Source organism: Schistocerca nitens, chromosome 4 (genome assembly GCF_023898315.1).
Source record: "Schistocerca nitens isolate TAMUIC-IGC-003100 chromosome 4, iqSchNite1.1, whole genome shotgun sequence".
Classification (NCBI taxonomy): domain Eukaryota; kingdom Metazoa; phylum Arthropoda; class Insecta; order Orthoptera; family Acrididae; genus Schistocerca; species Schistocerca nitens.
The window spans coordinates 400,108,282-400,345,229 of record NC_064617.1 but is presented as its reverse complement, the minus strand read 5'-3'; the positions used below and the strand labels follow the sequence as shown (position 1 = coordinate 400,345,229).

Sequence of the window (236,948 nt, the reverse complement as noted above, 5' to 3'; positions counted from 1 at the left end):
TTTAATAAACTCAAGTGGCAGACTCTGCAAGAGAGGCGCTCTGCATCGCCGTGTAGCTTGCTCGCCAGGTTTCGAGAGAGTGCGTTTCTGGATGAGGTATCGAATAGATTGCTTCACCCTACTTATACCTCGTGAGGAGATCACGAATGTAAAATTAGAGAGATTAGAGCGCGCACGGAGGGTTTCAGACAGTCGTTCTTCCCGCGAACCATACGCGACTGGAACAGGAAAGGGAGGTAATGACAGTGGCACGTAAAGTGCCCTCCGCCACACACCGTTGGGTGGCTTGCGGAGTATAAATGTAGATGTAGATGTAGAACAACAACTTTCTGTTGTGGTCTGGCTTCTGTAGGACAAGTGAAATAAGAACTGTAAAAGTGACTATTATACCGAATATTATCTTTGAAAAGTTACTTAAAATCACTTATACCATTTACAGGGCAGAATATGATTTATGGTATTGGTAGGTGGGAATTCACAAGACATGACCTGCGTCTCAATAGGAAAGGGAAGGGTAAACTGGATGGGATGATAGTAAAATCTTTAAGGGGAAGGGGGGGGGGCACTGAAACTCATAGGAGTACTTTTTTAAGCTAAGATCAGTGTCCAATCATCCTTCATTGATAGAAATTAATCTTAGTGAGAAGTTCAGACAGGCAGGTACTAGAGTTGTTAAAATATCACAAGATACTCATAACAGTAAAGTGAAAAATAATGTTAGTATGTCACAAGATTCACATAGAAGCACAGTGAAAAAATAATGCTAGTATATTGCTGAACAGCATATAGTCACAGGTATGGAAATGGTAAATGTAGGTGGATATAAGCTTTCAGCACATGTAAGTAGAGACACTATGGAGAGAGGAGGAGTTGCCATATATCTTAAAATCTGTACTAGTGTGAAAAATTTGAAAACAAAAAACATGTGCATAGTGCAACATATAGAATCATGTGCATGTGAGCTTAAACTAAATAATGGCACTTTTATAATTGTAGCCACGTATAGGTTCCCATTGGGAATTTTTCAGCTATTTATGAAAAACTTGGATTCTTTGTTGTGCTATCTGTCACACAGAGAGAAGCAAATTATTGTTTGCGGGGATTTCAATGTAGATTTTCTGAAAGTGTCTGATAGAAAGCTTGACATGGAAGTATTACTGGGTTCTTTCAATTTGACGTCAGTTATTGATTTCCCTACTCAGGTGGTACAGGAAAGCAGCACACAGATAGATAATGTTTTCATAGACCAAGATAAATTTAATCAAATAAAAACTTTTCCTGTTAAGAATGGTCTATCTGATCATGATGCACAGCTAGTTACAGTATATGGTATAGCTCCATACAGTAATGCAAAATGGTCCTCCAAAATAGTGTGTTCAATTAACACTTTAACAATACAAAACTTTAAGGAAATCTTTCAACAGTTAGACTGGGACTGGGAGGAGGTGTACAGGGAACATGATGATAATTAAAAATTTAACCTATTTCATGATACCTTTGTGGGTATATTTCAAAACAGTTTCCCTAAGAAAACAGTGAAATATAATTGTTAGAAACCATGTAAAATGCCTTGGCTTACTAAAGGGATAAAAATATCTTGTGAACAGAAAAGGGAAATGTATCTCATAGCTAGGAGGAGTAATGATCCCAAAACAGTGAAACATTATAAAAACTACTGCACTGTATTAAGAAAAGTTATTAAAAAGTCCAGAAATATGTGCATTATGTCTGAGATTAGCACATATGATAATAAAATGAAAACAATTTGGAATATTGTTAAAAGGGAAACAGGGCAACTGAGAGTACAGGAATACTGTATTTCTATCAAACACAATGAAAAGATTGTTATCAAGAAGTCAGAAGTAGAAAACATGTTTAATAGTCATTTTTTTAAGTGATGTAGAAAAATAAGATTGAGCCATTCGTTAGAAAATGCAAGGCAGTGAATGGAAGAGGCAGTACCTACACAATTTGATAAAATTGAAATTCAACCCACCTCTCCTGAAATTAGGAAAATAATAAATTCACTCAAAAGTAAAAGCTCACAGAATACTAAAAGCTTGTTTCCAACAAATAAGTAGGATTCTCAGCTACATATGTAGTAGCACACTGAAACAGGGCATTTTTCCAGATATACTGTAATACACTATTGTTAAACCATTGCATAAAAAAGAAATAGGTCTGATGCTAACAGCTACCACCCAATCTCAATTCTGACAGCTTTATCCAAAATTCTTGAAAAAGTCATGTATTCCAGAGTAGCATCACATATCTGTAACAATGAGGTACTAACAAAATGTCAATTTGGTTTTCAGAAAGGCTTTCCAACAGAAAATGCTATATATGCTTTCACTAATCAAATATTAAATGCATTGAATAACTGAACATCACCCATTGGGATATTTTGTGATGTCTCAAAGGCTTTTGACAGTGTGAATCATGAATTTCTTCTAGATAAGCTTAAGTATTGTGGTATGATTGGGACAGTGCACAAATGGTTTAATTCATACTTAACTGAAAGAATGCAGAAGGTTGAAATCAACAGTACAGATAGCCTGCAAAAGTCATCAAAGTCCTCTAACTGGGGAGGTATCAAGAATGGCATCCCACAGGGTTCAGTCTTGGGTCCTTATTGTTCTTAATATACACTCCTGGAAATTGAAATAAGAACACCGTGAATTCATTGTCCCAGGAAGGGGAAACTTTATTGACACATTCCTGGGGTCAGATACATCACATGATCACACTGACAGAACCACAGGCACATAGACACAGGCAACAGAGCATGCACAATGTCGGCACTAGTACAGTGTATATCCACCTTTCGCAGCAATGCAGGCTGCTATTCTCCCATGGAGACAATCGTAGAGATGCTGGATGTAGTCCTGTGGAACGGCTTGCCATGCCATTTCCACCTGGCGCCTCAGTTGGACCAGCGGTCGTGCTGGACGTGCAGACCGCGTGAGACGACGCTTCATCCAGTCCCAAACATGCTCAATGGGGGACAGATCTGGAGATCTTGCTGGCCAGGGTAGTTGACTTACACCTTCTAGAGCACGTTGGGTGGCACGGGATACATGCGGACGTGCATTGTCCTGTTGGAACAGCAAGTTCCCTTGCCGGTCTAGGAATGGTAGAACGATGGGTTCGATGACGGTTTGGATGTACCGTGCACTATTCAGTGTCCCCTCGACGATCACCATTGGTGTACGGCCAGTGTTGGAGATCGCTCCCCACACCATGATGCCGGGTGTTTGGCCCTGTGTGCCTCGGTCGTATGCAGTCCTGATTGTGGCGCTCACCTGCACGGCGCCAAACACGCATACGACCATCATTGGCACCAAGGCAGAAGCGACTCTCATCGCTGAAGACGACACGTCTCCATTCGTCCCTCCATTCACGCCTGTCGCGACACCACTGGAGGCGGGCCGCACGATGTTGGGGCGTGAGCGGAAGACGGCCTAACGGTGTGCGGGACTGTAGCCCAGCTTCATGGAGACGGTTGCGAATGGTCCTCGCCGATACCCCAGGAGCAACAGTGTCCCTAATTTGCTGGGAAGTGGCGGTGCAGTCCCCTACGGCACTGCGTAGGATCCTACGGTCTTGGCGTGCATCCGTGCGTCGCTGCGGTCCGGTCCCAGGTCGACGGGCACGTGCACCTTCCGCCGACCACTGGCGACAACATCGATGTACTGTGGAGACCTCACGCCCCACGTGTTGAGCAATTCGGCGGTACGTCCACCCGGCCTCCCGCATGCCCACTATACGCCCTCGCTCAAAGTCCGTCAACTGCACATACGGTTCACGTCCACGCTGTCGCGGCATGCTACCAGTGTTAAAGACTGCGATGGAGCTCCGTATGCCACGGCAAACTGGCTGACACTGACGGCGGCGGTGCACAAATGCTGCGCAGCTAGCGCCATTCGACGGCCAACACCGCGGTTCCTGGTGTGTCCGCTGTGCCGTGCGTGTGATCATTGCTTGTACAGCCCTCTCGCAGTGTCCGGAGCAAGTATGGTGGGTCTGACACACCGGTGTCAATGTGTTCTTTTTTCCATTTCCAGGAGTGTATATTAATGACTTGCCACTCTGAATTCATGAAGGTGCAAAGCTAATTCTTTTTGCTGATGATACAAGTAAAGTAATCACACCCAACAAGCAAGAATCCGCTGAGGAAATTGTAAATAATGTTTCTCGGAAAATTATTAAGTGGTTCTCTGCAAATGGTCTCTCCCTAATTTTTGAGAAATACAGTTTATACAATTCTGTACAATAAATGGCATAACACCAATGATAAATATAGACAATGAACAGAAGTCTATTGCTGAGGCAGAATACTCAAAATTTGTGGGTATCAGCACTGATGCGAAACTGAATTTGAAAAAACACATCGATGATTTGCTGAAACGGTTAGGTTCAGCTACTTATTCTATTAGGGTTATTGCAAATGTTGGTGATAAACATATCAATAAATTAGCCTACTATGCCTATTTTCATTCACTGCTTTCATATGGCATCATAGAGTCGTCATTAAGAGCGAAAGTATTTATTGCACAAAAGTGTGTAATCAGAATAATAGCTGGAGCCCACCAAAAATCACCTTGCAGACATTTATTTAAGGAACTCAGGATATTCACAGTACATTCGCAATACATATATTCACTTATGACATTTGTCATTAATAACCCACCCCAATTCAAAAATAACAGCAAAGTTCATAGCTACAACACTAGAACACTAGAAGAAAGGATGATCTTCACTATTCTGGATTAAATCCCACTTTTGGAACAGAAAGGGGTGAATTAAGCTGCTACAAAAATCTTTGATCATTTGCCAAATAGTATTAAAAGCCTGACAGATAGCCAACTAACATTCAAAAGCAAATTAAAAGAATTTCTATGACAACTCCTTCTGCTCAATAGATGAATTCTTAGATATGAAGCAGTAACTGAAAAAAAATAATTATTTTGTGTAATTAAAACTTATGTTAAAGTGACACATTCCACATCATTACAAAATGTCATATTCGTGATCTATGAAACAAGGATTAATGTATGTATATTATTTGAATTTGTATCAGCAGTACAAGCTAAAGCTGCTGTTTGTAACTTGAATATGAAAAACTGTAAAGACTGGAAAAACCTGAAAAATATCTTGGTCCTCTGATCGATGCCCTTAAATGAAATAATTTTAGATTGCTTATTGTTACTGAAAAAGGCAAAAAACAATATTTGAGTAAATTTGAATTTGCCATGTAATGGCAGCATGTCGGCATCCACTAGTGATATTCTGTTGACTGGCAGTGCTGCAGATGTAAAATGCTAGAAATGCTGTAATAATTAAAATCATGACGTAGGGTATGTATTAACTCTTAAAGTATACAATTTCACACCTTATTATCACTTTGTCATATACAGTGACTACATTCGATATGACAGAGGGAGAGGGAGATGGCGGCTACTGATCCCACTTCTTTATAAGAAAAAGAAAAAGATAATATTAGATAATACCCTTTCCAGGGATAATATTTCATATATATAGTTATAATTTTCAGACAGATCTTTTACTCACATTTGACTGCTATTCAGTTTTGTATTCAGATTTACTCTCATGAAACATTTCTCACAAGATGGGGGGGGGGGGGGGGGGCATGATGAAAAACTGTAAATAAATTATGCCATTGAGATACATAGTCACATATCCTGTCCTGTTGTTTGGGGATGCTATAATGCCACCTGGAAGACTAGGGGGATACTTTCCAAATGTCTGTGCCTAGCATTCCACTTAAGCATCTGTCATTTTAGTACAAAATTTTTTTTCTCTTATATTTTCATGCTTATTGCAGTGTTTATATATAGACTTGCTCAATCACCTTTCCATAACACTTCCATCATCTCCAGTTTCATAGTACGGTTCATTAACATTGTATCGGTACAAAATTTTACAATTGTTTGCAGGGTTTTGTACAGTACCTAGCAATGTTGGAGATACCCTGTATATTATGGTATGCAGGGAACTATTTGCGTTTTTTGGTCCTCCATTTGGACAAGGGCTGAAGGAAAACCCCAGCGGAGCAAATAGATTATTCCATAAGGTTCAGAAAAAACTGAAACTTTTACAATATCACTACAAACGTTCTTTACAGTCACATACTTTGAAGAAATAGAATTTCATCAATTGTGAGGCTTTGTAGTTCAATCTTTGGACCATCTAGGTATTTTTTTGACATAAACTGTTCATGCAAAATTCACAATGTTGGCACATCCACACGTGATAAAATTAGAATATTTGTTATTCAGATTCTTCAAAATGTTTGTTTACATGGTGAATAAATACAAAAAAATTCTCTTAGTTTTATACAATAGTGTTTGAATTATTAATTTTTGCCCACTGCCATTGACTTGAAGTGTCGTTGGATTTTGTCAAACACCGTCGGTGGTCGTTGTGGAATGGAGGTGTGGTGTCTGGAACCCATCGTTTTAATTTGTTATAACACCCAGCCGGAACACAGTGTCAGGTCACAGAGCCTGGACCCACCAATTGCACAGCTGCATGGCTGGAACTCGTGTAAGCTGGAGTAATGTTGGCGCCGCCCTTCTGCTCCAGTGTACAGCATAGCAGTTCGGCTCATCAGGAATGTGTGCATGAAATTAAATTCACATTGCCATATTATATTCTGACTAAAAAGAAATGTTAATTTTGCTGTGGGACAGAATGTCAAAAAATGATTATCGCTCTTATTGTTAAGTACAGAACCAGTTTCAGTCAATGTCTATCACATGGCTTCTGCTTAATTATGAGTGTCCTCACAGTCCGTAACATGGTTGCCTTGCTTACTTAATTCATTAAAGAATTCATTAATACTTAAAGATTGCTTCACTCATTAGTCTTAGTAAAACTTGCCGCTTGTCACAGCACAGTCATTATGTAAGCATCCAGCTACGACGACTATGTGCACTCTACTCACTGTCGCAGAAACATTTTTACTCCAAGAACGTGCATCACTCATTTATTCAGTGTCCAGTGCAAGGCAGGAATACACATTGTTGTTGCGGAATAAGTGTTATATTTTGATTTTAGTAAAGTACCACTTGCTACAGAAGAATGCTGAAGATAAGGTGGGTAGATCACGTAACTAATGAGGAGGTATTGAATAGGATTGGGGAGAAGAGAAGTTTGTGGCAAAACTTGACTAGAAGAAGGGATCGGTTGGTAGGTCGTGTTTTGAGGCATCAAGGGATCACAAATTTAGCATTGGAGGGCAGCGTGGAGGGTAAAAATCGTAGAGGGAGACCAAGAGATGAATACACTAAGCAAATTCAGAAGGATGTAGGTTGCAGTAGGTACTGGGAGATGAAGAAGCTTGCACAGGATAGAGTAGCATGGAGAGCTGCATCAAACCAGTCTCAGGACTGAAGACCACAACAACAACAAAGTACCACTGTATTTGCATAGCACTTTAGATCAGGTCACTCAATTATACTGTGTTCTTTGTGTTGTCAGGAAAGAATAAAGCATCACTAGACACAGTCTTTCTGATACCTACTGTCTTTTCTTGTACATTTTCTGTGTGTATACTGACGTCTCATCACAGATTGTACATCATACTGGTTAACATTCAATATTACACTTTGTTCTGCCACTAACCACTGTTAATTTGCAGTCAGTTAGCACAAAACCACTTGTCCTGATTGCTGCCACTGTAGTCTAATCCACGAACAATGTTGGTTCATGCAGGTTGAGACAAGGTCAGAGATTGCATTGTTGCTGGTTCCAAGTGACAGTTGTGGTATATGCATACTCGTGCTTTGTGCTTGATGAAAGCATGTATTCTACAAATTATGTCTCTCATTTACTTGTATAGAATTTGTTGCTCACCACCACCATCAGCCCTGACAACACACAACAAGTGGAATAGAAATTTATTAAACACCTCACTGGAATTGTGTACAAGGCTTGCACTGCATACAACATTCACAGTACACTGTTCAGAACACTGCTGAACACTCATTGGCTGTTGGAGAACGTGTGTCATACGTGTGCAGAATGAACTTAAACTCAACCACAATCATTTCTGACTCCAGCCATTACACACTTTGAATGGAATCTTCACATTTCCACAGATTAGCATTTTACAATATTTGTTCAATGTCAATTTCATTTATGTGAAATAGTTCACATTTTGATACATTTATCTGTGTGTGAACATCAGTGTGCCTATTTATTTATATTTATTATCATGTCAAGTTTTTCCAATCAATTGATCGTCAGAACTGGTATCCAGACTCTGGCTTGGCTTTACAATAATTCTCTCTTGTTATTCATTAATTGAAAAATATCATGCTCTCTTATATGCTGTCATTAACCTGTAGGATTTCCATGTATGTTCTTGTTAGGCAATTCATAAGCAATGAAGCTAATAATAGCCATTTACAACTACTATAAAAATGACAATTTTTTAAACACTTAAATACTTAACACAAACATAACGTAATAAAGCAAGTTTCCTAAAACAGAGTTAAATTTTGACATAAGTTCCACAACTGAGCAAAAGCATGCACTCAAATGGCATGACTTCATCTAAATTGGATATTTCTTTTATACTTGAAATCCTGATGGCATCCGAGATGACACGACGCTTTCAATGTGCTAGTAAGCCACACAGATAATCATCCTTCTCCATAATTCTATCTGACCCTTCTTTCCTTATATGGTTTCTGTAATTGTACAGCACCAGTTACAAATAAAATATTAAAGGTTTAAAAATGCTTATGCATCTATTCTTTTAAGTAATGAGTGCTAAACTATTACAAATAAGGTCTCTTTCATTATTTAACTCCTCTCCTTTCCTTTTACTTCACTCCACTATCTCAAAACAGAAATATTTAGTTACTTTCTTGTAATATGCTTAAAATATGCAACCCTCTGTCAAACACAGACTTATTTGCACAGATTCATTTTGCATTCTTGTTAGGCAATTCACAAGCAATGATGTTATTGATAGTCATATACAACTACTATAAAAAATGAAAATTTTTGAAACACTTACTTACTTAACACAAACATGACATAATAAAGCAAGGGAAATCCTATATCTACTGTACCTGTTAACACAAACATGACATAATAAAGCAAGGGAAATCCTATATCTACTGTACCTGGGTGTATTTTGCTTCAAAGCACCCACCGAACAGCACCTGCAAAACATAGTGCAAGAATTTCCCACCTACATCAAAGATACTAACCATTTCCTAGATCGTCTGAAATCTGTGCCCATCCCACTCCCACCACACACCTTGCTGTACCATTCATGCCATGACCCTCTATATCAACATCTCCTACATACATGGTCTGTCTGCTACTGAAGATTTCCTCTGTCAGTGCCCACCTGATACCAAACCTATATCACCCGTTCTACTTACCTTAATCAATTTTATGCTTACCAACAACAACTTTACCTTTGAGGGGCAGACTTACAAACACATCAGGGGTACGGCTGTGGGAACCGGGATGGCTCCTTCCTGTGCCGACCTTTTCATGGGTTGCCTGGAGGGGGCTTTCCCAGAATCCATGTCTTCAGCCCTTCTTTGGTTTACATACATTGATGACATCTTTACCATATGGACTCATGGTGAGGCAGTCCTGTTAAAATTGCTGGAATCTCTGAATACATTCTCCCAATTAAATTTCACATGGTGTTATTCCGAATCCTGTGCTGCTTCCCTTGATGTTGATCTCGTCCTCACCGAAGGCCAGCTACGCACTTCCGTCCACATTAAAACTACTAACAAACAACAGTACTTACATTTTGACGGTTGCCATCCTTTCCATGTCAAACGTTCCCTCCCATACAGCCTTGGCATTCAAGGCAAACTTATTTGTTTGGATGCAGACTTTTTACAGAAATACACCACCATTCTCAACTTGGCCTTCACTGGATGCAATTACCCCACCAGCCTAGTTGAAAAGCAGGCTTGCTGGGCCATCACATCCAATCCTGGTACTACTGATCCTTCCTATAAACAACTTTGGAGCACAGCACTGTTCACTCAGTATTATCCTGGTCTGGAATGTATTAATCAGCTACTTTGACAAGGCCATCACTTTCTAAAATCATGCGCTGAAATGAGATCAATTCTGTCTGAGGTTTTGTCTACCGCTTCAAATAGCTTTCCATCACCTTCCCAATCTCCACAACATTTTTGTCGGACCATATGCTCCTACTTCACCCACCTCCCTACCCTATGACTCCTATCCCTGTAACCATCCCTGCTGCAAGGTTTGCCCTATGCACCCTCCAACCACCACCTATACCAGCCCTGTAAGTGGCAAGACATATACTTTCAATTGGAGAGCCACCTGTGAAATGACACGTCATATACCAGATGTAACAGATGTTGTGTAAACACTGTTCAGCCTTTTACATTGGCATGACTTCCACCAAAGTATCAGTGAAGATGAATGAACATAGGCAGAGTGTGTATACTGGCAAAGCAAAATATCATGTAGCAGAGCGTGTTCTACAGCACGACAATCATGACCTCGGTGCCTGTTTCACCATACGTATCATCTGGCCTCTTCCCCCAGACACCAGTTTCTCAGAATTCCACTGGTGGGAACTAGCACTGCAACATTTACTTTGTTCTCACCACCCACCTGGCCTTAATTTACATTGATTTCTTATTCCCCGGCATTTCTTCACAGTAACTACTCCTGTCTTCATTCGTTTTTAGTTTTCTACATATTTCATTTTCTTACCTGTCTTTTTTTACTGTCCCCCTCCCACCTCTGTTATGTACAATGGATTTAGTTTCCACTCTTATTGACTCATGCACAGTGTTTTAGTAGTAATCTCTTTCTTACATATTACCCTGTCTTCCACCTTTAAGCTCTCAGGTTTTCAAATCTTGTCCAGTGCTGTCCCCAACAATCAGTCTTTCCTTCTCATCCCAACCTGTAAGTCTCCCCTGACTTGTAGTTCTGGGTGACTTTTCTGAGATCTACCCCTTGTCCTGGACCTCTCCAGTCCTTTTCCTTCACTCTTCTTTCTTTCCCTTCAGCCCTTCTGCCTGAAGAAGTAGTTACTAGCTCCAAAAGCTTACCTAATTATAACCTTACTTTACGTGTTTGTTCTACAGCCACTTGGTGAGTAGATTTTTTATCTATCCAGTTAAATTATAGTGTCAAAACTTGATTGCTTTCATTGTTGTATCTTGGTGTATTACTGACTATACATCTTCAAATATTTGTAAACGTACAATTCCTTTATCTCGTTAGTTTCCACATCTGCCAAAACATACCTACAAATATGTGGTATGTCTACCATCTTATAAGGCCCTGAATACATCATTTGCCACTTCTTGTTCATTTTATGTGACAGAGATGACACAGTATGGTTTTTTAACACTACTAAGTTGCCTAATTGGAAATTTGCAGTCTTTTGCACGTGTTTGTCAAATTTAGCCTTTTGTTTTTGTGCATATCTAGTGAAATTATAGAACTTCACTCATTTTCTTCTCTCTAGACTTAGCAATTCTTGGCAGTCTAGGCAAAGGCAAAAGCAGTTCAGTCATCCCAGGCATATCCAACATAATCTCAGTTGGTGTGTAGCCTGTCACTGTGTAGGGTAGATTGTTATGTATATTTTTAGATAGCAGTACTAACTCAGCCTGTCTGGCATACTGTTTTGATGCATGTGTTTGCGCAAAATGATTGAGCTCTTTAAAAATCCTCTCCACTGGCCTGGCTTCTGGATGAAATGTTGCAAATAAGATATACTACACCCAATGATCTGCAAGGAAAGTTTTTCATGTGAATCCTGTAAACTATGATGTGTTATCTAATAGGCTAGCATAACGTTTTCCAATTTTTTGTATGTAATCTCTCAGAATATTTTTAGTTATAGGATTCACAGTTAAAGTCTTCATGGTATTCAGCTTTAAATATTTTTTAAATGTATCATAACAGCTAGCAGATATTTGACTCCACCCCTAGCTGTGGGCGCAAAGGTCCTCCAACAACCACTGAGACTAAATGCTGTAGGCAGGTGGTAATGCTTCTAGTTCTGTGACAAGTATGACCTTTTGCAGGTGGATAGTGCTCTGCTAGTGAAACCAATTATTATTATCTCTTTGTTTCCATCAGTCTTGTCAACTTGAAACAAACACACCCCCACACCATATGAGGATGCATCAATCATTAAGCAAAAATCGTTTTCTATATTAGGATGGTAAAGAATGACCACGTTTATTAGTGCATGATTAATACGTTTGAAAGCTTGCTGACATTCATCCGACCAGACCGATGGGGTATTTTTATCTAATGGATTCAAGAGAGCATCACTGCTGAGTAGCTGGTCAGACACAAATCATTTTTTTTTAAAAAAAGGATGCAAGACCCATAAATACTTTAAGTTGTTTCTTTGTCTTTGGCCATAGGAATTCCTCAGTGGTCTCCATTTTCTTCAGATTGGGAACTGCTATGGTACATCCCAGGAATTTTATTTGCTCCCTCCCAACTTCGATTTTTCTAAATTTTTACGCCACACTCTGGAAACTTCCTCAACACTCTTCCACGTAAATCAAAATGTTCTTCCCATGTGGAGATGGCAGTCAGCAAGTCATTGATATAAGGTTACCCTGTCCACTAATTCAGGTCCTAACATTGTGTCTAAGTATGTTACACACACTCACATTAAGTCCAAATGGAAGTACTTTAAATTGCTAACATCTGCCTCCAAAAATAAATGCAGTATACTTTCCTGACTCTTCTGTCAGAGGCCTCTGCCAGTTAGGGCTGTTGATAAGATACTGATATCTTTTTCCAAAAAATATTGATGTAGATTGGTGATATTTTTTTCACTAATATATCGATATTGAAATGTGCCACAAAGAAGAAGACTCATTACACTGGGGCGGGGGGGTTGTGGTGTGAATGGGATAACAAGATTTCTGATGTGAAGGAAAATCACACCAGTTGCATTAAAAAACAATAGCAGGCTGCTGGCTTGTTGATATACAGAATATCTAATACTAAATCAATATGTAAATGTGCAACTCTAAAACAGGCAGTATATTTACAATGTGCAGCCAATATTTTTATAGGCTGGTATGTCAACATCTTTGCTGTCGATTTATATATATATATATATATATATATATATATATATATATATATATATATATATATATATATATAAGATGATGTAACCTACCAAACGAAAGCGTTGGTATGTTGATAGAGACACTAATAAACACAAACACAAAATTCTAGCTTTCACAACCAATGGTTGCTTCGTCAGGAAAGAGGGAAGGACAGGGAAAGATGAAAGGATGTGGGTTTTAAGGGAGAGGGTAAGGAGTCATTCCAATCCTGGGAGCGGAGAGACTTACCTTAGGGGAAAAAAGGACAGGTATACACTCGCACACACACACACATATCCATCCGCACATACACAGACACAAGCAGACATTTGTAAAAGCAAAGAGTTTGGGCAGAGATGTCAGTCGAGGCGGAAGTACAGAGGCAAAGATGTTGTTGAAAGACAGGTGAGGTATTGTAACATTACGAGTCAAGACAGCTATAACAGAACTTGAATAGTGTAAAGTTATCGTTAAAAACGCACGCCGCGCGATTTGTTACGATTTGGTCGGTCATAATTGTAGTAACATGCTTTTGAATACAATTAAAATATAACGGCGATACCTGTTTAGCGTTATTGGAAATAATATGTAATAAATTCATGGGTAAGGTAGCCGATCCTATAAGAAGAGGTAAAATTGGGCATATTAAGGTGTTTTGCTTTATATCGACTAAGCCGATGATACGGCGTCTTTTTTTTCCGTTTACTCTTAGAAGAAAAAAAAGAAAACAAGTAACGATGTGCTAATTGTGCGTTGTGGAAAATATAGGGGCGAATTTTAAATAGCTACAGTGTATAATCAGACTAAAAAATGGACATTCAGTTACGTAAAATAGCGGACAGTGAAGTGTGGTCATTAAATTGAGTACACCTACAGGGCGGTAAATTCCGGAATAAGTATATTCGCATCTCACGAGGGACGCGATATTGAGACCGTTTTTTTTTATTATATCACGGAGAACGGGCTTCAATTTACAAAAAACGAGAAAAGCTGTATCATTATCATTGACTGTTGGTGTCAAGTAACCAAAACTGTTCATCAAAGGGTTTCGGTGAATGAGTGGTGAATGTGAAATGAAACTGTGAACAAAGTTATGTTAAATAAAGCAGAAGAGACAAGACAGTTTGGTAGTACCTGTTATTATTCCATAAACTGTAACATTTCTTCTCGTTGTACGAAGCCTTTATAGACGATCGTTATGACAATTTGCTTTGAAGGGATCTCGTTACGAGTTAAGTTTTGGGGACCTGGTCAACAGGGGATAGTTCGTAGATCTTAAGTGCTGCAGCTATTCTGGAATCAGGTGCTACCGTGACCGTTGTGTGTTGTCAGTGGCTTAAGGTCATCATATCTCATGCTCTAAGATCGACGCGCCTTTCCTCTTGGTATAACGGTGTCTCACGGTAACCACGACAACGCCGACGGCGAAGGAAGACACGGTAGAAGTGGCGCCCAACGTGGGGCTCGATCGAGGAGGATTGCTGCATCGAGTCGAGTGTCATCCGGATTCACGAACCCTAGAGTTGGAAAATATTGTAGCAGCCAGTGAGTCTGTCCAATGAAAGAGGTATTCTTCAATAATCGCTAAAAGTGAGCGATACTACCAGGTATGATTAAAATAACTGTATAATTATAAAAAAAAAAAGGAAGTTGAGACTTGTGATTTCGGTAGATAAATATATATATAAATACAAAGTGAAAATAAGTGTATGTCTTATAATCATGTCAAAACGAACGAAAAGAATACATGATAATGTGCTGTTGAGTAGAGTAATGAGTAGAGAGAGAGAGGAAAGTGAAGAGGATAGGGATGATGCATCCCATGAGCTCAATGTGGGACAGGAGACATGTACAGATAATAATATAGTTATTGATTTAGAGCCGTTAGGAGATTCAAATACAATGATAAGTAAGGTAAGCAGCGTGGGAGAACATACAGATCTTGAGGTTTCGGAAGTAGATCAGCAAGTTGAACCTCAAAATGGAAATATTAATCAAAAAATATTTGATATGCTGGTATCAATAAATACTCAAATGGGTGTAATGAATGGAAGATTTGGTTCACTAGAAAGAGATAATAAGCAATTAAAAGAGGACAATCAGAAGTTAAATGAAAAATTTGAGGCCAAATTTGGCTCATTAGAAGTTAAAATGGATTCTTTGGAAAGCAAACTGAACACCTTTGATTATAAACTAGAAAATACTAAGAAAGAATTAAAGACGGACTGGGAGACTCAATTAAATGCGAAATTTGGAGAACTAGATGTAGAGTTTTCTAACACCTTAGAAAGGCAATATAATAATTTAATGGGAAAACTTCATGACGTAGAAAAGAAATATGAGGTAGTTTCGAAGAGTTATGATGGCCTGTCCAATAGGATGGTTAAGTGTGAAAGCAGCTGTTTCAATGCTAGCGCACAGATAGAAGAGCTTTCGAAACAAATAGTCGAGTTTGAGTCCGATGCTCGTAAGGGGATTGACAAGTATTTAGTAGATCAAACTAAAAGACTTGACGAAGATCTATCTGAATGGATAGAAATAAAAGGAAATGAAATTGTAGACAAGGTTAAGACTACTATTGGATCCCAGCCAAATGAAAATATCAATGAGTACCTAAGTAGAAATGATGAATTAATTAAGCTCTTCACTAGCGAATTTCAGAAAATAAAAGACAAAATAGTTGATGAGTTACCTAAATGGCAAAAGGAAACCAATCATAAATTGGCGGAGTTAGAACGAAAGTCATCACAAAATTTGTTGACAGAGGACGAACGTTCGGAGAATAGGTTGAAAAACAACCGAACATGTGATAATACGAAGTACAATTGTGGTGAAAATTTGCATTGGGAAGTTGATGATTCGGTTGGTAAAGATGATGATTCTTTTGGTCAGCGAGGATATTTGTCTTCTTTAAAGGTGGAGAACAGCATTTTTAAAAGTAGACAATTCCCAACATTCTCCACTGAAAAGAACAACCTGCATCCGAAAATCTTTATCAATAATTTCAAAAGAATATTTCCGCGTAGCTGGTCAGAACACGACCGACTTCAATTTATAGTATCCAAAATTACCGGAGAAGCCGCATTATGGGCCGCCGAAGTAAGTGAAAGTTGCCATACTTGCGCTGAGTTTGAACAACTTTTTTTGGCTAAATACTGGTCGTCGAGTAAACAAGAGAAATTAAGAAAAGAGGTTTACCAACCTGAGTATTTTAACAGTAAAAGGAGTACTTTAAGGCAATATTTTGAAAAGTACATAAATAAGACACGTTATTGGAGTGATCCAATTTCTCACAAGGAAGTGATCAGAATTTTGAAGGGAAGGTTGCCCATAAATATACGTGAAAAGTTAATAAATGTTCCTGACCACGATGTAGAACAATTCTTGTCGGTGATTGACTCTATAGATATGATTATGGAAGACGCAAGACAAATGAGTAGTAATCAAATGTCGACTCACACTCATAGTAATACGAGTAATTATAATAATAATAATTTAACTTATGATAATAATAATACCGAAAACCAGGTCAAACCCGCATCACAGGAGCGTGGACAATCTTCATCCTATGGTTGCAATAAAAACAATGATTATAATAAATATAGAAGAGATACTTACTGTGCTAGAGGTAAACCTCGATATAGTGACGCGAATGTGCATAGTAGTGATATTAATAAGAGTAACAGGTACCCAAGTGATGAACCCAATTGCATTCGACCTTGGGAAGATAATTCGAAGCATAATGTTCATCGGCAGGATGGAACAAATGCCTCGAGTCCTCATCCAGCACAAGGAGTTATACCAATGGGCGAAGGAGCCTCCAATGTGCGACGGGGTGAATACCATAACTCGGATCATACTGTACGGATTGTGGAAGTTCATGAACCCCCACCGATGACTCAACGAGATAGATTAAACTAATACCAGTCACCAAATGCCTTCCTAGGATGACTGGAAAGGAGAAGGAAGGCAGGCATCAATTTGAAGTGAGAGTATTAAGGTACAACAATGATCAGGATATAAGGAATGAGTTAATTGAAGAAAAACCTGAAGTTTCTAATAAATGCGGACAAATTTTACAGGCAATAATTCCAACAAGTATAAATAATGTTGATGTTGAAATATTAATTGATACTGGAGCAACTATTAGTGTCATGACGTTGGACTGTTTAAAACAGATAAGCCGAGGGGTAAAAATGCCCACTTTTCCTATCACAGGATGTACCGTGTCTGGCGCGTTCAGCGCAAAAATGCAAAAAGTTGTGAAACAGGTACGTGTTGACGTTACAATACAGGGGGCTCAAATAGAAAGTACATTCCTGGTTGTTCCTAAAATGACAGTACCATGTATCTGGGGTTTGGATTTTTTATGTGAAACCAGTGCAATCATTAATTTAGAGAAAGGTGAATGTATATTTAATTCCAATGGTAACGTTTTGACAACCACCCTGAGAAAGGGCCGAGTAATTCCAAATCAGTTGTGTATGAATCTAATGGCAAAATATGTCAGTATTGATGATGAAAATGTGTATGATATATGCCTTATTGAATGTTCTGAAGAAATGATTGATAAAATGTCATTGCAGGAAAAGGTGTTAGAATCAGAATATTTATCTGTTATCCAAAGGGATGAACTGTACTACTTGTTGGAAGCATATCAGTCAATTTTTAGTAAACGTCCGGGTATAATAAAAGACTTTGAATACCATATAAAGACGTATGCACATAAACCCTTTTGTCGTACTTCCTATTCTATCCCATGGACAAAGAAAGAAGTAGTCAGAAAGGAAATCAATAAAATGTTAGAATGGGGTATTATTGAGCCCTCAGATTCTGAATATTGTAACCCTCTTGTGGCGGTAATTAAACCCAATGGTGACATCAGATTGGTGTTGGATGCCAGAGAGATCAATAAGATCATTATACCTGTACAAACGCGACCGGAGAACCTAGAAGAGTTAGTACAAAAGTTTTATGGTGCCCGCTTCTTAACTTCTTTGGATATGCGTAGTTCATATTGGCAAACTAGAATATCGAAAGAATCTAGAAAATATACTGCATTCGTTTTTCTGGGCCGAAGTTACCAGTTTACTGTCATGCCATTTGGGTTGAAAATAAGCGGTGGTGTTTTCATATCGGCCTTAGATACCGTACTGGGCAGAGACCTTTTGAATGAAGTTACTTTATATGTGGATGATTTGCTAATTGCTTCTGAAACTTGGGAGGAACATTTGGACTTATTAAGAAGAGTTTTTGCGAAATTTTTGGAATACGGAGTTACTGTAAATTTGAGAAAATCCAAGTTTGCTCATAACCAATTGAAATTTCTTGGACATATAATCACTCCTGAAGGGATAAAACCAAATCCTAAAAAGATGGATGCGATTAACAGATGTGCTTATCCAAAGAATAGAACGGAATTAAAGTCATTTATCGGCTTAGTTTCATTTTTTCGACGATTCTTACCCAATCAGTTAGGAAGCCAAGACTGTCTGTTACGGCTGTTAAGAAAAAATGTCATGTGGGAGTGGAATTCCGAATGCACGCAAGCTTTTGATAACATCCGCAATGCTTTGACTAATGCTCCACTGTTACATCATCCGAGACTTGATCAAGATTTTTATATTGCTGCGGATGCTTCTGAAACAGGATTGGGTGCCACTCTTTTCCAGATGGACAATCCAGAAGATATCAGTACCATCAAAATAATTGGGTTTGCCAGCAGAACACTCTCTAGCTGTGAACGTGCATATTGTACTACTGAATTGGAAGTACTGGCCGTGGTCTGGTCCCTTAGGAAGTTTCGCTATTTTGTATATGGAAAGAAGATCATTGTATTCTGCGACCACAAAGCTTTATCTTTTATTTTAACAGGAAGGATGTTCCATTCACATTTAACCCGGTGGGCCTTGCTACTGCAAGAATATGATATTACGCTCAAATACATCAGAGGGAAAGACAACATCATAGCCGATGCTCTTTCAAGACTACCGAAAAGAAAGAATAACAACGAGTGTGAAGAACGGACTATTGACTTTAAAGTCATGAATTTATCAAGGCAATATTGTGAGAGGCAGATTTCACAGCTATCTCGAAGTCTTCCACAACTGCAAGAAGATGATAAGTTGTGGAAAGCCATTAGGCATGCTGTTGAAAGCAAAACGCTAAGTCACTCTCAAGAACAGTATCAATTAAAATCCGGAATATTGTATCGGAGGAAGGATGAAGAAGATGTTTGGAAACTTTGTGTTCCAAATAAATATTTAGAATCAATAGTATGGTACACTCACTTGAATTGGGGTCATTTTGGTGCCGCTAAATGTACAGCCAAAATAGCACAATACTGCTATCATCCAAATTTGGGACGTATAGCTACAAATATTATTAAGAAGTGCAAAATATGTCAGAAGGCGAAACCCATAAACTATTGTCGGAAGATAGAATTACATCCTATCATCCCACAACAACCTTTAATGTTGGTGTCATGTGATGTCTGTGGGCCATGTCCCGTGACACGTGGACGGTTCAAATATGTATTGGCTTTCTATGATCTCTTTTCAAAATATGTGAAATTATATCCTTTGAAAAATCTCCACGTTCGACCCATGTTACGCAAATTTATCAACAACTATATAACTGAGCTTGGCAAACCTATAATGATCTTGACAGACAACGCTGCTTATTATACAAGTAAAGTATGGAGAGACACTATGAAAGAACAAGGAATCCAGCACATTTACATCTCAAGATTTTACCCTTGTGGAAATCCGGTTGAAAGAATCTTCCGAGAGTTGAACCGATTTTTACGGACGTACATACCCAAACAACATTATAAATGGATCGATTGGATTTATGAATTTGAGAAAGTGTATAATGACTTGCCACACTTATCGACAGGTTATTCACCTAACCAAATAGTATTTGGTGAAAGTATTGTGCCAGAATGGATGAAGAAATTACCTGCGATAGAACAAAAGATTACCAAGAAAGAAGATATGGTGAAGAAGGTCTACGAAAACCTGAAGCATCAAGCACAATTGAGAAAAACCCGTTTTGATAAAAATGTGAAGAAAGTAGTCACATATGATGTAGGGGAAGAAATTTTATTGAGAAATCACCCAAAAGCATCAACCAGGAAAAGACTGAATAAGAAATGGCAATATTTATATACAGGTCCATATAAAATAATGAAAATACCTCATGAAGGGAGCTACCTCCTGGCAGATTGTGATACTGATGTAATTAAAGGCTTGTTCCCTCACATAGACCTGAAGAAGTATTATCAATAATGAGCAAAATATAGATTCAAGAAACACTGAATGATACCAAGACTACACTCAGTGGACTAAATAAAAGCACCAATGGATAAATACGTACTTATACTAACTTACAAAGAAAATTGAAGAATGTACCGACGATTTCCATGAGATACCTTCTTGGTATCAACAACAATGACAACGCTGAAATACGATTTATCCTCTCACCGAACAGCGAGGATGGATGATTTAAAAGTGGAATTAAGAGGAAAAGAAAAGGACCAAATCCTTTCTGGTTAAACAAGTGGCCTGATAAGGGTTTTGGCCTGGGATGCCAATCGTCGAACCCGGCTGTGATCCCTGCCTTGCACAGTCGGTTGAAGAACTGAGGGCTTCATCCAAGAAAAAAAAAAAGTGTGGTGTGAATATGAAGTGATTAGTGCGAAGTGTTTCTAAGACAACCTATAAACAAATGTGGAATTTAGTTAAGGGCATTTTGTCTAGGCCCATTAACTCAACTTAAATATTGTAGAATGTATGTACTGACTTGTTGAGTGAATCTGAGAGTGAGTGTATTCGCCGAAACAAATACCCTCTCCTGTCACAGTACACACACACACACACACACACACACACACACACACACACAAAAAAAAAAAAAGCCTGTTCTGTCTGGAACCCTCTTCAAGACATCACAGTCTGGGGGGCCGTGTAACATTACGAGTCAAGACAGCTATAACAGAACTTGAATAGTGTAAAGTTATCGTTAAAAACGCACGCCGCGCGATTTGTTACGATTTGGTCGGTCATAATTGTAGTAACATGCTTTTGAATACAATTAAAATATAACGGCGATACCTGTTTAGCGTTATTGGAAATAATATGTAATAAATTCATGGGTAAGGTAGCCGATCCTATAAGAAGAGGTAAAATTGGGCATATTAAGGTGTTTTGCTTTATATCGACTAAGCCGATGATACGGCGTCTTTTTTTTCCGTTTACTCTTAGAAGAAAAAAAAGAAAACAAGTAACGATGTGCTAATTGTGCGTTGTGGAAAATATAGGGGCGAATTTTAAATAGCTACAGTGTATAATCAGACTAAAAAATGGACATTCAGTTACGTAAAATAGCGGACAGTGAAGTGTGGTCATTAAATTGAGTACACCTACAGGGCGGTAAATTCCGGAATAAGTATATTCGCATCTCACGAGGGACGCGATATTGAGACCGTTTTTTTTTATTATATCACGGAGAACGGGCTTCAATTTACAAAAAACGAGAAAAGCTGTATCATTATCATTGACTGTTGGTGTCAAGTAACCAAAACTGTTCATCAAAGGGTTTCGGTGAATGAGTGGTGAATGTGAAATGAAACTGTGAACAAAGTTATGTTAAATAAAGCAGAAGAGACAAGACAGTTTGGTAGTACCTGTTATTATTCCATAAACTGTAACATTTCTTCTCGTTGTACGAAGCCTTTATAGACGATCGTTATGACAATTTGCTTTGAAGGGATCTCGTTACGAGTTAAGTTTTGGGGACCTGGTCAACAGGGGATAGTTCGTAGATCTTAAGTGCTGCAGCTATTCTGGAATCAGGTGCTACCGTGACCGTTGTGTGTTGTCAGTGGCTTAAGGTCATCATATCTCATGCTCTAAGATCGACGCGCCTTTCCTCTTGGTATAACGGTGTCTCACGGTAACCACGACAACGCCGACGGCGAAGGAAGACACGGTAGAGTATGAGCGGTGGCAAATTGAAATTAGCGGAGATTGAGGCCTGGCGGATAATGAGAAGAGAGGATATACTGAAGGGCAAGTTGCCATCTCCGGAGTTCTGACAGGTTGGTGTTAGTGGGCAGTATCCAGATAACCCGGACGGTGTAACACTGTGCCAAGATGTGCTGGCCGTGCACCAAGGCATGTTTAGCCACAGGGTGATCCTCATTACCAACAAACACTTTCTGCCTTTGTCCATTCATGCGAATGGACAGTTTGTTGCTGGTCATTCCCACATAGAAAGCTTCACAGTGTAGGCAGGTCAGTTGGTAAATCACGTGTACATGGTTACATTTAGGTATTATTTACCGCAAGTTAACGTAAGTATCGTAAAGTAGTGCAAACAGTTATTATTGTTGGAAACTCGGGATTAGAGCGCGGGGGGCGGGGGGTTTGAGCTGTAACAGTAAAGACAACATGCGCGAGAAACAGTTCGTTTAAGCCACAGATACTCAACCTTCTGCGGCCCAAGCTGACCACCCCATTTTCGAAGGAAAAACTACTCAGTACCCCCACACAATTTTTTAGAGAAATGAAATCAGACACAATCCCGATTTATAAATAAAAGACACAAAGTTTTCAAATAATTTTGGTGTAATACGCTGTGGCGTGGGTAGTGGTCGTCAATGCCTCAGGTACCATACCCATTGAGAACCACTGGGTTAAGCACTCGTTCGGATAAATCACGCTCTACTGTAACTGTTAATTGAATAGCAAAATAAAAATAATAATGATGAGAAAATTACTGAAAATGAACATACTTCTGATGCATCCAACTCCGACTCCTCTTCATCAAGTGATACTGGCCATTGGCCATTACCTGATCCAGAGCATATCAGAATTGTGACTATTGGAAAGGGCAGTTTGGTACGAGGGCTATTTGGGAAGTAAGTTTCGATTGGCCGCAAAATGGAGACCACTGTGAAATTGAAAAATGTTTTATATGCAACGGTTAGCTACAACTTCCAGCTACCCTGGACATAAAATGCAGCCGCCACTGCTTTCCGCCAATTCTCTACGCTGGTCTGCAGTTCGTTGTCTGTGCGAAAACGTTATCTTCCTAGCCAATGGTTCGTGTAGGTGGAGATGAAACCCAGAGGGTAGTACTGTGGGTGACCAAACACTTCCCATCGAAAACGCTTCAAGAACACCTTCATTGCCCCTGCAATATGCAGGCCGTCGTACTTGGCGGGAGACTATTTTTTAGGCATGTGCTCAGTGTGCACCCAGAACTGGAAAGTACGATGGTCGTACTAGAGACACTGCTCAACACATCTGTTCAAAGTTTCATCGGATTTTCACAGTCACCAATGGGAACTTGCTTTCTGAATAGCCCTCGTATATCAAAACGAGGACGGATCTTTTGCATCTGTAGAAAGACCAGGTGAACACACTAAATGAACACATCGCTGTCTAACTTTGTTATGGTTTTACTCATACTTGAAGGAGACCAAATATTTAAGGCAATGGATGCTATACTCAGCATCCAGAAAGAAACTGTACTGCTTTACCTGCCAGTTATTTGCCTTTGAGGGAGATTCCAACAAAAGTAAATTTATTTCTGGCTTCTGTCAGAGGTGGAAATTGAATCTAAAGATATTACAGCACGAATCATGGTCTGAACATCTATCAAATTTAGAAAAACGGAAAACACGCTCTGCAGGGTTGAAACGTAGTAAAACCATTGACAAAGATCATCAGAAGATTGTCAATGATGATATCAAGAAATGAAGAAACATTTTACGACGCTATTTAGATACCGTATTACATTATTTTTTGCCTAGAAAAACCTTGCTTTCTGTGGTAACCGTGAAAATGTTTCATCAGAAAACAGAGGAAATGTCTTAGAACTGGTGCAGTTGATGGCGAAATAAGATCCAGTATTGAAATAACATTGTTTTAAATTCGTAAGAGCCCACTGGTTGGTCAAAGAGAGTACCTTCTTATTTGTGTAAAGGATTACAAAATGACTTTATTTCTATTTTGGGTGAACGTGTTAAGGAAAAAATTATTGCAGACATAACAAAGGCTAAATATTATGGAATAATTTTTGACAGCGCTCCTGATAAAAGCAGAACTCACCAAATGATTCCATTAATTAAATATGTTTCTGTAGAAGACGACATTGTGAAGGTTAGATATTCTTCTTAGGGCTATTTTTATATCAGGAAAGGCTGCAGAGGATACGCAAAAGATATTCAACAGTAGCTGTAAAAAGGTGTGCTGTATATTGCGTTGTGCAGGGCTCAAGGTTATGACAATGATGTGACAGTGTGAAGTATACATGGAGGAGTAGGACCTACAACGGAAAATACGAGATGTCATCCAAAAACTCTGTTCAATCCCTGTGCTAATCATTCATTAAATCTTTTATGGAGTTCATGCATTCTCGTGTGTTCCCTCTAGCGTTACCTGTTTTGGAACTGTAGAGAGGTTATATTCAATCTTCACGTCTTCTACATATAGGTGGGACAAAGTCTGAAACGACTGTCTGATACTCGCTGGAGCACTCATAACAAATCAGTTAAAGTCATGAAAAAAAAAAAAAAAAAAAACGTGGAAACAATTATGAGCACTTTGGGAGACATGCAAGCTCCATACAAAGCAAACTTTGATACCAGATTTGCAGCAAGCTTCCAGTTATATGTACGCTATGTGATCAAAAGTATCCGGACATCCCCAAAAACGTAAGTTTTTCATATTAGGTGCATTGTGCTGCCACCTACTGCCAGGTACTGCCAGATACTCCATATCAGTGACCTCAGTAGTCATTAGACATCGTGAGACAGCAGAATGGGGCACTTTGCGGAACTCACAGACTTCGAACGTGGTCAGGTGATTGGGTGTCACTTGTGCCATACGTCTGTACGCGAGATTTCCGCACTCCTAAACATCCGTAGGTTCACTGTTTCGGATGTGATAGTGAAGTGGAAACTTGGAGGGACATGTACAGCACAAAAGCGTATAGGCCAACATCGTCTGTTGACTGACAGAGACCGCCGACAGTTGAAGAGGGTCGTAATGTGTAATATGTAGACATCTATCCAGACTATCGCACAGGAATTCCAAACTGCATCAGGATCCACTGCAACTACTATGACAGTTAGACGGGAGGTGAGAAAACTTGGACTTCATGGTCGAGCGGCTGCTCATAAGCCACACATCATATTGGTAAATGCCAAACGACGCCTCGCTTGGTGTAATGAGCGTAAACATTGGACGATTGAACAGTGGAAAAACGTTATGTGGAGTGAAGAATCACGGTACATAATGTGGCGGTCCTGTGGCAGGGTGTGGATATGGCGAATGCCCAGTGAACGTCATCCGTCAGCGTATGTAGTGCCAACACTAAAATTCGGAGGCGGGAGTGTTATGGTGTGGTCGTGTGTTTCATGGAGGGGGCTTGCACCCCTTGTTATTTTGCATGCGACTATCACAGCACAGGCCTACATTGATATTTTAAGCACCTTCTTGCTTCCCACTGTTGAAGAGAAATTCGGGGGATGGCGATTGCACCTTTCACCACGATCGAGAACCTGTTGATAATGCACGGCCTATGGCGGAGTGGTTACACGACAGTAACATCCCTGTAATGGACTGACCTGCACAGAGTCCTGACCTGAATCATATAGAACACTTTTGGGATGTTTTAGAACCCTGATTTCGTGCCAGGCCTCACCGACCGACATCGTTACCTTTCCTCAGTGCAGCGCTCCCTGAAGAATGGGCTGCTATTCCCCAAGAAACCTTCCAGCACCTGATTGAACGAATGCCTGCGAGAGTGGAAGCTGTCATCAAGGCTAAGGGTGGGCCAACGTCATACTGAATTCCAGTATTACTGATGGTGGGCGCCACGAACTTGTAAGTAATTTTCAGCCAGGTGTCTGGATACTTTTGATCACATAGTGTAAATTTACTTTTTTGACCTACGTCTCTTTTGGCACACGACACTGGAGGAAGTAAATTTAGTCCAAGGATATCTACAGCCTCCAAAGATGACTTTGGAAATACGACTCGCCAAATTACAAATCCTAAAAGAGTTTTTAGTGATGGGACGAACTATAATTAAATACAAAGCTGTTACTTTTGGTACTAAACAATGCAATGATGTGGACATTATAATAATGGCGTGTGACGAGGACCTCCCGTCGGGTAGACCGCTCGCCTGGTGCAAGTCTTTCGATTTGACGCCACTTTTGCGCGTCGATGGGGATGAAATGATGATGATTAGGACAACACAACACCTAGTCCTTGAGCGGAGAAAATCTCCAACCCAGCCGTGAATCGAACCCGGGCCCTTACAATTGACAGTCCGTCGCGCCGACCACTCAGCTACCGGGGGCGGACATGTGGACATTAACATTGGCTGACGAGGAAGAAGGAGGGTAAATAAAACAATGCTGGGTGAACTAGCTCTTGAAGCTAGATTATCCCTTCAAGAAAAGTCCGTCAATCAGTGTTTGAATTCACAGAGCAATTTATGCAAGAATAGTCACAACGATACTTAGCCATGAAGGAAATTTTCAGATTGTTGGAACAAAATTTACGCTCGAATCTTCCATGATACTTTGGCTATAGCACTCAATCTGGTAGAAATTTACGACGGATTTGATAAGGAGCAGAAACCGATACGCGTGTGGAAGTTGCTGCTAGATGGACAGCCCAATAAATCCTTCAGTTTATAGTTAAATGGGACTTCAGTGAAAAATTACCCTCATCATCACATACAATCCAATATTTCTTGTCCATTTGTGTCTCAATCGTATCATATGAGAGAAGTTTTTCTAAACTGAAACTAACAAAAAAAATTTCCCCGCTCTACGATGAACCAGAAATGACTAGCCAACTTTCCACTTTAGCAACTGAACGAAAAGTTTCAAATGAAAAAGATTTCAACGATGTTACTGAGAATTTCAGTGAAATAAAGGCACGAAGATGTGTAGAATAATAGTACCAATAATAACTACTGTCTCGTACTAAAGTTACAAAACTAACTGATTTTACTAGACAAACAAAATAAAAGGTAATTTGTTTATTCTGTTCTTTATTATTTCTGTGCAGTCTACTTGATGGTTACTGTGCTAACTACAGTTCTCTCTGCTTGGCTTCGTCGTCTCCCCCCCCCCCCCCCCCATCCCCCCACCCTCCCTCCTCTACATCCACCGCACACTGTCAAAAAGATTTTTTTCCCACGCCATGCATTTAAGTTTACTTTTGCATTAGCAAGTTGGCCGAGTGGTCTAACGAGGAACAGATGGAGCCTGAACAGCATTACCGTGTGTTCCCTTTTTTCTGGCGAGTTAATTCCGTTGATTATGAAGACAGAGTGAGCCTAAATAACTGTCTACAGGTCCTTGCAAATACAAACAACATGGAACCACAAAGGGAAACCTGAACAAAATAGATAGCCTTCATTCCCACTCAGGCTCGAGTCTAGGGGAGGAGGGGCACACCGGGGTATCTGCCCCGGGCGAGAATTTCAGGGACGCCAAATTCATATACCCTCTTTACACAAAGTGCTTAGCATCCGGCACACGTTGATCTATCGATTGCCAGCCGTGGTGGCCGCGCGGTGTTCTAGGCGCTCAGTCCGGAACCGCGCGATTGCTACGGTCGCAGGTTCGAATCCTGCCTCGGGCATGGATGTGTGTGATGTCCTTAGGTTAGTTAGCTTTAAGTAGTTCTAAGTTCTAGGGGACTGATGGCCATAGAAGTTAAGTCCCATAGTGCTCAGAGCCATTTGAACCATTTTTTTCTATCGATTATTCATGTTATTTTGAAATGCATCCCAGCTAGTTTTTGAACACATTCGAAGTTGATTTCTGATCGAATCATACGTTGATTTTTGGGTGTGTGCATAGTCTTTATGAAGTCTATGCCAGTGATATCACCGTCGCATCTAGAAATAAAAAACTTCTTCCCCACAGCCAAAAGGGGACAGGGCTATACAAGTTGAGGTGAATAATCCCGAACAGGTGAATGCCTTTCACTTTCTGATTGCGTGGTTGATTGGGTCTGCGAATGATCAGCGTTGTTATGATTATTAGTGAAATCCATAAATTCAGACTACCAGAGTGGAAATAAACAACAGAAATAATAGGTAAGAAAGATTACATATTATCTTCTTAATGTAACCAAGAAAATGAAATTTTGACAGAAAATTGTTTGCCAGATCGCTGCACTACCAAAGGTACAGTCACCGGTTAGCAGCCGCTTTAAGCTCTATTCTCGAAATATCGCGGAAAACGCCTTGTACGAACACGTAATAACACCTAACTGGAGAATAAACGCGGTATAACTGTACCTGTGATTCTCGCAGGGTTAGTGGATGTAACTGAGGAATCAGTTTTGACAATGGCAGGAATAGCTACAAAGCTAGTGATGACAAGATTGTTTATTAGAGCGAGGAAGGAGAAGAAAGAGGGACATGATACAAGTTATATGAAAGAATATGACGATTCCAAATTTATAAAAAAAATTTCGTACTACTACCTTTCGATCTCGTGCTCATTGAGAAATCGGAGCGTATGAATTAAATGTGAAACTATTTCCCAACATAAAACTTTTTGCATGTAGTAGGTGTAATAGGCATTTGATATTGGTACTTCCTGAATTATGTTCTGACTTGTTATTTATGTAAATGATGTACATAAAAATGAGCAATTGTGCCGAAACAGTCTCGCTTATTTTGACGTGTGCTACAACTACTTCTATATTAGACAGGCCTATTTCTTTTTATCCAGCAGACAGTGACAAAATAGAAGTAATCAAATCGAGAAACCACACCAGTCTTGGGTACTATTCGTATAAACAGCGAGCATTTTATGCTGCACGTAGTTTTGAAAAAATGTTTCTCAAGAAAAACTTGTTTAAAGTTCAAGGCAATCTTTTGGATGTATTGTTAATTCAGTCTGCATGAATATATATTTTTGATGGCGCTGAACACAAAATGGATAATTCAATATGGCGGATCAAAAATCATATTTTGACCAAAAAAAGATTCGTTACTTGCGTTTAGTCCATAATTCCAGCACCGTATAGCAATGCTTCCTCTAACTCGGATTGTACCTGGAGAGCAAATCCCCCGTTCTTCTTGGCGAGAAAAGCCGATCTGGCTGAGATGGATATGCTGCTTTCCGTAGGCTGCACACGTTGTTTACCTTGTTCGGCGAATATGTTTGCATGCATACTGCAGTGTAAATCATCTTGTGAATGTGTGTCCCAGCACGACAACTCTTCTATCTGAGCCGGGCTTTCCAGCTGAGAGCGTCCCACGGCATTCATGACACTGCTTCGAACAATGGGCTGTAGAAACTTGTAACACACGGATTAAAAAAACTTCTTCGTCCCAAAATTCTAGACACCTGAACCTGTCGAAAAGTCGAATTTCCGATCATTTTGAATGGAAACCTGGCCTTAAGTTGCGTTTGCCCTTGTATGCCTAGTCACCGTGCACCTGTGCTTGCCTCAAAAGCAAGTAGAGGCAAATGTATACAGGGTGGTCCATTGATAGTTTATGTGCACCTGTGATTAGGACTGCTTGACTTTGTTAGGTGTGGTATCTTGTAAGTCTGCTAGCATGTGTCAGTTTATCCACACTCTGAATTATGTAGAACAATAACTTTATTTATGAGAAAAGTGAACAAATGTATTCAGCTCATTTATAAACATTTAGGCACTGTTCATATCAAGGCGATATAAGATAAGTGATACATCTTAAGAGATAAGTGACACATCGTAAAAGACATACGATACATGAAATGCACGGAGAGATACTGAAATCTAAAGGGAGGTGAGGAGGAGGAGGAGGAGATTAGTGTTTAACGTCCCGTCGACAACGAGGTCATTAGAGACGGAGCGCAAGCTCGGGTGAGGGAAGGATGGGGAAGGAAATCGGCCGTGCCCTTTCAAAGGAACCATCCCGGCATTTGCCTGAAGCGATTTAGGGAAATCACGGAAAACCTAAATCAGGATGGCTGGAGACTGGATTGAACCGTCGTCCTCCCGAATGCGAGTCCAGTGTGCTAACCACTGCGCCACCTCGCTCGGTCTAAAGGGAGGTGACAGAAAATGTTCACAGTGGTGCGACTGTGCAACATTTCGTAAGTGACGTATCTCCCCCACTGCCACTTGCTGGTCTCTGCTGCGATTAGTAGCGTGCAATATTTCGAGCTGTTAACATGACGGGAAGAAGAGAAGACAATTCTGTACTTCATTTCATTAATTTATTGAAAGCTCATCAGTGCATCTGAAATTATTCTATTACCACATACAGTAAGACTGATGTGACGAGTACCATAATGGAGGGAAATTTCATCAGAAATAAAAGACAAAGGTATGTGCATTGCTTATTTATTTATTATGTAAAAGACAAGTATGTAATTAAATTGTAAAAATTTTGAAATGCTCTCACAAAATAAGTAATTCAGTTATATTTCAAAGATTAATTACAATTCAATTTAACATAATTGACATTTACAAAATTGTTGCTTCAAATTAAATTTTCATTAACTAGATAAATTTAAGAATTTAACATTATTTTAAATTGACAAATGGTGCTCTTTAATGAAGTATGCCCAACTGTTTTATTTTAAATTTTCATATTTTTTTATGTTAATTTGAACTGTTTACAGGTATATAAAGAATTTGTTGTACTAAATGGCTGGGTCTTGTAAACTTAAGCATCTCCATTGTGTAGGGATTGCACCAGTTGGTTTCAGGAAGTATTCACCTAGTTTATTTTGTAAGTGATTTGCTTCGTTCAAATTGTTGCTTTGACTGAACGCACTGTTATCTGCTAATGCCCGTATCATGGCACACTTATTAAATTGTTGTGGAAAATATGGTTGGCCTTCTCGTCTGCGCATAAAATTATGAAGCACGCATGCTGCCTTAATAGTCTGCACAGTGTAATTTTTGCTGGTATAGATTGGTTGGTCAAATAGACAAAATTTTGAAGTTAGCATTCCAAAGCTGCATTTCACACTTTTTCTGCCTCTTGACAGTCGAAAGTTGAATATTCTTCTTGCATCATTTAAAACTCTTTTTGGAAAGACCCACATTATATTATGCTGGAGAGGGAATGCTTCATCTGACACAAAGTAGAACGGAAAAGGATTGTCATTTGCCTCGCCTGGCAAGGGAGTTGCTTTGGGTATTCTCAATTTATTACTGTGCAATAATTCTCCAAGTGTTGATTTGCAGAACACAGCACAGTCACTATTCCATCCGTAGCCTCCAACTTCTATTGCGGTGGACCTTCCATATGTGTCAGACAAAGCCATTAGAATTATTGAAAAGAATCCTTTATAATTATAGTCTGTGGACCCAGTATTAGGGGAACACTGAATGTGGAAATGTTTCCCATTGAGGGAACCAATACAGTTAGGTAAATTCCATAGCTCATAATAACATTTTGATATTTGCCTCCAAGTTTCCTCAATTGTAAGTGAGAACATATAGCAGCACAAGTCAAATGAACAATGTAACTGACAGTTGATTTACATCTGTAAAATTGCAAGGTAAAATCCTGAAAACTGCTTCCAGTAGCTAGATACCTGAAAAAGTTACCAAAATTGTGTCTCTTCATTTTCAACAAGTTTGACACTACAATAAAAACAAAATAAGAACTATAACATATATATTAACTAAATTGAGGGTTTTAAATCTTAAATAGTTGGATAAGTCTCACTGTCTTTTCATATGTATAAACAACATTGTTTTTTCATTTTATTAAACAACATTTTTAAGTAAATCCCACTGATGTCTACTTTTTGAAATCTTGTTTCAGGAAAGAACTGTTGAGAGCGATGGAAGAATATCAGAATCTTGTAAAAACTCAAGTGAAGCACACAAAAAATAAAAGGGACATGAAAAACTGTGTTAATAAAAGTGACCAAGATGCTGAACAGCATTTTCTTCTTTCTCTTTTACCTGATATGAAAAATCTTAACATACACTGTCTCTTTTACATAAGTTGTTGGAAGAGGACGAATAAGAGAATGTAGAATCCAATGTTTCAGTTGGTTCTAGTCCTTCTACTTGGAGTTCGTCACCCCATCATGACATCTTACAAACTCAGTCTAACATGAACAATATTGCAACGACCTTGGGATTCAATCTCATTATCTCACTGCTACAAGAAAGTGAAACTAATTGGGACAATTTGTAAAATATTATAAACCATTATAAAAATAAAACTGCTCAATTTCATTAATAATACTGTTTAAATATATTTCTATTTACCTTATACTAATCAGAAGTTTTTCATCTGGAAAAATAGCCTTCCTGAAGTGTGTATCTTTATTTCCGAGGGTTTGTGACACCAGGCACTTCAGGAAATAGAAGTTTTCAGGATTCATTCAATAAAACTCCCAGAGATTTGATTCACGTAGAGATAGCTCTTGAGAAACAACAGCTGAGATGTGGTACACGTTGGTAATATTGTAGGGATGTACCCAGTATTTCCTTTTTCTCATCCTACACCTGAACCAATAAGCCACTATGTAGTCTTCCTCACTTGAGCTCATATCTGTAACTGAAGTAGTGAGACTTGCGTTCACACCACATATTGCCCATGTCACGCCGATATATTGCTCGCCGTCATGAACCTTCCTAGCAATATATTTCTTACTACGTATCACTTATGTTGCCTTAGTATGAATGACGCCTTAGGAGACATTTTACATGAGTATAGAACTGACTCTTAAAACGCTGAAACAGTTAACGCTGTATTAGTAGTCAGTCTATATGTAAGTTTCTCCGAGAGTAAGCACAAAGGAAGGAATAAAGAGCACCGCTACTGCAACATCATCTGTAGTGTCACGTGCAATCCCAGTTGACAAACATGACGACAACAAACAGCAGATGATGATGATGATTATGATGATGAGTCACTACAGCATCAAAAAACTACAAAAATGGATTGGAGGATACCTTCAACTACGTAGCCACTATTCAGTTTTGCACTTCACAAACCCATACAACTTTTAGATTCCCACCGTAACATTCTTTGCTTTTTTTTATTCTGTAAGACAAATTAACATTTTCATTGCAGTTTACATTTGAAATAACATTCTCTTTTATAGTGAGAGTTAAGTTTACAAATCCCACAGTACCTTAAGTGGAAAATTGTTTCACTTATACATTTGCCAAAGGTTTGCATTTACTTAAATATTTTCCTTTTGGATCTCTTTTCTGGTATTTTAATTTCTTTTCAGTACATTTACTTCTACTTTTGTTGACATTTGAAACTACGGTTACAACATTGGTAATATGTCTAATTTCATTTCTGACATATGTAACAGTTTGTTGACAAACAACATCCACTGTTGCCAACCCTTCTACATTGCAAATTAAATTCTTGGTATCTTCCAACAAAATTTCATTCTCTATAATATGAATGTTTTCAACTTTTATTTATTTGATCTAATTCTACATTTACAATATTATTTTCGACAACACTACCCTGTGCATCCAAGTGTTTCTGCTCTGGCTCTACCGCATGTTTTTTTTTCTAATTCTGCAACATGATTGTTGAGGTTTTGATATCTCATTTCTCAAACTATTTACTTTATTGTTAACAGTATCAAATTTACAGCCCAATGACTGTCCTAACTGTTAGACCACTTTTTGATGCCTCATTTTTTTCACTGTTTGCTATAAACTGTTATTTAGTTTGTTGTTCCCTTGAATTTTACAATTTTACAACCCAAGACTTTATTCTGATTACTTAAATCTTTCCTTTGTTTGTCCATTTTTTTTGTCAAAAAGCTTTGTGAATTGACAGAATAAATTACTGTAAAAAATGGCATAAAAACTGATAAGGTTAAAAACTGATTAGGTTCTTCAGTCTTATTTCCCATACTGAACACTTTTTCCTACCACACCAATTAAGTGATGTTTGGTTTGTGGGGCACTCAAATGCACAGTTATCAGCGCCCAAACATACCAATTAAAAAAATAAATAAAACATTAACAAAAAATCCACAGTTCTTCATCGTGGGCAAAAAAGATACCTGCTGTAGTACTTACATTTTCTATGTGCAGTAGCAGACACAGTTGTCTTCTAACGAGTTACAGGAATCATTTTTAGCGAAACTCTCCTACAGGGGTAACACATATAGAATACTTTGCCAAGCCTTCCAAAATCTCTTGTGGGCATTCTGGCAGAGTTTAAGACTGAAATGAACTATTTGTTAGGAAACTCCTAACCCACTGAAGATTATCTTCATACAGACTCTTATAATCAATGTTTTATTCTGGATTATACAATGAAGAGCCAAAAGTCATGGGATAGCGACATGCACATATTCAGATTGAATTATTATTGTGTTTATAAGATATAAAAGGGCAGCGCATCGGCAGAGCTATTATTTGTACTCAGGTAATTCACATATAAAGTTTTTTGATGTGTGATTATGGCAGCATGACGGGAATTAACTAAATTTGAACATAGAATTCTTGATGGAGCAAGACTCATGTGGCATTCCATTTCAGAAATCGTAAGCGAATTCAATAGTCCGTGATCCACAGTGTCAAGAGTGTGCTGAGAATACCGAATTTCAGGCATTACATCTCGCCATGGACAATGCAGTGGCCAATGGCCTCCACCTAATGACCGAATGCAGCAGCGTTTGCACACAGCTGTCAGCACTAACTGACAAGCAAAACTGCGTGAAATCACTGCCGAAATCAATGTGGGACTTAACGATTGTTTCTGTAAGAGTGGCGCAGCGGAATTTGGCATTCATGGGCTATAGTAGCAGGTGATTGATGCAAATTCCTTTGCAAACAGCACAACATCATCTGTAGTCTCTCTCCTGCTCTTGTTACCATACTGGTCGGCTGTAGGCGACATGAAAACCACGGCCTTGGTAAGAGCTGATGGTAGCGTTCGAGTGCTGCACAGACCCCATGAAGCAATTGACTCAAGTTGTCAATAAGGCAGTGTGCCACCTGGTGGTGGCTCTGTAATGGTGTGTTTACTTGGAATGGACTGGATCCTCTGGTACAACTGAACCGATTATTGTCTGGAAATGATTATGTTCAGCTATTTGGAGACCATTTGCACCCATTCACGTACTTCATGTTTCCAGACAATGATGGTGTGAAAAACAGTCTGGATAATTCAAGTGAATGGTTTGGGCACCCAGACTGCCCAACATGAATCCCATCAAACATGCATGGGACATAATTGGGAGGTCGGTTCATGCACAAAATCTTGAACTGGCAACATGGCTCAATATTTCTGCAAGGAGCTTCCAACGACTTTTTGCTTCCATGCCATGTTAAGCTGCTGCACTATGCCCGGCATAAGGAGTGCTTTGCTTCCATGCCATGTTAAGCTGCTGCACTATGCCCGGCATAAGGAGTGCTATCAGGATATTAGGAGATATCTCATGACTTCTGTCACCTCTGTGTAATTATTATTACCATTGTAATCAGATTTTAATAACATTTTTGCGTTTGACTTACTTCTACGCTTCAGAGACCCCTCTCTGTGGAATGCAATACATCTGAGGAAAACTCCCATTTAAGGTAAAGACTATTTGTCCCCCCAGTGATTCATTAAGGGGAGTATGTACGTTCTATACCCACAGTGTTAAATTTGCAATATTGATGATCCATTATCTCAGAACCTGTGACAGAGATCCGAAATTTTTGGGATGTATAGTATTACTCCTTATCTGATTACTGAACCAGAACCAAATGTACAGAGAAATAATTAGCTAGTTATGATTTTTCAAAAATGTTGTTCAATATTTTCTTTTAAAAGTCCGTTAGAGGTAGAGATGTTTTGGGAGGTTCAGTAGCTGCAGTATACTAACAAGGGGAGGCCGCCAATTGTGAAATTCAGATTCGATTCATACTGCGCAAAATAAAAGCTCATGGCCAGAGGTGTAACGTGGCAAAGCACCAAGATGCACTTCTCAGCCGTTGTCGAGAAAATCAACAGTTAAAAGAAACCGTTGCGGTGAAATACTCTCTACGATTGGTAATCTTCTACAGCGTCGTGGTGCAGCGGTAAGCGCTCGGGTTCGTAATCCGAAGGTCGCCGGATCGAATCTCGCGCCATTCAACCTTTTTTTTTAGTATTTGTTTTTTGTATTTCAAATATATATACACAAAATTCCCGGCAATCAGTTGCAACAATTATGCCTATAATAAGTTGTTGAAAGTCGTTTGTCGTGGAAAAACTGGCGACTTCGAACATCATTATGTTTTCCGCAAACAAAGTTGTATTTCACAAATGTTATTAATTGTCTTCATAATGTTAACCACGTATAGTTAACGGAAGACGTAGAAACGATATTCCGAAACGAATACGTATAGCGTAAGTCAAACGTTCGAATTAGAATAGAGACCCCACGAACACAAACTTGCTGTGGCAGGTATGAAATATAAACTCCGTTACTCGCTCATTACACTTGAAGGACAGATGTTGAATGGGCCGAAACGGGCCGCCGCATAACAGCGTAGTTGCGTGCTAACTTCGAAAGAAGGTAGATGCGGTCCCTAGCGCAACTTATAACGTCGCCGAAAATCAGTGCGGACGGGAGAGCTTTGGTACACCCTGTTAAAGATGGAGGTGGTGTGTGTGTGTGTGTGTGTGTGTGTGTGTGTGTGTGTGTGTGTGTGTGTGTGTGTGTGTGTGTGTGTATTTATATATATATATATATTGCAAAAAAATAATAATAATAATAAAAAAAATTGCATGGCGCGAGATTCGATCCGGCGACCTTCAGATTACAAACTCCAGTGCTTACCGCTGCGCCACGACTCTGTAGAAAATCATTAATCGTAGAGAGTATTTCACCGCAACGGTTTCTTTTAACTGTCGATTTTCTCGACAACAGCTGAGAAGTGCATCTTGGTGCTTTGCCACATTACACCTCTGGCCATGAGCTTTTATTATGCGCAGTATGAATCGAATCCGAATTTCACAATTGGCGGCCTCCCCTTGTAAGTGGTAACATTGTGTAAAATTAGATATGTATCTGTAATAGCTCCTGAGATAATGGGGCAAATAATTTTAAAAATGCCATTTCCGGCAAATCAAGTTCAAACATTTTATTTGATATTAACTTACACATGGAGGCATGCCAGCTTCTAGAAACAGGCAGGCCCATAATCAGCATTATCTGGATCCTGTTCTTGTCTATCCTGCAAACCTAAAAGCTTCCTTCTTTTCCTGCCTCTTGCTTCTTTAGTCATTTCCTCTGCTGCACGCTGGGCTTTCATGAACCTAAGTCGATCCATTCGCTGAAAGGCTTGCAGTGTGTAGGCAGCTGGAGTGATATCAAGTTCCTCTAGTACCCCAATTCTTCCCTTTATACCACCATTAAACGTTATCACAGCATCACAAACACCCAAGCATAGAGTTTTCCTTCGTACAAAGACATTTTTTGGTATGCGTGTCCAAATTACATTATTGAAAGACTCATTCAGGTTTTGTGTTGGACCATGGAAACATTTGGAAAGAAGGTCAGGATGAGCTAATTCTCTATATATTGGTTTAATAGCTTCCATCACTGCTGATGGTATGTTATTTTTGTGCCTGAAATGTTCCTCGCTACCCGCTGCCTGAGCTTTGTGGTACTTGGACCATGAATCAGCACCAGGTGGACAAAGACCATGTATAGGTGTATCATCAGTGGAAGATTTGTGGAAGAATGTAGCCCACACTGCTCGTTTCATCCCTTGTAGGTCATGTGTATTGTTTCTTACTGCCATTCCATAATAATGCTGTAGTTCAATGTTTTTGTCTGTAAGTCTTCCTTTAGCATTTAGAGTCTTTCCATCTCATAATGTCTCTTTTCCTTTTGTCTGCTTCAATTTTCGGAGATGTGTTCCTGTCTGTTTTTGAATGTGGCCCACACATTCAATCTTAACAATCTGCTTATTACTATAAGGTTGGCTTTCCATTATTGATTTGTAAGCTTTTGAATCACCATCCCCCAAGTACTCAGTGTAACACACGCCTCTCTTCTGTTGTGAATGTCTGAACATAGAAACAACTGCAGTAGCCTCCATACCCCCACTAGTTCCCTCATAATTCTTAGTAAAATTTGTTTTATGGCTTTCACTTGTTTCATCAACTGATTTACACTGATGACAGTATTTAGTTAGCACTTCAATGTCTAAAACTTTACCTGTGTCAACACTAGTGACAGTTGCAACTGCATTTTTTGGTGTGTGACCCCTCTTCTGCCATGTGCCATCAACTACCACAAATAAGTCTGTTGTGTTATTTAATTCTATTGCTTCTTTAGCAGCAGGTTTCATAGAAGCAACAGCAACAGATTTGACACATTCACCAATTACTTCTGTGTACTTACTTGATCTGGTTGGTGGGTTTGGCAAGTTCAGCATTGCACATAATAATTCAGCTGCGGTCAATCCTTTCCAAATGCACCTCATTCCATACAGGAATCTAACATTGCTCTCAAACAAATTATTCTTGCACTTTGCAGAAGTTCAAAATGATGTCGAGAGCCTGCAAACTTCGCACTGAATATCAAGTTTGTTAGCCCGTCTAGTCCTTGCATATGAGTCCTCAGAGATGCTAATTTGCCCACCACAAACCTTACATGACACAGCATCTTGCAAAACTTGTCCTAACACACTCAAATCTAAAAGAACATAACCTAAACTATTTTGATCTTTGCCAACAAATAAATCCTCATGGTCTCCAAGTTTCCTCTTCAAAGCACTAGTAAGCGTGTCCTTATCATGGGTCTGTGAAAAACCTATTTCAGGATCAACACTGGACTGATTTCCATGGAAACATCGCTTCTTAAAACAATCCTCTCTTTTCGTCATGTTGAAAAGAGGTATAAGAGTGTAGAATAACACACCAAACCACTAAGTTTTTGGTTCCAAACTTATGAAACATGACAACCACAAAGTAAATAAACAAAATGCATGTGCTATACTGCCATTTCTGTTTACACATTGCATCCAACCTCTTAACACAAACATTAACATGATTTCAAGGAATAAATAGCTGAAAACCACAGCCTTCTAGATTGAATAGTTCAAGAGATACAGATACTTAGGCAAGTCAGTGCAGAACAACCAGATAATTTTACACACACACTATTAACTTTGAAATGATAAAAATTACACTTCCAATTGGAATTTTTCGACAAATAATGCATCAAATTATTCAGGAGAGATCAAATATTAATGTTGTTGTTGTGGTCTTCAGTCCTGAGACTGGTTTGATGCAGCTCTCCATGCTACTCTATCCTGTGCAAGCTTCTTCATCTCCCAGTACCTACTGCAACCTACATCCTTCTGAATCTGCTTAGTGTATTCATCTCTTGGACTCCCTCTACAATTTTTACCCTCCACGCTGCCCTCCAATGCTACATTTGTGATCCCTTGATGCCTCAAAACATGTCCTACCAACCGATCCCTTCTTCTAGTCCAGTTGTGCCACAAACTTCTCTTCTCCACAATCCTATTCAATACCTCCTCATTAGTTACGTGATCTACCCACCTTATCTTCAGCATTCTTCTGTAGCACCACATTTCGAAAGCTTCTATTCTCTTCTTGTCCAAACTAGTTATCGTCCATGTTTCACTTCCATACATGGCTACACTCCATACAAATACTTTCAGAAACGACTTCCTGACACTTAAATCTATACTCAACGCTAACAAATTTCTCTTCTTCAGAAACGATTTCCTTGCCATTGCCAGTCTACATTTTATATCCTCTCTACTTCGACCATCATCAGTTATTTTACTCCCTAAATAGCAAAACTCCTTTACTACTTTAAGTGTCTCATTTCCTAATCTAATCCCCTCAGCATCACCCGATTTAATTTGACTACATTCCATTATCCTCGTTTTGCTTTTGTTGATGTTCATCTTATATCCTCCTTTCAAGACACTGTCCATTCCGTTCAACTGCTTTTCCAAGTCCTTTGCCGTCTCTGACAGAATTACAATGTCATCGGCGAACCTCAAAGTTTTTATTTCTTCTCCATGGACTTTAATACCTACTCCGAATTTTTCTTTTGTTTCCTTTACTGCTTGCTCAATATACAGATTGAATAACATCGGGGACAGGCTACAACCCTGTCTCACTCCCTTCCCAACCGCTGCTTCCCTTTCATGCCCCTGGACTCTTACAACTGCCATCTGGTTTCTGTACAAATTGTAAATAGCCTTTCGCTCCCTGTATTTTACCCCTGCCACCTTCAGAATTTGAAAGAGAGTATTCCAGTTAACATTGTCAAAAGCTTTCTCTAAGTCTACAAATGCTAGAAACATAGGTTTGCCTTTTCTTAATCTTTCTTCTAAGATAAGTCGTAAGGTCAGTATTGCCTCACGTGTTCCAACATTTCTACAGAATCCAAACTGATCTTCCCCGAGGTCCGCTTCTACCAGTTTTTCCATTCATCTGTAAAGAATTCGCGTTAGTATTTTGCAGCTGTGACTTATTAAACTGATAGTTCGGTAATTTTCACATCTGTCAACACCTGCTTTCTTTGGGATTGGAATTATTATATTCTTCTTGAAGTCTGAGGGTATTTCGCCTGTCTCATACATCTTGCTCACCAGATGGTAGAGTTTTGTCATGACTGGCTCTCCCAAGGTCATCAGTAGTTCTAATGGAATGTTGTCTACTCCCGGGGCCTTGTTTCGACTCAGGTCTTTCAGTGCTCTGTCAAACTCTTCACGCAGTATCTTATCTCCCATTTCGTCTTCATCTACATCCTCTTCCATTTCCATATTATTGTCCTCAAGTACATCGCCCTTAATTATTAATAAGAGATAATAATCCAAAAATGTCACTTTTTGACCAATTCCGCCATACATACTCCCCTTAAGATGGGACTGACTATTATGTAAGCGACAGGTATATCATTCAGGTATCAAATGACTAGCACAACACTGACATAAGGTACCATTACTTTACTTCCTTATTTCACGATGTTACAAACATTTGTAAATACGGGTGCTTTACACTACTTGAATAACAATACAGTTCCAAGAATCATTATCACTAATGTTAATCAGACCTCTACAGGCATAAAATAAATCTTTAACTATTGCAGGTAGGAATGTTATCGGAGGTAGCTGGAGCATTAAGCTCGCATGTTAATAGTCTTCCCTCTACCAGGTCCCTTTCCTCAGAAAATTCTAAGCGAAGACCAGAGAGCTTCACAGCCATCGATCTCTTATGGCGACCTACATCACAGCGTTTCTTTCGTGGCCTTTTCCGTTTAGTTGGCATTGGTCCTTTTGGATTGTGCAGCTTAAGGTGAGCCCGCAGAGTAGTCTGAAGCAAAAATACAAAATTCACAAAATATGAACTCTCATGTTAGAGCTCTACAAAACAAGCAATTTATGTTTTCATTCACATCATGCATATGCAATAAGTTATCACCAGGACCTTAAACTGTTATATACAACATGTCGCAAGTAACCAACAGGAAGAATATGATTAACAGTTGTGAAGTTATATTATGAACAGAGAAATAGGGAATTTAATTCTTACCATTTCAAGAAGCAAAGATACCTCTACAATTTAGACAAGGTTGCCGAAAGTTTAGCTCATGGAAAACAAAAGACAAAACAGTGGCTCATAGTAGTACACCCACCAGACTACACATCATATCCATTTCCCTGCTGCATTCTTTCTATTTTATTATATAATTACCACTTTATGGTAAAGCATATGATTGCAGCATGCTGCTGAAATGGAACAAACTAATTTGGTTAAAACAATATTAACGAAAAACATGAAATAATGAACCGAGTTTAACAAAAATTACATTCTTACTCTACCACTGAAACAGTTACTAGCATTGTCCTACACGACTGAACCATTTAGCTCCACAAAAGGGAATATTTTAAAAATACGATCAGAAGACATGCACTTCTGTTTTCAGTTAACCAAGTAAACACCTTACAATCAAACATCACTCAAGATACCTACAATGAAATTTACCTCCTTCATAAAATAGGGAGTGAAGTCAATAACAGCAATCTTCCTTTACCTTTTACACATAAATCAAACACAATTTCTCTCTCTGCAAAGTCTGTAAAGTACCGCTATTGTCTCAGTCTTCCTCATGTTAAGATCATCCATATAATTTTCATATCATTATTATCCATTTGCCGTAAGTTGGCATGTCATCTTCAAGTTGCTTAAGTAAATGAAACCCATTTTTTAAATTAAAACTAGTGTAGATACTTTTTTTTCATGGATAAAACAGTTCAACTTTTGAATACTTATAACCAAAATAATTAATACGCTGCAGGCCAATGAGTAATGTTTCATATACCCCCCGAAGCCTTTTGCAGTAGCATAACTAGATAAAACAAAATTGATTTTCAAACCTTATCAACTGAGATAAAATTTTAGATTTTTATAGCTCTTGTTGCCATCGTCCTTTTCAAAGTGGGACAAGTTAAGCTACCTCCTATGAGTGTAAAGGTGTCAGGTAACTTCTCTTCCCACCAACCTTTAACTGTCAAACATTTTTCTCTCTCTCTGTTGGGCGCCCAAAGCTTCCCCCCCCCCCCCCCTCCCCCAACTCCCTGCCCAAAAGTGCTATTCTAAGTGTTATCTCTGTTCACCGCAGACATTTTTGACCCATGATCAAATCGTGGCTGTTACTTTTATAATAGAATCCCAATATATAGTTGCCTGGATCAAGATCCTTGTCACCTCAAATAACATTCTGTAGGTATACTCTAGACAATGTTCTGCCATGGCTGTCTTGTTTAGTCCATTTCGTTTTATATGGCGCCTGTATGCAGCAAAGTGCTCAGTGACTGTGCAGATGGTGTGTGAAAACCTTAATGCTTTTTAAATAAAATGAACTTTTTAACATTTACACCTTTACTCTTCATTTCTACACAATTATTTCCCAACATAGTCACCATGGTAACGAACACATTTCTCCCCGTAAGTGACTAGTTCGTTGATTCCGTCAACTGTAGAATTGATTTTGTTGATGGAGCCACAACCTCTCCTCTGCTTGAACTACTTCATCACTGTCAAAGTGAAGTCCTCGAAGGTGTTCTTTAAGTTATGGAAACAGATGAAAGTAGAATTGAGCCAAGTTGGAACTGTATGGAAGATGATTGATGACAATGAACCCCAGGCATATAACTGCTGTAGATGTCACATGACTGCTGTAGATATTGCAACACTAGTGTGTAGTCTGGCACTGTCATGCTGAAGGAGATGGTGCTCTTGTGTGGACAAACTCAAGGAATTCATGCTTTCAGTTTTCTGAGGTTCTCGCAGTACCTTGGCACAAATTCCAAATGCGCCATACCTTGAACATCCCAGAAAACTGTGAGCATGAGTTTGCCTACTGATTGCATGATCTTGACCTTTTTTTGGCATTGGTTATCCTTTGTGGTGGAATTCCAATGATGCACTGATGCTACAATCACAACCATATACACCTTTCATTCTTCTACGAATTCAATGACATTTTCTGTAGGTAGAAACTCAGCTACAGCACACCTTTTCTCACAAATAGACAGTTATATTATACAATGCCACGTTACACACTACAACTGGGAGCTCACTAACAGCACAGGGTTGCAACGTGCATCAGCAAAGTGGGAGAGTTAATAAAGTAATACGCATGACATACAATACACCAGGTACCGACAACAGAATAAAAACTTTGGAGGCATTACCTTCCAGCACACTCTCATAGCCATCATAAAATCTGTATTAATGGACCCACTGTTAAGAAAATCCCACTTTTAAGCAATATTTCCATCAGTCCCAGCAAAACTTCCATAAGAACAATTTTATTCCTCCCCAGTTTTACATAAATTCTGTTTTTAAGAAATAAAATTGAAATAGTCTACAAATTAAAATCCAAGTTTTATGCAGTTTCTAATATGTCTAAAGTGCGTCACATTTATGTTGGTTTCACACAGATTGAACATACAGCTTGTCATGTGATTGCAGTAAATTGAAATCTATTTTTGTTGGTTGACACATACCTAGATTGCAGTTTTTTGTTCGATAACTAATTCCCTTGTAGTGATACCAGAAATGAAGTGAATGAATTAAAGAGAGATTTTGTCCTGCCCAACATGGAGGTTTGGTTATGTGATCAGACATCACAGTGACTGACTGCACAAAGAACGAACCAAAAAGTCCAGCTGTTCACTATCAAATTTATCAGTTTTACTTCTTTGGAGTTGGGGCCTGCAAGCAGAGAAAGCTTACAAATCAGAAAAAGCCGACTATCATTCACGATGTAGAAGGCAATCTTAATATAAAACTTTGTCATGTACAAAATATTTTTTTAAATGGTTTCAAGGAATGAGAAATGGCAACAGCCTTACTATAAGCGGAAACGTACTGCAAGATGACTTGTGAAAGTGCCCTAACGATAGGTGATAAAAATTTCAGTGTGTCAAACGGCTGGTCGGATCGTTAAAAAAAAAAAAGTTATATTTTAGAGTGTAATGGAGAAAATGAGGCTGTGGACATAAAATGTGTAAACTATAGGAAAAACATTGTACTGTCATGATTAATATAAAGTTATGAGCCCATATATATTTTCAACACAGATGGAATTGGTGTCTTTTATAATTTACTTTCAGAAATCTTTACATGGTATCACAATAATTTAGATGACAAGATGGGAGCAACAGGAAGGAAAATAATACTTATCATCCACTCCAATCATACCTCGTACATGAGAAGGAAATACCAAATCTGAGGGACGTAAAGGTTGTGTTCCTTCCTCTGAACAGCACAAGCCATCTGCAGCCTCCAGACCTAGGCATAATACCTTCTGTTAAAGCCAATACAGAGTTGCAGCTGTGCAAAAGTCAATTACATTTCTTGGGTGGAAGGAAGTGATTAAGACTCAACAATGCAAATTTTGTTTCTGCCTGGAACTGTGCAACAAGATTGACTGTGTGCAGTTGTTTCACAGTTGGTACATCAGTTGCTGTTGAAGATGCCCTTTTGCAAAAGAAGAATGGAGTAGAGCCAGATATATTCCTGAAAATGCAACATTCCAGGACTGTTTCTTGTGCCGACTATGTTCTCACCTGAGATGAATGTAACTGAGATGTGCGAAGGAATACGGAGACACAGGAGGGGGCTGCGAAGGTGGTGACAACAATGAAGAAGAAGAAGAAATGGAGGGGGAGGAGGAAAATCATTGAGTGGCACTCTGAAAAACAAGGAAACACCACCAAAGCTTAATTTTTATTAACTTCCTGTGCATTGGCTTAGCAGTATGTAGTTGAGTCCAAGTTTTAGTTTATTCAACTTCTCAATGAAATCTCCCGAGTCTCTTATGTATGGTCAGTCTTTTCCACTGCTGAAGCAGAGGAGGAGGAGGAGATTAATGTTTAACGCCCCGTCGACAACAAGGTCATTAGAGATAGAGCAGAAGCTCGGATTAGGGATGGGTGGGGAAGAAAATCAGCTGTGCCTTTTCAAAGGAGCCATCCCGGCATTTGCCTGAAGTGAGCTGAAGCAGAGGGACCAGGTGTTTTGCTAGTATAGATGTGCTGGTTTTGAGAAACTGAGAGATACAAGATGCGACACAGAGTAGCAGTAGGTACTTTAACAGTTGCATTAGAAACTGTTATGAAACCCTAACACTTGCAAAGTGTCACTTCAGAAGAGCAATCCACTGGACAGAATTGACCATATATTGAGCAAACAAATTTCCCAAGAAGATCTAAGAGTGTGACAGATCAACAAAGGGCAAAAGGAGCACACTTGGAATGTCTGGAATATACTACATATCCTGTAAATGTGAAAAAGTTTATATGGGAATGACTGGGCAATTCATCAACACCATGATCATTGAACATGAATGGTACTGCAGGGTGGGACAGGTGGAGAAATCAGCCTTGGTGGAGTACATGCTGTGCGAGACTAACTGCATAATAAAATTCACTGACGTGGAAATTCTTGCTGCTGAGTAGAGCTATGTCATGTCTGCTTGTTCAGAGAAGCCACAGAAATCCACTAATATGACAAAACCTTCAGCAAGAAAGAGGAAAGAATCATTACATGGATCCTGGATTTTCACACTGCAACGAATGACTGTTGCAGGTAGCAAGGGGAGAACAACAGCGGCAGTGGCCAGGGAAAGCCCTCACAAGGGAATGGTCCAAAACAACATGTTGAAATGTGCCCCGAAAATTTTTATAACGGAAGGATACACCAAAAGAAAGTCCCTCTCGTAATATCAACTGCTAAGACACACTGCAGGTATTTTAGAAAAAAGAAAGAAAAAAAAATGTTGAAACCTGCTAAATTTGTAGTTCACCAGTGGAAGGACAATTCTACATCCCCTACCAGAGCTGTAGCATGGCAGACATATATCCTTTGTTGATGGCGGCACATCAGTAAACAGATAACATTACTAGGCATGATCGTAATTTGTAAAGCGAATTTTGAGTTTTGTTGATAGTTTTCTTTGAAAAAATTGTCCGCAGTAACTGTTCACTCTAATCTGCTACACATTTAGTATTCACAATAATCACCAGTTGCTTTTGCAGTAGCATAAATGTTAGCAATCGAGACTGAATTAATATTCACTGTGTTTAATGCTTAATGCTAAGCAAATGAGCAAAACTAGTTTTGCTTCGTAAAATCTGATTATGAACTCTACAAATGGAAGAAAGGCTTACGCAAAGGAACAAAATGAAACATGCAAAACTGTGAAAGAAATACTATTTGAAAAATTTACTGCACAGTGTGGCCACAAAGTACCTTTACTTTATTAATAACCAACATAACCCCCAAACATGAATGAATAACATGAAAAACAGTTCTTGTGGAGTTTTCTTAAGATATGAATCATGTAGGGTTGCTCATCAGAGGCAATGCATCTTTACAAATGGAGATCTACGAGATTGGACCTTCCGAATTGCAACTTAAGTGAACATTGCTGGTTTCAAGTCGTCTTCAACCTGGTTAATGAGATTCAAGAAATCTTACAGTCTAGGAAGTTGCAAAACAACAAAATTTACTTCAAGTAAAAGTGTAGAGGAAATTCCATTAACTCGTAGCTGACATGAAGATGAAGCTTGTTATACTCACGTCTGCTGCGTCTAGTGTCGATCAGTCAGGTTTCATGAAAGAACTTTGAGCAAACCACACTTTATCATTTAGAGGTTTGAGAGGGAGGGGGCCTCAAACCACAGTCTGATGTGCAACTGATTAACGTTATGACACTTTCATATACAACAATGAAAATGGAAAGTATGAGTGGGTTACTGTTTCTGCACCTTTATATCTGTCTCCACGGGCATCATGACACATTACAACATAAAAAAAGAGAGTTTTAGAAGCAAAAGTCTTATAATCGACATATCACAATCTGGAAAATAGGAAAGAATAATTTATAACATGTGATTCGAAACAGTTTCCAACCAGTTGCACACATTAATTAATTGCTTTTGCTGCCACTCTTGGCCTTGACATGACGATATCTTTCTTTCAAGATGAAGATGAAAAGACTGTTGATATAATTCAGATTCCACCTGACTTTTGATAATGAAGTTTCTCGACTTTGGAAATTATTTTTAACGAAATTTTCAGACAGTATAATTTACAATAGTTCCATATCATTTGGGTTTATAAGAAAAACAGTGTTCTTAAATTTTAGTCATTTGTGCTTTATCAGTTTACATTGGCAAATTTTATGAATTGCTGTATGTATGTTCGGTATGCACCACAATAAGCAAAGCAATGGTTGCGACTATTTCTTACTGCACCATAATTCTACCTAAACAAAGCTAGTAATTACTGTTACATGTCTAAAAGCATTAATTTTTATTTTGTCAGGTGTGAAGCGTAAGGTTGGTTGGTTAGTTTAAAAGGGGAGGAAAGGGACCAAACTGCGAGGCCATTGGTCCCTTGTTCCCAGTGGAACAATTACCCATGGGAAGGCAGAAAACAAAGGCTATGTACAGCACATTAACAGGAGAAAGGAAGAACCAGAAGACCGAGAGTAGGACAACAAATACTACAGTGGACAAAACAGGACAAGAAAACCACAGAGGTGCAAGAAACAGGGAGACAAGATAAAAAACAAGAAATCAGATTACCATGGCTGGCTGACCATGAGAATAAAAAAGGAGAAGCCAGCCAATCTGCAACAAATTAAAACCTCCACACTAAAAGCCTTAGAGTGAAGGACACAGAGGGACAAAGGACGTGCGCTGTAACTCAGATTAAATGATAAAACCCACCCTCATGAATAAAACGTAAACTAAAGCTGCTGTTTAGGCATTGTCGCCCAACACCTCAAGTAGGGTGCTGGGAAAGTTAAAAGTCCGCCACAGAGTGGCTAAAACTGGGCAGAGGACGACGACTGTCATTTGGGAACCACAACGGCACAGAGGTAGCTTCTCGCAACAGAGGATAACCATGTGTGAGCCACATATGGCCAATGCGGAGCCGATAAAGGACAACCAATTCCCTGCGAGAAACCCGCAGGGAAGACTTCCACACATCCGCAGTCTCCTTAATGACACGCAGTTTGTTGTGCATACTGTTATGCCACTCCATCTCCCAAAGCTGAAAAACCTTGCGGCGTAAGACAGAGCACAGGTCAGTTTCAGAGATGCCAATCTCCAGGAGTGGTTTCTGCACAGCTTGTCAGCAAGTTCATTACCTGGGATTCCAATGTGTCCTGCGGTCCACACAAACACCACTAAACGACTGGACTGTTCCAGGGCAGAGATGGCCTCCTGGATGTTCACTACCAAAGAATGGTGAGGGTAGCACTGGTCGATAGCTTGTAACCTGCTCAGGGAGTCCAAACAGAGAAGGAACGACTCACCAGAACAGGAATATATGTACTGAAGTGGACGAGATATGGCCACAAGCTCTGCAGTGAATACACCGCAGCCAGCATGCAAGGAATGCTCTTCAATATGGCCTCTCTGGACACAGGCGAAGCCAACATTGCCATCAGCCATCGACTAGTCACTGTAAACAACTCCAGGGCCCCGGAACATGTCAAGAATCGAGACGAAATGACAGCAGATAGTAGCGGGGATAACAGAGTCCTTAGGGCCATGAAAAAGGTCCAGACGAAGCTTCAGCCAAGGTGTACACCATGGAGGTGTATGTGAATGGACCTCAAGTACAGGTGGTAAATGGAAGGACTCCAGTTCGCAGAGAAGGGATCGAATGCGAAACACAATCGTGAGCCCTGACCTGGGCCGCTGATGTGGGAGATGAACGTCTGCAGGTGGGAAAAGGAGATTGTAATTTGGATGCTGAAGAGAACTACGAATCTGTGCAACATAACTGGTGAGCAGTTGCGCACGTTGGATCCGCAATGGAGGGACTCCGGCCTCCACTAGGACACTGGTCACGGGACTCATTCTAAAAGCTCCCGTCGCTAGGCGAACGCCACAATGGTACACTGGGTCGAGTAAACGCAACGCTGAGGGCGCCGCTGAACTGTAAACCACGCTCCCATAATCAAGGCAGGCGTAGAGCTGCAGCAGATTAGAGCGATCTGCACCCCAGTTGGTGTTGCTCAGGCAGTAGAGAGCACTGAGGTGCTGACAGCACTCCCACTTAAGCTGACGAAGGTGAGGTAGCCAAGTCAATTGGGAGTTGAAAACCAGTCCTAAGAATTGATACGTCTCTAATACAGTGAATGGATTATCATTAAGATAAAGTTTAGGTTCCGGATCAACGGTACGACGCCTACAGAAGTGCATGACAAGACTTCGCAGCTGAAAACTGGAGGCCATCGGCTAGAGCCCATGACTGCGCATTGTGAATGGCTCCCTGCAGGTGCCACTAAGCAACACCAGTACTGGAGGAGCAACACGAAATGCAGAAGTCATCCGCATACAGAGAAGGGGAGACTGACGGCCCTACAGCTGCTGCTAGGCTATTATTGGCCACTAAAAATAGAGATACACTCAATACAGAGCCCTGTGGAACACCATTCTCCTGAATATAGGGGGGAACTATGGGAGGCACCATCTTGGACACAGAAACTATGGAGCTCCAAGACGTTTTGGATAAAAATTGGGAGGGGGCCCCAGAGACCTCACTCGTACAATGTGGCAAGGATATGTCGTTACCAGGTCATGTCGTATGCTTTACATAAGTAAAATTGGCAACCAGGTGATGGCGTCTGGAAAAGGCAGTTCCGATGGCAGACTCGAGGGGCACAAGATAATTAGTGGTAAAGCGACCCTGGTGGAAGCCACCCTGACATGGAGCCAGTAGGCCACATGATTCCAATTCAACTGCCAACACACCATATCTTCCAGCAGCTTACAGAGAACGTTGGTGAGGCTGATGGGCCGACAGTTATCCACATGAAATGGATTTTTACTGGGTTTTAGCACTGGAATGATGGTGCTCTCTCGCCATTGCAATGGAAAGACGCCATCGTACCAGATCCAGTAGAAAATTATGAGGAGATACCACTTGTAGTCAGATGAGAGATGATTAATCATCTGACTGTGGATCCGATCTGGCCCAGGAGCAGTGTCAGGGCAATGTGCAAGGGCACTGCAGAGCTCCCACTCTCGAAACGGGGCGTTATAGGGTTCACTGTGGCGTGTATTGAATGAGAGGACTTTCTCTTCCATCTGCCGTTTGAGAGTGCAAAAGGCTGTGGGGTAATACTCCAATGCAGAGGCTCGAGCATAATGCTCAGCAAACTGCTCGACAATCGCGTTTCCATCCGTAGAGAGCACGCCATTGATGTTAATGCCATGGACACCTGTTGGGGTCTGGTACCCATAAAGACATCTGATCTTCGTCCAGACTTGGGAAGGTGACATATGGCACCAAATGGTCGACACGCACTTCTCCCAACACACCTGTTTCCGTCGTTTTATAAGCAGACAAATGCAGGCACGGAGCAGCTTAAAAGCTGTTAGGTGCTCGAGGGAAGAGTGCCGCCTATGTCGCTGTAGAGCTCGTCGACACTCTTTATTTGCCTGAGCAACTTCTGGCGACCACCATGGGACTGTCTTTTGCCAGGGACACTCTAGAGAATGAGGGATCGCATTTTCCGCTACAGAAATTATCGTTTTAGTGACCTCTTCAATCACAACATCGATGGCACCATGTGGGGGAGATTCAACGGTGACAGCAGATGTGAAGGCTACACAGTCTGCCTTGTTTAAAGCCCATCTGGGTAGGCATCCGTGGGCATTACACCGGGGGAGTGACAGAAAGATGGGGAAGTGGTCACTACCACACAGGTCATCATGTGCTCTCCAGTGGATAGATACTTGAAGTCCTGGGCTGCAAATCTATGGACAAGTAACTACCATGGAGTCACACTGAAATGTGTGCGGGGGCTCCAGCTTTTGAGAGGCAGAGGTCTAGTTGGGACAGTAAATTTTCAACATATCTCCACAGCCAGTAAGCATGATGCTACCCCACAAGAGGTTATGGGCGTTATCTCCCAAAAGTAGGAAAGGTTTAGGGAGTTGATCAATCAGTGCAGCCAATATGTTCAGGGGTACCGGACCATCTGGAGGGAGATATACATCGCAGACAGTTATTTTCTGCGTCGTCGGTATCTTAACAGCCACAGCTTCAAGATGGGTTTGAAGGGGCACAGGTTTACAGCATACTGAGTTCAGGACATAGACACTAGTCCACCTGACACTATTGTATTCACTACGGTTCTTGTAATATCCCTTATAGATGCGGAGGGCAAGGGTCCACATCGCTGGGAACCAGATTTCCTGGAGGAGAATGCAGAAAGCAGGTGTAAAGCTTAACAGTTGTCGTAGCTGGATAAAACCGCCGCAATGCCACAGGATGATGATGTGTTCGTGAGACTGGGTAGACATGAAACACTCAATGAGGCTGTCTACGCCTTAGGGTCACTGACTTATTTCCTGAACAGGCTATATCCATTGTTTCTGAGGGTCTGGCGAGATCTAGGTCCTCAGCGGATGCCAGAATCTTCACTTCATCTTCAGACGCAGAGCTTGTAGGCAGTGGTGGTGTTGGTACCACCGCAATTCCCTTGATCTGGGGGTCTTCTTTCTGGATTTCTCTTGCTGATCCTTGGGTTTCTCTGGCTAGGAGGGCTTCACTGATTCAGTTTCCGGGACTGAGGATGATCATGAAGCTCTACGACCAGCTGCTTTTGAGCACTTCAGCCACTGGCGGGTGTCATCTTTCCCACTAGGAGAAACCTATGAATGGTGTGACCCAAGGGACCCTTTCCTAGTGAGAGGAGCCGAAGAAAACTTATGCTTCTCTGGCTGAGAAATGGGGACAGGTGTTCCCAATGGTTGGGGGTCCAGTGCTCCTGAGGTAGGTGGTGCCGGAGCAACAGGGAAGGAAGTGCTCCCCAACGTCTAGGGGGCAGGTGTAGTCTTCCAACTCCGAGAGCTGATTGGAACTCGTGCAACTGATGGGGCTACAACTGTTCTCATAGCGGCAGCATAAGAGGAGGTCATAGTCACAGGATGTAGGCGTTCAAATTTCCTCTTGGCCTCAGTGTAGGTCAGTCGGTCCACGGTCTTTTATTTCATGATTTTCGTTTCCCGCTGTAAAATCCTGTAGTCTGCTGGGCAAGAGGAATGATGCTCTCCGCAGTTGACACAGATGGGAGGCGGGGCACATGGAGTATCGGGATGGGAAGGACATCCACAATCTCGACATGTGATGCTGGAAGTACAGCGGGAAGACACATGGCCGAACTTCCAGCACTTAAAGTACTGCATTGGGGGAGGAACATACGGCTTTACATCATACGAGTAGACCATCACCTTGACCTTCTCAGGTAATGTGTCACCCTCAAAGACCAAAATGAAGGCAACCTGATTCTCCCTCAAACCCAATGGATGCGCCAGACGAAATGAACTCCTCGTCGCCCTAAGTTGGCACAGCTCGTCATCAGACTGCAAAAGAAGGTCCCTTGAAATATGATACCCTGGAACATATTTAAGCTCTTATAGGGCGTGATGGTTACAGAAACATCACCCAGCTTGTTACAAAAGAGTAATGTCCATGACTGGGCAGAGGATGCTGTTTTTATCAAGACTGACCCTGACCGCATTTTGGACAAGCCCTTCACCTCCCCAAACTTGTCATCTAAATGCTCCACAAAAATCTGATGCTTCATTGAGACAAAGGAGTCCCCATCAGCTCTCGTATATACGACGTGCCGGGACAGATAAGGTTCGCTGCCATCCTTAGACTGGCATTCCTCCAATGGTGTGTCCAGGGAGGGGAATGATTTAGGATCATAATTCCTTGCATTGTACTGAGACTTGGAACGCTTAGAAACTGCTGGCGTTTCATCACCAGCAAGTGAAGATGTGGTACATTTCAACGCGCATCATCCGCTCTGATGCTACCCACTCCGACCAGTGGCCCTCCCCACGGGCACCACCCAGCTGCAGCAAAGGCCAGCTGGCAGGATGGCCATTGCCGGGAGTCCCGATGCCCCATGGTGACGGGCATCTACACCTTGGCATACGTTGGGACTTAACAGCGCAGGCACCAGCACAGCGATCGCTGTGTAGTCAGGGGGCCTACAACCAACAGGGTACATGGCAGCCCCACCACAATGGACTGGCTACCATGTTGGATATGAGGTGCAAAGAATTCCATAGTCATCGTCGGCGCAGAAAACTACACTGCATAGTCGGTGGAGGAAATCGCACCCAGGAAGGTATCCTGGCTCAAGAGATGGAGGATGAGCGGGACTGCAAAGCAACGATGAGAAAGTGGGCTAAAGATCTCAATGCATGATGGACACGATGCACCACGTAAGGCGCCCTTCCCCAATTGGCTCCCTCTTCGGGAAAATTTTGAGAAATGGAGGTCAAACCCAACAGGGGACCATCACATAAAAGCCAAAACATGTGAGACTCCTTTTAGTCGCCTCATATGACAGGCAGGAATACCTTGGGGCTATTCTAACCCCTGGTCCCGCAGGGACAGTGCTGTAAGGAAAATGTTTGTTTTTGTCATTCAAATGACACTTCACTTTACTGTGACGACTGTGGGGACTAAACAAGGAACGTTTTCACTGTTATTAAAATATACATTATTCAAAAATTATCGTAAGAACTGTGCTACAGGACTTGTAATAAAATTAAAGACGTGACTGATGCAAGTAGTCTGCACTGTAATGTCAAACACTGCCTTGATTTGCTTTCTTCTGTTAGTTACTTTTGTCCAAATTACACATGCAACAATTTAGCTGTCGATACGAACTGCCTCTTTTCAAAACAGCAATGATATGTGACATTTTTTTGTACGGTTCAGGTGCTTCAAATTTGCTTGTTTCACTCTGGATATTAGCACTATGCACTGCTATGCACTCTTCAAAGCCAATCACATACTAGGCAGGAAGGGCCATACAAACCTGTAATTAAGTGGTTCTTCGTATGACAAGAATGAGTAACTTCACACACACACACACACACACACACACACACACACACACACACACACACAAAACTAAGATTCTGTTCTGACAGTACATTTCTTTCGTTATATTCTTCCTGCATAAAAAATTCTGGGGGGGGGGGGGGTTCAACATGTCTGACTGGACCATTCCCTTGTCAGATGTTAGTGCAACAGGTATACACAATCTCCGGCAGCAAGCTCAACACCATTCCACCACCAACAACGGAGCACGAAGCTTTGACAAAGCCATCCACTTGTGCTGGCTGAAGAACCTTAGGCAAAAGCAAATGGATAATATGTCAAAAAGTGTCGACAAAAGCCTCCACAATTTTGTCTTTGAGGAATGTTTGGAACCACAATTGGCCTGCCTAGTCCAAGGATTTGTCACTAAGAACTGATACAACATGTATTTCTGGCATGACAAGAAATTCCTCGGGATGATGTTTGGAGACACACTGCTTCCTTACCATGAAGAATACAACAGTGTATATGTTCCAGGGAGGAGCAGTAACACTTCGTACTGATGATGACAGGCATCAGTTGCGAATGGAATGAAAGTTTAGGCATTTAATACACATTATGCGATTAACATCTTGACAAAGTTTGATAAATATCAGATTGGTCTTCAGTTAGTTATGTTATTTTTTCCATACATCATTTGAATTATTCTTCTATCGAAATGATGTGTAACAAGCCAGTTTACAGTATATGAGTAATTGATCAGTGTTAACATTAATGAGCAAATATTTTTTTTATCCTACTCATGCAACTAAACTTAAAAGAACAATTTTTTCCCCCAATGGTGCAACATTATTCGTATCAACTTATTATTATTATTATTATTATCATTCTTCTACAGTGTATTGTGTACTATTTTTGCTACTTCCTACAATGATTCTCACTTAACAGTATGGAGCAAGTTTTGCATGAAAAGGTAGTACATTCATTACACCACATTGCCGTGTGTCTGTACCAATATGTTAGCAGCATATTCTCTCTCTCTGCAGTAAACTAGCTTTTACATACAAAACAACTCGTGAAAAGTTTAGCTCTTAACAGTTTATGTGGAAAAAGCTTCTTTCTTCTCTATTCATCCACAGCTTCAGAACAAAACTCGTTTCAAATGTTGTTGCACTTCACTGTGATGTGTACATCAAAATGCTCACCACGATTATAGTAAAACCATGAAAATGTTACTCAACATTGGCAACATACGAAAAAACAAGCTTCCTTCTCAAACAGCTTGTAAAAATGTTCATTTGGAATTTCTGAATTGTTGGATATTCCAAAATTCATTGTTAAAATTTGTTAATTCTTACCGTTCGTCTATGTTACAAGCACTTTTCATATACTGGGAAATGACAAAAGAAATAACCAAAGTTGACAGACACATCTCAAAATGTTGCGTGTGTAAACACAAGCAGTCTCTGATGAAACATACAGAAAGCTAATACATTTTGTAAATTTTTGTTCTTCACTGGACAGAGCTTTTTTTCGCCCCTGGCTGGCCTTTAGGCCTAGAATGTGAAGGATGAGATGACTTTGTCACTGATCTGAAAGTCTTCTGCATTCAATTTGAATGACTGTTCTGTTTATGATACATTGCCTAACACAAAAGTACTAGATTCGGTATCTTCGAAATTGAACGTATCAGCGATAAAATACAGGAAGCAATAGGTTCTTTACAATTTGAACAAAAACAAGACTACAGTTATAAAGAGTTGAAGGATTTCAGTGACCTGTATAGTGAGCAAATTGCTATGAAAACCAAAGACAAATCTCAAAAGAAAATTAAAGTTCAAGGAGAAAAAACAAAAATGTTGTGGTTAGCCAACGACACTGTAATTCCACCAATGACAGCTGAGGACTTTGAATACCAGTTGAACAGAAAGGATAGGTTTTAGATGAGATGACCATCAATAAAAGTAAAACAAGGGTCGTGGAATGTAATCAAAGTAAATCACTGAGCGAGATGTGCAGTGGCTAGCATAGTGGACTCGCCTTCGGGAGGAGAACGGCTCAAACTGATCCCTTCTGGCCATCCAGTTTTATGTTTTTTGTGATTACCTTAAATAACCTCAAGAAAATGCCAGAACAGTTTCTTTTGCACATTCTTGGAACATTCTGAGCTTTTGTTCCATCTCTAACGATCTAGACGTTAATGGGATGTTAAATCCTATCTTTCATCTTTCCTCCCTTTTCAAAGTAAAGTGAATGTAGAGATGAAGAACAGACTAGCATGGACAGTTGCATCAAATCAGTCTTTCAACTGAAGACGAAATCATCTTGTAAAAATCATCTACGTTGCTTGAGGTAGTATCAGCAATATAGCTTTATTTCAATGCATTTTGTAACTTTTTTTAATCTGAAAATTTAATAATTTATATATTATCACCAATAGGTTGCAAACATGTTATGATTCCTTCATGAGGTTTCATATTTTTCGCAACACTATTCTTGGAGCTTTTGCATGTCTGCACTCTGGACATAACACTAATAAGACGGTTGTCTTATAACCCTGGTCTCCAACAAAGAGCGTTCAGAAAACTAGGTTATTCATCAACAAACACAGATTAATCTCAAGGAAAAAAAGACACCAATCAAGTAATGAGTCGGGAGCAGGTATGTATGTTATTCATTTTGGTCATCAGATAACAAGAAAGGAAGGATGATTACAGTTTAACATCCTATTGATGATGAAGTTATCAGAGACACAGTAAAAGCTCAATTTGGGGAGGGTAATGAGCTGAACTCTTTCAAAGGAACCTTGCTAGTGTTTACTTTAAGAGTTGCAAGGAAATAATGGAAAACCTACATGTTGATTGCTGTCAGAAGATTTGGGCCACAATACTCCTGAATAAAAATGCAGCGTCTTAGTGCTGCACTACATCATTCAGTGATATTAGACAACAAACTGGCTTCTGAAAACATACACGCAAACTATGCTCAGTAAGCGGATGTCCTATCCTTTTAATGTTTGTCTTGATATAGACCATTTCTCATCAGTCAAACACAACTCTAACAATACTTAACAATTACGGTACCAGTACTCCTTAAAAATTAATTAAGAAAGTGCTTAACCCTTGTGCTAACACACAATCCATCAATTATTCATATCAGCATATTAAATATGCCCTGCAACAATATATAATGCCAACAACATGTGGTCTTTCCTATCAGAAAAGTAAATTTGTTATTAACCACATACCATGCATCTGGACTTCGGTGATCTCACGGGAACCGGCAGTGTCGCATGGTTATATTGTGGCCACAAATATGTTAACTGTCAAATTCTTGTCTGTAAAAATGTAGGCCATCACCATTTTTCACACCATCTATTTAACATAAAAGTGATTTAGTACTATAAAAAACAAAATTGTAGATAAGAATAGCAATAAATAATAAAGATACAGACATACACTGATCAACCAAAATATCAAACATCTGTGTAATAGCATGGTGATACTCCTTTGGCATTATGAGCAATTAGCTATGACACAGATTTTAAGAGTGCTTTACTATGTGGTTGAAAGAAAATAATGCTGAATCTTCACACAAAGGTCAAAACATGTAACAGAGTATTGGCAAGTTTTCACCAATGGGCTTCAATATTGTATTCACTAACTTTCTGAGTGTGTGTGAAGAGGTTGGGAATTCTATATGTTGCTTACTATGCTTCTAAATACTTATGCCTTCCCCAGCATTTTAATACAGTCTGCATGATGAATGTTTTACACTATTGAATGTAATATGTATGTCCAAATCCTTGACATCTACTACCAGTTTCTGTGTGGTTAGAACAATTCCAGCAGGCACTTACCAGAGTCTTGCCATTTCTGTGTCTCTATAAGCCACTTTTGAATGGCAGGGGAGTATTTGGCTTTATTTAAATGTTGGCACCTGAGAACAAAGCCACACAAATACAGCACCATCTATGGATTGTTTATAAAGCTATAGAAATCACTGTTTTCGTTTGGTAGTTATAAGGCTGTGAGTGAAAGCAAACAACAATGGCTTTGAAAACTGTTGCTCCTACTAGTTTTTAAATTTTGTGCTGTAATTTAATTTTTGCATCTGGTATGATCTAGGGCTGCTTAATCTTGTCAGTAGTTTGCCTACAAAGGGTACTCAATATTTTAATTATCACCTAAAAATATAAAGTTACATATTTTTTGTTTATGCTGGTACATGTTTGCAAAAAATGGCTCTGAGCACTATGCGACTTAACTTCTGAGGTCATCAGTCACCTAGAACTTAGAACTACTTAAACCTAACTAACCTAAGGACATCACACACATCCATGCCCGAGGCAGGATTCGAACCTGCGACCGTAGCGCCTAGAACCGCACGGCCATTCCGGCCAGTTACATGTTTGCAGTCCTGGCACACAGTAAAATCTCTGAGCCATAGTAATGTAGCACACAATTACAGGAGAGAAAACAAACAGAACAGCCCACTGATGAAGTTGATCATACTGTGATGATTTATTTTCAGAGCAGTGGAAATATTGCAGAAGTATCCGGCCAATGCAGATGGCTACAGGCATCACCTGGATTGCCCTGACGCATATACAACATTTTGCCTGCTGTGAATACCTGCGGGGTACTCCATTTTATCAATGGTCGGTGCTATTTTGTTTTGGCTCATCTAGTAGCATGTTACAGTACTATGGCTCAGAGACTTCAGTGTGTACCAGGACTGCAGACATGCACCAGCATAAAAAAAATTATGTAACTTTATTTTTTGAAGTAATAACTGAAACTATGACTACCTCTTTGATCCAGAGACTGATGAAACTGTAAGACAAATGGACCTAAAACTATAATCTGATGAATTACTGGTGTTCTGGCTGCTCCATCAGCTACATGATTTTAAATTTAACAACTTCTACTCTACATAAATGTTACAGAAAAGTTCTGAAGTGTGTGCAAAATGGGTAACAAAGAAGACCAAAGAATGTGAACTGGGTGAGAACTTTTTACCACTGTTGAGAAGATGAGAAAGATGATGATTTCCCACATCCTTACACACACACACACACACACACACACACACACACACACACACACACACACACACAGTGCTGCCTGAATGCAAAATGCTGATACTTGAAACATTGTGATGACTGAAAGCACAATGCTGGGACTGCAGTTCCATGATAGCCAGGGATGAAGGGTCATGTCAGATGGAGTGGGATGGGAAGAAAAGAGAAGTGGGGAGCAGAAGGGAGAGTTGAAGAAGGGAGGAAAACCTTGGAGAGAGGCAGCTGACGTGTGAGATAAGAATACAGGAGGAGGAGGAGGAGGAGGAGGAGGAGGTCGTGGTGGTGGTGGTGGTTGTTTGTGGGGGCACTTAACATCAAGGTCATCAGTGCCCGGACATGTTCCCAATGTTTCCAGTTTCAATCTTGCCACTTCCCGTATGATGATGAGGACAACACAGACACCCAGTCCCCGGGCGGAGAAAATCCCTGATCCAGCCAGGAATCGAATCCTGGACCCCGTGATCCAGAGGCAGCAATGCTAGCCACTAGACTCCAAGCTGCGGATGGAATACAGTAGGGAGAAGCAGCAGAAGTATGGAAGAACCAGCAAGTGTGTGAGGTAAGAATGAGATGTCTTGGCACTAGAACTGGTGAGTTTGTATAGCACATAATGACGACGACATGGAGGAGTGGGTTAGGACTGGATGACAAAACAGAGGAAACAAAGACTGTTGGGAAGAGGGTGTGGGTGTAGGGGGTGAGTGGAACTAAGGCCAGGAGGACTATGGGAATGATGGATGTGCTGCAAGGGTAACTCCCATCTACACAGTTCAGGAAGTCTGGTGCTGAGGTGAAGAATCCAGATGGAACGCATTTTGAAGCAACCATTTAAGACCACATTTATTACACTGCCCAGCAACCCACACCACATCCAGGTCCATCCACATACCACAACCACTACCACCCCCTGTCCAAGAGATTTGTGCAAGACCTGTACCATCATCACTCTAGTGCAACTTACTCTTGTGTCACCACAGGCTTATCCTATCCCATCATAGACAAGACCACCTGTGAAAACAGCCACGTCATGTAACAGTTCTGCTGCAATTTCTGCATAGCATTTAACATGGGCATGACCACTAACCAACTCTCCACCAGAATGAATAGCCACACCAAACTGTAGCCAAAAACATAGTTGACCATCCAGTGGCAGAACATGCTGGTGGGCACAACATGCTTGGTTTTAATGGCTGTTGCACCCACACCATCTTCACCACAGTTTCTACCTTTTCTGTTCTAACAGCTGCTTCCAACTCACTCCCCCACATCATTGTCATCCTGCACTGCATAAACTCACCAGTTCCAGCAACTGTGTATCACATTCCTATCCTGTTATGATGTATCATGCAGCGTAACTTGCTGTGACAGTGCGAGAGAGAGAGAGAGAGAGAGAGAGAGAGAGAGAGAGAGAGAGATATTGTTTATTACTCTGTGGCGGTCAGCACTCACATAATTATTCTACTCCTATTGTGATTTAATAATAAATACCAGCTTGAGAACAGTTCTGACGGGAGCGTTCAGTTCTAGTGAAATAGTTCGATGCTTTCTTCGGAAAAGAAGTCACTTCATGGATCATTAAAATCCACAATTATACCTGGATATTTCTCAAAACTGAAAGCAATCCGATTGCTATGCAAAAGAGCCCTGAAGAATATTTCTCCGTACTTTGGTTACCACTTTCAGCTCAACACGCTATCTGCAGCAGCTGGAGCAGATTTCTACAACAGTGGAAGCATGTAATCGCTATCAGTTTCACACATCGCCCTGTGTACGCTGTATGTATTTACCCACAACAGTGAACATACAGTTACTCACACACATAGAAAGACAATACAAGGTGGCGTGGGAAACATTTCAGTATAAAGGTCCTGTAGAGCTAAACAGTAATTAGCCCAGTAGTAGTAAACTTCCTCCCCCCCCCCCCCCCCCAAAGGAGCCTTTATACTGTGCACCTGCTGCCTTACTGCAGGCCATCAGACACAAATTCCCAACTTTCCCTTCCACTCTCCACCTCCTTTTTCACCTTCCCCACTACCTGACAACTCCTTACCCTAATCTCGTGTGTGTGTGTGTGTGTGTGTGTGTGTGTGTGTGTGTGTGTGTGTAAGGGTGGGGTGGGGCGGGGCGGAAGTACACACGCGTACTTGAAAGGGGATTGGTCCAAATGCTAGTGATGTTTTCATTCTTCTTTGTGCACTTGTTGGCACTCCATACGTCTGCTATTTGGTAAGTTGTTATCTTTATCACTTAATTATTTACATTCTGCTAGAACTTTCCATTCCATACCCATGAAATTGAGACATTTCATCCAATACTGTCACTATGGGAAAACTTTTGTTAAGTACAACTGTCCTTCCAAACACCCCACTGCACACACTGCAGACATGTGAGATAACAGAACTATTTCTCTATGGCTTTGATATCTGTTTTTGCATACTTCAAACTGCATGGCCTCAGAATATTCATTCTGAAATAAGAGGAACTCACAATGTTCTGGGTAACCACAGCACGTAACGATAAGTACAAGCAAAATGTTCAAGCTGACTGAAACACTGCATTAATGATTTATTTTAGAAAGTAACTGGAGAACCTAAAAAATAAAAATTAACAATCAGATACACAGATGTTACACATAAAAACTTTAAGAGATAGTAAAAAGAAGGTAACTTAACATATAAATACAGTACAGCTGACCTGAAAAATGAAATCATGTGGATGCAAAGAACACATGTGGCAACAAAACAATCATTTTCAGTATTTAAATTAATCAATTATTTCTCAAAACATTAACCCTTTTTTAGCTGCTTGTTTAAACTTTGGGTCACAATATCAGTTGACTGGAGTATTCCATGGTTTTCATGTTTAATTCACAGCTTTATGAGCTTTATTTCAATTTTGTTATATATGTACTTGTCTTATTTTCAGGCCAAACTGAGTGACTCTGGCGAAACTGCTCTTACAATCAGCTGTGTCCACTTGTTAATACCAAATTAAATTTTTATTAAAGAAAAAAGAATCTGCGTGAGCATGGGTGTTCTCACTTAAATATATTGAGTTACTGTCAGGTGAGACAATGACCGAACATGGGTTTATACCAATTGTGTTCACTTGTTCCCTAAATCTTGTTCCTAAGTTTGTGTCTGGGTAACATATATCCACACAAAGAAAACAATTTTTTTTTGGTTTAATAATTTTGAAAGAAGATTTTGCACATTCTTTTAACATTCTTCATAAATCCAACAAATTTAACTGCATCGTACCTCCTGAAATGACAAAGCTCAAAAGGAATGTAACTTTTGGTTATGTATTAATACGACAACTAACTACACACTTGATATCAAAATCACCAAGTCAGAACAGTCAATGGAAAAATTGCAGAATAATGGTTATGAATTCATTATAGTTACAAATTGGTTGGAAATAAAATAAAATCAAAAGTTGTGTGACAATGACCAAAGTACACGGTTTCTTATTTTATCATATACAAAGCAAAAGGGGGGAATGTACAATTAACAATGTAGGAAAAGACAGATTCCTACATGTCCTAAAGAAGACACATTAAGTTGCAGACAGGTACATTTAAACGACACTTATATAAAGCCCTCAGCCGCAGCATCCATCATCAAAACACACACACACACACACACACACACACACACACACACACCATTCATACACACAAGCAAGCACACCTCATGCACACATGACTGCGAACTCCAGCATCTTGGGCCAGAATGCAACTACCACATGGCAAACTAGCAGAAATCTGGAAGGGGTGGGGTAGTAGTGTATGGGTGGTGAGAGTGACGAATGCTGTCTGGTGGAGTGTGCATGGACTAGGACGCCAACAAGTGCAGCATCAGGAGGTTGTAAGGCATGGAAGTGCAGAAATGAGAGGCGAAAAATGAAAGGGGTGGGGAAAGGTGGGTGGGTGCGCTGGCAGAGGGCAGTACATAAACAGAATTGGGGACGAGAATGAGGAGGAGATGATAGCACAAAGGGGGTGGAAACTGTTGGGTGGATAGTGTGGGGACAGTATGTTACTGTAGGGCAAAGTAGACCACCCTGTAGCACAACATGCAGCTGAACATAACATACTTGATTTCAATGGCAGCTTAGCTGCCCGAGCCATATGGATCCTTCATTCCACCACCAACTTTTCTGAACTGCGCAGATGTGAGTTATTCTTACAACACATTCTCCGCTCCTGTAATTATCCTAGCCTCAACCTATGGTAACATACTGTCCCCACACCCTTCACCCAACAGTCTCCATACCCTTTGTAATATCACCTCCCCCCATTCTCATCTCCCAACCTTTTTATTTGCTGCGCTCTGCCAATGTGGCCAACCATCTTTCCCTGCTCCTCTTCCTTTTAGGTTCTTTTTTCCCCACCTCCCTGCCCCACAACCTCCTGATGCTGCACTTATTGACATACTAATCGCTGCACACTCCCCACTTGTCCACTATTATCCCTCCCATTCCCTGTCCCTTCCAGATTGCTGCTTGCCTCCCATGTGATGGCTGCATTCTGTCCCAAGATACTGGAGTTGGCAGTGGTGTGTGTGAGGTGTGCTTGCTTGTGTGTATTTGTCTTTTGCTGATGGAGGCTGTGGCCAAAGGCTTTATGTAAGTGTCTTAATTGTGACTGTCCGCAACGGAGTGTATCTTCTTTATGGTAAGTAGCAGTGTGCGTTATCCTACATTTTTTATATTTTTGCCTGGAGTTTTACATACAATTAAGTTTCACATTGCAGAGAATGTTAAAATTTCAGATGTTTAACCCTTTTTGAAATGTCATCAATTATTTCCCACATCTGGTGCCTATAAAACAGTGTATGGTGACTATTAGCTGAGGTACTCTAGACAGAAAGGTAAATGAACACCCTGTAGAGGAGATGCCAAGTTGCAGAAAGGCACAACAAAAAGACTACAACACAATTACCGTATTTACTCAAATCTAAGCCGCATTCGAATCTAAGCCGCACCTGAAAAATGAGACTCGAAATCAAGGAAAAAAAATTTTCCCGAATCTAAGCCGCACCTGAAATTTGAGACTCGAAATTCAAGGGGAGAGAACAGTTTTAGGTCCCACCTCCAAATCGAAAAAAGTTCGTCTAATTGTAATATGAGACACAATTTAGGTCGAATGAATGACGATACAGCTGCAGTAGTTTGGTTCGAGTCGTAAGCTTAGCAGTTAAGGTTTACCAGGTAGCCATTGCTATGCGTCAGGCGCTCCGTCCGTATTTATACAGGTACCCTTCATTTTCACGTGCTTCGTCTGGTTTGAATTGATTGCTTATTTTTCTTTGATCTGATAAGTGCCGTTTTCTTTGTTATAGGTGTTTACGTCACTAAGCTGAAAATGCATTACTGTACTGTGTCATGCATTGTTTGTCGCATTCTAATTGTGCGTGTTTACGGCCTGTCGCCACTCGCGTCATGGCCTGCTTTTGTGCGCGCTACCGCCGCTTACAAATAAAAAAATAGAGAGGAATCGTCTCATTAGCGAAACATTTGTTGTTACTTACACTATTGCTTTCTTTGATAATGATCAACAAGAACCAAATAATAGACTGCGTATGATAGATGATGTTCTGAACGAAATTTTAACGAAAATTTTTCTCCGTTTGAAAATCTTTGCAGGCGGCTTTTTAGTTCATTACATTCTGCACAGAAATTAGAGTCATCTTAGATTTAAAAATCTAGTCAATTGCCGTGCTTTATTTCTGACTGTATCACTATTAGGCATAAGAATAATACGAATATAAACATTACATGATATGTATATTCTTCCGCGTTTGCTGTTGGCTCACTCTAGTTTCGTAGTTTATTAGGCAGACAGGATTTAAATGAGATAGTAGCAAACACGAAACAATACATGGCAAAATGTTTATATTCGTATTATTCTTATGGTGAAGAGAATACTGCATGTGATTCACAATTCATAAAAGTTCCTATTAGCAACCATCTCTTCTCACAGGTAGGAAAAAATTCAGAACGCAGAGTAGGCCATATTGACAAACATCCCAAACAGTCTTGCCAGTCACATTTTTGTAGTACATTGAAATGCAGCTACATTTGAAGATGAACAATACGGAATTTGTATTTACTTCGTTGGATAATGTACCAAAATGCAGTGGTCGAAACTCGGGGCGGAGGAAAAAGGCAAAAGGCTCGTCTTCAACCTTTTTTTTTTTTTAATTTATTCACTGACGCAGAGGTTTTGGTGCCAGTATTTATCTTTGTGCCTACAAATCATGCCTTTGTAGCGCTACATATATTCGACGGCAGAAGTTAGTTGTGGCGGCACCCACCAACATTTTTCAGAACTCCCGCTTGCTTTGCACTCGATTCTAAGCCGCAGGCGGTATTTTGGATTACAAAAACTGGAAAAAAGTGCGGCTTAGATTCGAGTCAATACGGTAGCTTTCGGCCAACAAGGCCTTTGTCAAAGTTAGACAACATACACATACACACGCACACACTCATGCTAATGCAACTCACACACATGTGACCACATTCTCTGGCAGCTGTAGCCAGACTGCAAGCAGCAGGACATCATAGGAGAGGCAACCCGGTGTGGTAAGGAGGAGGCTGGGGCGTGGCCAGGGAGGGAAGGGGGAGGGATAGCAGGATAGGGATGGGGAACTGTAAAGTGCTGCCGGGGAGTGGGCAAGGATGAAGTGGAGGGTGAGGCAGCTAGGAGCAGTCGGGAAGTTAGACAGAGGGTGGGGGAGAGGGGCGGGGTTTAGCAGCAAATGAGAGATGTAAAATGACTGGGTGCATTGGTGGAAAAGAGGGCTGTGTAGTGCTGGAATGGGAACAGGGAAGGTGCTAGTGCTTAAGGACAGCGACTAACAAAGGTTGAGACCAGAACGGTTATGGGAATGTTGAATATATTGCAGAGAGAGTTCACATATGTGCAATTCAGAAAAGCTCGTGTTGGGGGGAAGGATCCAGTTGGCACAGGCTGTAAAGTAGTCACTGAAATGAAGAACATCGTCTTGGGCATCATGCTCAGCAGCAGGGTGGTCATTCATGCGGACAGACAGCTTATTGGTTGCCATGCCCACATAGAATGTAGCACCAGGGTTGCAGCTTAGCTTGTACATCACTGACTGGTTTCACAGGTAGTCCTGCCTTTGATGGGATAGATGAGGTTTGTAACAGAACTGGTGTAGGTGGTGATGGTAGGATGTATGGGACAGGTCTTGCATCTAGGCCTATTAGAGTGATATGAGCCATGGGGTACGGGGTTGGGAGCAGGGGTGGTGTAGGGATGGATGAGGATATTGTGTAGGTTTGGTGGGCGTTGGAATACCAAAGTAATTACGAGCTGTAAAGGAATGAGTGAGACCCTTGGTATTTTTTGAGAGGGACTGCTCATCACTACAGATGCGGTGGTCATAGGTGGCTCTGCTGTATGGAAGGGAGTTCTTGGTATGGTATGGGTAGCAGCTGTTGAAGTGGAGGTATTGCCGGTGGTTGGTAGGTTTGATATGGACAGAGGTGCTGATATAGCCATCTCTGCAGTGGAGGTCAACAATGAGGAAGGTGGTTTGATGTGTTGAGTAGACCTGGTGAAGTGAATGGGGGAGAACATATCGACGTTCTGGAGGAATGTAGACAGGTTGTCCTCACCCTTGACCTAGATCATGAAGATGTCATCAATTAATCTAACCCAGGTGAGGAGTTTGGGATTCTGGGTGTTTAGGAAGGACTCCTATTGATGGCCCATGAACAGGTTGGCATCTGATGGTGCCACGCAGGTGCCCATTGCCATACCCTGGATCTGTTTGTAGGTAATGCCTTCAAAGGAAAGATAATTGTGAGCAAGGATACAGTTGGTCATGGTGACTAGGAAGGAGGTGCTTGGTTTGGAATCCGTCATGCATTGGGAAAGTTAGTGTTCAATAGCAGTAAGGCCATGGGTATTGGGGATGTTAGTGTAAAGGGAAGTGGCATCAATAGTGAAGAGCAGGGCACCGTGTGGTAAAGGGACAGGAACTGTAGAGAGACTGTGGAGGAAATGGTTGGTATCATTCATGTAGGAGGGCAGGTTACGGGTAAAAGGTTGAAGGTTTTGGGATACAAAAGCACAGATTCTCTTAGTGTGGGCACAGTAACTTGCCAAAATGGGGCATATGGATGTTTGGGTTTGCGGACTTTAGGAAGCATGTAGAAGGTAGGAGTGCGGGGAGGTGAGGGGAGAGATGGACTCGTGGGAGAGGTTCTGGATGGGCCATGACCAACTATATCGTCATCCACAATTACTTTTCCTTTGAAGGCATTGTTGTTGTTGTGGTCTTCAGTCCTGAGACTGGTTTGATGCAGCTCTCCATGCTACTCTATCCTGTGCAAGCTGCTTCATCTCCCAGTACCTACTGCAACCTACATCCTTCTGAATCTGCTTAGTGTATTGATCTCTTGGTCTCCCTCTACGATTTTTACCCTCCACGCTGCCCTCCAATGCTAAATTTGTGATCCCTTGATGCCTCAAAACATGTCCTACCAACCGATCCCTTCTTCTAGTCAAGTTGTGCCACAAACTTCTCTTCTCCCCAATCCTATTCAATACCTCCTCATTAGTTACGTGATCTACCCACCTTATCTTCAGCATTCTTCTGTAGCACCACATTTCGAAAGCTTCTATTCTCTTCTTGTCCAAACTGGTTATCGTCCATGTCTCACTTCCATACATGGCTACACTCCATACAAATACTTTCAGAAACGACTTCCTGACACCTAAATCTATACTCGATGTTAACAAATTTCTCTTCTTGAGAAACGCTTTCCTTGCCATTGCCAGTCTACATTTTATATCCTCTCTACTTCGACCATCATCGGTTATTTTACTCCCTAAATAGCAAAACTCCTTTACTACTTTAAGTGTCTCATTTCCTAATCTAATTCCCTCAGCATCACCCGACTTAATTTGACTACATTCCATTATCCTCGTTTTGCTTTTGTTGATGTTCATCTTATATCCTCCTTTCAAGACACTGTCCATTCCGTTCAACTGCTCTTCCAAGTCCTTTGCTGTCTCTGACAGAATTACAATGTCATCGGCGAACCTCAAAGTTTTTACTTCTTCTCCATGAATTTTAATACCTACTCCGAATTTTTCTTTTGTTTCCTTTACTGCTTGCTCAATATACAGATTGAATAACATCGGGGAGAGGCTACAACCCTGTCTCACTCCTTTCCCAACCACTGCTTCCCTTTCATGCCCCTCGACTCTTATAACTGCCATCTGGTTTCTGTACAAATTGTAAATAGCCTTTCGCTCCCTGTATTTTACCCCTGCCACCTTCAGAATTTGAAAGAGAGTATTCCAGTCAACATTGTCAAAAGCTTTCTCTAAGTCTACAAATGCTAGAAACGTAGATTTGCCTTTTCTTAATCTTTCTTCCAAGATAAGTCGTAAGGTCAGTATTGCCTCACGTGTTCCAACATTCCTACGGAATCCAAACTGATCTTCCCCGAGGTCAGCTTCTACCAGTTTTTCCATTCGCCTGTAAAGAATTCGCGTTAGTATTTTGCAGCTGTGACTTATTAAACTGATAGTTCGGTAATTTTCACATCTGTCAACACCTGCTTTCTTTGGGATTGGAATTATTATATTCTTCTTGAAGTCTGAGGGTATTTCGCCTGTCTCATACATCGTGTTCACCAGATGGTAGAGTTTTGTCATGACTGGCTCTCCCGAGGCCATCAGTAGTTCTAGTGGAATGTTGTCTACTCCCGGGGCCTTGTTTCGACTCAGGTCTTTCAGTGCTCTGTCAAACTCTTCACGCAGTATCTTATCTCCCATTTCGTCTTCATCTACATCCTCTTCCATTTCCATAATATTGTCCTCAAGTACATCTCCCTTGTATAAACCCTCTATATACTCCTTCCACCTTTCTACCTTCCCTTCTTTGCTTAGAACTGGGTTTCCATCTGAGCTCTTGATATTCATACAAGTGGTTCTCTTCTCTCCAAAGGTCTCTTTAATTTTCCTGTAGGCAGTATCTGTCTTACCCCTAGTGAGACAAGCCTCTACATCCTTACATTTGTCCTCTAGCCATCCCTGCTTAGCCATTTTGCACTTCCTGTCGATCTCATTTTTGAGACGTTTGTATTCCTTTTTGCCTGCTTCATTTACTGCATTTTTATATTTTCTCCTTTCATCAATTAAATTCAATATTTCTTCTGTTACCCAAGGATTTCTATTAGCCCTAGTCTTTTTACCTACTTGATCGTCTGCTGCCTTCACCACTTCATCCCTCAGAGCTACCCATTCTTCTTCTACTGTATTTCTTTCCCCCATTCCTGTCAATTGTTCCCTTATGCTCTCCCTGAAACTCTCTACAACCTCTGGTTCTTTCAGTTTATCCAGGTCCCATCTCCTTAAATTCCCACCTTTTTGCAGTTTCTTCAGTTTCAATCTGCAGTTCATAACCAATAGATTGTGGTCAGAGTCCACATCTGCCCCAGGAAATGTCTTACAATTTAAAACCTGGTTCCTAAATCTCTGTCTTACCATTATATAATCTATCTGAAACCTGTCAGTATCTCCTGGCTTCTTCCATGTATACAGCCTCCTTTCATGATTCTTGAACCAAGTGTTAGCTATGATTAAGTTATGCTCTGTGCAAAATTCTACAAGGCGGCTTCCTCTTTCATTCCTTCCCCCCAATCCATATTCACCTACTATGTTTCCTTCTCTCCCTTTTCCTACTGACGAATTCCAGTCACCCATGACTATTAAATTTTCGTCTCCCTTCACTACCTGAATAATTTCTTTTATCTCGTCATACATTTCATCTATTTCTTCATCATCTGCAGAGCTAGTTGGCATATAAATTTGTACTACTGTAGTAGGCATTGGCTTTGTGTCTATCTTGGCCACAATAATGCGTTCACTATGCTGTTTGTAGTAGCTAACCCGCACTCCTATTTTTTTATTCATTATTAAACCTACTCCTGCATTACCCCTATTTGATTTTGTATTTATAACCCTGTAATCACCTGACCAAAAGTCTTGTTCCTCCTGCCACCGAACTTCACTAATTCCCACTATATCTAACTTTAACCTATCCATTTCCCTTTTTAAATTTTCTAACCTACCTGCCCGATTAAGTGATCTGACATTCCACGCTCCGATCCGTAGAACGCCAGTTTTCTTTCTCCTGATAACGACGTCCTCTTGAGTAGTCCCCGCCCGGAGATCCGAATGGGGGACTATTTTACCTCCGGAATATTTTACCCAAGAGGACGCCGTCATCATTTAATCATACAGTAGAGCTGCATGTCCTCGGGAAAAATTACGGCTGTAGTTTCCCCTTGCTTTCAGCCGTTCGCAGTACCAGCACAGCAAGGCCGTTTTGGTTAATGTTACAAGGTCAGATCAGTCAATCATCCAGACTGTTGCCCCTGCAACTACTGAAAAGGCTGCTGCCCCTCTTCAGGAACCACACGTTTGTCTGGCCTCTCAACAGATACCCCTCCGTTGTGGTTGCACCTACGGTACGGCCATCTGTATCGCTGAGGCACGCAAGCCTCCCCACCAACGGCAAGGTCCATGGTTCATGGGGGGGTTGAAGGCATTATCTAAAAACAAATCTGGGGTACAGCTATGGGCACCCAGAAGGCACCGTGCTATGCAAACTTATTCATGGGTCATCTAGAGGAATCCTTCCTAAACACCCAGAATCCCAAATGCCTCATCTGGTTCAGATTCAATGATGACATCTTCATGATATCGATCGAGGGCGAGGGCATCCTATCCACATTCCTCCAGAATCTCGACACCTTTTCCCCAATTTCGTCCTACTCAACCCAACCGAGTCACCTTCCTCGATGTTGACTTCCACCTAACTTATTCATGGGTCATCTAGAGGAATCCTTCCTAAACACCCAGAATCCCAAATGCCTCATCTGGTTCAGATTCAATGATGACATCTTCATGATATCGATCGAGGGCGAGGGCATCCTATCCACATTCCTCCAGAATCTCGACACCTTTTCCCCAATTTCGTCCTACTCAACCCAACCGAGTCACCTTCCTCGATGTTGACTTCCACCACGAAGATGGTTGTATCAGTATTCTGTCCATGTCAAACCTACCAACCACCTGCAATAACTTCACTTTGACAGGTGCCACCCACTCCACACCAGAAAGTCCCTTCCATACAACCGAGCCACCTGTGGCCATCACATATGTAGTGACAAGCGAAATATACCAAGTGTCTCACAAAGCCTTTACAGATCGTAATTACCCTCCCAACCTTGTACAAAAACATCTCCCATGCCTTATCTTTCCAGTCTCCCAACAACTCCCAAAGCACCACTGTCTGGCCACAGAGGAGCATTCTCCTTGTGACTCAGTACCACCTTGGACTGGGATAACTAAATTACATTCTCCACCAGGGAATTCTCTCATTGTGCCCTAAAATCAGAATCCTTCCTACTCCTACCACAGTGGTATTCCGCAACCCAATGACCCGACACAATACCTTCATCCATCCCTCTACAACTCCAGCTCCAAACCCCTTGCCTCATAGCTCATATCCCTGTAATATACCTAGATGCAAGACCTGTCCCATACATCCTACCACCACCACCACCACCACCACCACCACCACCACCACCTACTAAAGTCTGGTCACAAACAATACCCATCCCATCATAGGCAAGGTTACCTGTGAAATAAGTCATGTGATTTACAAATAAAGGTGCAACCACAGTGCTGCATTCTACATGGGCAAGACAACCAACAAGCTGTCTGTCCACATTAATGGCCACCTACAAACTGTGGCCAAGAAATAACTGGACCACCCTGTTACTGAGCACGCCACCCAAAAGGACGTCTTTCATTTCAATGACTGCTTCACAGCCTGCGCCATCTGGATCCTTTCCACCAACTACAGCTTACCCACTAGACCCTTCCCTGTTCCCATTCCAGTACTACACAGCCCTCTATTCCACCAACGCACGAAGTCTTTTTACTTCTCTTCTTTTGGCTAACCCTCCCCCTCTGCTTCTTCTTTTTTTCCTTTTCCTTTTTCTTCTTACCCGTCCTCCATCTAACCTGTATGCTCCCAGCAGCACTGTAATATCACCCACCCCTTCCCTGGTATCCCTCCCCCTCTCCACCCCAGCATCCTCATTATCCCCACTAGTTGCCTCTCCCATAATGTCCTGCTGCTCGCAGTCTGGTTCCAGCTGCCAGAGACTGTGGTCATGAGTATGTGCGAGTTGCATTTCCGTGAGTGTGTGTATGTTGTATAATTTGGACAAAGGCCTTGTTGGCCGAAAGCTAATAGTGTGACAGTCTCATTGTTTTGCCTTTCTGCTACTCAGCCTCTCCGCTGTATGGTGGGTAGCAACTATCCTTTTCATTATTATTATTATTTCTGTCTTTCTTTTCTCAGACATTATGTCTGGTCAAAAATGGAAAGTGACGCAGACCTTGATCAAGCGTGACTTCCTTTTAACTGTACGGTGTAGGTTATATTGCGTTTAGGAACTTTCGGGTAATTGAACATGTATCAATAATTACGGATTTCTGTAGTTGTATATATATATATAAGATTGGATGTAGCTGTATTGCATTGATGTACTGGTGGATATTGTGTGGTATGACTCCTGTAGTTGATAGTATAATTGGTACAATGTCAACTTTATCCTGATGCCACATGTCCTTGACTTCCTCAGCCAGTTGGATGTATTTTTCAATTTTTTCTCCTGTTTTCTTTTGCATATTCGTTGTATTCGGTATGGATATTTCGATTAGTTGTGTTAATTTCTTCTTTTTATTGGTGAGTATGATGTCAGGTTTGTTATGCGGTGTTGTTTTATCTGTTATAATGGTTCTGTTCCAGTATAATTTGTATTCACCATTCTCCAGTACATTTTGTGGTGCATACTTGTATGTGGGAACGTGTTGTTTTATAAGTTTATGTTGTAAGGCAAGCTGTTGATGTATTATTTTTGATTGTCATGTCTTCTGGGGTATTCTGTATTTGCTAGTATTGTACATCTGCTTGTGATGTGATCTACTGTTTCTATTTGTTGTTTGCAAAGTCTGCATTTATCTGTTGTGGTATTGGGATCTTTAATAATATGCTTGCTGTAATATCTGGTGTTTATTATTTGATCCTGTATTGCAATCATGAATCCTTCCGTCTCACTGTATATATTGCCTTTTCTTAGCCATGTGTTGGATGCATCTTGATCGATGTGTGGCTGTGTTAGATGATACGGATGCTTGCCATGTAGTGTTTTCTTTTTCCAATTTACTTTCTTCGTATCTGTTGATGTTATGTCATCTAAAGGGTTGTAGAAGTGGTTATGAAATTGCAGTGGTGTAGCCGATGTATTTATATGAGTGATTGCTTTGTGTATTTTGCTAGTTTCTGCTCGTTCTATAAAGAATTTTCTTAAATTGTCTACCTGTCCATAATGTAGGTTTTTTGTATCGATAAATCCCCTTCCTCCTTCCTTTCTGCTTAATGTGAATCTTTCTGTTGCTGAATGTATGTGATGTATTCTATATTTGTGGCATTGTGATCGTGTAAGTGTATTGAGTGCTTCTAGGTCTGTGTTACTCCATTTCACTACTCCAAATGAGTAGGTCAATATCGGTATAGCGTAAGTATTTATAGCTTTTGTCTTGTTTCTTGCTGTCAATTCTGTTTTCGGTATTTTTGTTAGTCTTTGTCTACATTTTTCTTTTAGTTCTTCTTTAATATTTGTATTATCTATTCCTATTTTTTGTCTGTATCCTAGATATTTATAGGCATCTGTTTTTTCCATCGCTTCTATGCAGTCGCTGTGGTTATCCAATATGTAATCATCTTGTTTAGTGTGTTTTCCCTTGACTATGCTATTTTTCTTACATTTGTCTGTTCCAAAAGCCATATTTATATCATTGCTGAATACTTCTGTTATCTTTAGTAATTGGTTGAGTTATTGATTTGTTGCTGCCAGTAGTTTTAGATCATCCATGTATAGCAAATGTGTGATTTTGTGTGGGTATGTTCCAGTAATATTGTATCCATAATTTGTATTATTTAGCATGTTGGATAGTGGGTTCAGAGCAAGGCAGAACCAGAAAGGACTTAATGAGTCTCCTTGGTATATTCCACGCTTAATCTGTATTGGCTGTGATGTGATATTATTTGAATTTGTTTGGATATTAAGTGTGGTTTTCCAATTTTTCATTACTATGTTTAGGAACTGTATCAATTTAGGATCTACTTTGTATATTTCCAATATCTGTAGTAACCATGAGTGGGGTACACTATCAAAAGCTTTTTGGTAATCAATGTATGCGTAGTGTAGCGACCTTTGTTTAGTTTTAGCTTGATATGTCACCTCTGCATCTATTATCAGTTGCTCTTTACATCCTCGTACTCCTTTACAACAGCCTTTTTGTTCTTCATTTATAATTTTGTTCTGTGTTGTATGTGTCATTAATTTCTGTGTAATGACTGAAGTTAATATTTTGTATATTGTTTGTAGGCATGTTACGGGGCGATATTTAGCTGGGTTTGCTGTGTCTGCTTGATCTTTAGGTTTCAGATAAGTTATTCCATGTGTAAGTGCATCAGGGAATGTGTATGGGTCTGCAATGTAACTGTTAAATAATTTATATCTAAAAACAAAGATGATGTGACTTACCGAACGAAAGTGCTGGAAGGTCGATAGACACACAAACAAACACAAACACACACACAAAATTCAAGCTTTCGCAACAAACTGTTGCCTCATCAGGAAAGAGGGAAGCAGAGGGAAAGACGAAAGGATGTGGGTTTTAGGGGAGAGGGTAAGGAGTCATTACAATCCCGGGAGCGGAAAGACTTACCTTAGGGGGAAAAAAGGACGGGTATACACTCGCACACACACACACATATCCATCCACACATATACAGACACAAGCAGACATCTCACAAGCAGACATATAATTTAGTTAGATGTGAATGTTTTGAGGTGAACTTCTTTAGCCAGAAATTTGCTATTTTATCTTTTCCAGGGGCTTTCCAATTGTGAGTAGAATTAATTGCTTGGGTGACTTTATGTTACAAAATTATCACTTCAGGCATTTGTGGTATCATCTTGTATGTGTCTGTTTCTGCTTGTATCCACCATGCATGTCTGTTATGTTGTACCGGGTTTGACCATATGTTGCTCCAGAAGTGTTCCATGTCTGTTATGTTTGGTGGACTGTCTATTTTAATGTGTGTGTTATCTATTGTCTGGTAAAATTTCTTTTGATTTGTGTTGAATGTTTGGTTTTGTTTCCTTCTATTTTCACTTTTTTTGTATCTTCTAAGTCGTTTGGCCAATGCTTGTAATTTCTGCTTCTTTTCATCTCATTGCTCTATCGCTTCTTGTTGTGAGATTTTACCTAACCTTTTTTTTTTTTTTTTTTTTTTATGACATTTCATTTCTTATAAATAGTGTTAGCTGTCCGATGTCTTTTCTCAGTTTTTCTATTCTGCTCTGTAGCCTGTGTTGCCATGCTGGTTTTGTGGGTTTCTTCTGTGTGTTGGTTGGTTCTGATCTCTGCCTAGTGTGTATATTTAGTGTAGTGAGTGCTCCTATATAAATCAGTAGTTGTAACTCTTCCATAGTTGTGTTTTCATTTATTTTGTTGTGTATGATTGTGTTGATAGTTTTTATTGTTGTTTCGACTTGTGGGTTATTTGGCGGTCTGTGCAAGAATGGTCTAATGTCTGTATTTGTGTCTTTGTATTCTATATATGTCAGCTGAAATTTTTCTTCTATATCTAATTTTTTCCTCTGATTGTTTAATTGATGCATGTTGTTCTTTGTTTGTTTGCTCTGGGATGTTTGAGTCATCCTGTTTCCCCTTATTATTATTCTGTTACATTCCATCCTGGATTTTCTGTTGTTTAATTTAGCCAGATGGCTTTTCTTCCATCCCAACACAGGGCTGTTTTACTTTGTTACTATTTTCTAATGCATTACTAAGTGTCCTTCCTTCTCTCTCTTCTTTTCTGTGTATCTCTTGTCACCTCACAAACCGCACTGCATGCTCTACTAATGAGCCACACTGTATCAATCATCTTGGCCACGCACAACAGACCACAAGACCATGCCGATTGTTGATGCAGCATCATTTGCCCCATATTAGACACGCCGATATTATTAATCCTACGCCTTCATATAGATCACTCTCTTGGTGTCACCTATGTGTGTTTTCGTATGTTCTTTCCAGCACCCTTCCTGTGCCAGAAGAACTTTTATCTCATTCTAACAACCCTTCCCCACCCCCATTACTTCCCCCTCTATTCCAGTTCCCACCCACTAAATTCGCCAAACCAAGCTCTTCTGCTGTCCCCCATTAGTCACTTACCCACCTACAGGCCTGCAACACACATTACACATATTTTTGTTTTTCATTTAATCTCTTTGTGACATCACACCAACTTCAGTTGGTTTTTACCTTTCACTATTTGCCTACTCCCTCAGATTTCATCCTGTTTCCCCTTATTTCATCCTTTTTTTTTCCTTTTGTATTTCTTCCCACATGTTTGAGTGTATTATTGCAAATTTTTTCATATGTAATTCTACATTATTTACATATTTTTTCGTGTTTTTTCCACCATCATGGATCCTTGCTCCTTCTGTCAGTATCAACACAGAAAAGTTTCCTTGTCCCTAGCCAGAACCCAGTGCCACATACTGTTTCTGCATTGTTGCTTGGCTTAAGGAATCTCCCCCCCCCCCCCCCCCAAATGACCTTACCATCAAATAACCAATCTCCGGCTGCCACTCTTCCTTCCACAATGACCTCCAGCACGATCTCGTCTCTACTCGACCACTAGCGCCATTCCCAAACCAACTGAAGTTGGTGTGATGTCACAAAGAGATTAAATGAAAAACAAAAATATGTGTAATGTGTGTTGCAGGCCTGTAGGTGGGTAAGTGACTAATGGGGGACAGCAGATAGGTAAAAACCACTAGGGCCATTCCCAAACTTTCATCTAAATCATATTGTACATCAGAAAATACTTATATGGAATAGAATTTAAATCATCTGGTGGTTCAGGAACTGGCAGAGGATGATTGATAGGTCATCCTCATCATCATCAGTTTTCTGCTATATTAGCAGATCCTTTGCCTCTCCATTTTCTGCGATCCATTGCTTCCTTCTTAAGGCTACTGTATGTTGTACCGTCCATCACATCATCCAGTATCTGATTGATAAGTATAAGGAACCAAATGAATCCATTTGTACAGTATACCTGACTACTTAGTTGTCTTCCACAGCCAGGATGCAAGCACGGATAATTCTTCTTATCATGGCATGCGTGGATATGGTGGTCCAGGTTCTTCTTTTCAAAATAGTACCTGTGCAATTTAAATTGTAAAATGTTTTTATTAAAACACTAAATTAATTTTTATGAAGAATTTAGACAGTAATGCAGAAGTTTCTTAGCACATAAGCAATTCACTCAAAGATTTAAAAAAAAAAAAAAAAAAAAAAAAAAAAAAAATTTGTTCAATTATATGGAAAAACCAACATAACATCAAAGCTTCAGAATTGTACTTTGTAGTTATATAATAAGTTCCACATAAAGGAAACTTCATTAGTGTCAACTACAACAAAGAGATTTAAAAAGAAAATTAAGTTAAATACCCCAAAATTTAATCCAAATTAGTCAGTTCAACAAACAGAGTCTTCCTTAAGTTCTTGATCCATACATATCAGAATGTCAGTATTCTAACAGACGGGGCAGGGGGGGGGGGAGGGGGGGGGAATAGGCACAAATTGGATGTCACAATTCACTGTTGTTGTGTCCACTTTATAATAAACTTGATACAAAAACACACACACACACACACACACACATTGTGGTTACAAATAAAGTATTTAAGAATCACCCAGTTAGTCTAAAAAGTTTCGAGACTGGATTAATAAAATAGAGAAACGTTAAGGTGATGATATTAAAACATTTCAGGTGCCCTGCATAGTCTTTCTCCAATTGATTAGAATGTATAAAATGTTCATACTATCACGTAAAACAGCCAGGAAAGACCTTCTTTGGTATGATGTTCACTCATGCATCACATTCGCACTTTCTTCAATCTTGGGGAACCACTCCCATCATTTTGTCATGCAGTCATGTTTTATAATTTATTACAACAAGAGAAAACAATTTTATTGATATCAGTATTCAACACAGTCACTCTGCTTTTCAATGTACTTGGTAAACCACTGCGAATCTATCTGATACCCTCTGAAAAAGTGGTGTTCACTAGAAAAGCGAATTAGGGGGAGAAATATAGACATAAACTGTGCTCAAACTGCAAACAGTAAAAACATGCAGTCATGAGTTATGCATGGTCCTTGGCCTGTTCTGTCTCAAATCGTATGTAAACAAATGGCCTCGACACAGAGAGAAAATACACTGGAGCATGAAACACAGAGTTGAATCAATGGCCTCAAAGCATTTTTAAGTGGACCAAACAGATGAAAATCTGATTGGGTGAGACTGAGATAGTAAGCAAATTGCTCCCACACCTTGGAACAAGAAGAGTTTGAGCAGAGTGGGCAGCAGTATGTGGACCTTCCAATAATCGACATTTAGTTTATTGGGAATTGCATGCTTCAGTTTGTTTAGCAGCATATCACTGTAACATTTACTGTTAACCTCTTTTCCAGGTAATGTTCCCCGAATCCCAAAATCTGCAAGCATAACTTTTCCTGCAGATGACAGTCTCTTGAATTTCTTTCTGACTGGAGATGCAAGGTGCTTCCATTCCATGCCCTGGCATTCACTCTCTAGTTCAAAGTAATAAATTCGAGTGTCAGAAATTTTTCAGCTTTGTTAGCATGACAGTCCAGTAGGTGCTGACAGATTTTCACATGGTTATGTCTGTGCACTTCGTCTGAATGTTTTGGAACCCATCATGCATAGACTTTGTGAAAGTTGAGCCTGTTATGCACGATTTCATATGCAGAAACATGACTAACCTGCATGTGGTTTCCCAAATCACCAACAATCACTCGTGTGTTATTCAGACTCAATACAGAGACTTGTTGAATATTGGCATCAATTTTTGCCATAGCTGAACATATTGCTCTTCGTATTCTTCACACACATTTGACCACTTTCATCTATTAAGTCCATAGGTAAACACTTCTCTGTGGCAAAATACTGTCTCTCTACTGTACTGAACTGAAAGTTTTCTATGACTTGCTGCTCCTGGGACACCTTCAGACCACAAAAACTGATTATGGAACAATGTTTGTCTATGGTGCAAACAGACAGTGCAGACTGATTTAATAACACTGCAGTGTACCACAGGTGAAGAAAACGGTGCCATTTAGCACCTGGTTAGTGCACAAAACCATACATCCAACCTAATGACGATCAGGGGAAAATTGCAGATAGTTATTTACTTATCTCCAAATCTCATCACCTGTGATGATTTTTTTGAGAAAAGAATTTTCCACTTTTTCCATTTCAATTAATTGCGGCAGGATAGTTTTATGAGATTCATGATATGCAGGATAAACTTCACGAACATATTTCTCTTCAAAATATTTTTGAGAATAAACACTTGTCTGCGAGGTGTTCAGTTCACTGCTCCACTGTAGAAGTCATTTATACACCAGGAATGAAATAAGCCTCAGAACGTTTTGGACAGATGGCATATAATTACTATTCCCCAGATTTGTATGAATAAATAGATATGTAATTTCAATCCTAAATTACAATATTGCTTTCTGCAGTGAGAGAAATCTGTGAAGCTACTTACCTGCCACAGTTGTTGTAAGGGCAATAGATCACTTCACGTTCACTTGGATCTTGATGTACCATCACATGTGAACGGAGGCGTGTCTTATTGTAGAATACTCTTCCACAATGATCACAGACGTATTCTGGAAAAGTAACAACAAGAATCTATCTTCCACACTTTTCAAAATTACTCGATATGAAAATTTATTTTCAAATTCTGGACTGCTACTGCAACAGTCACAACAATTGCTTTAAAAAGCATCACTTAACCATAAAATAAACCAGCCGACACCTTGTTTGGAGAATCTACTTGCATCTCTAACACATAAAATCCACATAGGCAATTTGTCTTTCAAACATGAGGATAAACACACACACACACACACACACACACACACACACACACACACACACACACACACACCAAAGTACGCTAAGTTATTCCATCCAACTGAAACTGTATGTCTTAAAAGAATAGTGGCATCACTGGGCTGTCAACAGAAAACTCCTTTTCCCCAGCATATTCCTTTCTCATATGACCTCGAGGACACTGAGTGTCAATGTAATGAGAGACGAAGCATGCTCAGTGCTGACTGGATGAGGTGCAAGGAAGGGATTTTTTTTTTATAGGTATAATGGAAACAGGACTAATATTTTTGTAAGTATATGAATACTTGACACAACACCTGATTTGATAAAACAATTTCTCAACAAGAAGGGACTCAAAGAAAACATGAAATGTAAAGAACTGAAAAATAACAATAATAGAAAGTCCTTTAAGTAGGAATACCCTTTAACAATTTAGAACTGGCGAATAAAACTGAATTCCCATCCCCCATGAAAACAGTTGGGTGTCTCTTCAATATGACACAAGAATAATGCCCAAAAAAATAGAAGCAGTAGGAACCTTAAAGATGCTCCTACGAACATAGCAATTCTAACAAACATTTTTATACTTGAAAAAAGAGACAGCATTGTTCGTATATTTTTTACTATTGCAAAATCGATTTTCTGTCACTGAGTGACCATCTTCAGTGCTATATTGTATAACTTAAATTGGGATGCACTGTTGTCACTAAGCTTGCCGTAAGCTTAGTGACAACAGTGCATCCCAATTTAAGTTATACAATATAGCACTGAAGATGGTCACTCAGTGACAGAAAATCGATTTTGCAATAGTAAAAAATATACGACCAATGCTGTCTCTTTTTTCAAGTATACCTGTTATCTGGTCGTAGTGCACAAGACAACATGGAGTCGCCAATCAAAGAAACATTTTTAACCAAAACTGGCAACACCTAGAATTTTACTGCATTCATCATCAAGCAAAACATGGCAACAGTGAAAGACCCACAAGAAGAACAGCAGTCCGCACAAATTAACACCAATAACCAGAACTTTCAAACAGGAACATACACCTGACAGAAATGAAAAACATTACAATAACATCAGCATACTTCCAACCGAACAAAACAGCCACTGACATAACAGGTGAAGTAAACCATCTTTTCACTCAGAGTAAAAATAATAAACCACTACTTATAGCAGGAGACAAATTGCAGAATAGATATACAAAACTATTTGGAAGGATATTCCTCTGGAAATAAGTATTCAAGGAGAATGGCAGAAAGCATAAAGAAAGTAGTAACAGGCACTTTCGAGAACAACAGGCACCAGAAAAGTGGAAGCAAAATCAGACAGCATAAAACAAAGTGAAATGCAAAAGAAGACCGAAGAAAATGACCCAACACTGAGTGTTACAGGCTAAGGATAGCTGTACTAGAAAGCCTACACCAACTAAAATGGTGAATAGAGAACACAGCTCTCCTAAGACGTACGTCGAAAAACAATATAAGAAAATTATAAAGGAAAAGAAGAGAACATTCTGCGAAAGAGAAGGAAAGAAACTAGTGGAGGAAGCCACATGAGACCCATATACTGCCCTAAGCCCCAGAAAATCAACCAAAAAACATTACACCAATATGAAAGAATGAGAGACGCACTTCGACGACATACTGAACAAGGAAGGACTAAAAGGAAGACCAGAGGACAAACAAGAGGTATTGCCACATACAACTACAGAATGGGTCCCATTGGCCACAAAAGAGGTCAGTGAATATTAAAAAAATGCAGCCCAAGTACAAAAGCCAATCTGCACAAAAATCTGCAATAAGTGCATAGAAACAGCCTCCATTCCATAACAGTGCATACAACCGACAATAAAAGTGCTATATTAAAGGGAGACCCATTAAGTCCTCTATTACTTATTCTTGCAGCAGAAGAAGATGTAAGAATACCCAAAGGGAGGATGTAACATCATACACATACGGAGACAATACTGTAATAGGCTCAAAGGACATTGTAAAACTACACTAAGCAATAAACAACATGGAAGATTGTTGCACTGAATACAGCTTCAAAATAAATGTGGCAAAAACAGAAATGATGGTGCTCACAAATGGTGGAAGAGAATCTGCATCAGCTGAGATCTTCATAAGGGAGGGAAATCTGAAAATTGTACCAGACTTGAGGTAAGTGGGGTCCAACACAAGTGCAAAATGTTTCACAGAACATGTGACAGAGAAACTAATGCGAGCAATAATGACTATCCGTGAAATAATCCACATTAGACGCCTCATCCCAGAAACAGCAATTCCATTATTCAGAGCCAAAATCTCACCAATACTGCTGTACACCATAGAAATCATCAGACAACATCTCACAGTGAAAAGCCTAGCGACATTATGAAGAGTAAAGATGACCTACTCAAAGAAAGCAACTGGAGTGTCTAAAACAACACAATCTAGATTTGTATACCTCCTAGTGAGGCAATTGTTCCTCACTGAGCACCTATGGACAAACCTGATGCATCTGAAAAATCTACTAAAAACACTGAAGGAAAAAAGAGAAGACATAACCCCAGAAGTTTACAATACAGGCGCCCTGACTGATCGAACATGGACAAAGGAAAACTTCAAGACGAGACATGTGTTTACTAGAGTGGCAGTCTGTGGTTTCCACCACCTTACTTGCAATAACATGTCATATCATAAACCAAATGAAATGTGTGAGTGTAAACTGTGTCATCAAATATGTAAACATTACCATACAGAACTCTGTACGAAAAGGACATGGTCAATAAGTGGATATGCAAACTGCAACATGTACTTTGAACGTGTATGGCTAGTTGGCTGAAATAAATTATTACATTTTTTTTCCATATCTTCCAAATGAGATGTTTGGCCACCAAAAAAGTTACAGAGAAACAAGATGTACAAATCATTGTGACCAAAGTATTAAGTATTTTTGGAATGCATTATGGATGATGTGTATGTTACACATGCCGAAATCAATCAAGCTTTTTTTTCCCTAACAGGGTCAGGGACTCATTCATAAGATGATTCACAGTTTTGTTAACATTGGGTCCATCGTAACGTATCATCTACATCTATACTCTGCAAACCACTGTGAGGTATGTGGCAGAGGGTATGTCCCATTGTACTGGTTAATAATAGCTTTGAACGAAAAAGCTGGGCATTATTCAAAATTTCATTTAAATCAGTAAATATCACCAGCAGTTGCTTTACCAATGAAGAAACACTGTAGATTTCTAGTCAATCATTTGTTTAGAACTGGACCAGTATTTAACGACATTTTGAAGCTGTATTCACAATTTCAGAGAGAGAAATGTGTTCCTGCAAAATTATCCACCAACTGCTTTTTAAAATATGGAGGCATAATCCATATTACTTCAGGCAGGGGGTTACCTTCATAGTCTCCGATGTTATTGAATTTAGTGTGTGTTAAAATTCAGGAGTAAGTAAGAAACATGTATTTTTTTTTTTTTTTTTTGTTTTCTCCAAAAAAATTCCTCTCCCGAGATACACGCCTCCAAAGATGACACTGCAAACACCATTTTGAAGATGCGAATTTCGGAATTTTTTTTAAAATGCTGTACCTCTGTAACAGTTCTAGATATTTTGTTAGAGTTTTTTATTTGAAAGATAATTGCTTTATGCTTACAAGGTATTCTCTGTTTGGAAATATCTGCCAAAGTTCTTTTACTGTCGCCTTTTGAATTTTTTTTAAATAATTTACAGAATTTTTTTTTCAGAAATGCCAATCCAGAAAAGTTAGATTTTTTTCTGCAGATTAGTACTGTGTAGTACTATATTCTCTGTAAAGGAGAGCTTCCACTTTTAAGTTGGACAGGTTTTATTTTAAAAATTCATTTTATTAAACTTTCCAGGGTAATGTATGTCTTCACTGAAGTTGTTTCTTACTAATTTCTTTGTTACAATGTTTATTTCTCTTGTCTTTGTTGCAGTTATTTCTTTTCACTTTCATTGTTGCTGATACTTCTTGTTGTAGTTACTTAGTTTCTCTGTTGTGGTTGTTCATTGCAGGTTTCTGTATTTTAGTTGTTCAGTGATAATATGTTTATTAAAGAGGCTTCTAAGAAATCTGAGACCATCCAGTGAGTTCTGTGTTTTCGTGTCGAATTTGCCACTTGACACAGTTGCAGTGTGTTTTGTGAAAAGGATTGTTTGAATTGTTTGAAATTTCTTCTGACCGGGGCCACAGAAGAGTGAAGTGTGCTGACTATTTGCAAATATGCAAAAGAGTGATTAAAAAAACCCAGACTTTGTTCATGTTGGGAATAAGTGTTCTCATTTGAAGACTGTTTCAAAGTGAAGATGTTTCCAGTGATGACTTTTTGTGTTCTAAATGTTTTGACAGAATAATAACAATGATAGTATCTGAACAAGGTGAAGCATTCCATGGTGCAGATGACACAAATTTTGCATCAATCGAGGAAGACTTAAACGCCCTGAATCAGTCAACTACAGAGGTAGGTGTTAGTCCAGTTAAGAAACCGTGGCCAGTGAAGTCGAGTCATTAAGCTCTACGCATCAAGAAAGCACAGAGAAATTACTAAAGCTATGGATGAATACACTTCAGCAAAACTGACCACACACTTCAAAGCAGAAATTCCATCTTCAGAAGAAAATGAACCAAAGCACTCTTGTACCTCTTGCCTGGAATTTTTCGCAAATATCAATTCAGCTGTTGAATATTGTGCATCCTACGGTGAAAAGGCGTACGTTTTAACTATTATTCCAGAGACATTTTCACAGAAAACAATTTTGAACCATGTTCCATCAGTATCAAAGTACATAGTAAACAAGTCAAGAAACAAGGGCTGTAAAAAGGAGTCTTTGGAAGACCAGATCCCTATTATGGCCATCCTGTAGAAGCAGCTCAAGTTCAAATAATGCAGTCATTTTATCTAGAAGATAAATGGGACTGTTCTTGGCAGAGTGCCACCAAAAAACACACTATAACTGGAAAGTGAAGAGGTACATGACTCGCAGTATTGAAGAAACTTTTGCAATTTATAAAAGCACCTATACAACTTCACATATTGGAAGATCAAAATTTTATGCACTACGACCTAAGTGGGTTGTTCCACACCCACCTAGAGAGATCTGTTCTATGTGCACTACACGAATTTTGAACTTTCTTGTGATAACTTTGAAGAACTTACTGGAGCACATGACATATGACCCCTCGGTTGGGCATGTGAACTCATTAGTAGTCTGTGACGTATAGCGAGAGACTTGTTTGTTTCAAAAACTGCCCTGGAAAGGGAGAATTGCCTTTACAGCTACTTGGCCTGGAAGATGCAGCAGGTAACTCTGCAGAAATTACATACGCAACACGGGAGGAAAATAAACTGATTAAGAACACTGTTACCTTGAACAGTTTCATTCATGAACTTGGTAAATGGTCAGTGAAAGCAGTGACACACCAGCACCTGAAGAAATTGCAACAACAACACATTGCAGAAGTGAAAGGGTGCGTACAGGCTGAAGAACTATGTTTAATGCTTCACTGTGACTTTGCTCAGAACTGGTCTGTAATCCTCCCACAAGAAGTACAGGGGTATCATTGGAGTAATGACCAGGTTTCAATTTTCACACAAGTAACATATTTTCAAAGCAACACCACAAGCGTTGCAGTTATAAGTGATGACACAGGACATGACTCAGCACATGCTTTGCTAGCAATGTGCAAAATTCTTTAACTGCAAACAGGAGCAGAGAAGATGATCATTATTTCCTATGGTGCTCCTAGTCATTTTAAAAATCGTTACCAGCTGTTTGAATTGAGTAAATCGTTTGTGCCAACAGACTGGGTATACAATGCTACTTGTCACAGGAAGGGGCCTTGTGATGGTGTAGGAGGCCAGCTGAAGCATCATGCTGCAAAACATGATCTTTCCAGACCAAATACAGCTGCGATTCAGAATCATGAGGTGGTTTTTGCGAGTCGTTAAATCTTACACATCCACAGCCCTCATTCTTTTGTCCAAAGAAGAAAGCGAAGAATTCTGTGAGTAGAAAAAAGGAAAATGGTCCAAACAAACTAATGCAGTGAAAGGAATTCAGAAGACACATTTTTGGACTCAAAGTGATGGGCGAACTCATACTGCACGCACTTTCAAGAGCAAGAAAGAAGAAATTTCATTCGTTCCGCCAACACCTCAGAAACGGCAGGACAATATTCAGATTCACAACCTGAAAATGGGATGGGTGTGTGTGTGTGTGTGTGTGTGTGTGTGTGTGTGTGTGTGTGTGTGGATTGCAGAGATTATAGACATCAGTTATGAGTTAAATGGAATTGTAGTGCCACGACATGGACCTGCTGCGGGATATAGGTTTCCAGCTGAAGGACAGCAACAACATCATCAGTGCTCACTAACTCTTCACAATGTATCGAAGATTGTTAAGAGCTCCAGTTCCTATTGGTTCAACAGGAAGGCATCAGTCAATATCAAAGGAAGATACTGAAGCAGTGGAACACACTTTTAGTTCATTGACTCGCTAATTTCAGTACAAAACAGAGTGCACAGAAGTTGTATAAACTGAAACCTTTAAGTCTTTGGACCTTTGACATACATTTTGGAACCATTTAAATTGCTTAAAAAATGAGTCTCTTACTCATCTTTCAAAAGCAAAATTATATTACGTAAGACAAGGTTTTGATTTTTATGAGCCTGTTATGTGATAAAGTGGTAATTAAACAGGTTTCATGTATGGAAAAGTCCAGTGCTATAGTAAAAAAACTGACAGATAAATCCAAATGGAGGATTTCTTAATAATCATAAAGCAATTATCTTTCAAATAAAAAAGGAAAATCTAGAACTGTTCTAGAGATACAGCATTTTAAAATTTTTTCCAAAATTCGTAACTTCAAAATGGTATGCACAGTGTCATCTTTGGAGGGCTGTATCTCGGAGCAGAAATTTTTTTGGAGAAAACAAAAAAAATACATGTTCCTTACTTAGTGCTTCATTTTAACACATGCTAAATTCAATAACATCTGAGACTGAAGGTAAAATATTTTTCTAGCCTGCCTGAACTGATATAGACTATGCCTGGAGCTAAAGCATTAAAAACTAAATATCTCGCCTTTGTCCTTGAAAGGATGTAGGCCTACTCAGAAAGAACACTTCCAGGAAACATTGTCTCAAAGGTTTCTTTGAAATCTTCACAAGCTGGCTGAACAGCCAAGATCCCTCCAATAATTTTCAAACACTAGATTAATTACATCCTTTAGGCAGTTTGTTGACAAAATACAGATGACTTGATGGTGCAGCTCAGAGAGATTAAACTACACATTCACTGCTAAATCCAGGACAGAGTGAAGACAAATGTAATAGTGAAGAACTCAATTTCACTTTTCATTGTTCTCTGTGCTGCTCTATAGCACTAAAGGCATTAGTAATTTTTGTTGGCTTCAAAAAAGCACGTGACTCAGTTGAGAGACAAACTTTATTTAGAGTTTTAGAGGAATTTGGAACTGACAGGAAAACAAGGGATATCATAAAACAACCCCCAACAGACACAATCTTGAAAGTTACATAAAGATGAGACAAGGAGATGGATTATCCTGAATTCTCTTCAATATAGTCCTGGAGAAAATAATGAAAACCTGTGAAGTAACTCTGAAGTAGGAAGGAATAAGTAGTACACACCTTGGGAAGAAAGGAAGGAAACAGGACACCGAGGGGAGAAATACTTAGAGGTAAAATATGGGAAGATTAATGGGCAGATAAATTCCAATACTTGGGAAGATGGACCCAACAAAATGGACTGGATAAAGAGGTAGTCAAAGGTAGAGAGAAAAAATTAGACCTCGCTTACAAACTAATACAGAACAGGTACAACAAACGAGAGATATCCTACGAGGTCAAAATCAGGAACTGTAATTCAGCTATAAAACTGGAAGGATTCTATTCTTCGGACGTTATTTTAAACACAAGGGGCCAGTCGGTAGAACTTTAACAGAAAGGAAGGAAGATTCTCAGGAAAATTCTGGGACTAAACATGACTACTGAAGGAACTTGGAAGAACAGGAAAAATGAGGATCTTTACAAATATACCAAAAATATAATGGCACAATGTGGAAATGATGGTTGAAATTTTATGGACACCTAATAAGAATGGTTGAAAACCACTGAAAAAAGCTCTTCAAGTACATCATATCATTATAGTTTACCTCTAAGTGGTAGAAGAGGTTAAAAGATATGCAAAAGAAACTGGTATTACACTAGTGATGATCCAAAACAGAAGAATTCAGAAGCAGAGTCAAAAGCATCAATTCAATTAGAGAGAAACCAGTAAAAATGAGATTCATACATTACATTTCCGAGAAGGAGAAAGAGGAGGTTCTAGGAAGAGGGGAAAACTAAGCTCAAAAATTCTTAATTTTTATGTTGTCTGTTACTGGCCAAACTCAGAAGAAAGAAGAATAATAAAACTGACTTTACAGACCAAAATTTAAAAACACTGACTGAAGTTGGTCAATCTGGAAAATACTGACTTTTTTAGGTCTAATGATTTTACAGCCCATTTTTCATCTCTGCAACTGGTTCAAATACAGCGTACAGTACAGCTCCCTTTTTAGGTGCAGCTCATGAAGTTCATTTAAATAAGCCACTTTTTATGATAATATTTGTTCACTATATAATTACCCCGAACACTGTTGCAATAGACTGCAGTTCTGTGATATAGCTGGGCAACACTACTGATGTTCAAGCTGCTGTTGACGGGCAAACTGAGTTGTCCACGAAGTGTGGAGAATATTTCGCATTGCAGGGCAATATCTATCTCTGTATTTGTTCATCTCCCCCATCCTCTAAATGACAGTATTACACCCAGGTGCCGAGTGAAAACAGTATTGTTTCACATTTGTTTGAATGTTTGTGCATGTATATATATAGTCATATGTTTCGTAGTTCTTTGTCATTGTGTGCAGTAATGGAAAAAGTGGACAAACGAAAGAATTACAAATTTAATAATGTGGCTCATCCCTGACCAGAGCTATGGGAAGATGAAAATAATCTACACAAAAATTACAATCTGAAAAAACAATTGGCAAGCTGTTGCTGATGAGCTTGAAATCACACTTTGATGAAGCATACAAAAAGTTCTGACGTCTCTGAACCTATGCCAAATGTGAGGCAAAAAAGTGTAGGTGGCTCTTCATCCACATGGTTTGAATGCCGTCAGTTCAGGGTGTATACATGGACAAGGAAAAAAAAATTCCCAGATTTCCGGTTAAAAATACTCTTTTTCCATGTTAAGTGACAGTATACTTTTCCTTGGAACAGTAAAACTTATCAATCCTTTGAATGGTTATTGTTTTATATGGCGGGATACAATTTCCCAACACTTTCGTAAACTAAACTCGGGGGGGGGGGGGGGGGGGGGGGGCCGAACGCAACATTTTGGAAAGATCTTTGATGTGCAGCACCACATACACTGCACATTTTCATATTACGAAAGTATAAATTAAAATTGCACCAAACACCGCATGTTACTTTCTGAAGCATTGAAATCAAGATTGCGATGTGCCTTTGTAAGCCAGTCATAGTTCATGTGACGTGATCTTGCCAGCCGATAACAGCGGATATTCAGAGCACAGGACACGTGATGTAGTCAGCCAGTAGCATTATCACTGCTAAGTAGCACAAACACAAAAACAGAAAGTTAATTGTTTAGATTAATATACATAGTGTTGCTACAAGAAAAGCAAACCTTTCACATATAATATCGGTTAATTATTCAAAATGACAGTCACAATCACATTATTTATTTTCCCGCCAACTTGTTTCATAACTATCATAGTTACCAACCGTGCACAAGCAGGGTGACGACTCCAGCGAGCGACCAATGGTGTAAATTGCCCTGAAGATGACCCCATTGCGGGTTGAAACCGGTTGGTGGCAAAATAAATAATGCGATTGTGACAGTCATTTTGAATAACTGATTATAAGTAAATTAATCGCTGTTTATTTCCATACAACTATGTTGTCTAAAAACTTATATTATTGGTCTTGACACTTAATAAGCTGCAAGGGAAGCTAAACTTTCAAGTATAATGTTGATCTTTTTTGCGCGTACTACACTTTAAGATACATCATCACACGAATGTGCCAGTAAAATTTCTAATAATTACATAAATGTCTGATCATTTGGGCTCGAAATTTTCTGAATGATTGTTCTCAAAGAATTGATTTTTAAATTAGAGTCAAACGCTCTGCAAGTTAAGAAATTCATTGCACATTCTCACACGTAGTTCATCTTGTGTAAAAGGAAATTTACTTTGAAAGTAACACTTTTCAATCAATCATTCGCAATATTTTGCTGCGAAGTGTTAGAAAGAGGTTTGTTTCAGCAGTTGCCATAGAGTGCCAGATAACAGGCTTCACCATGCTTGCGCAGATACGATGACGCAGGAAGCCCGTATGTTTGTACGTGTAAAACATGAAAAGATCTTACATTATGTCGCAAAAGAAACAAGACATCAGAGGGTACTCCAAGAGCATCGAAATTTCGTGAGCCATACTAACATGCATAATTCGGCTTAAAGTGCCCATTCATATGGCCAGATTCAGTTGTAAATTTTCTTGTAGTACCAGTACCATATTATGTCATTTTTGGTACTTTATTATGGCATAATGCCATATGAGCTAGAAGATGAAACCATGCCCTTTTGAAATACAGCAAACAGTTGAAACTAGCCAATAGTGTGGAATTAAACACTTTGTTTCAAATACATTGACTGCCTCAGTGGAAAAGATTAATAAAAGCCAAATTCCTTTAGCGAATTGACTAAAAATAACTTCATTGTTCTACTAGGCAATTAATTCTTCGCTGAAATTTCCGCCCAGGGCAGATATCCTGGTTTGCTCCCAGTTAATATGGTAGCTTGCGTGCGCCAGTAAAATTTTTCTGGGTAGCATCTTACTGAGTGCTGCTACTGCTTATTCAGCTAACAGCCACTCTTTTGTATCCAGTAGCGGGAGAAGGTACTACACATGCGCGACTCAACCACGCATGCGCAAGCCCATGCACCCGCTTCCAACTGCTCACAATGAATCTAATGTAAACAGTTGTGACGTTAGTTGGCTGGTTTAAAATGGGGAGGGCCCAGTAGAACAATTACCCATGGGGAAATAAGAAAACAAAGAAGACGCATGGCACAATAACAGGAGAAAGGAGGAACCAGAAGAAAGACAGGACAGCAAACACTACAATGGACAAAACAGGACAAGAAAACCACAGACAGGTGCAAGAAACTAGGAGAAGAGATTAAAAACAAGAAAGCAGATTACCATGGCTGGCTGACCATGAGAATAAAAAAGGAGAAGCCAGCCAATCTGCAACACATTAAAACCTCCACACTAAAAGCCCTACAGTGGAGAACACAGAGGGACAAAGGACATGCGCCAAAACTCAGACCAAATGATAAAACCCACCCTCACGAATAAAACGTAAAACTAAAGCTGCTGTTGAGGCACTGTCGCCCAACACCGCAGTTAGGGTGCTGGTAAAGTTAAAAAGTCCGCCGCAGAGCGGCTAAAACTCGGCAGTTCAGAAAGAGGACGACGACTGTCATTTAAAAGCCACAGCGACACTAAGGTGGGTCCTCGCGACGCAGGAGGTAACCATGTGTGAGCCACGTATGGTCAATGCAGAGCCGACAAAGGACAACCAATTCCCTGCGAAAAGCCCGCAGGAAAGACTTCCACACATTTGCACTCTCCTTAATGGCACTGAGTTTGTCTGTCGCTAGACGAATGCCACAGTGGTGTACTGGGTTGAGTAAACGCAACGCTGAGGGTGCCACTGAACTGTAAACCAGACTCCCATAGTCAAGGAGGGATTGAATAAGGGCTCTGTAGAGCTGCAGCAGCGTACAGCCATCTGCACCCCCGGTGGTGTTGCTCAGGCAGTGGAGAGCACTGAGGTGCTGACAGCACTCCCACTTAACCTGACAAAGGTGAAGTAGCCAAACCAATCGGGTGTTGGAAACCAGTCCTAAGAATCAATAAGTCTCCACTACAGTGAGCAGATCGTCATTAAGATAAAGTTCAGGTTCTGGATGAATGGTATGATGCCGACAGAAGTGCACGACACACGACTTTGTGGCTGGAAACTGCAAGCCTTGGGCTACAGCCACTTACTACGCACTATGAATGACTCCCTGTAGGCAGCACTAGAAACTCCCGTACTGGAGGAGCAATATGAAATGCCGAAGTCATCCGCATAAAGAGAAGGAGAGGCTGACAGCCCTACAGCTGCTGCTAGGCCATTAATGGCCACTAAAAATAGAGATACACTCAATACGGAGCCCTGGAGAACGCCATTCTCCTGAATATGGTGGGAACTATGGGAGGCACCAATTTGGACACGGAAAGTACGGAGCAACAGGAAGTCTTGGATAAAAACTGGGAACGGGCCTCCAAGATCTCACTCGTATAATGTGGCAAGGATATGACGTCGCCAGGTCTTGTCATACACTTTTCGTAAATCAAAAAAGATGGCAACCAGGTATAAAAGGCTGTTCAGATGGCAGACTCAAGGGACACAAGATTATCAGTGGTAGAGCAACCCTGGCGGAAGCTGCCCTGACATGGAGCCAGTAGGCCACATGACTCCATCCCAACTGCCGACACAGCATATCTTCCAGCAGCTTACAGAGAACGTTGGTGAGGCTGATGGGCCGATAGCTATCCGCATCAAGCGAATTTATACCGGGTTGTAACACTGGAATGATGGTGCTCTACAGCCATTGCAATGGAAAGACGCCATCGCACCAGATTCGGTTGAAAATTATGAGGAGATACCGCTTGCAGTCAGACAAGAGATGTTTAATCATCTGACTGTGGATCCGTCCGGCCCAGGAGCTCTGTCGGCACAATATGCAATGGTGCTGAGGAGCTCCCACTCTATAAATGGGGCATTATAGGGTTCACTAAGGCATGTATTGAAGGAGAGGACTTTCCTTTCCATCCGCCGTTTGAGGGTGCGAAAGGCTGGAAGGTAGTTCACCGGCACAGAGGCTCAAGCATAGTGCTCAGAAAAGTGCTCGACAATCACGTTTGCGTCGGAAGAGAGCACAGCATTGATATTATTGCCAGGGACACCTGTTGGGGTCTGGTACCCAAAAAGACATCTGATCTTTGTCCAGACTTGAGAAGGTGACGTATGGCACCCAATGGTCGACACGCACTTCTCCCAATACACCTGTTTCCGTCGTTTTATAAGCAGGCGAACGTGGACATAGATCTGCCTAAATGCTATTAGGTGCTCGAGGGAAGGGTGCCACTTATGTTGCTGTAATGCTCACTGACACTCTTTAATTGTCACAGTGATTTCCAGCGACCACCATGGGACTGTCTTTCACCATGGGGCACCCTATAGAACGGGGGACCGCGTTTTCCGCTGCAGAAATTAGCGTTAAAGTGACCTGCTCAATCACAACATCGATGGCACCATGTGGGGGAGATTCAACGGTCACAGAAGAGGTGAAAGCTTCCCAGTCTGCCTTGTTTAAAGCCCATCTGGGATGGTGTCTGTGGGCATTATGTCGGGGGAGTGACAGGAAGATGGGGAAGTAGTCACTACCACACGGGGCGTCATGTGCTCTCCAGGGATAGATGGGAGAAGTCCTGGGCTGCAAATTGGTAAATCAATGGCCGAGTAACTACCATGAACCACACTGAAATGTGTGGCGGTCTCAGAATTTAAGATTCTGAGGTCGAGTTGGGACAGTAAATTTACAACATCTCTGCCATGGTCAATAAGCATGGTGCTACCCCACAAGGGGGTTATGGGCATTATCATCTCCCAAAAGTAGGAAAGGTTTAGGAAGTTAATCAATCAGTGCAGCCAATATGTTCAAGGGTACCGCACCATCTGGAGGGTGATATACATCACAGACAGTTATTTCCTGCGTCGTCAATATCCTGACAGCCACAGCTTCAAGAGCAGCTCGAGTGGGCACAGGTTCACAACATAAAGAGTTCAGGACATACAAACAAACTCCACCTGACACACTATTATTATTGCTACGGTTCTTGTAATATCCCCTGTAGCCACGAAGGGCATGGGTCTGCACTGTCGGGAACCAGGTTTCCTGGAGGGCAATGCAGAAAGCAGGTGTTAAGCTGAACAGTTGCTGTAGCTCAGCCAGATGGTGGAAAAAACCGCCACAATTCCAGTGGAAGATGATGTGATCGTGAGACTGGGAAGGCATGAAACAATGAGGCAGCCTACGCCTCACGGTCACCAACTTATTTTCTGAACAGGTTACGTCCATAATGTCTGATGGTCGGGTGAGATCTAGATCCTCTGCAGATCTTCACTTCATCCTCAGACGCAGAGCTTGTAGACAGTGGTGGTGTGGGTGCCACCGCAATTCCCTTGGTCTTGGGGGTCTTCTTTCTGGATTTCTCTTGCTGATCCATGGGTTTCTCTGGCTTGAAGGGCTTCACTGATTCAGTCTCCGGGACTGAGGATGATCGTGAAGCTGTACGACCAGCTGCTTTTGGGCACTTCAGCCACTGGCGGGTGTCATCTTTCCCACTAGCAGAAACCTGGGAAGGGAGTGACCCAAGGGACCCCTTCCTAGCAAGAGGAGCCTAAGAAAACTTATGCTTCTCTGGTTGAGAAATGGGGACTGGTGTCCCCGATGGTTGGGGTGGGGGGGGGAGGGGGGGGGCTAGTGCTCCTGATGTGGGTGGTGCAGGAGCAGCAGGTAGGGAAGTGCCCCTCACCATCTATGGGGCAGGTGTAGTCTTCCGGCTCAGAGAGCTGATTGGAACTCGCAGAACTGACAGGGCTACAACTGTTCTCGTAGTGGCAACAAAGAGGAGGTCATAGCCACAAGATGTAGGCACTCAAATTTCCTCTGGTCTCAGTGTACGTCAGTCGGGCCATGGTCTTATTTCATGATTTTCATTTCTCACTGTAAAATACTGCAGTCTGGTGAGCAAGGGGAATGATACTCTCCACAGTTGAAACAGATCAGAGGCGGGGCACATGGAGGATTGGGAGGGGATGGATATTCACAATCTCGACATGTGATGCTGGAAGTACAGTGGGAAGACATATGGCCAAACTTCCAGCACTTAAACAGCACATAGGAGGAGGGATATATGGCTTGACATCACAGCAGTAGACCATTACTTTGACCTTCTCAGGAAAAGTGTCACCCTCGAAGGCCAACACGAAGGCACTGGTGGAAACCTCATTATCTCTCGGACCCCGATGAACGCACCAGAGGAAATGAACTTCTTGACTTTCTAAGTTGGCGTGCAGCTCGTCTGACTGCAAAAGAAGGTCCCTGTGGAATATAATACCCTGGGCCATATTTAAGCTCTCATGAAGCTTGATGGTAATGGAAACATCCCCTAGCTTGTCACAAGAGAGTAATGCCTGTGACTGGGCAGAGGATGCCTTTTTATCAAGACTGACCCTGACCGTAATTTAGACAAGCCCTCCACCTCCCCAAACTTGTCATCTAAATGCTCCACAAAAATCTGAGGCTTCATTGAGACAAAGGAGTCCCCATCAGCTCTCATATATACGACGTACTGGGGCAGATAAGGCTCGCTGCCATTCTTAGACTGGCATTCCTCCAATGACGTGGCCAGGGAGGGGAATGATTTAGGATCATTTTCCTTGCATTGTACTGAGACTTGGAACACTTAGAGACTGCTGGCATTTCATCACCAGCAAGTGATGACGTGGTACGCTTCATCGCACGTCATCCCACATGATGCCACCCACTCCAACCAGGGGCCCTCCCCACGGGCGCCACGCAGCTGCAGCAAAGACCTCGTGGCAGGATGGCCATTGCTGGGAATCCCGATGCCCCAGGGTCACGGGCATCTACCCCTTGGCATATGTGGGGAGTTAACGGTGCAGGCATCAGCAGAGCTATCCCTGTGTAGTCAAGGGGCTACAACCAACAGGGTACATGGCGGCCCCACCACAACGGACTAGCTACAGTGCTGGATATGCGGTGCAAAGAATTTAATGGTCATCATTGGCACAGAGAACAACACTGCATAGCAAGTGGAGGAAATCGCACCCAGGAAGGTGTCCTCATTCAAAGGATGGAGAATGAGAGGGACTGCAATACCATGATGAGAAAGTAGGCAAAAGATTTCAATGCACGATGGATAAGGTGCACCATGGAAGGCACCTTTTGCCAATTGGCTCCATCTTCGGGAAAATTTTAAAAAATGGAGGTCAAACCCTACAGGGGACCATCACATAAAGGCAGGAATACCTCGGGCCTATTCTAACTCAGGCCTGTCATGGTCAGCGGAAGCAATTTGCTGTTATGAAGCATTGCGTAGTCTTCCTAAAGCCTTTGACACATTTTGCTGCTGGCAGATGCTAGTATGAGCACTGTGTTTTGTTGTACATGGCACATTACTTTTCCAACTTAAGTTTTATTTTAGTTTTTTTTCTCTCATTAACGTTTTATTGCTCCAGTAGCGGTATACAGAAATATCCTTTTTTAGAGTATTATTTCGTAGCAGTTAAAATTACAAAAATTTTCCTGAAAACTATATAAAAAAAAATCCCGGTATTCTGCAAAATTCGTGGGTTTTTCCCAGTTTTCTCCCAGATAAAAAAATTCCCGGGATTTCCCTGGATCTTCCAGGTCGTATACACTCTATACGTTTCATACAATATTGAGGCATATCTGAAGCAGGAATTGATGGTATTACCTGTGGGGTGTGCTGGGGGGGGGGGGGGGGGGGATGCAACTTTTCTTGATGAAGTACTTCTACCAAAGCATTATGTGCTCTTGATACCACAAGGCTTGTGGGAGGGGAGGAGGAGGAGATTGGCGTTTAACGTCCCGTCAACAATGAGGTTATTAGAGTCAGAGCACTAACTTGCATTATGCAAGGATGCTGATGGAAAGCAGCAGCGCCCTTTCAAAGGAACCATCCCAGCATTTGCCTTATGCAATTTAGGGAAATCACAGAAAACCCCAATCAGAACAGCTCGGCACATGTTTGAACCACTGTTCTCCCGAATGTGAGTCCAATATGCTAACCATTCCAAGAGGTTTACTGATGAATATTTAACTTTGATGTGATACAAAAAACTTTTGTATGTATCGCCAGCAGCTAAAAACCAGAGCATTATCGGCAGTCAGGTTGTAGTTGGTATACCCCGCCTTATGTTTGTAGTAGTTTTAGCATTTATTGGACCAGTTACTTGTATAAGAAATTAATCATTTTTCGACAGTCTGGTATGTTTCCAGAACAGCATCAATACATTAGTTAAATTATCAACAGCATTCCACTTACTGGAAAAAAATGACGTATCCACAAAGCCCAATTTCTCTTGGTATTTATAACTTGATTTCTTGTGTCATTTGAAAGCAGTACAGCCACTCTCACTTCCACCAGGTCTCATCCTTCCATTTGTCCATTTTCTGGCAATAGTGTAGCCATTTGTAATTACTTCTCCACCAAAAATGTGGCACCACAAACACTGCTGTGTGTGGGCGGTTGTAATGTTAGAGCACACGTAACTGCAATTTCTGTGGCCACAATGTTGTCAGAGAACATTATCGTGATATATTGTTGGCAATATGCAATTTTTATAGCCTAAGTGAAAGACCCATACAGTGTGCTTCCACTCTTCTTCGACAGCAGCTCAACTGTTCCAGACACTGCCCTGGCCCAGGCATGGATGAAGCAGCCTCCACCTCCTCATGACTTCAACAATGCCTTGGATTCTTGACCTGCCTTCGTCGCATGGATGTAACACTTAAAGACCTCTGCATTCCATAACACTCATCCAAAAGCTTGCCTCCTGCCTTCCTCCAGCTCCTCTGCCGTCAGCAGTTCCACCTCCTGCACTGACTGCTCGGGCTCCAACACCCTTGCCAGCTCTATTCCCAGGCCCCCAGCTTCAGGACATCCAGCCCACCCTTACGCCCCCTCCATCAGACTCTCTCTTTTACTTCCTGTGCTCTCAGCACCTGATCACTCCATGAACTCTCCTCCGTCTGAGTGTTGTGTCACTCCGCTGATCTCAGCATGTCCCCTGCTGAGAGATTACGCCTACCTTCCTGCCCGTTGTTGTTGCTCAGTCCACACCCTTGGCACCCTCCTCCCTCTCCCAGGACTCTTCCCCTCTGTGTGTAGGTCACACGTCAAGCTCTTGTTTTCTTCTCTGACAGGCGACTTCACAGTGCATGTCGTGTAAATTACAGGACCCCACACTGCAGCACCCAGAACTGGTTGCTCTCCAGGAAGTCTTCATTTCTGACTGTTTCCCTGTGGCATCAAGGACCTTCTGCTCTGCATAGAATGCCTGCCTTTTCTCACAAGGAAAAACTCCACGGGACACCAGCTGAACTCACCCAGAATTCTTGTTCTACGGTCTTGGACGCTTTGCTGCTCCTTCTTGACCACAATACCTTATGGTGCTTCTTTGAGCAGACACACCCCTCCCCCCTTTCGCTCTTTGTGGCTGCCTCTGTGCCACTCACCACTGGCCCTGCCTCCAGTACCAGGCTTCTGCTGTTGCTTGTACCCATACCTGGGTCTGCCATCCTGCTCTGGGATGCGTTTTCTCTACAAAAAGCACTACTCTCTTTGTGATGGCTCTGTCATCTCTTCTTTGGGGCAGTATTCTCAGCTGCTGCCTATTTCACAGCTGCAGGTCACACAGCACTATTTCTCCATCTCCTCATCAATAAAAAGGGATACTGTACCTTGTGCTTTGGCTATGCCCCACCCACCAACCACACAGCGGTTTACCAAAAGTTGCTGCCCTTCCCATACACCAGTAGCATGAATGTGGGGTGGGACACCAACCACACTTCCAGCAGCCGCAACAGTACCACATGGCGCTATGCTTGCTGCATGTAGCACTGTTGTTGTCGGCACTGTCTCGCCTACACGAGGCATATGCCACTGCCAAGCTTTCCTGGCATTCTTTCACTGGACAGCTTTACAGGATGCTACCTGGCCATTCTCCAAGCAGTTGACATCATCGAGACTTCAGAGTTCTCTGGACTTAAAAACACACACACACACACACACACACACACACACACACACACACACACACACACACACACACAATTTGGCTAGTTATTACTTTTACTCCTAAATTATGGCACAACAAAATGCAATTAAGACTGAATGATGTTGTCCATTTGACAGAATGATACAATCTGTTTGAAAAAGAAGGCTATATTAGGCTTCATTATATAGAACTCAGTGAGCATAATTAACGTGAGAGTTTCACTATCATAACATTTCATTTCATAGACAAGAGTAATAACATTTTCAAGCTGTAATCCTTCAGAAATTTTACAATTTATCAAGATAAACAACTGGAACAAACACGGAAAAGGATAGAGACACTGGAATTACAATGTAATGTGAAGACCTGCTTGCACATTATGAACAACTGAATCTACAACTGTGGAATAAAATTTCTTTCTAAATTGATTAGACTAGAAATTCTGATCAGAATTGCTCTGTTTTTACGTAAAACTTTGGCATACCTTTTGGGTGCTCAAGTGCCACATGTTTTCGAAGCTGTGTCCATGTTTCAAAAACCTGCCTACATTCACCATTGGAACATGTGTGTTGTTTATGACATCGCATGTGCCTGTTGAGATCCCCAATTTTCAGAAATCCTGCATTACATATCGTGCATCTGTAAGGACCAGTGCCGATTTAAAACGTATACAAACAGAACTTAAAAGAATGAAAATTATACAAAAATCAATAACTTCTGGAAGTATTCGTGCATCTTTCTTTATTAAACTCAGTGGTCTAAATGATGGAATAAATAATAAATTTCTTACCTCTGGAATCTGATTTTCCTCACTAGGAGTTTAAGCATATAAGTTTTCAAGCAGCACAAAAAAACGTACATTGGTCACATTACACTACAATAATTTCAACCTGTTACCTAACAAGAAATCAAGAGTAAAACCTGGAGCCGACTGGCACTGGAGCCAATGGAATAGGAAACTTTACTGTATTCCAGGGTTCCTTGGCTTCAGTGCTATCAAAGAGTGCAGAATTACCTTTCTACCAGTGGCAGAAGAAAAAATAAAATACAACAACAATAACAAAACACAACAACCTGACAAATTTTCACATTTAATTATCTCATGTAGAATCCATTACGGGTCATTCCATGTCAAGTTACCCAGGCCTTGACACCAACCATGTCAGATTTTGATGAAACTTGGTACAATTACTTCTTTTATCATCCTGAAAGCACTTTTAAAATTTTTTTGCTCTATCTCTTATAGTTTTTAGATTTGGCGTTGTTTCAGCAGTCGGAAATCGTAACTTAAACGTGTCCTCACAACTAAAAAAAATTGTATATTAAAGAATACTCAAGATATCAGTATGAAATTTTGGAATAAGTTTGTGTATTATATCTAAATGTTAAAAAAAATTACCATAAAGATACATTAAAATCTTCCAAATAAAAAAAAATTTTTTTAAGCTAACGGATGTTTAGTTTTACAAAAACTGCAATATCTAGAGTCTCAGACCTGATAGAAAGCTCAAATTTGTTTTAAAATACCCTTAATTGTATAGGCTATTAGATAAAAAAAATTATGTTGGCTTTTTAACCTGTTTAATAGTTATATAATTTTTAAAATAATATTAATTATATTTTAAAAATAAAAAGTACCAAGTGACTTAGACACCGAAAATAAGTTTTTGTCTTCTTGGAGTAACAATGTACGCTTGGATTTTGTTTTGTTACTCCTGTGTTTTGAAGTAAAAAATTATTACAGTGTTAAATAGTGCTTGGATAGTATTTTATTGAGTTTATTCGAACTTTCAGTAAGTACTGTTACTTAGTTTACAGAGATTCTTTTCCAATATCCTATAAAAGTAACCAGAACAGTAATCAGACCAAAAGTGAAATCAGTATGTCAGATATTCAAACCTGTAGCGTAGGGTTATTTAAAAAATCTGACTGTTTCCAAACAACCTACACACCTTTAAAAAAGTTACAACCGGTATCTGAATTGAGTGAGGAAGAAAAAGATTTGATCCACTTACGATCTGGAAATAATCTGTGTGAATTTAAGAATATATGTTCACACCACAGCTACTATTTTTTAAATGTTTTTGAAAAGTATCAAACAACATGTGTAGACACACACACACACACACACACACACACACACACACACACACACACAAACACAAAAAGCCCATCAAAAAATCGTTGAGAAGTGTAGGCTTGGATCTTTCTAAACAATCACTGACAAAAAATATTAGCATAAAACCTGGACAAAAGCTTTGATCAACATGCTATAACTTTTGTGAGGAAAAATTAAGAGTTGAAGTCAATAAGAGTGAAACAGATGATGAAGTCATGGTTGAATTAGAATCATTAGAATCCAGAAATGAATCCCTTGTACAAACAAACATTGCTCTTGATAATTTAGGTTTAACACCAATAAAGCTTCATGGCTTGTCAGAACAAAGTAAAGGGTCTTATTTTAAAAGGAAGGTTAGCAGTATTGAAAAGACTGCAAAAAAGGTGGTTTCAAAAGCATTAAAATATGATGCACCAAGTTCTGATGATGACGAAGAAGATACAAGCGTGGTTGAGAAAGCAAAGGATTTTGATGTAATGATTTCTCTTATGAAAGAGAAGATTTCATCTGTTGGGAGGTCTAGAAAAATCCAGATTCTGACCTTGGCTCCAGATTCTTGGAGTCGAAATAAAGTGATGAAAGAATTTAATGTAAGTGAGTACATGGTGCGACAAGCTACAAAGCTAAAATCTGAAAAGGGTATTTTGGGAACTCCTGGTCCAAAAAAAGGTAAAACTCTTTCTGAAAATACAGTAACACTTAACAGATTTTTATGAAAAGGATGAAAGTTCCAGAGTGCTACCTGGAACAAAAGACAAAGTAAGTGTTCATAAAAATGTGTACATGCAAAAAAGACTCATTTTGTGTAACTTGAGAGAACTCTATTATTCTTTCAAATGGGAGAATCCCGAGGTAGAAGTAGGATTTTCAAAATTTTGTTTCTTGATACCTAAATGGTGTATCCTTGCTGGTGCTGCAGGCACCCACACTATGTGTATGCAGTATCCACCAGAATGTTAAAACTATTACTGGATGCTGTGAAAATTGAAGAATCTTATAAAGACCTAATTAAGATGCTTGTGTGCAATACAGAAAACCAAAACTGCATGCTACATCATTGCGACAGCTGTCCTGCAAATACTGCACTAACTGAGTACTTAACTGAAAAACTAAGTGAAGATATAATAGAGGGAAACATTCCACGTGGAAAAAATATATCTAAAAACAAAGATGATGTGACTTACCGAACGAAAGCGCTGGCAGGTCGATAGACACACAAACAAACACAAACACACACACACAAAATTCAAGCTTTCGCAACAAACTGTTGCCTCATCAGGAAAGAGGGGAAGGAGAGGGAAAGACGAAAGGATGTGGGTTTTAAGGGAGAGGGTAAGGAGTCATTCCAATCCCGGGAGCGGAATGGTCTTTAAATATGTCTGCTTGTGTCTGTATATGTGTGGATGGATATGTGTGTGTGTGCGCGAGTGTATACCTGTCCTTTTTTCCCCCTAAGGTAAGTCTTTCTGCTCCCGGGATTGGAATGACTCCTTACCCTCTCCCTTAAAACCCACATCCTTTCGTCTTTCCCTCTCCTTCCCCTCTTTCCTGATGAGGCAACAGTTTGTTGCGAAAGCTTGAATTTTGTGTGTGTGTTTGTGTTTGTTTGTGTGTCTATTGACCTGCCAGCGCTTTCGTTCGGTAAGTCACATCATCTTTGTTTTTAAACTAAGTGAAGATTATGATTTAGAAGAAGAAATTGTAATCAGTCAGTGGGTTAACACAGACAGGGCAGAAATGATCAAACAGTCTATCAGTGTTGAAGACTACATTTCTTTATTGGTTAGGTCATTGGAAAAGCTCACCCTGCACTCGTTTATTGCAAAATCCCAATCAGCAGCCTTTAAAAGATTGAAAGAAGACCCACCACCCAAAACAGCAATTATAGTGATGGATTTCAGTGAAAATTATTCCTTTGTTATACAAAATGAGATCCAAAGTTACCACTGGAATAGAGGTGGTTGTACTCTACACCCAGTTGGAGTTTTTCTAAGAACTGAGGAAAACAATGTTTTTGTTTCCAACCACTGTTTTATTAGTGATGACCAAGAACATGACACTGGTATTGTTAACTTTGTACAAAAAGAAATTACAAAGTGGCTGTCATTACATCATACTGACATTGACTCAGTTCACTACTTTACAGATGGTTGTGCTGGGCAGTACAAAAATAGAAACAATTTTAAAAATTTGACTGAACACTTGAAAGACTTTAATTTGAAGGCCCAACACACTTTTTTTGCAACAAGTCATGGGAAGTCAATTTGTGATGGCCTAGGAGGAACTATTAAAAGAATTTTAAGGAAAGCCAGTCTACAGCTTTCAGACAAAGAACAAATAATGACAGCAATCAATGTGTACAAGTTTTGTGAAAAAAATATTTAAAACATTCATCTTCACTTTATTGACAAAAAAGAAGCAGATTTGCTACGGTTAAAACTAGAAAAACGTTTTCAGCAACCCGAACCATTCCTGGAACAAGTAGTTTTCATAACTTCAAACCACTTCCAACAACCAACCTTGAAATTAGAAGGACTACAGATAGTGTAAAACCCTCCTTAGTATTTTCTTTCCATTCTTCTTCTGATTGGGTTCGTGTTGAACCATCCATAAATAGCTATGTGGCTGCAATTTATGATGGTAACTGGTACTTTGGACTGGTAAAAACAATATTCAATGATGAAGAAGATGCAGAAATTCTATGTCTACATCCTTCAGGACCAGCTGCATCATTTTATTGGCCTGGAAGAGAAGATTCTTGCATAGTGCCTTTGGAGCACATAGTCTGTGTAGGAGACGCACCTCAATCAAGCGGCACTGGAAGAATGTATTACTTCAAAAAGACTGTATCAAAAGAACTGAAAGCTCTTGGATGAAGTGGAAAAACAGTTTGAATCAGCATTAATGTTTATTAAAAAGATAAAATTACTCAAAAAAATTCAATGTTTCAAGCAATCAGTTGGGTTATACATAAGTGTCGTAAGTACACTATCTTTGTACATAATTCTAATTCTAATGTAATTAATAAACATGTTAAAAAGCCATCATTATTTTTGTTTTATCAAGTAGCCTATTAAGAGTAAATTAAAACAAATTTGAGCATTCTATCAGGTCTGAGACTCTAGATATTGCAATTCTTATAAAACAAAACATCCGTTTAAAAAAAAAAATTCAGGTGTTGTCAGGATGGTATTAGCACCATTTGAGCCAAATTTCATGAAAATCTAAGGAGGTGGGTGTAAAATTTATTTTTTATTGGGTGATTTGATATGGAATGACCCTTACATGTCATGACAGTTCTTTTTCAAACCGTATCAAGTACTAATATCAACTTTGCCCAATGCCACCACCACCACCACCACCACCACCACCACCACCTCCTGACTTTCCACTAAGTATCTGCCTTTTTTTTTATTCTTTACATTTTCTAAGGACATGTGCATCCATATTCCAGTAGTAGAATGAAAATTATAGGAAGAGAAATATGCAAAATTCATTATCAAAAATTCCTGTAAAACATCTCACACGTTTGTGTCAATTTGGATAGGTTACTAAAAGAATCTGAATTTAAATAAATCTAGTTTATCCACCTAATCTCACAACGTTAACAGTTTAATGTGAAATACATGGTTAAATGTGGAAAAATGGAAAATAAACTAAAACCCTTTACAGTGCAACTAGTAACTAAACTAGAATGCATATTAATGGCTAGAAAATTGGTACTAACTGAATGGGTGGCACACCAGTGTGCTCATACATATGTGCTTTAAGCTGACTGTGCTTCCGGAAACTCTCCACACACACAGTGCATTTAAAAGCTTTTGGTTCATGTTTTGACTTGAAATGCTTGTTTATGTTCCATTGGCTTTTCATCTTAGCCTCACATCCTGGGAATGGGCATCTGCAACACCACAGTGACTTTTGTTATACAGCAATATTACAACAGCAGGAATATATCCTGAAACTCCAATTACCTGAACAAAATTTCTAGTTCTTTGCGCTGATGGGTGTTCGCTATGTGCCTCCTGAGATGGCTGTTAGTAGTGTATGCTTTGTCACAACCATCAAAACTGCATTTGTATGGAAGCTGTGAAATAATTTCACAATTAATATCATTTTAAATAACCAACTTAACAGAATATCACAATGAAATGAGTAAAAATGCCACTATTTTTGCCACAAAAGGGTAACCACAAAGTACCTTCTACATTCGTGGTGGGTGACAATTTTTTACCTGTGTTTCCAATATGTTTACAAATTCAGTCACTCTGCTCTGGAACAAAGAAGATACATGTACGTGTCTGCTCTTTTAAATAAATCAAAGGTAAAATTTTGATTATAATGTCTGCAAAATTGAAATTTTCATGCCTCTCACCCACATTCTGCAAATCTGGAGTTGAGTGTCGCGGCAGGGGGGGGGGGGGGGGGCTGGAATGGAATCATTTACTTTCTGCATCATGTTAATTGCAATTACTACAAATGCCAGGTGGCCAACATAGGCCTAGAGGACCATATTCGATACTAGTCATTGGCTTTGACCAGTGATGTAATGCTAAGGGCTGCTGTGATGTCACTTTTTGGTGTGTATTTTCAGTTTGGTAATAGCTGATGAAGCAAATGAATATGGAAGTAAAAAACCTGATTGTTGTGACAAGACTGATACCACAGATATCACATTACAGTCACCACACTGTTTATGACATTTGTTGCACGTTTCCAACATTACTGGTCAAAGTTGACATCTACCATGGAATATTCCTCTTTATCCTGTGACAATGTACGAGTTTTGGCCAGTCTCTAAGTTTTCGTGTATATTCACAAATATATTTGATGAAGTCTTTTGTCACTAACTGTGACTAATGGCACACTCTGGGTACTTCCAGTTGCTTATTCAGTAGCATTCAAAAAAACTAATGAAGGGCTAATCAAAACTTGTCACACAGCTTAAAAGGACACACAGAAAACCACTAGTTAAGAAATTATATGTAATAACAGTATATCTACATATGTACTCTACAAAGCACTATGAATTCCGCGCATGATTGAAATAGGAAGTTCGAGTAATAGTGGTGGTATTCGATAAAATATCAGGTAACAGTAACTAATAAGTCATGCAATACTTTTATTGTGCCCAGAATGAAAACCAACAGCAGCAAATTGTTCAACACTATCTGGTATATTTAGTGCTGCAATCCTGAATTCTTCAATGGACAGAATAGTGTTTTTTACACTAACAAGTGGCCACAACCAAGCTCTCAGCATTACTTTTCTCTGCACACAAGGAATTAACTTTTTCCCCAAAGGATGGTAATTATTTCAGTCTTCTGTCCTGTATTGGTGTTTACTTTGTTTCTCAGGAAGCCTACATTCAATAGACCTTCAGGTTGCATAATTTAACTAAGGACACACAGAACATTTGTAAATCATTATTTGCTAAATAAAATAACGACTCAAACTGCATAGTCTACATGAAATTGTATTTGCAGCAAAATAATTTTGTACCTACCTCCCCAGTATGCGTAGACAGGTGGGCAGCCAGGCGCCATGGCCTACTGAATTCTTTGTTGCACCCAGGATAGTGGCAAGTGTGCTGTTTTTTTGTAGGACTTGAGTCATCTTCAGAGTCTGACACTACTACCTTCACAAATGCGCTGGTATCATACCCTTTAGCATCAGTGTAATCCACATTGTCTCCTGTCTCTGTGGCGGATGTTTCGCCCGATTCTGAGCTGTGACCCATTGAATTTACGAAATGAACCCAGAAAGGGAAAGTATCACAAAAAACTACTAGTTCCTCGTTTATCTCAATAATACATCATCTTCAGAAAAATTCAGGCTTCCTGAAAATGAGGCAATTGTTTATTACAGTACATTAAGCATTTAATAAGCACACACAATCTTCCATGCACATAATGTAACGGAATGTCAAGAGTTGCGAAGCTTAAACTTTCTTGACACTTAGAAGGAACTTACTCTCAGATATTTGTAGGCTATACATCATGTTATTCGATGTAATGTTACTCAAACAGTTTTAAAGGAATAAGACAGCCAGAAAAACGACAATTCAAAATAAATGTGAGAGAAATTTTATCCTTCATCCGAAGGTACACCAGTTTCTACAGCTAGAGTAACTGCAGAAACTATTTTAGCCTGTACTGTTACTTACGACAAATGACAGCCCGAAGATATTTCTTCTATACGTGGGGCTAAAAATGAATTAGTGATGTTACGAAACCTCTCAATTATTCCATACCGTTATTTTCTACATGTGAAGTGCTCTCAATGCGTGTGTAGAATTCCAATTAAAACTCGGGTAAACTAGGCGTGTAACACTACTTCACGAGTATCAAAATTTATAAGTTAATAAACTCGCTACACACTGCGTTTTTAGGGTTCCCTTCAAATACTTATAATCTTTTAGAACACTTACATATTACATGCAGTATATTATTGTTAAATTGTACTTACGGCAACGGCGGTTTCATTCTGCGAATTATGTGACGTTTATATTAATGGAAATATTTTGTTATGAAATGTTCGCTTTACGATGATAATTAATTTACCCAGCGGACAGGAGAACATACAGTCATACAACAAACCGTCAACCACAGACAAGGAACAACATTAATTATTTACTTCCTGACATGGTTGTTGCCAACATCACAACACTACGCCGCCAGAGTAGTAAGTAAAATTTTACCCAAATTATTGAACAAATACTGCAAAATATGGAGAAAAAGTTGAATGGAAAGCACTCTTTGCCGTGTGCTTCACATTTTCACAGTGGTACACATAATACGGAATTTACGGAACGGATGAGGGTCCACTAAAGTTGGCACCCTGCGTCAGCGTCTTACTAAAACAAGATGGCGACTAGTTGTGAAGGACAAGTAAGCAAAGAGATTAGAGACTATTCTATCCAATGACGGAAGAGCAAATTGAAGGTGCTAGTCTTCCGTGAGGGGACTGTGATGTTATTTCGGGGAGTTATTCCGGCCGTCCTCGACTGCTGCCAACATTACACACATACTTAACAAGAACACCAAGAAAAGTAAAGCAATAATTTACTGTGGTTAAATAGAATGCATTTTCGAATAATGTTAAATTGCAAGTATTTTAGGTATACTTATGGGTATATAATATGCCTTAATATTTTCAATATAAACTAATTTCTTTGGAAGTATGAAACTATATAACTTGAGGATAGCATTTACAGTGTCAAGATTATTTTTTCCTGTAAAAGTAATGACTTCCTACATATTTTATAAAAAAAATAAGTTGTAGAGTTGTTGACTCGGAACTTCGTAATCTAATATTTTGACCAGCGTAGTGGGTATCTGCTCCATATTATCGTCACAGCAAGCAAAAAGCGCATTATTTTCGTTTTACATCGAACGCGTGAGGTTGTACCGGTTCTTGAATACCCTAGGAAGGTGAGTGTTACAGTGTTGAAAAACTGTGTAGTAGCTGTTGACAAGTTCTGTTTACCAAATTATTTTGCTTGTCGTATCATGTCTTCGCGTAGATATTCTACCAGTAGAAGCATAATTATTTGCTAAAGTGCAGAAGTGTTAATGTACCGGTACAATAAAATAACTGCTGGTAAGTGCTACAATGAATTCGTGTGTGAGCGATGCACGTCTCGTACAGCAAGCGTAAATAACAAAATGCAATTGGTATTACCGTACAGAGACGAAAATTATTACAGAATTTGTTGGCGAATATTCGTCATACATTATTTTTGCGTGTTTGGACCGAACAAGAAAAATAAAAAAGAATGTTATGATCAAATAATATTTTTAGGCGACAACCAATAGCAGAAATGCAGTATGTCGTAGGAAACATGACAGAGTGCCGTGTTATAAATTCTTAGTTATCTGACAGATTTGAACAATAAACCTTTCACATGTAACACCTGATCGAACGCGAGAATAACATCTTTATAACACTCACAATTATTGTGCACATCAAAATAACAAAGCTTCATAACTAGATTATTTGGCGCACTTCCTGAACATTAATAGCGTTCAGTTTCTCTTTCGCCCCTGATAGCGAACAACACCTCGTTATGAAGCTGCGTTATTCTGTTTTGCAGAATAGTTGTGACTGGTAAGAAGTGAAATGATTAAGCTCCTCGCTTTTCCGACTTGTGGATTATGAAACCTAATATACATGTCTGTATTATACATACGATCTGTTGGTAGTATTAATGTATGTATAATACGTACCACTCGTTCCAAATGATATTAGCATAAATTTTTGTTTTCATTTGTTCCGAAATGCATCTGATTTTGGAAATCTAGTAGTAATTTAGACAGTTCTTATCCAAATCTGCGAATGTGAAGTGAACAGTGCATTGTTATGCAATCGTTCGTGATGTGCAGTTCCGTCGATATTTATCATGGACTAACTTAGGCAAAGTCTGCTCTCAAAGCCCATTTACTGCTATTACTTGTTTTTTTTAAGTTATGCAGAACTTGGGATCTCGGGTGACCGCACGCCGCTAACACTGTCGCTTCCCTCTGCACTGGTCACTGCAGTCTGACAATCAGTTATTTTATTCGACCCGTAAAAACTAAAATGGTTTCAGAAGAGAGTATAGTCCAATTCACAAACGATGACGGTTCGTGCATGTCAAGGCATAAGGAAAAAAACAGTCCGATGATTTATATAAAAAATAGAAACCACTTTGTGGCTGGTTGCTCTATACCATCAACAATTTCAGTTTAGAATCTCTTTGGACGAATTAACCTCTTATTGGCCACTCATTAATAAAAAATAAAATAATGCATTCCACTGCTCCAATATTCGTTCAACAATTGAAAGAAATGAAAACCAACGAGTCTGCGCTGGATGTAGTATTTTATGTGCTTTGAAGTACATATATTTTTAAAATTGAGCTAGCTGACATTGCCGTTTGCAACTTACTTTCAAGTAATTATGCACATCTCTTGCAAGTTCCTCTCATCGACAAGGAAGTGCTTTGCAACCGTCATTAGCACACAAGTGAAATGAAATGAATGAGAAATGCATTTTGATAATATGATTCTAGTGAGAAACTCTCTCTAGTCGTCAGGGTACCGACTTTTGCTTGCCTACCATAGGATTTGCACCATCTAAGTCAAAACCAACGACGTTTTTTAATGGAATGTTATGTTGTATTAACGGTAGAGTGAGTTCTTCATCCAGGTAGCCGCAGTTACACCAATTACGGGCATATCATTATTTCAGTTAAACTGAAGAATCTGCTCAATATTAGGCTTGAAATTCTGTTGTAATAGCAGACAACAGTGCAATGACCATGCAGTATCGGTACTTTCGTCTGCCACAATGGAGAATTTGATTTTTTGGAAAATAAAATCATTTTATGAGAAGGTGCTGCAGCATATCTTATAACAACCGTGCTTTTGTTCCTTTTCACAAGAACATTTTGTGCTATCTTAGAATTAGAAAACTCAATTTTTAACATAGCTGTCAGCTAGGAATGCGGCAATTTTAAGCTCCGCTCCAGCAACGCAATTTTAAGCAAAGCACCAGCGTTGCTGTGCCTTTAGACTAAAACTTTGCAAAAGTTAAGCTGATATTTGCTGTGGTACCACTCATTTTCTTGATTGTATGTGTTTTTAATACAGTTAGAATAGCTACTATAGAATCATTAGTGTTTGCATTTTGCCTTACAGCAATTATTAAGGCTGTCGCTTCCATGAACGATATGGTGGCTCCTCCTCTCATGCATTGCATTACCGTATTGTTGAAGCCTGTGCTGAGGTGTCTTAGTTTTTAGTTAGTGTAGAAACACCGCACATCTTTCATCACTACCGAACATTACACTCGCTTAATAAATTACACAAAATACCATATGCTATACGATGCGGCGTGCTACGTGCGTCGCAGATACAGTATGTTTCTTTCTTTAATTTTTGTACACAAGGATTAACACATTGCAGTACTGATTCGTTGGGTGCACAAGGAACACTCAATATTCCACAGGATGCACTTTACCTACCTGCTAGATTTGTTCTTCGTACAGTTCTCAAACGTCGACAGAACACAATAAAAGTTGGGATGGCTGGAAATTACAGATGCGAGACAAACTTGGGGAGAGGATGAATATTACCGAAAATCCGTTCTTAGAGGGGAACTTTCGCTGATATTTTCGATGCCAAATACAGCCTCTGCTCAAATTCTTTCGAAATAGGTGCAAATAACGGCAGCCATTTGTAAAAATGTTTCGTACTGCGACTGGTGGTGATAGAACGACATGGGCAAAAGAGGAAAGCTACCGCACGACGCTGACTGCAGTTAAGTACCAAATCTCGAAATCTAGACTGTAAGAAACAACTTGTGCTACACGAATCTCGTACACGAGTTGTGTTGATAACTGATAATAGTGTGCTTAAGTTTTGTTTTCTACCCATGCTGAAAAATTTCATTGTTAGATATAGTTTGACTCGAAACTAATCTTACTATGGTTAAGTAAAATACAAAACCAAGTTCTACTACGTCTATAAACCGTTTCTTTATATAAATAAAAAAATTGACACATTAACAAATCCAGCAGAGGAATATGTTTACGACATTGGTTCTCGACAGAGGAGTGAAAACGCAAGTAACCAGCAGTAGGGAAAAAAAAAAAAATATCAAAGCACTGTGGCTGACCCAGGTGACCTGAATGTTCGAATTAGGTATGAGAAAAAAAAACGAAATTTTAGAATTTATTAATAGACAAATTACTCCTACGAAGGTAAGCTGCTAGTCTTTCTGTGAGGTAGTAGGCCGAGAGTCATGTATCGAACATGGTTATGAGTCTTCAGTCATTTTCTTCTGTCTGGGGACTACAGCCTCGATAAATCCGGAGGAGGACATCATTCCATCACTCTGTATTTCAGATTACTCTATTCTGGTATACTAGTTTCTGGCACACCTCGTTCTGAAATGTATCTATACCAACAGATGACTACATCGTCCTCAATTCGTCAAAAAATAACGTGCCAAGTTTATTTGTGCTTAGCATTGTCGTCAATGTTGATCATTGTAATACACTTGTTCATGGAACTGACACATGTGTATGACTGCGAGCGAAAAAATTGGACTGACTGAAAATTTTTCTTCTCACTGCCATACAGATGTCAGTTCCATGAACAATTGTGTTTACAGCTATGCATTACAGGATGATAAACACTGACGACCGTGGTATGCACAAATACGCATGGAACGCGATCGTTTGACGAGGCAAGAACGATGTATCCACGTCTGTGGCTATAGATGCATTCGAGAATGGGTAGTGCCTGGAACTAATGCCTTCCTAAGCGTCGCTTACACACTGCAAACTAATAGAAGAAAACTGAGAAATTTCATAAAATTATCTGCCTCCGTAGCAGAGGTCATTAATACGCGCACGTCTGCTGTAGCGCTCCAGCTGAGACTAACCAGCGGCCACAATTGACTCTCTACGTTGCGCGGCGCAAAACCAAGAGGTTGGACGCGCGTTGCTAAGCACGAACGAACAAGTTCCGCGCAGTGTTCGTACATCTGAGGAAATGGTTCTTCGTGCGCGCTCTATTTGGTCGTGTTTCTCTCTACCGAACCAAAATGATACGTTAGTGTACTGACACGAAATATGTAATTTAATTTACATTTTATTTCAAAGTGAGTTTAGAGTGGAATTATCAGAAAACGTAAACTTACTAGATCTGTACCGAGAACTATCGGAATTGTGGAATTCGAAATATTATGATTATCACATAAAAATAAAAAAACATGATCACACTCTTGAGTGCAACCTTACTCGATAAAATTCTGAACCACCAGTCTTCCTCCGCGTCCGGCCATCCTGATTTAGGTTTTCCGTGATTTCCCTAAATCGCTCCAGGCAAATGCTGGGATGGTTCCTTTGAAAGGGCACGACCGACTTCCTTCCACATCCTTCCCTAATCCGATGAGACCGATGACCTCGCTGTTTGGTCTCTTCACCCAAAACAACCCAACCAGTCTTCCCATCAAGGAAGACATCATGTGCTTCCCTCTCAGTATTGTGACTCTTTGGAGGAATTTGTTAGTAACTTTACCTGGAAAGTATGGCTAAGCAGGAATGGCTAGAGAACAAATGTGAGGATGTAGAAGCATATATCGCTAAAGGGCAAAATAGATGCCCCTTACAGGAAAATTAACGAGACCTTTGGAGTAAACAGAACCACTTGTATGAATATCAAGAGCTCAGAGGGAAAACCAATCCTAAGCAAAGACGGGAAAGCAGAAAGGTGGAAGGAGTATATAGAGGGTCTACACAAAGGCTGTGTACTTGAGGGCAGTGTTATGGAAATGGAAGGAGACGTAGCTGAAGATGAGATGGGAGATACGATACTGTGTGAAGAATTGGACAGAGCTCTGAAGGACCTGTGTCGAAACAAGGGCCCGGGAATAGATAAAATTCTGCTGGAACTATTGATAGCCTTGGGAGAGCCAGCCATGACAAAACTCTTCTATCTGCTGAGCAAGATTAATGAGACAGACGAAATACTCCCAGACTTCAAGAAGAATATAATAATTCTAACTCCAAAGAAAGCAGTTGCTGACAGGTGTGAGAATTACCGAATTACCAGTTTGATAAGCCACAGCTGCAAAATACTAACACGAATTCTAGACAGACGAATTGAAATACTGGTATAAGCCGACCTTGGGGAAGATCAGTTTGGATTCCATAGAAATATAGAAACATGCAAGCATTACTGACTTTGAGTTATCTTAGAAGAGAGGTTAAAGAAAGACAAACATACATTTATAGCATTTGTAGACTTAGAAAAAGCTTTTGAAAATGTTGACTGGAATACTCTTTCAAATTCTGAAGGTGGCAGGAGTAAAATACAGGGAGCGAAAGGCTATTTGTAATTTGTACAGAAACCAGATGGCAGTTATAAAGACTCGAAAGGCACGAAAGGGAAGCAGTGGTTGAGAAGGGAGTGAGACAGGCTTGTAGCCCATCCCCAATGTTAATCTGTATATTGAACAAACAGTAAAGCGAACAAAAGAAAAAATTGGCTAGGAATTAAAATCCAGGGAGAAGAAATAAAAACCTGGAGGTTTGCCGATGCCGTTGTAATTCTTCAGACAGAGCAAAGTTCTTGGAAGAGCAGTTGGATGAAATGAAATGTCGTGTGGCTAGGGCCACCCGTCGGGTAGACTGGTCACCTTTTGAGTTGACGCCACTTCGGCGACTTGCGCATCGCTGGGGGGGGGATGATGATGATGATGATGATGATGATGATGATACCCAGTCCCTGATCTCCGACCCAGCCTGGAATCGAACCCGAGCACAGTTGGATAGAATGGATAGTTTTTGAAAGCAAAACAGGGATAATGGAATACAGTCGAATTAAATCAGATGATGCTGAAGGGATTAGATTAGGAAATGAGGCACTTAAAGTAGTAGATGAGTTTTGCTGCTAGGGCAGCAAAATAACTGGTGATGGTCGGAGTAGTGAGGATATAAAATGTAGACTGGCGATAGCAAGGAAAGCATTTCTGGAGAAGAGAAATTTCTTAACATTGAGTGTAGATTGAAGTGTCAGGAAGTCTTTTCAAAAAGTATTTGTATGGAAGTGAAACATGGACGATAAACGGTTTAGACAAGAAGAGCATAGAAGCTTTTGAAATGTGGTGCTACAGAAGAATGCTGAAGATTAGATGGGTAGATGATGTAACTAATAAGAAGGTACTGAATAGAATTGAGCAGAAGAATTTGTGATACAGTCTGACTAGAAGAAGGGTTCGGTTGGTAGGATACATTCTGAGACATCAAGGGATCACCATTTTAGTACTGGAGGGAAGCGTGAGGGTAAAAATCGTAGAGGGGGACCAAGAGATGAATTACACTAAGCAGATTCAAAAGGATGTAGGTTGCAGTACTTAGTCGCAGATGAAGAGGGGTTGCACATGATAGGGTAGCATGGAGAGCTGCTTCAAACCAGTCTCTGGACTGAAGACCACAACAACAAGTTTTATTGATAATAAAAGAAATTTGAAATAAAGATTACATATTTTTTCAGTACATCATTAAGAGCCCAGCACCCTTCAGGAATACTCGTTGAGAGCCTTTACTTGGATTTGTGAAGAGATTCGTTAAACTGATAACAAAATTAAAAATAAATAACAGTAAAGAAGAATATTAGGCGGCTAAGATCGCGTGTTATAATTACAAATAAAAATATTACAACACGTCATCTTGACTGCCAGATATTTTTATTTATCAAATATCAGATCGCTCCCAGCAAGAAGCGCAACCTACATAAAAAATAGTGTTGTTGCCATTCTCTCTTTAAAATGTACTGCATTTCTATAATTGGTGTCTCAATTCTTTATTACTGGTTCAATCGTTCCACGATGTGTGATAAAAATATTCAGACTCTGCATTACTATTTTCATCCTACTTCTGACTTGTTTTATGCGGCGCTACACGAAATCCTCTCCTGCACCAGTGTCTTTATTTCCCAAAGGGCAGGCCACGACGTTGGGATCACGGTTTTACTACAAACTTTGTCACCTTTTGTAACCCATTAAAACAACATAATGTGCAAATAGTAAGGTGCACTACTCAGGTACTTCCGAGAAAATCGCAAGAGAAGTTTTACGTGTCTGTTGTGTAACCGATGTATCTGTACGTAGGGGCCGGAGATTAGAGTTCATTGTGATCAAGTGGCGAGTCGTAGTAGCGAAGTCGGCAGGGTAACGAACTGCCGAATCAGAGGTCGTAGGTTCGCGTACTGCTGGGTATGAAAATATTCTGTAACAAAAAAACTCAGTTAATGGATCAACGACGAACTGAATCGTGTGTCTTGCGCGTCCGCCCCGAGCAGATGCAACGAACTAAAACGAACAAAATGAGATTAAGAATAAAAAAGTGGTTAGCGCTCGAGCTTCGTAGAAAGAAAAGTATGAGTCGATGGTTCAAATCCCGTTGTAAATTCTATGATATCAAAGAAACTGCACGTACACTATTCGTTCTTGCTACATTAGCAACGCCTCACCGCTACGCGAGTTAGATGCCAAATGGGGCCTGCCTCTGTGTCTACAACTCGAAGCGTCGAGGTGCAAAACAGATCCATCCGGGTACCTTACCAGATTAAATGTGTAAGGGATTTCGCAAATCACGACAGGTATACATTTTCATGAAAACTACGCATTTATTCATGTACATGTCGATAGTTATTAATAGGTTTGTTCCAATAATTAAATTTAATTAAAAATGGTATGTAGTCAAATAACATGAAATTCACTACACACAAACACATGTGTTTTTTAATTATTTTACCTCTAAAATGTCATACAAATTAAATAATATCACCGCTGATGGAAAAAATATACATTAAAATTTACATACATGTTCGTCTTTCGAAGCTCAACTCTAACCACTTGATCACCATGAACTCAAGCATTTGCCATCTACTCAGATACATCCGTAATATAACAGGTACGTAAAACTTCTCTTGCGATTTTCTTGGAATCGCTAGAGTGGCGCACCCTCCTACTTGCTTATTATCTCGTTTTAATGGCCTACTAAAGGTGTACAAAGTTTGAACTAAATCTGTGATGCCAACGTTGTGGCCTCCCCTTGAAAGGGTCCAACCGATATGGTCACGAGCCCAGGAGAGGCAGGGCAGGTGATGTGCTGTCAGCAAAGGCAGTCGAATCTGACATCTGCTGAAATAGCCCGTTTACGCCAAATTTCGCCGCATTGCCCTAATGGTCACATTGATTTGTGCGGTATTCTACGCTGTGTTGTCTGTTAGCAGTGGGTAACTCTACACAAGCGCCGCTGCTCTCGGTCGTTAAGTGGAGGCCGTCGGCCACTGCCCTATCCATGGTGAGAGGTAACGCCTGAAATTTAGTGTTCTTGGCACACCAACTAGAAATTTTGTCTAACTAGTCTTGTATCGCCCTACAGTCACCCAACTTCGACATCTTCCCGCACACTACAGCATCATCAACAAACAACTGCAGATTGCTGCCCTCTCTGTATGCCATAACATTTATGTATACAGTAAATAATATCGGCCCTCTCACACTTCCCTGAGCACTGCTGACTATACCCTTGTCACTTATAGTCAATCGCTATCGAGGAAGTTTCCTGGTTCAAAATGGTTCAAATGGCTCTGAGCACTATGGGACTTAACATCTGAGGTCACCAGTCCCCTAGGACTTAGAACTACTTAAACATAACTAACCTAAGGACATCACACACATCCATGCCCGAGGATTCGAACCTGCGACCGTAGCGGTCGCGCGGTTCCAGACTGAAGAGCCTAGAACCGGTCGACCACACCGGCCGGCAAGGATCCAATCAATCCACGGCAGACTAGCTGGGTATGCTGCAGACTGTCAGGTACGCCAGTAATTAGTTTAGCAAGGTCAGCTACGCACTGGGTGGGCGTGGGTAGGGCCATGACTTAATACCTGCCATTTGACATGAGAGTGTCTCAAACAGCCATGTTGGCTAGCACGATAATGGGTAACGTCACTAGAGCATCATATGCACATTCACTACGCTCAGGCGACATGTTCGAAAACAGGGTGCCCAGTTATGAGTTATTGAGGGGCTGCATCGTGGGGCTGCGGGATTTTTTTCGGTCCTATCGTCGTATTGCGCGCCACAATGCTCGTACTGACATCACCATTATCTGTTGGTGGCGACAATAAATACAGGAAGGCACATATGCACTACATGGAGGATCTGGATGTCAGATACTCGCCACAAGGAGGGAAGACCAACGGATTGTCAGCTACTTTGGGGGCCATCAGCAGGTTGTCCTGCCTTTTAGGCAGTATTCCGTAAACGCAATATCATTGGTAGGCGGTTGCGTGACACACGGCTCGCCGCACGTCGACCATTACGACGCCTTCCACTCGCACCCATGCAGTGTCGCGTTCGACTCGCCTGGTGTCGACGACGACCCTATTCACTAGTGGTGGATCACCTGTAGTGACGATTGCCACTTACGACATGGAGGTGACTACCACGGGGTCCATGTCTGAAGACGCAGGAGAGCGGGCCGAGGAATGTTTTGTGGTCTCCCTTCACACATCCCGCCAGCCTGGCATGACGGTGTTGGGAGCGATATCGTATAGTGCCCATTCGTCTTTAGTAATTCTAACAGGTTCTATTAGAGTTGCACGGAGCAAGGAGAAGGTCCTGCAACTGCTGGTTCTGCCGTTCATTAATGCAAACGCTCATGCCGTATTTCAGCAGGATAATGCTTGTCATCATATACAGGGTGACAATTATTGAACTATGTGAAAAAACGTAAATTAGTTACTAACTATGGCGTGCACGCCCTTACTTAACATGTAAACGTTACTACAGAGATTCCGATTTAGGTTATGGCATGTTCGATATGCCTGCCATCACTGGCAATGATGTGGCGCAGACGAATGGCGAAATTCTGCATGACCCACTGATGTGTCGGAACATCGGTGCTGTCGATGACCTCCTGAAAGGCTGTTTTCACCTCCGCAAGGGTTTTGGGGCTATTACTGTACATCTTGTCTTGAATATAGCCCCACGAAAAGGAGTCGAATGTGTTCAGAAGTGGAGAATATGGCGGTCAATCGAGGCCCATGCCAGTGGTCTCTGGGTGCCCCAGAACCAGAAGGCGGTCCCTAAACCCTCCAGGACGTCAAATACTCTCCTGGTTCGACGGGATCGAGCTCCGTCTTTCATTAACCATATCTTGTCGAAATCAGGGTCACTTAGGATAATGGGGATGAAATCATCTTCCGAAACCTTCACCTACCGTTCGATAGTCACAGTGCCATCTAGGAATATCGCACCAATTATTCCGTGACTGAACATTGCACACCACAAAAGTCACCCATTGGGATTAAAGAGACTTCTCGATTGCGAAATGCTAATTCTCAGTCTCCCACATGCGCCAATTTTGCTTATTGACGAAACCATGCATGCGCATACTAATTCCCATCATACTCCACGACCAACGGTGCAGTTTGAACGTCTTAACGCAAACCGTTCACATTATGACGATTTTATTTCATACAGTTCAATAATAGTGGCCCTGTAAGTGCCACCTCCCGAATTTGCCTTGCAATGGTGGGTCTTTTGCCATGGCCAGCTGCATCGCCCGATCGCTCCCCTATCGGTGTGTTTGTGTTTTTTTGTGTGTGTGTGTGTGGGGGAGGGGGGGCGGCATCACCGAGCGAGGTGGCTGAAGCACACTAGACTCGCATCTGGAGGACGACGGTTCAAACCCACATCCGGCCATACAGATTTAGTTGTACTGTGATTTCCCTAAATCGCTCCAGGCAAATGCTGGGATGGCACCTTTGAAAGGGCACCGCCGATTTTCTTTCCTATCCTTGACACAATCCGAGCTTGTGGCGCATCTCTAATGACCCCGATGTCGGCGGGACGTTAAACCAATCTTCTTTCCTTCCTTTGGGGGCGGGGGAGGCATGATGCGTGCCATCAGGACTTCTCCTTCACCCACCAGTGTGCGAGAATGGCGCGCTCACGTGCAAGCGGTATGGGAAGGAGGATAACAGGACAACATCCGAGGCCTGTAAAACTCCATTCTGCAGCATTTGGACGCTTGTATTCACAACCATGGGGACACGACGCGATAGTAACACATGTTTTGTGGCATTGTAACGCAATAAATGATGGTTTTTGAAACTAGAAACTGTAATCATTTCGTATCTGTGGTCCCATCTACGTGCACGCCAATAATCATTGCAGTCCACCTTGTCCTGTGTGCAGATCTTTTTACGATGACGAGTGTAGTCTGGGCAATTTGCGCTCTATTTTAGGCAAAATCAAGGTTTTACACATTTAAATGTCGACGATACCGAATCTTCTGAACCATTTGTCTTGCAGTGATTCAGTTTTGCAGGTATATTCAGTGGTATATGTTAATACTGCCTGCAAATTGTGTTGTAAATAGTCGCCAGTAAAGAAGTAATAAATTAAAACTTGACGTCTGATGCTGAAGTTTCACTGCAAGAACGGGGAATAAGTAATATATAAGCGATAAGCTTGTTTCCTATTATCACTTTGTGTGTGGGGAAAGGGGGAGAGTCAGCTAGGAAAAGTTCCGCAAAGGTTTGAAATTATGCACAAAGTTTATTGGAAATCGCTAATTGCTCTCATTTTCAAATAATGTAGGAATGAATTCGGGTATTATTTGCGCGCCATCAGTAACGATACCTCAAGACACACACATTTTCTTATCGTGGTACTCTTTCAACGAAAGATTACACCTCTTAATGAGAAGATTGACAGCATTTTTGAATTCGTTCGTTGATTACGCTGAAAAGAAGTCGGATTTCCGGGAAATCGAGCTCACTTCAAACCCCCAAAATTCCGTCAGCGGTATTTCGAAAACCTTAATGATCTTGTTAATTGAGATGCCACAGATCTGACCAGATGTTACTGGGAAATTTACACGAGGGACTGCAAAGTGTGAGAAATTAATGCTAACTAAATTCGAATCAGTTATCTATTGACAAATTCGACCGAATAAGCATATACAGGATAATTACGTTCAAGCCATTTACGATTATGAGATCCCTCATCACACGAGCGGTTCTAGGCGCTACAGTCTGGAACCGCGCGACCGCTACGGTCGCGGGTTCGAATCCTACCTCGGGCATGGATGTGTGTGATGTCCTTAGGTTAGTTAGGTTTAAGTAGTTCTAGGGGCTGATGACCTCAGAAGTTAAGTCCCATAGTGCTCAGAGCCATTTTGAACCCGCATCACAGTATTAAAAGAAACAGTTTTTTTTTTAAATTATTGTGGTATGGGCTTCTTCGTGTTGTTGACTCCTAGGCTCCAGTGTAGTAAATTTGCGTATAAATACCACACTACCCAATCCAATTGTTAAATGAACGAAGTGATTTTCGCAACAAAATCTTTTCTCGAAGCATTGTCTGATGTGCTATTATGTCTCTTCTACTTTTTTGTCTTTTTCTTTCCCGTGTCATCTTTCTCTACCGACTCGCACTTCTCTAATAATAGCTTGACTGAACAGTTGCTTCATGCTGGGTGTGCAGTGTGCACTTGCGACAGCCAGCAACAAGTTTGTCAGTCGCGGATTGTATCTCCGAGAGGGTTGTCGTAATTTAGCCCGTCCCAAGAAAACCATGCGGTTAAAAAGTCCGCCAAAACACGACAAAACAAACTATAATTATAAAATTTAATTAACAATACAAAATGTTAGTCTTGCATGCAGCAATTTATAGAACTTCATTAATTTCTCGTTCCCTTTTTTTCCCTCTCTCGTGAATTGTTTCTTAATTTTGACCAAACAGTGCCGTAGGTGGAGAACATTCTCTCAGTGGATGCAGTGCTGGTAGTTTAACGTTTCAAAGGAGATTTTAATTAATTTAAATTTGGTTATTAATGCTTTGTTAATTGATTGAGACCTGTTTAGTAGAAGGTAGGTTCGGGCCGCTCGTGCTGAGGCACTTTTCATGAGATAAACTACAGTTATCTGAGCTTCCGTATTTAATCGTATTCTTTAAGTCCACAAATAATAAGCTCGCTCTTTCAAGATAACCTCAGGGCTTGGAAAAACTCAGATACAAATATTAATAATAATAATAATAATAATAATAAACCCCGTGGAGGCCCGGGAAAAGAATAGGCCTCCGGTATGTTCTGCCAGTCGTAAAAGGCGACGAAAAGAACAAACCACTAATAGGGCTAACCCCCCTTTTAGTGTGATTACTTGGTTCAGGACAGAACTAAAGAAGCCTCGGACAAGCGCCGTCATGGTCGGGGACGGCGCTTGAACCCTATGCCCGCCCACAATGGTAATGACACTGCTAGCCAACTGGAAAATGATTTAAATCCAAATAGAGGTGTTTTGCAGGATATGCTTCCTGCAACCACCCTAGAAGGAAAACAAAGACAGAGGATGAGATGGTCAGATGAAGTTAATCGACACCTCATGTTCTGTTATTACCAAGCAACAAACCTAGGAAACAACACAACTGGATACAGATCACAAGTATACACAACATTTATTACCAGATACCCAGAATTAAAATTTTTAACAGAACAACGTCTAGCTGATCAGATTCGTGTAATAATAAAAAATAACAGGATACCCCAGTCAGAATTAGAAAACATCAAACAACAAGTACAACAAATACTGGAACAAAATAACGTGCAATTAGAAGAAGAAGAAGAAAATACAGTAATGGACTCAAACATCCCAGAGCAAACAAACAAAGAACAACACGCATCAATTAAACAATCAGAGGAAAATGAAATTTTAAGACAGCCACCAGCACAAGCACAAATAGAACACGAAGTGACAAACATGTTAGATATAGAAGAAAAATTTCAGTTGACATATATAGAATACAAAGACACAAATACAGACATTAGACCATTCTTGCATAGACCACCAAATAGCCCACAAGTCGAAACAACAATAAAAACTATCAACACAATCATACACAACAAAATAAATGAATACACAACTATGGAAGAGTTACAACTACTGGTTTATGTAGGAGCACTCACTACACTAAATATACACACTAGGCAGATATCAGAACCAACCAACACACAGAAGAAACCCACAAAACCAGCATGGCAACACAGGCTACAGATCAGAATAGAAAAACTGAGAAAAGACATCGGACAGTTAACACAATTTATAAGAAATGAAATATCAGACAAAAAACGAAAAAGGTTAGGTAAAATCTCACAACAAGAAGCAATAGAGCAATTAGATGAAAAGAAGCAAAAATTACAAGCTTTGGCGAAACGACTTAGAAGATACAAAAAAAGTGAAAATAGAAGGAAACAAAACCAAACATTCAACACAAACCAAAAGAAATTTTACCAAACAATAGATAACACACACATAAAAATAGACAATCCACCAAACATAAGAGACATGGAACACTTCTGGAGCAGCATATGGTCAAACCCGGTACAACATAACAGGCATGCACGGTGGATACAAGCAGAAACAGATACATACAAGATGATACCACAAATGCCTGAAGTGATAATTTTGCAACATGAAGTCACCCGAGCAATTAATTCTACACACAATTGGAAAGCCCCTGGAAATGATAAAATAGCAAATTTCTGGCTAAAGAAGTTCACCTCAACACATTCACATCTAACTAAATTATTTAACAGTTACATTGCAGACCCATACATATTCCATGATACACTTACACATGGAATAACTTATCTGAAACCTAAAGATCAAGCAGACACAGCGAACCCAGCTAAATATCGCCCCATAACATGCCTACCAACAATCTACAAAATATTAACTTCAGTCATTACACAGAAATTAATGACACATACAACACAGAACAAAATTATAAATGAAGAACAAAAAGGCTGCTGCAAAGGAGCACGAGGATGTAAAGAGCAACTGATAATAGATACAGAGGTGACATATCAAGCTAAAACTAAACAAAGGTCTCTACACTACGCATACATTGATTACCAAAAAGCTTTTGATAGTGTACCCCACTCATGGTTACTACAAATATTGGAAATATACAAAGTAGATCCTAAATTGATACAGTTCCTAAACATAGTAATGAAAAACTGGAAAACCACACTTAATATCCAAACAAATTCAGATAATATCACATCACAGCCAATACAGATTAAGCGTGGAATATACCAAGGAGACTCATTAAGTCCTTTCTGGTTCTGCCTTGCTCTGAACCCACTATCCAACATGCTAAATAATACAAATTATGGATACAATATTACTGGAACATACCCACACAAAATCACACATTTGCTATACATGGATGATCTAAAACTACTGGCAGCAACAAATCAACAACTCAACCAATTACTAAAGATAACAGAAGTATTCAGCAATGATATAAGTATGGCGTTTGGAACAGACAAATGTAAGAAAAATAGCATAGTCAAGGGAAAACACACTAAACAAGAAGATTACATATTGGATAACCACAGCGACTGCATAGAAGCGATGGAAAAAACGGATGCCTATAAATATCTAGGATACAGACAAAAAATAGGAATAGATAATACAAATATTAAAGAAGAACTAAAAGAAAAATATAGACAAAGACTAACAAAAATACTGAAAACAGAATTGACAGCAAGAAACAAGACCAAAGCTATTAATACTTATGCCATACCAATATTGACCTACTCATTTGGAGTAGTGAAATGGAGTAACACAGACCTAGAAGCACTCAATACACTTACACGATCACAATGCCATAAATATAGAATACATCACATACATTCAGCAACAGAAAGATTCACATTAAGCAGAAAGGAAGGAGGAAGGGGATTTATCGATATAAAAAACCTACATTATGGACAGGTAGACAATTTAAGAAAATTCTTTATAGAACGAGCAGAAACTAGCAAAATACACAAAGCAATCACTCATATAAATACATCGGCTACACCACTACAATTTCATAACCACCTCTACAACCCGTTAGACCACATAACATCAACAGATACGAAGAAAGTAAATTGGAAAAAGAAAACACTTCATGGCAAGCACCCGTATCATCTAACACAGCCACACATCGATCAAGACGCATCCAACACATGGCTAAGAAAAGGCAATGTATACAGTGAGACAGAAGGATTCATGATTGCAATACAGGATCAAACAATAAACACCAGGTATTACAGCAAGCATATTATTAAAGATCCCAATACCACAACAGATAAATGCAGACTTTGTAAACAACAAATAGAAACAGTAGATCACATCACAAGCGGATGTACAATACTAGCAAATACAGAATACCCCAGAAGACATGACAATGTCGCAAAAATTATACATCAACAGCTTGCCTTACAACATAAACTTTTAAAACAACAAGTTCCTACATACAAGTATGCACCACAAAATGTACTGGAGAATGATGAATACAAATTATACTGGAACAGAACCATTATAACAGATAAAACAACGCCACATAACAAACCTGACATCATACTCACCAATAAAAAGAAGAAATTAACACAACTAATCGAAATATCCATACCCAATACAACAAATATACAAAAGAAAACAGGAGAAAAAATTGAAAAATACATCCAACTGGCTGAGGAAGTCAAAGACATGTGGCATCAGGATAAAGTTGACATCATACCAATTATACTATCAACTACAGGAGTCATACCACACAATATCCACCAGTACATCAATGCAATAGAGCTACATCCAAACGTATATATACAACTACAAAAATCAGTAATTATTGATACATGTTCAATTACCCGAAAGTTCCTAAATGCAATATAACACATACCGTACAGTTAATAGGAAGTGACGCTTGATCAAGGTCCGCGTCACTTTCCATTCTTAACCAGACTTAAGGTCTGAGAAAGTAAAGAAATAATAATAATAATAATAATAATAATAATAAACTTTCTTAACATAGCTCAAGCACGGTTGTAATTGAAATTATTTGCATGCTGCGTAAGCAAATGTGGTAATCAGTCCAATTAAGATTATATTAGTGTTACGCACGTACTAGAGAGACACGGCTTTCTCCCAGGACTGCACTTTAGCTGGAATGAAATAATTTAATGCTACGGCACTCCTCTGCAACGTGGTGCTGTGAAAGAAACTCTGTAAACAGAAATGCGCGTTGTACGGCCGTTAGCCACGGAAGCGTGTAGAGATTGAGGATTTGACACAGGGAGCGGTAGTCTTACAAATTGTAACATGTGCTGCCATTTAACAATAATAATATATATTCTGAAACCAATTGAATGAAATGTTAGTACTTTAACAACGGACCTGAGTACAGAGCTGTTCATTGAATGACGGCCAGAGAAGAAGGGGGGGGGGGGGGGGGAGGTCGAGAGAGAGAGAAGTAAATCTGTTATCTTTGTATCAAGTAGGACAATGATTATACTCTAGGCTAGGACATCGTACCACAGTAGGGCAGAAAAGAGGAACTAATAATGTAGTTGTAAGAATGGGTTAGTGTTCTGAATAAATCAATCAAAAGAATTTCGATTGAATTATTTAATCGTCAATCCAGAAAAATCCAATAAAACTCATAAAATACCAATTTTACCCTCTAGGTTGGATGTCTTTTAAAAATAACCGGCTTTTCTCAACCCTGTCATGCTGGCGCCATGTTTTCTAGGGTATGTCATATTTTCAACAACGGTACCTACTTGTTTTTTTTTTTTCTCCCCAAGGTTCCTGTCACAATCTGTTTTTTATACTGTGAATACTTCCAATCTTATATCTGCGATTTACGGCTTACCAACTTCGCACTACTACGTAGTTAACTGTAGCCTTCAGCTGGGATAATTAGAGCATAGGTATTTTGGCATCGTGAGCAATTCTCCCGGCATGTTCAGCCGACGAGTTACTACATAACGCACTAAAATGCGTACAATTACGTATAAAGGACACTTAGATTTCTAATTTCGTTTCCTAGTATTTTTCTAACCCATTTTTCTTTCTTTTTGAACATATGATCTGACGATGTCTTCGTATTAACCTGAAATTGGCGATGAGTCTACTTGCGTGATCTGAGGCTACAGAAATAAAACTAAAAAATTCGTTGCAAGATAGTCATCGTTCCTCGTAGCTTAGGCAGTACTTTTACACTGCGTTAAGATGCACTCCCCACACAACTCGCGAGGAAAATAGTGGGCGGGACAAGAAAACCCTTTTCTAAGCAGGCCACCTCAGCCTTGACCCAGGGTCTGTTAGTCAATACTGTCTTAAGACTCTCGTTTTATTTGTAGTATTATATCTAATACCAGTCTTTGCATAAAGGACTCACTTGGCTAGTACAATCACACCGATACCTGGTCTTCAAATTACCATTTGATGCGAATCCTGGCGGCAGGTTGACAATAAAGGAACTTGTATAGCTGTGTATTTCAGCAAAAATAAAATTTTAAATAAATGTTCTATTTTTGTTACTAAGTGCAGTCACGTCATGTAAATCCGTGATAAAGGTAATTCATAGAAATCTGAACTTTCCGAATCCATGAAGATAGAGGACGTCAGTAATAAGGCTGTTACAGCAACGATGACAAGAAGTTTTTCCATATCAGATTCCGCAGGCACCAGTCTATGAACGCTTTCAGTTTTCATCAAGGCTGCGTTGTGATACGTCGTTTACTCAAACGATGAGTTGATTTCGCCAAGGCTTGCAGGTGCATGCCTCAAGAGCTAGGAGCCCTTGGTAAGCAGAAGAGATGTTTCACAGTAGCGAAGGTGAATAAGTGCACTTAGCTAGTAAGAGCTAGTAGAGCTCACGTTACTAGATTTATTTTACGTCGAATGATCATTTGTCATATTTCAGAATTTTGACCATTCTCCCCGAGGCACCCTGTAGTTAAATGAGCGGCTAAAATTATGAATTATGAGTAACCGCTTGAAAAACGCTCATTGCCGAAATCAGACGATCGTGTAAAATAAATGACTGTGATCATAATACAGCCAAGGTGGAAAATGGAAGTGTCTTTAACAGTGACTACTACTGTTGAGCCGGCCGGTGTGACCGTGCGGTTCTAGGCGCTGCAGTCTGGAACCGCGTGACCGCTACGGTCGCAGGTTCGAAACCTGCCTCGGGCATCGATGTGTGTGATGCCCTTACGTTAGTTAGGTTTAAGTAGTTCTAAGTTCTAGGGGACTGCTGACCACAGATGTTAAGTCCCATAGTGCTCAGAGCCATTTGAACCATTTTTTAACTATTGTTGAAAGGAATGTTGAACAAGTTAGTGGATATTCCCTTAACAACTGTGGAAGTATACAAATTTCAGAGTATCTAAGGAGTCAGAACCAAATACGCAGCTATAGGTACGAAGACGTGTGACGTCATAAGCGAGTGACTGCGTGTGAGATCGCTCTCCAAGTTTTTATATATTTTTAGGTTTCAGATACATATTTTAACGGTTTTTGTGATAATATTTACTATGTAACTAACTTATTAGCGGTTTCTTCATTCACCTCTGCCTTTCTTGTGTTGTGACCTGATATGTGTTTCGTATCGAGCACGTAACCTTCTACTTGTGTTTACATTCCGCGCTGACCAGTTGCAGCTGTAGCGGCGCATCGAAAGCTAAGTACTAATTAATTTTTTGTGTATAGTGGTTTATTTAGGAACTTTAGTAGTCTTCAACCGGTATTTTTTGTGTTTTCTGGTGAAATAATTTCAGAAGAACCTTTTGGGAACTGTTTTCAGCTTCGTTACTGTGTCATTAGACGTTTGATTCTCTTTCTGTATTAGTGTTTTGTTATATTCACATTTGTTGTTTATTAATACTGTTAATAATAGTAGTTACTTTCCTTGTTGAGTAAGTTCGTGATTAGTGTAGTCAGGTTTTTAACATCTTCTTATTGTAGTAGCGCAACTAAGAAAAAGTAAAATTTTACCATGAGTGAGAAGTGTGGGTTTTGCCGTAGGTTCGTGAGTAGTGGATTGCGGTGTGAGACTTGTTCGAAGTATTTTCACTGACGTGGGGGGGGGGGGGGGGCATTTTGGTGAGATCCTCTCCTGGAACTGCAGGTTATGTAGCAAGAGTAAGTTGATAGAGGAGCAGGAGCGTAAGATCTGTGCCCTTCGGGTGCAGTTGAAAAACGCACAGGAGGAGCTAGATAGGATGAGGAGGGAGAAGGGGGTTGGGGAATGGGAGCTGGCTGTTGGCAAGAGATCTGCTAGGAGAAGATGATTTTCAGATAGTTTTACTGTTGGTGTTTACAATAGATATGACCAACTGTCAGAGTCAAGTGGAGAGGAATCTCTAGTAGCTGTAGATGTAGGAAGTATGCAGCAGACCTCAGTAGTTACCGTGGCTAGAACAGTTGCAAAGTCGAAGAGGAAAAAGAAGGTTCTGCTGTTAGGTAGTTCTCATGGCAGAGGTGTAGGCCAGCAGTTGCAGGAAGTGCTGGGGAGTGAGTACCAAGTCACCAGCATTGTGAAGCCTAATGCAGGATTGGCTCGGGGGACTGTTAACATAGGGGGTTATGTAGGTATTTTACTAAAGAGGATCAGGTAGTGATTGTGGATGGGGCTGGTAATAGTATTGATAGGGATGGGGAGTATGACGTAGATGGTGACCTGGAAAAGATAGCCACTCAGACTGGCAACACGAATGTGCATTTCGTGGAACTGTTTCAGCGTCACGATCGGCCTCACCTTAATACAGCCGTCAGGCGTAATAACATGAGGCTTGGGGCTGCGCTGATGACAGAAAGCATGGGTCACATTTCAGTGGTGTCGGTGGAGTCTATCACCAGGACAGGTTTCACTAAACATGGCCTTCACCTCAACAGGTATGGGAAGGGGAGGTTGGCAAAGCTTATAGGTGACAGCATAGGTGGGGTTGGTGGTATCACTCATGGGAAAATTCCTGCAGTAGTGGGTGTTAGAGCTGCACCTTTTTTTAGATTGAAGTCAGCTGATAGGTATTCCTGCTTAAGGGAAGCCTCTGTAACAAAGGAACCACTTTCGACAAAGCTTAGGTATCCGTGTAATGAGAGAATTAGTATATTTCATCAAAATATACAAGGTATTAGAGATAAAGTTAGTGAACTGCTTATAGATGTTGACTCTAAAATTATTGGTATATCTGAACACTTCTTAAATAAGGAGATAATTTAGAGGCTTCCTTTACCAGGATACAGGTTGGCTGGCAGCTTTTCGAGGAGCTCTATGCGGTGTGGGGGAGTAGCCATGTATGTGAAAAACGGCATCCCATTTGAGTCAGTTGATGTTTCAAAGTACTGCACTGAAAAGGTGTTTGAATGTTGTGCAGGTGTGGTTAAATTTAATGGAGCTAAATTCTAACTGTTGTTATTTATAGATCCCCAGACTCCGATTTCACAACATTTTTGCTAAAGCTAGAGGAGGTTCTTGGTTCACTTTGTAGGAAATCCAAAAATTTAGTTATGTGGTGACTTCAATATTAATTGTATAAGTGATTGTGCAAGGAAGAGGATGCTGGTAGACCTCCTTAATTCATATAATCTTATGCAAACCGTATTCTTTCCAACGAGAGTGCAAGGGAACAGTAGAACAACCATAGACAACATTTTTGTTCATTCCTCATTACTAGAAGGGCATTCTGTTAGCAAAAAGGTGAATGGCCTTTCAGATCATGATGCACAAATTTTAACTCTAAAAGATTTTTGTGCTGCAACAAGTGTTAAATATAGTCATCAGCTGTTTAGGAAAGCTGATCCAGTTGCTCTAGAGACCTTTGTAAACCTTATCAAGGAACAAGAGTGGCAAGATGTTTATAGCGCTGATACAGTAAACGATAAATATAATGCTTTTCTCAAGACTTTTCTCGTGCTCTTTGAAAGTTGCTTTCCGTTAGAACGTTCAAAACAGGGTACTACCACAAACAGGCAGCCTGGGTGGCTGACTGGAGGGATAAGAATATCTTGTAGAACAAAGTGGCAATTATATCAAAACGTCAGAAACAGTCAAAATCTAAATGCGGCAGCCCATTACAAACAGTATTGTAAGGTGCTTAAAAATGTTATTAGGAAGGCAAAAAGTATGTGGTATGCAGATAGAATAGCTAAGTCTCAGGATAAAATTAAAACCATATGGTCAGTCGTGAAGGAAGTGGCTGGTCTGCAGAGGCAGGTCGAGGATATACACTCCTGGAAATTGAAATAAGAACACCGTGAATTCATTGTCCCAGGAAGAGGAAACTTTATTGACACATTCCTGGGGTCAGATACATCACATGATCACACTGACAGAACCACAGGCACATAGACACACGCAACAGAGCATGCACAATGTCGGCACTAGTACAGTGTATATCCACCTTTCGCAGCAATGCAGGCTGCTATTCTCCCATGGAGACGATCGTAGAGATGCTGAATGTAGTCCTGTGGAACGGCTTGCCATGCCATTTCCACCTGGCGCCTCAGTTGGACCAGCGTTCGTGCTGGACGTGCAGACCGCGTGAGACGACGCTTCATCCAGTCCCAAACATGCTCAATGGGGGACAGATCCGGAGATCTTGCTGGCCAGGGTAGTTGACTTACACCTTCTAGAGCACGTTGGGTGGCACGGGATACATGCGGACGTGCATTGTCCTGTTGGAACAGCAAGTTCCCTTGCCGGTCTAGGAATGGTAGAACGATGGGTTCGATGACGGTTTGGATGTACCGTGCACTATTCAGTGTCCCCTCGACGATCACCAGTGGTGTACGGCCAGTGTAGGAGATCGCTCCCCACACCATGATGCCGGGTGTTGGCCCTGTGTGCCTCGGTCGTATGCAGTCCTGATTGTGGCGCTCACCTGCACGGCGCCAAACACGCATACGACCATCATTGGCACCAAGGCAGAAGCGACTCTCATCGCTGAAGACGACACGTCTCCATTCGTCCCTCCATTCACGCCTGTCGCGACACCACTGGAGGCGGGCTGCACGATGTTGGGGCGTGAGCGGAAGACGGCCTAACGGTGTGCGCGACCGTAGCCCAGCTTCATGGAGACGGTTGCGAATGGTCCTCGCCGATACCCCAGGAGCAACAGTGTCCCTAATTTGCTGGGAAGTGGCGGTGCGGTCCCCTACGGCACTGCGTAGGATCCTACGGTCTTGGCGTGCATCCGTGCGTCGCTGCGGTCCGGTCCCAGGTCGACGGGCACGTGCACCTTCCGCCGACCACTGGCGACAACATCGATGTACTGTGGAGACCTCACGCCCCACGTGTTGAGCAATTCGGCGGTACGTCCACCCGGCCTCCCGCATGCCCACTATACGCCCTCGCTCAAAGTCCGTCAACTGCACATACGGTTCACGTCCACGCTGTCGCGGCATGCTACCAGTGTTAAAGACTGCGATGGAGCTCCGTATGCCACGGCAAACTGGCTGACACTGACGGCGGCGGTGCACAAATGCTGCGCAGCTAGCGCCATTCGACGGCCAACACCGCGGTTCCTGGTGTGTCCGCTGTGCCGTGCGTGTGATCATTGCTTGTACAGCCCTCTCGCAGTGTCCGGAGCAAGTATGGTGGGTCTGACACACCGGTGTCAATGCGTTCTTTTTTCCATTTCCAGGAGTGTAGAATCAGTGCGTAGTGGGAATGTCCGTGTTACTGATAAGTCGCATATATGTAGAGTATTTAATAATAACTTTCTGAATATAGCAGGTGAACTAAATAGAAACCTAGTCCCAACAGGGAATCATATAGCGCTCTTAGAAAAAAGTGTTCCGAGACTGTTACCTGAAATGCTCCTCCATGATACTGACAAGAGGGAGATTGAGTTAATAATTAAATCACTAAAGACCAAGAACTCTCATGGATATGACGGGGTATCTAGCAGAATACTGAAGTATTGTTCTATGTATGTTAGCCCAGTACTTAGCCATATCTGTAACTTTTCCTTTAGGAGTGGTCGGTTTCCTGACCGATTAAAGTACTCGGTAGTGAAGCCACTTTATAAAAAGGGAGACATTGATAATGTTGACAATTTTAGACCTATTTCTATGCCATCGGTGTTTGCTAAAGTTATCGAGAAGGTAGTATATACAAGGTTACTGGAGTATTTAAATTCACATAATTTGCTGTCAAATGTTCAGTTTGGTTTTAGAAATGGCTTAACAACTGAAAATGCTATATTCTCTTTTCTCTGTGAGGTTATGGACGGATTAAATAAAAGGTTGCGAACGCTAGGTGTTTTCTTTGATTTAACGAAGGCTTTTGACTGTGTTGACCACAAAATATTACTGCAGAAGTTGGACCATTATGGAGTAAGGGGAGTAGCTTACAATTGGTTCGCCTCTTAATTTAAGAACAGAAAGCAGAAGGTAATTCTCCGCAATATTGAGAGTGGTAGTAATGTTCAGTCCCAATGGGGCACTGTTAAGTGGGGAGTTCCCCAAGGGTCGGTGCTGGGGCCACTGCTGTTTCTTATTTATATAAATGATATGCCTTCTAGTATTACAGGTGATTCAAAAATATTTCTATTTGCTGATGACACCAGCTAGATAGTGAAGGATCTTGTGTGTAATGTTGAAACAGTATCAAATAATGTAGTTCATGGAATAAGTTCGTGGCTTGTGGAAAATAATTTGATGCTAAATCACAGTAAGACTCAGGTTTTACAGTTTCTAACTCACAATTCAACAATAACCGATATTTTGATCAGACAGAATGGGCATATTGTAAGCGAGACGGAACAGTTCAAGTTCCTAGGCGTTCGGATAGATAGTAAGCTGTTGTGGAAAGCCCAAGTCCAGGATCTTGTTCAGAAACTAAATGCTGCTTTGTTTACCATTAGAACAGTATCTGAAATAAGTGACACTTCAACACGAAAAGTAGTCTACTTCGCATATTTTCATACGCTTATGTCGTATGGTATTACACTCCTGGAAATTGAAATAAGAACACCGTGAATTCATTGTCCCAGGAAGGGGAAACTTTATTGACACATTCCTGGGGTCAGATACATCACATGATCACACTGACAGAACCACAGGCACATAGACACACGCAACAGAGCATGCACAATGTCGGCACTAGTACAGTGTATATCCACCTTTCGCAGCAATGCAGGCTGCTATTCTCCCATGGAGACGATCGTAGAGATGCTGGATGTAGTCCTGTGGAACGGCTTGCCATGCCATTTCCACCTGGCGCCTCAGTTGGACCAGCGTTCGTGCTGGACGTGCAGATCGCGTGAGACGACGCTTCATCCAGTCCCAAACATGCTCAATGGGGGACAGATCCGGAGATCTTGCTGGCCAGGGTAGTTGACTTACACCTTCTAGAGCACGTTGGGTGGCACGGGATACATGCGGACGTGCATTGTCCTGTTGGAACAGCAAGTTCCCTTGCCGGTCTAGGAATGGTAGAACGATGGGTTCGATGACGGTTTGGATGTACCGTGCACTATTCAGTGTCCCCTCGACGATCACCAGTGGTGTACGGCCAGTGTAGCAGATCGCTCCCCACACCATGATGCCGGGTGTTGGCCCTGTGTGCCTCGGTCGTATGCAGTCCTGATTGTGGCGCTCACCTGCACGGCGCCAAACACGCATACGACCATCATTGGCACCAAGGCAGAAGCGACTCTCATCGCTAAAGACGACACGTCTCCATTCGTCCCTCCATTCACGCCTGTCGCGACACCACTGGAGGCGGGCTGCACGATGTTGGGGCGTGAGCGGAAGACGGCCTAACGGTGTGCGGGACCGTAGCCCAGCTTCATGGAGACGGTTGCGAATGGTCCTCGCCGATACCCCAGGAGCAACAGTGTCCCTAATTTGCTGGGAAGTGGCGGTGCGATCCCCTACGGCACTGCGTAGGATCCTACGGTCTTGGCGTGCATCCGTGCGTCGCTGCGGTCCGGTCCCAGGTCGACGGGCACGTGCACCTTCCGCCGACCACTGGCGACAACATCGATGTACTGTGGAGACCTCACGCCCCACGTGTTGAGCAATTCGGCGGTACGTCCACCCGGCCTCCCGCATGCCCACTATACGCCCTCGCTCGAAGTCCGTCAACTGCACATACGGTTCACGTCCACGCTGTCGCGGCATGCTACCAGTGTTAAAGACTGCGATGGAGCTCTGTATGCCACGGCAAACTGGCTGACACTGACGGCGGCGGTGCACAAATGCTGCGCAGCTAGCGCCATTCGACGGCCAACACCGCGGTTCCTGGTGTGTCCGCTGTGCCGTGCGTGTGATCATTGCTTGTACAGCCCTCATTTAGTGTCCGGAGCAAGTATGGTGGGTCTGACACACCGGTGTCAATGTGTTCTTTTTTCCATTTCCAGGAGTGTATTTTTTGGGGTAATTCTTCTGATTCAAAAAGGGTATTTTTGGCTCAAAAACGGGCTGTTCGAGCCATATGTGATGTAAGTTCGAGAACCTCTTGTCGACCCCTATTCAATAGTCTGGGAATTCTGACATTGCCCTCAGAGTATATATTTTCTTTAATGTCGTTTGTTGTTAGCAATATTAGCCTATTCCCAAGAGTTAGCAGCTTTCACTCAGTTAATACTAGGCAGAATCCAATCTGCATGTGAAATGCACTTCCTTGACTCTAGTGCAGAAAGGAGTGCAGTATTCTGCTGCATCCATTTTCAATAAGCTACCACAAGAACTCAAGAATCTTAGCAGTAGCCCAAACGCTTTTAAGTCTAAACTGAAGAGTTTCCTCATGGCTCACTCCTACTATTCTGTCGAGGAGCTCCTGGAAGAGCTGAAAAATTAAGCAAATTCCGGTGTTACATTGTTGATTTTCCTTATTTAAACTTAAGACTTGTCACCTGAATATGTTTTTTTATATTTCATTTTATCTGTTTCTAATATCGTGTTATAATTTCATGTATTGACTCGTTCCATGACCATGGAGACTTCTCCTTAATTTGGTCCCACGGAACAATAAATAAATAAATAAATAAATAAATTAAATAAATAAATGAATAAAAAAGATCTGGAGCCCAAAAGGATAAAACACAGAAACATTAGTCATGCATGTCGTTTTCAGTGGTAAGACTGATCTGATGCAGATCAGTGCGCTAGTCTGCCCTGTGTGAACACCTTTATCTCTGCGTAATTACTGCAGCCGACTTCCTTTTGAACCTGCTTGCTGCAGTCGAGCATTGGTCTTCGTTTACATTGCTAAATGAAATGTTCAGTTATGCCTCACGATATGTCGTGTCAATCGGTTCCTTTTTATCAAGTTGTGCAAGGAATTACTTTTCTCTCGGATTCGATTCGGTACCTCCTCATTGGTTATACTATCCAGCATTCCCCCATGACATTTAGTCTCAAAAGGTTCTATTCCCTTCTTGTCTGAGACGAGAGTAGAGTAAAAAAGTGTTACAGTACAGTTGCAGTCGACGGTATATACACACATCAAAAAAGGTTTTGCATCACCCCAGTTCCTAGAACTTCTGAAGATAGACGTTGACCATAGATGTTGTATCACAGACACAGTCCCTTTGACTGTTCAGAGATGTCACTAAACCCGCCCAAAGATGTAAACAACCATGCATGAGCAGCGCCTATTAGATGGAGGGGGTCCGACAGCCGATCAGTTACAGTCATTTCACCAGGAAGGAGGTAAACGGTTCGTGTTGTCTGTAGTTGAACCATGCCTAGACGGTCAATACCGCGGTTCGATCGCATCCGCATTGTTACATTGTGCCAGGAAGGGCTCTCAGCAAGGGAAGTGTCCAGGCGTCTCGGAGTGAACCAAAGCGATGTTGTTCGGACATGGAGGAGATACAGAGAGACAGGAAGTGTCAATGACTTGCCTCGCTCAGACCGCTCAAGGGCTACTACTGCAGTGGATGATCGCTACCTACGGATTATGGCTCGGAGGAACCCTGACAGCAACGCCACCACGTTGAATAATACTTTTCGTGCAGTCACAGGACGTCGTGTTGCGACTTAAACTGTGCGCAAGAGGCTGCATGATGCGCAACTTCACTTTCGACGTCCAAGGCGAGATCCATCTTTGCAACCACGAGACCATGTAGCGCGGTACAGATGGGCCCAACAACATTCCGAATGGACCGCTCAGGATTGGCATCACGTTCTCTTCACCGGTGAGTGACGCATATGCCTTCAACCAGACAATCGTCGGAGATGTGTTTGGAGGCAACCCGGCCAGGCTGAACGCCTTAGACAAACTGTCCAGCGAGTGCAGCAAGGTGGAGGTTCCCTGCTATTTTGAGGTGGCATTATGTGGAGCCGACGTACGCCACTGGTGGTCATGGAAGGCGCCGTAACGGCTGTACGATCCGCGAATGCCATCCTCCGGCCGATAGTGCAACCATATCGGCAGCATATTGGCGAGGCATTCGTTTTCATGGTCAATTCGCGTCCCCATGGTGCACATCTTGTGAGTGACTTCCTTCAGGATCACGACATCGCTTGACGAGAGTGGCCAGCATGTTCTCCAGACATGAACCCTATCGAACATGTCTGGGATAGCTTGAAAAAGGGCTGTTTATGGACGACGTGACTCACTAACCACTTTGAGGAATCTACGCCGAATCGCCGTTGAGGAGTGGGACAATCTGGACCAACAGTGCCTTGAAAAACTTGTGGATAGTATGCCACGACAAATACAGGCATGCATCAGTGCAAGAAGAGGTGCTACTGGGTATTAGAGGTACCGGTGTGTAGAGCAATATGGACCACCATTTCTGAAGGTCTCGCTGCATGGTGGTACAACACGCAGTGTGTGGTTTTCATTAGCAATGAAAAGGACGAAAATGATGTTTATTTCAATTTTCTGTACAGGTTCTGGAACTCTCGGAACCGAGGTGATGCAGAACTTTTTTTGTTTTATGTGTGTGTAAATGACGTAGAGGATAACCACACAATCTCTGTGAGGCTGTTAGCGTATGATGATGTTGAATACAGGAAGACCGCAAAGCCAAAAGATTGTAGCGAAATGCACGGACCTGGCAGCTGACCCTGGACGTAAATAAATACAGGGTGAGTTAGGAGGAAAGGCACATGCTTCGAGGGGTGGTTCTGAAAAAAAAAAAAAAACTTCGTATGGACTTATGCCCTATTCCGAATGGTTTCTGAGATAGATAAGTTTTTCTTGAATAACTCGAAAACCGCATCCATCAGTGAAAAGGTGTCGCAGCACAAAATTAAACTATATTAAACTTCCTACAAAAAAGGTCCTATTCCCTTTTCCCCACGAGAACTAATGGTTTGTGCGAAGAGAGCGCGAGAATGTTGGAAAAACTCGCTCGACGTACGTGCGCTGTAGCTTACGCAGTTTTTGTAGGCCAATTTAAGGTAGTTTCCAGACACGATAGGCCACAAGTATCCCGTATCAACTTGCTCTACACTTCTGTGGTACATTGTAAACAGTCACAACGTTTGATAGTACAGAAAAGACACTTGTGGCCTATTAAGTCGGATAACTACCTTAAATTGGCCTACAGAAACTACGTTATCTACAGCGCATGCGCGTCGAGCGAGTTTTTCAACATTCTCTCGCTCTGTTCACACAAACCATCAGTTCTAGAGGAAAAAAAATGAATAGGGACATATTTCTAGGAGATTTAATATAATTTATTTTTGTACTGCGACACGTTTTCGTTTGAGGATGCGGTTTTCGAGTTATCCTAGAGAAGCGTACAAAAGTGATATTAAATGTGTTGTATCTCGGAAACCATTCGGAATAAGGCATACGTCCATATGAAGTTTTCTGTTCAGAATCACTAATACTATCACCCCTCAAAGCATGTACCTTTCCTCTTGACTCACCCTGTGTATGTTTTTAGTTACTTATGAACGATGAACGTTGTGGCGTGGACCGTGTCAGAAATAAATATAGAATGTATACTGCATGACAAAAACTATCCAGAAGGGGAGCAGGAAACAAGTGAAACTTCACTTGTTGACAGGGCATGTGACGTTATTTCAGTGAACACAAAATAGTCAAATTTACAAAGAACTTCGCAGTAGGAACCCACTTATCAGTATAACGTTTGCACCTCCTCTGGCGTGGATGCATGCTGATTCCGGTGGGAAGCATGTCTAAAGCCTTTGTATCCTCTTCTGAGGCAAGCTGGCCCACAGCTGTTGTAGCTTTGCTGTCCTGCATAATGGCAATGGAACAGATGTATCCGAGCTGGTCCCACACATTTTCTGTCAGGGGCAGATCTAGGGATCTTGCTGCCAACAGCAGTACCATATCATCAAGCAGACAGTTCGTAGAGATACATGCCATGTGTGGACGAGAATTTCATTGTTATTTTCAGGAAAGAGGCAGCACGATAGTACCACATAAGAGGTAGCAGGTGAGGACGCAGGCTGCGCGTGACGTACCGCTGCGCTGGCAGAGTTCCCCTGATCACTGTTCTTGTTGTGGTCTTCAGTCCTGAGACTGGTTTGATGCAGCTCTCCGTGCTACTCTATCCTGTGCAAGCTTCATCATCTCCCAGTACCTACTGCAGCCTACATACTTCTGAATCTGCTTAATGTATTCATCTCTTGGTCTCCCTCTACGATTTTTACCCTCCACTCTGCCCTACTATACTAAATTGGTGATTCCTTGATGCCTCAGAGTCCTACCAACCTATCCCTTCTTCTAGTCAAGTTGTGCCACAAATTTCTCTTCTCCCCAATTCTATTCAATACCTCCTCATTACTTATGTGATTAACCCATATAATTTTCTGCATTCTTCAGTAGCACCACATTTCGAAAGCTTCTATTCTCTTCCTCTCCACACTATTTATCGTCCATGTTTCACTTGCATACATGGCTACACTCCATACAAATACTTACAGAAACGTCTTCCTGACACTTAAATCTATAATCGATGTTAACAAATTTCTATTCTTCAGAAACGCTTTCCTTGTCATTGCCAGTCTACAGTTTACATCCTCTCTACTTCGACCATCACCAGTTATTTTGCTCCCCAAAAAGCAAAACTCCTTTACTACTTCAAGTGTCTCATTTCCTAATCTAATTCCCTCAGCATCACCCGGCTTAATTCGACTACATTCAATTATCCTCGTTTTGCTTTTGTTGATGTTCATCTTGTATCCTCCTTTCAAGACACTGTCCATTCCGTTCAACTGCTTTTGCAATTCCTTTGCTGTCTCTGACAAGAATTACAATGTCATCGGCGAACCTCAAAGTTTTTATTTCTTCTCCATGGATTTTAATACCTACACCAAATTTTTCTTTTGTTTCCTTTACTGCTTGCTCAATATACAGATTGAATAGCATCGGAGAGAGGCTACAACCCTGTCTCACTCCCTTCCCAACCACTGCTTCCCTTTCATGTCCCTTGACTCTTATAACTGCCATCCGGTTTCTGTACAAATTGTGAATAGCCTTTCGCTACCTTTATTTTACCCCTACCACCTTCAGAATTTGAAAGAGAGTATTCCAGTCAACATTGTCAAAAGCTTTCTCTAAGTCTACAAATGCTAGAAACGTAGGTTTGCCTGTCCTTAATCTAGCTTCTAAGATAAGTCATAAGGTCAGTATTGCCTCACGTGTTCCAATATTTCTACGGAATCCAAACTGATCTTCCCCTAGGTCGGCTTCTACCAATTTTTCCATTCGTCTGTAAAGAATTCCCGTTAGTATTTTGCAGCCGTTACTTACTAAACTGATAGTTTGGTAATTTTCACACCTGTCAACACCTGCTGTCTTTGGGATTGGAATTATATTCTTCTTGAATTCTGAGGGTATTTCGCCTGTCTCATACATCTTACTCACCAGATGGTAGAGTTTTGTCATGACTGGCTCTCCCAAGGCCATCAGTAGTTCTAATGGAATGTTGTCTACTCCCGGGGCCTTGTTTCGACTCAGGTCTTTCAGTGCTCTGTCAAACTCTTCACGCAGTATCGTATCTCCCATTTCATCTTCATCTAAATCCTCTTCCATTTCTATAATATTGTCCTCAAGTACATCGCCCTTGTATAGACCCTCTATATACTCCTTCCACGTTTCTGCTTTCCCTTCTTTGCTTAGGACTGGGTTTCCATCAAAGCTCTTGATATTCATACAAGTGGTTCTCTTTTCTCCAAAGGTCTCTGTAATTTTCCTTTAGGCAGTATCTACCTTGCCCCTAGTGAGATAAGCCTCTACATCCTTACATTTGCCCTCTAGCCATCCCTACTTAGCCATTTTGCACTTCCTGTCGATCTCATTTTTGAGACGTTTGTATTCCTTTTTTCCTCTTTCATTTACTGCATTTTTATTACCAGCCGTGATATGCAGGCATACCCGATGCTCCCCACACCATGACGACAGGAGTAACATCGCTTTTCCTCTCCAAAGTATTGAAAGAATGGGACCTGTCCCAGGTCGCCGCCATACTCGGCGACGTTATTCATCTGGATAGTGCAAAACAACGATTCTTTGCTGAACCCACTGCGCCGCCATTCATCAGTGGTCCATGAATTCCAGCCACGACACCATCGAAACACAGACGTTTGTGTCGTGCTGTTAACGGCAACCTAGTCCGGCTGTTGCTAGTCTCTGATCAATGGTGCAGCACGACAAAGAAGTTGCAGGCAGTCAACTCCTTGTTCTCGGATGGCAGGCGCAGATGTGACGGGGTTACGATGTGCCTGGTGCACAATACAGCGGTGGGTAGGCGTGGTCGTCCAGAACATTGACGAAGAGTTTTCCTGCCCTCATGTTCTCAGGCAAAGATCGGGGCACTGTCCTATCGAACCCTCCACAAATCTGTGTATTGCACGACTCGACCAGCTGGCCAAGAGTAAACACAAAAGGGGGCCGCTTTCATACTCTTTAGAATGCTGTCTCATACGAATACGCGACAACTTCACATCCTTTACAGTGATAACAGCTGAAGTTATTCACGCCCGTTACACGGGTGTTTGGCAATTGCCGTTACGAACTTCCAGGAGTTGTGGATTGGAGAGGGTACATACCGGGTGATCAAAATGTCAGTATAAATTTGAAAACTTAATAAACCACGGAATAATGTAGATAGAGTGGTAAAAATTGACACATGCTTGAAATGACATGGGATTTTATTAGAACAAAAAACGAAGTTCACAAAATGTCCGACAGATGGCGCTGGACAGCAAAATGTCAGTGACTGCGCATGACAATCGTGTATAAAAGGAGCTGTAATGAGAGAGAGAATCAGATGCGCCAGCAGTTGCAGCATGTTGACGTAACCTGAAAAGGCGCTTTTAGTGAAGCTGTATTATCAGAATGGGGAATGTGCTAGTTCAGCGTTACGATCCTATAGCCATAGGAAGGGGATTCGAACGGGTAAAGGTCCGTTGACAAATGCAGCTGTGGCGAGAATGATTTCGAAGTTCGAAGCCACGGGTTGTTTAGACGATGGATCCCGTAGTGGCCGACCGAGCACAATGCGTAATGCTGCTGAAACACTTCAGGAAGAAATGGAGACTGTAGTGTAGCGGGTTCGTCTATTCACGGGTAATCAGCGCTCGTGCAGTCGCACGTCACACCGGCATTCCATACACTACTGTTTGGTTGGCACTTAGACGTACCCTCCGATGCTATCCGTACAAAATCCATCGGCATCATGAACTGTTACCTGGCAATTTAGTGAAGCAGAGGGCATTTGCGGTGTGGGCGTTTCAAAAGATGGCAGGAGATTACGATTGGTTGAGTAACGTGTTGTGGACCGACGAAGCTCATTTCACGCTCCGATGGTCTGTCAACGCCCACAACTGCAGAATTTGGGCTACCGAAAATCCTAGAACTGTCGTGGAAACTCCATTGCACGACGAGAAAGTCACGGTATGGGTTGGATTTGCCTCGTCTACCGTTATCGGGCCTTTTTTCTTCGAGGAAATGGGTGATTCTGGTTTTGTAACTGCTACCGTGATGGGTGCGAGGTACGCCGATATGTTACAGAAACGCATCATTCCCAGCCTGGCTGATAAACACCTGCTGGAACGTACGATGTTTATGCAGGATTGGCGCTCCACCCCATATTGCTAGACGCGTGAAAGATCTCTTGCGCGCGTCGTTTGGTGATGATCGTGTGCTCAGCCGCCACTTTCGTCATGCTTGGCCTCCCAGGTCCCCAGACCTCAGTCCGTGCGATTATTGGCTTTGGGGTTACCTGAAGTCGCAAGTGTATAGTGATCGACCGACATCTCCAGGGATGCTGAAAGACAACATCCGACGCCAATGCGTCACCATAACTCCGGACATGCTTTACAGTGCTGTTCACAACATTATTCCTCGACTACAGCTATTGTTGAGGAATGATGGTGGACATATTGAGCATTTCCTATTAAGAACATAATCTTTGCTTTGTCTTCCTTTGCTATGCTAAGTATTGCTATTCTGATTAGATGAAGCGCCATCTGTCGGATATTTTTTGACCTTTTGTATGTTTTTGGTTCTAATAAAACCCCATGTCATTCCAAGCATGTGTGTCAATTTTTACCACTCTATCTACATTATTCCGTGATTTATTCGGTTTTCAAATTTATGCTGACTATTTGATCACCCAGTATTTTGAATAGGAGTCCATGTCCGGAAACGTACCGTTGGCGTTCTACAACGGTTTCAATTCAGATGTGTAACGTGTCCATATCTGCTTGAGGAAAGAGAAAAAGCTTGTCCTGGTATGCCATAGGGTAACAGGGTGAAGTGTACTACGTCAGATGGTCACCTGATGTCACTTAAAATCTGCCTTCCTTTGAGACCTCTTCAATACCTGTTGCAGCTCCGATACAGTAAACATAGTTTGGTGACGTTTTCGGAATGCACAGCCATGCTCCTTGTCTATGATGAAGCTCGAGATAACGGAAGAGCTGCTAGTCGGCCGTAGCACGAACGTTTTCCACAGCGCAGCACGCCACGCACCAACTTTTTGCCCAAGCTATGCGAGCGGCTCCGTGAAATAAGTACCTTCACCGTGAGTAGGCAGAACTTTAGTGCTACACGACTACGCCGCACGCCAGAATTCGAATGTGCACAGCATCGCTTTGAAGAGAACCCGTCAACGAGTACTTGTGCGTGCAATCGGTGTTAGTCACAGTATCGTCTGCGGCATTCTGCTTGAGCAACAATTAAATCCGTGCCACTTAAAAAGGGCACACGCCATGGGTCCAACCGATTTTCCACAACGCGTTGGCTGCTGCACGTTGTTCCACCACCGCTGCATCGATAAACGCCTGTTTCCATGTAGAATTCTGTTTACAGAAGAGGTCAGCGATTTCAGCACAGGTTTGGTATTAACGTGTGGGCAGGTAATTTTGACGGTCGTGTGATTGAGCCATATTTCCTTCCACTCAAGCTAACTCGTCCTGCGTACTTGATCTTCCTGTAAAACATATTGGACCCTTTCTTGCCCGTCAGGAAATGTGGTTTCAGCATGATGATGCACCACCTCACATTTCGTGTGCGGTTAGGAAAGATCTCAACAGACGATATGGTGAAAGACGGATTGCTCGAGATGGTCCAACCGCGTGGCCGCGTTGATCGCCTGTGAACTACTTTTTGTGGAGTCATATGCAAAGTTTAATTTACGGGACACACACACACACACACACACACACACACACACACACACACACACAGAGAGAGAGAGAGAGAGAGAGAGAGAGAGAGAGAGAGAGAGAGAGAGAGAGAGAGAGTGGGGGGGGGGGGGGTTGCTGGCTCTAGTTCTGGCCGCTGCACTATAAATTAGAGGCACCAGGTGGGATGGAGAGTGTGTACCAGAACGTGCTTCGTAGGTACAATGTCTGTAACAACGTTCGTGGTCGCCATATCGAGCCGCTGTTATCATACATCAATACTGTTCTGTACGTACAATATGCTGAGTTCTTTTTTGTTTTGGAATAATGTAATCGCATAATGTTTAATTGTTAATACAAACAAAGGCGCTAAAGTGATAAAGGGATGTTTCGTTGTTTCCTTTCGAATTGTGACCTGCGTCGCGCCTAATTCAGTTCCTGAAGCAGAAGTGGATGAATTAGGTCCTAGAAGTTTGTAACGGGAATTTCGGAACACCCTGTATACCCTACCAGGCTTCGTAACAACATTAAATACGAAGAACAGTAATGCACTCTGGTGCCCGTTCTCCTATCACAGAGAATTGCAACTCTTATCATTTACTAGGTCGTTCTGAAATTTGTTAAGGATTTTTAAATAAAACAAACTTTATTGACTTTCTACATCTTTGTTATTCATATCCACATATTTTCCCAAGGTATTCACCCTGCAGAATGTTTGATGGCGCCACACACCTCCATGTGTGAACCAACTCCTCGAATTCGAAACTCGATTACAGAACGTTGTTTCTCACACGCTGACAGTTACGTTACACATCGTCATGCTGGAGCCATCTAGCGGCACAGGGTTTCAACTTGCGCCAGCGAAGCGGGAAAGTCGACCAAGCATGTAATACCTCAACCCATATTGAAAACAGAATAAAAAAATCTGAGGCATTACTTTTCAGCAAACCCTCGTACATACCTAAGGGAAAAATGTAGTAGACATGCTAGGTGCACGTGCAAAACAGTTGAATTACCTACGGACTACGGGAGGACACACGATTACCACACAGTACAGCATTTGGCAGTTAACGTGGATAATTCCATTATTTGCAAGTCTTAAAAGATACTTCAGACGAGTAATGTCAAACATTTATAAATGGCTAATAACGCATTTATTTTCTAACGCATTTAGTTTAGTAATGTCATGTTCCGTAGATCATTTTCACGATTATTTTATCGATATTATGTGGAACAAGTTAGCACCCATGAATAGTGCTAATATTAATATTACTGAAATTTTTAGTTATACACATGAAACTACATTTTTTTTACCAGTTTTGAAACAGATCCGTATTCGTATTACTTTGATAAAAATCTTTCAGAACATGCTGCAGTCGCTCGATACTGCAGTGTATCTCGTTCGCAGAAAGATACCCGCAATACTGCAATTTCATTTGTAATTTCGGTAGTCTTCCGTGCACAGTGACAAATATGTTGTCAGTGACAAATATGTTGTCAGGCTCGCAGTTTCTGAGTTGACTGAGATGTTTCCTTTACGTCTTCATTAATCGTTTAAATTGTTGCAGTCGACGTCCAGTTTAAGTCTAGACGTATAGTTTAACAAAGTAATGTAATCATTTTCGTAAAAGTCTAACTAATATGTGATCTATTATCGTGAACAGTGGATAACAAACTGAAAGACATACGTTGCCTGCAGATAGTAGCTTCAGTGATATTCTTGTAGTGTGTTTGGAGAGTCACAGTTCAATCTTTCTCATTGATTAATGACATAGTTTGTTGTCTCATCACGTCAATACGCGGTCAGTAATGAAGTTCTGTTTATTATCTACGTGTACATTAGGTAAAGGCAGTATGTAATATGAGACTCTAGTGCAGTTAGTCATAATGGAAATACACATCCCATTACCTATGTAGAGCCCCCCAGGGGGTCCACAACTCTTTTGTGGACACGTGCGTAGCGAGCACGGGACCCCGAGCTAATGTGGCCCTCCTTCCTTTCCGGGCTGCATACCTTCCCTTTCCGCATCCTTCCCCGTCCCCCATCTTCGCCCCCCCCCCTCACCTCTGGCTCTTTCCTTCCCTTTCTCCCCCTCTGGGAGTATGGTTTGTGCCTACGTCCGGAGACGGACGCTCGAAACTGTTCCAAATTCCTTGCTTTCTACACTTGCAAGTCCTCGTCCTTCCTCTGTCCTTCTCTTTTCCTTCCCTCTTCTCTTTGCCCTTTTCTCCGCTTCGGCGTTTGAGACCCCTCTTCTTTCCTTTCCATTTCTCTTTTTTCCTCCCTGTGCGTGTCTGAAGGCCGACCCACGCACTTCCATGCGTAGCCGGTGACGGGGTAACGCGTAATTCCCCGCCCCGGGTAGACAGGTAGGACACGTACGTACCCCCTGGTAACGGCCAGGCCCAGGGAGGGGTGATTACCCGAGCTGATACCTTCCGAAAGTGCCGATTGGTCCCTCCGACCGTTTGTCGGGAGGTGTGACCTGAGGTGTGAACAATCACCTAAGGCGGGTGTGCCCTCAGTGAGGGCCCCCACAAGGGAGGAGCGCGCCATCGGAGACGCCGGTAATCATGGGGGATTCTTCCGCAATGGTTTCCTCACCTTCCACTATGTCTGCTCACAAACGTAAGTTCACTGAGTCTCAGCCACAGACGGTTCTTCCATCGTTGCCACAGTTCCTTGTTGTTTCTCGGTCTGACGAAGGTCACGACTTCTCCACGGCCAACCCTTTCATTATTCAGAAAGGTGTCGACGCAATTGCAGGTCCTGTAAAGTCTTGTTCCAGATTACGGAATGGCACCCTGTTGTTAGAAACACACAGTGCCCTCCAGGAGCAAAAATTGCTGCGTACTTCTCTGCTTCACACCTTCCCTGTCCGGGTGGAACCGCACCGTACCTTAAATTCCTCGCGTGGAGTCGTTTATACACGCTCCCTCGATGGATTGTCTGACGAAGAAATTCAGCACTACCTGTCTGACCAGGGCGTAACGGCTGTTCATAGTTATGAAAAGGGTTGACACGAACATCATTCCAACCCGCACTGTCTTCTTGACATTTGACAAAGTTCAACTCCCATCGAAAATCAAAGCAGGCTATGAGATAATTTCCGTTCGCCCTTACATCCCAAACCCTACGCGTTGCTATCTGTGTCAGCGGTTCAATCACACCAGCCAGTCCTGTTCCAATCCGGCCAAATGTGTTACGTGTGGCAAGGATGCCCATGAGGGTGCTTGTCTACTTCCATCCCCTCGTTGCATCAACTGTATGGGTGACCACGCTGCTTCCTCTCGAGATTGCCCCGTTTTTAAGGACGAAAAGCTCATCCAGGAAATAAGAGTGAAGGAAAAGGTGTCGACCTTTGCTGCTCGAAAATTATTCGCCAGTCGACAGCCCACCGTGCCTCAGACAGGAAAATACAGCACTGTCATTGCTTCTCCTCGGCCAACAAAGGAGGCGGCCACGCAGACTTGCGACCTCACCTTTAGTACCACGGTCGTCAGATCGGCCAGCGCAAAGATCGCCCGTTCAACCTCACCACTTTCGCCTGCCCACTCTATGGCTCACCCTTCGTCGGGTTCTGCTAAATCTCGAGCCCAAAAGTCAGACGCCAAGTCTTCGAAAAAAGAGCATACTCGTGAAGAGTTTTTACGTACCGCAACTTCACAACCATCGGTTCCTCCTTCATCTAAACATCATACTTCCAAGAAGGCTACAAAGAAACACAGTTCCTCTCCTTCTCCGCCAAGGCGTGTCCCATCTACAGCACCACCTGGCGGAAATCGCCCTCGGCCGTCTTCTGTGTCGCCGTGGCGCACTGCTGGTGGCCGGTCAACCGGCCGATCGCTGGTGGCAGGAGCTGCTCCTGACCAACCTATGGATCAGGATCTTCTGCCTTCGGCTGAATGCCATTCCATGCTGTCGGTCGCAAGCTCTGAGCAGTCGTTAAGTTGACAGCAAAAAAATGGCTCTGAGCACTATGGGACTCAACTGCTGTGGTTATCAGTCCCCTAGAACTTAGAACTACTTAAACCTAACTAACCTAAGGACATCACACACATCCATGCCCGAGGCAGGATTCGAACCTGCGACCGTAGCAGTCCCACGGTTCCGGACTGCGCGCCTAGAACCGCGAGACCACCGCGGCCGGCAGTTGACAGCAACCTTGGTCCCATGCCTCCATTTTCTGTTCACCCTATGTCCATTATCCACTGGAATATCCGCGGCATTCGAGCCAGTCGGGATGAATTGTCGATCCTCTTACGATCCTACTCGCCGGTCATCTTCTGTCTTCAGGAAACAAAGCTGCGTCCCCCTGACTGCTTTGTTCTCCCTCATTTTCAGTCCGTCCGATATGACCTCCCCTCTGTTGAAGGCACTCCAGCCCATGGAGGACTCATGATTCTTCTCCATGATACTCTCCATTATCACCCAATCCCCTTAAACAGTTCCTTCCAAGCTGTCGCCGTCCATCTTTCCCTTTCTGGATACACGTTCTCTCTTTGTACGGTATACATTCCATCGTCCACACCAATGGCACGAGCTGATCTCCTTCATCTTCTTGGTCAGATTCCACCCCCCTATTTGCTGGTTCGGGACTTCAATGCCCACCACCCGCTTTGGGGATCTCCACATCCTTGTCCACGTAGCTCACTATTGCTAGACGTCTTCCACCAAGCGGATCTAGTTTGCCTCAACACTGGGGTCCCCACATTTTTGTCTGCCTCCACGACAAATTTATCTCATTTGGACCTTGCGGTCGGTACTGTTCCGCTAGCTCGGCGCTTCGAATGGTTCGCCCTTGATGATACACACTCGAGTGACCACTTTCCATGTGTCCTTAGACTGCAGCCTCAACTGCCATATATGCGCTCGCGACGCTGGAAGTTTGCCCAAGCCGATTGGACACTTTTTTCGTCTCTAGCGACATTCGATGACCGTCGCTTTCCCAGCGTCGACGATGAGGTCACACATATTACCGACGTTATTCTTACAGCTGCGGAACGTTCAATACCACGCACCTCCGAATTGCCCCGGCGCCCCCCAGTTCCTTGGTGGAACGAGGCATGCCGTGACGCAATACGTGAGCGGCGACGTGCTCTTCGCATTTTCCGTCACCATCCTACTTTGGCCAACTGTATCCGATATAAGCAGCTCCGTGCGCGATGCCGTCGCGTCATCCGCGATAGCAAGAAGGCAAGCTGGAAATTCTTTACTAGCTCATTTAACACCTTCACTCCCTCCTCGGAAGTTTGGAGTCGGCTTCGACGGTTCTCAGGCGCGCCTAGTTTCTCCCCGGTCTCTGGGCTCACTGTTGCGCATGATACCTTAGTGGACCCCGTCGCAATTTCTAACTCATTGGGTCAGCACTTTGCTGCGATTTCGAGCTCTTCAAATTACCCGCCAGCGTTTCTCCCGAAGAAACGTGCAGCGGAAGTGCGACATCTTGCTTTCTCCTCTCAAAATCACGAAAGCTACAATACTGTTTTCTCCATGCGGGAACTCCAACATGCCCTCTCTTCTTCTCGCTCCTCCGCCCCAGGACCGGATGGTATCCACATCCAAATGTTGCTGCATTTATCAACCCATAGTCAGCGTTACCTCCTTCGCCTCTATAATCGAATTTGGACCGATAGTACCTTTCCCAGACGATGGCGGGAAGCTATTGTCGTTCCCGTTCCGAAACCTGGAAAGGACAAACATCTCCCCTCTAGCTATCGCCCCATTTCTCTCACGAGTAGTGTCTGTAAGGTTTTGGAGCGTATGGTGAATTACCGTTTAGCTTGGTGGCTGGAATCCCGCAGTCTTTTAACACCAGCCCAATGCGGATTCCGAAAGCATCGTTCTGCAGTTGACCATCTTGTTGCTCTCTCCACTTATATCATGAACAATTTTCTCCGGAAACGCCAAACGGTAGCAATATTTTTTGATCTGGAGAGAGCATACGATACCTGTTGGAGGACAGGCATCCTCCGCACACTGTTCTCTTGGGGCTTTGGAGGCCGGCTGCCCCTTTTCCTTCGCGAATTTATGGCAGAGCGCACATTTAGGGTGCGCGTGAACACTACTCTCTCCCGTACTTTCTCCCAAGAAAACGGGGTACCCCAGGGCTCCGTGCTGAGTGTTGTACTGTTTGCCATCGCCATAAATCCAATTATGGATTGTCTCCTTCCTGAAGTCTCGGGCTCCCTCTTTGTGGACGATTTTGCGATCTACTACATACAGCTCTCAACGGACCAGCCTTCTTGAACGACGTCTTCAAGGATGTCTCGATCGCCTCCACTCGTGGAGCATCGAAACCGGCTTCCGTTTCTCACCCAGTAAGACCGTTTGTGTTAATTTTTGGCGACGTAAGGAGTTTCTTCCGCCCTCCTTACATCTAGGTCCTGTCAACCTTCCGTTTTCAGACGTCGCTAAATTCTTGGGTCTTATGTTTGACAGAAAACTGTGCTGGTCCTCCCACGTTTCCTATCTTTCGGCTCGCTGTCTGCGATCCCTTAACACCCTCCGTGTCCTGAATGGTACCTCCTGGGGAGCGGACCGAATGGTCCTTCTCCGCCTCTATCGCGCCTTAGTGCGCTCGAAATTGGATTATGGAAGCATAGTCTACTCCTCTGCTCGGCCGTCTATTCTTCGGCGTCTCGACTCTATCCACCACCGTGGATTACGTTTAGTGTCTGGAGCTTTTTACACTAGCCCTGTGGAAAGCCTTTATGCTGAGACTGCTGAACCTCCGCTGTCCAATCGGCGAGCAGTCCTTCTGAGTCGTTATGCTAGCCATCTGTCTTCCATGCCTGCTAATCCAGCCCATGACCTTTTTTTCGACGCCTCCTTTGATGTAGGGTATGCAGGCCGCTCCTCCTCCCTACTACCCCCGGGAGTCCGCTGCCGTCAACTGCTCCATTCTCTTTCCTTCCGCTTTCCTAAAACCTTCTTGACAACTTGGGGTACAGCACCGCCTTGGCTCCGTCCCCGGATCTGCCTGCTCCGTGACCTTTGTCAATTTCCCAAGGATGGTACCCCTACAATTGTTTATCGTCGGGCATTTGCTGCTCTATGTGCACAAATGACGGACGCCACATTTATTTACACCGACGGCTCGAAAACATCTTTAGGTGTAGGGAGTGCCTATATTGTTGGCGACACCCCAAATCACTTTCGGCTTCCCGACCAGTGTTCGGTTTATACTGCGGAGCTTTACGCTGTTCTCCAGGCTGTCCACTACATCCGCCGCCATCAGCGGATACAGTACGTAATCTGCTCAGATTCTCTCAGCTCTCTCCTCAGTCTCCAAGCTCTTTACCCTGTGCACCCTCTGGTCCACCGGATTCAGGACTGTCTGCGCTTGCTCCACCTGGGGGGCGTCTCGGTGGCGTTCCTGTGGCTCCCGGGACACGCTGGTATCTGTGGGAATGAGGCGGCCGATATAGCGGCCAAGGCTGCAGTCTCTCTTCCTCGGCCAGCTATTCAGTCGCTTCCCTTCACCGATCTACGGAGCGGTTTATGTCGCAAAGTTGCTCATTTATGGCATGCGCATTGGTCAACACTTCCCCGTAATAAATTGCGGGAAGTGAAAGCCCTTCCTTGCGCTTGGACCTCTTCCTCCCGAACGCGTCGTCGGGAGGAGGTAATTTTAGCTAGACTCCGGATAGGGCACTGTCTTTTTAGCCATCGACATCTTTTAAGCGGCGATCCTCCCCCACTCTGTCCCCACTGCTCTCAGCTGTGGACGGTAAGACACCTTTTAATTGAATGCCCCTATTTTAATCCGTTACGCTCCCGTCTACAGCTATCGCCTGATCTATCGTCGTTTTTAGCAGATGACACGCGCTCAGCCGACCGCGTTCTCCAGTTTATTAGTGACAGTGAAATGACGTCAGTCATTTGAAGCTCTTTTTGGGGACAACCACCCCTTTCTGTAGTGGATTTTTAAGCATTCCTTCTGCTTTTAGTTTCTCCAATTTTATGACTTTGTTCCCATTGCTGCTGGTTTTCAATTTCGGTTTTTTACTGTTTCCTAAGTCACGGGCTGGGCGCTTATGACCATAGAAGTTTTGCGCCCTAAAACCAAAAACAAACAAAAACCTATGTAGATAATAAACTCATAACACAAAAACTGTACAGGGCCTTTTTTACTACATTATTTTTAGTGTGCGTGGTGTGTTGACATCATCAGGACAGGAAGAGTAAAAGTAGTGCAACAGCAGTGCTCACTAGGAACAGTAAAACAACACTAAGCAAGAAAAAACGAGGGCTAGAACTGTCTACAACGTCTTGAGAGAATATGTCAGCCAAGTGCTGCAAAGATTGAAAATCTGTTTACATTTCGGGCCACCGCAGGCGCTTCAGTAAACTGGGGTGAAACTTTCATGACAAATCCTAAATTGTATCTGTTTGATTGCAGATAGACATAACATCAAAATCATTAACAGAACACAACCATATATTCATTGCTCATATATGATCTCGTTTGAGTATCCCCTGTTACTACACTTCCAAAATATAATGCTTATTGCAGCATGGAAACCATTATTGCGGAACGCACGCAGCAAGGAAGGCTGTAGGAAGTGCAGCTCCAAATTAGAAAGACGCATCCGAAGTCAGGCCTTTGCATGCGATAAGCAAGCCAATGCGATAACCCTGAGACACGTAGGTCAAAGCTGGGCTCGGCGCCAACACAAATGGCCTTCACAACCAATCGTCTGCTCTGTCACGAGGAGCGACGGAGAAAGCGACCAGCAGCCGTACCGAGTGATACGGCTGGAAGTTAAAGCATTAGTTATTTGGTGTTGCCCATTCCAACGGTAAGAAGATTACTGCATCCAGGTTAAACTGCTCCGCACTGAGTACAAATTACGAAGCGTAAATTATGCAAAAAAAAAAAAAAAAGTCAACTTCGCGGCGCTACGGACGCCAAAAGAAATTAAATTACGTGTTAACTTGTCGATGCAACATTGGTACGCAATGTTAACGTTTCGAATGCTTGTACTACTCAACCACGATATTATTGCACTTGGCCATTACCGAACCACACGGTGACGCTACAGCAAACAAGTACAGTGTTGAATGAGAAAAACACATCGCGCTACCTGCGCTTTAAGGTCAGTTGTGCGTATAATATCAACCCCGATTGCGCTCTGACTCACAATAAACCGACCGAAACGCCCTCAGTACCAGATGGAATAATTTTGTGGTCGACTGATAGGTCTTGTAGTGCGGTGTGGAGATACACAGTAATCTCTCTTGCCTACTTCGGAAACTACAGAGTCTCAACGTGACAACAACAATAGAGTAGAGAGTGAAAATGATTCAACTGACTTAAAGCAGACTACACACACACGAAGCAAATGCTGAGTTTCGTATTTGAAATCATTTGCACATTTGTATCTGGTGTATTTAAGCAATTCAAAATCGAATCACTAAAAGCAACTGAAATCTTTAAAGAAGGTGTGTAAGCGACAATCAGTTGCTGGCAAAATCAAGTTTCCTCAGAATTAACGTAAAACTGCTGGGCGCAATTCCGTAGAGATGTGGGTAAGTGTGTAGAAATGTGTTACACGTTTATGAAATGTGTCGAGTGTCCCTCCTAGGAGACGTCAGTCGCAGTTTCTCTGAAGTTTCGGTAGATACATGCAATTTCTTTTCTACACTGTGTATCTGGAGTCAACCCAAACAAATACTGCTCGTCACTTCTTTCATACGAGTTCCATTGTCGACGGAAAGCTTCGGTTTGTTTCCCGTTACGAACAAATTGATGTTTAAAGCGGAATTTTACGTGCCAGTTCGATAGAGCGGCCCCAGAGGTCCAGTGCGATATTCGTTTTCTCGATATGCAGTAACAGGGACAGTAGAACACGAACAATAACCAGTATTTCAGCAGCGATGTCCTCACTTTGGCCCATGCTGAGTGCCACCGCCATGCAATAGCGCTACTCAAGAGGAGGATACGCCAGGTGCCATCACCCGATTTCGGTCAGTGGCACAGCAGTCCAAATAAGCGAGTACGTGTCTCAGCTAATCCGTAGAGATAATCAACCGTTTCTGAAAAAATGACGGTCAAAGTTTACAAGGTAGTTCGAGGTACTTAGCGTGTCTTTTACCGCTCAGTGTCCTCAGACGAAATGCTATCTCTGTAGTGTTGAGGTTTCTTCATTTTGCACCCTCTGTTCGAAACCCGATTATTATTTATTTTATTTGTATTGTTTTCATTTATCTACCCTCATCTGTAATAGGTTGCTACTCGAATGTTTCCTATCCAATGAGGGGATATAAGGGCGCCGTCCAGAGTGGCTGTGCGGTTCTAGGCGCTACAGTCCGGAGCCGAGCGACCGCTACGGTCGCAGGTTCGAATCCTGCCTCGGGCATGGATGTGTGTGATGTCCTTAGGTTAATTGGTTTAATTAGTTCTGAGTTCTAGGCGACTGATGACCTCAGAAGTTAAGTCGCATAGTGCTCAGAGCCAACCATTTGATACAAGGGCATTATATTAATTGTAAAATTACAGCTAGCTTTCACCACAAGTGTCACACATATATTGTATGTAATATATGTGTGTATAATATATGTATGTATGCTATGTTCAGATTGACAATCTTTTTAAATTCTCGTATTTATTATTATTCACGTATGGGCCCCATACAGGACCACGCAAGGTAAAATTAATCAATGTCGCTTTTGATGGTTGACCTTCCTTCGTGTCCAAATTTGTTTCATCTTTTCAGAATGAAGTCTCTTTCTTTCATCAGGCCATGGTGTTCCAGTCCGTTTTCTAATTTCTCTCTGACCAACTTTCCAATCAACTATCATTTTCTGAATGAAAGAAATTCTTATATTTTATTCATACGTTTGAACTTCAGGAAGATTTGATGCCTTCCCTTGGATGATAGCGACCGTAGAAACTTTCGAAAGACAGATATCCCGACCACCACGAGCATCGCGCAATGACAGGTTTGCCTCAGTGACATTCCTTCGTCTGAATCTCACTTTGGAAAGAAACATCGTTAACATTGGTGGAGATTTTGCGCATTGGCAATAATTTCGCGGCAAACCGTTTATTGAGATTACTACAGGTATTCAAAATGGTTCAAATGGCTCTGAGCACTATGGGACTTCACATCTGTGGTCATCAGTCCCCTAGAACTTAGAACTACTTAAACCTAACTAACCTAAGGACATCACACACATCCATGCCCGAGGCAGGATTCGAACCTGCGACCGTAGCAGTCCCGCGGTTCCGGACTGAGCGCCTAGAACCGCTAGACCACCGCGGCCGGCTACAGGTATTAGATCGAAGACAATTTTAAATAATTTTTTTTTAAATCATTCATCCAACATACAATTAGTGGACCAATAAAGACAGCATTATATCAGTAAACACTGGAAGACATTCATGTAATAATCTTCTACAGGCACGAGTATACAGTGTGATCCATTGATCGTGACCGGGTCAAATATCTCACGAAGTAAACGTCAAACGAAAAAACTACAAAGAACCCAACTTGTCTAGTTTGAAGGGGCAAACCAGATGGCGCTATGGTTGGCCTGCTAGATGGCGCTGCCATAGGTCAAACGGATATCAACTGCGTTTTTTAAAGTAGGAACCCCCTTTTTTATTGCATATTCGTGTAGTACGTAAAGAAATATGAATGTTTTAGTTCGAGCACTTTTTTCGCTGTGTGATGGATGGCGCTGTAATAGTCACAAACATATGGCTCACAATTTTAGACGAACAGTTGGTAACAGGTAGGTTTTTTTAAATTAAAATACAGAACGTAGGTACGTTTGAACATTTTATTTCGGTTGTTGAATGTGATACATGTACCTTTGTGAACTTATCATTTCTGAGAGCGCATGCTGTTAAAGCGTGATTACCTGTAAATACCACATTAATGCAATAAATGCTCAAAATGATGTCCGTCAACCTCAATACATTTGGCAATACGTGAAACGACATTCCTCTCAACAGTGAGCAGTTCGCCACCCGTAATGTTCGCACATGCGTTGACAATGTGCTGACGCATGTTGTCAGGCGTTGTCGGTGGATCACGATAGCAAATATCCTTCAACTTTCTCCACATAAAGAAATCCGGGGACGTCAGATCCGGTGAACGTGCGGGCCATGGTATGGTGCTTCGACGAGCAATCCACCTGTCAAGAAATATGCTATTCAATACCGCTTCAACCGCACGCGAGCTATGTGCCGAACATCCATTATGTTGGAAGTACATCGCCATTTTGTCATGCAGTGAAACATCTTGTAGTGACATCGGTAGAACATTACGTAGGAAATCAGCATACATAGCACCATTTAGATTGACATCGATAAAATGGGGGCCAATTACCTTTCCTCCCATAATGCCGCACCGTACATTAACCCGCCAAGGTCGCTGATGTTCCACTTGTCGCAACCATCTTGGATTTTCCGTTGCCCAGTAGTGCGTATTATGCCGGTTTACTTTACCGCTGTTGGTGAATGATGCTTCGACGCTAAATAGAACGCGTGCAAAAAATCTGTCATCGTACCGTCATTACCCTTGAGCCCAGTGGCAGAACTGTACACGACGTTCAAAGTCGTCGCTATGCAATTCCTGGTGCATAGAAATATGGTACGGGTGCAATCGATGTTGATGTATAATTCTCAACACCAACGTTTTTGAGATTCCCGATCCTCACGCAATGTGTCTGCTACTGATGTGCGGATTAGCCGCGACAGCAGCTAAAACACCTACTTGGGCATCATGATTTGTTGCAGGTCGTGGTTAACGTTTCACGTGTGGCTGAACACTTCCTGTTTCCTTAAATAACGTAACTATCCGGCGAACGGTCCGGACACATTGGATGATGTCCAGGATACCGAGCAGCATACATAGCACACGCCCGTTGGGCATTTTGATCACGAAAGCCATACATGAACACGATATCGACCTTTTCCGCAATTGGTAAACGGTCCATTTTAACACGGGTAATGTATCGCGAAGCAAATACCGTCCGCACTGGCGGAATGTTACTTCTCGTTTGTGACTATTACAGCGCCATCTGTCACAAAGCGAAAAAGGTGGTCCGACTGAAACATTCATATTTCTCTACGTACTACACGAATATGTAATAAAAAATGGGGGTTCCTATTTAAAAAAAGCAATTGATACCCGTTTGACCTCTGGCAGCGCCATGTAGCGGGCCAACCATAGCGCCATCTGGTTTGCCCCTTCAAGCTAGACAAGTTTCGTTCTTTATAGTTTTTTCGTTTGACCGTTATTTAGTACGATATTTGGCCCGGTCACGATCAATGGACCACCCTGTATAGATGAAAAACAAAATAATAATTGGGTTCGAACACGGGGCGCAATATTAATGAAGCCTCCATTTCGTCTGAGTATATCGCGCGGTAAAAGGCTTATAAAGTAGCTGTAAGATACCTCTAAATCTTCGACCGTAATTTTTTCAGAAACGGTCAGGTACCTACAAATCAGCAGACACACGTGTTCGCTTATTTCGACCCCTCTTCCAATGAATGAAGTTTGTGGGAAGTAGGGTGACGGCAGTCGCAGTGTTCTCGTCAGTCGCTGCTGGAGTACTGGTTATTCTTCGCGTTTTACAGTCCCTGTTACTACATATCGATAAAACGAATATCGCACTTGGATAGTATGACAGCTCTACCGAATGTGCACGTAAAATTCCGCTTTAAAAATGATTTTATTTGACACTATCCGTGGGCACTGGGCGTCTCATGAAAGACGTGATGAGAAATATTTCTTTCAGCTGACTCCAGATACACAGTGCAAAAATTAAATTGCATACCTGCAAAAACATCAGGAGGGACACCCTGTGTATGGGGACGCGCGCCCGCGCAGGCAAAGACGTGAGCAAAAAGCTAGTCCATGTATATCATAAATATCGTTATGAAATTAACAATTTCCTGCATTTAACGTTTATATATCTATGAATTCGCGTGCACATCGCAGTAACGTCGTACCAGACCATACCTGTTTCCACTTGATCTAGGAACATCAACAGAAAGCAACTGCGTCGTCTGTTCATGGAAGGGGCTGCGGTTATCTGCTTTTTTTTTTTTTCCTACATTCAATTTGTCACTCTAGTTGGTCTCTTCACTTAAGCTGGACGAGAGTAACTAGGGAAGATAGACAGGTGCGATTACGTTAAGCCTCTGTAGTTACGAACATGACGCGTATTTCAAATGGCTCTGAGCACTATGGGACTTAACTTCTGAGGTCATCTGTCCCCTAGAACTTAGAACTACTTAAAACTAACTAACTATGGACATCACACACATCCATGCCCGAGGCAGGATTCGAACCTTCGACCGTAGCGGTCGCGCGGTTCCAGACTGAAGCAACTAGAACCGCTCGGCCACACTGGCCGGCCCCTTGGGATAACTCCACAGGAGTGAGAAACAGGAGTGTTGAAAAGCGTAAACACCCTTTCCTGCTTCATGACTGCCAATGGCAAGGAAAGCGTTTCTGAAGAAGAGAAATTTGTTAACATAGAGTATAGATTTAAGTGTCATGAAGTCGTTTCTGAAAGTATTTGTATGGAGTGTAGCCATGTATGGAAGTGATACGTGGACGATAAACAGTTTAAGCAAGAAGAGAGTAGAAGCTTTCGAAATGTGGTGCTACAGAAGAATTCTGAAGATTAGATGGGTAGATCACATAACTAATGAGGAGGTATTGAATAGAACTGGAGAGCAGAGAAATTTGTGACACAACTTGACTAGAAGAAGGGATCGGTTGGTGGGGCATATTCTGAGGCATCAAGGGATCACCAATTTAGTACTGGAGGGCAGCGTGGAGGGTGAAAACCGTAGAGGGAGATCTAGAGATGATTACACTAAGCAGATTCAGAAGGATGTAGGTTGCAGTAGGTGCTGGGAGATGAAGAAGCTTGCACAGGATAGAGTAGCATGGAGAGCTGCATCAAACCAATCTCTGGACTGAAGGCGGCAACAACAACAACACGTTCAAGTGATTTTCAATGGTTCCTAGTGGTTTCACCCTGTGCACTAGAAGAAAAATTGGGGTCGCGCTACATTCCAAAACAATGCGATCACGTTCGGCGGCGTGGCGGCGTTGCAGCAGCAGCACCACCACCACCACCACCACCACCACCTAGAGAGGTGGTGTCTCTAGGTGGTGGTGATCAGATACAGCCACGAGCACAGGAGACGCACTGCAGGCGATGTGGTGTTAAATGGTTCAAATGGCTCTGAGCACTATGGGACTTAACATCTATGGTCATCAGTCCCCTAGAACTTAGAACTACTTAAACCTATCTAACCTAAGGACAGCACACAACACCCAGCCATCACGAGGCAGAGAAAATCCCTGACCCCGCCGGGAATCGAACCCGGGCGTGGGAAGCGAGAACGCTACCGCACGACCACGAGATGCGGGCAGGTGTGGTGTTATTAGCAAAGGCACTCGTATCGGTCGGCTGGTGCCATAGTCCATTAACGCCAAATTTCGCCGCACTGTTCTAACGGATACGTTCGTCATATGTCCCATTTGATTGCTGCGGTTATTTCATGCAATGTGTTTTGTTTGTAATGACAGCTCTATGCAAACGCCACTGCTCTTGGGGGTTAAGTGAAGGCCATCACCCATTGCGTTGTCTGCGGTGAGAGGTAATGCGTGAAGTCCGGCATTCTCGGCACACTCTTGACATTGTGAATCTCGGAATATTGAATTCCCTAACGATTTCCAAAATGGAATGTCCCATGTGTCTAGCTCAAACTACCATTCCTCATTCGAAATCTGTTAGCTCCCGTTTTGTGTCCATAGTCACTTTGTAATCCGCTTCACATGAATCAGTTGAGTACAAACGGGAGCCTCGCCAATGCACTGCTCTTTTATAAAATGGTTCAAATGGTTTCGAAGCACTATGGGACTTAACATCTGAGGTCATCAGTCCCCTAGAACTTAGAACTGCTTAAACCTAACTAACCTAAGGATATCACACACATCCATGCCTGAGGCAGAATTGGAACCTGTGACCGTAGCGGTCGCTCCGTTCCAGATTGTAGCGCCTAGAACCGCTCGGCCACCCCGGCCGGCGCTCTTTTATACCTTGGGTACGCTATATTACCGCCATCTGTTCATGTGCATATCCTTGCCTCATGAATTTGGTCACGTCACTGTATTTAACGGTGGTGGTGGCGGTGGCGGTGGTGGTGCCGTAAATGTAAAAAATTCCACAAAATTTCGTCAGTTATGACTTACCCTGCAAATTATCCATGGAACAGGAAAGTAAATTAGACCTCTGAAACATTCTAGTGATAGTCGACACTATAGGTCAAAACACGTCCCATTTGTCCCGTTCGCGGCCCTACGCGACTTTTGCAGATCTTGAATTACCCCCTTTCCGTTAGCACAACACCGCTGCCCGCCCTCACCGCTACTATTATTCTGATGCTTGGAGGTTCCGCTCTCACTCCTTCAACCCCCCCCCCCCCCATCCTTCCACCTCTCTGAAGAAACTGAATGTTGTACAGATCTGCGAAGAGATTATGACGATTAAATATTAACACACCGAACAGCTCATCATTCCAGGAAGAAGTAGCTTTTCTATAACTTTACTTTCAGCAGTATTAGAGCAGTTAGTTTCAGCAATCTTTTGGATATCAGTGTAGTGAACTACTTAAAAGATACAGGAATATCTGTGTTAAACCCCAGTTTTTCCACTGTGGTTCACGTTTTCGACCCCTAAATTACTCCAGATACTGCACAGACTACTTCTTTTCCAATAGAGCTCTTGCTCCATCTGTAATAGTATCGTTCTTTACGGAATGTTGAAACCTAACATTTATAACTTTTCTTCAGTCGTAGACGTATGTCCTTGATTCTTAAGACTGTAACTTGTTTCTCCGAGAAGGTTGTTTTCGCGCTGCCAGGGGAGCTGTGGTTGTGTCGCTCGATAACCCTTCAGAGTGGCCGCCTATTATGCGGCTAAAGGCCTACTTGTCTCTACATCCGTTGGGTGCAACCTCCCTAGCTCGCCAGCGCTCATTGGCAACTCGTAGTTCGTTGAGAAAAATTGAGAGATCTTCACCTTACTTAATCCTTGAAGCAAAAAATATTACTGAACATTTGCTACTATGTTACAACTACTTGCGTCTGTACTTGACTGATAATGTACTTTGTTTACTTGGAAAGATGAGTAGGTACTGACGCCAACACCAAATAAAGTTCATTGCAACTCGTACACACAAAGGACATTGCATATTGTTAAACAGCATTTTTCAGCCAATATTTTTATTATCATTGCAAGTATTGGAGACAAACAAGTAAAATAACGTACTTTTTGTCAGGACTACGATTCTTCTCCAACTCCGGTCCACAGCCATCACAGATGTTTTGAAAGAATTCATACTTACAAGTAAATGATCATCTGATGCAAATTGCGTTGTTGTAGTTCCGCATGAAATGTTCAGTCAAAAGCAAAAGGCAGCTTACGATTGACTAGGAGTTCTCTTAATACATGTCTTCCAATAATAATGTCACATGTTATCAATTTTCATGTAATTCATCTTTATTAAATAAATTTTTCATTGCACAAAAGTGTGTGACAACAATAAAATAAGTTTCTTCCTCACAATCGTCTGTGGACATGTGTTTAAGGAGTTGGGTATTTAAACGTCAATGTCAAGGTACATAGTCTCATGAAATTCATTGTAAATAGCACATTATAGTTCAGAAGAACTAAGATGTACATAATGACAACACTGGAACAAACATGATCATTATTCATTGCTAAAATTGATTGTAGCTCAGAAGTACATTAACCTAGCAATACCAGTGCACTTTCCGTAACACCTAATACCAAGAGGGGATGGGGGTACTTTGTGCCCCTCCGCCGAAACACCTAAAAAAAAATTATTAAACGTGTCAAACTTTTAATATCAACACACTTTTATAAGTAGGAGTACAGAATCTAAAATACCTTATAGCACAGTCTTACCAACACCAGTGTATTTTCCTTAATGTTTACACTGGGTGGTGAAATACTTTGACCACCACAAAAAATTAAAATACAAAATTCCGTTAACTGTCGTTGCTATTCATTTAGAACGTACACTTAAAAGTCATACAGATGTGTAAGAAGGGTCCTGAACCTGAAAATATTCATATGTATGTTGCAAAGTGTCACATTCACTACTAAGACTTCTTATTTTTCGTTAAGCTTTACTGAACTGTTCAATACAGTTATTGAAACTGACGTACGAAATCACTAAAAACAAATATTTTTTTCAAAATTTTAAAATATAAAGTACCAGACTAGATCACGGTATCTTCAAAAGGTGGACACGAAGTACCCTCTTCCTCTTTCACCCCTCGGTATTGCGAGGGTTAATGACGTAGCCCCGAGGGTATTTGGTAATTTACGAAATGAAATAAAATGTATGCAAATAGCCAAGGAAAGAATGGAAGATGGGAGTTTTACATCCTGTCGACGACGAGGTAAGGAGGGGGAAGGGAATCAGCTGACCTTTACGAAGTAACCATCCCGTTATTTGCCTTGATCAACATTTGAAAATCTCATAAATCTTTAATATGGCTGCAAGAAGGATTCTTGAATTTGGGATGATAGAATCTTAATTACACATAAAATGTTACATCATTAGAGTTCCAACCAGATTACAGATTCGAGAAACCTACAAAATGTTTAATAGGTTCCACGTTGGCTATGAAGTATATTGTGCGAAATAAGCAGAAATTGTGGCTTATCAGTAGCTGCCCTGTCCGGGCACCTCTCAGGTTGGAACAGGTAATGAGGTAGGTAAATCACAGCTATGTCACACGAATCCGCCAACTTCTACCGAAAGTTGGCTCACAGTGTATAGCTGCTGATATAAATTACCAAGATACTGACGAAATAGGTCACATTACTGCGGCAGCTTCTTTAATAGCACAATGTGCGTCAAACACATTTTACTTTTAGCGTATTCGAGATCTATAATAACGAATTAAGCTGTAGAACTTTCCAAATAATGTATTCGCTGTTCAGTAGACAAAATAGTGTTCCTATTTAAAAACAAAATCTTTTTCCCTTCACTGTGTGCTTTACTAAACCTAACTTTGCGTTAAACACCGTGGCCGCGCATAGTTCTATGTACGCAATAGGTTGCGACAGGGACCTGCAATTCTGCATATTCCACTGACAGTACGCACGCTCTGAACTTGTTTCAAATTACTGAAAAAAAGGTAATGTAGAAAGTCTTAATAAAATCTGAACAATATTCTCTTCAGATTTTTTCTAGCAAAAATATTAATATAGCCCAGTTTGAGATGTGTTACTTGTGTTGTAGATATGAATAAATAATGGTATTACGCTACTGGCCATTAAAATTGCTACACCATGAAGATGACATGCTACAGACGCGAAATTTAACCGACAGGAAGAAGATGCTGTGATAAGCAAATGATTAGCTTTTCAGAGCATTCACGCAAGGTTGCCGCTGGTGACGACACCTACAACGTGCTGACATGAGGAAAGTTTCCAACCGATTTCTCATACACAAACAGCAGTTGACCGGCGCTGCCTGGTGAAACGATGTTGTGATGCCTCGTGTAAGGAGGAGAAATGCGTACCATCACGTTGCCGACTTTGATAAAGGTCGGATTGTAGCCTATCGCGATTACGGTTTATCGTATCGCGACACTGCTGCTCGCGTTGGTCGAGATCCAATGACTGTTAGCAGAATATGGAATCGGCGGGTTCAGGAGGGTAATACAGAACGCCGTGCTGGATCCCAACAGCCTCGTATCACTAGCAGTCGAGATGACAGGCATCTTATCCGCATGGCTGTAACGGATCGTGCAGCCACGTCTCGATCCCTGAGTCAACAGATGGGGACGTTTGCAAGACAACAACCATCTGCACAAACAGTTCGACGACGTTTGCAGCAGCATGGACTATCAGCTCGGAGACCATGGCTGCGTTTACCCTTGACGCTGCGTCACAGACAGGAGCGCCTGCGATGGTATACTCAACGACGAACCTGGGTGCACGAACGGCAAAACGTCATTTTTTTCGGATGAATCCAAGTTCTGTTTCAGCATCATGATGGTCGCATCCGTGTTTGGTGACATCGCAGTGAACGCACGTTGGAAGCGTGTATTAATCATCGCCATACTGGCGTATCACCCGGCCTGATGGTATGGGGTGCCATTGGTTACACGTCTCGGTCACCTCTTATTCGCACTGATGGCACTTGGAACAGTGGACGTTACACTTCAGATGTGTTACGACCCGTGGCTCTACCCTTCTTTCGATCCCCGCGAAACCCTACATTTCAGCAGGATAATGCACGACCGCATGTTGCAGGTCCTGTACGGGCCTTTCTGGATACAGAAAATGTTCGACTGCTGCCCTAGCCAGCACATTCTCCAGATCTCTCACCAACTGAAAACGTGTGGTCAATGGTGGCCGAGCAACTGGCTAGTCACAATACGCCAGTCACTACTCTTGATGGACTGTGGTATCGTGTTGAAGCTGCATGGGCAGCTGTACCTGTACAGCTGCCCATGCCCGTGGCCCTGTTTGACTCAATGCCCAGGCGTATCAAGGCCGTTATTTCGGCCAGAGGTGGTTGCTCTGGGTACTGATTTCTCAGGATCTATGCACCCAAATTGCGTGAAAATGTAATCACATGTCAGTTCTAGTATAATATATTTGTCCAATGAACACCCGTTTATCATCTGCATTTCTTCTTGATGTAGCAATTTTAATGGCCAGTAGTGTATTTTAGTAGTTGTGTCAAACATCGCCCATTCCTAATTTCAGCCTCGCTTCTTTTAAATGCGAGTAGAGTGGTTTAACCACTATGCCACCTCTCTCGGTTAGACAGCAGAGTCTGGCTCGATAAATGAGCTTTTGCCCAACTTTAGAGATCAGTGACCAATTTTTATTTAGAAATTGTTAGTGTGTGCGTATAGGGCAAAAGAAGGACACTCTACGGTTGCGATACTAATTTTTTTCAGTTAAAAACAAATTAATGTAATGAAATGTAAAGTGACTTTCTTCATGTCAGTGCAATAAATTTTCTGCAAGGGAACCATGGAACCCTCCGCCTACCGCACTCACTCATCACCACATCTGTCTGATATAATTATCTGTATCATTTAAGATCTCTTCTTTTCTTAAAGGTTCTCGTGTAATATAACTACCCCAGTGTCCCGTTGTGTCATAAATTGGTTACATTATTATTGTTAAATGTTCGAGGTCTATAACATATATTCAGCAAGCCACTGTACAGTGCGTGGGGGAGGGATCAGCAGAAGCTCATGGGCTACGCTCCCATACTTTCAATGTAGTGGATAGGCTGGTCACTGGGATGAGGCGTGAACTTGTTGGTACTGACGATTCGTCTCCATATGCTATGGACACGCCTTTAAGAAGTGTCCATAGTCCAGAAACCAGGTATGGCACAGTCTGAAGAGAGCACGGGAACAAAGCCGTTGGCGAAATTTTTTTCCAAATTTTGGGAAGAGTTCGGCTTAAATTGGTGTATAATCGTAGATCCACGCATGTCAGATGCTACCTGACAACCAAAATTTGTAACCATGCACTGGTGAGGAGCAAAATGAAGGAAAAACCGTGAAATTTGATATATTTGAGCACAATTTGATGTTATTCACAATCTGAACAACTGCCGCTACATAGAAACTGGTGCAAGTTTTCAGAGTATTGCAAGTTGTAAATTACAACAGAATAATGGCAGACCTCGTTTCGGAAGGAATGTACAATCTGTTCTTCGAAGTGCCACAGGTCCACCGTTTCCCAGGAGCGATATTCGACTGGCATGCCGCAGATCGAACCTATTTGTTGTATAGATTATCGGCAACTTGTGTTTCGCAATGCTTCTACAACCTCCGTTGAGAATTTGTTTATAAAAGCGTGGAGGTTCCCCAGGAACATAACCAGGTCCTCGTCTATTTCATGTCACGGATTATACGAGTAAGTGCTATATTTGGAGCTGCTAGAGCCTTTACGGCATACCGAATTTGTGTCGAAGAACACAGTTTTGTAATCCTATCTACCTAATGTACGGTATAAATTTCATTTGTCACTTATATACCTCTCAGTGTTGCTGGGGAAAAAAAATACATGGCGCCGTAAGCATCTTGACGTAAATGGGGTCGGCTGTAAATGACGGCTGCGGTCTGAATTGCACATTACACCATCCGTACTGTCCAGTGTGCATGACTGCACAAGTTGAGTAGTCAATAATTGTGGCATTGTTAGGTAAGCCCGTCCACCACGGCAAAGTCGTACCGCATCGGATGGGAAAAATCGGTTTTTAATTGCCCTGGGGCCATAAACTGCATAAAAAGCAAAATGACACTGGTTTTTACTTGTCATGGGGTTAGAGACCGCATACGTTCAGAATTCTTTGCGCAATGCGTACCTTCAATTCAGTTCAATCACTTCTGTAATTGGAGCACTGAACATTACATCTTGCGGATAGTCCCGCAGCAAGAAGTGACAGGATTAAGATCAGGCGATCTGGACGGCCAGGCGTAGGGAAATGACGGCTGATAAATCTAGAATATCTGAAACGCCTCTGCAGCAGCCGCTTACTGGCTGTGGAATGTGCGAAGGAAAGCCATCTTGCATAAAAATGATCCTACCCACACATCCACGCTGTCGAACGGTGGAATGACGTTGGTGCGCCAAAGATTCTCAGTTTTTACCAGTGACGGAGTAGGTAACAGGATCAGCTGGACTAAACTCCTCGAAAAAATATTGCTCTACGATAAACGATGCCGTCAACCCGCACCACACAGTCATATGTGCAGAATGAAAAGTAGTATCGGTTGATGCGCGTGTGCATTTTTCGCTGCCCGTATTCTGCAATTCTGCGTATTGACATGTCCTCGGAGATGGAAATGGGCTTCTTCTGTCAACTGTAAGTTCCAAGACTTTTCATTGTCCACTTCCATACGAGCAAGAAATTCCAGAGCGCCTGCTTTCGGCAATAGGAAGCAAACTACTGAAGTTTGGTGGTCTTGTATGGATAGCAGTGCAGGATGCTTCTTAGGATTTTATGCACCGTGCTCGCAGGCATGTCCAGCGTTCGTTCAATTCCCCTTGCACCGTAAAGTTTACACGCCACCGCTCAATTCCTCCTGCGGTACTGTGGCCACGTCTTCGACAGACACCGGATCAGCTGCTTTCTTCCGTCTGCCACTCTGCACTTCGAAGGAACCTGCCTTTTCGAATTTTGTAATCATTTTCTCCAGAGCCTTATCAACACCAGACCAATGCTCGGAACTTGTGCAGGGCGACTGGAGCACGGTCAGCGTTCTCGTAGAGCTTTACCAGCAGCGCGCGATGTTTCATGGAAACGGTCAGCCGCGTGCTGCGCTTTTCTTGGTATGCATATCCTGATGCTTACAGCATCACCTGTGGGCCTAATTTTCGTTAATTTGTTTGTTCTCTGACGTTTCCCCTTGCGCTAATAATATGCTGTTTACATTTGACTTCATTCTGACCAATGGTTCTCTTTCTACAGCGTTTGGAACTGGAACTTTACCTATGGACATCTTGTATATTATGCGCTACACATCAGTTACATACCCCACGATTTTTCCCTGTATTTTGATAGTGTGGGGCTTCATTTGCGAGTCATCGTGCCGGTAACCAAGTCTATTACCAATGTTCGCGTGACATGTAGGATAACATTAAACTTTTATCGCGGATGATAGATACTTCTCAGTCCAATGAGACAAGCGTGTGAGGGGGAAAAAAAAGAACAAATTAAATGGGGCCACTGAAATAAAATTTTTGTCGTTCCATGTTCTTAACGGGAGCTATTTGTGACAGTCTGAGTAACGTGCTTCTGATATGGTGCTTGTGTACTAGAGGCGGTGTCCACATTACGATAACTACATCAGTTCTTATCTAGGCGAGCGCTATGTTCGTAGCTGCACAGCATGGGTACTTGAGAGGCAGTTACATGTTACGACAGTTAATCAACGCAAGTACATAAAGAGTCAAGGTTTTCTGATGTAACTGCTAGATATCTAGAGAATGATACGTTAAAGAGAATTACACCGTTGGAAGGCGGGTCTAATCTTAATTTATCAGTACTAGATAATGCAGATGCGTGAGAAACATGGGGCGAAAAACAACTGTTAGCCCTAGCGTGGCGGCTGTGGTATGTCAAGTTCTTGGCATTGTACCGGACATCTACACCAATATTTCTACGGCCTGGCCGCCCAATTCCTGTGGAGCTCAAAAACTGCAGAGCTGTAGCCTGAGATGGGCGTTCGATAGTATCGCGTATGGGTTCAGTGGAGTGAATACCCGGCGAAAGTGCTAGTTTGATAGATTAAGCACGCTACAGCCTCACTTTTAATCTGCCAGAATTACGTCCATAAAGCTCGTTTTGACTCAGAAACGCCGACTGTTATATTTACTTGCAATATGGTTGGTGACGGCTAGGTACGAATATTTCCTGACCGGATTCGAACAATATCTTAGGAACTGCAACTGCAACTAATCCACCTAAAAGGGACGTGACACGCTCAGTATTTACTGCGCGATAATATTGTGTCAATAAATTAGGCGGAAATGCGAGGCCAAGAACGGAATAGTATTATTGTGCAAGATTTATTGTATGCCCGGGACACTTCAGTTAAAAATGCTGTCTTACTAGGGAAACACCCCATCGCACCCCGTTCAAGAAACTCCCCATCGCACCCCCCTCAGATTTAGTGGTAAGATGGCTCAGTGCACAGCCTGTCAAAAAATGAACACAGACCATGCATGAAAACAGGAAGATGGTGCGCTGAACTACGAAAAGAAAAAAAAAAGGAACAGTGTACGGTCCAAGCTTAAGACGTGCAACATCGAGCGCATTTGCATAGCCTCGGCATTGTGGTTATATGGTCACGGTGTTGGACTGCGACGGGGGGGATCTGTGTTCAAATCTCCCTCGTGCCCATTTTTTTCCGCAAAATTATGAACTGTCCATCCTGACATTGATGTCTGTTCGGTGTATTCAGATATGTGTCTGTGTCGTGATGTAACGTCCGTTCGAAACAGCGAGGTGTAACGAAGGGGCCTCCAGACGTATTTGTTCTACACAGGCAAGACATGTTACGACTCTTACGTCCCGTTTTGGAAGTTGTAACTCTTGACTTCCTTCCCTATAATATAGTTCACACCTATTTACTTGTTTTTTTCTTTTCTGTCAGATTTCTATGCGGCATCTCGCCTGCTCTCACTATTCATCACAGTTCCTTACAATGGTAACATGTTCTTACCAAACGACTCATGTTGTATAATCATTGTATAGTGTGACAGTTGCCAGGAGAACAGACACGTCAGTGAGCGGACAGACAGTTCATAAATTTGTGAAAAAATGGGACACGAGAGAGATTCGAACACGGATCTCCCGCTGTGCAGTCCAACATCGTTACGACCGAACCACGACGCCGTGGTTCTTGTAATTCTCTCGATGTTGCACATCTTTAGCTTGCACCGTTCAGTGTTTCTATTTTGTATTTTTTTCCTCACAGTTTAGCACACTTCTTGTTTTCTTGCTTGACCTTTGTTCAGTTCTTGACGGGCTATCTACTGGGCCATTTTTCACTAAATCTAAGAGGATGCGATGGGGAGTTTCCTTGTTAGTAGCGAACTATCGGCGCTCGACGATGCGGAACTCGTATTGTTGCGATTGCAATTGCAACGTACTGGAAACAGAAAAGCTAAGGAAGCAGCGAAGGGCGAAAAGTGGCGTGGAAGGCGTCCTACACACCGCCATATCACCAAACTAGAGAACTTGCAGTAGAGCTAGATGACTATCGAAGTTTTTTAAAGGATGAACGAGGAATTTTTCAACAAATTGGTGAACTTCGTTACACCTTATTTACACAAGATGCGGTTTATATACTCGCCGGATTTAGCTTTCCACAGTGCTGGAAGCGATCTATAAACCTGAAAAAGTGAGATACATTATTGTAGAGGACCGGTGGCACTGTTAGTTACGTCTCCAATAAATAATTGAAGCTTTTGAAACGAGCACATAAAGCCTTGCCGTACTATTTCCTACACTTAAACATTTTTCCGAATTTGTCAACAGGCAGTTACTGAATAAGAAATCAAACCAATGTCCTGCATGTCCTTCAGCAAGTGATTCCTTTCCATCTGTTTCCCGATGTATTCATATTCATATGGCGTCGCTGTACCGGTTGTTTACACGTCCGAAAATGACGAGGTCTCTGCGGGAACTGCCGTGTATTGCGCAATATCACCCTTACTCGGTACAACATATTGATCGGGCGTCAATATTTTTAAACCTCGACGGTCTCCATCAGTATATTGCACAAACTGTCAATATCGCAATCATACAGTCAGTGCCGGCCTTTGTGGCCGAGCGGTTCGAGGCGCTACAGTCTGGAACCGCGCGACCGCTACGGTCGCAGGTTCGAATCCTGCCTCGGGCATGGATGTGTGTGATGTCCTTTGGTTAGTTAGGTTTAAGTAGGTCTAATTTCTAGGGGACTGATGACCTCACAAGTTAAGTCCCATAGTGCTCAGAGCCATTTGAACTATACAGTCAGTATTATTGCGCAATAAGTATTAAGCATCTGAGGGCTCCGTAAGAGTGATTGATGTTTCCTATGAGAGAGTGGAATGAGCTGGTAAACACAGAGGTGGTAAAGCAAAAGTAAAGTTCTTCCCAATCCCAAGGTTTACTAGGTATGGTCTTGTTGGTATGCTCGTGCCCTTCTCCGACCTTTCTACTGACATAACCAGCCAGTTACGGGAAAACCTAAAAGTAAGGTGGACTCGAAACTTAACATTTTGTTCATTAAACTAATTTTCGCCGGAGTTGAAAGAAGCCGTAAGTCAGAAAAAGTCCTGGGTTCTTTTAGTTTGTAATCTGGCAGTTACCTGCCGAGACACTGCCTACCCTCTGAAATTATTCTCAGAAAATTCTGGACAGGGAACCTGCTGGACGCCAGGTCATGGAGAAAAAAAAATAGAAAAAAGAAAAAAGAAAATTGCGATTGGGGGAGAACTAAGGTGTCGATTGATTTATAGGTGTCCCTGCAACTGGGTGGTTTAAGTGAGTACAAAGGCCGGAGAAAGGAAAAGACATAACAACAGTACCAAGCATAGTAAATCACTGTGATACTCAAACCAACCTTTGTGTTGAGGCAAGAATTACTGTTACTTAATTTGACATAAAATTCTAAATTTCCACAGCGGCTGTCTGTTAAAAATCCAGTTTTCCAAACGAGTTGCACAATCACGTCAGAAACTTTTCAGCAATAAAGAAATAAGGACTCAGTAGTATCACGATCAAAAAATCTTCAGATAACAGTGAGGTTTTCGCAATCGGTTTCTACGAAATCCGTATAGAATAACTCATTCACAAAAGGTGTGCCAGTACATTTTAAAATAAGTCTAATTATGTGTCACGACAAAAAAAGAACAGACTAGAGCTTCGAATTTGTATACTTACAAATTACGCTGACAAGCCAAAACATAACGAAAACCTGCTTAATAGCATGTTGGAGCATCTTTGGTATCGAACACAGCAGCTGTTCTGCGTGGCACCGATTGGCCAAGTCCTTGGTACGTTACCGGAAATATCTGGCACTTGATGTCTACACACGTGTCACGTAATTCCCGTAAACTGCGGGCCGGTTGTTTGTGGGCATAGGTGTGCCACCATGTGGTGTCCCATATGTTTCCTTGGATTCATATCATATGAAATTGGTGGCCAAAACGTCGAACTAAGTTTATGGTCATGCTCCTCAAATCACTTAGCACGATTCTTGTGACACGGACAGTTACCTGCAACAAGATGCCACTGCTGTCTAGGAAGACATAAGGCATAGAGTGTAAGTGGCCCGTAAAAACTTACGTAGTCCATAGCTGTCGTGATGCTTTGGATACCACAGGTCTCACTGAAGCTCAGGTGAATATCCTCCCGTAGCACAATACACCACCACCGGCCTTCGTCCGCAGAGCAGTAAATGTTTCGGGTACGCGCTCGCCTGAATGAATGACGATGCATCCGGTAATGACCATCGACCTTTGGCAACAAGAAATGTGATTCATCCGACCAGGCGACATTTTCCTATTGATCCATGGATCAATTTCGATTATCCTGTACCCATTGCAATCGTAGTTGAAGATGTCATAGGGTTAACACGGCAACATGTATGGATCACCTGTTGTGGAGTCTCATGTCCAGCAGCGTGTGCTAAATTGTGTGTCCCGAAACACTTGTACCTACAGCAGCACTGTTCTCTGTCGTCTGATTTTTCTGATCCTTGCCTACCCTGATTCAATATAGGAACACAAGGGAAGCCAGTGGTCTGCCTGCCGGCTCGCCACATAGCAGCTGAAGTGCCTTTGGCTGTACAAGGGTACAGCTGGTTAACCCACTAGTCTAGATGCAACAGTGCCACACGCGTTTAGGGAAACCATACCATAAAAAATTTGCTTCTTCCCACTTGCAGCTTTATATGTCAGCTTCGTGGGGAAGTACTTATCATTTCGTTAGTGGTCCTAGTTATTGTATTATTTCAAAATTAAGAGCACATTGCAATTAAAATGAGGGGTCGCTATGATTTTGCATTGGGCGCATGTTAGATCATACATAGCTGCCAATGAAATTTAGGTTATATGTTGAATTATTTTTTACACTTTGGAATAGGTCCATATGTAACTCCAGTCTCAAGAAAATGATTTGTATGTGGTGCATTCACTTTTGCCCATACGTGCTGCAGTCGAGCGAAAGAGAAAGATTCCAAACATCATGTTTAGAGATATGGAAACAAAGTTTTGGTAATACTGCACGCAAAGAAGAGAGTATTTCGCCGTATGGTTGGCATGCGGCACTTTCTTATCTACCTTCGTATACGAGTACCTACGAACTTTTCAATGGAGTAACGTAATTTTTAGGGATCATCCATAGCTGGTGAAACGAGCGTCAAAGTGGCTTCGCAGCAACATAAGTTCATAAATTGCGTGTTTATTTTTAAACCAGGGATGTGGTTTTTCATATGCTTTTGGCGTGATTTGCCCTCAGCTTTCACTTAATAAACCACTGTTTCAAAATTCTTTCTCAACTGCAACTGCGCTGGCGTGTTAGTGAGGTGACTTTGTATAAATTCCGCTGTGTTTCGACAAAAGAAGCTAATGCAACAACAAAAGTGTAGGATTTTTTAGTCAAAAATCTCCTTTGATTACTGGAGAAGAAGACAGACAATAAGTTTGCGGCAATTAAATAACTCCTTTTGTTGCAGTTTTTCTTTGACGAAAGTCAGTGGTTGTGCCGAGGAGGGTGACCCAGTTCCCGTCAAATCACTGAAGTTAAGCGCCGTAGGGTGTGGCCAGTACATGGATGGGTAACTCTCTGGATATACCACGCACTTCTGACAATTTTTCCCTTTGCCTGTGTGGCAGAAGGGACTGTGAAGGGATGATGGCACAAAGTCCCTATCACCAGTCTGTGCATCAGTCTCGTGGATTAAATCCCAAACCTCTCCACAGTGCCTCATGAAGTGAAGGCATGTAACACTGTTGATGGTGGTTGGTCAGTCGGATGGGGACATTAAGCTTGATGGCCTCGTTGGTGCTCTTCAGTAGTAGTAGGCTGCACAGGTTTCGTCCTCTCCCTTTTTGCATGATCTCCAAAACACACACATTTACAGTCTCATACAGTTAACATATACTTGCAAACATAGTTATCATACTTGGCGAAGGAAATGTGCCTGTAGGCGTGAGGGATAGGGAAAACCTTTCCACTTAGGCAGCTGAACCTGTTCTCCAGGGTCTCCCAGCCATTCATGTCGTTCGACTTTACTTATAGTTCGAAGGAAAATCATGACTTGTGAGTTTCATTGCAATTCATTCGAATTTCGCACAGTGTGTTTCTGAAATGTGAATATCACAGTAACTATGACCATTAACGAAACGGTAGGCCCTTCACCAGCTATACTGCAAGCAACGAAAAAATCAAATTTTTGTAACCAAATAGCTTCTGTAAAATCGTGTGAGAAAGATTTCTTGCAGCTGGCATGAACACCCCCTCGATTTTATCAGTGTAGCTGGCGCTGACACACTGCTTCGTACATGATGGCTTGCCGACAGGCACGTGTCCACACCAGTTGGCGTTACATGACTGTCGCTGTGCGCAATTGCATTACGTAACACAGTGATTTTCTCAGTGCTGGTTCAAGCCGCCTTCAACTAAGCAAGTAACCTGCTTTCTTTGTGTGTGCACCCAAAGGACCCCATAGACAGGCGGACGAGTTTGTTCACCTTTCTGCCGAGTGGGTGTGCCCTGAGCCTTTCTTTTGTGTGTGCTGGAAGGGGTTGTGGTCAGGTCCGTCGGTTTGAACGGCAGACCTCTGACAGCTCTTCCCCATCGCTACCTGCCAGCCTACAATCTTTCAACGCAGGAGGTAGGGTCTGCTAAGCAGTTGCCGGTGTCCACGCAGTAAGACAGGTTGGCGAGTTAGTCGGTGGATCAGTTGGTGTTTGGTTGGTGCCTTTACAGAGTGGGCAAGCTTACGGTCTCCAGGTTCTGTAAGGAGCTGTAAATATTCTTTGTCATATACTAGTGATTTTACCATCCTTAAACAACTTCTAGGCGACAATACCTCGAGAACAGCCGAACAGCTTCACTGTTTCCAAGGTGCTCGTTCCTAGGTGCTAGGCCATAACGAGCTGCCCTTTCTCAAAGTCACTTAAGTCGATGCATTAAACCCATTCTCGGACGATATCATCACTAGAATGATTCGCCATTCGTTTCTGCTCCGTTTACCTCGCCACTTGCCTGCACAACTGCCAGATAGCATTGTCTCGTTTGGTAGGCAGTAGCCATAATGTTTAGTTTCACCAATATGTTCACATATGTGGTCACCTTCATAGCTGGACCCATTCAGTCCACACACATCTTCATTCGTTTCTCCCAACACTTTACATATGTCATGTGCGGCTCACCCACTACGACTGAGCTCATTGATTTACACGTACTTATCAAGACGCAATGAGACAGTTACAACTCGAGACATTACCTGGTAATGCACCAGCTCATCACGAGAAGTAGTTCTTAGTAATGTGTTGAGTCTCATTCGAGTTTTGTCAATATACGTGGCTGGAAAAAAAAGTTCAGCTTGGAAGACGTCCATTTTGATCTGATGATGTCATATGCCACGTGTGGGATAATGAAATGATAACGGTTTCTTCATCGTCTGCCAACAGATAGCGTAGTGTCATACCCAGCAGAGCACCATCTGTGTCTACCCAGCAGAGCACCATCTGTGTCTACCCAGCAGAGCACCATCTGTGTCTACCCTTTAATAGAGTGCTCACTGCCAGGAGGCTCAGTGTGGTGTGAAGCAAGCAGGCAACCATTCACTAGCAGCTAGCAGCAATGTGCATGTGAGAAAGGGTGGAAGAAAGAGATAAAGAACAATGTGATAAAACACAACCAATGAAGATCAGGGACGTGAGCGTGTGGCACGACCGGTCCCTGTGACCGAGCGGTTCTAGGCGCTTCATTCCGGAACCCCGCTGCTGCTACGGTCGCAGGTTCGAATCCTGCCTCGGGCATGTACATGTGTGATGTCCTTAGGTTAGTTAGGTTTAAGTAGTTCTAAGTGTACGGGACTTATGACCTCAGATGTTAAGTCCTATAGTGCTTAGAGCCATTTGAACCATTTTTGAGTGGCACGACAAAATCTTTGCAATCAAATTTGTGGAAAAAACGAAACAAAAATAACCAAATGCCCAAAGAGCAAGAGTCTTTCAGGGTGCATTCTCTTTGCAGCTATGTTTATTTGAAATTACAGGTTCTTTTTTACCTCGGTATGGGAACCGTAATGCTGTCAGCAGTGTAGTGTCGACAGACGCCATAGGCAGACATTGGCAAAATTACAACATCGGAACAGAAGCAGTTAGTGAAGCATATTGACTTTTACGAGTCTGTAACCGAAGAGCTTGTCTCGCCATGTATCTTCTCCAAAGCTACAACCAAATAGAACTGTCTCACGAAGTACTCCCTACCCTTGGTATCTTTTTTCCCCTGTGGCGTATTGTCATTGGTTTTTTCATTGTACAATGATGAGTGGCGTTGCGGGCACATAACGTTGTAAAGAACGTAGATAATGGCAGCACTGGCGACTGAAGAATCATTATAGTGGCGATACGGTCCGCGAATGGGAAATAGACATAAGCGAATTTGGCAAAGGCCACATTGTTGTGCCCCGCCACCTGGAAATGAGCATTTAGGAAACGGCGAAGTTGGTCACCTGTCAGGTAACTACTGTGGTTGAAGGACGATGATACCACGGACAGACAGGCTGTTGGAAGCCTCATCACAGAACGTGGATGTCGGAGACCTACTCGCTCTGTAAAGCGGGATATGCGGCGATCTGTGGGAGATACGACTACACAGAACAAAGCCGGTGCCGGCTTAAGTGTTTTGGAACACGCCGTTTAGCACACGTAGTTGAATGGGAATCCGCAGCAGACGATTCCTACGTCTTTGCGTGTTGACCCAATGATATCTACAATTACGACTGTAGTGGGCACGGGATAATTGAGACTAGATCGTGCATCAATGGAGACGTGTCGGCTGTTGGGATTCTTGTTTCAACATGTCGGTGGCCATATCCTAATACGCGTCATCGGGCAAATGGATGCTCGAAATATGCACCGCACTGCGGAGGCAAACAGGTGAGGGAAAGATATTCACTTGGGCTTCCGTAGGATCTGTGGTAGTAACAGAAGGCACCATTACAGATACGGATTATATGAACATTTCTGTGAGATCTCTTCATGCTTGATGTCTTCCTGCAAGATAACTGTCGGTGTCACAAGGTCAGAATCGGGATGCAGTGGTTTGAGGAGCATAATAGTGAACTCGCGATGATCTCTAGACTACGAAATTTGCCTGATGTGGCCCCAGTGGAACACATCAGGGGCGCTATTAGGCATCAGTTCTACTCACTCAAACCACCGGCCCTTCAACTTGCGGGAGCGTCTCGACCTGTGCGTAGACCTCTGGCGCTACATACACCGGGAAACCTACCAAGGACTTGTCGAATGCATCGTACACAGAATCGCTCCTGTATTGCATTCCAAAGGTGAACCGACTTGCCATTAAGCAGTGTGTCACGATGATGATTTGGTTCATTGGAGGGAGGGGGGGGGGGGTTGTGATGCTACAATTTCATGGCTTGCACTACATCATCTTGGCGCCACCACGTCTGTCCACCAAATAAATTCCCTCAGAGACACAACTCGGTCGGGATTTCCAGGATTAGCAGCACGTGCTTCTGTCAGTGGGCAATTACTTCTACGATGGCCAGAGTTCCATTCGCTAGCTGTTTCCTGTCGATAACTGGTGTTGTTCAGCCCTGTCGCGGTTGTCCTCTAGTGACAGTCCTATCGTATGTCCACGTGAACAGGCCAGGGGTTATCGGTTTGCTGATAGACAGGCTATCATAATTAACGGGAAATTCAGGAAAAGCCCTCGTTGTAGTAGCTTTATGCTTTAATTTCCCACCAAGAGCAGTTGTGGATGCAATTGTTCACAATACCTACAACAGTACTGAAATTAAATCACACGAAAGTAGAAACACTACCATAATAAATCACTTCACCCCTGTGTTTATCAACATATTCACACTTTTGTGTTCTGGGAAGACAGAATTGCTACAAACTGATTCAGTAACGTCGGGATTACTTTTAATTCTCTCTTCCAGTATAGTTTGTGATATAATTCAAGGCTAGTTGTACCTTGTATGTTCTGTTGATTAACAAAATAATATAAGCAAAAGAAATTTTTTTCGAAGGGCGTTTTTCATGTATGTCCCCACTTTTTCATTACATTGCAATTAATTCATTTTAGTTTACTCATTAATTGTACATACGTTTTGAGTTCCTTTTGCGAGAGTAGTCAGCTAAAATAACTACACAATGTGTAATGACTATTAGAAAGCAACCTATGCAAGTATGTTTTCCAGCGGTCTAATTGGCCCAGTAACATATGGCCCTGTAGTATCAGGGACCAAGTGGTGGTATAAGGAAGTGTAGCTGAATTAAACTGGTTAATGCCAAGGAACTAGGTTAGGAGATGACAACTAAAAGTATGAGATGACTGTTATTATTATTATTATTATTATTATTTGGACAGCAATACGGCTGACAAGAAAAGTGAAAAGCGTATAAATGCAGACTGGCTGTAGCAGGTAAAACTTCGCAGAAAAGGGAAATATGTTATCACGAAATATAATTGTAACTATTGGGATGTCTTTTGTGAAAGTATTGGAGTTTAGCGTTATGTGGCAGAGAAACATGGGCGATAAACAATGTGGACAAAAAGAGAATAGAAGCTTTTGAAATCTGGTGTTCTAGAATGCTGAAGATTAGATGGTAGATCATTTAACTAATGAACAGGCAATGAATCGAAAAGGGGAGGGAGGAGCTGTGTGATACAACTTTACTACAGGAAGAGATAGGGTGATAAAACACATCGTGAGGCATCAAGTAGTTAATTTGGTAATGGATGGAGTGTAGCGGGATAATAGTTGTAGAGGGAGACCAAGGATGGCCACAGTGAGCAGAGTTCAAAAGTGCATAGGTTGCAATAGTTACGCAGAGACGGAGATAGACGAGAAACCAGTCTTTGGACGTAAGACGACAACGGCATTAGGGAAGTAGCGGATCTTCGTCGAGTACACTTAACCCGCTTAACGGTGGCGCTTGTCCAAAGCGTCCTTGTCAGAAATTATCAAGATTACCCTCTAAGCGACCACAGGGGTTGGCGGAGTTACAAAAAATATGTTTCTCAAGACACAGCCGCATATGCAGCTAAAATACAGGCACGTAGATCGGAATATTTAACGACAGTGCGCCTGGATCACATGTACTCGTTTTCCTCTTTGCGTTTCTTCCATCTCGCTGCAACCACCAATTATAAGTCAGTCTTGTAATTGTTTAACTGACTGGGTTGGGGGAGCATACACGTAATGAGGACCACAAGTATCTGGTAAAGATCCGAACTTACAGGAACATGAAGCACTCAAAAGTAGGCAGCACTGTCGCTTACGACGCTTTCATAAGTGCATGGCGAGCGCGAGGCCTCAACGTAATGCAACATTTGCTTCCTTTCTTGTGCTACTGTCTCCCATCAATGCCTATCCTTACTTCTCTTTCTTTCTCATGGTGACAGCCTTCTATGTTGACCAAGCTATTTCCCTAGGCTCTACTTTCTTTCACCGGCATCTTCATTCATTTCCCATACGTCACTTTCCAGCAGAAGTAATTTTGGTTCCCTTCTAAGTTTGAAATCCATTTTCAAATTTTTTTCTGTTGTGTGCATCGACTGGTGACGAACACCTTAAATAGTGCCTACTGCCTGTAGTGTTACGATCCTTTAAGTACAGCAACTGCGTAGGATTCTGTACGCACGAAGCCAATCCAATGGGGTTGGGTCAGTACCTGTATAACCCTTTTGGTAGAGCCGCCTGATGACTGAGCTGCTAGCTCCTCACGCGTGCCAAGAAGTAAATGCTTATCTTCCATAGGGCATCTGGACTTCTTGCAGTGGCCGTCGTGTCAGATGCCCTTCGCTGAGGCTACCGGGAGAGCCAGTGATCAGTGTAGACGGCAGCATGCCGGTCGTTACTCACACGAAACGTTTCAGATTGAGCCGACACAATGGACATTCTGATTTGACCGTCTCAACAGACAGGTTAGATTTCAGTATGGACAGCTACAATCTTACTGCTTTCCCCACCGTGACTACACCAGGGGAAGGACAAATCGAACTACTGGAAGTGAAACAACTTACTCATTACCTTGTGTGTAGTAGAACATAAGGAGGTACTTTCACGACGACAAAACCATTGTATTTTGTGAAGCTCATAGAAGACAAATTTGAAGAAGTTGACAGATTGAGAAAAATGCGCGGTGTATCACTATTGATTAAGGCCTCCACTGCTACACAGTCTCAAGCTCTTCGGGTATGTGATGACTGGGTGGCATACGAATGACTGTTGCCCCACATAAAACTTTGAAAGAAAACTCCTTGCACCATATTCAGAGACCTTCACTCCAGATAGAAGAGGAAGTACTATCTAATCTCGAATAGGGAGTTGCACATTTTGTCTGACACATGCAGTAAATGAATAAATAAATACATAAATCCCAAGGATAAGGAAACTGATAAAGGCACTTTCATCTTATGCTTTAAAGGGAATGTCATCCCAGAAAAAAAGTTAGTTCTGGTGTACAGGTATGATGTTAAACCGTATGTTTCACCGTCCATGAGGTGTTTCCAATGTTTTAAGCTTTGGCCATATGTCATCCCGCTGCATGGCAGATCCAAAATGCGGAAAATGTAGACGAATGTAAGCCTTGTGAACAACCGCCTTTGTGTGTCGACTGTAGTCAATGGTAACCTCCACATTCACTGGTTTGCTCAGTATTAAAAAAAAGAAAAGACAAGAATATAATCACTTGACTACCTGTTATACACTGAGGCAATAAAAAAATGAATTCCTGCATCTGTATGCTTGGTGACCAATTACGTAAAAGTAACTGCTATCTACCCCCCTCCCCCCCTCTCCAAACACTGTTTTTTCCAAAACAGACGTATCACCACCCTCCAGTCTTGTGGTCCCCACCACACCATCTTTGAGAATCACTTCAACACCCAGTTGGAGAAGCTACTGTAGCCTATGGGTCCCAGTGCTGCTAACTCATCTGCCCCCATGCTTACAGTGGATAAGTTCTTGCAAGAATCTTGACAACCAAAACTCGCGAAAGAGGAGGAGGAGGAGGAGGAGGAGGAGGAGGAGGAGGAGGAGAAAGCTGCTCCAATGACTGTGGAGGTGTCAGGTCCCCCTACACCATCGGATTCTGTACCATCATTCGTTGATGTTGCCCCTCCTGTACTGGTGACAGTGGTCCTGGGACTTGATCACTCCTCATGGCCCATTCACAGCTAACCAGTGCACCAACTATAATGGATACTATTATCATCAGCCTGAACTCCAACTAATTCCCTTTTACTCTGCAGTTTATATTGCCCATCAAGATACTCACTTCACTGATGACAAGTCTCCAAAGCTTCGTGGTTATTGTGTATTCCATTGGTATCTTACTGGGACAAGGAAAGCAACTGGAGTGTTCAGTACACTGATTCACATAGATGTCGTCACTGAGTGATTTCCCTCTTCACAACACTAGAAGCAATAGTGATGATAATACAAATCCCAGCGATCACCATATGTTACATTTTAACATTTACTTGCCTCCAGCCAGAGCACTTACTTCCTTTGAGATAACCACCTTAATCCAACAGCTGCCTAATCTCTCTTTTTCTCCTACTTTGGGGTTTTCAGTGTGGACCACCCCTTGTGGGGAAGTAACACTTGGTCCGGTAGGGGCCATCTGATAAATCAGCTTCTTTCCTATCTTGATCTGTGTGGCCTCGATGATGGCGTTTCTACCAATTTCAGCGCCGCTCATTGCTTTATTTTGGCTATAGATCTTATGATCTCTTCCCCCAGTTCCTGACTTCGCTACATTGGTTGCTCCACAGTGGTCTTCGTGTCAGTGATCACTTCTCGGTCATTCTGTCGCTTCCTTCTTAACGTTCAACGAACAATTATCACGATGGTTTATCAAAGAGCCAGTTGACAGTTATGTATGTCAGCTGCCACCTCCACCCCCGCTGTCAGATGGCTTCGACGAGGTAGTGGGAAACGTCTCTAACGCTATCACCCCCACTGCTGTTTGTCTTTCTAAAGGCATGTTCTGCTGCCAGCCAGTCCCTTGGTGGACCAAAGACGTTGCAGCTGTTACTCAGTATCATTGTAGGGCCCTGCAATGTCTCGAGTGGCATCCTGCATGGTCCACCCTCCTCACTTTTAAATGAGTCTGCACTAAGGCTCAATATTTAATTATGTGCTGTAAGAAGGAATGCTGAAAGCGCTATGTGTCCTCCTTGAGAATATACACTACTTCCACCCAGGTGTGGGCCGAAACCCATAGCCTTTTAGGGTGCCAAACATCAAAAACTGTTCTGGGTCTCGTCCTTTACAGTTATCTCGGAGTACAACGCGACCAACTTTCCAACATTGTCAGCATTCTCTTCTTACCCAGCTACCTCTCTAACACAAAATGACAAGTTGAGTACATCCCTCCTATATCTCACCCCGTCCCTGCCAAGCTGAGTTATGTAATGGACCTTTCACTGATTGGAAATGCTTCAGGCTCTTGCCTTGTCCTACATTTCAGCCCCAGGCCCTGATTCAATTCGTAATCAGATAATCCAACGTGTTAATCTTGCTCAAAGGGTACATCTGCTCAGGATATTTTACTTTACTTGCCTCAGAGGTGTCTTCCCTTCACATTGGCGACATAATAACATTTTCCCAATTATCAAGCCAGGCAACAATCTAATGTCAATCGACAGCTACCCATTGATTATCCCAACCAACGTGTTCTGCATTGCTTGTAAGGATGATTGCCAACAGATTATGATGTGTTCTCGAATCTCTGGATCGTCTTGTCCCTCTATTAGTATGGTTTCTGGGAGGGACGATCCGCAACTGACCACCTAGTTAGGTTGGAAACAGCAGACTAACCGGCTTTCTCTAAATTGCAACACCTTGTTGCAGTTTTCTGACCAAATTATGCACACAACATCGCATTTTATTTACCCTCCACGATTGGGGCTTCTGAGGCTCCCTAGCGAGTTTTTTGTCAGTTTTTAACCCACCGAGTGTTCTGTGTTACAACTGGTACTTCACTCTGCTCTCCACGGGTCCAAGAGAAAGTATCTCACAAGTTTCTGTGCTGAGTGTCACCCTCTTCCTTACCACCATCAGTAGGCTAGTGGCTTCTATTGGGTCACCGGTAATTCCTGAACTATATGTCAACGACTTTTGCATTTCATAAAGCTTCCCACTCAGTATTGTCGGCTGATGCCAGCCAGCTGTAAAGTGCCATCTGAAGTGCCTCTGCTTGGATCCTTTCCCAAGGTTTCTAATTCTCTTTCGAAGTGCAAGTCATGAATTGCTGTCATAATACCAGAGTCCATCCTGACCCAGAAGTGTTCTTCGGTATCCAGCACTTGTAGGATGTTCCACAGCCCGTTTTTAGGGCCTCTGATAAAAGTGACAATTTGATGCCCCATATTTGACAACTAAAGCCTAGCTGCATGCAGGAACTTAATGCTCTCTGCTTCCTTGAGCCTGAGGGGCATAGACACCCTGGCACCTGCCCTTGGCTGGGATTATCAGTTGGCAGTTGGAATGCACCTTGTGACCCTCTGCGGGAACCTCTACCGAGCCTTCTTAGTATTAACATCTCTGTTTTCCCACAATCCTCCCCTCTCGACCCCGCCATATGTGGTTGGTATCCAGGCCACAAATTAGGACCAATCTATTCCAGGGCCCCAAAGTTTCATTTGCAGCCACAACCTTTTAGCGCCTATTGCTTTCAAATCTCCAAGAGTATGAGGGTGCTGCCATTATTTACACTAGTGGCCCTGAAACCATGGATAGGAAGGGATATGCTGTTGCGTCTCCCTCTTGTCAGGAGCAACATTTGTTCTCGGGAACAGGCAATGTTCCTATGGCGGAGCTGATAGCCATTAAGAGAGCCCTACATTTTATTAAAAATCTCTCTTTACCACGTTTTAATTTGCAGTGACTCAGTGAGCAGTGGTTGGTGTTGGAACAACGTCTCCTGCTACGTGGTAGGTCTGGGGGCGCTCGACCCTATCCATTTTTGTAGCTCCCTCTTTCATTCATATTTTACTCGTGTCTTAATTGCTAGTAGAAGCGGTTTACATCTTTCTCTGCTGCAACCTATTTTGCGTTTTAAGAGCAGCACTCTGTTGAATAGTGGGTACTCTTAAACGCCACTATAGTGGCTCTAGGGTGGGACAGGTTTCGTCACATCTAGAGCCCCAAGGACATCCAACTAGAAGGCATTCTTTACTAACAGTTGTCTTCACTCTTAATCGGGTTGGCAGGCATAGGACGCGCGTGGGGTTTCTGTCGCCATGGATTGAGCACTGGAAGACACCTCATCTGCTCTTACGTATGTGTAAATTATTTGTTAGTTCTGGCATCAAGTATTGCCTTCAGTGCCTCGATTTTACCGCTCCTGTGTACTTTCGTAGTCGGAACACATTTCTGGCGAACTTTACTAACGCCAGACGAACTGTCCCAGGGCTGAGGAACTGATGCGCCCCCCCCCCCCAAGTAACCAACAATCTCTTTTAATAATACAATAATCACAAACTGTAACTAACACTTCAGTCCCAGTGGTTTGTTTGCAATACCTTGCGCCCTACCCTGAGGTCACAGAAGTCGTGAGATACCTCCTAAAATCGTGTCAGAACTCCTTTTACCTGACATAGTGCAACGAATTTCACAATAATGGACGGCTATAGAAGCAGCACGACTCATTGTTTCTGCAAGGGACTTTCAATGACTGGTGGTGGTCTGGGTGGTGCGATCTGACCCATGTCGTCGTGTTTTACGGCCCTCAGTGAACCATTCTGCACACACCCGTTGCACTGCCAAAACGCTTGGTCCTGCACGAGCAGCAATTTTCTGGATAGTGAACGTAACAATTTCTAGTCAGTGACGGGTGCAGTTGGACCAGAGGACCTACTCCTGAGTTTGAAAGAGGACGCATTATGGGCATGAGAGAATGTGATACATCTATCCAAAAAATTGCTGCTCGTGCAGGACCAAGCGTTTTGGCAGTGCAACGGGTGTGTGCAGAATGGTTCACTGAGGGCCGTAAAACACGACGACATGGGTCAGATCGCACCACCCAGACCATCACCACCACCACCTGAGAAGATAGACACCTCACTCTAATAGCATTACAGGACAGATCTGCGTCCTCCTCGGCTCTGTGCACTGTGGGAACAGTGTAACATACCGTAAACTTATCAGGGTTGACAATCTCGCCGTTTATTACGGCACGGCAGTTCTCGCCTACCTTTGACGAACGTGCAGAAACGTGCTAGGTGACAATGGTGTATGCAACGACGTCACTGTGGTCAGCTATCGCATCAGATAGTGTTTTCGGACAGAATCCAAGTTCTGTGTGTTTGAAAATGATTGCCGCTGTTTGGTTCACCACAGACAGGGGGAGTGGCATCTTAGTGACTGCATTCGCACAAGACATGCAGCGCCAACTCTAGGCACACAGCTGGTGCGTGTCCAGGGCACTATGACCTACGTGAATGACATCTAGGACCCATAGTCATACCCTTTCTGCGCAACACTCCAGACGCCATTTTTTCAGGAAGCCAATGGACAACCGCATGTTACTGCACGAACACGTGCCTGTGTGGTGTCACAGAATGTCAGCCTTTTGCCCTGGCCCGCCTCACCAGACTTGTCGCCAATTGAAAATGTTTACAAGCACAGGCGTAAAAAAAATTTACGAAGGATTGCCCAGAAAGTAATGCACCACATTTTTTTCTTCAATAATTCTTTATTGAACATACGACAATTACACACTCGAAAAAAAGGTGTTTTATCTACACACCCTATTTTTCCATGTAATCTCCATCCCATTCTGTGGTCTTCCTCCAGCGTGAAACAAGGGCGTGTATGCTCTGTCGGTACCAGTCCTTGTCTTGGTGGCGGAGCCAGTGGTTCACTTGTGGATCACCACCTCATCGTCCACAAAATGGCTTCTTCCACGAATAGCATCCTTTAATGGCCGAAACAAGTGGAAGTCCGAGGGGGCTAGGTCAGGGCTGTCAGGTGTGACAGGATGTTTTCCCCGACCGCTGCAAATCGTGGAGCTCCGCCGAACTGTCTTCTGATATCTTCACCCTCCGTGCCTAGCGACTAATTGTACTTCTGTCGACAGCAGATGCTCCATAGACTTTGCACATGCATTTGTGAATATGCCCCAAAGTTTCTTTCTCTGCAGTGAGAAATTCAATGACTGCACGTTGCTTGTAACGTATATCACCTTTTTTTTTTTTGGTCATCAGTCTACTGACTGGTTTGAAGCGGCCCGCCACGAATTCCTTTCCTGTGCTAACCGCTTCATCTCAGAGAAGCACTTGCAACCTACGTCCTCAATTATTTACTTGACGTATTCCAATCTCTCTCTTCCTCTACAGTTTTTGCCCTCTACAGCTCCCTCTAGTACCATGGAAGTCATTCCCTCATGTCTTAGCAGATGTCCTATCATCCTGTCTCTTCTCCTTATCAGTGTTTTCCACATATTCCTTTCCTCTCCGATTCTGCGTAGAACCTCCTCATTCCTTACCTTATCAGTTCACCTAATTTTCAACATTCGTCTATAGCACCACATCTCAAATGCTTCGATTCTCTTCTGTTCCGGTTTTCCCACAGTCCATGTTTCACTACCATACAATGCTGTACTCCAGACGTACATCCTCAGAAATTTCTTCCTCAAATTAAGGTCGGCATTTGATATTAGTAGACTTCTCTTGGCCAGAAATGCCTTTCTTGCCATAGCGAGTCTGCTTTTGATGTCCTCCTTGCTCCGTCCGTCATAGGTTATGTTACTGCCTAGGTAGCGGAATTCCTTAACTTCATTGACTTCGTGACCATCAATCCTGATGTTAAGGTTTTCGCTGTTTTCATTTCTACTACTTCTCATTACCTTCGTCTTTCTCCGATTTACTCTCAAACCATACTGTGTACTCATTAGACTGTTCATCCCGTTCAGCAGATCATTTAATTCTTCTTCACTTTCACTTAGGATAGCAATGTCATCAGCGAATCGTATCATTGATATCCTTTCACCTTGTAATTTAATTAAAATATCACCTACAGACGCCATTTTGAAACTGCCCTGGAGCTACGCTATCTGTCGGAAGTGACGGAAACTTGGCGCGCTCACTCAGGAGACTTCAAATAATATATACGTATTGTTTCGCATTCGTATCATTGTTTTCTGGTGAGAAAAAAAAATGCGGTGCATTGCTTTCTGGGCAACCCTCGTATTATTGTTGTTTCTTATACCCAGTAGAATGTTAATCATGTAAAAAGGTAATAGTTCCCTGTTATTGATAGGTGCGAAAGTTGTTCATGAATAACAGAATTGTGTTTAATACGCTCAAGGAAGGACTGAAGCGATGTTTGATAAGTTTTGTGGGTTTTTAATTTTTTATTCAGGAAATGGCTATTTTAGCGCTTTATGATAAATCTTTTTTTTTTTTTTGTATTTACCAAAACATCTCTGTTTCACGTAGCAAATCAACAATTTTCGAATAAAACTTTAATTGAATATTGACAATTTCAATTTCGCTATAAATGATGTTTATATATCTCGTAGGCTACGCGACACTGTCTGTTCTGCCAGATTCTAGACGTTTCACTGCTTACCGTTTGGTAGGGTAATCGAGTAAGACACTGATCACAAACACAGGCAAAGTGATCGAAGTTGGGTAGCACCCGATGGGTATTCAAGGTTCCTAATGTATAAGTAACGCGGCTGTGATCTTAACTGATCAAAGCTACTAGCAAAATTGCAGTAGTCTACACTTATTTATGACAGTCCCCAGTAGCCTAAGCTAGTTTAACAACTCTAGTTGTGGTGCATACTCTGTCGCTGACTGCTTTGTTTCAATTAGGACGCGGCAAACTCGGCGGATTCCAATTATTTGTGACTGGAAGCGCAGTTACAAGCTGGGAGTCGTGCATAATACGCAAGACTGCCTTGCACAGGTGTACATAGCAAAATCTGTGGAACACAATATTCACCATCCGGGCACTGTCTAACAGCTCTCGGCTGTACGTTGAGGCTGATTTGCTCCGTTGTTGGCAGCATGGCTCTGCCCCTGCCGGCGGTGAGAGGCGGCGTCGCCCCCTGGTTGGCGCTCTGCGTGGCGTGCGTGGCGGCGCTGGGGGCGGCGTGGGTGACGCAGCGGCGCAGGCGCCAGCAACCGCCCCGAAAGTGGAAGAGCGTGGGCAAGCTGTCCGCAATCACCATCTACCCGCTCAAGTCCGGCCGCGGCATCAGCCTCAAGGAGGCCGACTGCACGGAGAGGGGGATTGCCGAGCTGGCGTCCGCTCGCGACGGTGTCTTCAGGCTCAGGGACAGGTAAGACACACTCCTATACGACCAGGACGCCTGGCACTAGCTGAGGTGCATTTTTATGATCGTAAGTATAATATTAAAACTCCACAGGAAGAATAGTAATTTGTTGTTGTGGTCTTCAGTCCTGAGACTGGTTTGATGCAGTTCTCCATGTTACTCTATGTTGTGCAAGCTTCTTCATCTCCCAGTACCTACAGCAACCTACATCCTTCTGAACCTGCTCAGTGTATTCATCTCTTGGTCTCCCTCTACGATTTTTACCCTCCACTCTGCCCTCCAATACTAAATTGGTGATCCCTTGATGCCTGAGAGTCCTACCAACCTATCCCTTCTTCTAGTCAAGTTGTGCCACAAATTTCTCTTCTCCCCAATTCTATTCAATACCTCCTCATTAGTTATATGTTCTACCCACCTAATCTTCAGCATTCTTCTGTAGCACCACATTTCGAAAGCTTCTATTCTCTTCTTGTCCAAACTATTTATCGTCCATGTTTCACTTTCATACATGACTACACTCCATACAAATGCTCTCAGAAAAGACTTCCTGACACTTAAATCTATACTCGATGTTAACAAATTTCTCTTCTTCAGAAACGCTTTCCTTGCCATTGTCAGTTTACATTTTATATCCTCTCTACTTCGACCATCATCAGTTATTTTGCTTACCAATTTAAGTGTCTCATTCCCTAATCTAATTCCCTCAGCATCACCCGAGTTAACTCGACTACGTTCCATTATCCTCGTTTTGCTTTTGTTGATGTTCATCTTATATCCTCCTGTCAAGACACTGTCCATTCCGTTCAGCTGCTGTTCCATGTCCTTTGCTGTCTCCGACAGAATTACAATGTCATCGGCGAACCTCAAAGTTTTTTTTTCTTCTCCATGGATTTTAATACCTACTCCGAATTTTTGTTTTGTTTCCTTTACTGCTTGCTCAATATACAGATTGAATAACATCGGGGAGAGGCTACAACCCTGTCTCACTCCCTTCCCAACCACTGCTTCCCTTTCATGTCCCGCGACTCTTATAACTGCCATCTGGTTTCTGTACAAATAATAATTTAAGAACTAGAAATAGTGGTAGTAAAAGTAACAAATACTCTGACGACAAGAAAAATCGCAACACCAAGAAGCATTTGTGCGACATAAACGAAGTATGGTAGGCATGTATCTGAATCTGAATGATGTCTATTAAAATTTCGCGCTAGTCGCATAAGAGTGGCACTAATAGCGCCATATTAGGATGCCAATCAGGTTTACTCTAAACACATGATGTAACGGTCGTGAGCGTTAGTTACCTTTGAGATTAGATATGATGAATTGATGTTAATGGCCGGCCGCGGTGGCCGAGCGGTTCTAGGCGCTTCTGCTGCGGTCGCAGGTTCGAATCCTGCCTCGGGCATGGATGTGTGTGATCTCCTTGGGTTAGTTAGGTCTAAGTAGTTCTAAAGTCTAGGGGACTGATGACCTCAGATGTTAGGTCCCATAGTGCTTAGAGCTATTTGAACCATTTTTTGTTGTTGATGTAAATGAATGTTCTAATGCGACAAAGACGCCATTATCAACAACTCACTGAGGTAGGAGGAATTCATGTAATAGGGCTACGAGAAGCTGGGTATTCCTTCTACGATATTGCAGAAAGAGTTGGCAGGAATGTAGCCATTGTACGTGATTGCTGGCAGCGGTGATCACGACAATGTAATGTCGCCAAAAGGCAGCGTTCCGCACGGCCACGTGGCACCACAGAAAGGTAAGACCATCGTTTTCGGCGTATGGCTCTGGCGCATCGTACTGCATCTGCAGCAGCAATTTGAGCAGCAGTTGGCGCCAAAGTGACACAATAAACTGTTACAAATTGGCTACCGGTACTTCGAAGACAGCTCTGAGCCAGACCCCCGCCATTTGAGACTTCTGTGGTGACAAGCGAAAGCTCATTGGAGTGCAGGGTGGAGGTCTATTGTGTTTTGTGATGAAAGATGGTTCTGCCTAGGTCCCAGTGATGGCCTTGTGTTGGTTAGGAGGCGGCCAGTTGAGGGCTTACAGCCAACCTGTCTGCTGTGAGTGCTAGACACACTGGACCTACACCTGGAGTTGTGGTCTAGGGTTAGATTTGGTATGACAGCAGGAATACTCTCGTGGTTATTCCTCACACCCTGGCTGCCAATTTGTACGTCAGTCTGGTGATTCGTTCTATTCTGCTGCACTTCACGAACAGCTTTCCAGGAGGTGTTTTCCAACAGGATAACGCTCGCCCACATGCCGCTGTTGTAACCCAAGATGTTCTACTCAGTGTCGACATGTTGCCTTGGACTGCTGGATCGCCAGATCGGTCTCCAGTCGAGCACATGTGGGACATCATCGGACGACAACTCCAACGTCATCCGCAAACAGCATTAACCGTCCCTGTATTGACCAACCAAGTGCAACAGGCATGGAACTCTATGCCACAAACTGACCTCCGGCACCTGTCCAACACAATGCCTGCACGTTTGCCTGCTTGCATTCAACATCCCGGCGGTTACACCGTTTATTAATGTACCAAAATTTCACATTTGCAGTGGCCTATCTTGCGCTTACATTAACCTGTGATCTCGCAGTTTTAATCAGTTAAATGTGTTACCTAGACAAATGTATTCCCGGAATTTCATTACTCTACATTCGTTATTTTTTGGCTTTGCATATTTTCCGCCATTGTATGTCCCTGTTCGCGGAGCTGTCGGCGTGTGTAGGTAATATGATCGGGGAGCGCAGTGGTTCGTTCGATGAAGTGACACTGAAATGTAGTCCAAGTGAAGTAAAGCGTTCGTTACTGTGGCCTAGAAATTGAAAAATGTTAGTGCGTTGAAATGCAATCGCTGATAACTAAAAAATAAAGTCGTTGTCATTACTACCCAACAGAATTTTATCTAAAATTTTGTGCTATCTCAAGCCCGTTCTGTTTATCGAGAATTGGGTTAAACGAGAAAGAGTTTCACGAATTCTAACACCAGAATTTCACATTTGCACCGGAGACGGAAATTTCGCTATTTAAGCGAGCAGGACGTACATTTTTTGAAACCGGTGAATGGTCGACGCTGTAAATGAATGGAAAAAGAAGTGGGAACAACCGTATTTTAGTGTATGTGGGAACATTATGAAAGCAATAGGTCTCACAGAGCACGACAGATACTTGGGCGTATGGATGTGCACAAGTGAGAAGATTTTCCTGAACACTTGGGTGTGAACGTTCTGAGGTAGATATTGTGTCGTAGCAGAAGATAGTGATATCTCGAGGTCAGAGGGAAAGATGATTTTTTCCCTCTACTGCTCTTTGGCTCTGATAGAAAGATGAGTTGAATTGCTGTCTCACTTTAATGTTGCGTTTACCTGCTAGAAGTTCAACCACAATATTGCAATTTTTTCTGTCAGAAATATGATGATATTTAGTGATGAGGCTGAACCTTCCCAAACAGACAGGCTCTCAATAATTACTAGGGCAACAGGGTCAGTCGTTGTTTTGATACCTGTTGCGTTTGTTTTTGACAGCTGCGAAAAACGTCGGAATGGACCTAAAACAAAACTAGCAAATAACTCATTTTATCAGACAAACACTGTTAGCAAGCAAGGGAATTTTTAGCAACAGAAATTAAAACCACAGGTTACGCGTGTTAGTGTGATTCTGATTAGGTGGTAGCACTTGTCGCCGATTCTAAGCGCGGCAATACATATTTAGTATGCATTTACCACACCGAATTGAACTGCCATTGCCAGAAACTAAAGAGTACCTGTAACATTGAGTATCAAAACATTAACATTAACTGTCGATTCGTAACGCATCGAAGGATAAGAGAGGTATACAGAGTCAGGGATTCGACGGTAAAGGCTCAATCACACTGTTGATTATCCTTCATCGTTTTAGTCATCAGTCTTCTGACTGATATGATGCGACCCGCCATGAATTCCTCTTCATCTCAGAGCAGCACTTGCAACCTAAGCAGCGAAGTGTGAAAATCATGTGAAGTGTGGTTAAGACTCCCCTAGGCCCAGCTAGCTGAGTCTCTTGGAAGACCGTAAGCTTGCATAAGAGCTGAACTCTGTAGAAACCACACCTCCAGACCTCTGCTACGTCGAGTTAACCAAGACGCATCCATAAGACTAGCTGCTACCCCTGACTGAAAAATATTACCCAATATAAACAAAAGTTTGCCTTATTGCCGAGCGGGATTAGCCGAGCGGTCTTAGGCGCTGCCGTCATGGATTTTGCGGTTGGTCCCGGCGGAGGTTCGAGTCCTCCCTCGGGCATGGGTGTGTGTGTTATTCTTAGCATAAGATAGTTTAATTAGTGTAGCGACCGATGATCTCAGCAGTTTGGTCCCTTAGGAATTCACGCACATTTGAAATAAAACTAGAGGAAGGGGAAAAAATTAAAAAAAAAGTTTCTTTGGGTAATCTAAATCGAATAAGGTGAAAACTGGGATATTTTTGAGAGGTTAACCTGTGGTGAACTTAATGTCAAAAATTTGTGATACACCATATTTTTTTTAGGGACCATTATAAAGTGATACACTTCAGAATATATGCGTCAAAAATAACTGAATTCTGTAGCTGAACAGTCTTGAAATATACACAGAGAGAGAGAGAGAGAGAGAGAGAGAGAGAGAGAGAGAGAGAGAGACGAGTTGGTAGCTGTCAAATATATCAAATACTATAACCATCTGGAATAGTATAAAGCACATGCCTTCAGCTTGCCACGCCGTTACACATAGGCGTGAATATGTAGTTTAAAGGTTTTCTTTCTCATCGCTGTCATATCTGGCTGTACGTTCCATCTTCAGTGACCTCGTCGTAGACTGGATTAAGAACAAATCTTCATTCATTCTTTCTTTCCTTCGAAGTGAGACTGCTTTGTGTTATTGCCTGAATGTTTGCTAACTAAAAGGATTTGTTTTCGTTTGGTACACTTGAAGACGCTGGAGCAAGCCAGATCTAAACGTGCCGTGAAATTCTCACTCACTCACTCACTCACATGCTTACTCACTCGTCACGTAAACTGATCATGCTCAGATAAGTAGCAGCGAGAATATTACAGAATATCCAGAACTCCTTTGGCCACTACCATATAATAATAAAAAAAAAACGTTTCTCCCTCGTATCTGGAATCGTCCATCTTTTCAAATCAGCAGTCTGCTCTTCACACTTCGTTTCTGTTTTGTGGTTGCTGATCATTCTCTTTAACGTGTAATTCCATCAAGTTTCAGGTGACATTTGAAATAATGTACGAGACATCAACATTTTTGTCAACTCGCCACTGTGCTGAGCAAAATGAAAAGTGCGAGCTCGCTTCTGGCTTGCGTCCACTCGCTACTGCTGCTACCAGAGCAAGACCCTACTTCTAACTTTTTTTACTCCACTGCTCGGTGCCAAATGAAAATGAGTCGGCAGCAGATACAAATTTGCCCAAGTGAGCGTTTAATCGGTATAAAAAGAAGCATGAACGAAAAAATAATACAGAAAACTTTCCATACATCTTCCAAAGTATAAGTGCTGTTTTGTCGCAGCCGGGAAATACCAGACCACTGATAGTCCGGTGGCGTCTGCTGTGCTGTAGCATGCTTAGATTCAGGGCTATATTTGAAGCAGCTGGGTGCAGATTGTGTTTTTATACGCAGTTGATTGCAGGATCAAATGAGTGGAAGGTAGAGTAGATGCTGATTTGTGGTGGTTCCCCTTTCGGCCACCCAGAGGACACGGCGCTTTTCACGAAGAGGGCATGCTCTGATTTACATCGATCACTACCCTGGAAGGAGTACCCGCCAGTTCCGGAGTCTGTTCGACAGATTGTGTCGAAAGAGGGCAGCTACTGGTTTACAGTCTCGTCTGCCGTTTATTGTATGGGTAGATATATGTATTGTTCCAGTTTAAGACACATCCTCCATCGGATCCTTCCCCCCCCCCTCCCCCGCCCCCCCCCCATCGTTTTTCGTCTCCTTCCTCCCCCCCCCCCTCCCTTTTTTTCTTTCCCCATCATCTGTTCAGTTTCCCTCCACCTGCCCTCGGCTGTGGTCTGTCATATTTGCCAACCTTTTGGTGCAGTGTTTCAAGTGAATGTTCCTTGTTGTTCGTCTTTCCAAAGTGTTGCGAACAGAAACCATGCTGCCGCTGGTTGTGAATTTTATGTCTTTCACGAACAGAAAACAGACTGTCGCCGTGTTTTTTTAATTGTCTATTATTTTACCTGTCTGCTTCTATGTATTTTATTAGCATCATCATCCCTTTGTTCTATGTTTTTAAGTTCCACGGTTTTTTTTTTCGCCCTACCATTTAAGTCTCCGATTTTATCGCCTGTTCTTATTCTTTATTATCTACATCTTTTTAAAACAGTCTGTAGGCTGAATAGCGGGATACTAACAAGGGGAGGCCGGCCAATTGTGAAATTCAGATTCGATTCATACTGCGCATAATAAAAGCTCATGGCCAGAGGTGTAATGTGGCAAAGCACCAAGATGCACTTCTCAGCCGTTGCCGAGAAAATCGACAGTTAAAAGAAACCGTTGCGCTGAAATACTCTCTACGATTATTGGTTTTCTGCAGCGTCGTGGCGCAGCGGTAAGCGCTCGGGTTCGTAATCCGAAGGTCGCCGGATCGAATCTCGCGCCATGCAATTTTTTTATTATTAGATATATATATAATCTTTTAATGAATTGCTTATGGTTGTTGGTGAAGGGGAATCGCTCTCCAATTGTACCGCCTCCATTTTTCCGTTTGTTTAACAGGGTGTATCAAAGCTCTCCCGTCCGCACTGATTTTCGACGATGTTATAAGTTGCGCTAGGGACCGCATCTATCTTCTTTCGAAGTTAGCAGGCAACTACGCTGTTATGCGGCGGCTCGTTTCGGCCCATTCAACATCTGTCCTTCAAGTGTAACGACCGAGTAAGGGAGCTTATATTTCATACCTGCCACAGCAAATTTGTGTTCGTGGGGTCTCTATTCTAATTCGAACGTTTGACTTACGCTATCCGTATTCTTTTCGGAATATCGTTTCTACGTCTTCCGTTAACTACACGTGGTTAACATTATGAAGACAATTAATAACATTTGTGAAATACAACTTTGTTTGCGGAAAACATAATGATGTTGGAAGTCGCCAGTTTTTCCACGACAAACGACTTTCAACAACTTATTATATGCGTAATTGTTGCAACTGATTGCCGGGAAATATATATATATATATATATATATATATATATATATATATATATATATATATATATATTTGAATTACAAAAAACAAATACTAAAAAAAAGCTGCATGGCGCGAGGTTCGATCCGGCGACCTTCGGATTACGAACCCGAGCGCTTACCGCTGCACCACGACGCTGTAGAAAATTATTAATCGTAGAGAGTATTTCACCGCAACAGTTTCTTTTAACTGTCGATTTTCTCGGCAACGGCTGAGAAGTGCATCTTGGTGCTTTGCCACATTACACCTCTGGCCATGAGCTTTTATTATGCGCAGTATGAATCGAATCTGAATTTCACAATTGGCGGCCTCCCCTTGTAAGCTGCTGCCAGCCCGCCCACTTCGGGGGGAATCGAAACTCAATGAAGAGGGGGAAAAAAGACATATTGCATTTCACTGGGGCTGACTTATTTTCTCTATAAATAGTCATTCACATTTCTTGTATTGGTATTTCTCCAGTCAACAGTATAAAATTGTAACCATATGTTTGCAAGCAGTGAATAAATTTGAATATGGCATGGTTGGGCGTAAATGGGTCAGTTAAAATACGTTTAACTATGATCCTATCTTAGCAGTGTTATCACCTTATAGTTTAATGCCGGCCTAGTGGCCGAGCGGTTGGAACCGCGCAACCGCTACGGTCGCAGGTTCGAGTCCTACCTCGGACATGCATGTGTGTGATGTCCTTAGGTTAGTTAGCTTTAAGTAGTTCTAGGGGACTGATGACCTCAGATGTTAAGTCCCATAGTGATCTGAGCCATTTTTTTGATAGCTTAATAAAGTCATTATAAACAGCGCTGTTGTGCTCCACAAAATTCCAGTCTCAATCATCATAAACATAAACGTTGTGTGTGCGCAAGCAGTCATAACAGCGTTATCTGAGTATGGGAGATATCTTTCTTACTATTGAATTAACATTTTAATTCTGGAAGGAGCTGGTATTTCTCTGCGGGCGTCATTTCCTGAGTTATTGTGTCATGTATGTATAAAATATGGACAAGAGAAAGATGGAACGTTGTTTGAAGAAAGACGTTTCGATGTAAAAGCATCTCCCGTTTTTGGTACGTTGGACATTTGCACCGTATGTGCAACTTACGGCGATGGTCTACGTTCTTCCGCGATGGGGGACTGGCCAAGATTTCCCAAACCCGAGTTTGACATATCGTGCGTAAATTCAACTAGAACTGCTCCGACACTTCAGAATCTATGTTCCTTCAATTAAGACTGTTCTCTTTCCTTCTCTACGAGCATCTCCAATCCTGCAGGTCTAATAAGTCTGGGAAAAGAGTACTCACGGTTTTTTGTAAATAATGTTTATTTCGAAAATTGGAAATGTTAGTTTTTAAGAGATTCGTCGGTATCCACTGGAAATGGAAGTAGAAGTGCACCTAAATGATCATAATTATCCACTGTAAAACAGCGTTTCCGCTTCATCCCGTGCATGACTGTATGATAACCAAATTTAACTTTTAATAGCGGCCATACGACTTTAAATATGAAACGTTTCTTATAAGTAAGAAATAAGGCTTCGTAGATCGCGTTTCTCATGACTGAGGTTGGTAATGCTAAACAATATTGATAGACTGCTGATGTCGATCATAGTAGCATTACGCTGTGATGAAACACACTGAGCGCTGCCCGATTAAAACCTCTTCTTGGGAGAACGTGCCGCTGCGCTAATTTTGTACTCGGTAATGAAATGTTTCAGACCGCCATATTGAACTAATAACAGAGCCGTTGTTGCGAACAGTTAGAGGTTTTTCTCTTTGAGCTTTCTTTGACTTTTTGTACAACATGGTTGGAAAGCCAACCGAAAGAAAAACTTCATTAGTTATCCTTGCTCAGCTTTGGCTTTCGTACGTCGCTGGAATAGATACGACTTCTGTGTTTTAAATTCCCATGGGGGGCTTCGATTTGCCCACAGCAAAGAGTTTTAACATGCGGCCTCTAGCGGCATTTGCACACACCATTAACGTGATAGTCTTTTTGAGGTTTCCTTCCTGAAATTTTTTATTTCATCCAATACAGAAGTTTTATTGGGAGTTCGCACGTAAGGCCTAATTCATCGATTTTGGCATATAAATCTTGAATAAACTGAGAAACTTAAGTCTGGTCAGCTGACAGTTTTTCTCCGCTCATCTGCAAGAGACTAATGCCATGCCGCTTCTTATGTCGGACATCGTTCTTAGCCAATGGAATGTACAGTATATTACGAAAAGTCGGCTCAAGGCCACATTGTAAAGTAACATACCCTGGCACATCATTAAAACGTTCTCTAAGTTAAAGCTTTTTGTTGTATTTAATGAAACTAATTTTTTACAGTTTTTCTGCAGGTCATTTCAGCAATAGTGAGAAGTCAGAGTCGTTAAGTTTGCATGCTATCAAATGTTTGTAATGTAGTTTGTTTGTGAAATAATATTAATTCGCCATAGTAACCATGCTAACGTGCTACACTTCTCACTTTAATAACCGTTGCAACGTGTACTGATAGATTCATCAGTTTTGTACCGTACATTATTTATTTCGTATGTGAAACACAAACTGTTCTAGAACAGCCTTCATCCCTCTTTGTGGCAGCTTTCAGTAATTGCATTCGTGACTATAGTTAATGCAAACGAAACATGGCAGCTGCGGATACGACGGAAATAGTCTGGGTAGGAAAGACAGTGAAATCGCACAATACATTCTGCATTTTTAGGCTGGAGGAAATGAAGGAGTAGGAGGATGATGATGATGATGATGATGATGATGATGATGATGATGATGATGATGAAAGAAGAGGAAGAGGGGAAGGAGGAGGAAATGGATTGATCCAACAGATTTTTATGAGGGATCCATTGAAACTCTTACAAGGGAACCTCCCCATCGCACCCCCCTCAGATTTAGTTATAAGTTGGCACAGTGGATAGGCCTTGAAAAACTGAACAAAGATCAATTGCGAAAACAGGAACAAGTTGTGTGGAACTGTGAAAAAATAAGCAAAATATACAAACTGAGTAGTTCAAGGGAACATAGGCAACATTAAGGACGATGGGAACGCAGGAGCGCCGTGGTCTCGTGGTAACGTGAGCAGCTGCGGAATGAAAGGTCCTTGGTTCAAATCTTCCATCGAATGAAAAGTTTAATTTTTTATTTTCAGTTTATGTGACAAACTCTTATGTTTTCATCACTTTTTGGGAGTGATTATCACATCCACAAGAAAACCTAAATCAGGCAAGGTAGAAGAATCTTTTTACCCATTCGCCAAGTGTACAAGTTAGGTGGGTCGACAACATATTCCTGTCATGTGACGCACATGCCGTCACCAGTGTCGTATAGAATATATCAGATGTGTTTTCCTGTGGAGGAATCGGTTGACCAATGACCTTGCGATCAAATGTTTTCTGTTCCCATTGGAGAGGCACGTCCTTTCGTCTACTAATCGCACGGTTTTGCGATGCGGTCGCAAAACACAGACACTAAACTTATTACAGTGAACAGAGATGTCAATGAACGAACGGACAGATAATAACTATGCAAAAATAAAGAAAGTAAAATTTTCAGTCGAGGGAAGACTTGAACGAAGCACCTCTCGTTCTGCAGCTGCTCACGCTACCACGGGACCACGGCGCTCCTAAGCTCATATTGTCCATTATGTTGCTTATGTGGCCCATGGACTACTCAGTTTGTATATTTTGCTTATTTTTTCACAGTTCCACACAACTTCTTCCTGTTTTCTCAATTGATCTGTGTTCAGTTTATCAAGGCCTATCCACTGTGCCAACTTATAACTAAATCTGAGGGGGGTGCGATGGGGAGGTTCCCTTGTTAGAACTCGCAGAAGGCGGCCTGAAAGTTACTCTAATTTTGTATTAGAGGAAGTTCGGGCTAAAATCTAAGGTACAGCCATACGTCTAAAAGACATTAACGGTACAAAACAAAACTAGAGATAGTGTGACACTTTAGACTAATATCATTTTGTCAACTGCATCAGATCCTGCAAGTGTTGGTCGCATTGATTGTCATATCACTCAGTCGTGTTCAGGATGCAAGAAAATGTGATGACTGATAAGGAAGGCAGAATGAAGACGAAATTACTAACGAACGTCACTAAAACAGACGCAATCGAGGTAGAGGTTGCTACTTGACTGTCTACGAATCGGACCTACTAATTTTTTTTACTGGAATGCTCGTTAAATAATTCTGAGAGATCGCATTTAGCTACTGAAATCATCCCCGCTCCTCTTCCCACAGTGACCTAAACCTAGAACTTAAGACACAGCAGCCTTTTTTATTTATTTATTGACACAATCCTTTGGTCTCTGTTGATCCATTATGGACTGTGGACAACGGCTGGCATATATTTCTTCATACAATAATTTACCAACAGCCGTATGTATTGTAGACATTTATTTTATGAACTTATTATATGCTACCAGTTTCGGCGTTACACTGATGCCATCTTCAGGCCCCACACGTCATAGTCGTAAAATCGCTATACACAGAAGGAGCCATATAACTGGATCCGTGAATCGAATCGCTATGCAACAGCTCTTGGTGGCCAGGCGACACAGACTGGGGCGGTTTGCAAACCGAAACTGGTAGCATATAAGAAGTTCATAAAATCAATTTCTACAATACATACGGCTGTTGGTAAATTATTGTATACAGAAAAACAATCTTTTGGTGGCTGGTCTACGAACTCTTATTGCTGACGCAAGGATTTTTTTCTTTTTTTCTTTTTTTTTTTTTTTTTGCGACAGAAAAGGTAAATGTGTCAGGACACGTGAATAAACTGAACGAAATATATGAAAATCAACTTCTTCGTGACAATTACGTACAAAGTATGTTTAATCAAAAATCTAAAGAGCATGCTTGAACTTGAGAATGTGTGAACTAGTCAAGAGATAAGTGGGATGTTTTGGCTAACGCATAGCTGACGCAAGAGATAGGGCCTGGGAGTTGTTTGCTACGTCACTCTCTTTAGAGAAGTTCTCGGCCAGGATGAACGGTGGCTGCTCGTCAGTATTACGCAATGTCTTGTTTGCAGACGCTAGGACGCACTTTCGCTCGCGTGCTTAGCGAGTGCTTAAGCACTATCAGCGACTAAACATTTTCTTCGTCCCCGCTTGCCTTGCCCCGCTTGTATATTGTTTAGACTTTACCAGTAAACCGAGATTCTTTACAGGAATCGAACTCCCACGTATAAAGCAGCATCAGACGTCTGATGACTTTACAATTGAGTTAATGTTGTAAACTACGAGTGAGGTTATGTTTTAAACATGCGAGTTTAAGCATGTAAGCGAGGTAGCTTAAAAGTTTTAAGCTATGTTTAAACTTGATTGGTTGTCGCTAAGTTCTCTCATTATCAAACACTAGTTGAATACAGTCTCGGTATTTGCGGCCGTTGAGTAATAAACCAGGGTTTTGTTGCCCCTGGAAACCATTAGATAGGCAACCCTCATTTGGTATCGGGTGTCGTGAACCGAATTGGTCTTTTAATAGATTCCCGCACTGCGTAGCGGTAGGACTGGTGTCACTGTTGCTTTCATGCTCTTGCATCATCTTAGTGTTACGTACCTTAATTACGGATTGCATCACAATTTCCAAGTGAGTCTAAGAGTTAGATAAACACTCTTATCATAACTTTGTGCATGTTGGCGCCCGTAACTACTTAGGCGCTGTGTATTGGCGATCGTAATGACTTCCTGTTTGTGAAAAGCGATTTTTGGAGTAAAGAAACTGCGGCTCAAGTCAACTATTCGTGCGGCCTGCCTTCTCAGCCACGTTTTATAAAAATATACATCAAGCAACTGACAACCGAATCCAAAACCGTGAACAAGCCTTAAGAGGTTCTGAAGAGTCTAATTTTCCTGCTTAGTAACAAACACAAAAAATTGTGTACATTGCCAATTAATAACAAGATAGGTAGATATGCGGCCCAAGGTTTCATTCCACAATGGCATTGTTGGCTCTTGGTGAGCACTGAAACAAACCATCCAGAAAGTGTCAAGTATTTGATGGTGTGCTTTTATTTCAGTATGTGTGCCACTTAGTGACCTCGTGTCTGCCTTGGGTCTCGTAAAATTTACAAATCTGGGAAGTGAGTTTCTATTTCTGTGCATCCTCCATTCGTTGTTTCCATTGGCATGACTATAATCTGTGCATAGTGTAAGCACATGTGCTCCACCTTGGCCAATTTTAGATGACTGAGCAAATGAGGAAACGAAATTCAACTCCCTAAGGAAATGCAGTCATATACCTGTTCCTTGGGCTTTCCTAGTGATCAGAGCGTCTACCCTCACTGGGAATGGTGAGCTGTTGAAGTGTTGAGGAATCTATAGATTTGGAAGCAGGCATCCCAGACATCAAGAACAAAGTGCACACATTCATTCTTTTCAGTGAAACCCAGTTGGCAGCAAATGATGTGCTTCCTCAATATTAGAGAAAGTTCAATATTCTCCACCACCACCACCACCACCACCATCACCACTACCCCTTTCATTTTGCTATCACTCTTGTGAATGGTTCAATACAGCCCACCACGAATTCCTCCCCAATGCCAACCTCTTCATCCAACAACCCTCAGACATGGCCGACCAATTCGACTCATATTTGCCAGGTCACTTGTGTACAACCTAAAATGAAGACTCCAAAACATTTTGACTCAACAACCACCCCACTCCCCGTGCCAGTTCTTTGGGACAACTGTCCCTAAAGTTCATGATGCACAGTTGATTCAGAACTGACAGGAAAACTGTACACAACAATTTTCCAGAGTTGCACAGCGTACAAAACCATTAGTTCATGTCTACCAGGAACTGCAACAAGGGTTGTTTTTCTCGGTATGGGATGAAATACGTCGAATGTTCTTATTCACAACATTCTTGTAGTAATCTGAATTGTTTCCATACATCGAAACTTAAATTTTCACTTTTTACTGTTCCATGTAGTTTGAAAAATTTATTTGCCTACCTTGGTATTGTTTCTCACTGATTTACTTATGTCTGTAATCTTCCTATTAATATAAATTAAAAGTGGAAAGCAACACAAATAGGAAAAGAAATGCATTTGCAACTCGAACATAGGTTCTCTGCTCCCTACCCAGCACAGAATTTACCATTTGAGTCACATACGCGGTAATCAAAAAAGTTTCTTACCTCAATTTCTAGGAATGTATGCCTTTGCGGACCTTATATATGACAAAAGAAAAATGCTTAACAATGAGGCCAGTAGAGGTGATGGAGCCAATCATTTGAAATAATAGTTTATCATACTAACCTCTTACTACTTGGAAAGGAGAACAGTTTTCACAATGTCGCCACCACTAGTAACCTGAACTCTATGGCAGCGAGAAGACACCCATAAAAAAAAATTGATTAACGTTGCTACAGAATACCACAGAAGTCTTTTTGATTGGAGAGCCTGTTATTGTTTTAGATGACACAGTAAGCTAACACAATAAGTAACTGAATATGATGCTGATACTTTATTCTAATATTTAGATCAAACAGCAGCATTTTGCCAGTGCCGCGTCTTAAAGAAATAATTAAGATAAGATAAAGTAGGGAATGAGGAGGTCCTTCGCAGAGTCGGTGAGGAGAGAAATGTACGGAACACGTGACATTAAGGTGGGACAGGATCACAGGTGTTGATAGAAATTTATCATAGAGGGGGCATGATCCTAAAATTTCCATTTTTGATCTGACTGACTGGGTGTTTAAGAACTAAATTTGACAGAAAGTGTACTACACCTATTGTACTATATGTCAAACAACTCAATATTTTTAAAGGTATGTTACAGTGATACCTAAAAGGCGAATGTACTTCATTAATATATGAGGAGCTACTTTTCAAAACACATAATGTCCCAAAAAGTAAATTTTTCAGGAGAAGCAAAAATCATATACCACAAAAAATATTTGATTAATTTCTATGAATTTTACACCATATATTCAGATAGGGCTGTTGATCAAAATGTGCTTAATACAAGGAAACTGCTTTTTATACTTTCAAGCTATGAGCACTTTATTGATGTACAAAATGCGTTTTGTTAGGTTCTCTTGGAAATCTTCCTTTTGATGTAAGCTATTTTGGACATAACGTGTTTTGACTAATTTTCAGTGACATAGAACTGGTAAAAATACTTTTTAATGTTTGAAAATACATTTTTTAGCATTCGGTAGAACATTTTAGCACCAGAAGTAGGAAGAAAAACTAAAATGTGCTTCATTTACAATAACAAAGTCCACAATATTTTTCCCAAAATAGGCTCCTCTACTAAACAATTACAAATAGTACCTTGGGCAATAAGTTAGTTACACATAGTCTGAGTGAAACATTCAAGTATTCCATTTTCTCTCCAGTTGTTTCCACATCTGAGGCTTAGTAGTTTTTCCACATCATCTTTCTTTTCTTGTTTCAACATCAGTGATGACACTTTGGAGATATTTGATACTTTGTTCAAGTTGTGTCCACGTTTACCTAATGGCAAAAGTGCTTTGAAGGATCATTAAATTAGTAGGTGATGTGTGTTTTGATTTTCACATCAGTTACCCTTTCACCAACCACATATTTCTTCAAATGGAACCTTTTCAGATCACTGGTCCCATCTGCAGGCCCCAAAATTGTACTTAGTTCCTTGAACTCAAATATTTTCCAGTCTTCCCCTAAAATCCTTGTTTTGCCCAGTTCTGCATAAACATCCTGGTAGGTGCTTGGATTCAATATTTCTGAAATTTTAAGAAGTTTCTTTTCTACTTGTCCACATACTTTGTCAGGAGTTCAAAAGGAATGTCTGTGAACTGGAAAGCAGAGAAGTACATAAGTCATATGCACTATAGATTCTTTGAATAACGAGAAAGCAATTTCATGAATAACATGCTGATTTTTGTTTTGGCCAACACATCCATCCACGAACAATCTGAGAAAAGTGACAGATGTGTCAATGGTCAATTTCTTTAAGAAATCGATGATGGCCAAGGAAATTTCGTGTGACCCTCTACCTGCCTGCATTTCATTCCAAATGTATAATTTAGGTTCTGCACCTGCCACATTTGTTGCACAAAAGCAGTACAGAGATATGTCTTGCATATTATGCCCCACCAGTAGGTTGTACCTGCTGTAAATCAAAGGCAAATGTCAGCTTACAGTCATACATTTGCATCATTAATTTGTGAAAAACTCTAGCGTATAATTTATGTGACCCAAGTTCAATCATTTGCTTATTATCTGTGTTGATTTGGTGATACTTTCTATGGCAGAAGCTACAGGTATCACTTGCTGGAGTTCCAAAACATAGATAAAATTTTGTATCAAATATTTATGTATAAAAAATTTTCTTCACTTTCAGATCAGATGTGACTGAATTGTTTTACATGAGGAAAAAGTTTGTTTATACTCAGGTCACTTGGCAGGTAACGGTGATGGTTCTTACTTCTGAAGTAGTGACTCTCCCTTTTCTGCACTATACTTTCCAGCTTTGTGGTCTCCTCCTCTCTTGTCAAGTACTCCTTCACCTGTTTTTAAGGTCATAAGCGATGGTATGCTCTCTTCTTTGACCAGTGCCAAAAAGCTTCCTGAAGAAATCAGCACAAGAACCCTACCACCTTTTGGATAAACCTGAAAAGCAGTAAAGGTAGCAATTACAATATTATTTCCATAACACGTTTTATCAGAGTAATAAATCATAATTTTTTTTCTTACATAATAGTGCACTGATAGGGCAGTTGGTTTATTTTTTGGATAATTCCGTACTCTCCTGCGCTTAGGACTGCTCACATTGAGAAGGAAGGAAAGCCTTTTATTTGTTCCTTTTCGTCTTGATTTAGCAAACAGTCCCCTTATTTTGTGTAGACTGTTAACAGGAATAGAGCAACAAAAGCGTCCTACTTTATGCTGGCAAGGAGGTTTGAAGCTCATGAGATGAGGATCCTTACCCTGATATCTGACAATAAAAAATTACAAGAGAAATAATTATACAGGTAAGTACAAAAAGATTAATTTGTATAGCTTTGCAATAACAGTAATTTTATTACCATTTACTCTTTCTTACCTGTTTCTATACTCTAATTCCCTTTTTGATTTGCTCTTCATGTTTTCTCATTCCGTGATTCATTTCCTCTCTGACAGTCGCACATTCACTCGCTATAATACTCTCCATCTTTGCACAACAACATTTTTACGTCTGACTTCTATAAGTCCAAGAGACTGAATGATAAACATTTGTACACAACAATGCTGTAATACTGAGAACGTATATTAACTGGTAGTTGTTGGTCAGTTAAAGGGTTTTGCGTTAGTCCATCAGTCTTACATTGTAGCCAACATTGCTTAATAAAACAAAATGAAGGCAATTGTTGGACTTAATGCTGTTTGATTCAATCATACTAGAGGACAAAATGCTATTTGTTGCATCTGCTACTTTCCAGCACTCTTTTTGAAGGTGTTAAAATGCGTTTGGACACAATCTGATTGCAGGAGTGTGTAGAGCGGGTAATAAAATACCGGATTTCATATCAAACTCAATTTTGTCCATGTGTTTTGAAAATTTGCTCCTCATATGTAAAGCACATCTTTTTGTATTATCAGTATGAACAGAAATCCCTCCTTTATGGTTTAACAATATGAAGTTACATCCTCCAAATGATTAAATCCAGTACCTCCAAGTTAGAAAAAGAAGCTAGAAATATTTACAAAAGAAATTTTTGTTTGTATAACAGTTCAGTTTGTTTAATGCAGAAAATTTAAAACGTGCAGCACAAAAAAGGTCTGCAGACTTGAGGAAAACCTGTTGGTTACTAACAAAAGCAACCAGCAGGAATGCCAATGATTAATGATTTTGAAATTGCAGAAAATGGATATAAACTTTTAAAATGTACTGTGCTACCATCTATAACACTTTGTCTGCTTACACAACTGCACAACATAACACGCTAATTGAGTTATTGAGTTATTTTCATACTTATTTTTTGAGGTTGACTAGCATAATTCAAGTTTAGTAAAATGAATTTTCCAAGCTACATTTTTTCAACTGTTTGGTTGAAGTGTAGCTCAGGTCAGCATTCGAAGAGATGTAGGAAAACTCTAACGACTTCCAATGGACTGGTCTGGCCATCTCTTAGTCTAGTTCTGCACCAAGATGGTCCTCATATAGCCAGTTTGACACATTACTAGGTAGCCATGAAAACTGGACTACGGAATTCATAATACTGCAACTGCATCTTGAGCTCTGCTACATACCAGGCCGTTTGATAACATTCCACTTTCTGAAACCTTTAATTTTCCAGCCTTGAAATTTGTAATTTCCTCCCTCTCTTCTAGCTCAGAAACTGACATTTCGCGCACACACATACACACACACACACACACACACACACACACACCTGTGCGGCTGGACACACAGAGCACAGTGTCTTGTTGTATTGCTATTGATTTATGTGGGAGGGGGGGGGGGTTGCAAGGTGAAACACTACTTGAATTCCTCAAATAATGCCATGGAAGTTGTAGGGCCTAGTCATTAAACAGATGGATGATCATTATCAGTGTGACATGTTATCACAACTGACTGCACTATGGATAGTTTTGGATCTGTATTAGGATACTGATGCAAAATCTGGTGATAAAGACCTGTATGACATAGTCTTTATCATCTTGCTGTCAGATTATGGAGAATATGTTTTCCCAGGGAGGGGGAGGGGGAAAGATAGGGCAGGGAGAGGGAGGAGAGAGAGAGAGAGAGAGAGAGAGAGAGAGAGAGAGAGAGAGAGAGAGAGATGATAAACCAGAACTTCTGTAAATATCATTAGTAAACAACCACTGTTTTAAAAGTGATGAGGGATGAGTTACGTTCATCAAATGCCAAAATTACTACCTGAAACAACTTTTTCTTGGGGAGTGGGGAGGAAATATGACATGAAGTAATGTAGGTAAGGCTCATAACTTCAAGGTGGAATCAGGTTCTGGGAGAAATTCATATTGTGTGTTGCAGTGTAGCATATTGACATATCTTAAGTGTGAGTCATGAATCAGGAAACCCAGAAATTTTTATTGGAATCCTCCTTGGGCCAGTGTAGGTTACTACTTTTGTGATACTTATTCTCTGCACACTTACCAGCATAATACATGATTTCTTTGTGTCATGATGAGGATGGAAGCAAATGTAATTGTGGCAGATACAGCACCATAGGTATGTTTGCTATTAATGGATTATAGTGAAGACAAGACTACTAATTTTTCTCTGATAAAATGATATTTAAAATGAAGAGTGAGGGGATACTCAAGTACTTAGTGGAGAATTTGCCTCCAAAGGGTAATATATAAATTGTACTACACAGCTTTTAAGCTAAAGATAGATAAACCTAATGAAATTAGTGACACTCTCAGATATGTTCATGGTTCCTTAAAGAATGGTTCTGTTGGCATAAAATATCAAAAAATGAGCATAATGTGAGTGAGTTATTTGTTAATTATTATAAGTTTCGTTATGGTGAATTTATTCAATATCAGATGTTTCTATGCTTAGGCTAAGCATCATTACGTTTTACACATGGATGTTTGGAATTATATTTAAGCATTTTAATGGTTTTTAAACCTCATTATTAAAAGAAATCATTGTATTTAGTTATCTCGAGTGTTTTCACAGGATGCTGTATTTGTACCCTACCATACTGCCCCCTTCTAATCAGTATTTTTCAAACATTGCTTTATTTGTTAATTCTGTATATTCCTTTATTCACTGATTCTATGGGAACCTCATTTCTTATCTTATTAGTCCACTTTATTATTATTATTATTATTATTATTATTATTATGTTAGGAATACACCCATGATTATTATTGGGCAGAGATTGTGTGTAATTTTTTTCCAAAGTGCTCTTTTTGCGTATTTTCTTTCCAAATGTGATCAATTTGCCTGTCATCTACATAGTTAAATCTCAAAGGTTAAGGCATACAAATAGTTGTGTATGTGTTGTAATCTTATGTGGATTGATTATAATTGCTGAAAAAAGTAGAATGAATGGTGTGTTCTGAGATAGCTGGAGACTGCTAAAATATTGAAACAATGGCATGTGCCTTTTTAGGATATGATTTTACATTGTTTTTAATGTTTTTCGTGCTACAGTTGCTATTGTTTTGCCAAGCAGTAGGTTTATATTTTCACAGAGATCTAATAGTTTTTTCAATAGACAAATAATTTTTATTGCAGTAAAATAAATAAAATAAATCACAAATCTTACTTCAATTTTCAGGACGCTAATAGTATATGATCCCAACAATGGCATGTTCATTACTGGGCGGAAAATACCTCGTATTTTGCTTATAGAAGTCAGAGCTGATGGACCCAATTCTGTGGTGTTTTCTACTCCAGAAGGAGATACCTTGAAAGTTGAACTGCCACGGGACAAAAGTAATCTGAAAGAAGTAACGTGAGTAACAGGATTTTGTATTCTTAAATTTAATGTGTTGTTAAAGTATAGGAAATACAATTAGACAATGAAGTTTGTTTCAAGATTCATTGACGATTTATTCCAGTTTATTGTTATGTATTATCTATTCTGAAATAAGAATTTTTTTTTTTAATGAAGTTAAATGGAATAATTGAGCTATCCTTTTTCAGACCGTGTTAAATTTTACAGTGGCTCAGAAATTCTTGCAGAAAGCGTCTCTTTAGGTTCCATGAGCGTTAAATTTCATCAGTTGTAGATTCAGGGGGTGTGAAGAAAGTTGCTGATTCTCTAAAAGAATGTTGTTGTTGTTTACCTAGTGACTTCAGAAACTGGCACAATTACACAACATTTTTCTTTTCCCACAATTTCCTATTTGGGCAGCTATATCTGACTGTGATTCACCCTTGTAGCATATGAAATAATATATGAAAATTTACTTGCGTGAGAAAAATGCAGTTTTCCTATTACACAGGATGTGGAAACAAGAAAAACTGTGGACTGTTGATTGTGGAGATGAAGCTGCTGCATGGTTTTCAAATCAGCTTACCAAGAACCCTTCAGGCCTGCGGCTTGGCTATGATCTAGATAACAAAGTTGGTCTCAGGACAGTGGATGTTGGTCCTCTTGAAATATATAGAAAAGTTTATCCAATGCTTACATCCAAGGACATGGTTTGTATTTCAAAACATTTTCATTTATAATTGACCCAAATACAAATTTTACTAAAGAAAGAGTACTATCTAAGTAACAAAATATGTATTTTATTCTCTGAAAAAAAAAAAGTTTTCTGAAAGGGGTAAAAATTTTTATAGGAGTACATATTTATTATTTTAGCACTAACGTGGAGTTTTGCCATAGATTACAGTTTTACATAAATGATTTGCTGTTCTGTGTAATCACTAATGTCAAACAGGCCATTAATTCAGTATTGGTAACAGGATATTGTACTTAAGTGATATTTGTCAGTCAGGTGTTCTTTTCTGCTACTGCTTTCTCAAACTTTTATATTGCTCCAGTCAGAGAGAATGCATTTACGACAGGTGTTCTGAAAATGTTAATTACATAAAATATTTTACAGACACAATAGTTAGTCTTTGGTCTCACCAGTCAGTCTCCTCAATCTTCTTCAATACATGTATTTTTCTTGAGCTAGTACCATTGTACTCATATCCTCTCTGATCTGTCAGTCCATCTCATTGTTGTTTTCCCCTTGGTCTGTTACCTCTGATGTCTTCCATCACGTTCATAATTATCTGCCCTTCTTGGTGATTCATGTGTCCATCTCACTTAAGTCTCCTTTCTTTAATTGCTGCCACAGTGTCCAATGAGTTATACAACTACTGCAGTTCATGGATTTTTCTTGTCATTCAGTCATCTCCATCCTTCCCTGGTCAAAAAAATCTGTCTCAAAACAGCATTCTTAAAAGTAAGGAGTTTTCTTTCTATGTTTTTGGCCCAAGACCGAGTATTTGCTCGATATAGTCATACCTTGATCAGGTTTTCAGAAGTGGTGCAAAGGTTGGCCACTAGCTTTAAATATTAAAAAATGTAATAGTGTACTCTTCACTAAAGACAGAAATGTATCCTAAGACTACAATATCAATGAATCATAGTTTGAATCACACTGATACAATTACCTTGGTGTAAAGATTTTGGGGTTATGAACAGTGGCATCTTGTGAACAAATGTGGGAGTTGTGCTGTTCTTTTGATCACCAAATTGTAGTGGGGATGGGGGGAGGGGGGGGGGGGGACAAGCACATAGACTTCCATGAGAAGGGCAGTGCTGAGGGGGGAGCAGTTGCTGAGGCACTGACGACGTGTGTTTTTTCACAATCAGTTGCCTTGGTAAAAAATGGCTCATGGAAGTACAGCCAAACATCACTCAGCAGTCACATCCCATATTGAGTAGAACAAAGTGTTAAAAATTGACTCATTTGACGAGCGATGTTTCAGATGATGAATCTGTTCAGTCATTTTTTCAGTTCTTAATAACCATTACAAAAGTCACATTCTGACCTACATCGGCCTTTTTGACTACTGTAAATGGACAATGTCATGTGCTCTCCTACCACCTGCTGTTTTATAAGATAACCCCATATTCAAACATTGTAATAAAGAAACCAAAAGTGTTAGAGATCTGAATTTATTTTCAATAAATACTTTGTTCCCAATACTATGAGTCATGATTCATAAATACATATTTCTGAGCTTTATTTCTTTCTTCTTCCTTTTTTTTATGTTAACTGTCTTGAGAAATGATAAAGTGGAAGGACTGCTAACTGTTAGTTATGATATTAATGCATGAAATTCTTTCTGTCAAAATATTCGTACTTGAAAATTAGAGAATCTGAAAGTTTTTGGTTGTTTAGAAATTTTCTCCAAAATCCTCATTCTAAATGTTTTAAAAATTTCATGGTATGTTAGTTGGTCATTACACTTGGGGAATATACAATCAGAGGGGCAATACTTTTCTGTAAAAAAGGACAAAAAATCATGGACACTTAAATTTTTAAATCAATCACTGATTTTAAGTAAATGTCATGCAACACTGGTATTTCTGAATCAAAATAACTACTTTACAACATTACAAGTGAGTGGGGAAACAATTCATAGTTTTGTTTGAAGCATTTTATAACAAAAATGAGGTACAGAATATTTATATCCATTTTTCTTTTTGTGATATTACTCACAAATTATTATTGTCTTCTGTTGTGATTTTACTTCTTCACGACTTCCCATGAAATAAAATTGCCTACCATGTAACAGTCAACACTGCACTGTTAAAAAGTTTTTTTCCATCTGCTTCCCATTGAACTTCTATAGTCAAGCGGAATTTGCTCAAAGACAAGGATGATCCAACAAGAACAGAATTTGGTAAATGGGAACTGCACACTGATCTTTTCATTATGGTCATTTGAAAGCATTAGTAGGACCATGAGGAGCCATAAAGGAGATTGTTTTTGCTGCTTATGAAAGACACTTATTATCTGTCCCACCCATCACTGATTATTGTACACACAAGAAATGAAGTGGCTCACAACAAAATCTTCTGACTTACAGCGTGGTCTCTGCATTTCACACACATTTAAGACTGCATTTAATGGAGAACCGTTCTTGCAATGTATGTGCCACTCTGGAATGCAACCCAGTAGTGACTTGATTAAATTCCTACCATAGGCTTCATAGCAGACCACTCTCCGCTCTTTGTTAAATGGAATTTCCTTAATTCACTTTAATTTAGAATTGAGTTTCATGTTTGTTACTTACGTTGATATGGTGTGTACAAATAGCATTAACAGCTTCATGCTGGAGTTAAGTCTTGCTACAAGATGTTTACAGACACCTCCTATCCCATGCAATTTTTTCATGACCTGTTGCTGAAAATATGCATTTTTGTGTCTTAATTCCTGTACTGCAGTGTTGAAAGTGGTTTTTAAAATGAGATGTTCCACCATCACTCGCATACATATGTTTAGGAAATGAATGGCCTCTGGAAGCTATGTCATCAATTATAATACCCACAGCATAGCATGCATGTGCACCGTCATGAATGAGATCGTCACTGACAATAGCAAAACAGTGTTATGTTCCAAAGAAGTGAGCAACACATGTGAATATTGATACCTGTGATGTGTGCCAGTGGTAACTTTGAATTTCGTTTTGCAAAGCAACAGACCAGTTCTCAGAAAAGTCAAAATGAAAAACTAACGAGTCAGTATTCTGGATTGTGGTTGATTTTACTCCAGCTATCGCCTGTCTCTGAATCCTCTGGATATGAAGGTGAGCTATTCCTTTCATGATCCAATACCTAACCTCTATAACAAACTTCTCTGGCTCTACTGTTTTCTCCACCAACTCTCCTCCCTCCCACAATGCATAAGTTGTGTTAGTGTCAGTATCCTGAAGGTGCAATGCTTCAACAGTTATCACTTCAGCACTAGAACACATTGCACACTCCTTCAACCAACATTTATCTTGCAGCTTTTGACATACATGCAAAAGCATGAGATCCATCTCTGTGTATTTCTTTCCTGTGACACTGCTTATGGCGAAACAAACAAAAATTTCAGATTAGTACAGTAAATATATATGCATACTTCCGTCACTGGCTGGCATTTTTTCCATTTCAGTTGTAAGGATTGGAGTTTTGTGAGACCAGTCTTAAATGTGGGTTCTCCTTTTTCTTTAGGAGATATGCATCTCATATGGATCTTTTCCTATATCTTTTTACCTTTTTAACTTTTTTGCCATTTTCACTAACTGAGATACATCAGGCTGGTTAGAACTTTGCCTGCTGCAATCTCTGTCATCACTTTGGTAATGTTCCAGAGCAACAGTGAGTGTATCATCTTGCAACAGATGCCCATCGTAAGAATCAGGGCATGCCCAAATACCTTTCTCATTGTAACTCTCCAGGCTTTCCCAGCGATTTAATAACACCTTGGGTTGTTGGGTGTTCTGCTTGATATCAGCATCATACTTACACTCAAACCTGAGCCTTGAGGAGATTAGAAATATTATTTATTACTAATATTAGTAAACTCCCATCCTTATATTTACAACATTTTTCTATGGCAAAATTAGAAATTTCATGATATCTCGTAAAAATTGACAGTTTCACTTTATCTCTAAAAAACTGATAATTTCGTGTTATTTTTTACTCTATAATTTTCCCGAAATTTTCTTGTCCCTACCCATACCAAATAGTGCTAATAGGGGATATTGAGAATATACAAAGAAAGACAGTGGGTGACCCACATAATAGTATCAAGGGAATCCTGGAAAAACTGAACTGGCAGATGCTGCATATATGAGGAAAGCAATGGAAAAGAAAATCTCAAATGGTACAAGGCAGATGCTACCTGTCTATGCCAAATGTGATTAAATGAGGAACCCAGGAAAACATAGTAGCCTTCATACATAATTTTCCACAAGGACCACAAAGATAAAAACTAAATAGAAATTCTTCAAAGGGAAACTTCAGTATGTTATTAGGGCAACTCTAAAAAATTTTCAAAAATCAATGGAGGAATAATTTCAAACAAATTAGAATGATTTTATTGTCTTCCAGAATATTCGTCTTTAACATCAATACATTTTGCATTCGATGAAATCAGCCTTAATGCAATGCTGCCATTCTTCCTGACGCACATCGGTCATTCCACACTTCTTTTTTTTTTCCTTTAATTTTTCGAAACAAAAAGAAATTAAAAGATGTTAGGTGAGTCCTGTGTTCTGGAAGGTCTATGCTGCTGACCTTAACTGAATGATTACTTTTGTTCTATGCGATAACGTGTTGTCATGATGAAAATTACTTTTCCTTTTGGGTGTTTTTCACAAACTGTCTCAAAAATTTATGGTGAATAGGTGTTTGTGTTCTGATCACCAGTAACACTATGTCTGTCTTATAATACTATAGTAGCAGTATGGCCAGTTTCAGAAAAAAAATAGCAGCCATCTTCATATCAGAACTGAAAGTTTGTTGGGCTTCTGTAGACTTAGGTTCTGTTCAAAAGACCCTGTGAACTGAGTGGCTTTTCTTTCCAAGATCGTAAGTCAGTGCATAGGTATTTCTGAGCAGGAGTCAGTTTATGTGGAATCCATTAACAAAATTTTATCACATGTAACTGTTGATGTAAAATGTTTTGGGTTTGACTCATACCAATATTCATTGTCACCCAAATAACTTAACAAGATGTCTGTTGCTCTTCTTCAAACACTACTCGAACAGTGGCAATATTTGCATCTGTAACAGCATATCTTCAGTGTCGTTCATGAAATTTGTCACTAGGAAAGAACAGATATCTTTGGAATTCACTGTACTAAATATAAATTGTTAACTAAGGTGGGGCTTCTTTGCCAAATGCATTTTGTAGCTGATCTTCACATTGTTTAGTCATTAATGAGTATTAACAACCATAAAAAAATTATACCCCAGATTTTGAGTTGGATCTCATGGCAGGTTATCACTTTGCATAAGGTCCAGCTGGAAACACATTTTATAGCATAAATTTTGAAAATATGTAAATGTACAATCCCATTTCTGTTTCTTGTTATGCCAAACTAAAAGTTCCACATCAGATATTACGTCATAACTCATGAGATGAGAGATATATTCCATGTATATACACTATGTTACAGAACTGAAGACGACAGCAATGTCTATCGAAACTGGTTGTTTGTAAATAAAGAAATACTTTGCCATCGTGATTTTAGAAAGATTTTACCAAGTGAGACAGATTGCTCCTTCTAATTTCTTGGCGTGAAAAAATCCAATCAAAGATTTATTTCAGAACTTTGTCTAGTTTTGCAGTATTTGTGAGACAGAAGGAACAGCTTGAAAAATGGTCTTTTAGCTCATGCCACATAATTGGAACAGTGAATGGCATGGCTCAGCATTTTCCTTTCAGCCATTCAATTAGAGGTACTACAGATTATGCAGGCGATATGAGATGTAAAAATGTTTATCTTGATCAGCAACAAGACAACTGAAATACAGTTTGTACCTTCATAAGTCGATTAGTTATTGGTTTTCATGGAGATTTTAAATTGAATTTCCCACACACATAACAAAAGCTATCAGGGAGGTGTAAACAACAGCAACATTTGCAGGTTGCTGTTTTTTACCGAGTGTAAGTTTTGAACACCATAGCAATCTGCTCTCACAAGAAATACTTACAAAAATAACAAAAATCTGAAAAGTGTTGCTGTGCTGAGCTAAGTGTGATGAGAATTACACCCTGTGTACCAGGATACAGACTAATTGATATATCACCTCCCAGATGCTAAATGTCTGAAAAGTGTTTTTACTATTGTCTTCAGTGTTGTCTAAAAGACACCATAGTTAGGTCTTGTTTTCTTTTTTATACTTTGTGTATATCATAGTTCTTTTAGTGTAGATTTATGCCATCTGTGGCACCACAGGCAGCTGAGTGGTGGGTCACAGCCAAAGGCTTCATCAATTCTGTGATGGTTTTGGCTGCAGATTTCCGGACCTGCATTATGAAATGGATTCCTTTTGATAGGTCAGGGCTGGGCTACACACAAGCAGTGGCTATTTGGATAGAAGAGTAGATTACAGAGCTCATTTTCATCTATTTTGTTTATCTTTCGCTGTCACTCAACTCTAGTAGTAGGATGGATGGGGAATGTGCATGCTGAGGCAGATACTGGAGGAACTGGTTGCAGTGCACAAGCAGCTGGTGACACCATTAGGTGTGGTCAGCCATCTGCAGGCTGCTGCCTCAGGGCATAACAGCTTTGGAGAGACTGGCGCAGTGCATTGGCATGTCAGGTGTCGTTGGTGTCACCCACAGGGACACATTCCAGCGGACTCATTCTGGTGGAAAACCACACTCATTGCTGTTTGAGTGACTGGTTGTAATGTGTTTGTATCAATTGAGGCAGAGTGCCAGTGGGGACTGATGGTCTAGCCTTGCCCATTCACCCTGTTAGTAGACAAGTGACCAACCTTCAGCAGGATCCAAGCAGGTCCATGGCAAGGAGGGGTTTACTAGTTATAGAGAGCTGCAATGTCAGGCATGTTATGGAGCCCCGTAGAGAAACAGCATTGAGGGCTGGTGAGAATTCTAATATGCACTTGTATTTTTGCTGGCAGCCTCATTAGAGGTGTGGAGGAAACCCTTCCTGCGGCTATCTTTGATACAGGGTTTACTTGAAGTTGTTGCTTATGACTGAGGGTGCGTGTACAGCATTTTGTGGGGGGATGGAGGTATGGTATATTTTTAATATTTTGGAAGGTCAGAGGAGACTTGTGAATAGCCATAAAAAATGTTCAGATTTGACAGTGTTAAAAACCTGTGTAATACTGGCTTTTAAATCATTTTATTGAAAGAAAACCACCTGAATATGCTATATTTTTATGCCTTTCCCTGAGAGCTAGGGGGAGGGGTGCCCTTGCTTATGACGACACCAATGACATTTGTTGCTTGGGTTCTGAGGCCATTGTCAGTTTGCACATGCTACTGTAAGAAGTGGTGAAGACTGCTTGTCCTGCTCACAGGGTACAAGGAGAGTATACTACTTGCCATATCATACCCAAAATATATTAGGGTCTTTCAGTTTGCAGCTGAGTGGTGGGTCACAGCCAAAGGCTTATGAAATGGAGACTTGTAGGATTTCTTTTGATAGGTCAGGGCTGGGCTACACACAAGCAGTGGCTATTTGGGTAGAAGAGTACTTGTGGAATGCATTTGGTGTTTATTTAAGCTGGGTCATAGTTTGAGATCCTCCGAACACTCACCAGTCATTACCCAGACAGTGAAATCAGATTGTGTATAAAGCAAAGACACTTCTGAATGTCAAAATTTTAACAGTAAATTGCCAAAGCATCACAGCAAAGCTCTTGAATTAACTGCTCTCCAGGAAAGCTGTAATGCTGAAATTATACTCAAAGATTGCATGAAACCCAAATAGAAAGTTATTAAATATTTAATGAGGCATGAAACATATATAAAAAAGACAGGTTAGATGCCATGGGAGGGGGGAGTGTTATTGCAGTCTATAAAAATACTGTTTCTTTAAAAATGAAACAGTCTGACTACAAAATTATCTGGACACAGCTAAACATCCTAGGTGAACTCAAGATAATCATCATACATTTCTACTGGCCACCTGATTCCACTGTAACAGACACAGAATTATTCAAAGAAAGTCTATGCTCATTATCACAACAGTACCTTGATCATGGGACATTAGTTGGAGGTAACTTTAACCTACCAAGTATAGCCTGGAGTAGTTCTGAAAACATTTTGAAAACTATCTTGAGCATATAGTTCAATAACCCAAATGCAGTGGAAATAGTTTAGACACTGTAGCAACAAACAGTCAGTATGGAGACAGGAATTAGTTATCATGGTAACTTACTTACCCCCAACCCAACCCAAAGTTTCCACCCCTTCCATCCTATCACTACCTCCCCATTCTCGTTTCACACTGTCTTTGTGTGCCGCCCTCTGCCAATGCACTTGCATGATGGTGGGTAATCAGAGATGATCAAACCACATCCTTCGCCAGGGCTTTGTTTACCTATCATCATGCCTTGAAATGGGGGGACATCCTACCCAAGATCCTTCCCACCTTTCCTAAAGTGGTGTTCCATTGCTCATCCAACCTCCACAACATCCTGGTCCATCTTTATGCCACCCCCAATCCCAAACCCTTGCCACAGGGATCATACCCGCAAGTGCAAGACCTGCCCAAGCCATCCACCCTTCTCTTCCTATTCCAGCCCTGTCACAGATATCTTACCTCATCAAACACCAGGCCACTTTGTATTGGTATGACTACCAATCGGCTGTCTACCAGGATGAACGGCCACCACCAAACTGTGGCCAAGAGGAAAGTTGCTCAAACTATGTTGTAAAGTATACTTCAGACCCAAATTATGTAAATATAGGTGTCCCACAGGATAGTGTCCGTGGCCCTATACTGTTCCTCATTTACATAAATGACTTCCCACAGAGCATCAAGCATGGATAACCAATATTGTTTGCAGACAACTCAAATATTCTAATCAGTGACAAATCACCAGATACACTGAAAGAAAAAGCCAAACAAACACTAAACAGTGTACGTGAGTGGGCATCCAATAATAAACTAACACTAAATAAAAAAAAAAAAAAAAAAATGCTGTTAACTTCTATGTCTGCAAAAAACCACACTATAACAACTTTAAGTTAAACGATGAAACTATAGAATGTGTAGACTACACAAAATTTCTTGGTATGCATGTAGACAGTCAAAGTGGGAAGAACATATTAAAATACTTAGTAACAGAATCGCTACTGCATGCTATGCTCTTAGAATTCTGACTGCAGTGTGTGATACTGCATGTGTCAGATCTGTATATTTTTCTTATATCCACTCTGTTATTACCTATGGAATAATATTTTGGGGAGTAAACTGTAAAAATATTCAAATAGTTTTCAAATTACAGAAAAGAGCAATTCGTATAATAACCAAAAGTGGCAGTAGGGCTCACTGCCTTGAACATTTCCAAAAGCTGAAAATCCTAACTGTCCCCTGTGAATACATTTTTCAAAGTATTATGTACATAAAAAAAAATATTGACTGCTATGTTAAAAATTCTTTATTACACAGCTATGAAACTAGAAACCAATACAATCTGCACCTAGAGAGGAAAAATAAAGTTAAAACTCAGCAGAGCTTGTTGTGCAATGCCGTTAAATTATATAATAAATTACCCCAAAAAATAAAAGATATTGACACAATTGGAAAGTTCAAAACAAAACTAAAAAATTTTTTATTAAATAAAAGTTATTACACAGTAATGGACTATCTGAATTAAAACACATAGTGTAATTAAAGTAGCCTGCATTGTAATACACAAGGAAAAAATTATAATATGGAATCCAGAATTGTTCAGTACTATAAGAAAATTACATAAGGATATAAAACTAATGTAAGATACCTTAAAAATGTGTGTAAATATTAATTTTATGTGTATAAATTGGAGGTATATTGTATTGTATATGATTTTGCTGACGAAATCCACACAATGTAAATTGTTACATGGATTAATAAAATAAAAAAAAAAAAATAAAAAAAACTGCGGCACAACATGTAACTGAACAAAACATGTTTGATTTCAAGCTATGGTAACACACTGCCCCCTGCCCTCACCCAACCCTGCCCTCACCCAAAAGTTTCTACCGCCTCTATCCTATCGCCTTCTCCCTACTCTCATTTCCCACCATCTTTGCATGCCAGCCTCTGCCAATGCACCTGCCCATCTTTTCCCAGCTCCTCTCCTTTTTCACTCAATTTTCTGCATCTCCCTGCCGCACAGTGTCCCGATGCTGTTCAGGCAATATAGTCCCATCACACTCTGCCAGACAGAATTCCTCTCTCCCCTCACCCGTACAGTGCTGTCCCTTCCTCATCTCTGCACCCTCCAGATTGCTGCTTTCCTTCCAAGTAACAGTTGCATTCTGGTCCAACCTGCTGGAGTTGACACTTGTGTGTATGTGAGGTGTGCGTGCTTTTGTGAATGCCTGGTCTATGGTTTTCTTTCTTTTTCTGATGAAGTTGTGGCCTAAAGCTAATGTGTAAGTGTTTTTAAATGTGCCTGTCTCCAGCTTAATGTGTCATCTATGTGGTAAATAGCAATCGATCTTTTCTGTACATTGTTCAACACTTTTTTCTGTTATGACACATGCCTATGTACCACACAAGAGTCTGCTATAGGTGGTTGGCTGGCTTTCTCTTATTCTACCCATTGTTCTATCTAGGAAGTTCCCTTATTGCCTGACATTTTGATTAGTCCTGCACAACTAGTGACCAATCAATTAAAATGATGCAGTTCTCCCTCTCTCGCTATATTTAAAATGTTTATTTAGAAGTTGTAAATATTAAAGAGGTATTCGGAAATTTTATATCTAGGGCAGACAAGTTACCTACACATGGAAAAACTCAAGGCTGAGAGTTTTGACAGTGTGCATATTACCAAATCAATGACCTGTTTCAATCTTTTGATGTGGTTGGCAACATTGATATTTAATAGACAATATAATGTCCTTGGTTATCAGATTATTTCAGTGCAGATGCACTGAACTCTTGTGGAAGGAATCCAGTGTGATCTACATCTATACTCCTCAGACCACCATGAAGTGCATGGCAGAGGGTACGTACATCCAATAATACCAGTTATTAGGGTCCATTCACGCATGGAGCACAGGAAGAATGATTGTTTGAATGCCTCTTTGCATGTAATAATTATTCTAGTCTAATCCTCATGATTCCTATGTGACCAATACATAGGGGGATTGTAATATATTCCTAGAGTCATCATTTAAAGCCAGTTGTTGAAACTTTGTTAACAGATGTTCTTGGGATAATTTTATCCAGTTCAGTTCATTCAGTATATCTTGTGACACTCACACAGATGAAACAGACCTGTGACCATTCGTGCTGCTCTTCTCTGTATATGTTCAATAATCCCTGTCAGTCCTGTTTGGTATGGGTCTCTCACACTTCAGCAATATTCTAGAACCAGTTACCTAAGTGATTTGTAAGCAGTCTCCTTTGTAGACAGATTGAACTTCCTCATTATTCTACCAATAAGCAAAGTTAACACCTGCTCTACCCTTGGCCTGAGCCTATGTGATCATCCCATTTCATATCCCTACAAAGTGCTACACCCAGATGTTTGTATAAGATGGTTGGTTACAACAGCAACTCATTGATATTATAGTCATAGGATACTATGTTTTTTCAGGCTTGTTTGTTTTGTGATAGTGGTGAGTGAGTATGATGGACATGAGGGGGCACTAAATAGTAGCGTGTGACAAGGTGGGAATTCGGATCAGACGGGAAGCATACTCAGATAGCCAAAGCAGTTAAGGTGACCACTCGTATAAAGTGGGAAATCTTGGTTAGAGTCCCAGTCCAGCACAAATTTTTTCACCATTGAATTCATTTCAATGCCCAGTTACAGCTGAGGTCAGAATTTCAGAACGCACTCATCTTTTCTTTGTTGTTGTGTTTACAATGCTAGTTCCATTCTGGTTATTAGCATTCTAGAATATTTTGCACAAAACACGCTGGATCTTAAACCAAATACTGTACCATTTCTCATTATGCACATACAATTGTTAATCTTAAACACTTGAGCCACTAAACCTGCTACCCATTTAGTTCATAACTTCTCATTATGTTGTGTATCTCTGAATTCTTTAACTAACAAGTTTCCTTTTTTGACACTTCCACTTATTACCTGTTGTCAAGATTACCTTATTTTTAATAAGCACAGGGATCAATATAACTCAATTCACTAAGATTCTGTCTACCTCCTTCTGTGCTGCATTTCCAGATTCTACTTTCTGCTCTTACCCTCTGATTCACACTGGCTGCTTCAAAAAACTTTTCTTTTTCATACAACATTGCCAAGCAAGTCTTTGTCCCCCAAAGAACTTGGCACGTAGCTTGGTATAGTACATTTACACAGGTGCGTTACTATTCACACAGTTTTAACATCAATCAATCTTTTGTTGAGGCAGATAAATAATGACACAATTTTTCTGCATATTTCATCCACTTTAAACAAAGAATGCTGTTGTATACTTTCTGCAGATGAGCAACAGTGTTACCCTTGGAAAACAGATCATGTCGCAAAACAGCGTCCATTTTTGTACTTCTAATTTTTAGTATTGCAGAATTTCAGCTTTTACAGTGGGTGCACGTGTAATAAGAACAAGTCAAAAGATAAAATAATGAGTACTCAGAGAAAAATATGTGATTAGAACTGCTAATCAATACTAATAATTACATATAGAATTACTTATGCATTTAATTTATTAGGTAATTCTTGATGTTTTAATATTTCTTTTTCACTATGTATATCTGAAGTGTATTTGGGAAACGTGTAAGACATTCTGTAAGTTTTTGGCGAGACTTCTAATTGACATGATACCTGAGGACTGGGGTCTTTTTCAAGCATTGTTGATTGGCAGTGAGTGAATTCTTCATAACTAATGTCTTCTGTGAATTGCTGTTGTGGACAGTTGCATTTTTCCATTTTGAACTTTATTATGTGAACAATATTATTGTTTCAAGTAGGTGTGTGTAGAGTGTGAAGCCATGACTAAAAGAATAACTCATGGACAATTGATGCACACCTAATAAACAAGAAAAATGTTCTGAACTATGCATGTTTTCACATTTACTCAGTATTTTCACCATAATTTCTCTGCTTTGATTACACTGTATGTCCATATATTTTTCCTGTGTTTGATTGTGATGATCATACCAGCTTCACTTTCTATGTAAGAACGACAGATTCACAACTGTGTTAGTCAGTAAAAGGACTGTGATTAAAGAATCTTGACAGAACTACAAACACAAAATTAATCAAGACCCTCATTCTTTCACGAAAATTGTATCATGAAGTAGTCTCACAACAGTCATGATATGTGTGAACAGTGATCAGTAACCTAATAGTAGGTATACTAGTGTGCTCATACATCAATATTTACTGTGCAGAGTTAATTAAATGAACTGGTTTGCAAGTTTGTTACACATAGAACTGAATAAAAACATGAACAACTGTCTGAATATTATTCTATTTAAATGTTGATCATCTTCCACAATAACATCAACTTACTTCTAAAAATCCTTCCAGTGTGTCAGCTGATTAATATTTCTTTTCAGGGCATGTATACTGACTTTTCAAGCTACATGCTGATGACAGAATCATCATTAGAGGATCTGAGAGAAAAAGTCCCAGCAGAAGTGGCTCCCTCTTTGACAATTCGCCAGTTCCGACCAACCTTCGTTGTCAGTGGCACAGCACCATATGAAGAAGACAATTGGGGATGGATACGAATAGGTGAAAATGTTATTCTGAAAGATGTGAAACCCTGTACCAGGTAAGACTTAGGTAGTTACTGTAAGAAATAGTTTGTGTGTGTGTGTGTGTGTGTGTGTGTGTGTGTGTGTGTGTGTGTGTGTGTGTGTGTGTGTCATTTTCCCTCTCCTTGTGGTGAGTAGTTGTATCAGGAGGCTAAGTAAGGGGAAAGAGGAGCAGAGTATGTGAGGAAAATTAGGGAATGTTTGCTGATGGCTGGGAGAGAGAGGCAGCAGGTGCTCAGCATAGGAATGTGGACCCAGTAAATTCATTCTGGCCACAGGCAGGGGAAATTGTGTGTAGCACATGATGTGGAGGAATGGATAAGGAAGGGGAGCTAGACAGAGGAAGAGGGTACTGTGAAGAAGAAGGTGTTCCTGTGGGATGAGTGAAACAAGAGTCATGGGGCAGTAAATCCTGCAGTGAAAGAATTTTCCACTTCTATTAGTTTTTTAACTTTTGATCTTGCAATATTTAATTTATAAAATCTGTCAGTAGCATTTGCAAGTACAGACAGTAAAAGGTCACGTAAAATGTCTCTGTTGTCCCCTATGAATGTAGGACATCAGAGTTTGAATGTGGATTATAGCACCCATGTGAACAAGATAAGCCCACATTTCAAACAAAGATTTGATACTTGCAAAAGTACTAAAAAAAATTGACCTTGAAACAAACTAATATGGATTTGCCACCCAGGTGAATATTTACACTTGAGGGGACAGTTTGTCATCTTGTGTATATACACTTTTATCTATTTCCTGTACTGAGGTGTAAAATATGTAATTAGTATTTCTTTTATTGTGATTTGTCTAATGTGTGCTAGTGGTACTCTTGCAGTGCCCAATTTAGATCACAAAAGTGAATTCATAACAACAGTGAAAAAATGCTGTGTGTTTAATAAGAGTTACTGATCAAATGAATTTTCCAGAACTATGAAAGAAAATAATTGTAATTAACACAGCTTGTATAATTACGGCAGGAACTGTTGAAAGGTGAGGCTGAAAATGATCACTTGACTGAACCACAATCCACCAAAGTAGAAATTAATAGTAGTAAGTGGGTATAACTATACTCAGATCCCAAGCTGGCTCAGTTGTAACATAATCAGTCCAAAGAAAAAGCAGTGTAGTGCAGAATCATTGTCAGTAGCCATGGAGAGGCATGCATAGAACGGAACTGAAAGCGGATCTGTGGCCATTTGGCCTTAAAATGGCTGGCTGATGGCCTGCTTGTGGGCTGGAGATGCTATGGTTATCATGGCTTGCAGTGAGCGTGCCAGATGTAGGTGTAATGAGGCATTTGAGAGTATTGATATATCTAGTGGGATTACAAGAGACACAAAAAAGGAAAGAATCATTTAGTGTGTTTGTTTATATTTGTGCACTGCAGTCACATGTGGCACTCTGTTTTGAGCCACAACACAGACACCTGCATTCCAGTGATTCTCCAACACCCGTTAACCTTTCATACAAATATAATCTTACACAATATAGATCTATCACACACTTACAGTTGCAAAATAAACCTTATGCCAATGTAACATCTATATTCACTGGGAAACTCCTCTTATCAACACAACTGAATGTGACCAATGATCTCAGTAAGCACTATGGTAAGAACAAAAACAGAAAATTCTCATCTACAGATTGGGCAAACTAAAACTGGCCCCGAAAATATTTACAATAAGACTAATGTAGGATTGAGTCTTAATTAAAATCACAGATGATCTGGAATCACTGCTTATTACAATACAGAATACAGAGCTATTTTGCCACAAGTTCTGCTTTACAGACTTTGCTTGGGGCTTTGCAAAAACTCTTCCAAACCTTGCGCGCGAGCGCGCGCACGCAAGCATACACACACACACACACACACACACACACACACACACACACACACACACACAAATTTTCCATAAAAGGTGTTTCGCATAATACTCAACAATGAACACTCACCATTTTATTGTGAGCACCATTTGGTGTTGCATTCAGCTGGTCACTCAACACATTTTTACGTGACCATTTTCCCAAACTGTCCCATAGCTGATGTAAGACCTGAAATAAAAATACAAATCAAATAGGAATAAATTAATCCCCATAGCCGAATGAAATATGAAACAGTACTAGTGATTGCCAGTACTCAATGAAGTAGATTACAATTTCCTGTATCAAAGTGCTTGTACAACTAAATAAGAAGCCGCTATGGAAGCATTTTGCACTCGGCTGTAAGTGAGGGCATGCGCCAAGGGTCATAAACCAGCCGGAAAACTGCACAGTAGAATTCATGGAAGACGCACATGCAATAAACAGTGGCAGGTGGTGAGACTGGCCTGTGCTTTGAGGCAAGCCATGCCGTGCACTGGTTGCACTAAACTCACAATATAGATATCTCCAGATTTTTCCAGGAAAATGGAGTCTGTTTTAACAAGCTGTATACACGCCATTTTTTGCAGCGTCCCTGAAAAGCACTATTTCGGACAGAGTGGCAGTCAGTCGGAATTTGTTGAAATACACAGATCACTAAGATAACACCTCGGAGTGGAGTGGAACAGGAAAGTTCAGGACACCCTTAAAGAATGTGTGACATAGCCACTACATCTGGGCCACTGCAAAAACAGAATGTTTAATGAAATGAAAAAACAGCTACCACTAGTTAACCTAAAAAATTTAGGAGTGGTAGCAAGAAACAGCAGTCCTTACAGAGGTCCACCTGCGTTGGTTGGCTTGTGAATGTAGACAAAGCTGGGGAAAGAAAATGACAAAGTTTTTTAGCACCAAATGTAACAAGTTTTGTAACGGATTAACCGTAATTCTCACTGGTCAGCTCTTGGAATATTTATTGTTCAGCCAATCAAAATTAGCGTATGTCAGAAAACACAGAGAACAAAGTCTTCCTTGTTGGAAGCAGACTGTAGAAAGTTACTGGCTAGGCAGGTGCCTTCTCAGGCAGACTGCACTTCAGCAGCAAGTGGCTTACATCCAGCTAAGTTGAACTTAGTCAGATGTTTTTGCTACAGATCCTTTGACTGATTCCACAGCCACTCCATCAACCACTTAGAGTATGAGTATAGCAAGATCGGGCTGCAAATTGTAGGGACAGTCGAGCACTTTTAATGATGTTCAATAATTTCCGTTTTCAGTTTGAAGGTGTGCTTACAGCTAGAATTTAAACATGCTTTCGACTTCAGTTATAGAAGCAAATGCATACCCTTCTATGTGCTTTCTATATTTATACTCTAACTTTTGGTAATCACAGTACAACTCCTGCAAATAATAATGTTTATCCAGATAAACATCCATTTGACTCATACCCCAGATCCCATGCCTAAGTGCCAAGGCTCTGGATTATTATTGTCAATGATTGTTTACCCACTTCGTTTACATTTTTATGGAATAAATTGAGTAACTAAAATCTTTGTTTAATTTTGTAGATGATCAAACTTCTGTATCATTGTTTTGGTGAGGAGCATTTTAATTATGTCAGACAGACAGGGCCACTTGAATGTCTCCAGTTAAAGATTCACATTTTAAACTGCCACCACCCATAAACCACAACTGACAACTTAATGTCTACTCCTCTCACTCAGTCAAACATAATAAAACAGAAAAGAACTCTGGACAGAGTAGGCAGGAGATGAGCATGTGCAAGCATGTGGCAGCTTCCAGTTGGTGCATCGTAATCGTGACATTCATTAACAAGGGTCATTTCCATATCACACTCATAAATATTTTCCAGGTCAGTTTTATTTTTCACATAGACTGTAGTTAAGATTATAACCAGGTATAATTCATTAGTCTTAAGAGATAAGGACACCATTAGTGTTGACTGAATCACACAATTCCATAAGTGGAAAAAAAGTCCTTGTTATTATACTTGTTACTAAATGCAGCATTTTACTGTGGTCTTATTGGAACAATTGTTTTAGGGCATAAGCTTTCAAAAATTTGCCTGTGATGTCGCCAACAATATGTTGAATGCTCCGTCTTGAATAAATCTAAAGTTTTGACCATGGTTGCTGCATTCTTAAGACAGCGTGGAGGGAGGCCCCTGCATCCAAGGCTAAAAGTGTTCTGTTCAGTGACAGTTATTTTACGAGATGTGAGACTGTATCCAGAAAACTTTTATGTTGAAGGTGGATGTTGATTTTATACGTGAGATAGCAAATGAGGAATTGTAAATGCTTCTGTAATTAATAATGTTGATGAGCATTAGGTGATGAATATAGTGGACTATGACATAAGGGTCTAGACAGAGTGACATATAGAGGTTTGGGTTGGTCCTGGGGAGCATGTACAGATAACCAAAGTGGTTAAGGTGATCACTGGTGATAAGCAGGAAATCTGGGTTTGAGTTGCACTCCACTGCAGATTTTCACATGTCACTGATGGGTATAGTACTGCTGTACCTAATAAAATTTATTTCTAAGAATTCACAATCAGCAAACAAATTTTGAATTTTTTGTGCAGCTGTGGGCTGTCAACAAGGTCTTTTCTTTCAGATAAGCATGTAAGTTCATCTGTAAAATATAGATTTTAAACTTCTGGTGCCTAAATCTGAAAATCGTAAGTGGTTCATTGTAGAAATTATTATGTCTTGCTTGGGATTTGAATATTGGTCCACACTCTTTAATGGTAAACTATTGCTTCCGAGCATTGTAATTTTTTTTAGCAGGGTGTTATAATGTTCAGTTGTTTTCTTGGTCAGAAATGTCAATAAGTTAAAAAATTGTAAAGTTGAAATATAATTGTATTGTGACATATGCTTAACAGTTGTTTTGAACATTGCAGGTGTGTTATGACAACTGTCCACCCAGACACAGTTAAGAAGTTTGATGATTTAGAGCCTTTGAGGACCTTGAGAAAGTAAGAAAAACAATATCTTAATTTTTTTTAGAAGAAACTGACTATATTTAATTTGTGACATACAAAATTCAGAATGACAGCTGGTCTTAGATTTTGGCTTTGGATTTTGTAATGCAGTGTACAAAATTTGAATATCTGGGCTAAGAAATTGCTTGACTAATACATGCTTCTAATGACAGTTATTAAGGTACCAATAGATTTCTTCTTAAAATACTTGGAAAGTAAATTTCTGATTTTTCTTCAAAACTGCTTGTGAAACAGATTTTCTCAGTGCAAGTTGTATATGGAGAATCCAAGGCTCCTGAAGCCCGACAGCATACTAAAAATTATGATGTTGGCTGAGAGTTATAAAAGAAAGTGAAATAATCTCCGTTGACATTGTGCCCTCTATTTGTTTAGTGTTAACACAGCAGTAGTCTTACAGTAACTTTAACAGAATTGTTTCCTGAGAGAGACAGTGCTGTAGTTGTTACCCATTTTTTGTTCAAAATCCCTGATGCCTTATCCTCATCTAGATTTCTTACAATTTTGCTGCAGGGTGATGTCCAATGTGGTTCCTACAGTAGAGGCATGGCTGATTCTTCTTGCCATTCACATCCATCCAAGCTAGTGAACAATACTGAATGATGTTGAGGGTCATCACTGATGGAGCTCTAGAGCTCTTTTTCTTCTTTAATAGTGTAAAATATTAGGTCCTAGCCATCCATGTGTGCTAACCTAGTTTTCCTTCATAGTCATGCTAGTGAGTGGAGTAGCACTGCAGTAGGTACCACACTGGACTCTTTCGGAAGGGTGGCACAGTTCAAATACGTCTGGCCATCCTGATTTAAGTTTTCTGCGATTTCCCTAAATTGCTTAAGGCAAATGCCTGGATGGTCCTTTGAAAGGGTATGACCACTTTCCTTCTCCATTCTTCCCTAATCCAAACTTGTGCTCTGCTTTAATGAACTCATTATTGACAAGACATTAAACAGTAGTCTTCTCCTCCTCCTCCTCCTCCTTTTTAGTTGCCTCAGCCAGTTTCCAGCTGCAGGGGGAAAGGGAGTTTTCCCTAATCTTAAATGGTGGTGGTCTGACCCAACTAGGTAGATTTGAAGGACAAGTATTTTCAAAGCTCTACCAGTTACACCATCATACATTGCAGAAAAAGTTCGAAATACCCAGCAAGGAGGCAGCACCTTACAGAAGAGCTGAGGCAGTAGCAGGAGAGCCAATGAGAAACCTTACATTCTGCTCCTCATTCTGTTTGGCTGAAAGGCCTACATGTTAAATAATTTTGTGAAGCAGTTTGGAACTCGTTAAATGGGGGAGTTGGCTAGCAGAAATCCGAAAGAAGTAGCAGCATTTTTATTGTGTATGGTACAGGGTGATCTTTCATGATCGCCCAAGTTACTTAGTGCTAAACAGAAGCCTGACAGAATCCAAACTGTGTTCCCAGGTGTGAGTGTGGAATTCTGCTTAGGATCTTTCTGTTTTTCCTCATTGTGTTGTGGTTTAGCAAGTGTGGACTTGTTGGGTAAAGAGAGAGACCTCAGATCAGAGTGTTGAGCCATTAGCTACTTGTAGGTGGTGTGTGATGACAGTGACACATTTGGCTAGGCTCCATTTATGTCAATAAATTTAATTAGTTTCCGTGCTGATTTGGGATTAATGTATTGCGTGACTCTTTCCTTATTCACTTTGAACTATGTCCCAGTTTTGTTGTGTGATTATCAGCAATAATTGCTAATAGCCACTTGAAGGTGGTGTATGGAACTGTTAGTGGTGAACATTTTCCAGTACAGTGATCAGACTTTGGAATCTTCCTTGGAACTAGTTAAATAGCTACTGGGCTTTTTGTTATTGGTTTTTAGTAGTGAAGTTCAACACTGTCTCCCTAGGTTAAGCGAGGCTGGCAACCCTTATTTACATTACTTGATCTAGGAGTTCTTCCATAGTAGAGGTAGCATCCTTTCAGGTTGGACACAAATCAGTGCAATCAGTGTACAAAAGAGATTGCTTACAAATCACTCATGCGACCGGTTCTAGAATATTGCTCAAGGGTGAAGCACTCGTACTAGACAGTATTGAATGTATACAGAGAAGGGCAACACAAAATGGTCACATGTTTGTTTAATCTGTGGGAGAGTGCACAGAGATACTGAAGGAACTAAACTGGCAGACTCTTGAAGACAGGTGTAATCTATTCTGGGAAAGTCTATAAAGTTTCAAGCACCGGCTTTAAATGATTACTGTTGGGATATATCACAGTGTCGTATGAATAAGATTTGAGGCAATCAAACACTCATTCTTCCTGTGCGCCATATGTGAATTACACAGGAAGAAACCCTAATAACTGGTACAATGGGACATATTGGTACCCGCTGCCATCCACTTCACGGTGGTTTGCAGTGTATAGATGTAGATGTAGGTTTAGATGTAGGTGTAAGTGAAAATGTCTTAAGACAATGCTAAATTAGTCTTTTTCTTGATTCATCAGGGACTGTGTCAACAATAATTGAAATGAATGGCTGTTTAATTTCACTGATTTCTGTTCTAAAACACAATCATTTAACAGTTGTATCATCTGGTTTTTAATTTGTGGGCTTAAACATTTTGTTTGAGTTTTTTCATTAGAAAGATATGCCATCAGAAGAGGATCATGTCTGTAGAGTAGATGTATTATGTTTAAGAAATTACCACTTTGTTTCTTTATTTGATACTCAAGATGGCTGTGAAAACCAGTTTGATGTGGAGCTAATATTCTTGTCACATCCATTTGATCGTACCCTTCAACAGAAACAGTTTTAATGGTTTTGCCACATTTTCACATTCTGTAAGTAATGCACACCATTAAATGTGTAGAGCAAGTTTCACATACTTTTTATTTTCTTGCTTAGACCTAGCCAATCATTAATTTGCACATCCCACTATGTATTTTCTCCATCTCCAAATAACCAGCACACAACACAGTATACTGCATTTAGAGCAGGGAATAGCATAATCAAATAATTCCATTTTCTGACCCTTTTTAATATAATTTGATGATAATCACAGTAAAGCAATCTTTTGGTCTTAGTTTCACTAGGGAAATGACCTCGATGGCTTGCATGACCTGCTGTATATAATTTGTAGTTTAGTCTCTTCATCCAGTTTATTATAGAATAATGTTCTATCAATGTTAAAAGGTATGTTTTGCTGATCACCCTAAAGCTGAGAAGAACACTCTGTTTATGGAGTCGGTTTTCAAATGGTACAGCACCAGAATTTTCACTGATATTCATTTTAACAGCTGGTATTCTGTCCCCTATGAAGTTGCAAACTGTCAGAATCTTCCTTTTCTTTTCTTTTTCTTTGCAACTGTAATGACTTCCACTTTAAACTTTTAAATCATCAGACTTTTCTCCAATTTCACTTTTGTTACTACTTCTAGTATGTGTCTTTTGTGGGCCTTTATCTGTCTTCATTGTTTTTCTAACTTCTTTATCTAGGCAGTCATTGGAATTATTTCTCTTTTTGATGGATTTTGACCAAAGAAGCATAAATAAATAAATTAGAGTGTACACTACACTACTGTGTGTCACCCTACAGGAAAAGTTACATGGTTTTGGTTCAGGATTCCTCCAGTAATGGCCACATACTTGTAGATGTGGAAGACACATGTTACTGAATGCTACTTGGTATTAAGTGCGTAAAGGATGTTCGAATGAAGGATTTTGTTTGGGAGTATCATTCTGCTGTCTAACACTAAAGTATGCCATAACCTTGCTTTTGTTGTTGTGTATTGCAGCATTAAAGGCAGTGACTGCACTGGAATTACTGGGACTCGAATATGTTATTAGTAAGGAGGAACACGCCTTTGATATTATTGTATGTTTTGGGTCCAGATTGAGAGCTGAGTGGTAGTTAGAGAAATGTTATTTGGACACTAAAATGTACAGTGGCTCTATTAAATATTGTGCATCCATTTTTATTGACATTGTTCCATATCAATTGCAGTATTGGCACTCTGTGCATAGGCAACTGAGAAAATAAATATTGTACTGAGAGTGCTCCCCTCCCCAACCTACTAGAACAGTGAAATTTGACACTGTCTCGTAGCCATTTTTCCCCTTGTGTGTCAACAGTTTTCCCAATTTAGAGCATGAAGTACTAATGGCCTCAGTCAGTTAGGTTGCACCAGACTGTATGAAAGTGATTAGTCATAAATTAAACCTTTCATTGTTGGTATATGTTATTTTATGCATTAGTATGTTTCTGTTTTCATTTTTGTGACATAATCATGTACAGTAAAATGTTCTAAGCAACTCACACGATATTCCATTAATTAATGTATCATTCTTATTGCCTTGTTGTTACCAAATTTGAAAATATATTGGTTTCTTTTCCAGATATCGTAAGGTGACCAAAAAGTCAGAACTGGCTATTGAAGGGGAAGCACCAGTACTTGGTCGGTATTTGGGACTGCACCAAGGTGGTTCTGTTAAAATTGGTGACGAGATCTTTGTTCCTGCTTAAAGACGGAGAAATTTCTGCTTGTTGTAGACAAGAATTAAATACCAATACATAAAAATGAAACTGATGGGATGTTTGTAAGTTGCCATAAAAATATTTGTGTACAAGGAAATTGCACCTGTGAAGAGTGGCACTGGTACAATTTTATGGGTATTGTCATATTTTCATAAGTTTGTGTTGGATAGAAGTGAATATTCTTTAAACTGAAGAGTACTTACTTGAAGTCCATTGTATTAAAAGCAGTCCAGAAATTATCTGGCAGCTCTTACACATTTTTATAAAAGAGACTTTTTGAAAGTCTACAAAGATTGTAACCTTGCGTTTACAAAATAAATAGACTAAAAATCATATAAATGCAGTATCATTGTAAAAATAAGAGAATCCTCTGTTATTAAGATGACATTTGCTATGAAGGAAAATGCCATAAAAAAGGGAAACGTTACAAAAGATGCTGTTGTTACCAAAAGTTGATGTTAAGAATTGGCAGGTCATGAGATGTGATGACAGCCTATCCTGGGTGAATATTACACAATTGTGCATTAACATAATGCAAAACTGTGATAGGATATGTTGTGCTGTAGACCTCTTCAAAACTAGGAGCACGGTAATAGTTGGCTGAATCGGATGAAGTTTGAACAGTTTTGTTGTGCTACTGTCAGCCAGTTGTGCAGTGCTGTGGATTTAAATTTACAGTAATCAAAAATTATTCCTTCCCCTGTCAATAGTTACAAATTCTTTGACAGTGTGTGAAATTAAGTGGTTTCATTTTCAGTGATATACAGATACCTCTTTTATTTATAATCCATAGGGATTTCAATACAGCTTCATCAGAAATGACTAAACTGCCTATTGGCTTCTGTTTAGAGTTTGATGGCTGACACTCATCTGATGATTTTACTGACGTTTCACCAGCACGAGTGGCTGGCATTGTCAAAGCTTCACCCTCCATTGCAGGTGGTGAACTGGAGCCGAGCTCACGGCAGCAGACTATAGGTACCTGGTGTGTCAACATCCGAGGGCTTCTCCGCAGTCATTTTTGGTGTGGTTCTCCTCTTGCTACCTGCAATGGTCGTTCGTCATCTGTTTACCTTAAGGCTTTCCTCTTTCTTGTTGAAGCTATTCGCATGTTTTTGTATTTATACAGCTTCTATAAACAAGCGGATGTGATAGTGCTTCTCTACAGCCAGAATTTCTGTGTCGATGAATTTTATTACGTGGTCGGTCTCGCTCAGTGTGTGCTCTGCCATGGAAGATTTCTCCATCTGCCCCAATCTGCAATGTCATTTATGTTCTCTGATCCTGGTGTTGATTGATCATCCAGTCATTCCGGCATAAACTTTTCCGCATGTGCATGGTATGCAGTATATTCCTCACATTGGAAGTGGGCCTCTTTTCTCCTTTGCTGATCTAGGACACTCTTTGATCTTCCTTGTCAGTTTGAAAATCGTTTTTACCCTGTGTTTGTGCAATATTCGGCTGATTCTGTCCATCCCTCTGGGTATGTATGGCAGAAAGGCCATACCCGACATTTCTTTTTCTGATTTCTTACTTCGCCGAGTGTTTGGCTCTGTTACACTTTCTAATATAATTTGTGGAGTACTCATTGCTCCTCAGAACATTTTCCAAGTGTTGAATTTCACGTCTGAGGTGCTGTAGCTCACATATTCATCCTGCTCGCATTATGAGCATATTAATCATGCCTGATAACAGATGAATGTCGGCCGAAGAACCAGAGATAGAAGCCAATAGGCAGTTTGTCAACCAGTGGCCATGAAAGCCTTAACAATTTTGTTCATCAGAAATGCCAGTTTATATTGAAGTTTCAGTTGCACAGTGGAAGCTGCTATTTGTGTGAGGTCTTGTATTTTTTCTTATTCTGACAAATGTTTCAGATCTTGCATTATAACACATCATGTATGGAGTGGAGGAAAAATGACTGTTTAAATGCCTGTGAATGCACGATAATTAGTCAAATCTTGTGTTTGTGGTCTGTGTGGGAGTGATAAAGAGGTGGTTTGTAGTATATTACTAGACTCCTCACTTAATACTGCTTCTTGATACTTTGTAAGTAGGCTTTCATGCATGTACCATCAGGCATCTACCATTTTGTTTCTCAGTATTTTTGTGATTCTCTCCCATGAATTGGACAAACCTGTGACCTTTCCTTTGTAAACTGATTGCTCTTCTAAATAGCACAAGTCTTCAAACATTTCGTAGTGAAAAAGACTTTTGCTACTCTCAAATTTTAATACCCATGTGGAATGACAAGATCATGTAGATAAAATTACACATTCAGAAACCTAATAATGATGCTTCTTTAAAAGAGCTATGTCTCATAAATACAGCATTAACAGAACATGTAATTTTAACAGAAAAAAATACACGTAAAAAGTTTAACCTTGTAACCCTAGTGCAATTTCTGAAGTAAAGATTTCCAGTCACAGAGTTTATATGATGACAGCCAGTAGATATAGTGAAATAGTGACAAGTAGCAACTTTTATAGCTTCTCACAATCATAAAGGGCCTTATAAATGCCACTTGTCTCATAAGACTGAGTTAAAGCAAATAACAAGGCACATGATGCTGCACACGTGTCTTGATGTGAAAGATTTACAGTAGGAATGGAAAGGTGGTAACTAAACTGAAATATACAGAAGACAAGGATAAATGGTGGGGTCCAGCACTTTACATTATGTAGGGTGATTCAGCTAAACTGTCACGTAGAATATAGAATAAAGACACAGTTGCCAGAGCAGGATAAACAACAATAACTAATATGTCACACTAAGTGCATGTTTGCTGAGCATACACAAAGTGCCTCAATTTTGTTACTATTTGTACGTACATGGAATTTCAATATTCAGCAAATAAAATAGTCCCAGAACTTCCTGAAATCAGAAACATTAAATCAGAGCTGGTTTGAGAACATTTTTCCTCACAAGCAACTTATCAGTTGATGCTCCCCTTCTCCTCCTCTTTACCCGCCTACACTTTCATCTGTATCAGTTTTCACTACCATTTGTGATACAAATGTATACTAATCCTGCACTTGGATGGTACTGACATCCCTCACAGCTTGGTGACCCAAGCAGCCACTACTAATTGTTCTATGTCGTGCAAGGAAATGTTAAATGTGTGGTGCCTCTGGTGCTCCTTTTATCTTGGCGCTTCAACTGTTGGCTTGTGTTCCCTTAAACCAGCTCTGCATTAAATTGTAAGAAGTATCAGGATGCATAAACTGATCAATGACCCACGTGTCGCCCAGTGCGGATGCCTATACCCACTACCCATGGTAGATGAGGCAAAGGACATGACATTTCTCCTCCTCCTGGCAAAAGAGTGAACCACTGTGTCAGTGTGAATATTGCATTCTGAATTTTGCATTCTGGTCATATCGTCACATACTAACGGTCACTGCCTTGTTCTAATGGCGTTGTTTCCATTTAAACAAAGTGATTGCTCGGGAGGTCTTCATGTTCCTTATAGTGGAAGTCCCTGTTGTTGATATGC

General features: G+C 41.2%; 2 protein-coding genes across 5 annotated transcripts; one reads left to right on the top strand and one right to left on the bottom strand.

The window, feature by feature from the left end:
* Positions 1–41,092: 41,092 nt before the first annotated feature.
* Positions 41,093–108,675, bottom strand: LOC126251626 (transcription factor IIIA-like). Of its 4 annotated transcripts, none has more exons than XR_007545761.1 (9): positions 108,411–108,673; positions 107,449–107,782; positions 105,917–106,029; positions 105,670–105,843; positions 100,308–100,462; positions 80,416–80,539; positions 77,895–78,000; positions 57,793–57,882; positions 41,337–41,474 (listed from the first exon to the last, which is right to left on the bottom strand). XR_007545761.1 is itself a non-coding variant. In XM_049952168.1 (8 exons), exons 2-8 carry the CDS (start codon positions 107,680–107,682, stop codon positions 41,238–41,240), a joined length of 1,143 nt encoding a protein of 380 aa, XP_049808125.1. In that variant the 5' UTR covers positions 107,683–107,782; positions 108,411–108,675; the 3' UTR covers positions 41,093–41,237. The 4 variants fall into 4 exon arrangements, 2 of the variants coding, with proteins under 2 accessions (XP_049808125.1, XP_049808126.1); XR_007545762.1 differs by having other exon boundaries at positions 41,416–41,474; positions 57,793–57,919; positions 108,411–108,669; XM_049952168.1 differs by lacking the exon at positions 57,793–57,882 and having other exon boundaries at positions 41,093–41,474; positions 108,411–108,675.
* A 547-nt stretch (positions 108,676–109,222) lies between these two features.
* Positions 109,223–233,759, top strand: LOC126253628 (mitochondrial amidoxime-reducing component 1). The gene is made up of 7 exons (XM_049955108.1): positions 109,223–109,375; positions 188,773–189,048; positions 209,496–209,672; positions 210,166–210,364; positions 223,886–224,103; positions 228,869–228,943; positions 233,314–233,759. Exons 2-7 carry the CDS (start codon positions 188,774–188,776, stop codon positions 233,438–233,440), a joined length of 1,071 nt encoding a protein of 356 aa, XP_049811065.1. The 5' UTR covers positions 109,223–109,375; position 188,773; the 3' UTR covers positions 233,441–233,759.
* The last annotated feature ends 3,189 nt before the right edge of the window (positions 233,760–236,948 follow it).

Coding starts and splice junctions, on each gene's coding strand:
- LOC126251626 (XM_049952168.1), bottom strand. CDS start 107,682: ATGGGTCACAGCTCAGAATCGGGCGAAACATCCGCCACAGAGACAGGA. Junction 80,540..100,307: donor GGCACTTGAGCACCCAAAAG/GTATGCCAAAGT, acceptor TTACTTTTCCAG/AATACGTCTGTGATCATTGT. Junction 78,001..80,415: donor CCTTACAACAACTGTGGCAG/GTAAGTAGCTTC, acceptor TAAATTGCACAG/GTACTATTTTGAAAAGAAGA.
- LOC126253628 (XM_049955108.1), top strand. CDS start 188,774: ATGGCTCTGCCCCTGCCGGCGGTGAGAGGCGGCGTCGCCCCCTGGTTG. Junction 210,365..223,885: donor TGCTTACATCCAAGGACATG/GTTTGTATTTCA, acceptor ATTTCTTTTCAG/GGCATGTATACTGACTTTTC. Junction 228,944..233,313: donor CCTTTGAGGACCTTGAGAAA/GTAAGAAAAACA, acceptor TTTCTTTTCCAG/ATATCGTAAGGTGACCAAAA.